This window comes from Phascolarctos cinereus, unplaced genomic scaffold (genome assembly GCF_003287225.1).
Source record: "Phascolarctos cinereus isolate Bilbo 61053 unplaced genomic scaffold, phaCin_HiC Scaffold_1;HRSCAF=81, whole genome shotgun sequence".
Lineage (NCBI taxonomy): Eukaryota > Metazoa > Chordata > Mammalia > Diprotodontia > Phascolarctidae > Phascolarctos > Phascolarctos cinereus.
In genome coordinates, this window is record NW_027555514.1 from 112312524 (window position 1) to 112600881 (window position 288358).

At 40.3% G+C, this 288358-nt stretch overlaps 1 pseudogene; it reads right to left on the minus strand.

Moving 5' to 3' along the window:
- Window positions 1-31074: 31074 nt before the first annotated feature.
- Window positions 31075-209356, minus strand: LOC110219173 (E3 ubiquitin-protein ligase Mdm2-like; annotated as a pseudogene).
- Between the last annotated feature and the right edge of the window lie 79002 nt (window positions 209357-288358).

Genomic DNA, 288358 nt, shown 5'->3' on the forward strand with positions numbered 1-288358 from the left:
TATGTAGAACGTGGCAAGTGAACAGAGTTTTGAGTGAAACAAAAGAAAGTGAGAGGTGGAGATGAGGAGGGAGTATATGGGGGACATGTAGGGAGAAGGCAGTGAAGAAGAAGACAGAGTGTTATGTGGGAGCAATGGATAAGAAAATCAGTTTGGCTGAATTGTGCAGTGAAAGAAGAGTAATACATAATAAGGTTGGAAAGATAATAGTAGCGAGCATTTACATAATGCTATAAGGTTTGCAATATCTCATTTCATCCTCACAACAACCCCAGTAGATAGATGTTATGCTGTCCCCATTTACCAATGAGGAAACTGAGGTACCTAGGATCTCACAGCTATTAAGTGTCTGGGTCAGTATTTGAACTCAGGCCCTCTTGATTCCAAGTCCAGCACTCTACCCCCTGCACCACTTTGCTGTCTTGATAAATAGGTTGGGGTCTGGTTATGAAAAGCTTTAAAAGCCAGAGGTATCTATTTTTGCTCCTGAGTCATTAGGTAACCATTGGAGTTGTAACCAGGGGAGTAACGTGGTAAACACTGATTTATGAAAACCACTGACAGCTGAGTATAAGATGGATTGGAAAAGAAAGAGATCTTCAACAAAGCAGCTCTTTGAATAGTCTAAAAGACAGGTGAAAAGATCCTGGCCTAAGAAATGGGTTTGACTACAACATAAAGAATAGGCTTTCATTAGAAATTATGGGATTATGGTCATTCTGTAATGAGATACCCCATTATTATCTAGAGTAAAAATAGTTATCATCATGAACATTAGCAGTTAAATGAGGCCATTCCAGCCCAATCAAATAAATAATAGTGAGTATAATTGAAACAATAATAGAAAAAATAAATTTCCTCCTTCCCCATCAATTCTCTCATCCTCTCCAACTACTACTACCTCACTCCCAACACACCCCACCCACTCATACACATGGGTGTTCCGGAAGATGATATTGTTGATTTACGGATTTCTTTTGGAAGATGTTGGCTGGAAATAACTGGTCTGGTCATTGGTCAATCTAGTTAATATTAATGAAATTCATGACAGTTAAAGGCTGAAGAAAATTCAGTGGGAAGTCAAGCAAATTAGAAAAAGTCATTCCAAGGTTCTAAGTTCCTGAGCTGAGACTTTGATGATTTGGTAAAATTGATCAGTTCTCTAAATTTGGCCAACACATCGGGATGAGTTCTTAATTCTGGCATTTTCATTAGAAGTTTTGGTGGGTGCTACTCTATACTGGGCTGGTTTTCTGTATTATTAAAATTGTGAAGCCTTTCTTCTGAAGAATTTATGAGAGAAGAAGCAGACCTCCACTCTCAGAATTAATGGGTACCCAGAACCTTTCTTCTTAGATTTTAGCTCCAGCAGACATTTGAAATAATCAATACTTTTGTTTCAAATGAAAATGCTTAGACAGTTTTATCTTTCACCAAGAATGTCAACACCAAATTAAAAAGTGTTGGGAAAATTATGTCTCTACCTGCAAATCTTTGCTGACAATTTTCAACAAATATTTGCTGAATGAATGAATGGTAATATCTGTTAAAAAGACAGGGTCAACGAATCCATCTTTACCTCTAAATAAAGTACAGTTCTTATCAACTGTACCCTGTTCTGTCAAAAAAAAAAAAAAACAACAAGTGATCACTTTCTCTTTTAGTTTCAAAATCCCATAAAGAACTTGTCCCTTGGGCAACTTACTTATCTGGCAATAAAGAAGTAAATCTTAACTTGCTCCTCTAAAATCCTATTTCAATACCTCATTGTGATGAGTAAGTAACCCTGGCCTCTCTGAGGCTATGACAGAAGAAAATAAGATCAGGCAGCTTTTGGAGGCTTGCAAAGGCTCCAAATATAACAGAGGAATAAGCTGTCATCTGAAGACCAACCTTGCTAAGTTCAGAGAAGCTCATTGCCCCAAAACTGGCTAGAAAATGATAAATCTTTTTGTCCACAGCACCGAGCCAGGAATAGGAATTTTGCACCTATAGGAAATAACATAAATTACACCTGGGGCAAAAGGCATGATGCATACCCACAGTTGCTATGTAAGGGGCATTGGCCAATTGGGGAAAGGCAGTGACCCCTGAGACACTTGTGTGAGCTCCTTAGGGAGGCCACCACATAGAGTGGGTGGGGAGCTTACCCTAGCTCACTATCTGGTAGGTGGCTATTTTAACTACTCATTCTTGCTTTTATTTCTATGCTGCTTGAAGAATGTACTGTTAGCACCCTCAAAATTCACCTTCCTGAGGAAAAGTCCAAGTTATCCTGCCCTAGTTGCACCTGTGCCATAAGAACTCACAAAACCATCTACTAAGGCATGGAAGATAGAGCCTAGATGTGTAGCTAGACCGAGTACTACACTAATTAAATCATGGTTCCTTGGAAGTATTGAAATAAGTATTCACTGTGCTATCTTCAAATGGATGGCAGAAGTCACCCCAAGGGAGAGATAAAAAGTGGCATATGTCAGGCAAGTCAAACCACCAGCATCACCTCCCATCAATACCCCAGTAGAAACAGCCCAGGAGCATCATCTCAACCAGGGGACTAGCAGCAGCACCCCACTGCCCACCACCAGCTCTGCTTCCAGCACAGCTCCCGCAGCTATCCTCAAGCAGAATAATCGCTGTGGAGAAAGAGTCAGTCATCACCACCGGCTGTTGACCAACTGCTACACCAAGACCAGCCCTGTGGAAGTGTTTGGGCACCCTGAGAGATAAGCAGGCAGCAGCATGGATCAGGCAATTTGAGCAACCAATACCACCTTGACCAAAACCTTCCCTCCAATCCCAATGGAGACAGCAGAGAGCCAAAGAGAATAGCAGCATCTCCCAGACCACTGGTCCTGCCTCTAGCACGGTTCCCAAAGTCATTAGTAAAGAAATTAATTAGAGCTGGCAACTGCTTCTGCCAGTGCTGACCACCCTTCTCCCCCACCCTCACCCCCACACACTCATATACTTCAGGAGCTACCCCCCACTGAAGACTTAGAAAAACACTGCTAAATGGTTCAATGTCAGAAATGGATATGGTTTTATCAATGGAAATAACTATTACCTTCTACTTTTCCACCACACCCTAAGTACCACAGGACCTTTCTGTTCAACATGCAACTGAAACTTTCCATGTGTTGTCTCCCATGCTTATTAGACTGTGAACTCCTTCATTCTGTATTCCCAGTGTTTTGCACATAGTAAGCACTTAATAGGTGGGGTTTTTTCCCATTCATTCATACCAGTTTAAAATGTACTTTTCTTTATATGACAAATCCCCTTTAGTTTTATGTGTGTTTTAATTATCCCCCTAAGTGCCCTTTCTTTTTTGTAGGCAAAATGCACCTAGGATGCCAAATGTAAAAGTGAGTTTTAGACATGCTGATTTTGTGATGGGGAAGAAATCCATTGTCAAGCTGTAAGACAAGAGATGAAAATAGGATTGGAAGGGGTAAGAAAGTATGCACAAATGAAGGAAGCTGTATGGGGATGGCTTGAAGGGGGAGAGGGATTCAAAGTAAAGAGCCTGCTTAAAAGAGAAAGAATTCCATTGGGAGAAGGTGAACCAAGGGGGCTAAGCTTCAATTGGATGGCAACAAAACAGTTGGAAGAGGAGGAGGGTTTTTTTTCCCCTTTCTTTCTTTCAATCAATATCTACTGAACACACATTTGAGACAAGACACTGCAGGGGATATGCAGATAGCTAAGCCAGAGTTCTTGGCCTCTATGCTTTTCATCTAGTAGGAGATGTAAGAAAAAAAACACAAAAAAGTAGGATATGCTAAGAACCTCAAAAGTTGTCTGGGAACTTTTCTGACCAGGAGATTAGAGAAAGTTTGAAAAGAGCCTGAAATGATAGAAAGAATTTTAAGAGGCAGAGATTGGGAGGGGAGGAGAGGAGCAAATTCCAAGGGTGAAGGAACAGTATGGAGGTGGCAAAGAACACATCAAGTTAGGAAGGATGGTGAGAAGTGGGTTCATATAAGGGAACTGGGGAGAGGTTAAAGGGAGGGAGGAGAAAAAGGAATCTATACTTATAATTTCATCAGTGCTGGAACTCCCACTGTGAAACCTATTTCCACCATTGGAGACCTGTAATTCACTTTTAGAGAGTCTCCATGGGGCACTAAGGTTCAATGGGGCAGCTGAATAGAGTGGATAGAGTGCTGGACCTGGAATCAGGAAGACTCATCTTCCTGAGTTGTATTCTGGCCTCAAACACATAGTAGCTGTGTGACCCTGGGCAATTCTCTCACTGTTTGCCCTGTTTCCTCATTTGTAAAATGAGCTGGAAAAGGAAATGGCAAACTACTCTGGGTTCTTTGCTGAGAAAACCCCAAATGGCATTATGAAGAGTTGGACATGACTCAAAACAACTGAATAACAACAGCTGAAAGTTCATGTGATTGACCAGGGTCATACTAGTAGCATTATCAAAGGCTGACTTGGACCTTTCTTTACTACACAACTGCCCATCCTGCAGGAATAATGGGAGATTAAAATGGAAAGCTAGCTAAAGGTGACGGTACTGGGGGCTCTGAAATGCTAGGTCAAAGTGTTAGGCACTTATTAAATAAGCAATGAGGAGCCATTGAGTTTTTTAAGAAGGGAAGGAATATAAATTAAAGAGATGAGATTTTTTTTTTAAAAGATTCCTCGGTCTAGCACAGTATGTAAGATGGACTTCAATAGATGATGTGCTCAAGGACAGACTTCATCTCCCAAAATTCTTGGGACTTATAGAGGGGCACTTAGTAAAGGAAATTTATATAGCAAAACCAGAGCAGACCTCAGAAGACTGAATCATGGGCAGGTGTAGTGGTTTCCAGACTTCTCAACCCACAAATGCCAAAGACAGCTTAGAAGGTCAGTGGGAAAGGTCTGTTGGACCTGGGTGAGAGAGAAGCATGGTCCAGCTATGACCTTAGTGCAGAGCTGGGGTGGCAGCCACAGCAATCGACAGTGGCTGCTTCTTGAACTCCCAGAGGATAGATGGTAGGGGGATTGAGTGGCTGATCAGAGGGGGATTGTAGGGATCTCTTTGCTGGCACAGAGGCAGGATTCTCTTGCTTTGCCATGCTTGGATCTGCATCTCAGTTCTGGGTGGTGGTCCTGGGGTGAGGAAGAGCACTGGCATGGCAGAGCTTGTGGCAAAAGTAGAGAGAGGATCCTCCTCACAGTTCCAAGGCAGAAAAAAGTTCTTATGGGCACACACAGACCAGAGCACAGGCCAGGAGAGGAGTAACACCTCTCCTTAGAACATACCACCTTGGAAGAACTGAAAATTTACAGGTCCCTAGAAGTATCTCTGAAAATACCTGCACAAAATCCCTGAAGCTTGGGGCAGTAACCCTCTACACTGGAAACAAAGCCTGACCTTAATAAAGTGTTAAAAAGTCAAGTAATTGACTAGAAACATGAGCAAACAGAGGAAAAAACTCAGACTATAGAATCTTACTTTAGTGACAAAGAAGATCAAAATATACAACCAGAAGAAGACAACAGAGTCAAAACTCCTTCATCCAAAGCCTCCAAGAAAAATATGAATTGTCTCAGCACATGGAAGATCTCAAAAAGGATTTTGAAAAGCAAATAAGATAAGGGGGAGGAATTGGGAAGAGAAATGAGGGTGATGCAAGAAAATCATGAAAAATGAGTCAACAGCTTGCTAAATGACACCCCAAAATGTTGAAGAAAATAATGCTTTAAAAATAGACTAACCCAAATGGCAAAAGAGGTCCAAAAAGCCAATGAGGAAAATGTCTTAAAAAGCAGAATTGGCCAAATGGAAAAGGAGGTCCAAAAGCTCAGTGAAGAAAATAATTCCTTAAAAATTAGAATGGAGCAAATGGAAACTAATGACTCTATGAGAAATCAAGAAATTGTAAAACAAAACCAAAAGAATGAAAAAATAGAAGACAATATGAAAGATCTCATTGGAAAAACAATTGACCTGAAAAATAGATCCAGAAGAGATAATTTAAAAATTATTAGACTACCAGAAATCCATGATCAGAAAAAGAACCTAGACATCATCTGTCAAGAAATTATCAAGAAAAATTGCCCTGATATTGAAAGAATCCATTGATCACCTCCTGAAAGAGATCCCAAAAGGCAAGTTCCTAGGAATATTATAGCCAAATTCTGGAGTTCCCAGGTCAAGGAGAAAATATTCCAAGCAGCCATAAAAAAGTATTATGGAAACACAATCAGGATAACCCAAGATTTAGCAGCTTCTACATTAAGGGATTGGAGGGCTTAGAATATGCTATTCCAGAGGGCAAAGAAGCTAGGATTAAAACAAAGAATCACCTACCGAGCAAAACTGAGTATAATCCTTCCAGGGAAAATAGACATTCAAGAAATACAGGACTTTCAAGCATTCTTGATGAAAAGATCTGAGCTAAATAGAAAATTTGACTTTCCAATACAAGACTCAAGAGAAGCATGAAAAGATAAACAGGAAAAAGAAATCATAACGGACTTTTAAAGTTGAACTGTTTGCATTCCTACATGGAAAGATGATATTTGTAACTCATGAGACTTTTCTCAGTATTCGGGTAGTTGGAGGGAATATATACACACACACACACACACACACACACACACACACACACACACACACAGAGGGCACAGGGTGAGTTGAATATGAAAGGATGATATCTAAAAAATAAAATTAAAAGAGAGATGATTACTGGGAGAAAGAAAAGGAGAGGTAGAATGGGGGTAAATTATCTCACATAGAAGAAGCAAGAAAAAGCTTTTACAATACAGGGGAAGAAGAGGGAGGTGAGAGAGAATAAGTGAATCTTACTCTCATCAGATTTAGCTTGAGGAGGGAATAAAATACACACTCAGTTGGGTATGGAAATCTATCTTACCCTACAGGAAAATAGGGGGAAAGGAGGCAAGAGAGGGGGGAATGATAGAAGGGAGAGTAGATTGGGGGAGGGGGTTATCAAACAAACACTTTTGAGGAGGGACAAGGTCAAAGAAGAGAATAGAATAAAAGGGGGCAAGATAGGATGGAGGGAAATATAGTTAGTCTTTCACAACATGACTATTATGAAAGTGTTTTGCATGACTATATATGTATAACCTATATCAAATTGCTTGTCTTCTCAATGAAAGTGGGTGGGGAAGGAGGAAGGGAGAAAATTTGGAACTCAAAGCTTTAAAAACAAATATTAAAAATTGTTTTTACATGCAACTGGGAAATAAGATATACAGGCAAAGGGGTAAAGAAATCTTCCCTGCCCTACAAGAAAATAGAAGGAGAAGGGGATAAGAGAAGAGTGGGGTGATAAAAGGAAGGACAAATTGGTGGAAGGGGTATTCAGAATGCATACCATCATGGAGTGGGGGGAGGGGAGAGATGGAGAGAAAATGTGGAACTCAAAATCTTGTGGAAGTGAATGTCAAAAACTATAAATAAATTAATTTTAAAAATTAAAAGAAATTTATCAGGTTTATGTACAGCCTTCTGAGAAGTGTAGTCCAGAGAATTTTCATCTGAACATAGTTACCAAAGTCCCAGACATTGTGGAAAATTAAGTCTATCCGAGGATACATTCTCTACATTTGGGGACAGGAAAATCAGTTAGGAAGCTATTTTAAAAGTCCAAGTGTGAGGCAATAAAAGTCTCAGGATGGTGGCCACAGGAATTGAAAAGGTGGAGACCCAAGAGAGATTTTGAGAGAAAAATCAACAATCCAAATGGAAGTGAGTTCAGGATAATGAAAGGAAATGTCCAAGATCAATGGGAGCTGTGGGACTGGAGTTTGGGAGAAATGTTAAGACTAGAGGTACAGATGCAGAAGTCATCTGCATAGAAATGATAAATGAAAGCAGATGAGATCAGTGAAGGACAGCATAGGAGAAGATCTGTAACAGATTATAGAGATGTGCACATTTAGCAAGTGGAGCTTACCTAGGAAAGAGGAGGGAGAACAACCAAGGGAAAAAAAAACAGAAAAAGAATAACATAGTATAATGTCATGGAATTCAAGGAAGATGATTTCAAGAGGAAAGAAATAGTCAACTGCGCCATATAATTGCAGGGTGGTCCAGGACTACAAGGACTGAGAAAAAGCCATAGGGAACTTGAGTATCCACAAAGAAACTAGAGGAAAGAAGGATTTGAAACATGAGAGGGAGAGAACAGGGATGACCTGCTGGGCAAAGAAGGCCTAAGGAAGAGACATCCATTAAAAATACATAGGGTGGATTCTCAGGGAACAACAGCTATACCAAAGTTCAGGTGTTACAGAGAAGGCAGTTTCAAACTGAAACCGAGGAACTCAGCTCTAATAAACTGTCTCCAAGGACCAGGTGTAATAACGAGCTCACAGGTCCCTGGGAGAAATCGGTTGGAACTGTCAAAACTAGATTTATGAGGCAAGCTGTATTCAATGACTGTGCTGGGTACCTGTGCTTTAAGTTCCATAAAATTGAAGCTATTGCTGTTATTAGCTACACGATATCTAGTTTGTACCCCCAAACTCTTCAAAAGGTAGGTCAACAGGAAAATAGATTTGGCACACAAAACATCTGACTGGGTGAGCTATTGTCACCCCAAGCTCCAGCTCTATAGCTATGATTTTATGACCTCCTCCAAGGGATGGAGTTACAGGTGAAGAAAATGGGCCCAGAGATGGGCCCCAAGGTCCATATCTAAAAGAGACCATCCGCTTAGTTCCATGGCTGGTATAGGCAGAAGCAATTATACATAAAAGGGGAATGACTTCCTCTTGGAAGGTGTCCTGGGCAACTTTATCACACGCTCCATGACTTCATTAATGTGTCAAAAGTTTGTATCATTTTTCACTGAAGGGAATTCAAAGTAATGTTATTATTAGCCTAATCAAAATGGTGGTTGGCAAGGTAAACTGGCCACCATGGTGGTGGGACCCTACCATAATGCATCAAAAAGCTAAATACAGATAATTTGAAGATTATCCATTATTTGGAGAAGTGACTTGGCCCTGCTGGGCTTCACTAGCACAGCTAACTTATTCTAAAGAACCCAATAAAAACTTGTCTAAAGTTGTCAACAATTACTTAAAGCTTTGGATCTCTGAGGGAGTGACTTTAAAAGCTAGACTCAATTATTCATGGTTACTTTTTAAACAGAGCTTTAAGTAGGGCAGAACAACCTGGGTTTTGTTCCAGTACTCTGACATGGTAGGGGAAGGATGGTCTAGACAGGATTCTGATCTGACATAACAGAGCACTTGGAACCTGAGATGCAAGTAAATAGTTTCTTTCCTGAGCTACCATACAGTTCATAAGCAGGGGTGCAAGGATATATTGTTATTGTAGCCTTGCCTAGTCTTTCTATTGTACTGCCAAAATAAGCTCAGTGGTGCCCAGGTAAAGGTGGCACTCCACAGAGTGATCTGCTAAGCCCCATGAAAATAGCTTAATTGTCCCTTAGTGTATATACTCCTCAGGAGGCCTCTCCCTATCGGATGATTACCAAGGTGACTATATCCTCAGTTTTCCACCTAAGGGTAATTCCTTATTGCCTTGTCTATGCCCCTGTATTCCCATTGTGAATTCTTCTTACAACCTCCATTTTGAGGAAAAGTCTGGACAAACCATCTTTCATTCTCCAGACTTTGCCAACATATCTTCCTTCCCTTCCTCCACTTCTTTCAGCTCCCTTTTATATATTGTCTTCTCCCATTAGACTGCAATCTCCTTATGGGCAGGGAGTCTCTTTCTTTTTGCTTGTAACTTCAGCCCCTCACACAGTGCCTGGCATATAGTAAGTCCCTAACAAATGCCTGTTGACCTGATTTGACTAGCTTAATCAAATTCCTAGCTTACCAGAAAGCTGCATGCTTCTAGGTGGTTTTCTGGAAGAATAGGGGTGACAAGGGGAGAGAGATTCCAAGTTTCCAATGAGTCTGTTTTGAGATAAGGAATAAACAAGTTCAAAGTCCACTGGGAAGAAGCTTCATTTCTAAATCAAGTGGTTTTGGGCAGAGGGGCACTGTAGCTCCTAACTAGCACAAGTACATGTCACAGGCTGGGAATTGGTTCTGTTCTCTTGAAATAGGGATGAGGCTTCTCCAGGGAAAGAGGAATGTTTGCCTATATGGAGAAGTTATTGGGGAGAGGAAACATGTCAAGGACAATGTCCCAGGTTACTTCAAAGAAGTTTTTAGTTTATGCAGCACAGTCAAAGCAGGGAGAACAATAATATAGTAAAGCCCCTAGCTGAGCAATGGGCTAGGAAGACGATGTTGGACCATAATTCCCACCCAACCTACAAATGAATTTTCCTCTGAGCATCTTAGCCAATATTTCAAGGGTCCTTCATTCTACAGATGTGGGTAATTCTTCCACCCAAACAGATCTCAGCAATATGGAAATAATATAGCATAATGGATAAGGCATTGGAATTTAAAGGCAGGAAGACCTAGGTTCAAATCCCACCTCAGACACTTATTAGGTAACCATGGTCAAGTTACTTAACCTCCCAATGCAGGGCTAAATTTATGATTCTATGCCTTACTAGGCAGACTTTATCAGTTGCTCTGCCCCTCCAAATATACATATACATATGTATGCATACATATGTGTATGTGTATCATATATATTTATATTTACATACATATATGTATGTATAAAATTTCCCAGTGATCGAATTCATGATGATGAGCCTCTCCAAAATTTGCTAAATTAGTTCTTGGACAATGGGCATCTATTTCACCATTGGGTACATACTCTAAGAAAGCCTTTCTAGCTTGGTAGGACCTGAGCTAGTGCTCTCTCTGGTCATAGTATTTGATAACTCAAGGTCACTTGCTCACTACCTTGAAGCATGAGATCAAGATATTAGTGGAGGATTCATGCATAGAAAGGAAAGAAATGATGTGAACAATGGAATAAGTCAGCTCATCATATCTTTCTTTAGCATTTCCAAATATGCTCTCATTTTATAGATACACATGCAGACGTGCATTCACCTACATACAATCAGCCAACCTTCTTACAACCTAGGGAAGTCTAATTGGTAAATACTGGAACTAATGGCTCATTTATTCTCCTTAGTCAATAATAATAATAATAACAACAACAACAACAACAGTAGTTATATGGCACTTTCTATGTGCCAGGCACTGTGCTAAGTGCTTTATAAGTATTATCTCATTTGATCTTTATAACAACTCTTGGAGGTAGGTGATATCATCCCCATTTTATATATGAAGAAAATGAGATTAAGTGACTTGCCCAACGTCAACAACTAGTAAGAGTTTGAGGTCAGATCTGGACTTAGGTCATCCTTACTCCAGACCTGGCACTCTATCCATTGTGCCATCTACTTGCAACTTGTCCCACAATACCAAATTCATACATACAGATTGTTTCTTGGTCTATGACAATAAATTGTTGTAGATCAAAGAAGCCCCATCTTTCTATTTCTCCCACTTCCTTCACTCCACAGCCCTAAGAAACTATTTGTTTTCCATAGTCAAGCCCCCAAAGGAAACAGGAGAAATGGAAAGTGACTGATATGGCAATCTGTGAGAAGGAATGCCATCTCCTGTAAGGAGGCTAGGGCTTAGAGCTAGAAAAGGATTTCTTAAACTGAGGCCCATGGTTGCCTAAGGGGTCCGTGGAGAGATAGACTTGGAAGGGAAAAATACATCGCATATAATTTATGTTTGAATATAATTGATTTCCTTTGCAATTCCATGTATTTTCATGTATGCATTTAAAAACAGCATTCCGAGAAGGGGTCCACAGACTTCCCCAGACTTACATAGGAGTTGTGACATAAAAAGTTTAAGAATCCCTGAACTGGAAAGAGGAGGGCTCTTATTGCTCACCTTGGGGCTCACTCATCGGCCAAATTTTCCATCTTCTTCCCATCACATTTTACAGCAGGAGGATAAAGGAGAGACAAAGGGGGCTGTGCAGAATTGGAAGCCAAGGGGAGTGGGGGAAAGTAACTAAGGCCAGATTGCTAATGATGCATCACTCATGCAGATGCCTGGGCATTTGATAACCACAGTGCAGGAAGTTGAAGCCATACACCCACACCGAAGGGCACACAGGAGACAGAGAGCTGTGCAAATAAGACAGAAATCACAAATGTGCAGATAAGGATGGGGGGAAAGAATGGAGAACCATGGAGCTAAAAACTGTTCCTTTCATAGAATCACAAAATATTAGTCAGAGTGAAAATAAGCATTTATTAAGCTCCTACTATGTGTCAGCCGTGTTCTGAGTGCTGGGGATACAAAGAAAGGGAAAAGATAGTCCCTGCTTTCAAAAACCTCACAGTCTAATTGGGGGTACAACATGAAGACAGTTATGAATGAACAAGTTATGTATAGAATAAATTGGAGATAATAGAGGGAAGGCGTTAACTAAAGGGACTTAGAAATCATCTCGTCCACTACCCTAATTTTGAGAGATGAGGAAACTGAGTTTGAGATAGGGGAAATGACTTGTTTAAGGTCCAGTCTGCTACAGCAAGGCAGTAAAAGAGCAGGAAACAAAACCTGGTTCTCCTGAGTCTGGCCCTAAGGCACTTGATCCTACACTATGATGTCTGAATATATTGGTTGATGATACCCACCTTTAACACCAATCTAGTAGCCTATAGAAACCAATAACCTCTAAGGCTCAGGGATGGTGATCTTACCTCACCATTTGTCCCCACTTACAAAGGGTAAGTTATTTATAAGTAACAAATGGAGATTCTCAAGGACACTTTCAAAACCATTGAACATCCGTGTCTGTAGTGTAAGGAGTCATTCCCCTGAATTGCTCATATTATATATGCATGAATTAGTCTGGCTTCTGTAGAACCTGTCTATTCATAGCTAAACCCAAGAAATGGTATCTTGTCATCATATTTCTCAAGACACCATGTGATCAGGACCCAGTGCCAGTGTCTCTTTGTGCCTGAGAGAATTGGGAAGTTGGTTTCCATTATTCTGATTAGGAAGTGGTCATCATTGATAGGAACTGACCTCAGATTAGGCTGGTTTCCCCTATGTCTGGTAGCATAGTTTTGAAGAGCCTTCTAGCTCTACTTCATTGGTATAAAACCCAGTGAAGAAGTAAGCACTCTTTTAAAAAAAATAATATTTTATTTTTCCGCAGTTACATGTGAAGACAATTGTTAGCATTCATTTTTAGAATTTTTTGGATTCCAAATTTTCTCTCTCACTCCCTCACCTCCCTTCTTCCTTAGCCAGTCAGTAAGCAATTTGATACAGGTTATACATGTTCAATCATGCAAAACATATTACCATATTGGTCATGTTATGAAAAAAGACAAAGACCCAAAGGAAAAAAACACGCACACACAAAATACAGAAAATGAAAAATAGTATGCTTCAATATGCATTCAGACTCTATTAGTTCTTTCTCTAGAGATGGATAGCATTTTTTCATCATGAGTCCTTTGGAACCGTCTTGGATTATTATATTGCTGAGAATAGCTAAGTTATTCACAATTGATCATTATACAGCATCACTGTTACTTCTGCTCAAGAAGTAAGCACTCTTACTGAGACTTCTTTTTAGATTGAACATCTTTGCTGCCAATCACAGAATATATGGAGGAGATCGCTTATCATTTTCCAGATTGAGTATTGATCATACTATACCCGAGTGAGACCCCAGTGTCAGAGAATGAGCTCTGCCAATAACCTTCAAGGGTGCACCCTGAAGCTACAGAATCAGTCCTTCTTTTGGAAACCTTTCTCATCTCAGGCCACTAAGGTTCCTGTCTGAATATTTTTAGGGGCCTGAGGCTCCATTTCTCTGCCTGACCCACTTGACTGGAGAGGAGTCACCTGGTTGGTCTTTCCTAGGCCATGAGAAATCATTTAATGAACAGCAGTGATTGGGATGTAAGATATTTACACATTGTCAATGTCCCTGGAGCCTTTATATCATAATAACACTAGAGAGTAGGATAACCACTGTGGAAAAATGTTTACATATCTTGCTATCTAAACAGGTGTTATCCCAGGATTATTGCTTTAAGATCCCTTTGGTTGACCAAGAGAATACTACGCTAAAGGCAAAGCCATCAGAGGACAGTGTTTCATCTTTTTCCCTGATGATCTCCCTAATACTAAACAGATCCCTTTCTGTTCATTGTACAATTCAGAGTTCTAAAAATAGATGTTTTAAAGACTGTCTCATGATCTAACAGAAAAATATTGGGGCAGAAGCACCAGGGTTTATATCATATCTCCATGGCAAATATCCCTGTGGTCCATCAGGCAATCTGTTCCCCAAGGACCTGCATTTTCCCATCTGTAAAATGGAAAAAAAAAACCCTCCAAAAAAGTAGCACCAACAGTCATTCCCACTAATGAATCTTTGATTCCCCATTTTTCTCTGGCTTCTTCTTATGGAGGAAATCCCCCCAATGACAAACTTAAAATTGCACCTTTTATGAAGCATGCTTTCTTAATGAAAGCCATTCAGAAACAGAATAACATAATTTCATAGTTAGAAGTGACCTAAGTGTTCATCTAATCTAACCAGGTGTATGCTAGAGCCAACTTCCACTGGAAATCAACAAACATTACAAATCAGGGCTTGATTTATTGTTTTGTCGATTATCTAGACTTAAGAAAGTGTTAATCATGCAGATTAAATTTAAAAGTGTGCCCTTCTTTGGGGCACAAAGGGATGATTGTTAAACATTTATCATTATACCCCTGAGTCCAACCCATGCTTGAAAAAGCATTCCCACTATAACATATTGATAAGTTGACATACAGGCTGTGTTTGAAGACCTTTAAGGTCTTTAAGATCCACTACCTCCCAAGGTACTCATCATTTTTGGATTGTTCTAATCATCAGAAAGTCTTCCCCCTGCCCCCATCCAACTGCAATCCCACCGCTTTCTTAATTTTCACCGCAAAACTTTTTTTTTGTAAAAATTATCTACCATCAGTGGAACAGATTCCATACACAATACACAGTAGTAAATAGTCATAGTAATCTAGTGTTTGATAAACCCAAAGATCCAAGCTTTTGGGACAAAAGCTCACTATTTGATGAAAAACTACTAGAAAAACTTGCAAGCAGTTTGGCAGAAACTAGGTATAGACCAGCATCTCACACCATATACTAAGATAAGGTCAAAATGACTATGTGATTTAGACATAAAAGGTGATACCATAAGTAAATTAGGGGAACATGGAATAGTTTATCTGTCAGATCTATGAAGAAGGGAAGAATTTATGAACAAATATGAATTAGAGAGCATTACAAGATGTAAAATGGATAATTTTGATTATATTAAATTAAAAAGGTTTTGCACAAACAAAGCTAATGCAGCCAAGATTAGAAGGAAAGCAAAAAAACTAGGGAAAAAAATTTTATAGCAAGTTTCTCTGACAAAGGCATCATTTCTGAAATATATAGAGAACTGAGTTTAATTTATAGATTATAAGTCATTCTCCAGTTGATAAATGGTCAAAGGCTACAAGCAGGCAGTTTTCAAATGAAGAAATCAAAACTATTTCTAGTCATATTTTTAAACTGCTCTAAATCACTACTGATTAGAGAAATGCAAATTAAAATAACTCTGAGGTACCACCTCACACCTATCAGATTGGTTAATATGACAGAAAAGAAAAATGACATGTTGGAGGGGATGTGGGAAAATTGGGACACTAATACACTGTTGGAGTTGTGCACTGATCCAACCATTCCAGAAAGCAATTTGGAACTATGCCCAAAAAGGTATAAAACTGTGCATATTCTTTTATCTAGCAATAACACTACTAGGTCTGTATCCCAAAGAGATTTTTTTAAAAAGGAAAAGGACCTAAATGTACAAAAATATTTATAGGAGCTCTTTTTGTGGTGGCAAAGAATTGGAAATTTAGAGGATGTTCATCAATTGGGGAATGGCTATACAAGTTGTGGTGTGTGATTGTGATGGAATCCTCTTGTGCTATAAGAAATGTCAAGCGGTATGCTTTCAGAAAAACCTGAAAAGACTTACATGAACTGATGCAAAGTAAAGTGAACAGAACCAGGAGAACATTGTACGTAGAAACAGCAATATTGTACAATTATCAACTGTGAATGGCCTAACTATCCTAAGCAATACAATGATCTAAGACAATTCTAAATGACGTATGATGAAAAATGTTATCCATCTCTAAAGAAAGAACTGATGGAGTTTGAATGCAGATTGAAGCACACTGTTATTTAATTTTCTCTATTTTTCTCAGGTTTTTTTTTGTCTGTGTTTTCTTTCACAACGTGAGTAGTGTGGAAATATGTTTTGCATGACTGTAAATGCATAATCTATGTCAAATTGCTTGCCTTCTCAAGGAGGGTGGAGGGGAAAGAGGGAGAGAGAGAATTTGGAACTCAATTTTTAAAAAATGAATGTTAAAAATGTTTTATATGTAATCAGAATTTTTTTTTAAATCGGGAAAGAAAAGCCATGGATGATTCTACTTCCTCAATACCTACTTCCTTGAGCAGAAAATCTGGCATCCTAACAACACTCTTCTATTGAATCAGCTTTCCCAACTGTCACTAATAGTCTTCTCATCACCAAATACAATGGTCTTTTTCCAGTTATTCCCTTGCTTGAACTTTCTGCAGAGTTTGACACTGTTGACAGCCCCTCCTCCAGTATATTCTCTCAACCTTTAGATCCAGAGATACTCTGGCTCACCTACTCCTTCTTATGATGATTCTTCTCTACCTCCTTCTTCTCCCCTCACATAGTCAATCAGTTAACAGCCTATGAGTAAGTATAAATAGTCTCGGGCCCCCACCAATAACTACAGGAAAATGATTACAGTCAATTCTAAAGAAAAAATGGGATATCTACATGTGTATTCTGATCTTCTCTGGGACAAGGTCAGGGGAGCTGAGCTTACAGGGAGGTTCTTATAAGTAGTTGTATCTTAGCAGTGGGACAGATGTTACAGAGTGTGAGATGTTCACTATGGAAGATATTTCTCTTTCACTGGGCCTTGCACGAATACAACCAGCATTATTTCTTGTATCCTATGGTGGTACTGACATCTTCAAGTAATTGACATAAATCCTTGCCAAATGTACTTAAACCAGAGAAACAGAGAGACTAGGGATTTCTAACTAGGGGAACATTGATAGGTTAGATTTTGCAGAAACCTAATCTATAAGGAATGAGAGGGAGGGAAGTTTTGGCATTCTTTCTTCATAGATCTTTAAGGTGGAATGCACCAAAGTTCTTCCTGAAGGCAAAGTAACAGGATAACCTTCTGATGAAACCTTTTATTTATCTGACTACATACGTAGTTCAATTTACAGACTTGAGAGTTTCTCAGGAAAATGTGTGTGAATCAAGTTTCTATTAATTGAATCCTATTTTCTTATTGATTTCCATTAAAAACTAGAGATGTGCTCATGGGGAAAATATTTTTTTCTCCTATAATAAACTTAAGACTCCAGCCATCATGAAACCATTTTAAATGTTTCAAATCCTAGTTTCAATCTACTTGTAAAAGATATTATGCTTTGGTGCAAGTTTGGATTTGTAATTAAAAGCCCTGTAAAAGAAAGCATTTTTATTGAACCGACTTTGTAAGTCAGAGACTCTGCTAAGGAAACCAACTGAGAAGTGTTTAATGTTTAAATTTAATGTCCTATTTAAGTCTCAGTTTACACAACCTCTAGCTACAGAAGGCAGTAAGTAAGCTAAGGGGATAGGGAATATGGAAAAGGCCAGGTTCTTTGTCTCACTCCTCTTTCAAAAAGATAAACTCTCTAGGAAATGGAACTGGGGAAAGATAGTCCTCTCTCCTCTCCCTTCCTCCCCGCTCCCTCTTCCCTCCTCTAGCCCCTCCAAATGTAAGATAGGAAGGAAATGAGCTTTATTAAGATGACCTAGTGGAAAAGAAATGCCAGATCTTTCTCTTCTCCCTCTTCCTTTTCTAACACCATGCCAAAATCTCCCTTAGTGAGCTGAGAAAGGGAAGGACAGAGATATCAGTCATAGCCTGCAGTTATGAAAGAAGTTACAGGTACTTCTACGCTTTAAAAAAATGTAGAAACAATCTTGATAATATCTGGGGAATTTCAACACTGAATCAAATATATTAATGTAAAGAGGCTAAGCTATGAAAGTTTAGGTCAGGCTTGTTTATATATTAAAAGCAGGAATGTCGTTAGGCAAGAAAAAGGTGTTCAGTACATAGTTGTTCTACCCTACTTCCTACTTATGTTTGCACAAAACCAAAAGTTCCTTGGAGTTGAAAAAAGTGAGAGGAGAGTGATGGAAGGGTAGCCTCTACCAGTTGCCCTGACAGGGGTTTGAACTTTGGTGATCAGAAGGCTGGGATTTAAAAACATCAACACGGATTTAAGCCTGTGAGCACTAAACAGCTGGGTTGCTCTGGGTTTCAAAGAACTTGGTGCCTAAGGAAAGGCATGTCCTTTTCAGCTGCCTTCTCCCTCCATCCCTGCAGCCCCTTCTGTGGAGTACTTCCAAGAGCTCCCATTCTGAAAAAGGATCAGCAATCTTTTATTCTCCACCTGCCCCTACCCTGCTTTTCAGCTCCCTTTTTTTATGTTGTCTTCCACTAGAACATAAGCTCCTTTAGAGCAGAGATTGTCTTTCTTTTTGCTTATATTTGTATCTTCAGCCCTTAGCTTGATGTCTGCCAAACGGTAGGCACTTAATAAATGCTTTTTGACTTTCCTTGACTTCTAGAGAAGATGTGTACATTTCAACCAAGGCCCAAATAAATAGACAACCCCTCTTCTCTCTCCCCCTACCCCCGCCAAATCCACCTTTACTACCACCATGACAGTAGCTAAGGGTTTTTTTTTCCCTCTTTATTCCAATGACTGAGTGTGTTAGAACTTTGCTTTTCCAAAAGAGCTTTAGCAAAAAGCCTTTGGGATTTAAGCTAGAAGAATGATAACAGAATCCACTCTTCCTCTTGTAAGGGAGGAAATAACTCCTTATCTGAAGAATTTAGCTACAGCCAGAAACTGAAAGCAAGGACATTCCACAACATGGTGCTCAACAGAGGCCATGACTGGCAGCAGCCAGGAGCAAGCACAGGATCAGTAGAGTCATGTCAAAGAGTGATCTGGAGAGAAAGCAATATCCCAGAGGCTACATCCCCACAAGCCTAGCAGAGACTGCTTGACACACAAGAGAAATAAGGCAAAAGCTTAACAAGGACAATGGGAAGACAAGGGCAACCCTTGATCTGGAAGCTTGGCCGCAGGTGTGCCCTTCCACACATCTGCCTATGCATGATCCTTACTTGTGGGTTCCTTCCATGAATGCACCTAGCATTCGTGATCCTTTTGTGTGTTTCTCCATACACAATCTCTACACATACCTACTCTTTCCACCACTGCTATGTGTATTTGTGGGAAAGTGTGCTCCAGGTTTGTCAATTAATTAACATTGTTCACAATGCTCCCAGCGCTATACTAAGCATTGGTAATACAAAGAAAAAGCAAAAACAGTCTCTGCCCCTCAAAGAGCTTATATCCTACAGGGGAAGATAAGACGAACATAAATGAGTCCATACAAGATACATACATCTGAGAGAAGACCCCAGCAGCTAGAAGAGGAAAGAAAGACCTCCTATAGAAGATGTTCTTTCAACTGAGTCTTTAAGGAAGCCAGTAAGTAATTCAAAAAGGTGGAGATAAGGAGGGAGAACACTTCATAGGAAATAGTTTTCATCAAGACATGGTGATGGGAGATGAAGTGTTATGTGTGAAGTACAGTAAGTAGGCTAACGTAGCTGCCCTTTAAAGTACACGGAGGGGATCAATGTGTAAGAAGACTGGAAAGTAGAAAGGGGCCAGATTGTAAAGGTCTTTAAATGCCAAACAAAGGAGTTTATATCTGATTCTAGAAGTTATAAACAGCCACTGGAGTTTTTCAAGTGGTTGGGATGGGGAGGAAGATATGATCAAACCTATTATATCAGAAAGTCACTTAGGTAGATGTGTGAAGGAATGATCAGAGTAAGAAAAGAAGACAGGAATACCAATTGTAAAGCTGTTCAGGTGATGAGGGCCTAAACTAAGGTGGCAGATTTGTGAGTAGAAAGGCACCTATAAAAGAGATGCTGTAGAAGGAGAAATGACAAGATTTGATCAATGGTTGGAAATGTAGGGTAACAGTAAGGAGTCAAGGATGACACCAAGGTTGCAAACTGAGATAACTAGAAGGACAGTAGTGCCCTCAACAGTTAAAGGGAAGTTTGGAAAGGATGGGTTTGAGGGTGTGGCTAAGGTAATGCTTTGGACATGTTGAGTTCTGCAGTGCCTAGAGAACATACCGTTCAAAATGTTAAATAGACAGTTGGTAATGTGAGATTGGAGCTCAGGAGAAAGATAATAGATAGAGATGTAGGCATGAATCATCAGCTTAGAGGTGGTAATTAAATCCATAGGAGCTGATGATCACCAAAACAAAGCATAGGCAGATACCCTCAGTAAGTGGACATGACATGAATGGACATCGAGCAAAAGAATCTGAGGGGTCAAACAGAAGGAGGAAAACCAAGGAAGAAGAGCAGCACAAAATACCCAGAGAGGAGAAAGTATCTAGGTGGTGGCACAGAAAGAGCAGAGCTATACCATTGCAGAGAGGTCAAAAAGGATGAGGTTTGAGATTAGGTCATTACATATGGCAATTAAGAAATCACTGGCAAGTTTGGAAAGAGCAGTTTTAGTTGAATGGTGAAATTTTAAGCTAGATTGCAAAGACCTTAGAAGAGAATAAAAGCATAGGAAATGAAGGACAGATCCACAGGTACAGAACATAAGGACCAGAGTTGTTGTTGTTCACTGAGTACAGATGTGTCCTACTCTTAGCACCCCATTTGGAGTTTTCTTGGCAAAGATAGTGGAGCAGGTTTGCCATTTCCTCTCCAACTCATTTTGCAGATACGGAAATAAGGCAAACAGAGTTAAATGACTTGTCCAGGGTCACACAGCTACTAAGTCTGAGGTCAGGTTTGAAATCAGGAACATGAGTCTTCTTGTCTCCAGGTCTGGCATTCTATCCACTGCCCCATCCAGCTTCAGAATATGATCTTATTAAATGTCTTGACTGAACTAATTGTATAACCTGGTGGATAAGCAAAAGTAAACATATCCATAGGGGATCATGACTGTGGTTTTTAACAGACAGATATCAATAGGGTTCCTTGAACCTGAGGGATCCTTGATTGGAGACACCCACAGAAGAGTTGGGTAATGCCCTAGGTGTTACAAAAAGAAAAGAGGAAAAAGTCTAGAATCCATAACAACTAAGAATTAATGAGTAAGGTACCTAACTGTACCTGTGTTTGCTCTGTATGCTCAGATACTCGATATTCAAGTGGATTTGTGATTTCATTGGTATGGATATTCTTTCCAATAATACAGGCAATAATTCATCCATGCCTACCTATCATAAGTATCTCCTTTTCAAATCTTCCCATAAGTTCACCACAGGGACAAGGTATCTTTTAAATATAGCATCTGCTCTCTGTTTAAAGGGACAATATTATCTATTTTAATAAAGTGATGTATTTTTTGCTTATAAAAGGATAGTTAATGGAAAATTCATGGTTCTGATCACATTCTTACTTATGCATGTACCTTGTTATTTGAAATCTATACCACATGACTGAATCAGTACCACCACCTGGTGGCAGCTCAATCTCATTGCAAGTCAAATGCCTAAAAGGACTTAGCAGCCTTGTGAGGGTGGAACTTATAACCTGAGGCTAAACATGTTAGCAGTAGATCTCTTAAAGTCACATATTCTAAGGGGACATGAGGTAGAGATTTTGATGAGATTTTAATAAACCACTTAAAATAAGTTAGAATAGACCAATATTGTATCAGTGCTGAAAAAAATGCCCCCATCCCATGTTCTCTACCAATACAGAATGTAAGAAGAGAGACGAACTTCTTCCATCTCATCAGAACAAAACCATCCTCAGGTAAGTACTCCCTTATTAAACACTGGTGCCCATACCAAAAGTGATTGGCCATGTACTGCTTTTTCTTGCAACTAGTTGGTTTCTTAATTGTTTATTGGATGAGCTTATTCCATTTATCTAGTGTCTTTTATGTAGCAAAGATGGAAACAGTCCTTCTCAGCAGGAGATCTACAGTACAATGACTGTTGAATTGATCTTTTTTTTTTCCTCCCGAATGTGAAGGTTTCTGCATAGGAGTCTTCCTTTAAGAACACACCTTGGAGTCTTAATCTAAGGAAAACACATCTTCACTTTTTGGCTTGGAATTTGCTCATTTACTATACAATCCTGTGAGCAGTCCCCTGATTGCACCTGAGTCATTATAACCCAAGGCAAAGGCGAAAAGAGAACTTGGAGGGAATGCAGGCAATTAAAACAAGCCAGGACCAAGCCCCTCTTTTTGATAATCACCTCTTCAGTAAGTGATGTGCTGTGAATGAGCTTGTTCCAGGCCTGGAGTGCTAACATATGGTGTATCTCTGCTCCTTCTACATTAAATCCTGACATTTTGCAGCTGTCAAGATAAAGCTGTTTATATGAGTAACGTTGTAGTTTGTTTATAGGGAAATAATGTGTAGCAAGTTATGATTAATCAAGGTGTCTGAAATCTGCTGGAGGCTCCTAAATAGATTTGTTTTCACTGCCATGCTTTTTGTCTCCTAAATCACGGGCTTAGTCATACTCCTCTTTGTACCTCATCTGCTTGTTGACTCCTTCACCTGTGGTGAGAGGAAGGGTGGAGGCCAGGTCTCAGGGAGAGACAGCTGCTGGACTGGAGGAAGGAGGATGGAGACTCTTGGTTGGGCTAGGGGAAGTGAGGGAGAAGAAAAAAAAAACATTGTTTGGACAAGAAGAGCTCCCTTTAAGGAGACTCCATCTAGGAATGCAGAACAGCATCTGCTTTGTAACATAATCTTGGAGAGTTTCCTGGGGCTCTGAGACGTTCATTGACTTGCCCAGATGCCAAGTATGTGTCAGAGACAGGATTTGCACCCACATCTCTCTCCCCAGTGCCAAGCTGCTGCTCACCTTAACTTTTCCTAATACAAAATGTTTAGAGGACGTTTTACTCTTGGGTCCAATGTCTTTTCATTCTTCAGCTCCCATATTTATACTCTGAGTTGCAATGGATGCCCTCCATAAGGCCCCAGGATCCTTTGTTCTGTGTTCTTCCATTGTATTCTTATTAATTCCCAGTGGTAAATAAACTCCATTCTTCATTCTTGCTACTCCTATTTCTAGGCTTGCTGAACTTTACTGGAGAACCAGGAAAGCAGGACCTTTGGCTCTGCCTCTAGAAACCCATGTTCACTACACACTGCCAGGCCCTTACTGCTGCTCAGCCACTTTTTTATCCAGCCTGTAGATAACTCCTCATTGTATTTCAATTCAACAAATATTTATTAAGGGCCAACTAGAAGCAAAGCACTGTGCAAGGTACTGGAACTATATGTCTTACGTATATCTTGGGTCTACCTATCTAGGTAAATGTTGTCTCCAATTAGAATGTAAGCTTCTTGAGGAAGAAACTGAATTATTTTTGTCTTAGATTCTCTAATGTCTTAGTACAGTGCCTGGAGCATAGTAAGGCCTTAATAAATGTTTGTTGATTCATTGATTACTCTCAAGCTTAAATTCTACTAGGAGACAACAACATAGATATGTCAACTGAAGGTAATTTTGAGGAGGGATGTTAATAACTGGGAATGAGGAGAAAGAAGAAGATTTGGGAAGCTTTGTGGAGGAAATAGCATTGGAACTGAACCTTGAAGGAAGATAAGGATTCTGAGAAGCCTAAATTAGAAAGGAAAACATTCCAGGGAAAAGTAAATAAATAGAGGCAAAAGAAAAAACATGGGAATTAGGTAATAGTTACTTCCAGTTTAGCTGAAATATAGGGTATATGAAAGGGAATAATATGAAATGAGGTTGGAAAGGTAGGCTGGAATCAGACTGCTGAGGTTCTTAAATATTAAACTAATGAGTTTTTATTTGATTATAAAGACAATAGGAAGCTACTGAAGATCCTTGAGCAAAGGAGTAACCTGGGTCAAGTCTGTGACTTAGAAAGATCATTTTGGCAGCTATATGAGGGATTACAGAGAGGAGTTCCTAGAAGCTCAAAGAACAATTTAAAAGTTATTACAATAGTCCAGGAAGGAGGTTGTATGGACCTAAGTCAGTCTAATAGGAGTATGAGGAGAGAAAAAGGGACAGATGCCAGAGATATTGCGGATGTAGAGTATTAATACTTGGCAACTGACTGGATGTGGGGAATGAAGGACAGGGAAGACTCAAGGACAGTTTGGGTCATGAACCCACTTAACCAAGAGAATGGCCTCAATAGACATAGCAAAATCTGGGGGGGAAACCAGCAAGTTTTGTTTATGGGGCAAGGGAGGGAGAGTGAGGAAGAGGTGTTTGGAGGGATTGGTATTGAGCTCGGTTTGGCCGTGTTTAGTTTGAGGTACTGATAGGACCTGCCAGTAGAAATGATGCAGGCTAGCTGCATTATGGAGATGCAGAAATAGAGACCAGGAGAGAGGTTAGGGCTGTCCACAGCAGCAGCTCACACTTTTCACTGTCCTTCAGCACCACCTCTATTCCACCGCCTTCACCATGGCAGAAGATTTGGTCTCCTACTGTAGTGTAGGAAGCATCTCTCTTCCACCCTGTTAGATGGAGGAAGTTAGATAAGATAAGAAGCAACTGCTCGAGGGAACAAGAAGATTCAGTATCTATTTAAGAACCTGGAGTAGAATTGTAGAATAGTTCTAGGGCAAGAAGGGACCTCTGAGGCTATCTAGCCTAGACATATCATTTAATAAATGGGGAAATTCAGTTAATATCAACCTCCTTAATAATATTGGTCACACTTAGACTCTTTGGGCTAATAGAATCTCATCCACAAAATAATTCTCTATTTGGAAATTCTCATAGTGAAAGTACAGAGAGAAAAGGGAGAAGCTCAAGGTCAGAGCCTTGGAGACATCCACAGCTGAAGAAGGAGAAATATAAAGGGGATGAGTGTTTAGCTAAAGAAGCTGAAAAGAAGCAGTCAGAGAGGTAGAAAGAGAACCAAGAAAGTCCAGTGTCACTGAGGTCAGTGAGGAAACTTTTTCAGGAAGTGGGCAGTCCATAAATATTAGCTCCCTGATTTACCCAGGGTCACACAAAAGCAGGGGCAGAAAATACACACAATAATCTAACAAACATTTTCGAAGTGTCTACTGTATGTGCAAAACAATAAGGATATAAAGGGAACTAGGACAAAGTCCCTGCCCTCAAGGAACTTATAATCTAATAGGGTGATGTGAAGATGCACACAAATAGCTATGGCATGGGGTGAGTGCAATGGGGAGATTCAGGTAAAGAACAATAACAAAGAGAAAGGGAGAAGGAGGGGGAGAGGGAGAGGAAGAGAGAGAGGAGGGAGGTGATTTTCAGCTTGGGGATGGGTGAGGGAAAGCTTCAAAGAAGAGGGAGAATTTCAATTGAAGGAAGGAAGGAAATTCAACAGGAAGTTCTAGGTAGTAATATTAGCATAGGGACAGAGATGAGAGAGTAGAGAGCAAGAACTAGTCCAGTTTGGTTGGCATATAGAAAGTGAGAAAAGCAGTAGTATTAGATAAGGCTTCAAAAGTAGAGAGAAATCACATTCTGGAGGGCCTTAAACATGAGGATCCATTCAGATTCAATCTTTTAAATACTCAGGGACCACTAAAGATTTTTAAATAAAGTAACAACCATGATCAATAAATTAGTAAGATTATTTGGGTAATTGCATGAAGACCAGATTGGAGAACTGAGAAACTGGAGGAAGGAAAAACATCTGTTATGTTATAACAAGAATCTAAATAAGAGGGGCAGAGCCAAGATGGCAGAGTGAAAGCACTGAGTTGCTTGAGCTGTCCCCCAAACCCCTCCAAATACCTATAAAAATGGTTCTAAATACATTCTAAAGTACCAGAACCCACAAAAAGACAAAGTGAAGCAAATTTCCAGCCCAAGACAACCTGGATGGTTGATCAGAAAGGTATTTCGCACTGGGTGGTGAGAGTAGCGCAGTGTGGCATGGGCGCGCAGGCCACAGTGAATCTGGAGCAGGACTCAGAGGACTGAATCTCGGGCAGCTGTGGAGGCTTCCAGACCTGTCAACCCACAAACACCCAAGACAACTTAGAAGGTTAGTGGGAAAAGTCTGCTTCTGTGGTGCTGAGAGAGGAGTTAGGTCAGAGCCAGCTCTAGAGCACAGAGCACAGGCCCCGGGGCAGTGGCTGCATCCTGAGCTACTAGCCCACAGACTGAGGGGGAATCCAGTGGCTGATCAGAGAGGGATTTCAGGGATCTATTTGGCAGTGCTGAGGCAGGAATCTCTGGTGGAGCTTGTAGTGGCAGTAGGGAGGAAACCTTCTTCACAATTCCAGGACAGAAAGGAGTGCTTGTGGTCACTAATAGACCAGAGCACAGGCCAGGAAAGGAATAAACACCTCACCCCTTATCATACCACCTTGCAAGAACTGAAAATTTACAGGTCCCTACCAGTATCTCTGAAAACAGCTTGGGACAGTACATTCTCCACATTGGAAGCAGACTCTTACCTTAACAAAGAGTTTAAAACTCAAGTAATTGGCTGGGATCATAAGCAAGCAGCGCAAAAAGAGTCAGACTATATTATCTTACTTTGGTGACAAAGAAGATCAAAATATACAACCAGAAGAAGACAACAAAGTCAAAGCTCCTACATCCAAAGCCTCCAAGAAAAATATGAATCAGTCCCAGGCCTTGGAAGAGCTCAAAAGGGATTTTGAGAAGCAAGTAAGAGAAGTAGAGGAAAAACTGGGAAGAGAAATGACAGTGATGCAAGAAAATCATGAAAAACAAGTCAACAGCTTGCTAAAGGGGACCCCAAAAAATACTGAAGAAAACAACACCTTAAAAAATAGCCTAACCCAAATGGCAAAAGAGGTCCAAAAAGCCAATGAGGGGAAGAATGCCCTAAAAAAAAAAAATTGGCCAAATGGAAAAGGAAGTCCAAAAGCTTACTGAAGAAAATACTTCCTTAAAAATTAGGATAGAGCAATTGGAAGCTAGTGACTTTATGAGAAATCAAGACACTGTAAAACAAATCCAAAAGAATGAAAAATTAGAAAATAATGTGAAATATCTCATTGGAAAAACAACTGACCTGGAAAATAGATCCAGGAGAGAGAATTTAAAAATTATTGGACTATCTGAAAGCCAGGATCAAAAAAAAGAGGCTAGACATCATCTTTCAAGAAATTATCAAGGAAAACTGCCCTGATATTTTAGAACCAGAGGGCAAAATAGAAATTGAAAGAATCCACAGATCTCCTCCTGAAAGAGATCCCCAAAGGAAAACTCCTAGGAATATTGTAGCCAAATTCCAGAGTTCCCAGGTCAAGGAGAAAATATTACAAGCTGCCAGAAGCTGCCAGAAAGAAATAATTCAAGTATTGTGGAAACACAATCAGGATAACACAAGATTTAGCAGCTTCTACATTAAAGGACCACAGGGTATGGAATATAATATTCTGGAGGGCAAAGGAGATAGGATTACAACCAAGAATCACCTACCCAGCAAAACTGAGTATAATCCTTCAGGAGGAAAAATGGTCATTCAGTGAAATAGTGGACTTTCAAGCATTCTTGATGAAAAGAGCAGAGCTGAACAGAAAATTTGACTTTCAAAAACAAGACTCAAGTGGAACACAAAGAGGTAAACGGGAAAGAGAAATCATAAGAGACTTATTAAGGTTGAACTGTTCACATTCCTGCATGGAAAGATGATATTTATAACTCATGAGACCTTTGTCAGTATTAGGGTAGTTGGAGGGGGGAAAATTATATGCATGTATATAGATAGATAGATAGGTAGGTAGGTAGGTAGAGGGCACAGGGTGAGTTGAAGATTAAGGGGTCATATCTGGAGAACAAAATTAAGGGATGAGAGAAGATTATACTAGGAGAAGAAGAAAGGGAGAGGTAGAACAGGGGAAATTATCTCACACAAAAAAAACAGAAAAGAAAAAGCTCTTACAGTGGAGGGGAAATGGGGGAAAATGAGAGGAAATGAATGAATCTTATTCTCATAGGATTTGGCTTAAGGATGGAATGCCATACACATTTAATTGTGTATGGAAATCTATCTTACCCTACAGGAAAATGGGGGGGGAAGGGGACAAGAGAGCAGAGGGATAATAGAGAGGAGGGCAGATTGGGAAAGGGGGTAATCAGAAGCAAATACTTCTGAGGAGGGACAGGGTCAAAAGAAAGAATAGAATAAATGGGAGGGGCAGGATAGGATTAAGGGAAATAGTCAGTTTTTCACAACATGTCTACTATGGAAGTGCATAACTGCACATGTATAACCTATATTGAGTTGCTTGCCTTTTCAATGAGGGTGGGTGGGGTGGGAGGAAGAAGAAAAATTGGAACCCAAAGTTTTAAAAACACATGTTTAAAAAAAGTTTTCACATGCAACTGGGAAATAAGAAATACAGGAAATGGGGTACAGAAGTCTATCCTGCCCTACAGGAAAATAGAAGGGAAGGGGATAAGAGTAGGGTGGGGGAGAGATAAAACAGAGGGCAGAGTAGGGGAAGGGGTATTCAGGATGCATGCCATCTTGGGTGGGGGGAGGGGTGAGATGGGGTGAAAATTTGGAACTCAAAATCTTGTGGAAGTTAATATTGAAAACTAAAAATAAATTTATATCAAAAAAAGAAGAAAAATTGAAAAAAGAATCTAAATAAGAGAAGAGTGGCTGAATTATAGAGGTTTCAGTGGAAGTAGAGAAGAGGAGACTGATCATAGGTTCATAGATTTAGAACCAGAAAGGGCCCTTGGAAGCTATAGAGTATAATCTCTTCATTTACAGGTATGGAAATAAAAGCAGAGAGAAATTAAGTGATTTGCCTAGTTTCACAGTCAATATCTGATACAGAATTTGAACTCAGTTTTTCCTAATAGCAAATACATTGTTTTATCCCCTGTGCCATGTAGCCTAGATATAAGAGTTATGGCAGAGGTGGAACCAAGAGGATTTGGCAGCAGAATAGATACGGAGGGTGAGGGTGAGTGAACAGTCAGTGGTGACTCAGGTTTCTGAACTGTCCTTACATCACCCATGCCTTGGAAGGACCATGAACAGGGCCTACCATAAGAGGTGGCTGGACAGGAATGCTTGGTACAGCTCGGTTAAAATAAGGGAAAACTGTGGCCAGAGAAGGTCTTGAGTTGTTGGGGGATGCGGTACATTGTGAAAAGTCAATCTATTTCTGATACATGTTACTTCATTGAGGAGCCAGACACAGGAGGTGACATCTGGAGCTGAAGCACATTTTTTACAAAAGTCTCTTACAATTCTGAGATTCTACACTTCCAGTACTTTTGTTATTGCTGTTCGCTTATTTCAGTTGTGTCAACTCTTCACAACCCCATTTGGTTTTTTTAAAATTATATTTTATTTCCTTTATTAATTTCCACAAGTGCATTTATAATCAACTTTCAATTAGCCACATGAATTTTTGCAATAAATTTTCAAACCTGAATTAGCTTTGCATTCAGCAAATTAGTCTGTGGCTCAGGAAAGTCACTAACTAAGCAACAATAATTATAAAGGCAATCTGCTCCCCCAGAAAAGCAAATCATAATGTATTTACTTGGAGGTACCCCTACCCAAAATCTTAAAGTGGATCAAAGCTCACCTTCATTAGCATGGAAAAGAAGAAATTCATGCTAATATCCGTTTTAAATAATTGTGGCTAATGTCCTCAACCTTTAAAACATTAAAAATCAAGCATATGGCAAATGATTTAATTACAACATTAATCTAGTAAATATTTTATCGGCAGTTAGCCTGAAAAAAATAAAAGATTCTATAAGAACATGCTTCCATTTGTGTAATTTCTGAACTTGTTACTTTTTAAAACTGGCCCTGATTGTGTTAAAACTTAGACACCCACCTGGGGCCATGTATCCAGACCAAGATCATATATTGAGTCACATCTGAATTGCTTTCAACTTGGTGGAAATAGACATTCCCCAATTCAAATCCTAACTTCAAGTGTAAAAAGGGTCTGCGGTAAGCTAGTATTCAGTCAAAGGGTCAATGCTAAATTGTACTTGAGGCCCTTAAAAAGACCTGCCTGGTATACTCAAGGAATGTACAAAGAATTAATTACAATGGGCCCTACAAAAGATTAAGTCATCCTTCTTTTGTGTTTGTATATATGGTAGCAAAGGATCTCTAAGTAACAAATGAAAGAATCAGGTTTTTTTTTCTAGCAGGTATTTTCAATGATTCTTGGAATTAAGAACAGATAAAGCTTCAAAAAAATCAGAAACCTGAAGAGTATCTTATTTGCAACTCAAAAATAAGCATTTTCATGAAGCATCCCCACCTTTTACCAATAGTATTAAACTTAAATAATATTTATCAAATTTACTATTGACACAAATTTTTCTGAAAAAAAAAATCTGACATGCCCCAACCAGAGAAGACAGCAACTGTTTAACAAATAGAAATAGTCTTCAAAATAGCTAGTACTTCTTAATGGATACAAACAATAAAGAATCTATAGTTTCAACATACCCAATACAAGTGTCTATGACTTATTCCCAAATTATCTGACTTAGCAGATAAGTCTTAGGAATTGACTAAGGCACAAAGAAATTGAATGATTCATCCTGAGTCAAATAAGTTTTAAGTGTCCAATGTGATATCTGAACCTAGATCTTTCCAGACTAGCACTCTATCCACTATATTCTGCTGCTTCTATAAGTAATACAAATGAAAACTAATAAAAGTAATGGAAAAATAGCAACCAAAATGTTGTTTTTTTCTAAAGGAAGAGAATAAAAAAAATTATTTCCAAAAAGCAAATTGCACTAGAGATGACTAAAATGGATTAAAAATTCATTTTCTCAGAAAAAAATGAACAAAAACAAAATTTTAAATAAATTTAACAAAGCCACGTGTGAACATCCTTAAGCATTTCATACATAGGTTTCCACGGTTCCACTTTTAGCATATCACATTTAGAGAAAATAAGTTAACACAATCATTTGAATTGGCTGCCTGTACACTGGACAAGTCTTATTTCTCTTTTTCAGCTTCTAAGCCCTTGTAAAATATGCCATAAGATGTCCTATCCTTCCATGGACAATGTAACCATTTTTAGGTCAGCTCTGATACATGACACAGGGCTCTACTGTGCTGGGGGAAGAATAGATTCCACATTTTTTTCTTTGTCTTGCAGTTCTCTCTCAAATTCTCTGGTATCTTCCTGGCTACTACAGATGATACTTTTAGATGTCAATGGCTAGGAATGATCTTCACTTTCTTGGGAGTCTGATGTCTGAACTATTTTTTCATCACTTTCCTCAATATGTGACTCTTGCGAGTCATTCACTTTTTTTTTTATTTTACAATCTGGAATGTCAAAGCCGTCTTCCTCCTCTTGTGTGGGGCTTTCTAGTTTACCTTTATCCAACACTTCACTTTCCTCCTCAGGAAATAAATTTTCTTGCAAAGCCCAGCATCTGTGGCAATGGGGTAGAAGTAGAGGGTTCATTTTATCACAGGAAGTATGCTTCCAATAGTCGGCTAAGGTTTTTTGAGGGTCTTCATCAAATGAGTTAGTGACACTCTCCTCTGCCTGATATATCTCATCATCTTTGTCTGTTAGTTCTTGTCCTTCTTCATTGTAACTATAATCTTTTGAATCAATAGACTCAACTTCAAACTCAACACTGAATTGGATTGAAACTGAATCATCTGAATTTTCATTTAATACACTAGTATCAATATCCCAACTTGAAGGGATTTCTGTTGAGTCACTGCTATTGCTTCGTCCATAGCATATCTTGCTTATGACACATAGGGAACAGCTTTCATCAAATGTAAGGGAAATACTATCTGACTTATGCTATTTTTGTGTCTTTCTCCAGGCAGCTCATCCCAATTTTCTCCTGTTTCACTATGTGTTCTCCTAAATGAGGACAACAGGTTATTTATTCTAATCTGTGCCTAAAACACGAGTCTCCTCTACAACATCTCATACACATGGACATTCACGCTCCTTTTGACCACCTATAACAGAATTGCAAGATCATAGACCCAGAGCTAGATGGGACTTTGGAGGCCATCTAGGTCTAGAATTCAAATCTGGTGATCATTTCTCTTCCTGTAAAACTTGCATAGACTCCTTTTGACCGCTTCCAATTTTAAGCTGACACCTGGTTTCATTTGTAGATGCATTTGGACTAGCAAATGTTTGTTGATTGATTTATATCAAGTTTCTAGAAATCATTGCATATAATCTACTATGTTCTTTCACAGAGAAGCTTGGTACCCCCAAACAGATCTCCAAGAAGGTCATCTGAACAACAATGTGCTGTTGCTTTTTATCATATACTTGTTTTGATAAAGTATACCGACCAAGATAAAATAAAACCTCCATTATTGTGAATGTGTCTTTCTGTGCACCAGCAAACTTCAACAACTTCAAGAGTATTAGTTTTGGACTAACCAGAGCCTCTTGTTCCAAAGCTGGAATTTGTGAGGTGCTTAAGGTACCATCTATATCAGAAGACATTTAGCATTCCACATTTGCCTGTATAAGGATGGGAATAGCTCTCTTAAATCTGATGGGGGAGAGGATGTGGGCACAGGTCCTACAAAACAAAACAGCAGGTAGGTGACAACCCTCAGGTTTAAATACCTGCAGCAAGGAGACAAGTCGGGACTTTGCTCCCTGGTATAGCTGCCTCCTGAAGTGTCTGAGTATGACCAACCAAAAGAGGAAAAGCTGAGTCAGCCATTGGGCTGGGCCAGTCCTGTGGTCTGGAGCTCTTGTTTGGACTTCCATTTGGGGTTTTCTTGGTAAAGATACTGGAGTAGCCTGCCATTCCTTCTCCAGGTCATTTTATAGGTGAGGAAACTGAGGCAAACAGGGTGAAGTGACTTGCCCAGAGTCATACAGCTAGTGCTTGAGGCCACATTTGAACTCATGAAAATGAGTATCAGGATCAAGAACAGAGTCCAAGAGAGCAAACAAAGAACCACAGTCTATGGTCATTCTACAGGGTTTGACCCTGAAACATATAACAGGTATACAAGTTCAACAGTTTTCTCAGTCTGCTATACTCAGACATCTTCCCACACATGGCTATTTTTATGAACAGTTTGGGGGTTTTTTTTGTTTTTTTTTAAGACTAGCCACCCTCTAAATTAACTTCATCTGTCATTTCAGTTACTATCCATGGCAATGAACATCTTTAATTTTTTACTTTTATATTTTGTTTTTATATGTCTTTGTGAATATCCCCTCCCCTAATTAGCAAGCCATCCTTTTTAACAAAGGATTCTTTTTAAAAAAAATTTAAGTTCAACAAAGCTAAACAACACAAAAAACCAAGTCTGAGAGTATATCTAGTGTTGAATACCCATAGACTCTCACCTCTGGAACAAAAGGAATGAAGTGCATTACCTCATTTCTTCTCTGGGGCCAAATTTTATCACAATGATCATCTTTAAATGGTAGTAAATGACTTAGAGTCTAAATGTCTGGGAGGATGGTAATGCCATTGATAGAAATTAAGAAATTTTGAGGAGAACTAGGTTTGGAGGTAAGTTGATGAGCTCCATTTTAGGTATTGAATTTGATATACGTAGTCAAACATTCAGGTGGAGTTAGCTGGTCAACTTTTGGAAATACAAGACTGGAGCTCTGGGGAAAAGTTGGAACAGAATAGAGAGAAAGAGTAGGGGAAAATATAAGGAAACAGCCTTGGAGAGCCCCTGCATTTATCAGGTAGGAGTAAGATGGTAACCCAGTAAAGGAGCAAAGAGAATAACGACAGCGTAATGCCATGGGAACTGAGAATGAGGACAAAAAAAGGGTATTGGATCTAGCAACATGGTGGTCATTAGTAACTGTGGAGGCAACAGTTTCAAAACAGTTGTAGAAACAGAAGCCAGATTGCAGGGAGTTCAGCAGTGAGGGGGAGGCAAGGAAGTGGGACCAGTGAAATTAGGATGCTTTTTGCCCCTAGAAGTTTGATAGCAATAAGCTTAGGACGGAGGAGGTGGGACAGAACTAGGGCACACCAAGTGTAGGGTTTGGACAATTTGGAAGTGATGGCCTTTTTAGTATCTAGTCATCCTGACTTCCTGACTTCCCTCATCCTCCTTACCAGTTAAATTGTCCGCATTTCACAGACTGGGAAATGAAGATATAGCCAGGTGACAGCTAGTAAGGCAATAGTGGGGATCTCAAGATACCATCATACCTGAGCGTCCTCACAGCATCGTAGAGAGCAAAGGACAACAGGTTATTTATTCTAACCCATACTTAAAGCATGAATCTCCTCAGCAGCAGCATCCCATACACATGGACATTCACCCTCCCCTTGAGCACCCATAAGAGAACTGCAGGATTGTAGACCCAGAGCTGGCTGGGACTTCCGAGGCCAGGTGGTTTGTCTTGTTTTAGAGATGCGGCAATGACAGCCCATGGAGGTTAAATTACTTATCCAATATCCTACAGGCAGTACTCATCAGAGATCAGATATTATCCCAGAGACAGTGTCTTTCCACTGTACCATGCTGCCTCAGTCATCTGCAGTCTCAGAGACCTCGGAGGTACCTTCCAACATTAAAGTCATTATCCTATGACTTCCAGAGGCAGCTTATTCCATTGTTGAACAGCTGGATGTTCTTCCTCATAGTCACCTAAAATACATTTTCCTGACCTTCTACCCGGTGATCCCAGTGGCCCAGTTATGCTTTATGAGGCCAAGCAGAATTCTAATACTGAAGGATCCTTTGAAAGAATGGGCAGCATTAATGCAGGAGAGAAAGGGTTACTACTGCCAAGGAAGCTAGTTCTGAAAACAAATAGACAAATAAATAACTAACTAAATCTAATCAGGAATCCTGCAGTCTTGCTCTTCCCCTCCTCCTTCTCTCTCAAGTCGAGACAGCAGCATGAGGCTCACGTCGGAAATTAATATCACACGGGACAGTTAATAAAAGCTGAACCGCCCTCCCCGCTACCCCCACCCCACGGTGAGTGAGCGGTGCTTGGAAGAGAGCTGACAGGCAGGCAGATGAAGGAGGAGAGCCAATACACTCCCCCCCTCCAGAGTCCACCTGGGAAGGGAGAGGCCTGAGGAGAGGGGGGCTCAAGGTGGAAGCACCAAGCCAATTTCTTCCCATAAAAAATGATATGAGGTGAAAAACCCTTTACTGCATGTTAGGCTCCATGGCTGGGCCATTTGTATGTTTTACTGGGATGGTTATGTCACTAAATGAGGCCTGAAAAATCCATCATGACCAGAAAGCAGTGACAGTGGTTGGGATGGGGAAGGGCAAGGGAGGAGAGGAACAAGAAATTATTTTCCTTGTTACTGGAGGTGCTCAAGCAGATGGTAACTTAGTCCCTGGTCAGCGATGTTGTAAAGGGCTTCAGGCACTAGGCAGCGGGTTAGACCATATCAATCAATAACTCAATCAGCATTTATTAAGTGTTTTTCGTTGTGCCAGGCACTGAGCTACAAGGACAAAAGTGAGGGAGTCTCTGTCCTCAAGAAGCTTATATTCTGCTGCATAACTTCTAAAGGCTCCTTCCAGGTCTAGGATTCTATGCCCCTAGGATATTCCAACATTATCTAAGAGGGTACATTGCGCTCTAAGTATTATTTCATTATTGGTTTAGGGAATGGACTGTCCTCATCTGTAAGATTGAGGCTTTCCATTAGATAACCTTGAAGGTCCCCTCCAGGTTTTACATTCTATTATTCTGTCATTCTATGCTCATCCTCTGTCTTCTGGATGTTCTGCCCCACACCTAAGGACCATGAACATTTCCCAGGAAGTTTCGAGGAGGTAGCACAGTATTGCCTGCCTGGGACTTTGGCTCGCCCAGTGGCTCGCTTCCAGAATCTCCCCTTTTTATTGACTCCAAGAAGTATATTGGTCCCCACCCCAATTGCCTGTCAGAACCATTCACCACCTCCCTTGGAGAACTGGTCATGCTATACCCTAATAAGTTCCAGCTGTGATGGAAGAAAAGAATGACCTTGTCCTTATTTACTCTAACTACTTCAGCAAGATTTCTATTGACACATTCCACAGTCTCCTTAAGAGAGAAGTGCCAAATGAAGAAATAAGCCAGGAAGTAAGTCAGTGACTGATGTCATAGAGGCAATTTACAATGCCAAGAGGAGATGGGCCAGACATTGCCCAATGTCAACCTTAAAAGTGAGGGGAGTGCAGCAGAAGGGAAATGTGGAAAGTCATCTGAGTAGACATTATTAATCAGGAGCTCTGATAATGAATGCAACAGCCTGCCACCTGAAATGTCAGCTTCAATTTTAATTGCCTAGCATTCTCTTTTGCTGCACTCCTAAGCAAAGAGAGGGCCTTGACAGCCTCTGGTCAAGCTTCGGTAAACTGACCAACCCCATTCAATGAGATGGGGTTCTCTGTCATGCTTCCCCCCACCTCCAAGTGACATTTTCCCAGCCCTTTAGACTCTTAGAGCTGAAGGGAAGTTTGGAAAATTTTTAACGCAACTCTCTCACTTTTTAGATGAGGAAACTGAGATCCAGAGAGATGAAATTATAGAATCATAGAATCCCAGAGGAAGAAGGGCTTTCAGGGGACATGCTTTTCTAGATCATGAAGGCTCTGTTTGAAGACCTCCTGAGAGAGGATGATACTAACTCTTCAGATAGCCTATTCCACTATTAGACAACTCTATCAGGAGGCCTGTCCCTCTACTGAGCCCAAATCTTCTTCCCCATGTCTTCTACGTATTGGTCCTACTTGTATTCCCTGGGATGCACCAGAAAAAAAAAAAGCAATTCCTGTAATAGTCAAACCTTAATTAAATGCAATCTATAGAAAGGACTTAGTAATGACTTCCCATGTGTCTGCACAGAACTCCTTAACTTCTAAAAGTCAAAGAGTCCAAATCCTCAGCTTACCTTTTGTTGCCCTAGATACAGCAACAAGATTTGCATTTATGTAATACACAGTCTCCTTAGGTGACCAGACACTAAATGGGTTTAACTGATGTCACACAGGAAATTTACAATGCCAATAAAGAATGGAGCAGACATCCAATGTCCAATTGATTCCAATGTCAAGATCATAGATGAACTATGAGGATAGCCATCTGGACTCCCAGAAACAGCTGCCAGATAGACAGAGAACAAGGTGGACAAGAGTTCCAATGACAAAATTCTTTGACGAGATTTTTTTTAACATACATAATAGAATTTGTGGGATTAATTTTTCTGCGTCTGGGTTCCAAAAAGCAACTTCACAAGTATAAGATGGAGGAGATGTAATTAGCCAAAGGTTCCCATGAAAAATATCCAGGAGTTTGTTTTAGTGGACTGAAAATTCAATATGAACCAAGAGTGGGCCATGGTGATCCAAAAAAGCTAATTCTCTACTAAGCTGAATTGGGAGACCTAAGGCTCGGAATGAGGGGCATGAGAGTTAAACTGTATTCTGCCCTGACAGGACCACATGTGGATCAGTGTCTCCAACTCTGCATGCCACATTTTAGGAAGGAATTAGACAAGCTGGAAGTCTAGATGGAGCAACCAAGGGTTTGAGAGAATATTAGTTGAAGGAGCGGGGGACGTTTAGGCTGAAGAAGAGAAGACTGAGGGAGAACATGACTGCAATCTCGAATTATTTCAAAGATGAAGAGGAATTAGGCTTGTTCTAATTGGTACCAGAAGGCATAATTAGTAGTAATGGGGGGAGGGTGTTGCAGAGATATGGGTTTGGTATAAGGAAAAATTCCAATAGTTTTTGCTGTCCAAAAATGGAATGAGCTGTCTCAGAAAAGAGTGCCTCTTCCCACCCCCACAGGAGATATTCAGGTAAAAGAAGAGTCAATTGATGAGGAGTAGAAGGGACTCTTGGTCAGATATCCATTGTACTAAGTGACTTCTTAGTTCCCTTCAAATTATGAGATTCTGTGAATGGAAGGGGTAGAACACTGTTTTGCATTCATGAAGTGTCAAATGAGGACAAATTGATTGTCTGATATGTACATAAACTCTAGTTCTGTTGAATTCAATTTTTTCTACTAGGTAAGGAAAATGGGAATGGGAAAAGAAAGTCAAAGTGTCAGGAGCTGTGGAGTGAGACTAGGTGTGTTTAGTCTCCCATGGAGTCCGATGAAAGCTGCCCGAGGGCTTCAGAAACAGAGAGCAAGCACTAGCAGAGGATGGCAAGTACGCAGCAGAGAAAGAAGGGCTTCAGCATCTAACATGATCCAGGAAACCTGAGCTCTGATTCAAGCTGCAAAAATGCTTCTACCCACAACAAATTCTCTTTAGTCAAAGGGTTTATCAAAGTCTCCTCAGAAGGGGGTCTTGAAATGCAAACTACAAAAAAGATGGCTTTCTATATTTGTACAGGTATCCTTCACGCTTCAAGGAAGTTGCCTATAAGGCAAATTTCCATAAAATGTATCCTCTTTTTCCATTGACTCCCATGATAAAATGAGGGTTGTATTTCATTGTGATGGTGGAGGAGGAGGTCTTGAAAATGTAATAAGCTTACATTCTATACAGAAAACCTTTTAAAGTTTTCAAAGGCCACAATAACTTTTTGGTTATACAGCAAGCCATTTAGTAAGTGCCTAATGAATATAAGACATTGTGTTAGACCTAGGGATACAAAGATACAAATAGCCCCTGACCTCAGAAAGCTCACATTTACCGTGAAGAAGTAAATATGAATTATATGAGTAAATATGAATTTGATATATCTAGCATCACCTCTGGGTCTACTCTTTCCAACTCCCACTCCTCACACAGGAAACTCTGAAGGTGACTGCTACTACTCTCAGGGTTCTGCAATATCCCTAAAAGACTGATTTTCTAGTATTGTCATTCACGATCCCTCACAAGTATGGCTTCTCATGAACAGTTAGCCAGTTGATTCAATTAGTTTTTAGCAAATGTATTTGCTAAGATGATAGAGTAAGAAGAGTTGGTACAAAATATACTACCACCACCACAAGCCCAACCCCCCGAAGCCTCAGAGACACACAGACCCTTAGGAAGGTGGGCTCAAACTTCACAATGGTAGTCAGATACATATGTAAGATAGATGCATGTCCAAGGGGTAACTTACAACTCCTGGTGCTTTATGGCCTGGAATTCCCTTTTTGAGTCCATAAGTCAATATTTTTCTCTGGTACAAGGGGTTATACTCCTTGAAGCTATCTACTTCCTCAGATGAGTATTATTTTTGGGGGGGAGGGGAATGTCTATAGTTCAAAGATAGGAGGCTAAAATGAAAGCAAAGGAATTTATAAGTATGCTAAAGAGTACTGCTCTAACTGAGTAACAGCTTCAGTTTCCTCAGGTACAGATTTGGTTTTTTATAAACTTTTAGGCCAATGTAGAGTATACAGCCAATGAGCAGCATTCTATTACAATTTAGAATAGACAAGAAAAGCCTTTCACAGGACAGAGAGAAGCAGAGAAAGAGAGGATTCAGCAAAGGAAGAAAAGAAGAGGATCTGGAATGCAGATGACAATATTTATTATAAGAACACTTTCTCTATTCAAGGGAAAGAGACAAGGGGAGGTGAACAAATATTTTTACAATTGAAAAATAAGTGCTTTTAGACAAAATTGCTAAGTCTATTATCCATGGGCAAAAAGTAGTTGTTACAGCAATGCATGAGACTGTTTGCCTTACCATGTCCTTGCTCTGTTTAGCTTTTATTTCTCATTTAAGAGGACTTAGGGACTTTCTAATGTTGGTCTACTAGGTGGTTGGGGGATTAGCCCATCAAGATGTTTCAGAATCAAGACCCCACCCCCGACACACATACATCACTCTCTCTCAGACACACTGCATGCACTGGTGGGAGGGTGTGACCAAGGTGTATGGGTGGACTGTGATGTTTTGATTTTTCTTGCTTTTACTTTCTATTGGGTAAAACTCAGGCTTATACCCACCTTTGCCTTCTATTGAGTAAATGGTATGATTATTATTACCTTTGCTTTATCATTTAATAAATGTTTAATGATTCAGAGTTCAGAGTGTCACTGTGATTAATTTTGTGTAAAAGAAAAGCACACTAATGGGGGATCAGGAGTTACAATAGTAATTTGTAGACAGCCCCATTCTAGGGCTACTTCTAATACCCTAAGAAAGAGTATAAATTATGTGGTCGTGGTAGTGACCTCACTCTAAGGAAACCCCCATATCTGGTATAAGGAAAAGTTGGGTAAGCAAGGCAGTCCAAAGGAAGAGAGAAAAGAGGTAGAAATATTATATTAGATGCCATTCTTACAACCTACACTGGCCATGGGTTAGTTTATGACCATGCCTACTCTACATATAAATACAAAATAATTTTTGTGTAGGGATCCCTAAAAATTCAGAGTATCAGGAAAGGAGCATCCCTGAGTCTTCAAGAGTCCAGGCAGGACTAAGCCAGGGTGATCACCAGATAGATAGAGAGAAGGGGATGGATGAGAGGGATGGGCACAGAATCTACAGTGCTTATCAGCTGATTGCATAAGGGAGCAGAGTGTGGAGAAGATGGAGAGTTGATGATAACTTCAAGGTTGCAAACCTGGGTCAATAATGCTTAATTTTGCAAAATGTGAGTGCATATGAGCTGGACTCTCAATGTTTGACAGAACAGTTAAAATGTAGAGCAAAGACAAGATGGCACGATTTTTTTTTCTTTGTCAAAAACTATGAACACTGCAGACCTTTCAAACTGAAGAGTCTTTAGTCTAGCCTAAAGTGGGGAGGAAGAGGAGAGAGGGAACTGTATAACCTAGGATACACCAAGGCTGACAATAAGAATTCATTTCCTGTAACATCAGAGGAAGCAAAAAAAAAAAGTTTGTATCCAGTATTAAAGACATAATGAGAATGAGGTGAACGGAACAAAGATACACACTCAAACACTGTTCAAATGATGTTTTAAAATTACTTATGGCAAGATTCACAACCTTTAAAAATAGTTTCCTAAAAAAGAATTATTTTAGAAGCAAATTGCAAAATTTGCAGGTAAAGGAAGTAATTTTATGCAGATGCACTTCTACTCTTGAGGCCTCAGTTTCCTTATTTAAAAATGGGAGAGGGGTGGGATTAGATGAGATTATATTTAAGAAACTTTCCAGCCTAGATGGTCTGTTTTATGTACTAATAAAGGGAGGAGGACTGGGGCCCCTCGACAAAATAAAAGGCAACATGGTGGGCTATGTGGATGGAGTACTGGACTTGGAGTCAGAAAGATATGGGTTCAAGTCTCACCTCCTCTACTTACTATCTGTGTGAACCTGGATAGTTAAATTAGCCTCTCTATGCTTCTGTTTCCTCATCTGTAAAATGAGTTTGGGCTACATAGCCTCTCAAGTCTCTTTTCAGCTCACAATCTATGATCCTGCGAAAATAAAATAAAATCAGGCAGAGATTATTAAGAGGAGAGGCAGCTTGGCTTAGTGCAGAAAGAGCTATCCACAAGACCAGGGTGACCCTGGTTCAAATCCAATCTCATACACATATGGCCTGTGTGACCTTAGGTAAATCACATAAACTCTCAGGGTTTGAGGCAATGCTCTAGGGCAAAAGGTCTTCACCTTTTTGGTATTTGTGGCCCCCTTTGGCAATCTGGGGAAGTCTATGGACCCCTTCTCAGAATGATGTTTTTAAATGAATAAAATAAAATATATAAGAGTACAAAGGAAACCAGTTATTTTGAAATACATACCCATATAAAAAGTACAATTGAATATATAAAGTGTGTATATGTATATATGTGTGTATATACACACATATACAGAGAGAGAGAGAGAGAGAGAGAGAGAGAGAGAGAGAGAGAGAGAGAGAGAGAGAGAGAACAAACAGAACCCAGGTTAAGAAACTCTGCTCTAAGACACTAATCTGTTAGCAAACTACATTTCCTCACCTAGAAATCTCCTTCACAGATCCAAGTACTATCCCAATCCTCTTAACGATGAAGAAACATACTGGCAGAGAAATCTGATCGGGGAAAACCATGATCCCAAATGTAGAGAAACTGTAAGCAGGGCCAGAATAATTCTCTCCACTTCTGTTGCATGGCAGGGAAGACGTTGGTGTCAGGAACTCAGTCAGGGCAACAAGCTGCTGGTCCTGGGTGCAGCTGGGACAGGCAGAAGGGCTAAGCCATTGGGAAATTCACCTGTGCAGGGGTCAGGACAAGTAGGTGCTACTAAGGTTTAAGTAAGAGCAGGCCATATATAAATCAGGACAGATCACAATGTCAAGGGTGGTCAAAGGCAAAAGGGCAAGGTTCAAGATAGGCAGAAACGTGATATGCTGGTTAAGGACAAAGATAGTTCACTGAGGAGCAGGTAGGCAGTGCAGTGGACAGAGGGCCGGCCCTGGATTCAGGAGGACCTGAGTTCAAATGTGACCTCAGACATTTGATACTAGCTGTGTGATCCTAGGCAAGTCTCTTAACCCCAATTGCCTCACAAAAAAAAAAAAGAAAGAAAGAAAAAAAAGAAAAGAAATTGTATTAACGCTTTGTGATTTTACATCAGAATCATTTCTGGCAATACTTCCTTCCTCCCCATCAAATAATAAGAACTGCCTCGAGGCAGTTAGATAGAGTAGTGGGTACCTAGCCTAGATTCAAGAAGACCAGAGTTCAAATACGACCTCAGACACTTACCATCTGTGTGAACCTGGACAAGTCACTAAAACTGACTGCCTCAGTTTCCTCAACTATAAAACTGGGTAATAATAGCGTCTACCTCTCAGGTTTGTTGTAAGGATTGAATGAAGTAATACTTGAAGTAACACACTTAACAGTGTCTGGCACTGGTCAGTCATTTTTTCAGTCACTTTGGACACTTTGTGACCCCACTTGTGAAAGGTTTTCTTGGTGAAGATTCTGGAGTGATTTTGCATTTCCTTTTCCAGATCATCTTACAGATGAACAAACTGGGTTAAATCACTTGCCCAGGTTCATACAGCTAGTAAATGTTCGAGTCTAAATTTGAAATCAGGCCTTCCTGACCCCAGGCCCTGCACTTTCAACTATGCTACATAACTGCACATAGTGGACCCTTAATAATTTCTTGTTCCTGCCCACCACCACCTTGTAACAAAGACAAACAGCCACACAAAAGCTACGAAGCACAATGACCACGTCTGACAACACACACAATGTTCCACGTTCATTGTCCCTCTTCCGACTCCTACTTCTTGGATAAGAGGAAAAAGGTATGTTTCCTAATCTCTTCCCAAAGATCACTATTGGCCTTTCATTAGTTATGAGAGCTCTGCTTCCTTGGAGTAATCATTTTATTTGCTTTGTTGTATATTTTGTTCCTTTGAATCTTCTTATATGACGGCACCAACTCCCGCAAATCTAGAAAGGCAAATTGTGGCCATCTGTTTAATTAGTTCTAATAGATTAGACAGGCTGGATAAACTGCCTGAGACTGAGATAGGCAGGAAAAAAGGGGCTAGAAGTTTATGGAAAGCCGTGGAACTGTGGATATGCCCCAAGCTCACTCAAGACTTGGGGCAAATATGAAAAAAAGCATCCTCATGTGCAGAAAATGGGGCTGGAATAAGTGGACAGCAATTAAGTGTTAGGGAGCCAAGTAGTAAACAACACCTATGATTATTCCCTATAACAGTAGTTTGATTACTTAGACTCCTAGAACCTCAGGGTCAGAAGGGCCCTCAGAGGCTAACTGATAAAATGCCTGCCAAAGGCCTGAAGTCCTTGGATAATATCCTGATTGAGGGAAGAGCTCCAGAGAGAGGACAATCACTCACCTGCCTGGAAAGTAGGCCAGACCACTTTGGGACCACTCTAGTTGTTAGAGGAGGGTTTTCTTTAAAATTTAGCCCTGTGGCAGTTAGGTGGCACAATGGATAGAGCACTGGCCCTGGAGTCAGGAAGACCTGAGTTCAAATCCAGCCTCAAACAACTCACACTTAGTAGCTATGTGACCCTGGCTAAGTCACTTAACCCCAATCCCAACTGCCTCATCCCCCTAGAAAAATGATCCCTCTCAAACTTCCACCCAGTGGTCCCACTCTTGCCCTGGGTAACAAAACATAACAAGTCTAAAGCTTAATTTATTTTTAACTACTTAATGTTGGCTAAAATTAGGTGTGGATAGCTAGGTGGCGCAGTGGATAGAGCACTGGACCTGCATTCAAATCCAGCCTCAGACACTTATCAACTGTGTGACCCTGGGCAAGTCACTTCATCTGTTTGCCTCAGTTTCCTCAATTGTAAAATGGGGATGATGACAGTACCTACCTCCCAGAATTGTGAGGATCAGAGGAGATAAATGTAAAAAAATCAGAGTAAGCCTTCTATAGATGTATTATTATTATTATTATTATTTTTATTATTGTACCTACAAAATGGAGGTATAGATAATTATATTCCTATGTCTAATACATAGGTTATTTTTTAAATGGCAGCAGGAAATTCCTGGTTGTCTTTAAAACCATGGAAATGAAGGCACCTAAAGCCACTGGTGACATCATACCCAAGCTTCAGTTGCTTTCATTAATGAACAAAGCTTTTGAAACATGGATTTATAACCTCAAGTTAGAGAACAAGGACAGCAGACATCACAGAGGAATGTAAGTGTTAAGAATCCATGCTTATAAATTCTGTAACAGTGAAAATTCCATCTATTAAGCTGCCACAAAATGAAAGATAGCTAGGTCCCAGGAGCCTAAAGGGATGATTCCAAATTCTCCCAAACATTTCACCACTTTCAATCCCCAGCCCCTCTGCTCCCCATCAAATTAGAAAATGGCACAAAGGGGTCACAGAGCCAGGCAGGGCTGGAGAAGGATGAGGTCTCAGGCTTCCTGACTTCCCCAATCCCCATGCTAATCTTCTAGTCACATTCCCTTCCTCTGCAAAATTTCCACTGACTGAGGAGAAGGCCGTTACCCAGTTCAGAGGCTGCTTAGAAAGTCACTGACTGGCATCCATCGATCAATCAGCAAGCTTCATCAAGTGGCTGTTCTATGCCAGGCACTGTGCTATGTGCTGGGGATGGAAAATGCAAAGACTAAAGCAACCCCTTTAGGAGAAGAATAACATAAAGATGCCAGTCATGGAACCCTGGAGCTAGGAGAACCTTAAAGAGAATCTTATCCTACTCCATTATTTTGCAGATGAGGGAACAGAAGCCCAGAAGAAGGAACAGGGAAAGAGAACTGAATTTCTAGTTAGAGGAACAAGTTCGAAGCCCTATTGCTTGTTACTCCAGCAACCTTGGATAACTCACCACACCCTTTTTCTTCATTCAGTCCAGGGTTTCTTAAGCCCAAGTCCATGAATTTGTTTTAAAAGAATTTTTGATAACTGTATTGAAGGTCATTAATATATAATCATAATATAATATCAATATAATTGATATATACTATACTACAACTGATGTATACTATAATTGATATAATAGAATCAATATATATCAATATATATCAATATAATTGATATATCAACATAATACATAATGATGTATAATGATATATACATCAATATAATAATTGATATATACTATAACATAATATGATTGATATATGCTATAATGTAATATAATTGATATATCAATATAAAATGATATATATCCATTTAATAGAATATAATTAATATATTATACTATAATTGATATATTGCACTATAATATAATTGATATATACTATAATATGATTGATTTATATCATAATAAAATTGATATATAATATTGATCTAATATAATTTGAAAACTGTATTGAATATAATTGTTTCCTTTGTAATGCTATGTATTTCATATCATGCATTTAAAAATATTATTCTGAAAAGGGGTCTCAGACCCAGGCTTCACCAGACTGCCTGAGACACCATGACACACAAAAAGTCCTAATTTAGTCTCTTCTCAGCTCCAAATCTATGCTCCTCAGTGATTTCGAGGTCCAAGGTCACCAAGATCACAGGATTCCTAGAGGCTGAATACTTTATCTACTTCTTCACTTTGTAGAAGAGGAAAACAAGGCCTGGACTTGCCCAAAACTGCAAAGGTAGGAAGTGAGAAATCTGGCATTTGACCATAGATCCTTTAATCCCTAATCTAGTCTTTTTTCCATGATTCCATGTGCTTCTCAAAACCATAAATTTTCTAAGAATATAGTTGGATTGAGATGGAGGAGTGTGTTTGAAAGGTGGGCAGATAGTCTGGTTGGCCACAGCCTGTTGCATATAGTGGATAGAGTGCTGGGCCTGGACTTAGGAAGACCGGAGTTCAAATCTGACCTTCAACACTTAACTAGCTGTGTGACCCTGGTCAAGTCATTTCACCTCTGTTTGCCTCCATTTCCTCAATAATAAAATGCAGATGACAATAGCGCCTGCCTCCTAGAGTTGTTGTGAGGATCAAATGAGATATTTATAAAATACCTTGTGCTTTATATATAAATGTATACATATATAAACATATACTTATGTACAAATATATATTTATATATAAATATAAAGCACCTGGCACATAGTAAACACTATATAAATGCTAATTATTATTGTTATTATTATTAGATGGCAAAGGTCCAATGTATGTAAATAAAGATGAGGAGCAGTAAAGATTACACAAATATTCCAATTGCTGCTCCACAGAAAAATGGACCCCAATCCTGTCCCTCCCTTTTATCCAAGCCTCCTGCTGTTCTTTTTATAGATGTCTTTCCGTGCCTTTCCCCCCTCCCTCCAAAGAAAACTCACAAATATGTTGTGTGAAATATCAGAACTAATTAGACCAAATGGTGCTCAGATCTGTCACTGGTTTTTCTGGGGGAACTCAGCTGGTCTCATGATAGCAATTTTCGTTAACTAATTGAGGGGGGGATTCTCTGGGGAGAGTACAGAGTCCCTGCTGGAGAGGATAGTGGAGAATTGGGAGGTCACTCTAGAACAAGAGTGAGCAAAACCATAGATAGAGGCCAAAGGGGCCCAGCTCGAGAGGGAACCTTATGGTACCCCACCAGCTGGGGAAAGAACATCATGGTGTTTGTTGGCTTGGATGGATGGCGGACTTGTGGAAGCTTCTGTTGTAGTACTTATTATGGACAACAGAGAGCACTGTTGGAACGTATTTCTATCACTGCGGGTCAGCTGCAGAATTCACAAGGAGGAGGCAGTTGGTCAAGAGTTGGGGACTCTCTAGTTGTTGATGTGATTTTTACTACTACCAATACTTCCTCCTCAATTGAATGGACTAGGACTATCCTTGAGCAACATGTTGTAATAGAAAAAAGGTTGAACCCTGAGTCAGAAGCCCTTGATTCAAATCCTAGATCCAAAATTCACTCACGATCTATCTATAGGCAAATTATTTAACTTCTCTGAACATCCGTTTCCTCTTTTGTAAAATGAGGATGATAATATTTGTACTATCTTTCTCCCAGGGTTATGAGAAAAGTGCTTAGTAACCCTTAAGGGACCAAGAAAGACTCATCTCAGACATTTACTAGCTGTGTGATCCTGGGCAAATGAAAACTTTTCATGCCTCAGTTTCCTCATCTTTAATTGAGGGGGATTGGACTCAGTGGTCCCTAATGCTGCTTCTAGCTCTAAATCTACAATCTTGTATGTGAGTTCATGTCTATGTTTAGATTGGAGAAGAAAAGGTTTGGGAAGTTGTGATAGTTTTCTTCAAATAGTAAAAGCACCTAAATCATGGAGAATACTTGGGAGACATGCTGTATAGCTCCAGCAGGCAAAACTAGATTTTAGTTTTATAGAAAAACAAAAACAAAAAAACCTGTCCGATCATGTAATAGGCTACCTGGGGTAACAACGAGCTCTCTATCTTTGGAAATATTCAAGCCTAAGCTTGGATGACCATCTGTCAGGAAAGTTGTCAAGGGGATTGTGTCACTGGGTAGAAGGTCAGTGTCTAAGACTTTGTGTTACAACAGATAGGATTTAAATTGAATGCAATGAATAATGTCTTGCCTTGGAAGGTCATAGAACACAGGAATGGAAGAGGCTTTAAAATCTCCTTCATGCAAAAGATATAGGAGAAATATCCATCTGTCTGGAATGTTTTGGGCACTATGTGACTCAGAGAAAGGATTAAGATGAACCAACTCAAGATGTCTTTGTTGCTAGCATCTTTCTTTTCTCAACTACCAAGTATGATGATAATGGCATGATTGAAGTTAATTACGTTACAGAACATTTGCATCTCTCCTAAAGGGATATTACCATTTCTGGGGCTTCACATGATCATTTCTATTCACTGATAATAGGCTGAGGTTTTAGCAGATAATATCATTACTCAACTTCCTGAGGGTGGCATTCTCTTAAGTTTGGTAAACTAGTGGTTGGACAGTAGCCCAGTGACAAATCTTTCATGGACTGGTAAAAGAGACCCCCCACACACACACATATACACATACCCTTCAGTTATTGGAGTCACCTTCCTAATCCCAGAGAAGTAGGAATTTGAATGTGACAACCCTAAAGATACTTTGGTGGAGAATGGTGACTAAAAACTACAATTGGTACCAATCTAAAGAATTTTCACACTAAGGACTAAGGAGCTCAGGTAGAAAGCCCCCATTATGGTGTTCTGAAAACTCAGAACCATGGCATTCCAGAGTTGGAAAGGTCCTCAGAGGACATTTAGTCTGTTCACATCTGAACAGGAATTCTTCTTACAACATCCCTGAAAGTGGTCATTCAGGCTTTATCTAGTCTACTCCAATGATCAGGAGCTCACTACCTCATAAAGCAATCCATTCCATTTTTCAGAGTTCTTGCCTAATTTGAAATCTCTACATTCTCTCCCAGAAACTTCATCAGCTCCCATAGGATTAAATATCACCTCTATGTAGATGACTCCAAGATCTGTATACCCAGCTCCAGTCTCTCTCCTGAGTTCCAGTCCCAAACCATCAATGGTCTATTGCTAACAAATGTACATTTCAAACTGTATATTGGGAGGAATCTCAAACTCAATGTGTTCAAAACAGTCCTCACCTTTCCCAGAAAAAAAAACACTACCTTTCTGCTACACTTCTCTTGGAGAAGGAGAAATGGAAAACCAATCCAGTACCTTTGCCAAAAAAGACCCCTAAATGGGTCACAAAGAGTCAGACACAACTGAAATGAAACAACAACAGCTACTACTGCTGCCGCTGCTTCTCTACTACTCTTCTCTATTTCTTTTAAGAACATCATCATTCTTCCAATCTCACGGATTCATAACCTAAGTGTTATCTACAACTCCTCACTATCCTTCACCCAATATATGCCATCAGTTATCAAATCTTGCTGATTTTACCTCCATAATATTTCTCACATGTAACCCCTTCTCTCTAATCCACATCTACCACCTTTGTTCAGGCTTTTGTCGCCTTTCATTTGAACTATTGCAATGAACTCCTGTTTTCTTTCCTCAAGAGTTTCCCTACCCTAAGCCAAGCCATACTTCCCTTAAATATAGATCTGACTGTGCCACCTACTCAATAAACTCCAAGAGTCCTCTTATTGCCTCTAGGATGAAGCATATATTCTTCTTCTTCCTCGATTTTAAAGACTTCATCTCCTGGCCCCCAATCTCTCTTTAGGGCTTCATGTTATATTCTTCCCCTTCCTTCATTCTATAACTAGCCTTCTCTCATTTTTTTACTCATACTGTTCAAGCTCTCACCACCATGCCTTTGCAGTACTGTCCTCCACATCTAGAATTCACTTGCCTCCAACTTCATGGAATTTGTCGCTTCCTTTAAGACACAGCTCAAGTATACTCCCTTTTTTAAGCATTTAATGATTCCCCTCCCCACAAATGTTAGTGCCCTGCCCCAACTACTCTGTATTTAATTATTTTGTATTTATTCTGTATATATATTTTTAAATTTATTTATTTATTAGAATCAATGGGAGAAAATACAAGAAAGAAGAAGCAAAGAGAGAGAGAGAGGGAGAGAGAGAGAGAGAGAGAGAGAGAGAGAGCACAAATAATATGCTTTGATCTGCATTCAGACTCCATAGTTCTTTTTCTGGATATGGACAGCATTTTCCATCATGAGTCCTTTGGAGTTGTCTTGGATCCTTGCATTGCTAAGAAGAAATGAGTCTATCAAAGTCAATAATTACACATTGTGGCTGTTACTATGTACAATATTTTCCTGGTTCTGCTTAATTTACTCAGCATCAGTTCATATAAGTCTTTCCAGGTTTTTCTAAAGTCCACCAGCTCATCGTTTCTTATAGCACAATAGTATTCTATTACATTCATATACCACAACTTGTTCAGCCATTCCCCAACTAATAGGCAGCCCTTCAATTTCCAATTCTTTGCCACAACAAAAAGAACTGCTACAAATATTTTTGTACATGTGGGTCCTTTTCCCACTTGTATGATCTCTTTGGGATACAGACCTAGAAGTAGTATCACAGGGTCAAAATGTATGCACATTTTTATTCTATATATATTTCTATATGTACATGTTGTCTCCCCAGATAGAATATAAATTACTTGAGAATAGAGATTGTTTTGCTCTTTGTCTTTGTATTTCCAGTGGCTAGCACAGTGTTGGCATGTAGTAGGCACTTAAACACTTGTTGATTGATTGATTAAAGCAAAATATGCCTCTCTGTTACTTCTATACATTGGTTCCACTTCTTTTCTCCAGGGCTATACAAAGTCTCCAGGAAGGTTGAGGCAGCTAGGTAGTACAGTGGATAAGAGGGCTGGGCGTAGAATCAGGAAGACCTGAGTTCAAATTTATCCTCAGATCCTTACTAATCATGTGACTTTGGGCAAGTCACTTCACCTCTGCCTCCATTTCTTCAATTGAAAAATTGACAATAATAGCATCTATCTCCAAGGGTTGTTATGAGGCTCAAATGAAATAATATTTATAAAGCACTTACCACAGTGCCTGACACATAGTAAGCACTTAACAAATGTTTGTTTCCTTCCTTCATATTATGCAGATTAAGATATTGTATGGGTTAAGAACACCTGTACTCCAGTGGGGATTAGTTGGTAACTCAAATTAACCATATAGCCCCCCACTCCTCCCTTGAGTATGCACACCCACACATCCATACACCCACTACTCTCCCTCACACACTCTCACTCTCTCTCTCCCCGCTCCTCTCCCTCTTTTCTCTCTTCTCTTTCTCTCTCTCTTGCCTAAATCTTATTGACTACACATTAATAGAGTTGGGAGCTGAGAAGGGAAGTCTAAAACATTATTTCCCAGAAGGAATTGATTTTGGGGGGAGAAGAGAGGTTGAGGGAGTCATTCAGTATCATCATATTTAGTGAATGTCCATATATGCTTTCCTTAGGGGTCAAAGGAGTAGCAAGAAGGTAAGCGTATCCTTCTAAAGTTTCTACTTTAGAGACTCCCCTGTTCATATCCACTCTGGATTCAAAGAGAAGGACAAGTTGGATTTGGACAGGACATCTGTCTACTTTCCTAAAAGCTTCCTAAGTCCAAAAAAGAACTTTAGTGTCTGTTTGGTAGACAGAAAAACTAACGTCTGGCTGCTTCTACTTGATCGAAATGAAAATCACATTGATTTTAACATCAATTGACTTTTTGAACCCAAGTACAGAACTTTACATTTAACCTGCTTAAATTTTATCTCATTAGCTTCGGTCCATCATTTCAACCTGTTGATATATTTTTGGATATAAAACCAGTCATTGAAAATATTAACTTTCTCTCCCAGCTTTGGGCCAGCATCATTATATTTGATAGATTTAATAAATGTTTTTTATTCAAGAAATAAAAATGATTTTAAAATGCTGAATAGAACACACTCAAGGATAAAATACTACAGCATTCTACCTGAATCTATTAGTGGGTCTGGAGCCAACAACTCTCTCTGCGTCTAGCCACTCTCACTGCTCTTTTGACATCCCACTGGAATATTTCTGCCATCTTGACTGTGTGCTCCCTCCACCTTCATTTCTACTCCCTAATAAAACTACCCCTACTCTTTGGCTCTGCTTACTTTAATATACACACACAGATTACAGCTACATTAAAGAAGCTTGAAACATACCATAGCAGAACTAAAGCAATTATTATAATGCAGCCTTAACAGCAGCTGTAATGAGACAGAATTAAAAATGTACCAGCATAATCACAATTCACTGTTCCCAACGACCTTCCAGTGTTGCTTTCATTAGGAAAGCAACATCCAAGCCTGAGCTGTCTGAAAGGGGAAAAAATAGAATATGCATAACTGAGGCTTTAGCTCTAGAAGCAAAAAGACCATGCTTTCCAAATTCCACACATTACAGTGGCTTCCACAGTCAGCAGCAAAGGAGGAGGTACATCTGAGCTGTCTGTCAGCAGCAAGCAAGGCTCATCTTTGCTTCTTTTCATTTGTTACCAATGCTTTACTTCAAGTATGCTTCTCATCTTCAAAGCACTGAACACCATCCATCCATCCCCTGTTTACAGAAAGCTCATAACATGCTAGGCATGTGGAATATACAGGAAATAGACCCTGGCCTCAAAGAACTGGCACCCTCAAGGAGAGAAGAAAGAAACAGACATCATTTGGTTTTCAATTACTTCCTGTTAGTGGGACCGAATGGTTAGAATAACAGAGAAAAGTTACAGAAATCTGCCTCTTGACAAATTCTACCCATTGCTCCTAACTCTGCCATCTAAACCTGCCAAGCAGAACAATAAGAATCCCTATTTCACATGACAGTCCTTCAAATATTTGAAGTTTTCTTTCATGTTTCTCCAATGTCTTGTTTTCTCCCCATTAAACTTCTTCAGTACTCTCCCCATCCTGGTTTTGTGCTTTCTGGAATATTCCAGAATGTGGTGCTCATTTGGGAGATGGAAGCCAAACTCCATTTCAAGACTCCTGGGGAGTCAGCTTCTGACTGGTGAATACATGAAGAAAATGAGAGGAATATTTTATATGATGATCAGCTCTTCCAGCTCTAGGAAATTCTGATGATTCTAATATTTTGAAAAATATGCAAGACATTGGAATTTTGGGGTCCCAGGGAAGCAAGGATATCCTCAACCTGAGAAAATTTGTTTTGTTCTCACCACTATAATACTCAAAAATGAAGATTCAGCTCTTTCTTTCAGGGATGCCCTTATCGCAAATCAAATCATATATCAAGGTAGCTCTGAAGCAAACATTTTTCCAAAACTCGTGTGCCTCAGTCAACAAGCATTTATTAAGCACCTGCTATGTTCTGCACAATATACTAAGTGTTGAAGATACAAAGAAAGGTAAAAGATAGTCCCTATTTTCAAGAAGCTTATAGTCTAGTGGGAGAGGGTTACAGTCTAATGTCTACTCAAGAAACTAGAAAGCTTTCTTGTCCTTAATTTGTATTTGATTGTTAAGAAGCAAATCAACTTATACAAATTCAACTTATACAGTATAAACTTATACTCTATCCCCCCTTTCAGAACATAAGCTCTATAAGGACAAAGACTGTTTCAATTTTGTGTTTGTATCCCAAGCACTTAGTGCCTGGTATATAGTAAGCACTTAATAAGTGCTCATTGACTAGCATGTTATGTGTTTAATAAGTGTTTTTTCATTCAACTTTGAGTACTTGTATTTCCAACTCATCAATTAAAACTGTGGTACCACAATACCCAAAAGGATCCCAACAGCTATAGTGATAGGAGTATACTAAGGAACTCTGGCTTAGGTGATCCCTCAAGAGCCTTGACAAGTCTCTGCAAAAGGTTGGTAGTTTCAAAGCAACATGGTATAGTGGGGAAAAACCTGAGTCAGAAGAAGACCTATATTATAGTACTAGTCTCATCTGGCCCCTAATTATCTAGGAGATTTTGAACAAGTCATTTCATGGTGTTGAGCCTCAGTTTCCTCATCCATGAAAATGATGTCGTATCTTTTAATGTTCCTTCTAAAATGCTCTGCTAGCCCATCTCCAGTTAAGATAATATTTCAGGAAAAGGATCTTGGACTCCAAGCAATAGACAATTAAGTTCAAGGAAAAGCCTTGTGAACCATCATTAGAGTAACAATAGTGATTCACCAAGCTCTCCACTGACCACTTCCTGTGATGTACATCTACTTAGCTGCTTTGATAGTTCTCAAGTTTCACTGATACAGGGAACTCCCAATGAGAGAAAAACCTTTACCAAAATAGATTGGCACTGCTCAGCAACTTATAGGTCTTATAGCATTGCCTGATGCACCGAGATCTCAAGTGACCTGACCATGATCACATAGTCAGTGGGTATTAGAGACTGGTCTCTAACTCAGGTCTTCCCTAAATCTGAAGCTGGCTATATGTCCACTATACTACTGTCTCTCAAATACTTAAACTGCCTGGCTATCACAACAGAATATCTTCTCTAAGCTGGAATACATTTAGAGAATGGATCCTTGATGTCACTACCTGACTATGCAGAGAATGGACTAATGAGTCAGAGAGTTAGAGACAGAATGTTTCTGTTTCTTACACCCTGGTGAAAGTCACTGTTTCCCACTTCTCCTTGCTGCCTTTTCATATAACTAGTTTAGGTAATTCCCTCCTTCAATTAAAGAGTGAGAAATTCTTCAAAAGAAGGATTTGGGGAAGCAAAGCCATAACTGGCAATTTATGCTAGTTTCATTGTATTGGTGGCACAATGAATAGAGCCTTGGTCTTGAAGTCAGGAAGATCTGAGTTCAAATCTGGCCACAGACACTTACTGTGTCTGTGTGACTCTGGGCAAGTCAATTCACCTTGCTTGCCTCAGTTTCTTCATCTGTAAAATGAGCTGGAGAGCGAAATAACAAACCACACCAGTATCTTTCCTGAGAAAACCCCAAATGAGGTCACGAAGAGTGAGACAGGACTTACATGACTGAAAAACAACAACCTTATCTGTGCTTGGAGCAAGCAGCATGAAACAAATCCTTAAAATATTCTTTAAGATAAATTTATTTGGGAGGGATGGGAGATGTGCCACAGACCCAGAATTCTGCAGGGGACCACTGCTGGAAGGCTAGCACCCCAAGGGAAGAAAGCCCAAGCCAAAGTAGAGTATGTATAGGTTGTGGCTATCAGGAGAAGAAATGGGACATCTGGTAGACTCTTATTTTCACTAATTATTCTTGCTAACTACCTGATGACTTCAATCGTTTCTGTGCTGCTGAAGAGATATTAAGTGTTGTCAGCATACTCTAAATTTTAGCTCTCCTGAACAAAGCCCCAGCTACCCTGCCCAGTTAGGGCTTTTTTTTTGGGGGGGGAGGGGGGCTAGGCAATGGAGTTAAGTGACTTGCCCAGAGTCACTTGGCTGTTAAGTATTGTGTGTCTGAATCCAGATTTGAACTCAGGTCCTCCTGAATCCAGGGCTGGTGCTCTATCCATTGCACCACCTAGCTTCCCCTCAGTTAGGGATCCTTTGAGAAGTATCCCTTTGGAGTTAAGCTCAGATTCATTTCAGCTAATGGTAAAAATCTTAACATGAAATCATGGAGTTATCAGACAAGACTCAATCCACCTAGAATTGATTCAGTGGCAACAGATGACACCCTGGCTGCTTGGCTGAATATGGGACAAGGGGGAGAGTTCCCATAATAACTATTGTTATTCTAGGATAAGAACCCCTCATTGCTTATGCACCCTATGCAGTAAATACTGCAATAGTTTAGGGAAAATGGACTAGAGGAGGATTTTATTTTTTTTTACATGAAAAAGGATTAGATTTGGAACCAGACAATTTGATTCAAATCTTGGCTCTTCTTTCGATACATCATTGAATGTTTAATGTCTCTGGGTCTTAGTTCTTCATCTATCAATAAGGAGATTGGGTTAAATTATCTCTAAGTCACTTCCAACTCTAAACCCATGATCCTATGACTCATATGTGTGTTTTCTGAAGCATTAGGAGGGAAAAATTCTTGAAGTCCATTGGCTGTCCTTGCATCAACCCATACCCCAAAAATCCGCACCACAGAGAAGTGCTTAGATAGGCTAGTCAAGACTCTGGCAATGGGTAGGGCAGGAGCAGAGTGTAATTTGAAGGTCATTTAGTGCAGTGAGATCCATGGGGGCCAGTTTGGCTTGACGCCAGCTAATAAAGTAAGATGTCACCAGCCTGTGGGAGCCATTGATGGCCCAAAAGACTGATGAGCATCTATATCACCAACAACCTTCTCTTATTAAAGTTTTGCTAAGGGAGGTCATTCTTCAATACATAATCCTTCGATGCCATGCAATGACTATGACCAAGCTTGTTCCCAAAGAAGAGATAAGAAAATGTACCTCCCTATTTCCTTTCAGGGGTGGAGAACATGGCATATATTCCCAGCTGCATTGGTTAGTTTTGCTGAGCTACTTGTAAAGCATTCTTTGTTACAAGGAAGATCTCCAGGTAAGGGAGGGAGGTTACTTGGAAATGAAGGTGATGGAAAGACAAAAGATATACATAAGCATTCTTTAATCATCTAGGATTTTGTTGTTGCTAGGACTCCTTCGATAGATACAGAGAACAATCTGCTTTTACCTTGGTAGAGAATTTTTTTTTTTTTTGGTGAGGCGATGGGGATTAAGTGATTTGCCCAGGGTCACACAGCTAGTACGTGTCAAGTGTCTGAGACCGAATTTGAACTCAGGTCCTCCTGACTCCAAGGCTGGAGCTCTATTCACTGCTCCACCTAGCTGTCCCAGGTACAGAATTCTCAAGAGCTACAGTGGACAAAATATTTGTCATCATTGGGTAAACTGGATGATCAGCCTCTCTGAAATTAGATGGGCTGGTCCTCAGTTAGCAAACATGGGCACCATCCCCAGGTCCTTGGGAGGACCTGCCAGAGCTCATGTTCTCCCACAGCAGGCTTTGAGAATTTAGAGTCCTCTCCAAGCCAGAATGAGGCATCAGAGGAAGACTTCTTTGGAGGTAAAAAGGAATTTATAGCACTGTGTTCTTAGTACTGGGGCATCTAGGAAGTGCAGAGGATAGAGCGCCGGGCCTGGAGTCAGGAAGATCTGAGTTAAAATCTGGTCTCAGACACTTACTAACTGCGTGACCCTGGGCAATTCACTTAACCCTGTTTGCCTCTATTTCCTCATCTGTAAAATGAGCTGGAGAAGGAAATGGCAGGCCACTCTAGTATCTTTGCCAAGAAAACCCCAAAAATTGGTCACAAAGAGTCGGACATGACTGAAAATGATGGAACAACAACGTTCTTAGTAGATGAGATGGGGGATGTATCTTTCACAGGGGCCTAGGAAGCCCGTACCTTGGAATAACAGAATCAGAATTTCAGAACTAGGAAGGACCTAAAAGATCATCTGATTTAAATGCTTCTCATTTTACAGATGAAAAAAAAAAGCAAGGTAGCATAGTGGAAAGCATGCTGACCTCAGAGTCAGCAGAGGCTGCGGTTGGAATCCCACCTGTCGTGCTGTCTAGCTGTGTGACCAGAAACAAGTCTGTGAAGCTTACCTGTGGGACCTTGGATCAGTCTCTTAACCTCTATGGGCCTTAGATTCCTCATCTATAAAATATACTAGATGGCCACTGAGGTCCATTTCAGCTACAGGCAGATCTATGCTATGAGCCCAAACTTCAGTTTCCTCATCTGCAATACAACTAGGTATGTGAGAGTAACGATGCCTCCCCTCCCTCCAGTGTTCTCATTATTTGAATTCACATTGTATATTTCCATTAGCCTGGAACCAATTTCTATGTCTTACATAATCAAAACTCCAAATACTGTGAATTCAGATACTTACAACCACTTCAGGGGATTCATTATTTGCATTAATCGGGACCTGACTATATAAGGATAATAATAAAGTACTTTTCTCACAGGCTTGTTGTGTTATTGAATGAGCTAACATTTGTCATATGCTTTGGAAACCTTAAAAAGGAAAACAAGGTCAGTTATAATTATTATCACTTACAGGATCATATATCTGGGGCTGGGAAGGACCATAAAAGTCATCTGTTTCAACTCTCCCATTTTATAGATGGAGAAACTGAGACTCAGAAATGTTAAAATAATTTACCCTAACTCACACAAATAGGAAGTGAAAGAAGAAGAATTTGCATCCAGATCTCCTAATTCCAAGTTCATTGCTCTTGAACCATGGCTGTTTCTCTATTGTTATTGTTGTTAAAAAATGAGGAATTACGGTTAGAACTGAGAGAGTAGACTACCTTTTCCAGGTCATGGAGCTAGTTAGTGGCATAGCCAGAGTCATAATCCAGATCTCTTGCTTCCCTGCCCAATTGTTTTATTGTACCATGGATACTGCTTTTGTAAACACACACTCATTCCCTCATATGCGTGCATATACACAGAAAGGAACGCACAAAAACAACACAGAACACACGAGACCTTTTCAGAATTGCAAGCTGGGCCAGATCCCACCCACCTCCAGTACCCTGGATTGGCTTTTGGGACACATGGGCGTTGGCAATGCCTGGCAGCCCCTCTCCTCCCACCCCCAAGCGCTAATGAGATGCAGTGAGGGTCCACAGCCCTGACAAGTGGCTTGCATTTTTTTTAAATTATTGTTGTTTTTGAAAATGCCTTTATCTCAGTCTCTGCCAACAGCTTGTTAGCACATGGCTTTAGTGAATGGGGAGGCACTGAGCTCAGAAGATGGTATGATGTCCTTCCATGGTCCCCGAGAAAGGATGCCCTCTCAGGATACAGGCTCACAGCTCCATTCCAGACAGGTGATCTGGAGTCTCTCAGATGGTTACTGTCATGTGGTTATTGGCTTCCTAGGCCTATCCAGCCAGGTCTTTGTCCAAAGGTCTCTATACTCCTCCCCCACCCTCCTCTTCTCTTCCCATCTGTCTTGCAGAGGTGTGAATCGTTTTGACAAAGGATGAGGAAGAAGGGAGGGGAAAAAAGTGAAATTAGCAACCCCCCCAAAAAAAAAGCACATATACCCAGTGACACATACAGCAAGCAATCTGTCAAGACAAGATATGGCAAACTGTTTGGGCAACCTAAAAGCTAGAAGGATAACAAGAATTTGGGCCTCAACCCTCCCCTCCCCTCTCTGAACTCTAACTTTAGGTAGAGAAGCTGCCATTTCTCTCTTCCCTCTTCTCCTTCTCCCTCCCTCTCTTTGTCTCTCTTCTCAGTCTTCTTTTTCTCTCTGTCTCTTCTCTGTGGCTCTTCATCTCCCTCTTCTGTCTCTCTCTCTCTGCTTTGTTTGTGTCTCTGTAACTCTGTCTCTGTCTGCCTTTCTGCCTGTCTCTCCTAATTAAACTCCTAGCCCCACTTGTAATGCATTCAGTACTCTTGGCCTATGTCTGCCTTGGATATTTCCCAGAAGATTTGGAGCTGAAAGAGACCTTAGAGGCCATTAAGCCCAGTTCCCCATTTTATAAGCTGAGGAAGCTCAGGTATGCAGACATGAAATGACTTAATCAAAGTCATGTGGGTGCTAAGTGGTAGACCCAGAATGGAATGGAGGGTCAGGTGCTTAAGTGAAAGATTTAAATCTATCTATACTATATGCTCCCTTCCTATTAATCAATCAAAAAACATTTATTCAGTACCTATTACATGCCAGATATTGTCCTAAACATATATAACATGCATACACACACACACACAAATGTGTACCACATTTGTGCATACAGCTTTGGAAGATCCCAGAGAGGTATAAACACTGGTAAATAGTTTTGCAGTCAAATCTGAAAAACAGAGGCATAACTGGGATTGAGCAATCAGGGCTTTGCTCCAGGATAATGAAGTTAAAGGCTGTTGATGGTACTTTCAGTCCTTCATGGAAAGGACTGAACATCATAGAAACATCGTAGAAACAACAGAGCTTAACATCTAGTTAGCAAGAATAATTAGTTAAAATAGATAACTACCAGACTGTTCCTCCCCGTTCCAGGTCAGAGTTCTTCCTCCCTACAAAGTGCCTATCATTCTAGATGTCCTTTGTGGTACTTGCCCCAGGCATGACATTCCTATTTATGGTTCTGCTTGACAGTAAACTCCAGATTCATTGGCAAGCGCAGATAACCTAACTAATCTTCATCTACAGCAGCAGCAGCATTAAATATCACAGAAGGCAAATCTATTTAAAGTATCCAGTTGTGCATCATGATTCCACAGTCCTCAGCTCCAGCTGACAGCTGTGGAACTGTCTGCAATTAGAGGTCCAGAATAGAGCCAGCTTCCAAGGTTCATGGCTGGCCCCTCTCTCTTTCTTATTCCAGTGTTTAGTCCAAATGTATGTGCTCTGAAGTCAGCTACCACAGTTAGAAGTTGTGAGGGAGGTGCCAAATTATGAACATACCAAGAGCTACACTTCCCCAGTCAAGGAGCCGAAGGGGGGGCAGGTTAACCTGCAATGCACTCAGCAACACCCTTCATGCTGGCTCCAAGAAAATGGAATGCTGATTCCATTAATAACGGAATCATATTATCTCATTGATAATAACTCAGACCCACAGCTGGCAGATGTGGGGACATGGAGCATTCATCCCTTCAGTGATACTGAATGGTGAGAAGAAAGCTCACATGTGGTATGTTAATGCTTATAAAATTTTTAAAAACCGTATGGAGGCAGCTCAGTAGCATCTTTCACAGAGTAATTAACCTGGAATCAGAGAGACCTCAGGTCAAATATGGCCTCAGACATTTGCCAGTTGTGTGACCTTGGGCAAATCATATAACCGCCGCCTGCCTCAGTTTCCTCAATTGTAAAATGTGGATAATAATAATATCTACCTGCCAGAGTTGTTGGGAGGATAAAATGAGATAAAATATTTGTAAAGCACTTTTCAAACCTATAAATGCTAGCTAATGTTATTAGCATTGTTTATGTAAGTATGTTCTAGTAAGGTTTCAACAACCACCCTGGAAATGCATGCAAGCTTTTAAGTTTAGTCTGTATTGGTAACATTTTCTCCATCATCTTCTTAGGTCTAGACAATCAACAAAACAATAACTCAAAGCTCTGTTTTGTAGCATTTGCTGATTTCTAAGACAGAAACACTCACACTGAAAACGTAACCATTGATTCTCGTGAGCTGATTTGAGCTGGCTCCAGCACATTGCTCAGTGTAAGGCACCAAATTATAATTTCTTTATGATGTACCTCATTAATCGTTTTCACATTACTTCTACCCAAAGTGATGTCCCTTTTCCTTAAGCCTTTCTAAACCACAGAGGCTTCTTCCTCCTCTCCCTGCCACCTCTGACATTCTATGTTTTTTGTGATTCGTTTAGCCATTAATCATCACCTTTTCTTGGGGAGGTAAATGAGCCGTAGTGGAAAGTGCATCATCTCTGGAGTCAGAAGAATTGCTTTCTGGTCCTAGCTCTTCCACTTACTAGCTATACAATGTTAAACACATCACTTAAGCTTTCAGCCTCAGTTTCCTTCCCCCTAAAATCAGTGTAATACTTGGGTCTTCCTCCATCATAGAGCTATGATAGGAATAACATGTAATGTACTATTATTATTCATTATCTAGTCTTGGGCATCTGTCTTATCACCCCCAATCAGACTCTAAGCTCCCTGAATATGGTTCCTTTATCTTAGGCTTTGTTATAGATGGAGCACAATTCCTTAGGTATGTTAGTTCATAAGGTCATAGGACTGTAGATTTAGAGTTGAAAGGGAGCTTAGAGGTCATCTAGGTCAACCCCTTCATTGTACAGATGAAGAAACTGAGGCTCAGAGAGCCTCACATGACCAACGTCACAAGGTGGTAAAAGAGGTCCTGTGCCTCTGAGTTCAACCCTCTTTTCACTGCCTCGTATACTGTTCAGCAAAAACAGAATGTCTGATTGACTAATTTATTTGGACAAGTATTTTCATCACAGGGAGGACAGAAGAAATTATTCGAAACCCACCATGCTAAGGGACAGAGCATACCATTGTACTCTCTGCTCCTATCCTTTCTCTGGCCACTGGACTCAAATCTCATCACTAGACTACTCCACGTAAAGTTGGCTGACTGTTGAAATCAGTAGTACATATGCCATCCATGGAACAGCCTTTGTTTCTCTGCTCTACACTCAGCCTATCCTGGCTCCTTTGCATCCCCAAAGCCTCCCTTGGTCCAGAGATCAGTTTTTGGAAGTACTTGGGCGAATGTAACTGTTTTAGCACAGGGAGTCCTGAACTTCTGCTGGGGAACCTTTTCCTCTCTCCCTTCCCTCACAAACATCCACCCACCTCTCACCCTTGCCTCTGGAAGATGGAGAGGGGCAGACCACTTGAGCAGGTGGCCCTGGCTGGTGGCAGGTTGGGTGGTAAGTTGCTCAACAGCATGTGGGCCAAGGGAACACATGGCCCTGTGTTCCTGGGGACAGGAGGGGAACAGGCAGGAGCAGATGAACTGCTAAGCAACAGGGCTTGAAATTCCAGCCAGGGAACTTTGCATCGATAAGGAATAAGGGAAGGCAGCCAGAGGGGAATGGGCGAGGGGGGAGATGCAGACACTCTGTCTCCTATTTCTACATAATATTGCGTTAGTTTGCTTCCAAAATCTAAAAAGCCATTCTCTTTTGAAAGCTTTTGTCTCTACTCATCTAGCAGGGAGCAAACAAGGGAAAAGCCTCCTTCCCTCAAAAACAACTCCAATAAACTTTCATATTGTGTTCACTGGAAGCTTTGCTTGTACATAGAACATATACATAAGGAATAGAGTAAAACTTTAAAAATATACACAAATGGCAATCAACTTAGTGAAATGACAACTATTAGGGTGTGTATGTATGTACACATACATATGTATATATGCATGTATACATATATCCATATGTACATACATATGTATGTATATATGTACGTGTATACACATACATATGGCTAGTCCTTGGTTAATATTCAACTCATGAAGACCCAAAGTGAGATCTTTTTCTGAATTTTAGCCAAATAATGTTAACATTATCCAAATACCTTATGTCAATATTAACCAACTAAATGTAGAACAGCTGCCTCTACACCATCATGTTGGATAATACACTTTATATCAATATTAAACCCTGTTTTGGTATAATTTATGTATATTGGTAAGGAAGACTTGTGTAAAGTCAATGTATTATTGAATAAGACTGTTATACTAAAAACTATTCTGTTGACTAAAGTCTTGGCTATTTCTAAAGATTAGATTTCTCCCTTATAACATACTGAGCTCCACAGACCTCTTCCAGAGTGGTAAGAAGGAGTGGTAAATACTTAATAAAGAGAAATGTTTTACCTCCTTCCTCTCCTTCATGATTCCCCTCCTCGCCACTCTAAGCTCTTATTTTTAGATCTTCAATTCTGCACTCCTCCCCCATTTCCATTTTACTGTCTTTTCACCTTCTACCTTTTCTTTTCCCCATTTACCTTCTTCTCTTTCCTTCTACCTACCATTTCCCCACCTGGCTTTCTCTTTTTTCCCCTAACTCTTCCATGCCTACTCCCAGCTCTTCCCTTCCCTTCTCTTTCCTTCCTTTTCTATTCCCCTCCCAATGTTTCCTCCCCTCTTTATCCTTTCCAATCCACCTCCTGCACATCTCAGCCTCCACTTTCACTCACTTCTTCCCTTTCCTTATTCTCCTCCCTCTCATTTTTCCCCTCTGCTACCAGCCATCTCTTGCCCTCCCCAGTTTCTTCTCACTCACCTTTCTTTCCTCTCCTTCCCCTTTTGATGGAACTTTAGTCAGTCTGACTTTCAGTTACACAGTGAGTGCCAAGGCCAGTCAGTCAATCTCTGGCCAGACATAAGAGTCATGATGATGAACATCAAACAGTCTGCTTATTTCCTTATTGTTTATTCCCAAGAATGCAATTTGGCTGCAGCTGAGCTCGAGAGGCCCCTGGGGCTGGTCACACTTTCACATTCAGCAGAAGGAACGAATTAGTTGCCAAGAATAGAATGTAGGAGCCTGTTGCATACTACCTGCCACCCCTTCCTATCCTCCCAACCCTGAATCTCAACCCCTGGGGGCAGAGAATTGCTATGTCAAGTCAATCCAAACTGGCTACATACTGTGCCCATAGATCAAGGGCAGGAATAATAATAAAGTTCACATTTTATCCTACTTTAAAGTTTATAACAGATTTTCCTCACAACAGCATGGTGAAATAGGTGGCCTAAGTATTCTTTTTTCTTCATCTTTTTTCTTATAAGAAAGTGAGGCACAAAAAGAATTTCCCAGAGCTTTGTCAAAGCTGAGATTTTTAACTCATGTCTTTTGATTTCAAGACCCATATTCTCTCCATCATACCACCCTGCCTCAAACCAGAAAGATTTATTTATTTTTTTAGAAATTTGGTAAGAAGGAAGGAGACCCTAGGTATGATTTAGACTACCATGGGCATGTCCAGTCTTAGACAAGGATCTTAAATATCCATATACCTAATTATCCCTAAGTATCCATATACATAATTATCACTAACAATCACAAATATTCATATACCTATCACTCACAGTTTTTGTATATGGTAGTAAACAAGACAGTACTTTCAACTCATCCACTATACCCCCACTACTGCAATATGGTAATAAAATGTGGCAAAGGGTAGAGAGGCCTTAGCCACCCAACTCACCCATGTAGCATCCACTGGATTAGGAACACAAGGAAAAGTAGCATCAATAGCCATCATTATTTTAAACCACCTATCGGTTATCTGCCAATTTCAAATATTGTTAGCAGAGGTGCCTGTAAATGTTAGTAACTTCAACAAATATTTATTAAGCATCTACCAGTGCAAAGCTAGAGACAGGGTACGTAGAGTGATGAACTTGGAATTAGAAAAATCTTGATTCATATTCTGTCTCTGGCACTCGTTGTGTGACCACAGACAAGTCAATTCTCTAAGAGAAGTTGGGATTTGCCTCAGTGTGGCATCCCCATGTCAGTGAACTCACAGGCCCTTGATATATTAAAGGCACTGTACTGGATCCTGCCTGCCTTACATTGAGGGAGGGGTGGGGAGAAGGGAGAGATGCAGGAAGGGGGTGGAAAACATAATGTATACAAAGATAAGGAAGTTCAAGGAAAGAACTCAAACTGGGGTGGAGAAATCATAGAAGGTCTCATGTAGGAGGTAGCGCCTGAGTTGTACCCTGTAGGATAGTAAATATTCTAAGCAACAAAGGTAAGGAATGAGTACATTTCAGACATTGCAGACTATCTGTGCAAAGACTTGGAGGTAGGAGATTAAATGCTATTTACAGGAAATAGCTAGCAGATCAGTTTTCACTGAATGGGGAAAGTATAAAGGGGAGTAATACAAAATGACTGGAAAGGTAGATAAGAACCATGTCATAGAGACAGGGCTTTTAGGCAAAGGATTTTCCTTTTATCATTGAGGCAATAGAGAACCACTGAAGATTTTTGAACCGTGAATGGCATGGTCAAATCTATGTTTCAGTAACATCTTTCCTGTTGGAAAGTAAATTGAAGTTTCATTCTTTGTAATCATATCACCAACATCTGTTATAATGCCGGGCACAGAGTAAGCTATTAGTAAGTGGTTCTTGATTAATGGACTAAATATTATCTATTTGGCAGCTGTGTGGCAGATAGATTGGAAACAGGAAAGACTGAAAGCAGGGGCACCAAGACTTCTTCCCCTTCTGCCTTGGATGTGTCCTTATCATCAACTCCTCTACCTGCTTGGTGCCCCAAAGGAGCCATGCCATTATATCACTCTTGATATATACTTATACATAGCCATGAATCTTAGAATGAGCAGAAAGGGACTTCAGGAGGCATCTAGCACAGCCCCCTAAGTTTACATATCTCACACCTGCACAACTTAGCAGTAGGTAGGGGCCAAAATTAAAACAGGCTAAACTTCTTTGGGCCACAGATAGGTTTTTAGTGGCTCACTTTCCAAGTAAAGGAACAGTTAATGATTAAACTATTTCACAAATAAATCATATTTTTTAAAAAGGGAAATTTCAATTAATATCAATTATAATCAAATATAACATATATAAAATATAGAATAGAATAGAATAGAATAGAATAGAATAGAATATCAATTAATTACACTTATTGCTTAAGATTTTTATTTCTCATGAAATCACGCCTCTCAAACTAAAGACAGACTGATGATGGTTGGTTGCTCTGGGTCACATGTCAAACAGGAGAGAGTGGCAACCCACCTGTCAACTTACATGACAGCACAATAGGGACTAGTGGAAGGTGGGTTAAGCAGGGTATAAACAAAGCACTTATTACATCTTTACTTTCTTTTATATCCTCTACATTTTTGTGGGCCACCCAAAATCCTTTGGCAGGCCTAATGTTGTGCAGGCCTGACATAGAGAGAGACTGAGGTCCAGAGAAATGAAATGACTTGCCCTAAATTACACATCTACATTGTGCCAAAGCTGATAATAGAACTCTAGATCCTCATCTAGCTCTCTTTCCAATATGGCACCATTGTGTGTTTTGTCAATTTTTCTAGATGCAGAACACTCTTTGCTTCCATTAAACAGGAACACATGAAAGCCTAGCTAAATAGTGGCAGTTGGAAAGTTTGAAGGAAAGTTTACTTCCACCTCTCTCTATATATACATATAACCCACATCCCACACACACACATATGCTTTATAAGGCTGAAGTTTCTAATCCCATCTCCAACAAACACTGAAGGAAAACTGACTTGCAATTGTACGATCTTAGGTACAATTTAGTTAATCAGTACATCAGAATCACAAAATTCTGACACTGATTTATAATATAATTATATATTATTATATATAGTATAATATTATATACATATAGATATAGAAAGATAGAAAGAAAGAAAGAAAGAAAGAAAGAAAGAAAGAAAGAAAGAAAGAAAGAAAGATGATAGATAGATAGATAGATAGATAGTCAGTCAGTCAGTCTCAGGCATCCCTCAGGCTTTGAACATGCTAATAACAATAGCAACTCACATTTTACTTCAGAGCTTTCCAAATCCTCTCCTCAAAACAACTTCATTGATGTTGTGTTGATAGATGGTAAAAAATCACTGTCTTCATTACCCCCATTTTACTGATGTGGACACTGAGGCTCCAAGAGCAGAAGTGACTTGCCCAATGCTATGTAGCTAGTAATCATCAGTTCCCTTGCCTTGGCAGTATACTTTCCAGGGATGTACACATAGATGACGAGGTGGACCTACACATTTCCAGAACTAGTTCAGTATTTGGGAGTTTCCAAAGGAAAGTACAGAAGAGGTAGTAGGCCTATCAAACTGAAGGTCCACAGAGCCATTGCACTCACCTCATTGTATGCCTGTGAAACTTGGACAATCTACAGCTGTCATGCCAGGAAACTGAATCACTTCCACTTGAATTGTCTTATGAAGTTTCTGAAGATCACCTGGCAAGATAAGGTACTAAATACTGAGGTTCTTTCTCGAGTTGAACTGCCAAGCATTTAACTTCTGCTGCAGAGAACGCAATTCTGATGGGCTGGCTTCACCATTCAAATGCAAACTTAAGTTTACCTAAAAGATTATTTTATGGAGAACTCACACAAGGCAAACTCTCAGAGGTTAGAAGAAGCATTACAAGGAGATTCTCAACTTCCCTCTGAAGAACTTTGGTATCAAATGTGAGACATGGGAGATGCTGGCACAGGACCATCTAGCATGGCATGCCAGGAGGCACTGTGCTCTATGAGCAACACAGTAGCTCAAAAGAAATGTGTGTGAGGTGCTCAAATATACAGACATTTCTCTCCCAAATGGTCATACGGACTGATGGTGCCCAAGTTGTGGTAGAGCCTTCTACGCTTGTACTGGTTTGATCAGCCACAATCACACATGATACATTGACCCTGGCATAGTGATGCCCATTTGGTCCTCTTTGAGCACTAAGGACAACAAGCAACTGTCAGAGCTGGGACTCAAACTCTGGTCTCTTGATTCCAAATTCAGGCTCTTTCCACTGTACCACAGGAACTCGGTGTGACCTGAACGGGAGGGTGGAAAATGTTCGTATCCAAGCCCTCTCTTAGCTGGTACTGATAGTTGATTTTTTAAATTACTTCATGTCATAGATTGGGGAGGAAACAGTAGAAAGCATCTTGATTAGGCAGAGGAAAGATGAACTAAATCCCTTCCCACCCTCCCCAACCAGGAAGTAAGCAGAGAAAGGAAAAAAATTTCTTCAGTCTCCCAACAAGTGTGGGGAGCTATAGAACAAGATGAAAGGAGTGAAGAGACTGGAATGGAGTTGGAGGAATGGAAGGCAGATCACACCCTAGAAGGAGAAGTAGAAGGAGGGAATGAAAGAATGTCAATAGGGATAAGCTACTTATCTGTGGTGAAAAATAGGCTTTCTAGTGAATTTTGTCTGTGAGGAAGGGGTAAAATAAAAGATTGCCTTCTCTGAGTAAGGATTATGCTTTCCAGGATAGAATTCCACCCCAGGAGAGAAGATGTTCAGGTTCTCAGGGCTGGCCAGAGTGGTAAGGGTAATATCCAGAATCGGACATGCTGGCCTTAGGAAATGTTAATTATCATGGTAAAGGTAGGACTAGACCTGACGATTCTGAATATCATTATGTGTCACTGCTTCCTTCATTAGTTGATATTTCTAGAAGTGAGGTACAATGTAAGATGATCTCGCTAAGATCAAATAAAAATAAATAAAATAAATATACAAGGAGAAGTGAGAATGAGTAAGAGTGACAAATGCACTATCATTGAAATGAGATAGAGGAGAATGCTTAAGCTTGTTACTACACATTTACCTATGGCAGAAAAGAGAAGGATAAGGGGAGAGAAGAAGAAAGAAGGAGGGGAGGAATTAATCCAATAGGAAGACTAAAAAATTTAAGGAAAATATAAAACTGAATTGACTGCTGAAATTAGATGGGAAAGATTTGTGGCATCTTATGAATGGGAACATAAAAATATGCATATTTTTCAGTGTTATATATTACCTTTGTAAAATTAAACTATATGGTGGGATATAGAATTATCAGAGATAAGTGTAAAAAGGCAAAAAATTAATTGTGCCCTCTATAGAACATAACACAAAAATAGTAATTATTACAAGGAACAAAAGCAAAAGATATAGAGACGTAAATGGAGATTTTAAATGACATCATAAATAACGACTAGATCAAAAAATAAATCAATCAACAAACATTTGTTAAGCATCTATTATGTACCAAACACTTTACTAAGCCCTGGAGATAAAAAGACATAAGCCTCTACCCTCAATTTTACAGTCTAATTGATGAGACAGCATGTCACATATTGTCTCAATATATATAGAATAAAAACAAAAAATTAATGTAAGGTAGTTGGGGTACAGTATTAACAATTAGAGGGGCAGGAAAGGCTTCATTTAGAAACATGAGTTACGTCTTAAAGGAAATCGGGGATTCCAAAAGGTGGAGATGAGAAAGAAGTATTTTCCAAGTATGGGGGGGGAGGCAGCTGTTACAAAGGTGCAGAGACAAAAGCTTTCTTTATACAGAATAGTTGGTAGGTCAGTATGGCTATAACACAGAACATATTAAGGAGAGTAACGTGTAAGTAACACGAACTACTGGAAAAATAGTAAAGGGCCAGGTTTTGAAGAGCTTTCAATCAAGGACTATTAGGAATTTATTTAACCAACCAACCAATTAAATTTGTGGGGGTGGACCCCAACATCTTGCCTGGTGTGGGTGTTTTTCTTGGACTAACAGATGAGTAAACAGGTGGCTTATCCTTGAGTGGGTGGAATATTGTCTCTGCCAGAGGCTCTAGGCCATGTTCCCTAAAACAAAATTTCCAAACATGTTTCTTTTTCTGAGACTGATACCTGTTTTTGCTATTTCCTTCTGGCTCACTTTAGAGTATAATCTACTTGGATGTCCTGCCTTATGTCTGGTCATTTTGTGTCTGGCTCCTCTCTGCATGGAGCAGGCTATGGTGCTGGCAGGCCAGCTTGATCTGAGTGAGGTAACCTTCAGTGTTATCGATTCCAGTGGTGAACTTGCCAAAGGTGAGTGGTGGGTCATCCAAGGCAAGAGATCCAGTTATCACAAGGTAACATTGAGTCAAGGGCCAGAGTCAGGAGGCATGTCCAAGATCTATAATTAGAGTATGAGGTTAAAAAAAAAAAAGGTGATGTAGGAAAGTGTGATCTAAGGTTTAGGAAGAGTATAAGAAACAGGATGGCCAAATAAGTTTGAGCTACTGTCAGTGGTGGGTTTTTTTTCCCAATTAACATAGTTCTTTTTCTTTCTTTCTTTCTTTTTTCAAATTTTTTTCCATATGCTTTTGAGTTGAAAATTTTTCTCCCTTTTTCTCCCCCCCACCCTCCCCAAGACGGCGCACAATCTGACATAGGCTTTACATTTACATACCCATTAAACATATTTTCACATTAGTGAAGTTGTAAGTAAAAATTAAAACCAATAGGAGGAACCATCAGAAAGAGGAAACAAAACTCAACAGAAGGTAAAAATAAGTGAGAGCGATTCGACTTCCATAGTTCTTTCTTTGGATGTGGTCAGCATTTTCCATCCCAAGGCCTCTGGAGATGTCTTAGATCCTCGTAATGCAGAGAAGGGTTCAGTTTAACATTCTTAGTCATTGTATAACATGGCTGCTATTGTGTACAAAGTCCTCTTTGGTTCTGTTCACTTCACTCAGCATCAGACCGTATAAGTCTTTCCAGGTTTTTCTGAAGTCAGCCTGTTAATCATTTCTTATACCACAATAGTATTCCATTACATTCATATACCACAACTAGCTCAGCCATTCCCCAATTGATGGGCATCCTCTCAATTTCCAATTCTTTGCCACCGCAAAAAGAGCTGCTATGAATATTTTTGTACATGTGGGTCCTTTTCCCATTTGTTTGATCTCTTTGGGATATAACCCTAGAAGTTCTCCAATTAACATAATTCAAGGCAGCAACTACGCCCAGAACCTTTTGAGCCCTAGTGATGGGGCTAACTCTGCCTCTCTTGATCTTCTAATGAATTTCAGTTGTGGATGGGTCCCTATTGCTGTTATAATTTCCTGCATAAGAAATACTTTTGTTTTCTAGTGGGAAATACCAGGACCCTATTACAAGAATCAGAATAAGTTATTCTTTTACTCAGTTCCTTGTCCTTCCTGGACATGCTTTACATGCCCTTACAATGCTGCTCTCAAGGGGCAGTTAGGTGGCACAGTGGATAGAACACTGGCCCTGAAGTCAGGAGTACTTGAGTTCAAATCCAGCCTCAGACCAAAACACTTGACACGTACTAGCTGTGTGACCTTGGGCAAGTCACTTAACCCCGACTGCCTCACCAAAAGAAAAAAAAAAAGAATGAACAATGCTGCTCTCAGGCCAAGAGATCATAGATCTAGAGCTAAAAATAATTTCATATGCCATGTAGTTGAACCCCCTCATTTTTTAGATGTGGAAACTGAGCTTGGGAGGTTGACTTGCCCAAAGGCACATGGATGGTGATCATCAGAATTCCTTGAATTCCTTTAGGAACACCAGCAGAATGAATAATAAAAAGATAGTCAGTGATGGTTGAATGGGACATGGATGGCTAGTTGCTGCTGTGCCAATCAATTTCAGCAGTATATACCCAGAAAGTCTTAAGCCACTCCAGTCTTTCCCTGGCCATCTTTATGACATGCTCTTGCTTTTCAGACTTCACCTTCAACCCATCACTTAAACTGCCATCTTGAGTCCCTGCATGTCTGATTGGTGAGATCACTATTTCTAGCCTGTCACAGATCCACCATTCAGCTCTTCCCTAGCCATCTTCATGCCATGATCCTGCATGCAACTCTCCATGTCCAATTCACCATTTCATCTGCTACCCTGAGTTCTTGGGCTCCTGTTGGGCATTTTTAGCCCAACTGCTACCCATTATGCTGCTGCTCCCTATCCATCACCTAAATTCTACCCAATTTCTACTTCCAACTCTGGGAACAATAATCAAATCTGCCTTTCCATTGACAGAAAGAACATATCAATCAATTGCTCTACGCCTTTGCATCCCTGTGACTTCCTTGACTGAAACATCCCTTCCTGGCTATGACTCTCCTACGAGTTGTTGTGATCTGTTACAATATAAGCTCCTTGAAGTTGGGGATTTTTTTCCTCTTTTTATTTATATCCCCAGCACGTTAGCACAGTTCCTGCTACAGAGTAAGGGCTTAATAAATGCTTTTATAGTCATTTATTCATTCTCCAATCTTTCCCTTCTGTTGCTTTCAGAGTTCCACATTCCTATCTAGGGATATGGAATAATTTCAGCAATAACTCATAATTCTCTTTCACCTCATGTTCCCCACATATTTGGATTCTTATCTTGCTCCTTTCACAAAAGAATTCACTCTATCAGCATACAATCTAAATGTGTTTACTGTAATAAACATGAAAATAAAATATAATGATTACCTCTGAAATAACAGATCATAACTTCTCCTGGCAAAGTTGAATTATCAAATCTTCATATCACCTTCTGTATCACCCTTTGCTCTTTTGGGAAAAGGAGAAATTGATAGACCCAAAAGTTTTTATGGACAAGGGCTCTCAAGCTATCTCAGGCTCAAAGTCATAGAGGAGAAAGGGAAATTGGCTAACCTCACTCCGATTCACCTTGTCTTGTTTCATGACTAGTAGGAATCATTATACCTACTGAGAAGGCAGGAAAAACATGGTACCTGGCCTTTCTGCTTCTGATCCCCAGGAAAATTCCTCCCCACACATTGCTCACAAAGCCCAATTTCTTTTGTACATCTCTTCCCAAAGTATCACAGATGTAGCCAGAAGCTCAAGAGCAAGCTAACCACTCATTACTTCCATGGACTGGTTCCAGATTCTCTCTCTCAGCCACCTATCCAGTCAGATGCCTATCTATTCTGGGTAGTACAACATTCTGGGAGTACAGGTCAAACGGAAAGAATAAACGTCCAAAGGACAAACAAAAGAAAAGGTCAACATCACAAACCACTGTTGTAAAAGTCCTACCAGGAAGTATGAACACTGACATGGTGACCCTGGGCCTACTTTACTCTGTCCTTCTGTCTCTCATTGGTACTTAAAGATCCAGAAACAAGTAGGGGGGAAAATAGATAACACCTGCACAATAGGAGGCTGAAAAGGAAGGATTACCTTTGTCTTCCACAGTACCTAGCACATTGTTGAATTAGCAGTTGAAATGTCCCAATAGCTTCATCTGAGTCCAATAGGATTATCAACTTAGAGTTAGAATTGGAAGGGCCCTTGACAATCATCCAGTCCAACCATCTTATTTTATAGATGAGGCAGCCAGAGAGATAAAATGATCTGATATAGCAGACCCAGGACTTGAACCCAGGGCCTCTGACCACCCCATAACAAATGAAGAAAACATAAGACATACTTGTTATTACCAAAAGTGGTAATTTTTAAAATTAAATTTCAAAAAATTTGTGCTAACATGAAAGATTTAGAGTTAAAAATTGTCTGTGCCTAAGGTATACTACTGAAGAAGAAACTTGAGTGGAGCCTAGAAGGAGAAAGAAGGAGAACAGGAAAGAGTCAAATGTCTAAGTTCTAGCCCCAACTTAGCACGGGTTTGTGGTATGACCTCAATATCGTCCCAGATCCCTACTTATTTTTCCATTTATAAATGGAGGTGAGTATGCCAATGATCCAATAGGAAGTTGGAAAGACTAACTACAAGAAACACAGAGTTCTTTGCAACCATATAGTATAGAATTTGAATGACAAGAAGTCTGGCAAAAAACAAACAGAAGGCACCATGTGTTGACCACCTTGGAATGACGAGAATAACTATTACCTTTGACCCATTAGAAATATTCAGAATGTGAACGTGTTAGGTCCTCCAACCTGAATCTTTCTTCCTCTTATCACAATTTCTATGATGTTTTAATTTTTTTCTAAGAAAAAATAAAGAAAATGCTATGGGAAAATTTAGCCTAAAACCTGAAAGAGTAAAGTTTGCCTCAACTCAATCTATACTAATCAAACTCATGAAGGAGAGGTGAGGTTGATCATTTAGTTAAGAAGAAAGGAAAGCGAGGCATAGAGAAAACAGGATTTTTGAAGGCCATACAACAAACGGTAGACATTCCAATATTCTCACTTTTTGCTTTAAAGGCCAGGCTATACATCGTGGATCAGGAGCACCGTATGATTACTGCCTGTGACCCAGGCTCCTTCATACAATGAGGTGAATAAGCAGGTCTGAGGTAAATCCACTGAGTGGTCCTCCCTCCTGTCTCCACAGAGCCTCCCACAGATCAACCCTTCCTCCACATCTCCCTCCAACTGTTCCTGCCCGTTTTTTTCTGACCTCAAAAAACGATCACATAGCACATGGGGTTTTGTCAGGAGTGACAGAAACCTGATCCCCTCAATTCTGTCAGTGACTTCTGTTTTAGAGTGGACACTTGTCCTTTTCCTCTCATTGAAAGAACTGGGCTCAAATCAGGGAAATGATAGTTTAGTGGTAGGGAGGAAAGTTTCTTAATCTTTTTTTGGGCCACGGAGGTTTGGGGCAGTTCACTGGGAGTTACAGACATCGTATAGAATCATGTTTTTAAATGCATAAAATAAAGTGCTTCACATTACAAGGGAAACCAAGGTTAATGAAAATAAAGACGTAATTTTTTCCCCATCCAAATTCCCAGTGCCCCATCTCCCCATCCCCTGAAATCTAACCACAAACCACTTATCTGTCCATGGACCCATGCTTAAGAACTCTTGCTGTAAAGTAGGCTCTGACCTTGGTTTCCTATTCCAAAGCCATATACATGTGTGTGTGTGTATGTATATATGCATACATGTGTATATATATGTGTGTATGTGTATATATAGGTATGTGTGTGTATATATAGGTATGTGTGTATATGTGTGTGTGTATATATAGGTATGTGTGTGTATATATGTGTGTGTGTGTATATATAGGTATGTGTGTGTATATATGTGTGTGTATATATGTGTGTGTATATGTGTGTGTGTGTATATGTGTGTATATGTGTGTGTGTATATAGGTATGTGTGTGTATATATGTATATATGTGTGTATATATATGTGTGTATGTGTGTATGTATGTATATACACACACATACACACACACACACACACACACACACATCGCTTTTTGGTGAGGCAATTGGAGTTAAGTGACTGCCGAGGGTTACACAGCTAGTGTCAAGTGTCTGAGGTCAAATTTGAACTCAGGTCCTCCTGACCCCAAGGCTGGAGCTCTATCCACTGTACCACCTAGCTGCCCCCCTTTTTATCTTTCTTAAAGAACTTTCACTTCAACCTGGTGTTATAACTATTTCCACATATGGCTTTATTCTCCCACTAGATTCTAAGTTCTGTCAAGGCAACTTTTATTCATTTTTGTATTCCTCATAATGCTTAGCGCAGTATTACATAGGCTTTCAGTGCCTATTTGTTGAATGAATAATTAATGGAGTTTGTTTTAAAATTATTTTTTGAAGGGTCAGACACATGTAAATACTTGGAAGAAGCCTTCCACCTGGTTCAAATGCTAATGCCTTCTTCCCCAGGGCAACTCTGCTCTGGACCCTAACCAGCAGTATTATGATAAATGTCAATCAATAAACATTTATTAAGTGACTATTGTGTACCAAGCACCGCGTGTTTTAAAAGGGAGGAGGGAGGATGTGGGAACAAAACACTCTTAAATTTAATCTGCTTTATTAACATTTTCCCATCACTTTCTTAAGTCTAGAAAATCAATAAAACAATAAATCAAGCCCCGATCTGTAGCCTTTCCTGATTTTCAAGGTGTAAATGCTCACACTTAATCTGTAACAATCAGCTAGGTAGGAGCTGGCTCCAGCATAACCTTGACCCCAATATATCTTCACCATCTGATCTCCTAAAAGGAGTTAAGCTTCAGGAGGAATCTCACCCCTAGTCATAATGCAGGCGCAAAGGACCCTTCGTGACTGATTTTACTCTCAGCTAGGGAGACCCAGCCTCCTAAAGTTGCCTGTAACGGATTTACTATAGACGCAAAAATAATTGGGGTCTGAGGGATTGGTTGAAGTGCTTACCCATTTGGAAGGATGGTTCCCTGTGGGACTTTCGCTGTTGGTTGCCATATTAAAAAAAGAAACACCTTTATGCACAACGTCAGTTCATTATGGACGGAGCTAAACAGAGATGTCAAAAGTGAGATCTCATCTCTTTGTTTTTAAGTTCTTCCCTTTTATCACCTTCAGTGGACTCTTTTACCTCTTCCTCCAGCCCCGACTCCTCATTCAGGCACCAATACAATCCTGCTTTCTGACACTCTCTCCCCATCAAGATAAAAAAAGATCTGATCTCATCATTTACATTCTGATTAAAACACCTTCACCCCAATCTGTTAGTTCTCCTAGTTACTCCATATTTCAAAACTTCAAAGGGCCTGTGATTTCACTAATGTGGTTATTCCCTTCAAAACAGTGCAGATCATAAGCCATCTACACCTCACCAGGCTAGGAAGCTCTTGTCCATTTTCTCATGTAAACCCTTCTACCAGAGTTCTATCCAACTGGCAGTCTTCCTTAGGGACTTTGACATTGTGTGGGTAGCAATGCAGCACATAAGATGTCCATCTGGGATCCATCACTCTGCTCTCACTATACGATTAGTCTGTTTCCTTTTCCAGGCAGACGTAACTACCCCAACTACAATGGATCAGAACTAGAAAGTGTTAGAGCTTTTGAACCTAGAGGTCAGCTATTCCAACCCCTTAATTTTGCAGATGAAGAAACACAGCTTGGAAGGTCTCTTTTACATACCCTTTTGGACAACCTTTGTCATTGGTTCATCGGCTGCAGTCTATTTACACACACCAGGCAGCTTACCATTGTCATTTAAATAGCCTGCAGTTCTGAATCCTTGGAGATGGTGACAATCCCATGATTCATGACCGTAGAGGATCACCAAAAGGATATTGATTGTTAAAAAGATGGGTTTTTATTTCAGGGAGAAGCTTGAGGTCACTGAAAGGGCTATACAATTTCTAAAATGCAATTGACCCTGGTCTGTTCCTTCTATTCAATTCTGCCCCAGTTTGATCTCTTCCTTCAGTGTCTGTCAATATATACATACAGACGACTAGCTTTATGAGCTGGCCGTCCACCCAACTGCCTGTCACAATCTGGACAATAGACATTCTTTGTCTACTCAGTTCAAACCCTTCACAACTGCCCCCTACACCTTTCCAGTCTTCTTACATCTTCCCCTCAGATAGATCCATTGCTATTCCTGGAACAAGACACTCCCTCTCCTAACCTTGGGAATTTTCACTGTTTGTCCCTCACTTGTGGAATGCTCTCTTTCTCTCATCTCTGACTCCTGGCTTCTCTGAGTTCCTTCAAGGGTCAATTTAAATCCCACCTTGTACAGAAAGCCTTTCCCAATCTCTATTAATTCCAGTGCCTTCCTTCTATCGATTATTTCCTATTGCCCCTGTATATATCTTGTTGGTAACATAATTGTTTACATACCATCCCCCTCATGAGCTTGTGAGCTCCTCCTGGACAGCAAGGACTGTCTTTTGCCTTTTTTGTATCCCTGCTGCTTAACACAATGCCTGGCACATAGTACGAATTTTAATAAATGTTTGCCGACTTTTGCCTGTGTGGAAAACTCTTGCGTGATTTTGGATCTCATTTAAGGGACTCTTCAGTGGAAATCCCCCTCCATTTGAACTTGGTACTTGTTGGCTATCCTCCATGACAACAACAAAGGCCTGTAGGGAACATATCTTCCCCAGTCTTATGCCTGAATATTTACAATCAAAGGAGCATTGAATAGAGTCACCTCTATTGTAAATTTTAATCAACCTCTTATGGTCTTAACCTATACATGAGAAACACCTTGCTGAAATAGAGTCTTTAAAGCTATATTTTGTTTTACCAAGTAAAATGCTTTTTTATAGTCGACAATAAACACAGCAGGATCTTACATCCTCTGCGCCATTCAGACAATTGTGTGACTGTAAAGATATGGTCTGCTGTAGAATATAATTTTCAGAATCTTGCTTCTCCCTTTCCCATATTTTCATCAATGATGCCCTCAACATATGCGTAAATTATTCTCATAAAGATTTTGGACAGATGAGGAAGTAGGCACATGGGCTGGAAGTGATTGATATATTCTAGATTGCCTTTTTGGGGCAGTAATAACATCTGTGATTTTTTCCCCAAAATTGTTTTGTACCTTCCCGTCTTTCAGATTTCTCAAGAATCAATCCCTCAACACTGGCAATATTACGATACTGTCAGCCCAGACTTCTTCCGTGCATACTTATTTGGGTCCAGCTGCTCTTCCCATATTTGTTTTCTTTAGTGTCATTTCTATTTTTTTCATGTAGAATATTGGAGACTGTGATGGTAGATTCCAAATGCAGTGGCTCCACTGTTATTGGCAAAGAAAAACATTTTGCTGTAGAAATCTTGACAGATCTTTTCCTTTTTTTTTCTTTTCATTTTATTGTCCCTACGCATTCATCCTCAAATGTTCTTGGAATGATCGACTTAATTGGATAAAATGCCAAGCTTTCAGTAAACTAGGTTTTGTCTCCACTATTTCTTGATGTTTTATGAAGCAACACTGCTTATCAATGTCCCCCATCTTCCATAAGATTTTACAAATGAGTTTGTATTCTAACCTGCTGTTGCCTGTGGCTACCATATCTGTCAGTCTGACAAGAAGAGCAAGTATCTGTTTGGATGAGGTGGTTTCTAAACTATGCTGGCTTCTTCTTTGTAATGATTTCTTTACATCGATCACATTTTAAACTCTAGCTGCTCCTTAGAACTTTAAGATCAAAAATAAAATACTCTGTTTGGCTTTCAACCTGCCCCCTTCCTACTTTCTTAGTCTTCTTATGCTTTACTCCCCTTCACTTGATCTGTGATCCAGTGACTCCAGGCTCCTTGCTATTCTTCCCACAGGATATCCTACCTCCTGACTCCAAGCATTTCCATTACTTGTCACCCATCCCTAGAATGTTCCCCATCATCTCCTGCATTCTCTGGCTCCGATCAAGTCTTAGCTAAAATTCTAGCCATTCCTAGTTCCCCCTTAATGCTAGCACTTTGCCTCTGTTGACTACCTCTAATTTATCTTGTATATATCTTATTTGCATGTGCTCCTTTGAGTATTGTTTCCCCCATTAGAATATAAGCTCCTCCAGGGTAAGGACAGTTTTGCTTCTGTCTTTATAAACACCACCCCACCCCTGCATTTGGAACACTGCCTGGTACACAGTAAGTGTTTAATAAATGCTTACTGATTAATTCATTATTGCAATCTCTTTTCATTTTCATTCTCTTTTCTAATTTAGTATTGATTTTCATCTTTAACAAATCAATAGTTCGTTCACAGCTAATTCAGAAATGACTCCTCCACATATAACAAGTTGTTCCTGTGTATATGCTAATAATAATGGCTAACATTTATCTCATACTTTAAGATTTGCAAAGTGCTTTACATATACTATTTCATTTGATCATCTGATTGTGAAAATGTCATTTTTCTAGAATTGTTTGATGTTCACCATGTCAAGGGCTTCCTGACTCTCTCTTCTTAAAGAAAATATTCATGATATATAAACATAAGCCTTCTACATAATCTATAGGCCTTTAGTATTTTTTATTTCTTGATACAGCCATATTTTATTAACAAGCCACATTTTCCAACATTTTTCTTTGTCTTTCCTTACAACCACCTTCGTATTAACCCTGCCAAGTATTAAAATACATGATTTAAATTTTAGTATCTTATCTAATTCCTTGCAGAATTTCTCTCCCTCCATGCCCTCAGCAATAAGCTGCATTTATCTTGATGATAATCTTTTTGCTTATGCTTACATGAGGACTGCAATATGGAATGACCAAATATCCCATGAAATGATGTTTCTTGTTGCCTTTGGATACATAATAAAATCAATTCCACCAATTCCTTTACTAATTCTCTCCTTCCTCATGTCTGCCTACTGGTTACCCTGGCTTCCTTAAAGTCTCAGATAAAATTCTAAAATTCTTACAAAAGAAGCAGCCTTTCCCAGCCACCCTCAATGCTAGTACCTTCCCTCTGAGATTTCCTACAATTTAATTTATCATATATGTATACATACACAATGTATGTGTGTGTGTGTGTGTGTGTGTGTGTGTGTGTGTGTGTAGTTTGTACACAGTTTCCCTGTTGTCTCCCTCATTAGGCTGTAAGCTCCTTGGAGGCAGGGACTGTTTTTGCTTTCCTTTGTATCTCCAATCACTTAGTTATTTTTATAATGTTTATAAAGGCTGTACAATTGTGATTTTCAGGTCCCCTGCCATTCTCCCATTGTCAAAATGAGCCACAAAAAAACTGAGAGCTGCTTTGTGTTTTCCTTCATCTCATGGCTTGCCACAACGAAGGAATTCCTCACCTCACAGCCAGTCAGTTAACCTGTCTTTTGCCAGGACTGTACTCAAATGTTCCCCGCAATGATAGGGCCTTGCTAGATCCTGTACTTCACTGGCACAACCTTAAAGGACCCAGGGTCACATTGGCACCAAGATGGAGTCTTAATTTTGTCAAGATTCAGTTATTATACTGATCCAAATATTTCTTGTTGTTGTTCAGTCATTTCAGTCATATCCAACTCTACGACCCTATAAGAGGTTTTCTTGGCAGAGATAATGGAGTAGTTTACCGTTTCCGTATTCAGATCATTTTACAGATGAGGAAACTGAGGCAAACATGGTTAAGTGACTTGCCCAGGATCATGCAGCTAGTAAGCATCTAAGGCCAGATTTGAACTCAGGAAGATGAGTCTTCCTGACTCCAGACTCAGCACTCTAACCACTGTGCAACCTAGCATCCCCTTGGTCCAGATATAACTTATCCTAAATATAAGTTAGTGTGGTGTAGAAAGAATGCAGAATTTGGACTCAGAGGAACTAGGTTCAAATTCTGGAAAGGCCAGTTTCTACCTATGTAACCATTTGACTTTAGGGGCCTTCATTAGACTACAGAATGAGCCACTGGACTATGATCTCCAAGATTTCTTCCAGCTCTAAATCTATGATTGTTAATTTATAATTGCTGCTCAGTCCTTTTCAGTTGGGTCTGACTCTGTGACCCCATTTGGGATTTTCTTGGCAAAGATACTGAAGAGGTTTGCCATTTCCTTTTCCAATTCATTTTATAGATGAGGAAACTGAGGCAAATAGGGTTGAGTGACTTGCCCAGGGTCATACAATTAGGAAGAGTCTGAGGGCAGATTTGAGCTCACAAAAAAGAGTCTTACTCCAGGCCCAGTACTCTATCCAGTTCACCACCTAGCTGCCCCAATTGTTAAGTTGCATCCCCCCAAAATGAGATCTCTGAAAAGAAGCAAAATACTTAGAGAAAGACTAAAAAATAATACTAAGCATATTCATTCTTGTCATTGTTGTTAACTTTCATTTAAACTCTCGTTCCTTGACTCATTTATAAGTTACATACAGGTTTAGCACAAGCCAGACATAAAGATAAAAACGTGATCTATATGCAAATCCATTATGTGTTTGCAACTTTTAGACTTTTCAAGTCAAGACAATAAACATGTATTAAGTGCTTATTATGGGCCAAGAATTGTGCTGAGTGCTGGGAATGGGTATACACAGCCCCTGTTGGGAGGGAGCTTATATTCTGATGAGGGAGAAAACATGGAACTAGCTAGGTATGTACAAGCTCTATGTTGTTCATCCTTCATTTTTGAAGAAGATGAATGACATCACAATATGATTTGCTCATGAGCTGCCTCACTTAAATACAAAAAGCTATGTGCAGAGTAGATAGAAGTTGATCTCAGAGGGCTGAAGGGGAGGGGCAGGAACCAGGAAAGTTCTCCTACAGAAGTCAATCCAACAAGCATTTATTAAGTACCTACTATGTGAAGCATTTATTAAGTACCTACTATACAAAGAAAGGGGAAAAAACAGTCCCTGCCCCAAGGAGCTCACAGTCTAATAGGAGAGAGAAGGTGAAAACAACTATGTACAACTATGAACTACGTACAAATAACATATAAACAGAATAAAGAGAAGGGAACTGAGTTAGCTGTAAAATATTAGGTACTGAGGGCAAACGGGTGAGAGATGGATGGAGAAAAGGAAACGGATACAAGAGTCCGACATTCAGGGAATCCAGAACCCATTGTGCTAACCTCCCCGGCCTTCCTGTACCTCCTACCTGAATTCATCCACTAGTATGTAGTACCATTCAAATACATGAACTAAATATCTAAATAAAGCGGGCACAAGCAAAAAACAAGCAAAAACAGAAGCCTAAGGGGGGAAAATTTAATACAATATAAAAAAGTGGTCCCTTCTCACAATCTTTAGAGGCTAGAGATATTTGTCTAGAGTCTAGACAAAACTCTAAATTGCACAGGTGCTAACCAGTTGAGGGAATTTCTTCATCAAGGAGTTCCTTGTGCTGATAAATCATCGGTCTCACCCAGAAAAAGAAAGGAGCCCTCATAAAGAAAGAGATAACAGTTGCTTAATTCAGGATTGGTATCCACAAAATATTGAAAGAACTAGAGGGGAAGCTTCTAGCATGTTAAGTAGGAGACTTCTGGGAAACCACGGACAAGAATCCTACTATATTAGAAGACATGGAAGGCTTCTGATTTACATCACTGAATAAAGGGCCCACACCAATGGGAACACAGAACCCTGAAATACTGAAGTCTAAGTGTTACATCATTACCACAAACAATAAAAAAAATTAATAATTTCAAATCACTGAGACTTAAAAGGGAAGAAATAGAAAGATCTGTGCAAGGAGAGTCCAGCTCATTCATGTCATAAGAAAACTTTGGAAAAGGGGTTTATTTGAGGTTAGGATTCAAAGAAATAGGGAGAGAGGGCCAAGCAGGGCTGAAGGGTAATCCTACATTTCCTCACCAGTCAGTGGATAAAGGGGATATTTCAAGCTAGATGGTGGTATCTCTAGCTGCATCTCCCACCAGGGAGGTGCTGGACATTGATACTTGAGAAGTCATGTGACTTGCAGCAGGTATCTGAGAGCAAATAGTATTAGAGAGGCAATTTGGTGTAAAAAAAGATGGGAGAATGGATGAATAAGTTATGGTCTGAAATGTGATGGAATACTATTGTGCTGAATGAACTCTGGTCAGCATTATGACCAAAGAGGATTCCAGAGGACTAATGCTAAAACACTACCCACCAAGACAGAGAAAGAGAGTGGGGGAGAAGGGGGGGAGGGAGAGAGAGGGGGAGGGGAGAGGGAGGGGGAGAGGGAGGGGAGAGAGAGGGGAGAGAGAGGGGGAGGGGAGGGGGAAGGGGAGAGGGAGGGGGAGGGGGGGGGAGAGGGAGGGGGAGGGAGGGGGAGGGGAGAGGGAGGGAGGGGGAGGGGGAGGGGAGGGGGAGAGGGGAGGGGGGGAGAGGGAGGGGGAGGGAGGGGGAGGGGAGGGGGGGGGGAGAGGGAGGGGGAGAGGGGGGAGAGGGAGATATGAGGGACTCAGAGTGCAGAATGAGACAATTTTTTTTGTAGGACTTGGTCAATGTGGAAATTTGCTTTGACTATGTGTTTTGTGAAATGGGTTTTGTTTTCCTTCTGTTCTGAGTTGGAGGTAGAGGAGAGGGTGAGAAGGTGGAACTTGCACAGTTAAAACAAACAAAATATTTTTCAATTTAAAAATAAAAAAGAAGAAAGGACACGTAAGAGGAGAAAGAGCATAAGAACTGGAGTCAGAGGAACTAGGTTGTATGCCACCACCGATGCTTAGTGCATGTGTGATTTAAGGCAAATCACTTAGATTTTTTTTCTAGCCTTTAGTTTCTTTAACCATCAAATGAGGGGACTGGACAAAATGATCTGATCCCAGATGTGTGGTCACCAAGGTGGCACAGAGAATATAGATCACTGAATTTGGATCCTAACTCAAATCATACTCAGACTCTTGCAAACTGTATGACCCTGAGCAGGTCACTTAATCACTACCTGGCTCAGTTTCCTCATCTGTAAAATGAGGATAATAATAGGACCTATGCCCTAGGGTTGTTGTAAAGAAAATAAGATAATATTTGTAAAACACTTAGTAAATCTGGAAGTGCTATAAAATGCTAACTATTATTATTATATATTACTATTTGTTACAGTATTACTATGATGGTAATATTAAATACTAAATTTAGTTATTTAGTTATTAAATAGTAAAATTACTATTATATATTAATCTCGGGCACTGTTTCGTAAGATGTCCTGAAATTACCATTGAGTCCTTATTGGGCAAAGGGGGTGGGGGAGGCCTTAAGGGAGGAGGAGGGAGCAAAGAAGAACTTTTCAAAGGGAGGAATGACAAATGTCCCAGGGACAGCTTAAAAGAAAGTGCAGAGCTCTGTATCCAACCAGCTAAAATGTTCTGCTCATTGTGCCTATCAGCCAATATTCCCTCGAAATTTGTTTCAAGTTATGAACAGGCAGTCATGCTGCACGAGCAACAAACTATGAAGACTGACCATATGTGTATAATTTATTGTCGTAATAAAATAAAACTGGCAATAAAGTTAATCTGATATATATTTAATGATAGTTGTAATCTTTATTATGCTGCATGGTAATTAGGCAGAAATAGGAAGCAGCTTACATAAATGACTGTAATCAGTATTACTTTTACATGGCCAAACCAAATTTCTGGTTTTTCTCCCCTGACTTTATTAGTTCTAAGTCTCTTTAATCACTGTCTATTTCCGCCAATAACCATGTATGGTTTTATCATCATCATCCATTTCCCATAGGCACACAAGTTGAAAGACAAGTCAAAAGTACTAGGTCTTATTCCTCAACTCTTCTCATTCCCTGTCACTACGTTCCACTGCCATGCTCCAGGGCTGAAGTTCCCAGTGTTCTGCCAAAGAAGCTCCCATCCCATGAATCCTCTCCCTCACCTTCCTTCCCACTCATTGCCATAACACAACTTATAACTTAGGCCAGGTCTTGGATCTATTCCTCTTCCCCATTTTTATCAATGACCTGGATGAAGATATGGAAGGCATATAAAAGTGTGTAGACAACACAAATCTCCAGAAGATAGCCAGTATATTAATTGACAGAAATCATTCCAAGAACAGCTTTAAAAGTTCGCTAAAACCAATGAGATGCAATGTGAAGTCTTCAATTTAGGTTCAAAAGAAAATCAGATGCACAAATGAAGGATGTTAGACAATGGCATTAGCAGCAATTCACCTGAAGAAAATCTACATTATTTAGCTAAGTGTAATTTCAATATTCAATTGTTTGATGCTTTAAAAATTAACAAAATGATAGGCTGAACAAAATGATCATTTTCAGCTTGTGGGTAATAATAAGCTCATTGTACCCTCACATATTGCATCAAAATACTTTAACTTCTGGGCCAAAGACTGAGAAGTCTACACTTTATTGCAGAAGCAATAGGGAATCTGAAGATTTTAGGGTGAGAAAATGACATGAGATCCATGCATTGGTTATTTAGTTAGCTGTATGGAAGATGGTTTGGAAAGGGAAAATCATGAAGGGAATCATGAAAGGAAAGAGAATCATGAAGACCAATAATGAGGCTAATATAAGTCAAGATCATTTCTTGTTGTTCTGTCATTACAGTCATGTCCAACTCTTTGTGATCCCATTAGGAGTTTTCTTGGCAGAGATACTAGAGCAGTTTGCCATTTCCTTCTCCCAGCTCATTTTATAGATGAGGAACTGAGGCAAACAGGGTTAAGTCACACAGCTAGTGTCTAAGGCCAGATTTGAACTCAGGAAGATGAGTTTTCCTGAATCCAGGTTCAGCACTCTATCCACTGTACCACCTAGCTGCCACCAGTCAAAATCATAGGATCATAGATATAGAATCAGAACAGACCTCTGATGCTATCTAATCCAAATAAAATAATCAAGTTCCATTCTAATCTATAGATTCTCTGATTACATTTGTTTCACCTCTATGCCAATGACTCCCAGATCTATACATCTAATTCCTGTGTCTCTCCCGAGTTCCAATCTCAAAACACCAACTTCCCATGAAATATTCTAAACTAGATATCCCTTGGACATCTGAAATACAACATATCCAAACTTGAACTCACTATCTTTCCCCCTCAAACCAACCCATTACCAAACTTCTTTACTTCTGGCAAGGTTTCAGTATTCTTCCACTCTACTAAGTAAATCCATAAAAAAGCATTTCTTAAGTGTTTAACATTGCTATGCACTGTACTGAACACTGAGAATAGAAAAAGAAAGTCAAAAGCATGGTCCCTGCCCTCAGAGAACTCACATTCTAAAGCAAGAGATAACATGTAAATTACTATACCTATACAAGATATATGCAGTACAATTGTAAGGTCATCTCAAAAGGTCAAAGTTGTGCCACTCCCCTTTGTAATAATCTGCAATGACTACACACCATCGTCACTAGGATTCTATATAAATCCTACTTGGCATTTGAACCCTTCCCAACCATGACCCAACTTATATATCCATCTTCTTGATGCAATGTTCTTTTTGTACTGTACAATCCAATGAAACTAACCTCTCTCCTTGTCACACTTGGCACTCCATCTTTCATCTATGTGCCTTTTCATGAGCCATCCCCATGACTAGAATCCACTCCCTCCTCACTTCTATTATACTTAATTCGGGATTAAACATAAAGCATTTTTCCCCTCCTTAATTACCTTAAATTTATTTTGCATTTATTTCCTATATATTTATTCTGTAAACACATACATCTGTATGTATATATGTATTATGCGTGTATATGTGTGTGTGTATATATATATATATGTATGTATGTATGTATGTATGTGTACGTGTGTTGTCGTACTCCAACAGATGGTAAATTTCTTGAAGGCATGAAATATTTCATTTTTGCCTTTATATCTGGCATGGTGCCTGAAACATTGTGGGCACCTAATCAATGCTTGAGAGTTGATAGTTTTTTAAATGAGCCTCATCATTTTATAGCCATGTCTTGTGCATAAGTCCTAAAGAAAGGTGGGGGGGGGAGAAGGGTGGAGCCAAGATGGAGTAAAAGGAATGACTTGCTTGAGCTCTCTCCCAAATGCCTCCAAATACCAGTGAAAATGACTCTAAACAAATTCTAAAGCAGCAGAATCCACAAAAAGACAGAATGAAACAAATTTCCAGCCCAAGACAACCTAGACGGTTGATGGGAAAGGTCAGCTGCACCATACTGGGAGAGGAGTGCAGTTCAGCATGGGCTCCAGTGAACCTGGAGCAGACCTAAGAGCATTGAATCACTGGCAGCTGTGGTGGTTTCCAGACTTCTCAACCCACAAACACCAAAGACAACTTAGAAGGTCAGTAGGAAATGTCTGTCCAACCTGAGTGAGTCTGGCCTGGCCCTGGCACAGACCCAGGACAGTGGCAGCTGCTACTTCCAGTGCTCTTGGCCCATGGATGGTGGGGGTATTGAGCAGCTGATCAGAGGGGGCTTGCAGGGATCTCTTTGCTGGCACTGAGGCAAGGTTCTCTTGCTTTCCCATGCTTGCATCTGGGTCCTGGGTGGCAGTCCTGGAGCAAGGAGGAGTGCTGGCTTGAGAAACTTACGGCAGCTGGCAGAGATAGAATCCTCCTCACAGTTACAAGGCAGAAAAGAGTGCCTGTTGTCACTCACAGACCAGAGCACAGGCCAAGAGAAGAGTAAACACCACACCTTTGATCATACCACCTTGGAAGAACCGAAAATTTATAGGTCCCTAGAATTATCTCTGAAAACAGCTGCACAAAACCCATGCAGCTTGGGACAGTACACCCTCTACACTGGAAGCAGAGCCCTACCTTAACAAATGCTTATAAGTCAAGTAAATTGAATACGTAAATAACCCCATCTCAGAAAAAGAAATTGAACATGCCACTGATGAACTCCCTAGGAAAAAATCTCCAGGGCCAGATGGATTTACATGCGAATTCTATCAAACATTTAAAGAACAATTAATTCCAATACTATATAGACTATTTGGGAAAACAGGTAAAGGAGTCTTACCAAATTCTTTTTATGATACAAATATGGAGTTGATGCCTAAACCAGGAAGAGTCAAAATAGAGAAAGAAAATTATAGACCAATTTCTCTAATGAATATAGACACAAAAATTTTAAACAAAATACTAGCAAGTAGATTGCAGCAACTTATCACAAGAATAATACACTATGACCAGGTAAGATTTATACCAGGAATGCAGGTTGGTTCAATATTAGGAAAACTATTAGCGTCATTGAGCATATCAGCAACAAAACCAACAGAAACCACATGATCATCTCAATAGATGCAGAAAAAGCTTTTGATAAAATACAACACCCATTCCTATTAAAAACACTAGAAAGCATAGGTATAAATGGAGTCTTCCTTAAAATAATAAATAGCATTTATCTAAAACCTTCAGCAAGCATTATATGTAATGGGGACAGGCTAGAAGCATTTCTAATAAGATTGGGGGTGAGACAAGGATGTCCATTATCACCACTGTTATTCACTATTGTACTGGGAATCCCAGCTTTAGCAATAAGAGAAGAAAAAGAAATTGAAGGCATTAGAATAGGCAAAGAAGAAACAAAGCTATCACTCTTTGCAGATGACATGATGATATACTTAGAGAATCCTAGAGAATCAAGTAAAAAACTACTTGAAATAATAAACAACTTTAGCAAAGTTGCAGGCTATAAAATAAACCCACATAAATCATCAGCATTTCTATATATTACCAACAAAGCCCAACAGCAAGAGATAGAAAGAGAAATCCCATTTAAACTTACTGTAGACATTATAAAATATTTAGGAGTCTACCTTCTGAAACAAACCCAGGAACTCTATGAACACAATTACAAAACACTTTTCACACAAATAAAATCAGATCTAAATAATTGGAAAAAACAACAGTTGCTCATGGGTAGGCCGAGCTAATATAATAAAAATGACAATCCTACCTAAGCTAATTTACTTATTCAGTGCCATACCAATCAAACTACCAAAAATTATTTTATAGAGTTAGAAAAAATAATAACAAGATTCATTTGGAAAAACAAAAGGTCCAGAATATCAAAGGAACTAATGAAAAGAAATGCAGGGGAAGGTGGCCTAGCAATTCCAGATCTTAAATTGTATTATAAAGCAGCAATCATCAAAACTGCTTGGTACTGGCTAAGAAATAGGGAGGTGGATCAGTGGAATAGGTTAAATATGCAAGACACAGTAGTCAATGACTATAGTAATCTATTATTTGATAAACCCAAAGACCCCAGCTTCTGGGATAAGAACCCACTCTTTGAAAAAAACTGCTGGGAAAACTGGAAAAGAGTATGGCAGAAACTAGGCATAGACCCAAATCTCACACCATATACCAAAATAAAGTCAAAATGGGTTCAGGACTTAGATATAAAGGCTGATACCATAAGTAAACTGGGAGAACAAGGAATAGTTTACCTATCAGATCTATGGAGAACAGAAGAATTCATGACCAAACAGGAGATAGAGAACATTATGAAAAGCAAAATGGATAATTTTGATTACATTAAATTGAAAAGTTTTTGCACAAACAAAGCCAATGCAACTAAGATTAGAAGGAAGGTAGAAAATTGGGAAAGAATTTTTACAACCAGTCTCTCTGATAAAGGCCTCATTTCTAAAATATATAGAGAATTAAGACAAATTTATAAGAACACAAGCCATTCCCCAATTGATAAATGGTCAAAGGATATGAACAGACAGTTCTCAGATGAAGAAATTAAAGCCATCTATAGTCATATGAAAAAATGCTCTAAATCATTATTGATTAGAGAAATGCAAATCAAAACAACTCTGAGGTACCACATCACACCTATCAGATTGGCCAACATGACAAAACAGGAAAATGATAAATGTTGGAGAAGATGTGGGAAAATTGGAACACTAATACATTGTTGGTGGAGTTGTGAAATGATCCAACCATTTTGGAGAACAATTTGGAACTATGCCCAAAGGGCTACAAAAATGTGCATACCCTTTGATCCAGCAATAGCACTTCTAGGGCTATATCCCAAAGAGATCAAACAAATGGGAAAAGGACCCACATGTACAAAAATATTCATAGCAGCTCTTTTTGTGGTGGCAAAGAATTGGAAATTGAGAGGATGCCCATCAATTGGGGAATGGCTGAGCAAGTTGTGGTATATGAATGTAATGGAATACTATTGTGCTATAAGAAATGATGAACAGGCTGACTTCAGAAAAACCTGGAAAGACTTATATGGTCTGATGCTGAGTGAAGTGAGCAGAACCAAGAGGACTTTGTACACAATAACAGCCACATTATGCAATGACTAAGATTGTTAAACTGAACCCTTCTCAGCATTACGAGGATCTAAGACATCTCCAGAGGCCTCAGGATGGAAAATGCTGTCCACATCCAAAGAAAGAACTATGGAAGTCGAATTGCTATCACTTATTTTTACCTTCTGTTGAGTTTTGTTTTCTCTTTCTGATGGTTCCTCCTATTGGTTTTAATTTTTACTTACAACTTCACTAATGTGAAAATATGTTTAATGGGTATGTAAATGTAAAGCCTATATCAGATTGTGTGCCATCTTGGGGAGGTTGGGGGGAGGAAGGGGGAGAAAAATTTTCAACTCAAAAGCACATGGAAGTGATTGTTGATAAATCAAAATAAATTAATAATTTTTTTTTAAAAAGTCAAGTAAATTGGTTGGGAACATGAGCAAACAGAGCAAAAAGTGGAATCTTACATTGGTGACAAAGAATATCAAAACATACAACCAGAAGAAGAATACAAAGTCAAAACTCCTATATTCAAAGCCTCCAAGAAAAAATATGAATTGGTCTTGGGCCATGGTAAAGCTCAAAAAGGATTTTGAAAAGCAAGTAAGAGAAGTAGCGGAAAAACTGGGAAGAGAAATAAGGGCAATATAAGAAAATCATGAAAAACGAGTCAACAGTTTGCTAAAGGACACCCAGAAATACTAAAGAAAATAACACTTTAAAAATAGACCAACCCAAATGGCAAAAGAGGTACAAAAAGCCAATGAGAAGAATGCCTTAAAAAGCATAATTGACCAAATGGAAAAGGAGTTCCAAAAGATTATTGAAGAAAATACTTCCTTAAAAATTAGAATGGAGCAAATGGAAGCTAATGACTCTATGAGAAATCAAGAAATTATAAAATAAAACCAAAAGAATGAAAAAATAGAAGATAATATGAACCATCTCATTGGAAAAACAACTGAACTGGAAAATAGATCTAGGAGAGATAATTTAAAAATTATTAGACTACCTGAAAGCCATGATAAAAACAAAAAAAAGAGCCTAAACATCATATTTCAAGAAATTGTGAAGGACAAGAAAACAATAAATGTTGGAGAAGATGTCAGAAAATTGGAACATTAATACATTGTTGGTGGAGTTGTGAACTGATTCAACCATTTTGGAGAGCAATTTGGAACTATGCCCAAAGGGCTATAAAAATGTGCATACCTTTTGACCCAGCAATAGCACTTCTAGGGCTGTATCCCAAAGAGATCATAAAAATTGGGAAAAGGACCCACATGTACCAAAATATGTATAGCAGCTCTTTCTGTCATGGCAAAGAATTGGAAATTGAGGGGATGTATATTTATGCAATGGAATACTATTGTTCTATGAGAAATGATGAGCAAGTGGACTTCAGAAAAACCTGGAAAGGCTTGTATGGACTGATGCTGAGTGAAGTGACGAGAATCAGGAGAACATTGCATACAGTAACAGCCACGTTGTGCAACAACTAACTTTGATAGAGTTAGCTCTTCTCAGGAATGCAAGGATCTAAGACATCTCCAATAGTTTCATGATGGAAAATGCTACCCACATCCAGAGAAAGAACTATGGAGTTTGAATGCAGACCGAAGCATACTATTTGTTTTTTTTTCTTCTGTTTGTTTCATTTCTTCTTTCTTGTGGTTCCTCCTATTGGTTCTAATTCTTCTTTACAACATGACTAATGTGGAAATGTTTAATAGGAATGTATATGTAGAGCCTATATCAGATTGCATGCTGTCTGGGAGAGAGGCGGAGAAGAAGAGGGAGAAAATTTAAAACTCAAAAGCCTGTGGAAGCAAATGTTGAAAACTAAAAATAATTTTAAAAATTTAAAAATAAAAATGCAAAAAAAAATATCAAGGAACACTCCCCTGATATTCTAGAACCAGAGGGTAAAATAGAAATTGAAAGAATCCATCAATCACCTGCTGAAATAGATCCCAAAAGGAAAACTCCTAGGAATATTATAGTCAAATTCCAGAGTTCCCAGGTCAAAGAGAAAACAAGAAAGAAACAATTTAAGTACTGTGAAGACACAAACAGGATAACACAAGATTTAGCAGCTTTTATATTAAGGGATTGGAGGACTTAGAATATGATATTCCTGAGGTCAAAGGAGCTATGATTAAAACCAAGAATCAGCTACTTAGCAAAACTGAGTATAATCCTTCAGGGAAAAAACATTCAATGAAATAGAAGGATTCAAGTATTCTTGATGAAAAGACCAAAGCTGAATAGAAAATCTGACTTTAAAAAATAAGACTCGAGAGAAGCATAAGAAAGTAAATAGGAAAGATAAATCATAAGGGACTTATTAAAGTTGAACTGTTTACATTCCTACATTGAAAGATGATATTTGTAACTCGTGAGACCTTTCTCAGTATTAGGGTAGTTGGAGGGAACATATATATACAGAAGGCACAGAGTAAGTTGAATATGAAGGGATATCTAAAAAATAAAATTAAGGGTGAGAGAGGATTGTACTGGGAGAAAGAGAAAGGGAGAGGTAGAATGTGGTAAATTATCTCACATAAAAGAGGCAAGAAAAAAGATTTAACTGTGGAGGGGAAGAGGGGAGAGGGGAGAGGGAATGAGTGAATCTTACTCTCAATAGATTTGGCTTAAGGAAGGAATAACATACACACTCAATTGGGTTTGTAAATCTATCTTACCCTACAGGAAAATAGTGGGGAAGGGAATAAGAGAGGAAAGGATGATAGAAGGAGGGCAGATTGAGGGAGGGGGTAATCAGAAGCAAATACTTTTGGGGAGGAACAGTGTCAAAGAACAGAGGAGAATAAATGGGGGTGGCAGGATAGGATGGAGAGAAATATAGATGGTCTTTCACAACATGACTAATATGGAAGTGTTTTGCATGACTACATGTGTATAACCTATATTTAATTGCTTGCCTTCTCAATGAGGATGGGTGGGGAGGGAGGAAGGGAAAGAATTTGGAACTCAAAGTTTTAAAAACAAATGTTAAAATTTGTTTTTAAATGTAACTAGGAAATAAGATATACAGGCAAAAGGGTATAGAAATCTATCCTGCCCTACATGAAAGTAGAAGGGAAAGAGGATGGGGAGGTGATAGAAGGGAGGGCAGGTTGGAGGCAAGAGTATTCAGAACACATACTGTCTTGGGGTGGGGGAGGGGGGAGATGGGGAGAAAATTTGGAACTCAAAATCTTATGGAAGTGAATGTTGAAAACTAAAAATAAATTAATTAATTTTTACAATAAAATTTAAAAAAGAAAGGTAGAGAAAAAGAGTGATCCCTCTGGTGTCTTTCAGACTCCTGGAAGCCATGATTGCTTATCCTACCCTAGATATGGTACCAAGGTGACAACCTCAAAAGATGGACCTAATGCTAATTAAATATGCTCTTGGCCACTTCATCTTGTGACTACACTGTTCTAGATGCAGCAGTTCTTAACATGGAATCCATGAACTTGTTTGTTTGTTTTAATATTTTCACAACTTCATTTCAATGTAATTGGCTTCCTTCATAATTCTACGTATTTAAAAACATTCTGAGATGAAGTCCATAGTTTTTACCAGATTGCCAAAGGGATCAATGACACAAATACAGGATATGAATCCTTACTTGGCATAGAGCTGGGCACAGAAGAACATTCCTGTTGCTGGTGGATCCATTAAGCAAAGGTTGTGAGTAGGACTGGTAGTGTCCTCACTACCAGCATCAATGTGGTAAGGCTCTAGTCTGTAATGGGCCACCAGAATGCCTAAGGAGGGAAAAACCAGACCAAGTCAAAAATAGAGCAAGTCAAAGCTTCCATGCTGGTCACTTTCAGCCTGGGTAAAATAAGAAAACCTAGTTTCAAAAAAAAATAATAATTTCTACTCAAAATTCTATAATACATAGGCCTCATATGTGGAGGTCTGAGTAAAAAGCATAAGGCATCCCCCACTCACCTCATAGTGGTAGGATATTTTTTTCAATGAGCTTATAATGCATTACATTACAATGAAGCCCTATGAGAGAGAAGTACCGCTGAAATTCAAGAAGCATTATCTATTATTGATGTCTTGGCTGACGAAAGGTACTAATGCCTTATAAGCATTAGGACTGGAGCTTTGAGGGAGGGCCTTAGGGAGAAGTTTCTCTTGGGAGCCAGGATCTTTTGAGTTGAAGGAGCAGAAGACTTCTTCCCCGGAACAAACGGTAGCCCCTCTGAGTAGCTGTAAAGGTTAATCTGCGGGGAGTTTTGTTGATAGAATACTGAGCCTGAAAAGAGAGGGGCCGTCAGTTTATGAAGATTCCCAGCTTGGTATCCATTAATGGGACAGGGAAACTACAATTGTGGTGGTGGTGGTAGTGCTTGTTTGTTCTTCGTTCTTGCATCAGGAAGGTGATGTCTTGACTTGCAAGTGAATTGGATTTAAGTGAGGCAGGGCTGTGCAAAGTCAAGATCTCCCATCAATGCCTGAATCTTGGAAGAAAATAGAAATAACCTTTATGCTACAAGAAGCTAGCCAGGCCCCAAAGGCAAGAAGAGAGCCATTCATGTGGGAGTGATTTAAATCAGTAGAAGTCTCCCTTTTTGAGTATTTATTTTAGCTCATGGTACAATGAATAGATAGAGCGCTGGACTTGGAGTCAGGAAGATTTGAGTTCAAATCCTATCTCAGACACTTTATTAGCTGTGTGACTTTGAAGAAATCATTTCATCTCTCTCAGTCTCAGTTTCTTCATCTAGAAAATGGAGATAATAATACCACTTAACTCTCAGGGTTTTTGTGACAATCAGATGAAATATTTGAGATAATTCTCATAAAGTTCTTTGAAAACCTTAAATCACTATATAAATGCAAGCTACTATTTTTGAGTCAGAGCTGGTAGAAATAAGGCTTCCTGTATCTCCCTAATGAATGCATGATTGACAGCAAAGCATGCTTCATAGCTATGATGACCCTTTAATCGAGAGATCAAGTTTTTCATTCTTTTTCCTCATAGTCCTGACCACCATTGTCCCAATGCTAAAAGGAGCAGACTTTTCGCAATCCCCTAAGCGCTCCATAAATTGGAAATACTTTTTAAAATCACCTCTTACTATTTGTAAGTTTTAAATGCTACATCATTTCCAAAGGTGTCAAACTTAAGTCCCAAGGGCCCGTAAGCATCTAGCATAAACTCCCAAGTACAACCCCAAACAAATCAGAATGTAATTGAGAAATGCTTGCCAAAATAAGTAAAAATACAATATAACATATATAATATTAATTTGAGATTTTCTAAATCAATATGTAGGATCAGAGATCCATTTCTATTTGATTTTGACATCACTGATCTATAGCATAAGACACGGAGATTAGCCAGTGATTGCCTATGGTTAATTGGCTGGGGACCCTTACAAGAGAAGTGACATGGAGGTAAGCCTGGGTTCTTAAAGACTCCTCAATAAAGCACATGCTCTCAGGGTCCTACCAAACTGCAAAGACTTGGAAAACAGTTCCATTGTTAGATTCTGTCTATCATTTGATGACTAGCCAAGGTAAACTTGGAGATGCTCATCACCAGAAGGTTTCCCACCAGGTGACATTTTTTTCCAAAGTAACCCACAGAACTATCTACTAAAGCATGGAGGGATCATAGGATCATGGAATTGTAATGATTGTGTGATCGATTTCCCTTGACAAAACACCCACAGTAATGCTCTTTTGCAGTTCTGAAGGAGACTTAAATACATGAAATCTAATGATACAGAACAAGATGGCATGGCAGAGATACACCTGTTATTTTATCCATGTAGGAAACCCTAGCAAATATTTAAAGACCAATTAATTCCAAGATTAAATTAATTATTTGGAATAATAGGCAAAGAAGGGGTCCTACCACAAAATAAACATGAAATGAATATACCGATACTTAAATCAAGAAGAGTAAAAAAGGGAAAGAAAAGTATAGACCAATTTCATTAATGAATATGAACGTAAAAATCCTAAATAAAATACTAGCTAAAAGATTACAACAATATATTACAAAGATTATACATTATGACCAGGTAGGATTTATACCAGGAATCAGGGATGGTTAAACATAAGGAAAACTATTAACATAAGTGATTATATCAATAACAAAAGTAACAAAAATCATATGACTATATCAATAGATGTAGAAAAAGCTTTTGATAAAGTACAACATTTATTTCTATTTAAAAACATTTGAAAGTATAGGTATAAATGGATTTTTACTTAAATTGGTAAATAAAATTACCTAAAACCCTCAGGAAGTGTTATTTGCAATGGAGATAAGTTAGATGCCTTCCCAGTAAGATCAGGTATGAAACAAAGTTGCCTATTGTCATCAATATTATTCAGTAATTTATTGAAAATCCTAGGAATAGCAATAAGGGAAGAAAAAAGAAACAGAAGGATCAGGATAGGAAATGAGGCAATAAAACTATCTCTTTTTACAGATGATATGATGATATACTTGGAAAGTCCCAAAGACTCAACCAAAAAGTTAGTTGAAACAATTAACAATTGTAGCAGAATATAAAGCAAATCCATATAAACCATCAGCATTCCTATATATCATAAACAAAACCCTGAAAAAAGAGATAGTAAAAGATACCCCATTTGAAATAAATATAGGCAACATAAAATACTTGGGAGTACACCTGCCAAAACAAAGCCAGGAATTACATAAACAAAATTACCAAAAAAACCTCTTTTTATACAAAAAGAAATCATATTTAAAAAATTGGAGAAATAGTCATTGTTAATGGGCAGGCAGGGCCAATGTAATAAAAAAAGACAATTTTACCTAAACTAATTTACATATTCAATGCCATCCCAATTAAATTACCAAAAAATCATTTTACTGAGTTAGAGAAAACAATAACAAAATTAATTTGGAAGAACAAAATATTTAAAATATCAAAGTAACTAATGAAAATAATGTAAAGGAAGAAGGTTTAACTTTTACCAGATCTTAAACTATATTATAACGCAGTAATTACAAAAATTATATGTATATAATTTATATATATACATGTATATATATGTATATAAACTATCTGGTACTAAGAAGTAGAAAGGTAGATCAGTGGACAGAACAGACATACAATTTACAGCAGTGAATGACTATAGTAACCTTGTGTTTAACAAGTGTAAAGACCAGTTTTGGGGATAAGAACTCATTATTTGGTAAAAATTATTGGGAAAGCTAGAAAGCAGCCTGGCAGAAATTGGGCATAGACCAATATCTTACATCATTTACCAAAATAAGGTCAAAATGGACACATGAGAGATATTACAAGAAAATTTGAAGAACATGGAACATATTACCTATCAGACTTACAAATAGGCAAACAATTTATGAATAAACAAGAGATAGAGAGCAGTGTAAGGTATAAAATGGATAATTCCAATAACATGAATTATATAAAATTTAAAAGTTTTTGTACAAATAAAGCCAGTATGAGAAGGAAAGCAGAAAATTGGGGGAGAGGAATTTATAGACAGTTTCTCAGATAAAGGTCTCATCTCAAATATATTAAGAACTTTGTCAAATCTATAAGAATACAAGTGTTTTCCCACAGTTGATAAATGGTCAAAGGATATGAATAGGCAGTTTTCCAATGAAGAAATCAAAACAATTAATAGTTATATAAAAGTGCTCTAAATCATCATTCATTAGGGGAATGCAAATTAAAGTAACCTTAAGATATTTTATACGTATCAGATTGGCTCTCTTTGTGGTAGCAAAGAACTGGAAATTGTGGGGATGTCCATCAATTGGGAAACGTCAACAAGTTGTGGAATATGATCGTGATGGAATACTATTGTGTTATAAGAAATGATGAGCTTGATGATCTTAGAAAAATATGGATAGACTTGCACAAAATAGTGAAGAGTGAAATGAGAACCAAGAGAACATTGTATACAGTAACAGCAATACTGTTTTAAGAACAACTTTGAGCAACTTAGTCATTCTGACTATGATAAAATACCTAAATTAACTACAAAGTACCTATGAAATAAGACACTATCTGCATCCAGAGAAAGAAACAATAAATTGAAATGGTTTTACATATATACACATATTTTTGTCTAATGGTAGCCATCACTAGATGGGAGAGGAGGCAAAAAGGAAAAAGAAAGTTATATGATAATGTTATATACTTAAAAGGAACAGAAAATTGTACATAATAGATTTTCAATTTCATGTGCAATCATCTTTTTTTCTATTCTGTTATGGAAATGCCTGTTTTTTTTCTTAAGGTTGAGAATTTTAAAAAAATACTCCTAGTGGCCAAAGGTGTAGAAACCCCCTCTACCAATGCATCTCTGAAGGTAAGCCATAGCTTAGAACCTTCTATTATTCCCTGAGGCACTGAGAGATAAAGGGATGTGTCCATGGTCACAAGGAATGTTGAAGAAGCTAGGTGGCATAGCAGATAGAGTGCTGGACTTAGATTCAGGAAGACCTGGGCTCTAACCATGCTTCAGATATTTCTTGGATGTGTGACATTGGACAAGTCACTTAAATGTTCTGTGGCTCAGCTATGGCCTAAATTGAAACGTCTGACCTTGATGATTTCTAAAGTCCCTTCTGGCTTAGAATCTGTGAGCCTCTGACTACTCAGGGACTCCCTCCCAGCTCCTTTGAATCATGGGACATGAATGAATGAAGCACGTCCTGTGTCAACCACAAGCTCACTCTTTGACATTGAATTTCCAATCTGGATCCAGAACCAAAGTTCAATGTCTCCTGACTTTGAATTCAGTGTTCTTTGTACTCTACCAGTCCTCTAAAAGGGTGAGGTCTAGGGATGGCACAATATGGGCTCTGGGCATTACTAAGAGAAAGCAACTGCAAAGGGCTTTGTAGGGAAATAATTGAATAGCTCATTTCCCACAGTTCCATGTGCTGAAAGGAAGCTTTAAGTAGGATATGTGGGGAATACATGAAATTCTTCCCTTGCCCAATTCTCCTCAGCCCAGCATTTCAGGAAGGATGAATTCAGTTGGAAACTGCTGTTTCTTTCTCCTCCCCATCTCCCAACCCTATCCAACAGCTCCCATTGGTGGTCCCTGTCCATTCAAGAACAGAATGATCTTAAAACAGTCCTCCAGCCTCTGTGCTTAGTATTCCACTGAGAGCAGTTTCTAATACAAATCAGACCCAGACAGATGCTGAGTTAGAGACGTATAATCAACAACTGACATCTCTCAACACCTAAGGAAGTGGAAATGGAGGGTGGGGAGAAAAGCTGTTTTCTGATGATTGACAGGTGCTAAGGTGGTACTTAGCAGTCTGCCTTTTCTCATAGCAATGGGCCTGCCAGTGTGTGGTGTGCTGGGCTGTTCCTAGCTCTCTCTCTCTCTCTCCACCTCCCTCTGTGCACTCAGCAATGCCAGCCAGCCAGAGCCAATAAATAGGGATCTAGACAGGTTCACACACTGCCACCCTGGTGTCAGCCCAGAACTCAGACTGAGCTCTTTTGAGAGTAGCCCACCAGCAGCACCCATGAGGCAAAGGGAAAAGAGTGAGTTAGTCATGGGACCATGAGCACGTCCTTTAGGCTGGCCCTGCCTAACTGGGCCTCTTGGAACAATACCAGCTTTAAATGCTAAGGGAACAGGATAGGACTGGGGCTGGATGAAGATGAATGAGTCCTTCTTGGCCTCCTCCACCACTAGAAGGGAAAACAGTACAGCTGGTTCATCTTTGGGATACAGGAGTTCTTTGAGGATCATGTCAGAGGTCATCTCACTGAAATACCTCCTCTCAGGCAGGATTTTACTTAAACCAAACCACATAGACAGGAAGCCATCCCATTTGTGCTCCATTTTGGTCCCCTGTAGACATGCCTCTTATTGTTTCTCATACCCTCTTCTCTTAATCTCTTTTCCTGTGGGATGGACTCCATGAAGAAATACCCTTCTGACCATCTCCTACCTTGTACTTTGACCCAAAAAGAAATGCCAATGTCCCCAAGTCTCCTCGTCCCTGGTTTCCCAAGAAATCTAGCCTTTCTTGACCTGAAAATGACACAGATGCTTAGTATAAGGAAGTATAGACATAGATGCTAAGTATAGTGTAAGGAAATACAGCAAAACATCTCTGCAGAGAATTGGCCTAATAGGAAAGGAAGGAGGGAAGGGAGACCTGAATGAATATCACTAAGAGCTGGAATGATCCTTTGAGGACATCTAATCCAACCACCTAACTTTACACCAAGGAAACTAATGCCCAGAAAGATTGTGTCATGCCCAAGGTCATATAAGCAGTAACTGGAAGAGGCAAGATTTGAATCCAGCTCTTCTGCCTACAAGTCCAGCACTCTGTTCAATAAACCATGGTTTCCCCCCAGAGAATTAGCTTACTGGGAAGGTACAGAAAAAACAGATCCTTCCTCCTCATCTGTCCCAGGACAAAGTTAGAGCCAGGAATGAATATTAGGTAAAGGGTGGCTTAATGGTCCCTATTACCTTGTTAAAGACCTTCAAAGGAAATATCAGAACATTCCTTATCTTCCCATACCAGGAAAGGAGTGAAATGGAGCATTGGTCAAGAGATCGATTGACTATCCAAGCTCTGGCCCAAACATAGTCTCATCTCTCTTGATTGGTCCTTTCCTGTTAGCCTTAGGTGTGACTCTGGATCTACACACACACACACACACACACACACACACACACACACACACACACACACACACACACACACACACTGAAAATAACAGTCTAACTCAAAAGACAGCTAAGTTCCTAGCCTGAGTTCACTATCAGTGAGGTTAAGCAGTGCCTGTAGGAAGTGCTAGCCCATCTAAGGCCTGGAGATGGGGGGAGGGAGAGGAGAAGAGAATAAATGAATGAAAGATTAGAAGAAAAGGGAAGTAGAAAGAAAACAGAGACAGAAAACAGAGGAAGAGAAAAACAAACAGTAAAGACAAGACTGGCTGCCATTAGCAACTGCTTTGGGTTGCTGCCCAATGAATGATACTGCCACCACCTTTTGCTGCTCTTTATGGATGCTGAAGTCCTATTTTCTTGTTGAATGCTATGGCTGCAATCTACTATGACCGCTTCCTCTGCTCAACTTGCCAAAAGACAATCATATCCCCAGATTTTACAAGTATGATAAAATTTTGGTGAGAGGCAATGTGGAATGGTAGGAAAAATACTCCAAGCTTAAAGTCAGAAGATTTGGATTCAAATTCCAGTTGTGCCACTTAATTGTGTGACTTTTAGCAACCCATAGAATCATCAAGAGGCAGCATGGCATAATGAATATAAAGGCAGCCTTGTAAACAAGCTGGTTATAGCCCTGAACTGGATGTGGGTTCAAGTCCCACCACTGACACATTACTGGCTGTATGACCCTGGGCAAATCACTTAACCTCTCAGTGCTCTAGGCAACTCTCCAAGACTTTTAAGTTGCAAGGAAGGTGACTATCTGCCTTGGAAAAGGCAGCTCCTCATCAGACTGATGAAATCACAGGTCTAGTTCCCATCCCCATAGAATCAGAAGGTCTTATGAGCAGAAGGAGGTTCAGAAGTCATCTAGTCCTACATGAACGACATTCCTAACAAATGGTCATCTACTTTAAAATTAAAGACCTTCAAGGACAAGGAATGTGCAAGTTCCCAAGGCTCATTCCATTTTGGGATAGCTCCAATTACTAGGAAATTTTTCCTTATATTGAGTCACAAGATGCTTCCCTGCAACTTTCTTCAATTGTTCCTAGCTTAGCCACTTGGTGCCAAGCAACGCAAGTCAAATCATTCTCCCACATGGCAGCTTCTCAGGTATTTGAAGGTAGATATCATGTCCTTACTCACCCAAGTTTCTTAATCTATCTGGGCCTCAGTTTCTTCAACTGTGAAATGGGATTAATACTACATGTACTGCTACCTTAGAGGCAGTTCTCTAAGATCATGACTTAACAGAGTAGCTAGCCATTAGAAATTGATAGAGACTTCCTCACTAAGTCCCTACACCCTTAATAGCACAGATCTAGACCAAACAAAAACATCTCACAGGACTGTTGTAAAGTTACAAGTTGAGAATGTGTGATGGTGCTTTGCAGCTATAAAGTGTGACATTGGTGCAAGTAATTATTATTGTTGTTATGCTGTGTTTTTTTCCTCTCCACTTGGTCTAAAAGGAGATACCAAAGCCTCCAGGGTATTTCCACCTAGGATAGGACCATGGGCAACATGGTTATCCAAGTTTACTACAAGATAGGAGCTTAGCACTTCTGGAGCTATATCCCAAAGAGACCATACAAATGGGAAAAGGACCCACATGTACAAAAACATTCATAGCAGCTCTTTTTGTGGTGGCAAAGAATTGGAAATTGAGAGGATGCCCATCCATTGGGGAATGGCTGAGCAAGCTGTGGTATATGAATGTAATGGAATACTATTGTGCTATAAGAAATGATGAACAGGCTGACTTCAGAAAAACCTGGAAAGACTTGTATGGTCTGATGCTGAGTGAAGTGAGCAGAACCAAGAGAACACTGTACACAATAACAGCCAAGCTGTGCGATGACTGATATTGATAAACTTAACCCTTCCCAGCAATACAAGGATGTAGGACATCTCCAGAGGCCTCGTGATGGAAAATGCTATCCACATCCAAAGAAAGAACTATAGAAGTTGAATTGCTATTTTTTTCTCTTCTGTTGAGTTTTGTTTCATCTTTCTGATGGTTCCTCCTATTGGTTTTAATTTTTACTTACGTCACTAATGTGAAAGTAAGTTTAATAGGAATGTAAATGTATAACCTATATCAGATAGTGCGCCATCTTGGGGAGATTGGGGGGGGAGGAAGGGGGAGAAAAATTTTCAACTCAAAAGCACATGGAAGTAATTGTGGATAAATCAAAATAAATTAATAAAAAAAATTTTAAAAGATAGGAGCTTAGGATGAAACAATTTCTAAGTCTCACTTCTCAATCCTTCCTTGGTAAAAAAAAAATAAAGTGAAAAGCCTTCTTTTACTGATTTAAGACTTGATACATCATACCTATTATCTTACCAGATTGTGGTCTCATCGATGTTAACATCTCAGTAGTGTAGTGGACAGAATGCCAAACTTGGAATTGGGAAGATTTGCATTTAAATTCTGCCTCTGACATTTACCACCTATGTGACCCTGGGCAAGTCATTTCATTTCTGCCTGCCTCTGTTTCCTCATCTATGCAATAGAGATAGTAATAAAACATACCTTACAAGTTATTGTGAGGATAGAATAAGATGTTATATGCAAAAGTACTCTACAAACCTTAAAGGAGTAGACAAATCTTGGTTGTCTATGTGAGTTCTACCTCCACCTCTACATACGGCAACCTATTGAGATTCTTGTCCATGTCCACCAATAAATCCTCCAAGTAAAATCTACCCAACATTCTGGAGGCCATCCTCTAGGTCTTGTAATGTTTTATGGGTACCAGAACAACTCTCAGGTTATTCCTATTCTATCCCTTCTTGTTGTGCCTCCTTTTTTGATCACACAGTTCCTCCACTGAAATGCTACTCCAATGCTTTGTTGTGGAATAGGGATGATGCTGGGTTCTTGAGGACTATGAGAGTGGGACACAAATTGTGGCAGGTCCTGCCAAGCTCAGAAGTCTTCATTCCAGTCGCAGATGATGTCTGATCTTGGAGGACCAGCCCAGTCTAGTTTGGAGAGGCTTATCACCATTAGACTGCCCCTTTGGTGATAAATTCCTTGCCCATGGTAACCCATGACATAGACACAAAATAATTCTTATCCTGGGAGGTCCCATTCTGCTTCTACAGTGACAGTGGCAAAATGGCAGAAAAGAATGGTGGGGTGAGAGCAGATGCAGAAGATGCCAAAAATCATAACATAGAAGTTACCACTTTAATTCAAAAAATAAGAGAATGGAATGGCTCATTAAAAGAAATGGTGCTTTAAGGGAAACCTGCTAAAAGGGTCTCAGTAAGTTCATCCTGAAATAGGAGCATAATCTTCAGTTTAGATATGGAAAGGACCTTAGAGGCAATCTGTGCAACCTTTTCATTTTATAGCTGACTTGGCCAAGATCACATAGATAATGAACATTTCAAAGCAGGATTTGAATACAGGTCCTGTTTTCAAAGCCAGTGCCCTTGCTACTCTACCACAACAACCCCTATGAAATGAAGGGGGATGTCCCTAAGTCTCCTTACTGACCTCTCCAATTCCAGGGCTGTTCTAAAATGGCCCAGGGAAGCAGCAGTTGCCCCATACCCCATGCTTTGGATGAGACCTACAGATCCATGATTTAATTTTTGTTTTAAAAAACTGAAATTGGTGGGTGGGCAGCAAGATCCTCATTCATTTCCATGGGATCTATCATCACCACTTACCATTTATATTGCATGGCTACATCTGAAGAGTGCCTTCCAATCACATTTAAAAAGTATTTGTAGAGATGCAGTGGCTTTTCAGCTATCTGCAATTATTCCCCAGCTTTCTCTTGGGTATTTGGACCATTTGGGGTAGGTTTTTGAAGAGGCTTCTTAATATTTTTAACTCTTGGTTACAAGAATCCAGACCTCCCCTTTTTATGCTGCTCCCAGAGAGTGGGCTGAAGATCTGCTTTCCCACCCCACCCCCAACATCCTCCAGGATCTTCAGTGTATAAAATAAAGATGATGTCAATATTTTGTTATTACTTAGAATCACAGGAACATATGTAAGGGACTTTTAAGCTCCTGAGAAGGACAGTATTTTTATGAGAAACTATTAGGGAAGGAGCTGTCTTTTGTGAACTTTAGAAGTTTCCTGTGTGTCAGATTGAATTATTTTGATTTTTTTTTCAGATAATGAGAACACTATCTATAGGTAGCATGGCATACTGCATAGAGTGTTGGACTTGAAGTCAGGGAAACCTGGCTTCAAATTCCACTTACCAGCTTTCTGACCCTGAGAAACAAAGCATTTATCCCACCAAAATCACAGTTTCTTCATTATAAAATGGGAGCAAAAATACCACACAATGTTGTTGTGGATATTCAAGTGAGATCATAGGATCACAGATCTAGACTATAAGAGATCTCAGAGGTAATCTAGTCCAACCCCTTTTTTTATAGATGAGAAAACTGAGGCCCAGGAGGTTACAGGATTTGCCCAAGGCCTCATGGGTGGTGAACATCAGAGGTGGGATTTAAACCCAGTTCCCCTGTCAGCCTTAGCCAGTGTTTGTTTTTCTTACTATGTCATGCTGTCTCTTTATCCACTATAACACACGGCCTCTTATATTTTACATAAATATAGTAAAATATTTCCACTCAAGTTATATTCCAATTCCTCGTTGTGGAATGAGTAATGTATGTAAAGCATGTTGAAAACCTTAAAGGACTAGATAAGTGTCAGCCATATAATTATATGACTTCACTTCCTTTTCCTAGTGATCATGAAGCAATAGGGATGTCTTACTAAACTTTATTTTTTCTTCTTCAGAACCTTGGACAGAGCTCTGCACATGGGAGGAATTTTATAAATACTTGCTGAATTTAATACAGGTGTAACCAGAGAAATTCATACTGTATTCAGGGGGCTCCCTGATTGGATGAGAGAAGGTGAGGACTGTACAATGGGCAGACTCAATATAGGCAAACAAGATAGGTGGATTCCCAAATCAGCATAATTTAGAAAAGAGAAAGGAATGGTGCTGGGGGCAAAAGATGCCACTCTTCTTGCGGCCTCTGCCTTTGCCCCTGTATCAGTCCAAATGCAAGCCTACCTGCCTGTGGTCTCCAAATTCCACTGTTTTTTATTTAAAGATAGACTTTGTTCTCTGAGGACTCCCAATTCCTAAGTCTTCCCAGGATCCCCTGCATAAACCCCCATTCAGGTTTTGGACCTCTGGCATCTGTTTTTGCCCCCTAAGCCTTTCCCAGAAGTCTAGAAGCCATTCCTAGATCAGACCCATTTCAAATCACTAGTTCCTTCCTCCTGCCTGTTTCCTTGGACTCCATCACCTCCTGAAACTCATCACTATGCAAGATGGAAGCAATTCAGAAAGTCACACTTCCCTCCTTGTGTCTTATGTTTTTCTTTGTATCCCCAGAGCTTAGCACACTGCCTAACAAATGTTCAGTGACTCTAATATCCGTCTAGACTTTCCTGAACTGCACTTTCACTGATTCCCACCTATTGTGGCATGGGCCTCTGGACTTCACAGAATTCAACATCATCACCTACCCAACTGATCGCTTCCTTCTCTTAGTGGATTTTTTTCTAGTCACTGATATTCTACCCAAACTCATTCCTCTTCTTTCATTCCAATATACTCTATCCCTGCCACTGATTTGGAATTCCCAGTTGTCATCATACACTCTATTTCCCTATCCCTGCCACCCACTCCTTTAACACCATCTTCCTCAATCTGACCCTATAATGTCCCATTCTAGTTCCATACCCCTTTCCACTATTCTCTGTAGAATACATGCTCCACAGTTAAGAAACTTGCTTTCATCTTAAACTTTTTCTGTTCTCACTTGCTCCATCTTCAGCACTCACTGAAATCTGGTTCCATCCTGATGACTCAGTTTCCTTAGCTACCCTTTTCAATACTGGTTACACTTTCCCTCATTCGCCCTGGACTCACTGGTCATGATAGGAGAGTTGGCATACTCCTATTGAGTGAGAGAGAGAGCTGAGGACTATGAGAAAATAAGAGCATCCTCACTTCAGACTTTCCCCCTATCACTCAGTAAGCTCTCCAATTTTGAAGTTAATCCAAGCCACATTCATCACCCAATCAAGATTCTGGTAACTTTTATCTGCTGACTCCTGGGACACTCTCCTTCCTTTCTCCTTGGGGTCAGTGCCAATCATCTTGACTTATGTCATGGCACTGGACTCCAATGACTCTGGAGGAGAGAGTAAGGTTGATGACTTTACATAACTCTGCCTTAATTAAATCCAACTCACTTGCAAGTCAAGACTTCACCCTCCTGGTGTCATTGCTCCTTTTCAAGTATTATCATCATCATCATCATCATCATTATCATCATCATCAACAACAACAACAACAACAACAACAACAGTGCCTGGCTCATAATCTTTCCTCTTTAACTCCTGCCCTCATGCTAGGGGATCTCCCTCAAACATCCTACATAACTAAGTCCTTGATTTATTCAATTCTGGAGACTGACTTCTTCCACTTTACCTCAGCTATACACAGAGATAGTTATACCCTTGATTTTGCCATCACCTATAAGTGTTCCATTTCTAGGCTCATGAACTCTGAAATTCTTTTATCTCATCATAATTTTTACAAGTCCATCTGTCTCCTACATTACAACCTAGTAACCCTGTTCTTCATCCTCACTATGAGCTCTGATCCTTCTATTCCTTAGTTCTTTACTTTTCCATCACTCCTACATTGGCTACATTCTCATCTCATTAGTGAACAAGTTCAGCTCTATACTGTCTTCTTCCAAGTCCCTTGCCCCTTGATTTTATTGCCAAATGTGTCCTGCCAAGTCTCAGCTTTGGATCACTCCCACCACCCACTGCTTTCCCTCCTATTCACATACTACTGAATGAAGCTGAAGAAAATCATGAAATTGTGCTGACTGGGTCTGCTAAAAAATTGTCATGCAATCTCTACTGAGCCTTCACCGCAGCATGACAATCCTTTTATATGTCTCCAATTGATTCACTTTTGTACTCACCATAACAGCTATTCTAAACATTTTCATCCCTCCTCCAACCTCCCATGCCTCCTCTTCCCAACCCTCCCAGCAGAGAACCTGGTCTTACATTTCACTGAAGAAAACTGAGGGCATTAGCTAAAAGCTCCCTTTGCTCCTCATCTCCTCCTCACATCACTCAAATGCCTTCCCCATAATCTCCTCCTTCATCCTTGTCTCATATGAAGAAGTAGATCTTCTCGTTCAAGGAAAATCCCTCTGTGTGCACAAATGATCCCATTCCATTCTGTCTTCTCCAGCAGATTGTCCCTTCTATTATCTCCACTCTCTCATTAATATTCAATCTTTCCCTGTCAACAGGCTGCTTCCCTGTTGCCTACAAATATTGCCCATGCCTCCCCCATCTTTAAAATACTCTTCTTTGATCTGGTCCATCTGTGCTAAGTATTGTCCTTTATTCTCCTCTCTTTTCTGGCTAAATTCCTTGAGAAGGCTGTCTACAATTGGTACCTCCACTTCCTTTTCTCTCACTGTCTTCTTAGCTCTACAGTCTGGCTTCTGACCTCATCATTCAAATGAAATTTTTCTTTCCCAAATTACTAGTGATCTCTTAACTGCCAATTCCAGTGGCCTTTTCTCAATTCTTATTCTTTTTTTACTTCTGTGAATCATTTGACATAGTTAATCACCCTTTTCTTCTTGATATTCTCTACTTTTTAGGGAGGAAACATATAGGACATTAGCTAGTAAGGATGAATGAATCAAATAAAGGCTTTTTTGAGGATGAGAGAGACATACATGCATTTGACAACAATAAGGAACCAGCTAGTAGAATAGGAGAGACTGAGATTAGTAAGAGAGTAGGTATACTAGAGGAGATAATGTACCCAAGCAGTTGTTTAGTCATTTTTCAGTCAAGTTCAACTCTTCATGATCCCATTTGGGCTTTTCTTGGCAAGGATACTGGAGTGGTTTGCCACTTCCTTCTCCAGCTCATTTTACAGATGAGGAAACTGAGGCAAACAAAGTTAAGTGACTTGCCCAGAGTCACACAACTAGTAAGTGTATCAGGCTGGATGTAAACTCAGGTCTTCATGACTCCAGGCCCAGCATTCTACCCACTGTGCCACCTAGCTGCCACCCAACTCAAGAAGAGAGGATGCCAACCCAAGAAATTAGTATTTGATCCTATGGGCAATAAGAAGTAAGGTAATAGGAAGCCACCTGAGTTTGTTAAGCTGGGGTGTGATATGGCTAGCTAGTCTTTATAACCTTTCTTCAGAAGAAAATAGATGAGAAATTATTAGGTCTATGCTTGGTTAGAAGTATGAGAAGAGAGACCTGAATTTGCAGTAGAGTTTCCAACAGTCCTTTACCTAAGGTCAATGGTCCTGTCCTCTTCTCTTCTCCTACACTGGGTAGAATCCCAGCAGATACTAGTACAATTTACCTTTGCTTTTTGACCTATGAGAAAGCAGTCTTTCCTTCCCATGATGGAAATGACATTTATTATTTAGTTGGTTTGGTTTTGTTTTTTACTGAATGTTTAAAGTATGTTGTATTAGGAAACTATAATGACAGGATTCTAGAAGACCACTTACCTGGAGAAGCCTGAAAAATGAGCCATCAGAGAGAATATAGGGGAAAGGGAAGGAATAGCAACTTTAAGCAAGGGTCTTACTCATTGAGTTCAGGATTTGGACTAAACTTAATCTTTTCTATTCAAATAAGCTGAAATCTGGAAGTTCCCCTGATACAAGAAGTGGGAACTCCAAGAAGCAGACAACAGAAAGAAGAAAACAACAACAACAACAATCTATTTATGGCTGGTCAGAGGAAGCTGATGTAATTAATAGATTAATAAGTACTAATTAAGTACCTGTTATGTGCTAGATACTATGCTGCATGAAATATAGAGAGAGTCCACGGAAATATACCTCCTACCATCAATGGCCACATGTCCGCCACTAAGAAGCTCCTCAAGATATCCATTTAGAACAATAGGTAAGGAAGCCACACTTTCAGAGAGGTCAACACCCTTTTTAAACAACCAATCAGTAAATTTGCTTAGGAAAAAATGAGAAATAGGAAAATATAGGCCAGGACTAGAAGCAAAAGGAGAGCTGCAGGAAGGCAGATTTAGGCTTCATGGAAAGAAAACTTTCCTGACAACTGGAGCTGTTCTGAAAAGGAATGCACTTTCTTCAGACATTGTGGGTTCCCCTCACTGAAAGTCTTCAAGCAAAGTCTGAATAACAGCTCACTAGAGATGCTATGGATTATATCCTTGGGCATGCACAAGTTGAAATTGATGATCTCTGAGGTATCTTCTAATTGTGAGAATCTGTGACTCCAATGGAGCTAGAGTAGGGTTCCTAGGAGCTTGGTGCCATACCGAACTGTAGGACAGCTCAAAGGAAGCTTTGCAAAGTCAATGTAGGAGATGTTATGGAAGGGGACTAATTCATACTTGCAGCAAGAAAGAGTTGGCTTAGATTACATGCATCTCTGAAACCAGGATTCTTTCAATCATAGTAGACAGAAGGAAGGTAACTGGGTTAGGGTGCATATCTCCAAATATTTTCAAAGCTCAGGTAACTCACTTCCTCTAAATCTCTGCAACCAAAGCCCTCCCTTACCCCTAGTACATGTATCTGTGGAACCTATAACCAAAGATGGATGGCTAAATCCTGATAGTGACATTTATTAGTTATTGGATAATCATGGACAAGTGACAACTTCTCTGAACCCAAGCTTCCCTGTCTATAAAATGGTGATAACTTTGTACTATCTGCCCCACAGGGATCTGAATAAGTCACTGCATAAAATATAATGCACCCTATTAATATATACTATTAAATAGCTTTTAAAAGTTAGACTTGGCAGCAGAGCAAAGTGAAAAGAATACTGGACTTCTGATCAAAAGTGTAGAATTCAAGTCCCAGAGAGCAGTTTAATTCTGGTCACTTAACCTTGCTGACCCTCATGAAGTTCTCAATGGAGAAAATAATACTTATACCATTATCTCATAGGTTGATATGAAGAAAGTACTTTGTAAAATATGAAATGCTTTAGAAATATGGGCTATTATTAATATTATTAAAGGTATTCATTATTCGTAATGTTATTGAGGATACTTACTGTTCTTGTTATTATTATCAAGAGCATGAAATCATGTTAACCAATAAATCTTCTAGAGTGATAACAGCAATAATAAGCAAATCCATTTTGATAGACATATTCAAATTTAGTAGACTTCTCTTCCTGAATTCAAATCCAACCTCATTTACTAGCTATGTGACCTTCGGCGAGTCACTTAACCCTGTTTGTCCCAGTTTCCCCATCTGTAAAATGAAGCTGGAGAAGGAAATGGCAGATCACTCCAGTGTCTTTGCCAAGAAAACTTCAAAAAGGATCACAAAGAGCTGGACACGACTGAAAAGCAACCTAACAACAACAAATGGGTAGCTAGGTGGCATGGTAAACTGAGCACTGAACCTAGAGTTAGGAAGACTTGAGCTCAAATCTAGCCTCAAACACTCACTAGATGTATAACCCTGGGCAAGTCACTTAACCTCAGTTTCTTCATCTATAAAATGGGGATAATAAGAGTACCTACTTCCCAAGGTTGCTGTAAGGACAAAATTAGATCATTGTAAAGTATTTTGCAGACCGTAAAGTGCTATATATATCATCATCATCATTACTACTACTAGTTCTTACTGGCATAGGTTACTTTAAAATTCAGGGCAAAAGTGACTTCCTACATGGCATAGTGTGAATTAACACATCATTGTTGGAGCTGTAATTTAGTTCAAATACTCTGGAAAGCAATTTAGAATTATGCAAAAAAAGTTATTAAAACATCCATACCCTTTAACCTAAGGAGCACACTGCTAGGCATATTCAATGAGGAGCTCAAAGCTAGAAAGAAGGATCTCTGAAACACCAAAATATTCATTGCAGAACTTCTTAGTGGTAAAGAACTATGGGAAAATTAGATAACCATGGATTGAGGAGCAATTAAACAAATTGTAGCACATGAATGTAAAAAATAAGAAGAATTCAGAGGAATGTGGGGAAAATAGGAAATTAGGCAGAGTGAAGTAAAACAGGAAAACAATATTAATAATTTCTGGTGTTGTTCAGCTGTTTCAATCATGTCTGACTCCTTGTGACTCCATTTGCAGTTTTCTTGGCAAAGATACTGGAGTGGTTTGCCATTTCCTTCTCCAGCCCATTTTACAGATGAGGAAACTGAGGCAAACAGAGTTAAGTGATTTGCTCGGGGTCACATAGCTAATAAGTGTCTGAGGTCAGATTGGAACTTAGGAAGCTGAGTTTTCCTGACTCCAGGTCCAGAATTCCATCCACTAACACCACCTAGTTGTCCAATATTAATAATAGCTAATGTATTTAGCACTTTAAGTTTTGCAAAGTACCTGATATATATTATCTTGGTTGATCCTCATAACGCTGTGAAAGAGATGCGATAATGATCCCCATTTCATGGATTAGGAAAGTGAGGCTGAGAGAGGTCATGTGATTTGTCCAGGCTCACAGAGATAGTCTGAATCATGATTCAAACTCACTTCTTTCTGACCCCAAGTCCAGTATTATCCACTATGCCAAGCTGCCTCTCATTATGCATGATGATTACAACAACGTAAATAGAAAGAATGATAAAAAAGAAACTTGATGTTACAGAAATATAACAAAACCTGGCCCCAAAAAGGTTTGAGAAAATGTACCTTTCTCCATTTTTTTGGAGAAGTGGGGTACTATAGCAGCGGAATGTTACGTATACTGTCAGATGTGGTTGACATGTTAGTTGGTTTTATTCAATTTTTTTTCCTTTTTAAATTTTAATTATAAGGAAAAGGACAATGAGTATGGAAGAAAGGAGGGATGTATTTGAAAATGAATGTGATATCAGAATAAAAGACATCAATAAACCAAATAAAAAGAAATGTTTTTAAATAGTATGATATCTGGTAATATAAATGACATGGTATATATGTATACGGTAGGTGGGTAGGACAGAGTACAGGTTCCCCAGGGAGGGGAGGAGAAGTGTAGAAGGTTAGACAACTGACCAGATTGAAAGAAGAATGGGTCTGGCAGAGACAAGAGGACCAATGTGTCCCAAAATGTCCACAGGTGAATTATGGGAAAGATTTGGGAAGCCCTTCATGAGACCACACTATCACTTTCACTGACCCTCACAATGAGCTCCTTATTGCCAGGAAAAGGATTTCCCAATATCCTCCCTTTCTGTTGTCAACTGCTGGCACTTTCTGAGCTAGAAGACAGTTGACAAGGTTAAGGGGAAAGATCAGATACGTTATCCTACTCTTCAAGTTCTTGACAGACACATTTTTTGTAGAGTGGGCCCACTGCTTCTCTTCACACCTCCTTTGCAAAATAACCCTCCCGTGTGCCCCACATGGTCCTGCCAATCATAGATAAAGATAAGGAAAAGTCTCCAAGCCCTCCTTCTAAACTGTAAGCCTCTCAGGTAATTATTTGTGGGAGCTTACTCTGTGTCTATCAATCACTAGATTAAATGCTGGCTTTCCACGAAGCAAAGTAATGTAGGAGGGAAACATGGCAATGCTGGAGTATAGACACGCCAACACAGCAGCAGAGTGTAAGGCTTCAGAAGGCTGAGAGAAGATGGCTCCACGGTCAATCTTATCCATCCATCTAAACACCAATACTCCCACTGTTCAGGGAGGCCAAGCAGTGACAATGATCTTCATCCCCATTTTCCTCACCAAAATAGCTCCCCTGAGAATAGCTTACCAGGAGCTAACAATGACAATCTATGGGGTGGGGGCAATTTTATAGGACCTTCGGACTAAGAGGGCTCTCCAGAGATCATCTAGTCCATCCACCTGGCTCCAAAGAGGCTTCTACTCAAGCTGCTTCAAATAGATGGTTATCTGCTCTTTTCTTAATAGCCTTCAGGGAAGGAGAGAAATCACATTCTTTCGAGTCTGTTCCACTAGGTAAGGATAAGTGGATTTGGACCATGTAATGTTCAAGTAACATAACTTAACAAATCCACTTCAGCCTAACAACTTTTCCTGTGGTTAAGGATATGAAACAAGTACCTAAAACAGGCACCATGCTGCGACAGTGGGCTTTTCTGAGTTGGCTTAACCAGACAACACAGGGTAAAAAAGTAAAATTCTAGCATTTAATCTGAATTTTTTTTTTACTCCTACAGAATTGACCTTGTACCCACAAACAGGATTACTGCAAAATTCCGTTCTTCCCTTTCCCCCCACCTCGGCTTAGTGGATGTCAGAAGAACTAGAAAAACAGTCCAGAGACCTGGATTTGGGCCCTAGCTCTGCCACTTACTATCTGGGTGGCCTTGGACAAATGTCTTGGCATAGGACAATACAATAGACATTTCTTAAGTGTTTACTATGTATGGGACACTATGATTGGTGATAAGTGGAGATAAAATTTAGGAAAGACATGGCCCCTACCATCATGGAGCTTACACTATAGTGGTAGGAGAAGACACCAGCACAGAGAGTTATAATAAACTTGACCTTTCTAAGTCTCTATTTCCTTATAAGCAAAATGTAATTCAATTTTGTGATCATCAGTTCGGTGCCTACCATGTCCAAGGCACTGTACAAGGTGGTAAGGATAAGATAAAAATGATGCTGTTTTTCCCAAAGGGAAACGAAGGAGGTAGATTTGATGCTTTCCAAGATCCCTATGAGTGCTAAAACTCAATGATACCAGGAAATCAAATTGTGGAATAGCATTCTAACAGATTAGAATGACTCTTACTATCCCTACCAACAGAATCCTTAAGGAATATAAAGGATCTGGGGAAGTACCCACAAAACTTCTTCAATGCTTTCTATGACTTCTGGTCTCTGTGGTGTTCTCTCTCTCTTTCTCTCTGTAGATAGATACATAGTGTGTGTACGTATGTATGTATATATATAGTTGTATATATGTGTGTATGTATTTATTATATATACTATATACACATATATGTATGTATATATACATACATATATACATTTATGTGTACACATGTTAATAATATGTATAAGGATATAGTTTTGTTTTGTAACTGCAAATAATCTCTTTCCTCATTCTGAAGAAGGTAAATAAATCAGATACTGTTCGCTATAGAACATATATGTGCATACCCTTCACAACCATACACAATTATACCTAGCTATTATACTATTAAGTAAGGCTTTAACCCCTTGTTAGAATCTTTGTACCCTAGGCAGTTAGTTATTCCCCCTCCCTTTTGGAATCTGAATTCACATTTTACATGTAGATTGGGGGTATAGGGAGGTTAGAGCAAGGGCAGCAAATATATATTTCCAGGAGGCTTTTAATTCCTCACTTGAGAAAATAACCCAAGGCCAGTCTACTGGCACTTGCCAGATAATTAGTATGTATCCCCTAAGTGTTAATTGTCCTTTGCCTTTTTGCTTTTACCCCTAAAACCAGCTAAAGATGTCTCTTCTTTGCCTAATAATAACACCCCTGATGGATAAAGTCAAGAAGGTCCCAAACCACCTGGCATCATAGATAAGACACTCCAGGTTCCCTTTGTTGGCTAACCTTTAATAAGCCAGGGAACATCCCAGTCCCACACTCATATTCTCCCTCAGCCAGTTACTGAACTTGAAGATACCACAGCATAGATCTGGAGGCAGAAGTATCAGATAACACTTGGCCTCCCACCAATCAACATCCTAGAAACCCCTCCCCCCCCAAAAGAGAACAACATCTCTAAAACATGTTAGCAAAAAGAATCTTAAAAGTGCAAAAGGAGAAAACTGTGAAGTTCTCTTTGCAAGATGACTTTGCCAGACTATTGCCCTAATATGGACACAGATTTGGAGGCCCACGATATTCCACTCTCATCTTCAGCTGGCTGTAAAGAATATTCTTTAATAATTCTCCTTTGGATATAGAAGACTTGTGTGTGCCTTTCCTTTTCTGCTCCCTAGTGTGGATGCAGGGGTTTCTACATAATGATTCATTTGGAAAGACCTTAGCTGCCAAATAAAGGAACTGAAATGGGCAGAAGAGGTTCATCAAGTCTCCCCCTCATTTTTAAACTCAAGGAATCCTTATTTCAATTTCTATAATGAGGGAACCAAATTTAGGACCCAGATAATGACATAGTAAATTGTTAGACCTGGAATCAGGGACCTGGCTTCAAACCCTAGTTCAGACACCTATGCCTATGCTATCATGAGCAAATCACATAAATTCAAGAGTCTCAGATTCCACATCTATAAAATAAGAATAATATCAGCACAAAATTACTTTGAATGTACTTAATAAACCTTAAAGCACTATGTAAATATATCATCATCATCATTATTATTTTCCAAGAGTACTTCTGTGGATTTACCAAAAGTAGACTGAATTACTCGAGAACTCTGAATTTTTGCAGGTTCAGTTGTAGTTGACTTGTGTTGCTCTCAAGGGCAAGAATGAGTATCAGATCTTTGCTGACCCATCAGGACTTCTCAAAGCTAAACATACCAACATCCTAACAGAGAGAGATATAGGAATGGATATTGACAGAGAATACTCTATTGTACAAAGTCCCTTTCTCTGGATGGAGTCTTGATGATTCCAATCCATGGTTTACCTATAAACTTATCTAGAGGCAAGGGAATGGGTTCTACTTCTTGTAATCTGACTTATTATCAGCTTTAGCCTATGAAGTGCTTTGTTTTTGTTTTTTCCCTCCTGACTTACCACTCAGGAAAAGTAGTTGTGCTTTCTTGGTTTGGCTAAAACTCTTCTCACTCCCTAAGGTTGGAAAGTAGCCTTGGTGAGATTACAAGCCCAATAGCAAAATAACTGGCACCCTTTGTGTCAAAATTCTCTTTCTCTTAAAGATATTTGGAACCGCAAGGTCCACTCCCCTCCTCCCCACCCCACACACATATATAATACATGCCCTCAAATACTGAAACCCAAGATATAAGGATATAAAGTGCCCATGTGGGGTTTTAGGTATTTAAGTCTTGCTAGAAACTAATGGAGGCTCCCTTTCAAAACAGAAATGTTTCCTGTAAATCCTTAAACGGGAATGTTATAATAGGGTATATGATTAGAGGAACAGAGTTTAAAAAATAAATGGGAAGATTAAAGGATGGTCAGCTAGTCTGGGAACAGCAAAAGTGGGAAACTTGGGTCAGAATTGGAAAGACCTAAATGGTATTTTTTGAGAAGGTTGGGGGAGAGATAGTATAGATGAGATGGCCTGTAAAAGAGATGTTGATTCTCCAGGAGCTAATTGATCAAATGATATGAACAGGCAGTTCTCAAAGAATTCCAAGCTACCAAGGCCAAATTTTTAAAAATACTCTAAATATTAAGAGAAATGAAAATTTTCCCAATGTGGGGAATTCTTTTACTTGACCCTGAGAAGTAACGTTAGGAAGGAGAAGAGTACAAGTTAAACAGTTGCAGAAAAAAAAAAACAAAAATTAAACAAAAGAGGGTCACTGAAGCAATTTTTAAGAGAACAGAAGAAAAGCCAAAAAGAATCATAAACTAGCACAACAGCTTTGAAAGTTACATGTTGACTCTGTTATAGACATAAAAGGAAAAGCCAGCTTGTAAGTAATAAAGATTCATGGTTTCATGTACAGTCCTCTTCTGTTCTAATTTGTGTATTGAAAATGCTTGTTTTCTTTGGTGTTTATTAATTTCAGAATTTTTTTAAAGCAATAAAGAGAAAAAGACAGGGAAGGAGAGAGGGGGTAGGGGGAAGGACGGAGGCAGGGAGAGAGGGGGAAAGACAGAGAGACTGACTGTTAGCAAAGAGACAGTAGAGAGACCAGTCAATAGCTTACAAGTTGGGCCTCTGGCCAAGGTCTGAGAAAGAAAATAGAAGGACTTAATTAGAACCATAATTCAATGGGCAAATGGGAGTTTACAATTCATCTGTAATTATCATACTAGCAAAAGTACCCCAAGGAGCAGGGTGGGTGAGGACCTAGAAAAAAGGGCTTTAGGTACAGAGGTGGGTCAGTGGATAGAGCACCGGCTCTGGAGTCAGGAGGACCTCAGTTCAAATGTGACCTCAAACACTTGAGACTTACTAGCCGTGTGACCCTGGACAAGTCACTTAACTCTGATTGCCTGCCCCCAACAACAACAAAAACAAAATACAGAGGTGACTGGTAACACAGAATTTAAAAAGGACTATTGAGAGCTTTAAACCTGAGCCAAGTATCAGGAATAACATGACATGTACCTGTGACATACTTCAACTGTGTCTACAGAGGATTCGTAACTCAGGATCTTTGAACTTGGGTATTGCAGCTGTTGTTACTATTTAATGACTGCATTTCAATATAATTGGCTTTTATAATCCTAAATATTTTATGTATTTAAAAACATTACCCTGAGAAAGGGTCCATAGGTTTCACCAGACTGCCAGAGGGGTCCGTAACACATGTGATAAGGGCTGGCCTCTGGAGCATGCTTAGCTTGCCTGCTATGGAAGTGCCCTGAGGACTTTGTCCTGGACGTGCCCAGATCTCCTAGGATGGAGGCATTCTGTATCCCCTCCCACATTGGTGGGTGTAGCCTCCTTTGGTTGGTTGTAAAATTGGAATAGGCTGTGCCCTCAAAACTGGCAAGCCTAAGACAGTCACCCCCTTTCTGCTACTTTGTAGCTTGTGGCGGGGGGGGGGGGGGGGGGGGGGGGGGGGGGAGTTTGTTCACCTCCTTTCCTGTTGCCTCCAGGTTGTGAAGATCACAGTTTACCCACCTTACATGGAAGCACCATGAACAGAACTGGAGAGGGGAAGATTTCCTTCCCCTGCTCTCCCTCTCTTTTACCCCAGCTCTGATAAAAGAGTCTGGGGGTGGGTGGAGGAGAGGGTATTTGTTCCTCTTCTTTGCCATTCATGCCAACGGTAATTTGTAGCAGAGCTGGAACTTTGGAGCCAGGATTCCAGCTGGGATGGTGCAGCCAGCATGCTCACCAGGGAAACCCTGAGAGGCCAGGGTGTCTGGGACTCCAGCTCAAGAAGGATGTTGGCCTACAGGTCTATGGTAACCTATCCCCTTCCCCTCCCCAGACACTGATGTGTGAGGGGATAGGAAATCAGGCCACCCACGTTTTGGGGAAGTCAGTCTATATATTTGTGATTATATTTTTGAAATAAATATTGCTTTGTAAAAGCTAATATGACTGATAGTGGCTCACTGGAACTGGAGAGAATTTCATAAATCTTAAAGCATGATAGACATATGAATTACAATTATTTTAGCAATATAAATCAAGAGTTCTTTACCTCAGAATCATGACCTGAAGTTGTTTTTACTTTTTATTTTGATAACAGTATTTCAATATATAATTAATATTCTCTATAATCCTAAGCATTTTATTATATGCATTTAAAAACAACATTCTAAGGTTCCATAGGCTTCACCAGACTACCAACAGGGTCCATGATACAAAAAAGGCTAAGAATCCCCTGACATAGAGTAATCATAATTGTCATAGCTCTTGGCTCCCAGATTCCCCGCCCATTCTGGTGACCTCTCACCTCCTCTGAGCTACAGCAAAACTAAATCAGGATAATTCTGCCTAAAAAGTGCTGTTTCCTGTGTGACCCTGAGCAAGTCACTTAACCCCACTGCTTAGCCAAAAAAAGAAAGTACTCTTTTCCCATGAGAATGTGGGGTTAACACTGACTCTCAAAGAGGTGAATGTGTCACCCCTGTGCCTGAGGCCTCCCTCTCCACTCCAAAGTCCCCTCACCTTTTTAGAGTGGGGAAGGGCCGGTAGCCAACTGCTCAAGGTCACATAAGTGTGACCCCTCGGATGCAGGATTCAAACCCAGGATCTAGCCTGCTTTCCACCACCCCACAATGGAGGCTGCCCTGATTTGGGTTCTGGCCTTTTTCATTCCCAGCCACCACCTGCTTTAGCTCCAAGACAAGTCCTTTTGGCCATGGCTTATTTTTAGCTCTAGCGGTTTATCTCCCAGTGAAATTGGTGCCAGCTGTGGTCACCTGTCTGATTGCTCTCTGAGTGACTGCCTTTAACTAGAAATTAATTTGGATTACTTAGGCTTCCCTTGCCCAGCGGAAAAACTCTGGCTGTGTAAATTCAAAGCTGCTAGGGATTTTTTTTTCCTTTTTAATCTCTTTCCCTCATGCGCCAACTCTAATTTTGTGCTTTCTTTGCTTTTCCCCCTCAGTGCCCATTTTTAATCTGTCATCTTTGTCCCCTCAGAAGTTGACACACTTTTGCTCCTCCCCTTCAATTTGCTCACCTCAGGGAAAGCAAGGCACAGCCCTACTGAATGTCTTGCCCATCTTCAGAACCACTGACAAACTTGAGAATGGAACTGAGGTGTTCTACCCTCTTTTCCCAGGCTAAGCCCGGGTGCCAATGAATTCTCATCCTATTCAAGGGCAATTTTCCAATTTCAAGTTTGATGAACTATCAAGGCACTCCAGGAAGATGGTGAGGAAACTAGAGCAGAGAGATCAAACCTGGGAGAGCCAGCATCCAGGGTGTGCTGGTAAATATTTAACAACAAACTGCAGGGCACAATTTTAAATTTCATCTGCATTACTCACATTTTCCTCATCACTTTCTTAAATACAGACAATAAAAAAAAAACTAATCAATCAAGCCCTGATTTATAGCTTTGAGAGTCCAGCACATACCAGGCTCAATATTACTATAGTCCTTCTTCAGTGGGAATTTGCTCAACCCTATAACTTCACAACAGTACTAGCTTATGTTTATATATGGCATTTTACTAGAGGATATTGTGAGGAAGGCATCTTCCAGACTTAAAAAACTACATAAAAGTGAACTATTTTCCTTCATTTGTCTGTGCAGGAAGCAACACAATTTTGAGGGCACTGAGGGATCAATTCTCAAGATATCTGAAAGAGGGGAAGATAACAAACAATTGTAAAAAAATCACAGATATTATTCTTATCCTTCCTCCCAAGGCAATTGAAAAGCTGTCAATAACTGCAGATCCATATGCCTACTTTCCATCACTGCAAAATCATTAAAAGAATAATTTACCCTGTATAAAAGGCATTCTTACTGAAAATATGAGATGGTAAGAATCAGGAAGCTTTCAAAAACCATTATTCCACAGCAGAACACATAGAATCACAGAACTACAGAATCTAAGTTAGAAAGGACCACAGATGCCAGACAGTCTAAATTAGACCGGAACAAAAATCCCCTCCAACATAATACTCAGCAAGTTGTCATCCCTGCTTTGCCCGGAGGTCTCCAATGAGGGGAAATTCGCTCCCTCCAAAGGAGCTTATTCCACATTGGGATAATGCAGTTAGGAAGTGTTACCTTACTAATAAGCTTAAATCTGTCTCTACAACTTTTGCTCCTGGACATAACAGGTGCTTCATAAATGCTTGTTGACCCTACTTCTGCTCTCTGGCCAAGCAAGATAGACCTAATTCCTCTCCAACAAGACAGCGATCATCTTCAACCCTCCCAAGTCTTTTTTCTCCAGGCTAAGCTTTCCCAGTTCCTTAAATCAGTCTACATCTGACATGATCTTGAGACCTTTCTCAGATCCTGGTTTGCCCTCCTCTGGATTTTCTACAATAAAGCAAAAGGACTTCCCATAGTGTAGCTCCCAAAAATGAACACAATACTCCAGATGTCATTTGATCAAGGCAGGCAGTCACACCTCTAACACTGCGCCTCTCCCATTGTACCTTAAGTTCAAATTGACTTTTGTAACTGCTAAATCACATTGTTGATTTATAGAAAGGAAGGAAACGAGCATTTATCAAACACCTGCTGTATGCTAGACACTGTGCTAAGTGCTTTACAAATAGTATCTCACTGGATCCTCACAATAACCTTGGGAGGTAGGTACTATTATTTTCCCCATTTTACAGTTGAGGACACTGAGGTAGATTGAGGATAAGTGACTAGCCCAGGGTCACATAGTAAGCGTCTGAGGCCAGATTTAAATGTGGGTCTTCTTGACTCTAGGCCCAGTGTTCTACCCGCTGCTCCACCCAGTTACCTTACTTACAGTCCACTTACGTGCCAGGACTTTTTTTTTGGAAGCATGCTTTCCTCATCTTGTATTTATGTAGTTGATTTTTGAAGACAAGTGTAAGATTTTCACATTTACCTCTATTAACGTCCATCTTAATAGATTTCAGCCTGTAAAGCTCTTTATGGATCCTGACTCTATTATTCAATGTCATCTGTAAATTTAATATACACGGGATCCCCACCTTTGTCCAAGTCAATAATATAAACCTCAAACTGCACAGAGCCAAGCACAGATCCCTGTGGTACTCCGCTAGAGACATTCTTCCAAGAATGTCATTTTTACAGTCACATAATCAAACGAATGATGCAGAAAACACAAGATCCCATTGCTTATTGATGATTAGTTATTTTTTAAGCATTTGATTTCTTAGATCAAATGAGCTGGCTCTCCTCCAATGAGGTGTCTTCCATAAAAATGTTTAGAGCTTTTAAGATTTCCAGATCACCTCAAAAACAGATCACTTTAATAACCACCTAAATATTATTAATATTCATCGAGGCATAAAACATGAAATATAGACTCACCAGGAATGTTTTCCATCACCACACAGAACGTACAAAGTAACATCAAAATTGAAGAGTTAGTTCCCTGAGGTCTTCCATATGTTCATGTTTGACATGGTGCTGATTCATCCCCCAGAACATGGCAGAGCCACCTAATGGGATCCAAGTCACCACGATGTCACTGATTCTCATCAAGAGCAAAGGACAGACAACAGCATTCAAAAGACCTTACAAGAAAGGGAAAACTAGTGATCGAAGGATAGTTGTTGTCCATCTGAGTGGTCTTTTGGCCTTTGCCTGGAGACCTACCAGAGTATGCAGCTAGACGGGAGGGCAGTAGAGCTGGTCTGGTAGTGCCTATATCTTGAACCACCATTGCACAAGGGCAAAGGATTGGGCCCAGAATTGAATAAGAAGAGAGCAGTCTTGATTGCCTTTAGGAAATTGTGCAGTGATTCCCATGACTCCGGGCTCCTTTTTGAAATAAAATAGTATCATTTTAACAACAGTATTTGTCAAGGGATATAACATGGCTACAAATCATGGAGTGCCACAGTCTCTGAGGAATCAAAATTGTGGGTCAACAAAAGGGCAATGGAGAGATGCATGATGGGTATAAATAGGTTCCAGCATATTACAGATGATGAATGGTGCACATGAAGTGACATAAAAGATGTCATCAAAGAGATGTATGATCAGAAAAGGAAGCGGCCCAGCTACATAGCCAGAGTGATGGATAAAGGATGGAAAACCCAACTGCTGCATTGGTACCCTTGCAATTTGAAGATAACAGGAGAAAGGCCCCAAACATAAAGGGTGGACCTTGGTGGATGATTTATGGGAAGGCAAATAAGAGACTCACAGGATAAGAGGCATAGGTTCATCACGATCTGTACCATTAGAAGAAGAAGCCACATGGATGGAATCACAAAGCATTTACATTGTTTGAGCCCCCCAGTAATCCTGAGGTAGATAATACAAGACTTTTCATGCCCATTTTATAGATGAGAATCTTGGATTTTCATCTGACTTCTTCTGACTCTAAATCTCATCCTCTTCCTATCACAATATATTTCCTCCCTGAGGAGGTCTCACAGCTCGCTCAACAAGAACTGTGTGGCATGTCAGTTGTCTTGAGGCTGATTCCCCACCCTCCCAAATCCCTAAGAATTTCAAAGCCAGTTAATACCTCTGCTTTCCTCCGCTACATTATGGTGAAGCCCCCAGGTCAGTAAGCAAGGAGACCCTGCCATGTTTTGTAGCCAGCTGGCTGTGATCTGAAATTAGAATTCTGATAATTAACACTGAGTCCTTCATAGCTACTCTGACCATCAGTTCTTCCCACCCACCCCACCCTCCACCTTGGAAAGAATCCAATATCATCCTAAGAAGGTTGCAAAAGAAAGATTGACACTTCTATGTGGGGGTGAGAATGTATTAGCCTAATAAGTAAGACACTGCCCAATCGTTTCTACAGACTGTCTTCTGCTCGGCCCTCAGAGTAAAACATGACTTTCAAATCCAGTTTAATGGGAGCACCCAGGGTAAAATTAGCATATTTTGTATGAGCCTATGGAATACAGTAGGAAGGAATGGGGTGTGCAGGAAGGGGTCCCACAGGAAATTAGAAAAAAGGAGAAAAACCAAGAGGGAAGCAAGTAGGTACAATGGAAAGAATACTGTCCCTGGAGTAAGAACAATGAGGTTCAAATATTTCTTCTGCTGCTTGCCACCTGTACCACCTTGGGCATGTCACTTACCTGCTCTAGGCCTCAGTGTCCTTATCTCTAAAATGGGGGGATTAGACTTAATGGCACCTGAGCTCTCTTCCAGCTCCCTACATAGGACCCTGAGGTGTAACAGAAATGCCTAGGCTACACTCAGAAAACTATTTTAGAGGGCTCCCCAAGTTAGCTTCTGGTCATATCTGATGTTGTTCAGTCATTTCAGCTGTGTCTGACCCATTGTGACCCCATGTGAGGTTTTTTGGCAAACATACCAATGTGGTTTGCAATTTTCTTCTTCAGCTCATTTTATAAATAAGGAAACAGAGGCCAACAGGGTTTTGTGACTTGCCCAGCATCACACAGCTACTAAGAGTCTGAGGCCAGATTTGAACTCAGGAAGATGAGTCTTACTGATTCCTAGCCCAGAACTCTATTTACTGTACCACTCTACACCCATACTAAGAGAACAAAAGAGGATTTTCATCTTGGGACTCTTGAATAATATTACAATGTCTTATAGCTATATAGTACATCACAGTTTTCAGATTCCTTTCGTATCCAACATGGTATTGTTGCAAGAGAACTGGTCTTTGAGTTAGAAGATCTGAGTTCAAATCATAGCTTTGACATTTGCCAGCAATGTAATCATGGGCAAGTTCCTTACCCTATCTTGGTTTGTTTATTCATCCACACAATGAGGATAATTATAGCTGTACTGTCTGCTCATTCTGGAGTCTTAGACATGAAGTCAGGAAGATCTGGATTCAAGTCCCACCTCCAATACCTGCTAGCTATGAGATCATTGGCAATCACTTGGACTCTCCAAGCCTGTTTCCTCATCTGTAAAATGGGGATAATAAAGCCTGTAGTGCCTATTAACAGGGCTAGTATGAAGCTAAAAAAGATAGAGTACGTAAAGCACTTTTCAAACTTCCAGGTGCTATATGAATGTTCCCTCTGACAGCACCTGCTGCCTAAGTGACATATTGAAAAGAAAGCTGAACCTGGGGTTAGGAAGATCTGAGTTCAAATCCTACCTCAGACAATACTACCAAGGGTAACCCTGGCAAATCATTCAGCCTTCATGGACCTCAATTTCCTCATCTGTAAAATAGGAGGGTTGGACTTGATGACCTGTAAGGTCCTTTAATAACTGTAAGGCTATGATCCTATCATCCTAAGTATTTGCAATGGAAACATCCCTATGTGTCTTGGAGTCAAAAGATCTGTTTGAATCCCAGCTCCTGTATACAAGCTATTATAATAGCTGTATGAAAGTCATTTAATTTCTCTAAGCCTCAGTTTCCTCATCTGCACTATGGAGATAATAATAAAGTGCTCACTTTACAGAATTGTTGCAAAGAAAGCATTTTGCAAAATGTAAGCCAATATGTTGTTGCAAGCAGTTACTTATTAAATCATAAGCATTTTATAAACACATGGTGTCTCATATATTATCTAAAAATAGAGATCTCTAATGCTCATCCCATGGCCATGTCCTTGGCCTTCTCAGCTCTCTTGCCTAGATATGTGCCATCCACAGACTTGATAAGTTCATCTTTTATTTGATCATCCAAGTCATTGATAAAAATATTGAGTAGGACAGGGCCAAGGACAGGGAGCCCTGCTGCAAGCGTGAGAGGTCTCCTTCTGGGTTGACATCGATCCATTAATCAGTGCTCTTCAGATCTAGTCGATGAACCAGTTATGAATCCATCTAACTCCACTATCATCAAGCCTTTGTTTTTCTCTGCCATGTCCACAAGGAGAACATGAAAGATTTTGTTAAATGCCTTACTTTCAGTGAGAAAACAATGAAAGCCCAGGCTTTGTGTTAAGCTGGGTCAGGATGGATTTAATGAACAATAATCTATGTACCTATAATTTATCTCTCTGTGCATCAAATTATCTCCTTGCACCCTAATTTTTTCTCCTGTCCTGGAAATGGAGCTTTATACCCTAAACAAGGGACTGGACTTTCATTCTTCTTGTCATTGTAATGGATTGGATTCCTAGTCAGTATGTACAATGATTAAAGATGAGTAAAAACAATTATCTATATGCCTACCACATTCTCCTTCACTTCAACCCCTGGGAACTCCCTATATAAGGCCTTTTCCCATATCCCTCAATTGTCTGTAGGCTTCATCCTGGTAAATTAATTTGTATTTGCTTTGTATGTATTATACTGAGTTATCTATGTGTGGACCTTCCTCATCCTGGAACATCCATCCTTCCCTCCAGTCTTCTCACCCTGGATCATCCCTCCAACACGTTTGCCCTCCTCCTTCAACCAGAAAGCTCCTCCTTAGGCCTCCATTTGGTGAAGGGACCCAGGCAAACCAACTATCATTCCTCTCCTGGCTCTGCTTCTGATTTTTCCAGACTTTACTGCCATGCCTTAACTACTAGCTCACCAGAACATTTTTTGGAAATTGCGATATTTCTGTGCCTGAATCCTACTTACCCTGTGATAATCATTCTCCTTGTAGCCTTCTGAGCCTGGAACAACCCTCTACCCAGTCCCCTTTTCCCACTGAGTTCCACCCACCCCCCACTCACTCACTCTCTCTCTCTCTCTCTCTCTCTCTCTCTCTCTCTCTCTCTCTCTCTCTCTCTCTCTCTCTCTCTCACTCACACACCACACACACACACACACACACACACACACACACACACACACACACAGCCTCCATTTTGGGGTGGCCTCCAGGCCACCAACCTTCATTCCCTTCTTGGTTCATTTTTCAGCTCCCTTTTGCTGTCTTGTCTTCCTCCAATAATCTCCTTAAGGTTATGGACTGGTTGGTCTGTTTGAGGGCAAGAGAGGGGTGTGCTTATATCTGCAACCATGCTGCTTAGCACAATACCTGACACATAGTAAGTACTTAATAAATAATTGTTGCCTTGCCTTTCAAAAAACATGTAAGCTTTCTGAAAGCAGAAAATGTTTTTTAGTTTTTGCTTTTTATCTCCATTTCCCTGAACATATGTTAATAAATACTTGTTGGAAAATAAAATGAAACTGAATGTTGCAAAATAATGACCAAGCGTATCCCCTATAAGAAATAGAAAAATACCTCCCTCCTTTCTCTTTACATATAGGGAACTAAGAGTGTGGAAAAGTGTGTGTACTATCAGATTAATTGATGTGTTGGTTAGTTTTTCTGGACTACTTTCCCCTTCTTTTTTATTCTTCGATGTGGGGGGGGGAAGAGTTTTATTTGGAGATGAGGGTAATATAAGAACAAAATAAAGCAATTTTCAAAAAATGCAATTTATATATGAAATAGATTATGGGTAAAATTAAGAATTGCTGTTCTATTAAAAATGTATTATTATACTGTGCAGGTAATGGAATATTATTGAGCTGTACTAAATAATGAAAGAAATTATTTCAGAGGATACTGGGAAGTGGGAGCTTATGCGGAGGAAAGCAGACGGAACCAGGAAGACAATTTATACAATTATAATAAGCAGGCTGCCACCCAAATCTGGGGCAGTTTTGTGTGCTGCCATACAGGACAAGGAAGCCATGAATTCTGCTTGTCTGGGCTGTTTCCAGGTATTCTTGGGAAAAATATAGGGAGAAAGGAGCTCCAAGGAGACAAGGGAGAAAGAAAGACTTTGAGTAGCAGAGGGCAACTGCCTAAGCTGCCAATGTGTATGAGAACTGCCCCTGGGTATGATCTTCACCCTCCAGGGTCTAAATCTGAGATGGCTGAGTGAAGACCTGCCCTGGTACAGACTAGTCCCCCTGTGCTAGTTTAAGCTAAAACCTCTCATTTCCTTTTGTATATTTTCTGGCATATTCTAATCCCTAGAGCATCTCCAATTTCTGTTTGTTGTTTTGATTGGAAAAACTGATTAACTTAATCTTTATTATTTGTAGCATTTAGAGGGGAGGGGAGGGATATAGTATAAGCCAAGGGCCACAGGTTTCCTTAAGAGTTGTGAGGGAAGTAGCTTTCCCTGTGAATCTAGACTCATATCCCTAGATCACCCTGGAGGGGTGACTGATAGGAGAATTTTAGCCCGATAACCTTCTTTGAATAGGAGAGCCCCCAAGACCTGGCAAATCTCTCCTCTAAGCTTCCATGCTGGCAGTGAAGGCACAGTCCAACTTCAACTCCCTCATAGGTAAACTAGACTTTATATCATATGCCACCCACAAGTCACATCAATATATAACCTTCACACACACACACATACAATCTTATATAATGACATTGTAAAAAAAAAATTTTATAAAGTTAAGAATTCTATCAAAATACTACACGTTGGGGCTGCTAGGTGGTGCAGTGGATAGAGAATTGGCCCTGGAGTCAGGAGGATCCGAGTTCAAATCTGGCCTCAGACACATAACACTTACTAGCTGTGTGACCCTGGGCAAGTCACTTGACCCCAATTGCCTCATCAATAAATAAATAAATAAATAGATAGATAGATAGATAGATAGATAGATAGATAGATAGATAGATAAGTAAATAAATAAATAAAAATAAATAAATACTGCATGGACAGAGGACCAATTAGGGAACAATTTACGGTAAATGTCATTAGTGATGCCCCTTCTCCCGTTTAACAGGGATAGGGACTAGATATCTGTGATTTCACTGGGGCTGGTTGGTGGTTGCCCTTCGTTCTTGCAGAGGACCCAAATGACATCACTATGTTAGAGTCAAGTTACAGTGTGTCTGACTGTGGCTGATCAGACCAGCACAAGCTCAGAGTGCTCCACCACAGGTGGGCACAAATAGTCCGTGTGAACATTTGGATTGGGTTCTCTAAATTTGTGAATCTCACGTTGCTTTTGAGCTACTTCAATACTTCTTTGCTCACAGAGCACAGCACCTTCTCTGATGAGAGCACACCATGCTGGGTGGACCTGTGCCAGGGTCTCCCATGTCACACAACCAATTCCAAAGTTCTTAAGAGAGACCTTGAGAGTGTCCTTGTGCAGCTTCTTCTGACCATTATGTGAGCATTTGCCCTGTATGAGTTCTCCATAAAATAGTGTTTTAGGCAGGCATACATTTGGCATTTAAACAATGAGGTAGGGAACTCTCAGATGAGGAAACCCCTTATCTGTACCTTCTCTGTAACTTATAGTCTTAGAACAGTGGTTCTCAAATAGTGGCTCTCTAGTGGTCTAGGGACCTCAAGACCCTTGGATGGGTCCCACAAGGTCAAAACTTCTTTCATGATAATATTAAGTTTTTAATTTCTAATACAATAGACACCAATAGATTATCAACTCAGATAAAAGCTTTGGGGAGGGGTGTTCCTCAATAATTTTATAAGAGTTTAAAGGAGTTCTGAGACCAAAAAGCTTGAGAACTTCTGTTTACAGTTGCTCAGAGCAATGAGAACTTAAGTGACTTCACCAGGTTAATGCAAATAGTATGTGTCAGAGGAAGACTTGGACATGGCTCTTCCTGGCTCCAAGGTCAACCTTTCACCTGATATGATATACTGCCTCTCTTTAATATATCATTCCCCCTTTAATGTAGCATCAAAAAGAGGTTTCATTTCCTAGCTCTCAAGTAGCTGGTATAGGACAATGAGTCAGGAATTGGGCAGATATGCCAGAGCGGTCCTAACTACTTGAGCAACATTGAGCTGGGAAGGATCTTAGAGGTCACCTAACTAATCAATCAAACCAGATCCTTTGCTGAGCACTGGGGACACAAGAACTACTGGCAGGAACCTACATCCTAATGAGATCCACTCCAACCGTCTCAAGGTACATGGAAACAAGAGGTTAAAAGACCCACCTAAGATCACACGTATAAAGGTGAAGAATTAGGCTTTGAACCCTGCTCCTCTGACTCCAGACGCAATGAAACTGGCCTAAGATTAGCCCTATGGCACAGGTCAAATTCTCAACCTCAATAGATTTCTAGCTCTCTGCAATGTAGGAGCTGGCTGGCCATTTTGAAAAAAAAAAAAAAGATGGGTAAATGCTGTGTTTACAGCCTTAGACATCTCAGAAAACTTTCTGTAAAAGGAACCTGGAGAGCTCTTAAGCTTAGTGGAATTTGTCAGACCCAGGATGGAATTTTCTTGCTTTTTGCCAAGGGCTGTTAGAACACTTATAGGCAAGAAGTAGATATGATAGGATCTTTTAAATAAATGTTAAAAATTGAGGTAGCCAGGTTGGGCCATGGCAAAGTGCTGGAAGACCTGAGTTCAAATCTTTATTCAGAAGTTTATTTAGCTGTGTGATCCTGGGCAAGTCACTTAATCTCTATCTGCCTCAGTTTCCTCAAACATAAAATGGGGAATAAAAATAGCATCTAATTCTCAGGGTTGTCCTGAAGATCAAACAAGATAATACTCGTAAAGCACTTAGCATAGTCCTTGGCACATTTGTTCAGTCATTTCAGTTGTGTTCAATTCTTGTTGACCCTATCTGGGGTTTTCTTGGCAAAGATACTGGAATGGTTTGTCTTTTCTTTCTCTAGCTCATTTTACAGATGAGGAAACTGGGGCAAACAGGTTTAAGTGACTTGCCCAGGGTCACATGGCTAGTAAGTGTCTGAGACCAAATTTGAACTCGGGAAGATGAGTCTTCTTGACTCCAGGCCCATTCTATCCACTAACAATCTAGCTGTCCATAGTAGGCACTTAATAAATGTCGTTTCCTCCCCTTTTTTAGTTCTCATTTGTAAAACGAAGTGGTTGGACTTTGTGGCTTCCAAGCTCCATTCCAGATTTAAATCTACAATCCTATTCTTAGAGTACATTTCCAGCAAAAAAGCAATGCTATATATACTCATCTCCATAAAAGGAATCATCAGGCCAACAATTGTGGAATCCTTTGCATTGCAGTGTTAAAGCATCGTAAGGATGCTTTAACTTTTGAAGAAGTCAATGCCGACAGAGAGACTCTCATGGCATGGGCCCTTTAAGATGCTACCAGGGCATGTAGCTGCTCTTCCATCCTCCAGTCAAAAGAAGCCCATAAATCCTTCAACTCCAACTACCAGACAGTTTTGTCTTGGTCACAGCCAATGCCATTCCTTTTTTTTTTTTTAGGCAATTGGGGTTAAGTGACTTGCCCAGGGTCACACAGCTAGTAAGCGTCAAGTGTTTGGTCTGAGGCCAGATTTGAACTCAGGTCCTCCTGACTTCAGGGCCGGTGCTCTATCTACTGCGCCACCTAGCTGCCCTGAGCCAATGCCATTCCTGAACCAGCCTCTCCATAGCTTTTGCCCTGACTTCATTCTTGCTCACCCTATTTGTCCTGACTGTTTCCCCTGTACCCCCACTTCCCATGTGACATCAACTCATACATTGGCATCTACCAATATCCAGCACTTGTACAATCTCTCAACTCCAAGAAATCCAAAGATTGCACCAGTCACCAAACCCAATCTGACACCCTGCTTGTCCCTTTCTCCCAATCTAGTCCTGAAAAAAAAAGAAAGAAATTTACCAAAATACCACTTCTAATAAACTACTGCTTTGGTCTCAGGTCTCTTGAAGATCTCAATATGGTGATATACAAACCTTGATATCATTGACTTTGAAAATTCCATGAGGCAGAGTCTGTTTCCCCCAAAAAAGAGTGGGAACAGGAAGGACCTCTATGACACAGATGATTAAGTATGACCCACATTGCCATATAAAATAATAAAATCCTACTTGAAATTGCTGTGCTTGTGTTGAAGGAGAAAGAGAAAAGAAGAAGCAGATGGGGTCCATTTCCCCATTTCTAACTCTGACTTCCACCATAATGTCTCACACTCTTCCTGTGCAAGCCAGAGCACCAGAGAGAATTAGCTGTCAACAGATGATGTGGCCAGTGCTTAGGAAATGGGTGTTTCATTTAACTGCAGTCCTTATGGAGCCTTTGATACTAAGACTAGGTACTATTTACATGATGCTTTAATGTTCACAAATCACTCTTATGTGTTATCTCATTTGTTCCTCATAACAGCCCTGTGAGGTAAGTGCTATTAGTAGCCCTGTTTTAAAGATGGGGAAACTAAGGCTGAGCAAGGTTAAGTGACTTGTCCAGGGTCATACTGCTAGGAAGTATCTGAGTCAAGCCTTGAACACAGGTCATCCTGACACCATGTTTAATACTCTCTTTCCTGCACCACGTAGCTGCCTCTATAAATGTCCCAGGTCTAATGCTTACTAGCTGTCTAGGAGCAGCTAAATGGCTCAGTGGATATAGTGCTAGGCCTGGAGACAGGAAAACCTGAGTTCAAATTTGGCACTTACTAGCTGTGTGACTCTGGGCAAGTCACTTAACCCTATTTGCCTCAGTTTCCTCATCTGTAAAATGAGCCACAGAAGGAAATGGCAAACCCTCTTTGGCAGGAAAACCCTATGGACAACATTGGCATGCTGTGGTCCATGGGGTCACAATGAGCTGGACGCTATTGAACAACAACAAGCTGTGTGTTTCTAAGCCTCAGTTTCCACATCTATAAAACAGATATGATAATATTTGTAGTACTTATCCTATAGGGGTTTTTGAGAAGAAGCAGCTTTACAATCTTATATAAATGTTACCTTCTCCTCTCTCCCAGTTAGATTACTAGCTCCTTGAGGACAGGGACTTTTTTTTTCCATCTTTGTTTCCTCAGATCTAGCACAATGCCTTAAATAGGATACTTTTAACAATATTTTTTTGGCTTTAACTGAACTAGTTATCCATAGCAAAGAAAGTGAATGGGTAACAATAATAGCTAGCATTCATATAGTATCTTATATTTTGCAAAGTGCTTTGCAAATATTATCTTGTTCTATCCTCACGACAACCCTGAGAGGTAGGTGCAATTATTATACCCATTTCACAGATGAAAAAACCGAATTAAACATATTAAGTGCCTTGCCTAAGGTCACACAGCTAGTAAGTTATCTGAGATTAAATGTGAACTCAGGTCTTCCTGACTCCAGGTCCAGCAGTCTATCTACGGTGAATCTGACCTTATATGTATGACTGATATTTGTTTCACTAGAACTCATGATATTCTTGTTTAAAAGGAACAGGAAAAATAAAAGGAGACCATATAATATCATGTATTAAGAACTTGGACTCAACTAGGAGCTAGGAGGGATAAGTATTTGGGTGATCAATGGAGGCAGAAACAGAAACTATATGGTCATCATAGTATACTACAGCCCATGTAGGCAGAAAGGAAATTGAGGAGATCAAGAAGAGAAGTCACAACCCTAACTGGGAAGCATAGAGCGGTGGTAAGGAGGGAATTTCGGTTATCCAGACATATGCTAGAGCTCTTTCTCTACCAATAGCACATCACCTAATGCTTTCTTAATTTGCCTTAATGATAATTCTATATCTAAAATGATAGTAGAACCAATGAAAGGTGCTTCTGTCCTGAGATATAGTGGAAAGATAGATGAGAGAAGGGGGAGGAGAGTAAGAGAGAGACAGAGAGAGAGAGAGAGAGAGAGAGAGAGAGAGAGAGAGGAAGAGAGAGAGAGAGAGAGAGAGAGAGAGACAGAGAGAGAGACAGAGACAGAGAGAGACAGAGAGAGAGACAGACAGACAGAGGAATTATGAAACACTATGTGCCAGGTACTGGCTAAGCATAAGGAATCAGAAAATAAGAAAACAAGACAGTCTCTACTCTTAAGGAGTTTATAGTTTAATAGGGGAAGATAATTTTAAAAAAGGGAAGTTAAGTAACACAGTGGATAGAGTGTCAGACCTGGAGTCATGAAGACTCATCTTCATGAGTTCAAAGACACTAGCTGTGTGACCCTGAGCAAGTCACTTAACCCTGTTTGCCTCAGTTTCTTCATCTATAAAATAAGCTGGAGGAGGAAATGGCAAAGCACTCTAGTATCTTTGCCAAGAAAACCCCAAATGAACACAAAGAGTCAGACATGACTGAAAACAACTAAATGACGAGTAAAACAACAACAAAAAAAGGGAGAAATGGAAAGGGGGTGGAATCAGATTGCTGGGTTTAGAGTCAGAAGATCTGAGTTCGGATCTCGGCTCTGTCACTTACAATCTATATGACCTTGGGTGAATTATTTGCCCTCTGTGAGCCCCTACCTGTAAAATGAGGGGGTTAGACTTCATGATTTCAAAAGAGAGAAATTGAGTTGAGTCTTACTGAATTACTTCCTGAATTAGTAAAAATTTTGGAGTATATGCTCACCACAGCAGCTTCTTTTAGCCAGAGGACCTAGCATATATGTATATTTGGCTAATCATCACCCCTAAATTCCCTACCCACACTCCTGGGACCAAAAGGCTTGCAAAGCTCTTGTGTTCCCAATCTATGCTAGGCCTTTATTAATCGTGACATGTACTTGGAACACCTGTGAAATATCATCTTACCAGTGGTGTTTCAGAGGTAGATGAAATGAAAGTAGGGAGCGGTAGTGGAGTGAGATGGTAAAGGCTCCTTCCCTAGAGACACCTGCTCCATCCTTCTCCTCCCTAGTCTGTGTCTCCCTCTCTTGGCATTATCTCTTCTCTCAGGAGCCTGGCCAAGCCCACTGAAGGAGAGCTGCATAGGTGACTGCAAATTGAAGTGAACATCCTGTTAGAAAGAATATGGAGTGGTGATAAATAGCTTTATGGCGCCCCGGCGCATTACAACAATGCAAGACTCTATATTAGTGGTATGCACAGGAGTATGTGCATGTATGAATTAGACAGGTAGGTTCCCTTCTCTCTTTCCCTTCCATCCCTCCCTCTTTGCACTGAATACTTTAGAAAGAAGATCAGTGAAGACTCGAAAAGGAAGCGGGGCAGTAAGGAATAACTTAACTTGGAGGGAACCTCATTAAAAAGATGTCCCCTCACTAGCTGCTCAATCACTAATTGACTTTCTCCTCCTTACTTTAATTTTGACGCTGCTGTCTTGATTAATTAACTATGTCCCCAAAGCCCTTGGGTACTTCAGTCGAACCCAGCAGGAGTATATATTTCTGTGTTCCAGACAATTTGACGGGCAGTGGCGGGGGGGGGGCGGCGCTCTCCCTGGCCATCTCCATGGGTAATGGCCTGAGACACTCTTTGTCTCTTGAGAGAACCCTGCCGGGTCTCTCTATTTCTCTAACCGTTAGCCACAGGGGAACATGGCCAGTGGCAAAAGGAGACACTTCAAATAGTGAAGCAAGATACTTATATTGTTATTTTAATTTTTTAATATTTCCAATTGAATTCTCTCTCAGGCCTGGACATCTGTTGGCTTCTCCTCACTGTCAAAATGGACAATGAGGAATGGCCTAGAGGTTTACTTTCCCTAGGTAAACATATTAGATTTTCATTTTAAAATATTTAATGAGCAACTATTGTTTGCAAGGCACTGTGTGATAGATCAAGCGGTGAGGCAAGATTCAGTCTCAGGCATTCCCAACTTGAAGTACAATATGCTGCCCATTGTGGCACTCTGCTGCCTCAGGCCAAGGCACCTAACCTCTCTGGGCCTCTCTTTCCTCACCCATAAAAGAAAGGGGTTGGATCTGATGTCCTCTAGGGCTACAGTCCCATTACCCTATGACTCAGTTCGCCATCCTTGCTAATTGTGCAGCTCCTTTCTGCTTCCCCTTCTCTCATATCTTCATCTAATCTCTCTCTTTGGGGAGCTCTAACCAAAATTCAAGTTTTGCTAATTGGTCAGTGGGCTGCAGAATTCCTTCTCCTCCCACCTGGGATGCAGAGTTAAAGTTAGCACCATTTTACATGAAATAAAGATGCGCTATTATAATGGGCCATTTGGAGCTGAAGAGAGACAGCTCATGCTCCCAAGAAACTTCCTTAGCTATAATTATTGATGTTAAAATAAAGGATATGGAGAGAACATGTGACAGCGTGTGATGATGTAGCTACCTAGGGTCCCTTATGTCCTTATCAGAGACATGCCACAGCCCAAGTGTGGTAAGAGACAGGAGCTAGTCAGCTCTGCCGTGACTGAACACTCACTCAAGTGGCTCTAAATGATGAGGCAAATAGTGAGTGCCTTATATGTAGGAAGACAGAGAAAGGACAAGAGAGCTCACCTCCACCCAGCCCCAGCGATGAGCGATCTTTCTCTCCTTTAATCTTCTTTGTATCCTATTTATCTCCATTTACTGAGGTCCCCCTCCCTGATTCCCAGTTGTTTGTAAAGTCTTTAAAGACAGGAATGGTTTTGTTTAGTCTTTGTCTCTCCAGAGCCTACCACAGTGCCTGGCACAGAGTGGAGCTTAATAAACATTTGTTGAATTGAAGTCAGAAGAACTGGTCTCACATTCTGCTTCTGCCATTTGCTGTTCAGTCCTTACAACCATGCTCTACTCTTCATGACCTCATTTGGGGTTTTCTTGGCAAAGATACTGGAGTGCTTTGCCATTTTCTTCTCCAGCTCATTTTACAGATCAGAAAACTGAGGCAAACAGTGTTAAGAGACTTGCCCAGGGTCACACAGTGTCTGAGGCCAGATTTGAACTCACAAAGGTGAGTCTTCCTGACTCCCAGCCCAGCACTCTAACCACTGCACCACCCAGCTTGCCCAGTTCTGCCATTTACCATTTGGGCAAGTTTCTTAATCTTTCTGGGTCCTAGTTCCCTCATCTGTAAAATGGGAGAAGTTTCATTAGCCAATCTCTATGGTCCTTTCCAGCTCCAAATGTATGGTCCTTTTTCAAATGTACTAATCTATGATAAGCAGACTTTAGGTACAGTAATCATGAGTAAACTAGATAAGGATGAACACAGAAGTTGGCAAATATCTTTAGTATTTAGGAGTCCCACTCATGAATTCATTTGTCCTTCTATGTTTCTGTCTCAACAAGAGTCCTAAGCAGAACATGTCTACAGGGGCGCAAAATTTATACCTCTGACCTACTATCAGTAGACCACACACTGTGAGTTATTTTTCCCTTGAGTGGAGATGGCTTTGCACACTCTCTCATCCAATCCTTTTTGTAGCTAAAGAAATGTTACAGGCTATGGCCAAAAAAAACCAAAACCCAAATACAAAAACAAAAAACTGAATAATATCAACTGGTCCTCACTGAACTTAGGGATTATTAACAATGATATTCTAATGATAACAGTAAAGATCATTTTCCAAATGACTTTTAGGAGAGTCATTGTCTTCTTCCCATGATAGCCCTAATCTCTCACACACACCATCTTTTCACCTCATACAAGTAAGGAGCAATATTATGGTACAACAGTAGGGAGAAAGGCCCTTTTCTCCAGGTTAATAACAGGGGACCCAGGAGGCAAAAGAATATTATTAGTGTGAGCACTAAAATCCTCAGCCTGGCTAGTGAGGTGCCAATGCTGGGATTTTAGGAGAGCCATGAACCAGCTTAATGCTATTTTGGGTCCAGAACAGCCCTTCTACCCTTTCTGCTTCTTTCTTAAATGCTGTTCTTAACTGTAATGATACTACCTGTGGGGGAGGAAAAAGAAGAAAGGATTTAGGCTGAGAGTGGGTTTCACGTTGGCTAAAAGGATTATTTTATACCATCAGAAAGATAATTCACTACCTACTGGGGAAGGAAGGATTAGGACTTTCCCTCAGATGGCACTTTATGAAAAGATTATTTAAAGATTACAGGACAAAATGGATAGGTTTGACGACATCTGGTAGGGCTGTTTTTTTGGCTGTCGTAGAACAATGGTAATTTATCCAATTAGTGATAGAAAAGATCTGTTTTGATTAGTGCTGATTTAGATTATGTCGCATGTGCACACACAAGCATATCTTTTAGGTGTTCTTCTTTTCTCTCCTACCATTTTTGACTGAATGAGTAGAAAAAAAAAATAATCATCCGACACCACCCCCTGCATGCAGCATCAGCTGGAGGTAATTTCATCTTTCTCTAAACTGCTAACAGTACTTTTCTTTGTGTCACCCTCATGACAATGCATTCACTTATTCTATTGACGTGCATCATGCACCTACTATGCGACACACTGGAAAATTGTGTAGTGTCTTCAATATTCCCATGCTGCTGCCTACCATGACAGCCCATCTTTTAAACACCAATATTCTCCCAGGGATACTGTATGGTGATGTTCGTGGAACGGCACAATCTCAAAACAACTAGAGCTGCACTACACCAAAAATCTACTGCAGAAAACCAGAATGGATAGCTAACTCATCTGATGCCAGTCAGGACTCAAAAACATGTTGACAATGGGTCAATTGGAATAAGGAAAAAAAGTAATAGAGGTCAATATAAAGTCAGACTTGAGTTCAAAAACTGTACTTCCCTAGGGGAGATTTGTTCAGCCATTTCAGTCATATCCAACTCTTGTGACCCCATTTGGGGTTTTCTTGGCAAAGATACTGGAGTTGTTTGCCATTTCCTTCTCAACCTCATTTGACAGATGAGGAAATTGAGGCCAATAGAGTTAAGCAAGCTGCCCAGGGTCACACAGCTAGTAAGTTCTGAGGCCAGATTTGAACTCACGAAGATGAGTCCTCCTGACTCCAAGCTGGGCACTGCTTGTACTGATAATAGGGGATACATGGCTAGATGTCTGGCAATGGGAGTTGGGGGGGGTGCTTAGTGGACTTCAAGCTTAGTTTGATGTGAAAACCTAGGAAACTAATGTAATTTCTTACTGCATTAAGAGGCATGTTTATTGTTTATTCATTTTTCAATCGTGTTCTGCTCTTCATGACCTCATTTGGGTTTTTCTTGGACAAGACACTGGAGGAGTTTGCCATTTCCTTCTCCAGCTCATTTGACAGGTGAGGAAACTGAGGAAAATAGGGTTAAGTAACTTGCTCAGGATCACACAGCTAGTAATGTCTGAGGCTAGATTTGAACTCACAAAAGTGAGTCTTCCTGATTTATGGCTTGCCACTCTATCCACTGCACCACCTAGCTGCTCATTAAGCAGCATACCCACAAATAGGGAGATGATCATTCCTCTGTACTTTGGCCTATTTGAATAGCATCTAAAGGAGGATGCTTCATTATGCATTACACACTTTTAGGAGGATATTGATAAGCAAAAGGTGCTGATCTGCCTTGGTACAGAAAGTTTCCATCCCAAGAGCGCCCTACACCAGTGGAACCATAGGTTCAGATGAAAACAAGAAGTTAAGAGTGTCCAGAGGAGAGTAAGCCGGGTAGTGAAGAATCTTGAGTCCATGTTATTTAATGACCTGTTGAAGGAAAGGGGATGGTTAGTCTAGTGAAGAGAAGACTTGGGCATGTAGAGCGGGAGAAGGAGAGTGTGCTAAGAAAGGAATGACAATTGCCTTCAAGTATTTAAAGGGCTGACCTATAGAAGAATTAGCATAATTTTGCCTTTCCCTAAATTGGAGAAGGACCAATGAGTGGAAATGGCAAAGAGGCAAATTGAGCCTTGATATAAAGAGAAACAACTCAATAATTAGAGCCACTCAAAATGGAATGGATTATCTCCAGAAGTTACCTATCACTGGAAGTCTTCAAGAAAAGGCTGCATGATCACTAGGAGGCTGTGAGGGGAATTTTTGATCAAGCACTAGCTGGCCTCTAGGGTCCCTTCCAACTCTGAGGTTCTGTGATTCATAGAAAAACACGGATAACCCACAAGTACAAAAATATTTAAAGTGACTCTTTTTGTGCTTGCAAAGAACTGGAAACTAAGGGAGTACCCATCAATTGGTGAATGGCTGAAAAAATGATAGTCCATAAATGTGATGGAACACTATTGTGCTGTAAGAAATGATGAAATGGACAGTTTCAGAGAAATCTGGGAAGATTTATATAAAATTATGTAGTGTACAGAACCAGAAGAGTGATATACACAATAACAAAATATATTCTGAACACAAATAACTTCAAAAGACTTAAGAATTTTGATTAATGCAATGATCAGTTGTGATTCCCAAGGAACAATAATGAAGCATGCTGCCTCCCTCCTGACAGAGAAGAGATAAATCTAAGACACAGAATGGGATATATTTTTGGTGTAGTCGATGTAGGAATTTGTTTTGACTAAGCATTTGTTATATGGGTTTTATTTTTCTTTTTTTCCTTCTTAATGGAGAGGGCTAAAAGGGAAAGGTATGAAAGAAAATGAAGTTAACTGAAAATTTTTAATTAAAAAAAGACAAACAAAACTGTAGCAATTTTATCATTGCTATTTATCCTATGACATTTCCTCTACCATGATTTGGGATTTAGAGGTACAAGGAACTCTAGGATTTGTATTTATTATGCATCTATTACACTTAGTGTTGTGCTAAGTGCTTTGCAAGTATAATCTCATTTAATCCTTACAACAACCCTGAGATGTAGGTGCTATTTTTATCCCCATTTTGCAGTTGAGGAAATTGAGATCAACAGAAGTGACTTGCCTAGGGTCACAGTTGAACTCAGGTCTTCCTGATTTCAGACCTGGCACACAATCTACTGCTTAGTACTACCAGCTGACTGAATTATCATACACATATAGAAATAATGTGAAATAAATACCTTAGCACAAATCTAGCATTATTTAATTGTTAAGAATTTACCCTAAAAGGGTAACTCTGTATCTCACAGACTATTCCTTTTTAGGACCTTTACCTACAACTATGTTGTGCTACTGATGGAGCATTAATTTGATTAGGGCTTTGTGGTCATGGTTGTGATTATCTGAAAGAAAATAGCATATTTTTCTACTCTGTTATATTTTAATATAAAATAACTAAAAGAGCTAAATATAAACATTTAAAAATACAGAGAAAAGTTAGTTTTGTGCTCCATCCACTGTGCCACCCAGCTGTCTATATTATTATACAAATAATATAGAAACAATAAGAAATAAACCCCTAATACAACTATTCCTTAATTGCTGAGAATTTTAATATATTCCCTCTTTCTCCTTCATAGATTTGAAAAATCTTCATCTTTTGACACTTGATCTCACCTATCTACTTTACTTTCTAAATCTGTCATGCTTTATACACAGCTCATGGCCTCCTTTCCCATTTTTAGCAGCTATCTATCCAAAAAGCTTCACCTTCACATCTTTCACGGCAAAAATTAGGAAATAGAAGCCAAGAGGGTAGTCATCTTTGCCTACAAGTAGCACCAAGAGCCATTGAGCTCATTTCTGTTTCAACCCTACCTTCCTGAAAGTCCCAGGACCATAAAAGCTATGGATTGCTATTAATAAACAAAGATCAAGTGTCTTAAGAGAGGACTAGAAATCTAGGCTAAAAAAATAAAATAAAATAACAAAGAAGCAGCATGACCCCAAAGAAGAGATAAGAGAAAAAAACTCCCTCCATTCCTTTGCAAAGGTGGAGAGGGGCAGAGGAGTCCACAAATGAGAAACATTACATATATTTTCAGATCTTTTTAATGTATGGATTAGTTTTTACTGACTTTTCTCTTTTTTTCTTTAAAAAAATTATTTGTACAGGAAGCTGAGGAAAAAATTTACAGCAAGTTTCTCTGATAAAAGCCTCATTTCTCAAATATATAGGGAACTGAGCCAAAATTATAAAAATATGAACCATTCCTCAGCCGATAAATGGTCAAAAGATAGGAACAGTCAGTTTTCAGAAGAAGAAATCAAAGCTATCAATAGACACTTAAAAAAATGCTCTAAAATACTATTGATTAGAGAAATGCAAATTAAAACAACTCTCAAGTACCACCTCATGCCTATCAGGTTCTGTACCTTGAAAACATAATAAATTTTTGTGGATATCTGTTGTTTTTACATAGCCTAGATTGTAGGAACATGACAGAAAAGGAAAATGACAAATGGTGGAGGGGATGTGGAAAAATTGGGACACTTAATGCCCTGTTTGGTAGAGTTACGAACAAATCCAATCATCCTGGAAAAGTTTGGAACTGTGCCCAGAGGGTTATAAAACTGCCTACCCTTTGACCCAACAATACCACTACTAGGTCTGTATCTCAAAGAGATTAAAGAAAAGAGAAAAAGACCAACATGTACAAAAATATTGATAACAGGTATTTTTCTGGTGGCAAAAAAAAATAACGGAAACTAAGGCGATGATCATCAGTTGGGGAATGGCTGAACAAGTTGTGGTATGTGATTGTAACAAAGTGCTGTTGTGTTATAAGAAATTACAAGCAGGATGATTTCAGAAAAGTCTAGAAAGACTTGCATAAACTGATGAAAAGTGAAGGGAGCAGAACCAGAACAGTATAAACAATAACAGCAACATTGTAAGATGATCAACTGTGAATGACTTAGCTATGCTCAGCATAGCTATCTAAGACAATTCTGAAAGACTTCTAATGAAAAATGCTGTACACCTCCAGAGAGAGAACTAATTAACTCTGAGAGCAGATTGAAGCATACTTTTTAACTTTATTTTTCCTGTTTATGTGTGTGTATTTTCTTTTGCAACATGGCTAATATTGAAATATGTTTTATATGACTTCACATGTATAATCCATACCATATTATTTGCCTTTTTAAAGGATGGGAAAGGAGGTGGGATGGAGAGCATTTGGAACTCAAAATTTTTTAAAATGAATACTTTAAAACAGTACATGTACATTGGAAAATAATGAAATAAAAGTATATTTTTTAAAAGTTTTTAAAATCCTTTGTTACATTGGATGGGTCTCTAAGAGGGGGAAGAGAAAGAATATGGGAAAATCTAGGCTATGTAAAAACAACAGATATCAACAAAAATTTATTACATCTTCGAAGTACAGGTTAAGATTCTGGGAAAGCACTCAGGAGCCTATAGTCAAAATGGAGCAAAGGGTCAGGAGCTCACCCCCGATAGCTACTGACGAACATTGATGAGGGATGTAAACATTACCCCACATGCAATGTAGACTGAATATTTCATCTTCAAGGAAGCTCTTGGAACTTTGATTCAGCAGCTACACTATTTCAGCCACCCAATTGACTGACTTGACATAGGTCTTAAACAAAATGTGTGGTCAAAGTGGTAGGGATCAAATCCTGACCAATTTAGTGAGAAGGTAAAATCTAAGGGCTTAGTCCCAGACAGACTCTCATGATAGGCTCATTCGAGATAGCAGGCTGAGGCAGTCATAAACAGGGATGCAGGCCAGACGCTTGGGCAAGGCCAGCTGAGAATTATCAGTGGTCTAATAATAACCAGGTCTGGCTTTACCCACAGTCAGCACAAATGGTCTTCTTCATGGTATATAATTTAAAGAAAAGAGAAAAGACCCCCTTGCTCAAAAAACCTCTCTGATGGAATTCTATTATTAGTTGTTTATTTCTTTGTATAAAGAAATGACTTTTAAATGTTCAAATACTCCTTAGAAACAGTGAGCTGGATATTCAGTTTACTGTTAATTAGTTAAATCAAGTGCTTTCATTTTATGACTGAGATATGCTCCTCTGAGGGAATGGGAATTTTAATAGGATTGGAGGGAGAGAAGAATGTAAAGTAATTTTATAACAGAAGGTATGCGTTATTGAGTTATCCAAGTGGAAGATTTGGAACAGCCAGTAAGCAACCTAAGGGTCACTGAACACTAAAGGGGCAGAAAGAAAAGGGCTCAGAAAGTGGTAAAGGATGCAGGAAGTAAACTGGGCTGGAGGGAGCTCTCTCTTGCCATCACAGACATACTTTCCCCATTACGCAATTTTTCCTAGAGACAATGCCATGAGTAACTATAGAGTAGCCCTTTTCTTACTGTTGGTAGATGGAACCTCACTAATGTGGCAAAGCTAGTTGTGCCCAAACCCCTAGTCCTTTGATGTGGGTAGGAGAAGCTAAATCTATCATGGAAGGGGAAATGAGTAGCGTTGGAGATGAGCCAGTAAACATTCCTATTGATTCTTCTTGGGAGACAACATGGTGTCTGGTTATGTGTCATTGGCAGACCTAGATTGACAGGGAATAGGAATAAGTTTAGTCATCCCAGGAAACTGAAATGCCTATTTATGTTTGGGTGATAGATATCTTAGGATAAGCTAACCATGCTCTGAACATCTGTTGCGTGTGGAATGCACGTGGGACTTAGGAGTCAGGAAGACCTGGATTCAAATTCTGCCTCAGACTCGTACTAATTGTATGACCCTAGACAATCACTTAACCTCTCAGCCTCAATTTCCTCATCTGTAAAATGGACATAATAATAGCACACAGCCTCACAGGGTTGCTGTGAAGATCAAATGAGATAGCATATGTAAAGCACCTTGACAACCTTAAAGTACTACATAAATGCTAGCTATAATATTATATATCATTATTATTATTATTATTAAAATCTTTTTTTAAAATGCCAACTTTTTTTTTCAAATGCATTTGAGTTAAAGGGGTGGTGTTCATTCAGTCTAGCAGTGGTAGAGATAGAGAAAAGGCCATCTTCTAACCCCAACTCCACACAAATCTGCATATCTTTGAAACCCTAGCCAGTAAGATCAAGAAAAATCTTGTTGTTTTTTTTTTTTAAGGATGATTTCAGGCAGGCCTGAGCCTAGGACAGACAAGAGCTAGCTAGCTAATGCCCCTCCTGACTATGATCTGTTTCCTCCCAGTATCATGCCTTAAGACTCAACTCCAAATGTCCCAGGCTGTACTAATCAAGAAAGGGAAGGGGAGGAGGGAGTCAGGAAGCACACAGGCCTTGTAGTTCCAATACAAAAGTCAACTCCCTAATTTTCAGGCCTCAAAAGACAAATGCTCTAATTATAAGTCAGTGTCTCCAATTTTTTTTTCAGATTAGCAGGCTGTATATTTCTGATTATTTTTCCACCCCCCTCCCTAACTTCCTTCAGTACTTATATTTGGCACTGCATAATACTGAACATCCTTTAACAATTCATGGCTGGTATTTGCAAAAGCAAGCAGTAAAGAAATAATAGCAGGGGAAGAAAAAAGCCATGATTTCTAATTACTGTTTGTTGCCTAAGATTCATGCTTGCTTTCCCTAGAGGAAAAAAAAAATCCTAAATTAGCCTGAAGACAAATGGAGTTTTTTGGTTTGATTATTTTTTTAATCACCACTCCTAGGTTTGTATACAGAGTTAACTAATGCACTGTAACCTCACCACAAGTCTAAAGTCAGCATGAGGCCTGTCCTCTTTGGACCCACTCCAGAGTTTGGTTGGTTACTAAAATGACCAAAGAACCTCATTATAGACAAAATTCCATGAACCGGCTGGGGCAGGGAGAAGACCAGGGTGGATTTGATCACGGAAGTCAAGGATCAACTTGAGAGTTCTCCAATGTAAACTTAAGAAGATTCTTAGGCATGGACTTTGATTCAGAGGCATCCCCAAGCAATATGAGCATGCCCAAAGGCATTTTTCTGATAGGATACAGAAAGCATCTGATGATTGGCTGATTGAGGCTCCAGTGGATAGACTCCAAAGGTCCATGACCTGAAATTCATCCGGCTGAATCTCATGATGATAGCCCACTCTAATCCATCCCCCACTCTGCTGGCAAGTCCTTGTCACCTACCTACTCAACTCCAGTGGCACCTTACTACCATAACGATCAAATGTAAAATCCTCTATTCAACAATTAAAGCCCTTTCTCATCTTCTCCTACTTTACTCCCTTTCCAAGGACTTACAATCCAGCACCACCTGCCTTCTTGCTATTTCTCACACATGAGGCACCAACTCCTTACCCCAAGGCTTTTCACAGACTATGTCCCACACCTGGAACACTCTCCTTCCTCATCTTCACACTTGAGCTTTTCTGGCTTCCTTTAAGACTCAGCTCAAATACCTATGGGTATCTTCTACCAGCTCATCTCCAACTCCACTCTCTGCCTAGGTAAGTCATTTATTAAGCATGTGCTTGCACTGTGTAAAGTACTGGACATACAAAGACAGGCCAAAAAAAAAAAAAGCCTGCTCCTTCTAGGCCCTGGAAGGGTTGAGGGTATGGCCTGTGTTTGGATCACATAAGAAGAGCTAATAGAAACAAGGTGCAGGATGGTTATTGCCTTACGGAGAAAACACTTCCCACCCTCCACTTCTCTTGTGCTAATTGTGGTTCTGATGGACTCAGAGTCTCTGGTTACAGTGAGGCTGGTCATAACTATACTAGGACATTTTTGGAATACCCAAATCTCTGCTGGAAGGCTATCCCTGCCTTTCCCTAAGTTTGCTGTACTTTCGGGTGGCCCATTAATACAGGATTTCTACCTACACCCTAAGATAAAGATTTGCTGTGTGTTCTTTCTCTGAAGACTGCCAAATTTCTTTGAATGTTGAGGATCAATCAATCAATAAACATTTAGTAAGCATCTACTATGTGCCAGGTATTGTACTAAACTCAGATATAGCATATGGAATGGACTTGGGAGAAAGTAGAAGAGTGGGAAGACCTTATTCCAGGGCCTGATCAAGTGAGGGCCAGATGGGTTCCATTTTCCCCATTATCTCTCCACTGCTTCTGTAGCTCCTCCTGCTACAGAAGGGAGGGGGGAGCCTCTCCAGTTAAGGGAGTAATGAAACCTGGTAGGGGTGTGAAGATTCTTCATCATACCATCAGCAGCCTAATATGCTACTATATGTGTACTTGATGAGGATGGGATCTAGACCCCAAAAAGGAAAAAAACCCAGACTTTGCCACATTGCCAAATCTCTGGTGTTTCCCTGAGGCTATAATCCCATCAACTGGCTTTTCATTTTGGCTAAACCTAATCTCTATTACCCTTAACTTATCCTGACCCTCCAATATCTTACCTCCCTATAGCCCCCAGCCATTTCCCACTACATGCCATTCTCCCTTGGCTGTGTGGTCCAGGGCTCAGGAGTTCTGTTCACCCCAGTTTACTGGCCACTCCCATCCAGATCTCTTTAGACCCCTCCTCTAGTCATCCCAAACTACTTGGCCACTCCTAGATCCTTCCCACAGTCTTTCCGTATGTAAGGTCCATCTTGTCTCCATTAAGGTAGATTCTTATAATCTATCCAAAGGCTTAGATTCTTAAACTCTAGTCACTGCTCAGATTCTTAGAATCTAGCCAATAGCTTACTAATGTTCAGACTCCTTAAGAGTCTGCCAAATATGATGACAGATGTTCTAATAAACTTTGTCTTTGACTGAAAGAAGGCTTGGGTTGAATTCTTGCAGACAGGCTCCATGTGTCATGATTTTGGGGTTCCAGCACCCCTGAACTATTTTGGCTTTAAGTAAAATCCTGGAATTTTGATTCAGTAATAGCATTCCTGGTTTTGTCTTGCTGGTATAGTTTAAGCAAATGTCCCAGTGGAAGGATCTCTGGGCTGGGTTCTCTTCCAGGGTCTGCCACTTAGATCAAGTAACTTGCTTCAGTTTCCTCATTTGTGAAATGAGGGGATGATAGTGGAGGAAGTCTACAAATCACACGCTCTGTTTTCAATCAACCTGATACATCCCTCTATTTGACCTTCTATTTTCATGCCTTTTGGTCCTTAAAGTTGTGGGATGAGTGGAACCAAAGGGGAGGAGTTTAACACATCCCATCCAGGTACAACTTCAGAATTGATTTGATCAAGACTCATGGTCCCAAAACTGGAGGAAGTGGGGAAAGGGAGAGAAGAAGGGAGAACAGGAATTCACTGGGGGTCAAACTACTTTGTCCTAGACCTCTGGGATGTTTTTTCTGATCTTCAGCTATGGATGTAGCCAGCCAGTGTCTAAACAAGTACCTTTCTCCCTGCTTAGTCATTCATTAGAGTGAACTGTGGAAAAAATTTCCTGTTCTCCTCTCCTTTCTAATTCCAGATGAGAAAAGAAAAATCCTAAATAGATCATAAAGCTATTTCCCTTCAGGTCTAAGACCTTCACATCCTCATTTCCTTTTAATTGGAGAACTTAATTACAGAGTCACAAAAATGTTGGAAAGAGAAAGAATCTCAGAAATCATCCCAATCACTTTGCAGATGAGACCCCATGAAGGTTGGCCAACTTGGACCAAATGCCTCCTTAGAAGTTGTTGGGGTTTTTTTTCCTCTGCTTGTCCTCCTAACACACTACCACCAGCTAGAGCTTGGTGGCTGGCTCAGTATTTGATGGTAAAGTTGTCTCTTCCACCAGGTTCCCAGATCCTATGGCACAATATTGTTTCTAGCGTAACCTCTCTGTCCAGACTAAACTCTTTTATTCTGACCCAGAAACCCTTCTTTCCACCAGCCTAACTTTTCCACTCCTCCTAGGACCCATGAGCATTGAACATCTTTCTTTCATTCCAAACACAGGATTTGGCTTCTGAAGCTTCAGAGGTTACTAGAGCTACAGCTAGGAGGGATCTCAGAGACCAAAGTCCAGGGGTGAGGAACCTGCAGCCTGTGGGCCACATGTGGGGCCCTCTAGGTCCTCAAGTGCAGCCCTTTGTCTGAATTCAAAGAGTCACACTTGAGGACCTAGGGGGCCACATGTGGCCTGGAGGCCACAGGTTCCCCACCCCTGATCTAGTCCAACCTCTTCATTTTGCAGATGTGGAAAGTGAGAACCAGAGAGGTTAATTGCCCAAGGTCCCACCACAGGTAGTAAGCATAAGAAGAAGGATTTTAGGTCAGGTCCTCTGACTCTTAAACTGGTGATATTTTCACTGTACCACTACATATTCTCGAAATAATGACAAATAAAAAATTGCATAGGTATACAGCAATATCAATATGTACCAAGGCCAATTATAAACATATTCTCCCATTTGCTCCAATAGTCACAAGGGGTTCAACCCACCACAATCCATGGCAGCTCTTGGAAAAACGGAAAAGCCTCTGCAAAGGTAAAAAATTATTAATACCATAAAATTTAAGAGCTCTGTGCCCAGGTTAATCCCAAATCTCTTTAAAGGTAAATAACCAAAAGTCTCTATTTTCTCATATATGAAATAGGGTTAACAGCCTTGAACTTCTGACCTCACAAGACTGCAGCTTTACAAACTGTAAAATGTTATAAAAATGTGAGCTATTACTACCAGAATGGAGGGAAATGATTCCAGCACTGGAGCAGGGGATTGCTGCATTGAAAAGCTCTAAGTGACCAGGGGTCTGCATGCAGGCAGTGGGGTAGGAGGACAACAGCTGCTGCAGACAAAGATAGCCCCATTACACACACACACACACACACACACACACACACACACACACACACACACACACACACACATCCAAGCCAAAAGAGACAGGAAAGGAGACTCAAAACTTTCTTTGATTTTGAACATGATGTGTGTGTGTGTGACCCAGATACATTAAAGGAGACCTTTTGGAAATGCACTGCCCAGGAATGATAAGGAGAGGTGAGCATCACAGTAAGGAAGAAGTCTGTGCCAGCATAAGTTCCTCTCCTAGGTTAGAATCCCTCTGGCTAGTGAGTCCAGAAGTCATAAGAGCAGCTGCTGAAATAGCAATTTGGGTCATTAGTTCATATGTGCTGTGGGACTCTACCATGGCTCAGAGGTTGCGGAGGAGATATTGGGCTGGTCCTGTGGTGAGCCAGGAAGAGTAATTCTGCTTGTTTCTCAAGAAACTACTTAGTGATGAGAGCATTAACCATTGCAGGGACTCAGCCTTCCACTTAGTGAATTTCCCTTTGCCTGGCCCTTATGAATTTCTCTTTCCCTGGCCCTGAATTTTAGGTTCCTCATGAAGTTGCTTCCACATTCAGGGAGTGAACAGCAGCCCTTCAGAGAGCAAGTGAACCTCGCCTTAATAGACAGGTAAGTCCTTGAAAAAAAAAAATATATATATATATACACACACACACATACACACACATACATATGTATATGTATGTATGCATCAGAACCTCTTTTCTCATCAATTTTCATTATAAAATTGGTGCTAGGTTCCCCTGGGAATATTTTTAGTTCCAAGATGTCATCAAATCACCTGAAGTCCTTTATTTATAGTTATGTATTTAATTGAAAAAATTACAATTTTCTGCTCAAATGTTAATAGAATTTAAAATGACTTAGACCATTTGATTATTAAAAAAAAAATAGAGAAAGGTCAGTATTTCCATGCTAAATAGCAGTGGGATCAGGCCTGAGTGTTTTTAAATAAATAAAATAAAATACATAGGATTACATAGGAATAATTTATTGAAATACAGTCAATTTTTTTCAAATACCAATTAATGTACTCCAAATTAAGAATTTCTGTTTCATTTAAGTTTTGTTTCTGTCTCCCCTAAGAGTTGCTCATGTAGGAGATATTTAATAGATGTTTACTGAAATGAATGAATTTATGTATCGATTTACCATTTATAAAGCCTTACTCCTTGAAACAAACCTATGAGAGGTAAGTAGTACAAGAATTATTATTTCTATTTTAAAGATAAGGCAACTAAGGTTTAGAGAGATGAATGGATACTTTTTTCCTTTTTAAATGTTTGCTCAACTCTCTTTTCTTATTTTACATAGCTATCACTTTCCAATGACATCTGCCCACCAGAGCACCAGAGTAGAGCTACAGAGATAGCTGGCGATACAGTGGATTGAGTGTCGGGCCTGGAGTCAGAAAGACCCGAGTTTAAGTCCAGCCCCAGATACTTCCTGGCTATGTGACTAGGCAAGTCACTTAAGTCACCCCTGTATGCCTCAGTTTACTCAAATGTAAAATGTAGATAATAATAGCACTTAGATCCCAGGGTTGTTATGAGGATCTAATGCAATAATATTTGTAAGTAACAGCACAGGCCCTGGGTGGCTAGATGGTGCAATAGAAGAGTGCCGGGCCAGGAGTCAGGAAGATAAGAGTTCCCTGAAGTCACAATTTCTGTGTTGTTTTCCTTTATTATACTTATCATGTAGATTTTCTCCCAGGTTATGTTTCTTCACTCTGTACCAGTTTATATATATTTAGGTTACTTTTCAAAAGTTATGTAATTATCATATGTTACTCCCCTCCATTCATTTGCTGGTTCAGGAAAACTGACCTCTTGCTGTTGTACCTCACATACAAGACTTCATCTCTATGTCCTCCATAGCTATCTATACCCAATGCATGGAATGCATTCCTTCCTCACATCTGCCCTTAGAATTCCTAGTTTCCTTGAAGACTTATCTCAAGTTCTATTTTCTATATACGCAGAACAGTCCTTGAAATGACTAGTGCTACCACCCTCCACTTGAGATTGTCTTGTATATGTTCTGTATGTAATATGTATATACCTATGTGTGTGTATACCTATATGTTGTTAGAATGCAAGTTCCATTAGAATGTAAGCTTTTTGAGGGCAGGGAATATTTTATTTTTGTCTCTGTATCCCCAGATTTTGCCTGGCAAATTCATAGGGGCTTAATAAATGCTAATTAAGTGATCGATTACTATCAAATCTGGGTCTCTGAGTTCTTTGGATTCATATCTAAGGTATCTATGTATTCTTCATTTATGGTCTGCTCTTCCTCCATCTCCAAAATCCTCCAAATGACAGAATTTGCACATTGCTTGGTCCACAGCAATGAACTGGTCTATCATCTGTTGTAGATGTTTTTACATTGGTGTGGTAAATAGGACAGAGAAACAGGTCTATTGAGTTTATGTTCTACCCCAAGTGACAAGCATCTAAAATCTCTGAATGAATTCAACCAGAGAACCTCCACCACCGTCTTCATCATGTGTAATGTAACTTGTGCCTTGAGTATTTCTAGGTGACTCACTCAATACCCAAGTATCCCACAACCACTTTGCCTCTCAGTGCCCTAGGCAATTCTCTAAAACAACAAACTACAGAGAAGATACCAACTTGCATTGGTAGAGGGAATTTCCTTACCTGGGAGTTCCCTATACAAATGAAATCACAGGTTCAATCTTATTCCTATCTCATTTGATAATTCACTGCCCCTTTCTCTACCCCTTGATCTTCTTGCAATGTATAACTACAGGGGCCAAATTGCTTTACATTAAAACAAACAAAATCATCAACATCTCATTCTTTCACTGTTCAGATGGCACCTGTGTGTGTCTGTGCACTTGTGTGTGGGCATGAATGTGTGGGGAATACCAACATGGCAGCCGTGTCACCACTGGTGATTAGGAGAAGTAGAAAAATTACCAGTGACACAAATTACTAATTACTTTATTATACAGTGAGAAGAATGAGAAGCTTGAAGTTGTTTCAGCAAATTCTATTTTTAAGGAAATAATTGTTGGGTTTCCAATGCTCTAAATTAAGTAATTCTCCTCAAGACCTTCCTTAAGTCACTCTCTTTGCTCCCTGGTAGCTGGCAAAGAATTGAAGCTAGTGCTCAGATAGGCTGCTTATTTTGGTTCCTAAAATAATAATCATAAAGCATCCTGACTGTCCTCAGTAGGAGGGGTACTTTAGGTTTAATTCTATTTTATTCAACAAGGATTTATCAAGTTCCTACTATGTGCAAGGTAGGGCAGATTAGGTGATGCAGTGAATAGAGCACTGACCCTGGAGTCAAGGAACTGAGTTCAAATCCAGCCTCAGACAGCCTAGCTGTGTGACCCTGGGGAAGTCACTTAACCCCGTTTGCCTCAGTTTCCTCACACATAAAATGAGCTGGAGAAGGAAATGCAAACCACTTCAGTATCTTTGCCAAGAAAACCCTATATGGGGTCATGGAGAGTCAGACACAACAGAAAAAAAAAATCAACTGAACAATGACATGTTGCTAGTAAGAGGTAGTAATGGTATGAGAAACCAGGCATCCTGTGGCCTTTCCACCATATCACACTGACTTTCTATAATGGAATGTATTTGCTTTATCGATGAATACTAAATAAAGACCAAGGTTCTTATCCCAGCAGAGCAGCTATGGAATGAATCATTATGGGACACCAAGTTTCTGCTTTTCAGCCAAATCCTTTTCTACCTCTGAAATCAACTCTAGGCCTCTCTCTTTTCAGGCTTGATACTGGAAGGAGAGCATCCAGATTGGTGAAACACTTAGAGTCAAAAACTTTCCATGACTCGATCATGAAGTCAAAGGGCAAGGAAAGATAAGGTGCTGGTCCCTGTGAGAACAAACATGAATTATAAATTCTCAGAGTTGGAAGGGAAGGACCTCATGGTCCTTTTAATCCAGGGGTGTCAAACATGAAGTCTACTCCCAAATAAGACCATAACTAGGTTAAAATGTAATTTGGAAGTACTTAACAAAATAAAAATAAAATAGAACATAGATAACATACTATGCGGTTTTCTAAGTCAGTATTCAGCCATAGGGATCCTTATATACAGCTTAGTGGCTACCATTTCTATGTGAGTTTGACACCACTGATTTAGTTGAATTACCAGACCTGAACAAAAAATCACTGCTACAAATTCCTAACACATCATCATCCACCTTTTGCTTGAAATGGTATGATATTCTTCCAGACAAGCTTGAATATATATTTGGGGGGGGGCGGGGGAGGCTAGGCAATGGGGTTAGGTGACTTGCCCAGGGTCACACAGATAGTAAGTGTCATATGTCTAAGGCTGGATAAGCTTGAATATTTAAAAGATGCCTTTGTGCCTTAGCCAAGATCAAAGCTTGGTCAGTCGAGCAAATATTTAGTCGGGAAACTGATAAAATTGATGCCAACTTAAATGAACCTTTATCTTCTATTGTGATGTTTTGGGGAGGAAAGGGGATAAGGAAGAAAGGAGTAGGGGTAGTGTTCATTCTATAGTGGTCTTTTGTTGTGATATATAAGAAATAGACCTTGTGGAAGGCCCTAGAATACATAAGGTTATTTCCTTATGGAGGAAGGATGAATGTCTTGGGATTAGAAGGCATGGGCTGGGTTACCACCCGCACTATTGAAAGGTATACCCACATTGACGTGCTCACAGATCCATTAAAGTATTAATAAGAAACAGTAATAACTTCTATTTATAAAATGTTGTCAAAGTGCTTTCCTCCCCAGCTGAAAAACAGTATACCAGGACACTACTAAAGTAAGCCTCCTGAGTAACACACAGTCAGGGATTTGGTGCAAAATACCCTTTGACATAGGCCAGTACAAATTTAAAAGGACCTTGAAAACTGTTTTCAGGGTTACTCTAAATAACCTTTTTTGAGATTGTGTACTATTCTGGGCCCTCTAAAGATCAGAGTATTCTACACAATGTCATCTGTTACAGAGAAGTGTCTAATTGTGACAAGATGGAGATGAGGAAAGGGATACATACCACCTAGCCAGACAAGGGAGATTAAGAGAGTTCTTATGAGCTGAATTATGCTGGGCAAATCACTTAATCTCTACCTCATTTTCTCTGTAAAATTTTCTGCCAGTCTTTCTCTGATTTCTCCCAGTGCCTTCACTTCCAAAAACAGGAGTTCCATCTTACAGTTTAGTACCAGGGGTGGAAAACCTGTAGCCTTCTAGATCCCTAACTGCTGCCTTTTGACTGAATCCAAATTTTACAGAACAAATCTCCCTTAATAAAAGGATTTGTTCTATAAAACTTGGACTCAGTCAAAAGGCCACACCCAAGGACCTAGAAGGCCACAGGTTCCCGAACTACCCCTGGAACTTTAGATGCATGCCCTTCCTACCCCATCCTACCCTACCTGCTATACACATAGACACACAAACATACCAGTTAGCTGAATTTACAAAGTAGATAAATTACAGAAACAAGAAACAAATAAAACAGAAAAGGCTCTGACAAACTGTACTAAGCACCTATATTCTCAGAGCTGGAGAAGATATAAAGATATGGTCTATCCCCTCAGAATTTTCATGGGAGGAGTGGGAGGGTAAAGCAGTGATGCTGATGGCCATAATATAGTTGCTGCATGTATTTGAGAATCATAAAAAAAATAAGGCCTGAAAAAACACCACTGCTACCAAGAGATCAGGGGAACATTTCTGGAGGAGACAGGATTTTATTTGCACTTTCAAGGAAGGCTTAGGGTTGGTGCCTACTTTGTGCAAAGCATTACGGATAGCACAATCCGAGCTCTAGAGGCAGCTAGGTGGCAAAGTGGACAGAATGCTGCACCTGGAATCAGGAAAACCTAAGTCCTTATGAACTGATTACTTAATCTCTGTCTGTCTCAGTTTACCCATCATCATGAGGATGATAACAGCAAATACCTCCCAGGACTGTGAAGATCAAATGCCTGGCACATAGTAGGCAATTAATAAATGCTCATTTCCTTCCTCTTTCCCCTTCCCCTGTCAAGAAGCTTACAATCAAATAAATAGGAGAGCAGATAAGCAAAAACTGAGATAAAAGGGAAGATGAAATAAAGAAGAGTCCAAACAATTTTCAAAGAGAAATTTGAGGACAGAGAGGAAAAATCACTTTCCTGTGGCACCATTTAGCACCTAATTATATATTTCCTTGTATTATTTTTGTAGTGTTGCCTGGGTCAATCTTGCACCCCAATTAAACTAATAATGATAATAGTTAGCATTTACATAGTGCCTTAATTTTTGCAAAGCATTTTACAAATATTGTTTGATCTTCACAACAACCCTGGAGGGTAAGTTCTATGATTAGCCTCATTTTATAGATGAAGAAACTGAGGCTGAGATCAGTTTAATGAGTTGCCCAAGGTCACTCAGCTAATAAATGTCTGAAATAATATTTGAACTCCGGTCTTCCTGATCTAGAACTCTATCCATTGTACCACAGAGACCACTCCTTCTGCTACTTTTGTATCCTTCCCAGCACAGAACCATGAATCAGAATGTTAAGAATCATTTCATTCAATTCCCCCATTTTACATATTAGGAAACTTGAAGCTTAGAGAGGCAAAGGTATTTTCTAAGGTTATACAGATAGTGAATAGGAGAGCCAGAATTCAAACCCAGGACTTCCGATGCCAAATGTTGTTCTCCTTCTACTACAATAAAGAGCTTTCTATTCCAACCATCCCATTTTACAGATGAGGAAAATAAGATCCAAAGCAGTAAAAATAAAAAAACCTTGCCCAAGATCACACAGGTAGTTAGTGTCAGATCAAAACTCAAACTCTCTCCTCCAGTATTTGACAATGAAATGGCCCTTCTCTTTTCCAAGGCCAAGCCTTCTCTGTGTGCTCTTGATCTCACCACCTCCTGTCTTCTGCAGTAAGTTCCAACCTCATTCATCTCCCCCCACCCCCAGCCTTGATCTCCAATCTTCATCCTCTCCCTAATGGTTCTTTCTCTATTGTCTTTAAACACACTCAGATCTCCCCATCTTCAAAAACCTTCAATAGACCCTATCATCTCTTCAAGAGATCATTCATCCTCTCTTCCATTGCTCAGGCAAATGCTTAGGAAAAAAAAAAAAACGCTTTCAATACTAGCCGCCTTCAATTCTTCTCTCATTCTCGCTCACTTCCCTGTCTTCCACAATCTGGTTTCTGACCTCATCACTTAACTGAATCTTCTAAATTACTAATTACTCAATTACCAATTACTCAATTAACTAATTTTATGATCTTTTTTTTCAGCTGTAATTACTCTCAACCTACTTACTACACTTGATGCTATTGACCACCCTCTCCTTCTGGACATTCTCTCCTCTCCAATTCCTCCTCCTACTTGACCACTTCTTCTCAGTCTCCTGTACTGGCTCATCATCCCAATCACACCCTTGAATTTTGCTGAAGATTCTGTCTTAGGCTCCCTACTCTTCTCTCTACATATGTATTCTTTCTCAGTGATTTCATCAGCTCCCATGGATTTATGTATGTGACAATGATTCTTATTTCCATATACAACCTCCATTTCTTTCTTACACTTCTATTCCACATTATAAATTTCCTATTGAGTTTCTACATGGCCTAGTGGATAGATTTCTGAGCCTGGAGTCAGGAAGACCCAAGTTCAAATTTAGCCTCATATACTTAATAGTTCTGTGACTTTGGACAAATCATTTAACCTCTGTCTGCCTCAGTTTCCTCAACTACAAAAATGGGGGGGTCAAAATAGCAGCTACCCTGGGGGCAGCTAGATGACACAGTAGATAGAGCACCCGCCCTAGATTCAGGAGGACCTGAGTTCAAATCCAGCCTCAGACACATAACACTTACTAGCTGTGTGACCCTAGGCAAATCACTTAACCCCATTGCCTAACCTCCCCCCCCAAAAAAAATAGCAGCTACCTCGCAGAATTGTTGTGAAAATATTTGTAAAGTATTTAGTATGGTGCTTTGTACATAGTAGATGCTTTAAAAAAATGCTTGTTCCCTTCTCTATTGGATTTCTAGCTGGATGTCCCAGAGATCTCAAACCAAGGGTATGCTAGAATCGCTCTAATGGGAGACCCAATTGTTAAATTTTCAGTTGGAGAATTTACAGCTCAGAAATCAATATTTGCTGCAAATCAAGGCTTGATTTATTGTTTTTGTGATTTTCTAGACTTCAGATAGTGTTAATAATATAGATTAAACTTAAAAATACATTGCATACTTTGCTTTTCCTGAGAGCCCAGTTGGTTAAACATTTGCCAGCACACTACTGTATGTACAGCTCTATAAATATTACTTAAGCTCAGCCAGAACTCGGTAGAAGGCTCAGGAAATGAAGTCATCACCAGACTGGAGGTCTTCCTGGTGAAGAGGAAGAAGAGGAGGAGGGGGAAGAAGGAGGAGGAGGAAGAGACATTTACTAGTACTTTAAGGTTTATTATCTCAGCCCCACAACACCATCTCAAACTAACAGAGTCAAATAAACTCCTTATTTTCCCTCCAGACCTGGCCACTCCCAAATTTCCCTATCTTGGTCCAAGGCAGCACTACTCTTCCATTCTCAGAGTCTTGGTCTTATCCTTAACTTTAACTCATTACTTTTATCACTCCACACATCCAATCACTTGCCAAATTTCCTCTCCACTACATCTCTTTTATCTGGCTCCTTCTCACTACTTATACTTTTGTTGTTCAGTCATTTTTCAGTTGTGTCTGAGTCTTCATGACCTTGTGACCCCATTTGGGGTTTTCTTGTCAAAGAAAACCACTGGAGTGGTTTACCATTTCCTTCTCCAGTTCATTTGACAGATAACAAAACTAAGGTAAATAGGGTTAAGTGAATTGCCCAGGGTCACACAGCTAATGAGTGTCTGAAGCTAGATTTGAACTCAGGAATATGAGTCATCCTTACTCCAGGCCCAACACTTTATCCATTGTGCCACCAAGCTGCCCTCTACTCACACTTAAATTCATGCCCTCATCACCTCTCATCTAGATTAGTGCCACAGCGTCCAATTGGTCTTAGTCAACAAATATTTTTTTGGAGGCAATCAGGTTTAAGTGACTTGCCAGACAACTAGTTAGTGTCTAAAGCCAGATTTGAATTCAGATCCTCCTGATCAGTAAACATTTAGTGAGCAACTATTACGTGCCAAGCACCATGCTAAGCACTGGGGAAAAAAAAAACAGGGGGGAGCAATCTCTGCCTTGAAGGAGCTCACAATCTGATGGGGGAGATAACAAGCAAACAAATATGCACCAACAAGCTATAAATACAGGATAAATAAGAAATAATTAAGAGAAGGAAGAAGCTAGAATTAAGAGGAATTGAGAAAGATTTCCTTGAGAAGGGGATTTTTAGTTGGGACTTAAAGGAAGGCAGGAAGACAATAGGCAGAGATGAGGAGGGAGCATTCCAGGCATGAGGGACAGCCAGAGAAAATGCCCTAAGTCAATAGAGGGTCTTGTCCCTGGAACAACATGGAGGCCAGTGCCTCTGCATTGAAAAGCACAAGGCAACGAGTGAGGTATAAGAAGACTGGAAAGGGAGAAGGACTAGGTTGTGAAAGACTTTGACAGTGGAACAAAAGGATTTTGTATCTGAACTTGGAGGCACGGGGGAGCCACTGGAATTTATGGAGGAGGTGGCACGGTGGGCACTTTGGACTCCCTGCCTCAAATATCTCCCCGCTTCAATTCATCTTCTACACTGCTGTCAAAGTGATTTTCCTTAAACACAGATACAGTATTCATGCCCTCCCCTTCTCAAACTCCAGGAGTTTCCTATTACCTCTAGCATTAACTACAAACTCCTCTATCTAGACTTCGAAGCCCTACACACTCTTGCCCCAACCTATCTTTCTCGCCTTATTATGTATTACTTCCCCTCCTGCACTCTGTGATCCAGACAAACTAGCCCCATCTATTTCTCATACATAACATTCTATTTCCTATCTGCATACCTTTGTGCTGGCCATCCCATACCTGCAAGGTATTCCCTTCTCACCTACGCCCAGAGTGTTCTGGAACCAGAGAGTTGATTACCAAAATCAGTGTGAGCATTCACACCTCAGTAATAACTAAATGTTACAATTTAGGGCTTGATTTTTTTTTTCTGTTAATTTCAACAATGCAGTGTCCTGGAGATCCAACCAACCGTTAAATATTTCCCAGCATACCCCTGCATCTACCTTGTAGAATCTCTTCCTTTAAGATTCTGCTCAAGTATCGCCTTCTATATGAAGCCTTTCCCAGTTACTGGTGTCCTTCCCACCTCCACCCCACTCCCAACTACTTTGTATTTATTCTGTGTATATGTTTACCCTTGTGGTCTCCCCTGTTAGAATGTAAACTCTTTGCCAGTAGGGATTGTTGTATCCATTGTATTTACATGCCTAGCACAGTCCCGATAACTAGTAAGTACTTAGTAAAGACTTGTTGATGGATTGATGATTTACTGATTCAGAATGGATAGAATACCAGATTTAGAATAAGACTTGGGTTCAGTCTTACCTTTATCACTTATGACCTATGTGATATTGAGCAAGTCACTTAATCTTTCTCTGCTTTAGTTTCCTTAAGATGAAGTTGCTGGATTAGATGACCTCTAAGATCCTTTCCAATTTTAAAATCTATTCATCTACAATTCTTTATCCAGTCTTCTTTCTAATACTTCACATAGCCCTGCCTTCCTGAAGGGTCTGGAGGCTCAAGAAGTCAGTGCTGGGGGTGAGGAGTAATTTCTGAATTCATCCTAAATCGGAACATTCTAAGTACTAAGTAAGTAACTGTGGATTTATAAAGAATATCTGAAATTATAATGCAAATCAGTAGGGGAAATGATTCAATTAGCAAAACTTTGGCTTATATACACCTTCTCAGGTATATAATCTTTCATAAAATAGTGAGGGGGAGAGGATAGAACCAGGCCAGTGGGCAGAAGTCACTAAAAAATGGCACAGTCTAAGGTTTTTTCAACATACACATTTTCCATAGAGACAAAAATCGAAACAGTTGCTGTCTTCAGCTTACATTCTATTGCGGCTTAGTAGAGAGATACACATAGAGATACAAAATAATTTCTTACGGAATGAGATTTCATCGATTTAGAGCTAGAAATTAGCTTAGAGGCCAAGTAGTTTAACCTTCTCGTTTTACAGAAGAAACAAAGACCCAGGCAAGTACAATCAATCTTCTACATTTGTGCATTTAACTTTCATGACTTCAAACATTGGAATGATTTTATTAGTAACCTCATTTTCACTTTTGTGTTGGCAACCATGCACATTCATGACTATGCATGTTAGAGAAAAATTAGAGGGCCAATGGGTGCAAGTTTGTGGGGTTACTGGTATTCTACTAGGTCTAGTAGACCAGCTGGCTAGAGATATCAAGGCTGTTGATTCCATCACCTATGGATTGCAACCTCGAGGTTAAATGTCAACTTGTTTCTGCTCTGTTCCCATACACTAAAATCCTTAAGGATCCCAAATAGCATACCAAGCAGATGCTGCTGATGGACTATTTCAAACTGGTGTGTCCTCCACAATCTCCAACACCATCCACCACTCGTGAAGGACAGAGTGTCAGAGGTGATGTTGAGAACTCACCAATCTGGGTGTCCTCTCACCAGCAACAACTGAAGTCCCTTGGTTTTCAGAGAGTGGCCAAGGCAGAGAAGTTTTACAGCAGTAAAAAACAGTACAATACTCTCACATCACCGCGTGACAAAGTGGAAGGTAAGATTCAGGTTAAAAAATGTTTTAGTTTTATGAATTTATTTGTTGTAAGTAGTTATGGTTCTATAGATTTCACATGTTCTGAAAAGTGAATATTGTCTGAAATCAATGTTATTTTTTATTGAGATGATAGTACCAAAAAGTCACAGAAATCTAGGGAATTACTAGTGAGGAAAAAAATGATTTGCAGGTTATCTATTTATTTTGTGTATTGCATTTTATGGGTTATTTCACGGTTATTGTGTTAGGGAAAGTGCATATTATCAGAATTAATGTTTTGTTATAAAGGATTGTATGCAGGAAAGTGTATTTTCCCCCCAATCTCTAGCAAAAGATTACAGCTTTTGGTGGTTGGAGGAACCTAACCCCCATTTCCCACAGGTCCAATGTAATCAACATTCTTATACACACCATTTGCTAGGAACATCAGCCCTGCAGATGTTGAGGATTGCCTGTAGCTTTTAAAATAGCTAATAAGTAGAAAGGCTGGGATTTGAACCCCAGCCCTGTGACTCACAACAACAATACTGTACCGTATAGAGTCTAGACCTTTCATACAAGATACTAGTTGAATACACAAGGAAGCTATGAATTCTGAGAGATGAAATGATAAGGCAAAGAGTCTATGCAAAGAAGTGAGAGATGAGCAAGGTTGGAAAGGTAAGCTGGACCCAGATTGTAAAGGATTTTACATGCCAGAAGAGTTTGCCCTGGGAACAATAGGGAGCTATTGGAACTTCTTTAGCAGGAGAGTGACTGTTCAAACCTGTGCTTTAGGAATGTCAATTTGTCAACCATGCAAAAGATAGAGAGTTACTGAAGGCAGAGAGAATACAGGACTGTTGGAGCTGAAAGGACCAGAGAAACCATGTAGACAGTGGTTTCTCTGGAGGAACAACAGAATTATTGCAAAGGGTCTAAGGTTCAAAAATCCATATTTTTTAAATTTTTAAATGCAAATATATCTTCTATAGACAGAATAAACATGTCATACACATATGTATGGCTATATTCAAATGTATTTAGATAGCACTACAATAATTAAAATAATAATACCTAGAATTTACAAAGCAGTCTAAAGTTTGTAAAGCACTTTACAAATCCCTCATTTTATCCTCACAACCCTGAAAGGTAGGAACTATTATTATCTTTGTTTTACAGATGAGGAAACTGAGGCAGACAGTGGTTAACTGACTTGCCCAGGCTCACTCAGCTAGTAAATGTTTGAGTCCGAATCTGAACTTGGGTTTTTCTTTCTGCACTGTACCACCCAGCTGCAAATTCATTTTCAAAGTATTGCTAAAATCACAGTAGCCTTTTGTCATCTGTTAAGTTACCAATCCTACAACTAATATTATGGGGGACTGGAGAGGTCCCTGATTTTTTTTTTAACTTGAAGAGGTACTTATGCTCAGAAAAGTTGGTAAGGAGAAAACAAAGGCCCACAGAGCTGAAATAATTTCCCAAAGCCATATCTGGAAGCTGAAGAGCTTGTTTTTCATCTGGAAATATTTACCCACTGTGTGACACTGTCCCTAAAATCCAGGCTATAGTTTCCACATTTGTAACATTGTTGAGGTGGGTAGTGGAAGATTGTGGTGGGGATAGGTTACTGAGAAAGAAACTTGGATTAAGTGATTTCTAAGGTCACTAAGAGTAAGACACAACTGAAATTACTGAACAACAAAAGATATCTTCCATCTGTAAAGTTCTGCTAATTCCAAAGCCGGCACTTGAGGAAGAGTGGAGAAAAAAGGAATCCGCAAGGGGCAAGTTTAGACCAAGAAAACTTCTTAAGGGAGGTGAGCTTAGAACCAGATCTTGAAGGAGGTGAGGGCCCTAAAGCACTTTTCTTGAGAACTTTGATGCTAATATAGGCCTCAGAAGTTGGGGAGCCAAATGCAGAAGTCCCTGGCAAAGCCTAGAGAACCACACTGACTTGAAAGAGAGTCTAGGCAAGGTCCACTTACCAACCACAGAGAAGGGGAAAAACTTCCAGCTCGGCCAGAGGGGTCCAGGACAAAATTTGGATTGGATTTCCCAGAACACTTGGAGCCAATTCTGCAAGCCTGGCTCTCTCTCTGTGTGTCTCTGATGTGCCTCCGCATTGCCCCCCTTTCAAAGGGAAACGTGATTTTTCAACTGTTTTCAAAGACCAGAGAACAGTAGAGAAGGACTGAGCAACAGCCTGGGCAGGCTGAGCATTCAGAGAACAGGAGATTTGTGATGCAAATGATTTACTGGTGTTCAGCTGGGAGCAGAAGGGATTTCAATATGGTGAGCCAAATCGAATTCATTACCTGACAATTAGCCCTAAATTAATGCAAAACTGTGCCGCTTGAATGTGCTCTAAGGAAGAGGGTTCCTGACAGCCCGAGATATGCAGGATCTGACTGGATTCAGAAAGCTCCTTCTCTGACCTAGTCCTGATCTTGGGTCCTTCATGTACCCCTAGGATCTAGGTTCCTGGCCTGGACCCTTCTCCCTCCTTACTTTCCAACAAGGCTCACCTCAGGTCTCACCTCCTCTACCAAGCCTTCCTTGTTGGCCACGGTTGCTTGTGCCCTTTGCCTCCTCAAGTCACCTCTAATTAAACTTATCTGTGTGATTGTTGTATCCTACCAGTAGAATGTAAGCTTACTTGGGGGGTAGGGATATTTTTTTATATCCACAGTCCCTGACATGGTGCCTGATATAGATAGATAGATAGATAGATAGATAGATAGATAGATAGATAGATAGATAGATAGATAGATAGATAGATAGATGGATGGATGGATTTTTTCCTCCAAACCTATTACATCAGGCATTCCAGGTGTAGCAACTAATTCCACCCTTTGCAATTTATAGTCTTGGAGAGTAGATTGGTACAGAGAGGTTAAGTGACTTCCTAGTGGTCACATGGATCAGAGGTGTCAAACATGTTTCCTGGCCCAATCCCGATTAAAATGTAATTGGGAAATATTTCATAAAATAAATGAAAATACAATAGAACATAGTCTTAATGTGCGGTTTTCTGAATCAACATCCTGCCATCAATGATCCTTATCAATGGTTTGGTGGCCCCATTTCTATTTGAGTTTGATACCACAGACATAGTGATGCATAGAAGGTGGGTCTTGGACCTAGGCCTTCCCAGATTGGCCCAGTTTGACGGACTTTTCTCTCCCTTGCACATCTAGGCACTTAATGCATTTCAGCTGAATCAAATTACTTCCTTTGTAACTCAGTTCCAATCTACCTTCCTTCAGGATTCCCACCAAAAAGTCAATCCATACTAATAAAGCCTGGATTCTGTTACCCTCAGCACTTAGGCATTAGTACTTAAGGGAAGGGGTAGTACCTAAGGGATCCATGAACAGATTTCAGAGGGTCCATGAACTTAAATGAGAAAAAATATATGTTTATTTAAATATAATTGGTCTCCTTTCTAATCCTAAATATCCTATGAATTTAAAAATATTATTCTAAAAAGGGGTCCACAGTCTTCACCAGACTGCCAAAGGACCCCCAGTACAAAATAATAATGATGATGATGATGATGCCTAACGTTTATATAACACTTTAAGGTTTATAAAACCGTATTATCTCATTTTATTTTACCTTTTTTAATTCATTTCATTTATTATTTCTTTATTTTATTCATTTATAGATTATTTATTAAATTTCCATTTATATTTTATTTTATTCACTTATATATTTTTATTTCATCTCATTTATTTTATTATCTCATTTTATCCTCACAACAACTTTGGGAGGTAGGTGTTATTGTTATCCTCATTTTACAGAGGAGGAAACAAGCAAATAGAAGTTAACTGACTTGCCCGCAGTCAGACATCTAATAAGTGTCTAAGTCTAAATTCAACCTGAAGTCTTCCTGACTCCAAGTCAGGTCTTCTACCCTTTGCATCACCTGTCAATCCAAAAAAAAATTGGTTAAGAACCCTCAGCTGTTATTCTGCCCTGGCTGACATGTGGCTCAGTGATAGTGTTCAGGTGTTTCCTTGTGTATGTTTACTCTTCTCTGCTAGAAATTGGAAACTTCTCGAAAGCAGAGTTTGCTCTGCGTTTGGTCTCCTCTCCCCTCTCCCTTCCTCCTCTGTCAAGCACACACAGAGGAAAATCAGTAGTCTTGCAATCTGCTCAAACAATAATCTGAGATCTGTGCTGGCCTGATTTAAGATCCCTGAGAGGATATATAGGCTGTTGTTTTCCACTCTTTTCAATCCTGTGAATTTGTTGGGACACATTATGACTCCCTGGAGGACTCTGCTCACACCTCCCAGCGCTAACTCTAGGATAAGTACTTAGTGCAGTCCCTGTGCAGAAGGACCCACTGGTCTTTCCCACCCCTCAGGAGCTTTGGTTCTGGCATCAAAGAAGGGTAAACACACCCCATTCCCCATAGGACTTGGTTCAGCTTCCTTTCTCTTTTTAAATAAACAAAGCCTCAACCTTTGAGGAATACTTTCTAATTGGTAGGTATTAATCATTATTAATTGTCTAGTCATTTGGGTTTATGACAAGTGCAAGTAAGCTTATATTTGGATATCTAATATAGCTCTTGAAAAGTATGTTGAAATACATGAATACAATGGAATATTACTACGGTGATAGATCAATGGTAAGAAACTGGGTATAGGGAATCCAGAGAAATCTGGGAAGACTAATAAGAACTCATATAGACTAAAGAGAGTAGCAATATGTATAATGACCATAGTAATGTAAAGGAAAACAACACTAATGGATAACAGAATTCAGATTAAAGTAATGGCCAGTTTTGATCCAAAGGACAGAGAATGAAAAATGCTTCCCTCCTCTCAAAACAGAGGCAGTGGACAATGGATATTTAAGGCTACATTCCTAGTCATGCATAGTAAATATTTGCTTCAACTGTTCTACTTTGTTACATGGATGGGATCCATGGGTAATGGTTTTTGGATCTAACAGTGATATAAAGAAAACCCATGAACAAATACTAAAACAAAACACAATACACTGACAGTTTCAATAGGTATTAAATGAAATGTCCTTTCCCATTTTTTCTACAATTGAGCAGGATTGATCTGTCCATTCAAATACATACAAATACATGTGTGTATTATATATCTCATAAAAACTCCACAGAAATGGAAAAAGGATGAATTACGTAGGATGTTAGAGATCACATAGCACAACCCCTTTTTATAACACATAAAGAAACTCAGACGTAAAGAAGTGAAGAGCTTTGTCCAAGGTCATACAGATAACAGAAAAACCTGAACTAGAACCCTGGATTTTTGACTCCTGACCTAGTTCCATACATAGCAATAAATCAATCAGTGAATGAGGATGTATGAAGTATCTACTTGCAAGGCTACAGGAATATGAAGACAAAAATCAAACCTCCCTGTCCACAAAGGGCTTATATTCCAACAGAATATATTTACCTAGCAGAATTGCCCTCTTCTTTCTCTATTAGCGTGGTTCTATCACCTCAACCCTCAGACAAAAATTGGTAAAGAAAAGCAAAAAATCCCAATATCCACATCCATCCATTCAACAGACATCTATTAAGTACACGTATAAAGATAAAATGGCATCATCCTTGCCCTCAAGGAGCATACGTTATGCTGGTAGGAATTATGACATATATACAGATATAATATGTAATAACATTCAGTATTTGCTTCTTATGCACTGGGTATTTTTAAATTTTATTTTAATTAACAAAATTTTTTTCTCTTCTTCCTACCCTAGCCAAACTAGGGTTGGGGTACAGAGGAACACAAAAAGCAAAATGAGACTCTTGTCTCAAGTATACATAACCATGCAAAACAAATTCCAGAACTGACTATGTTCCAAAAATATGACTCAGTCGGCACCCTGAGTCCATCACCTCTCTGTCTGGAGGTGACAAAGCACATATACCCAGGTACACTGGGTGTTGGATGAGTTTGTTTGTTTTTAAGGCGGTAATTATTCCAATTATTTCATGGATGGTTTGAGCCCATGGTTTTTGTTTTTCCATCTGTCAGTGGCTAGGTCGGGCTGGGCTGGAACAGGCCAGGTTTGGGGTGATGCACAGCAGAGGATACAGTGTACAAAAATCAGAAGAGGTAAACTGATTCACCCCACATTTGGTAATGGTCCTAGTATGTAACATGGGCATCTAGGTGGTTCAGTGTGCAGGTCTATAGTCAGGAAGACTATTCTCCCTCAGTTCAAATCCAATCTCAGAAACTTAATAGCTGTGTGACCCTGGGCAAGTCACTTAACTTTGCCTCAGTTTCCTCATCTATAAAATGAGCTGGTAAAGGAAATGGCATTCCAGTATTTCTGCCAAGAAAATCCCAAATGGAGTCACAATGAGCCAGACATTATTGAAACAACTGAATAACAATAAAACAGAACATAACCACTCCCTTCAGAGAAGTAGAGGCATAAGAATTGGGAAATATATGTCACCTCTAAACTAAACTGAACACTCAGTCCATAGTGCTTGTGCCCCCATACTAAGCTACTTCAACCATGCCACAAGAAAGGATGTACACGTTCATAACCTAATAATAATAATAGTTGGCATTTTTAGGGACCTTGCGGTTAACAAAGCACTTTTCATACATTATTTCATTAAAGCCTCTCCAGAACTGTGAAGGTAGATAGCTCGAAGATACCAAAGCTAAGTGACTGACTCAAGACCACACAGCTATCAAGCAGAAGAGTCAGGATTCAGATTCGTGTCTTCTAGTTAACTCATTTGATGCTCACAACAATGCTTTAGGGTAAGTGCTATTACTAATTCCCTTTTATAGATGCTAAGGCACCTGCTGGGAAGTTAAATGCACAGGAGAGGTAAGCCTCACAGCTGGCGTCAGAGCCAGGACCTCCTGTTCAGTCGTTTCAGTCATGTCTGACTCTTTGGGACCCCATTTGGGATTTTCTTGGCAGAGATACTGGAGTGGTTTGCCATTTCCTTCTCTAGGTCATTTTGCTGATAAGGAAACTGAGGCAAACAGGGTTAAGTGACTTGGCCAGGGTCACACAGCTAGTATCTGCGGCCAGATTTTAACTCAGGCCTTCCTGATTCCAGGCCTGGCATTCCATCCATTGTGCCACCTAGCTGCCCTATCCGTTACAAAAATGAGCAGATTCCCAAAGAGCAAATAACAAAATACCACCACCCCTCCTCACTGTGCCCCTGCCTTGCAGAAGGGGGAAGGGAAGAACAGACACTTTTCTAGTGTCTCCTTTGTACACACCGTTAGTTCCTTTTCTTTTTGTTCACTAGTATATTGGTTGTGTCCAACTCTTCATGACCCCATTTGGGGTTTTCTTGGCAAAGATACTGAACAGGTTTGCTGTTTTACTCTCTCCTTATCCTTCTGTTAGCCAGTGACACCAGCCTCCAGGTCTATGGAGTCTTGGACTAGCACCTTTATGTGGGGAAGGAATGAGTCAGAAATCAATTCCTCACTCCATCCTTCAAAGAGAAGGGATCTTTCTGCCTGGAAACCCCTTCGGTACCATGCTGTACTGTGAGCACAGGCTAAGGAGGTGAACGAGAGGGGCTTTGGAACTCTTCATCACACATAAGTCCTATTAGAGAGAGATGAGTCACTCTCTTCCGGGAGACAGCTATCTCTTTGAGAGGAGAGAGGGATTCAAGGAGACTGAATCTCCTTTGGAGATGTTATTTATTTATTTTTTCTAATAGATACTGTTTATCGCCCGCTTACAGGAGTTGTGACTTGGGTTTATGTCACCCTGTAGATTCTGGGAAACAGGTCAATCCTTTCTCTAATTTTACTCAAGCAAGAACCAACCAGCTGCAGCTGGGAAAGGTTCCTGAAGGAGGCATAAAGGCTTAGTGGAGGATGGCACTGGCCAGAAAGCCATTCAAGAGAGAGGTCAGCTCAGTACAGGAAGGTGGAGAAGGCTGCTCCATAGGAGGACAGCACTGGTCCTGCAGTCCCAAACCCCCACAAGAAAGCAGGCCTTGTAGCAAGGAGGAATTTGGATGAAAAAAATCACCTATACTGAAGGACCTACTCTTGTCTTATCATTTACATGTTGTCTCCTACACCCAAATTAAAGTCTTTGAGAGCAAGGATTGTTATTGGGTTGTTGTTTTTTTTTTTTTGGGGGGGGGAGTTGAGGCAGTAATCCCTGAGTACAAATTTGGCCTAACACACTTGCTAGCTATGTGACTCTGCTCATCTAACCTTTATTTGCCTCCATTTACTCAGCTGAAAAATGGGGATAATCACAGCACCTACCTCCCAAAGTGGTTGTGAGGATCAAAAGAATTAAAACTTATAAAATGCTTAGCACAGTTCCTGGCACATAGCAGACTCTATATAAATGCTTATTCCCTTTCCATTGCATATAATGACATATGGTTTTTACAATCTGGTCAGTTTTGCTGAACTATTTTTCCCCTCTTTTTAAAAAATTCTTCACTATAAAAGAGGCAGCTAGGTGGCAAAGTGGACAAAATGCTGGGCCTGAGTTCAATCCAGCCTCAGATACGTAGTAGCTGTGTGACCTTGGGCAAGTCACTTAACCCTGTTTGCCTCAGTTTCCTCATCTGCAAAATGAGCTGGAGAAGAAAATGGCAAATTATCCCAGTATCTTTGCCAAGAAGACCCCAAATGGAGTCATAAAAAGTCATACACAACCCAAAAAAACAACTGAACAACAATAAAAGGGAAATTGAGCTCTGGGAATAGGAAAAGGAGGGACACACTGGGAAATGTAGAAAATGTAAAAAAAAAGATATCAATAAACACCTATTTTTATAAACAGGAAAATTGGACAAAGCAATAAAAAATATTTCACATTTATAAACCTTGGGAAACAAATGCACTTCCCCAACTGATCTAATCTTAACCCTGCCTACAAGCTAGCCTTCACTGAAACCAGGTTAGATTGATGGACCTCTGTCCAGTGAAAGATTGCTGGATAAAGAGAATTCACAGCCTCCTTTCAACCCAATAACTGTGACAGATGGGAAATTAGTTCTAATATTGAACCTAAATTCCTCCTGTTGCAAGTCTTGGCCTGGACTCCCCCAAGTACTTAACAGCAGAAGACTCAGATTCTGGTTAGGGCTCTTCCACTTAGTGAAAGTGATGTGATGATCACTATTGGTACCTATGTGATCTTGGATAAGTCGCTTATCCAGATTCCACTGTTCAGCTTATGTAAGAGAGTCATTGTAAAGCTCAGATGAGATAATGTATATGAAACCATTTCATAAACTGTAAGGAATTATACAGAGCAAGGAATTATTTTTATCAGTTATTGAATAAGTTACATGTAGAATGATGGGCACATCTGAAACTTGTCCCCTCAGCTTTTACTTCTCTTGGTGGAAAAATTTCTAACCTTTTATCCTATTTCATGGAGTTTCATTTCCTAACTCTAGTATTTAATGACAGAGTTTTGAGGGAGATGTTAAAGATTCCTTAAAAGGAGCTAGATGGTGAAGTGGGTAGAGTGCCAGGCCAGGAGTCAGCAAGAATCCTCTTCCTGAATTCAAATCCAGCCTCCGACACTTACTAGGCAAGTCACTTAACCCTATCTGCCCCAGTTTCTTCAACTGTCAAATGAGCTGGAGAAGGAGATGGCAAACCATTCCAGTATCTTTGCCAAGAAAACCCCAAATGGGGTCACAAAGAGTAGGGCATGACTGAAAAACGATTGACCATGAACAAAAGGAGCTGGTCTTACGTGTCCAGAGAAGGAAGGAAACGAGCATTCATTAAGTGCCTACTATATGCTGGGTCTTATACTAGGTGCTTTACAAATATCTCATTTGATCCTCACAACAACCCTGGGAAGTAGGTGCCATTATTATACCCATTTTACAGTTGAGGAAACTGAGGCAGACCCAGGCAAAGTGATTAGTCCAGAGTCACATAGCTAGTAAGTGTCTGAGGCCAGATCTAAACTCAGTTCTTCCTGACTCCAGGCCTAGCACTCTAAATATCAGTTCACCAGCTGCTATTGTACAGTAGAAAGAATATACAGAATAGAAGAAGTTAGAAGACATGGGTTAGAATCTCAGCTACAAATCACAAACCTGGAAAGTAAATTTTAAATACACTTTCTTGGTAGAAAGAGCATTGGGTTTGGAGTTTGAAACCCCAAATTCAACTTCCAGCTTTGTGATACTATAGAAAAAGCAATGAAGTTAAGAGTCACAGGACATGAGTTTGAATCCCAATCTGTCACTTACTGTCTGTATGACCTTGAACAAGTCACCTACTTCTTTAGGCTTCAGTTTCTCAACTATAAAATTAAGAGGTTTGTCTAGAGCAGAGGTTCCCAAACTTATTTGGCCTACCATCCCCTTAAAAAAAATTACTCAGTGCTTCCTGGAAATCTACTTTCTTTAACCCTTTAATTTTTTTTTAAATTTGCATCATTTCAAAAAATACATAAATTTTTAAATGACACCTCTTGAATTTAATAATTTATTGTAATTTTATGTTTTTTTCGTACATTGAAATTTTGATGATGCAATATTGTACCATGTATCTGTATAGTATCATATTGTAAACAAGTCATTACACGCACGTATTCCTGTCAATGCATGCTGGACTTCCCAACAGTGCGAAACACACTCACCTGCTAACACTTACTTGTTAAGACCTGTTAGCAGATTTGACCACTGATCAGGTATAACTTGCATTTTGTGGTTCATTAGGAAAATAATGTAATCACTATAAATTTTCTCTGTTACACAACAGATGAAACATATATGAATGGTTTTTCAAAATGTTCTTCTCTTCTTTCCTTACACTTCCACTGCCCCCTTATTTTTATTAAAAGCCCCCTACTTGCACCCAAGGCTACTACCAACCCCCTGAACTGTGGATCCTCTGAAGTGGGAAAGCCACATAATTCCCTATATCTCAGTTTCTTCATTTGTAAAATGAAGATAACAAAAACTGTTCCCACCAACTTCAGGGGATGTGTAGGAAAATCAAATGATATGGTGGATATAAAAGTGCTTTGTACATGTCAATGGCTGCTGTCATTGATAAGGCAGTATTGTCATTAGGTAATGAGGGGTAAGATGAACTCATAGCAGAGCACCAGGCTTCCCCATTCCTAGATGGGCTGAGCTTGAATGAGAGTTAGCCCTAGGAACTGGGACTGGGTGCTTTTCTTCCTACTGTCTCTGACTTTCTGTAAAACCGCAGCCAAGTTCTTTCTCTACCCCAAGCCAGGAAAGCAAATCAATCATCCCTGCCTCCTACCTGATGGGGACTCATGAGAGACAAATTGATAAAGCGATAGGCAAGTGCTTAGAAGCCCTGTGTAGATGGCCAAGGGAAGATTGCACCTAATTACAGCAGAGGCCCTCACAGAGGAGTCCTGAATACTCCACTCCAGCTGGTTAATCTCAATTCATGTAATCTGGTTAATATAGATTAGTTCAGATGATTGGGTCCCTACGGAGCTGTAAAAGGTTTGGAGCTCCTGGTCAGACTCAAATAGTCTATCACTGCAACTTCAAGCTACAGCTCGGGCAGTTGAGAGGAATGCATTAGGGAGGAAAGAGGTTTTTCCAAAGAGACCTTCTTCACACCTCATAGAATAGAAATAATAACCAAGATTTCTCTAGCGCTTTAAGGTTCACAAAATGAATTATATGCATTAACTCATGTGAGCCTCGAACAGACCCTGTAAGGTAGTATGGGTGTTATTATCCCCATTTCATAGATGAAAAAACCGAGACCCATGGAGGTCAAATAGAACTTCAGATAGAAAAATGCAAGACCTGGGAGTTAACCCAAGTCCTCTAGTGCCAGATTCAATGCCCTTTCTACCATGAAGCTTCTAATTTGATTCACTCATGACTTCAACCATGACCTGTATTAAGGAAAGGGGAAAGGAATACATGTTTATGAAGTGCCTACTGTGTGCCAGACAGTGTGCTAAACACTTAACAAATACTATCTCATTTAATCTAATTTGATTTATTATCAGACATAACCTCCTAACATTCCATCTTTCCCTAAGCCTCACCAGTCCTATATCTGTTTGTCACTCTCTCCAGGTCCTGCAAAACTCCTATCTCTCAGTCGTCTCCCAGACTTTTGCTCTAACCTCACTTTTCTCCCTTTCCAATCCAGATTGTTTAGTTAACTCAGTCATCTCTCTATTATCCCTTACCCTCAAATCCCCACCCCATCCTATTAATGGTCACATGTTACCAAACTCCAAGCCTGGTGGAAGACACAGTGGGGACATCAGAAACCACTACAAATCTGTGTTATCTATCATCTACTGGGTCTTCACTTCAGGAAGTCAACATCTTTATTCCTTTCAAAGGGCTTGCCTGTCGCACTTCCCACAGAACATTTCAAATCTTCTCTTTTCTCAAGTCTCCCACCCCATCACACGTAGCTCTCAAACTATTAAAAAATCCTAGAAGCCATCAAATCCAACCACCTCATTTTACACAAAAGGTGACTGGCTTGTTCAGGCTCACACAGCTTGTAAATGTCTGGGAAGAGATTCAAACCTAGCTCTTCTGGACTCCCAATCCACACTTTGTCCATTACTCTCATGTCATCTTTTTATCTATCCCCTTCCCTTTCCTCTCACCTCATACTTCACTGAGAAAGCACCAGGAGCTCCATCTTCTCCCCTTTTCTTGCATCTTATAACCCCTGGACATCATCCCCTAATCTCTCTTCTTTACCCGGTCTTTAATGAAGAGGTGGCTCTTCTCTCAAAGACCAACCCTCTGCATAACTGATCCCATCCCCTCCTTTCTCCAAGGGACTGTGACCCAAATAATCCCCTACCCCATCTCTACTCTTCAGATCCTCCTTATCCACTTGTTCCTTGCCTGTTATCTGAGTTTAGGCAATTAGATCTCACCAACCTTGCTAGTTATTTTCCTATGTCTCTTCTCACAGCAAACTGCTAGAAAAAATCTGCCTACACCTATTGTCTCTTCTCTCCATCCTCTTACTTCTCCAACTCCTTAATTCTAGTGCTTTCCCTCTGTTAATTGCTTTCCATTTGTTCTATACATAGCTTGCTTTGCATATATTTGTCTGCATATTAGCTTCCCCATTTGATTATAAGCTCTTTGAAGGCAGGGGCTGTCTTTTGTCTCTTTTTGTATGCCTAGCGCTTAACACAATATTGTTGTTCAGTTGTTTCAGTCATGTCTGACTCTTTGTGAGCCCATTCTTGGAATGTTTTGCCATTTCCTTCCCCAGCTCATTTTATAAATGAGGAAACTGAGGCAAACAGGGTTAGGTGACTTGCCCAGGGTCACACAGCTAGCAAGCATCTGAGGCCAGATTTGAACTCAGGAAGATTAGCCATCCTGACTCCAGGCCTGGCAGTCTATCCAATGCCAAGCAGCCCCCTGGCACATAATAGGCACTTGATAAATGTTTACTGATTGATTTATTCTCATTGATGAATGACTGGATGAAGCATGTATTTAGCACTTACCAGTTACAAAGAACTGTGCAGAGTGCTGGGGATACCAATAGAAAAGCAAGACCATCCCTGCTCTCAAAAAGTTCATGTTCTAATGGGAGAGACAACACATATGGAAAGTTTCAGCTACAAGTCAGGTGGAGAGGTCCCATAGTCCTTAGGGCATAGCAGCAAAGTAGATGATATTGCTTCTTCTTAAATGCTATTGATAAAAAAAAATCAGTTTCTGATATTGAACTATTTGACAGTGACATTGAGTTGGTGACAAACAGCTCCTCAGGGATTGTTGCCCAAGATGATGGCTGAGAATGCTGGAGGAAAAAAAGGCAATGCTATTCCAAAGGCTCTTGGGTTTAGGGTCCTAGACTGTCTCCAGCAGTGTGTGATGAAGATGGTGCTCAAGGTAGTGGTGGTGGTCTGACCTGCCTGACACCCGTTTTTTTCTTTTCTTTTCCTCAGGGTACTTTGTTGCTTCAACCAGGCTGGCTTTCCAGTCCTGTGAGTCCAGGTAGTTGGCAGCTGCTGAAGATGAATGGTCCCTTCTCCACAGGAGCTACCTCCCCAGATGAGAGCCATGAAAGCTGTATTGGAAGGGCTGGTGCTCGGGTGGGCTTTTTTGTCTATCTGCCCTTTGGTAGCAGTTGCTGCTGGTGGTGATGAGGAAAATGGGCCCCTTCCCTATGACGATTTCTTCCCCCAACATGGCCCTTGGGGCTAGTCTGGAAGCAGGTCTGATGGTGTGGGAAACATTGCTATTCCCAAAGCTCATGCATTCAAGGCCCTGGACTGTCCCCATCAGGGTCCAAGGGAAGATGGTGTATTTAGACTTCCTACCTTATCACTCAACTGAAACCTGCTCTCTCTAAAATTTCCACTTATCTCTTAACTGCCATACCTGATTGCCTTTTCTCAGTCTTAATCCCTCTGTCTCTGAAGCATTTAACAGTGCTGACCCTCCTTTCCCACCCACTCTCTGCTCTCCCTCCATTCTCTTTCCCCAGTGTTTTTGGTAGCACTTCTCTTTCATGGTTGTTCTCAGGTTCCTTTGCTCATTCATCTTCCATATCATATCCCCTAAGTGGGGGGTTTTGTCCTTAGTCCTTTTCTACTCTCTCTTTATATTTCATCTCATCTAGTGACCTCATCAGCTCCCATGGGTTTAATCATTATCTCTCTGTAGATGACTCCCAAATCTACATGTATACAACCCTAGACTCAGCTCAATTCATGGTATAACTCCAATTGCCTGTTGGATATTTCAAACTCAGCATCCCATGGGCAGCTCAAACTGGAAAAGTCCAAAAATCAAACTCATCTTTCTCCTAAAATCTATCACCCTTCTAAACTTCCCGATTTCTGTTGAAAGCACCATCTTCCAGTTTCCCGCTCTCCCTTGGCTTACATATACAAACAAGGGCCAAATCTTTTCATTTCTGCCTCTACAATATCTCTCCAATCTATCCCCTCTCTACTCACGTGGCCCCTCACATGAATTATTACAAGGTCCTCCTCATTGTTCTCCCTATCTCAAGAGTTGCCTCCTTCCACTCGGTCTTCAAAGTGAATTTCTGACCAAGTCCTACTCTCTTACTCAAACTCTAATATCTCCCTATTTCCTTTAGGATCAAATATAAATCCTCTGTTTTGCTTTTAAATTCTTTCATAACCTAGCCCCAAGCTAGCTTAATAACTTTATTATACATTATTTCCCTTCCCTCAGTCTATGATTTAGCCCAACAGACTTTCCTGGTGTTCCTCATATACAATTGGTCTTTGTATTTGTGGTCCCCCACACACTCCCACATTCACCTCCTCCTCTTAGGACACTTTTTCTTCTTTCAAAACTCTACTAAAGTAACCCACTCAACATGAGGCCTTTCCTAAGCTCCTACATTTGCTTATGTTCTCCACCACCATCACCCCTCCACACACACAATTCCCTTATAGTAATTTTGTATATTTTTACATATTTACATGTTGTCTCCCCAATTGAATGTGAACTACTTGAGGGACAGGACTTTTTCATTTTTGTCTTTCTATGTCCAGCGACACAGAGCCTATCACCAGAATAACACTTTATTAATACTGATTGATTGATTGATTGATTGATGCAGATAACTCCTAAATCCTTTGAGGTGAGAGAATAATTGTTAATAACTCATCTTAGAGTGCAGTCTTGGGCCTAGGCAAAATTATGAGACAACCTAAATGTCTCCTTTGTTGCCAGAATTCAGATGGCTTGTTGTTTTCCTCTCAGGCCACCCAGCACATCTCTTGCCCCACCCAGTGCCTGACCCATAGTCGGAATGCCCCATACTCTGGAGCTTCTCTCTCTCCCCTATTCTACAAACAAAACCATCAGTGTTCATTGTCCCCATTCCCTAAGATGGGACCCCCATGTTCTCTTCTTTCCAGTCAACTAGCTAATCTAATCAATTCCCTGGGTCAAGAATACAGGCTTGGGATGACAACATTTAGAAGAAAGTAAAAAAGAAGAGGAACCCAGGAAGAAGTTCCCAAAGTACTACGAGAATAACTAGGAAAGTACAATGTTATCAAAGCCAATGGAGGAGCGAGTCTTAAGGAGTAGAGGATGATCAGTCTTCTGGTCAATCTTTCACAATCCCCTTCATTGTCCAGAAAAGATTTCAATGGAGAGTGATACCAGGCCTGGGGCGACGTGGGTGCTGGGGAAGCCATCAAGCATGAGTTCCTCAGCTGCTTCCAGCTATGCCACAAAATCCTCCTCTATCTTCTCCAGTCCAGAGGTGTAAAAAATATCCTTTGTCCTCATGCCTTTGATGCTCCTCTAGGGTCTTGCTTTATCCATTATTCTCTCTCTCTAATGTAACTTCAGTCTCCCTTCTTCCCTGACTTCCTTTTCCTCCATTACAAACATGCTAAGTTCTTGCCCATCCTAACAGTCCTTTCTAACCCATCTACTTACCCTCCTCTCTCTTCTTTCCTTTCACTGCCAAAGGTCTTGAAAGAATAGTCTATACCCAATACTTCCACTACCTTGTGTTTTACTCACTCCTCATCTCCTCCTGGTTTCAGGTTCTGCCAGTCTGCTAAAACTGTTCTCTCAGGTGGCGCAGTGGATACAGCTCTGGCCTTGGAGTCAGGAGGACCTGAGTTCAAATCTGACCACAGACACTTGATACTTACTAGCTATGTGACCCTGGGCAAGTCACATAACCTCAATTGCCTAACCAAAAAGGGGAAAAAAAAGAAAAGAAAAACCTGTTCTCTCAAATGTCACCAATGTTGTTGTTCAATCATTCAGTGACTCTTCATGACCCTGTGGACCATGGCATGCCAATACTGTCCATGGGGTTTTCTTGGCAAAGATACTAGAGTGGTTTGACATTTCTTTCTCCAGTGGATTAAGGTAAACAGAGATTAAGTGAATTGCTTATGGCTAGTAAGTATCTGAGGCCAAATTTGAACTCAGGTCTTTGTGACTCCAGGCCTAGCACTCTATCCACTGAGCCATCTAGCTGCCTCCTAGATGAACCGAGATTAAATGACTTGCTCAGGGTCACACTGCTATTTTGTGTCTAAGGCCAGATTTGAACTCAGGTCTTCCTGACTGTAGGACCAGCATTCTATGCATTGAGTCACAAATGTCACCAATAGCCTCCTGACAGGCCTCAAACCTATTGGTGAGTTAAGCGAATGTCTACCCCAAGCATATAAAGACCACCCCCCAAGCAGAATGGGAGGATGAGAACAGTGTGTTCCAATGGCTTGGCCATGAAGACAGCTGAAACCAGCACTGTGGAGTGCTTAGAGCTTGATCAGACATTGAAGACACCACAGTCATTCGTTGCATTCCAAGCCATCACCAGTCATCCTAACTTTTGTCCCGCCAGTGGACAGTGACTCTGGAAGAGAGAGTGAGGCTGACAACTTTGAGCCACTCTGCCTCACTTAAATCCAATTCATACACAAGTGAGGACATCACCCCATGATGTCATTGGTCCTCTTTCAAATGAAGGACAAACAAACAACAATCAACAAATCAATGTTTTAGCCTATTCTCAATCTTTATTCTCTCTTTGGGACAGACCTAACTCAGGCTGGTATCCTATTAGTTTAAGTTCAATGTTGGAGTGAAATGAGGCACTCCTGGGTATTCAAGAGTTAATAATAATAGCTGTAGCATAGAAAGGATATTCCATGAGGAGACTCTATATCTTAACTCAGGTAGACACTCCCCACCTTGTCTCCATATAGCAAGGGAGAGTGCACTGACTAGAGGAACATCTGCTAAGTCTGAAGGGTCCTAACTCCACGTGTGTCTTTTCATGGCCTTCAGTGACCAAGAAGCCACATCAATATAGCCAAAGGCTACTAGGAAGCTTCCAGTTTGAGCTTTGATGCACTATCTCACTCCCCCCACCCCACCAATTAAGTCCCAGGAATAGTTTTTTTCACCTTTTAGGGGAAAACTAGCCTGCCCATCTTGTGGGTGTGGGAGTGAAAACCTGGTTGATATTGATCCTTTCACATTCTCTTTGACTCCCACAGAATTTGACATTTTTAAGAGTCTCTTCATCTTGTCTCTCCTCTTTTGGTTTCCACAGCATTGCATGCTCATAGGTTTTCCCCTAGTTTCTCTGTCCCCTTCCTTCTCTAATTCCTCTTCATTCTTCTCTTGCCTGACCAATGTTGGCAATACCAAAGGTTTCATTTTTGGCCATGAACTCTTCTGTTTCTTAGACATACATACTCTCTCTCTTGTTATTTTTAGCCATTCATGATTTTTAACAACCATCAGCTGAATTTCAAATCTGTGCTTCTAACCACCACTTTTTTGAGCTTCAGAAGCTATTCCTAACTACCATTGAATATGGTAGTTCATATGGTTCCCCCAGCACAACCAATTCAACATGTCCACAACCAGACTAATTATCTTCCCTTCAAAATGAGATCCTACTGACGTCTCTATTTCTTTTAATGCTACCATTTCCCCAGACACCCAGGCTAGAAACCTCAGTCTTCTTCATCAGTCATTCCTCCTTCTCTTTTTTCCCCATCACTACCACCAAATTCAATAAGTTGCCAAGTTCTGTCAAATTTACCTTTGAAATATCTATTTCATCCATCCTCTTTTTTCCATTTCACAGCTAAAAACCTAGTTTAAAACTTCATTATGTCTCATCTAGACTATTGCAATAACTTCATAACCTCATTCCCTAGCTTCAGCTTCTCCCTGCCTTCATCCATCCTGCACACTGTTGACAGATTACTCCTTTAAAAACACAGCTCTAAAAAAGTTTTTTTAAGTTTTTAAAATACGGTGCCAATAAGTAACTCCCTTGTTCATATTACATCAATAACTCTCCATTATTTATAGAATGAAGTTAAAATGTTTTAGACTGACATCTAATGCCCTGCATAATTGTTCCATAATCTGTATTCCTAATTTCTCTCTCACTATTCCAATATACAAACCCCCTACTCTATTTTTTTAGTATTTTATTTTTTTCCAACTATATGTAAAGACAATTTTCAACATTCATTTTTTTTAAAGATTTTGAGTTCTAATTTTTCTCCTTCCCTCATTATTCTCCCTCCTCCCTAAGATGGCAAGCAATCTGATATAGGTTATACATGTGCAATAATGTAAACCACTTACACATTGGTCATGTTGTGAAAGAAGAAACAGAACAAAGTGAAAAAAGCCACGGAAAAAAAACGCAAAAAAGTGAAAATAGTATGTTTCAGTCTGCATTCAGATTCCATCAGTTCTTTCTGTGGATGTGGATAGCATTTTTTGTCATGACACTATTGGAGACACCTTAGATCCTTGCATTTCTGAGAAGAGCTAAGTTAATCATAATGGATCATCACACAGTATTATTGGTACTATGTACAGTGTTCTCTTGGTTCTGCTCATTTAAATGAGCATCAGTTCATTTAAATCTTTCTAGGTTTTTCTGAAATTCGCCTGCTCATCATTTCTTATAGCACAATAGTATTCCATCACAATCAAATAGCACAACTTGTTCATCCATCCCCCCATTGAGGAGCATCCCCACAATTTCCAATTTCTTTGCCACCACAAAAAAAGAGCTGCTATAAATATTTTTGTAGGTGCTTTTCCCTTTTTTATGATCTCTTTGAAACCTGCTACTCTAACCAAAATGGTTTACTCTCTTTTCTTAACATACCATTCACGTCCCCACCTCTACTCACTCTGTCTCCTCCATCAAGAATGTGTTCTCCCTTGTCCATCTATCTCTAACTGTCAAAATTCTATACATCCATTTATGCTCAGTTTATATGCTCCCTCCTTTGTGAAGTCACATAGTATTTATCACAAGTTACCTTACCTGATTGTCTCTCTTATCTCCCGGCTAGATGATAAACTCCATAAGGTCAAGGGCCCTGTCTTATTTGTCTTTGTAACTCTTGAAGTCTTTGACAAAGTGCATACGATAAGTCTTAATAAATATCTGTTGAATGGAAATTAATTTCACTATCCAAGTAGTTGCTTTTCAGGAGCCCCTGTTAAAAGAATATCATGCATTTACTGGATCAAGTCATTCAGCAGCTGCTGGAAAATGTTCTCAGTGAGTTGGAAAATCAGATTGAACAAGATACCATAAGATATGGGAGCTGTGTCAGAGCCTAGAAGTAGAGAGTATGATGTTTACAATCAGACCAGCCAGTTTTTGCTGGTTTCCATTCACGTGTGTTTATCCAAAATTATTCAAGTCTAATTTTGCCTAATGATTTTATAAATATTTCTTATAGAAATCTCTCTAAGCAAACATGTCTTTGCCATTAGGTTCAATATTACTTAGTCTCTAGAGGTACTGATACGCACACATCTATATGTCAGTGGATTAATAAATGTTGGTAACTATATATGTGTGTGTGTGTGTGCATGCACACGTGTGTATTTGTATATGTATACATACATATATATGTGTATGTGAGTTCCAGTATGTGTTTCTATATATGTGTGCATTATTATCCATTTGTATGAGTAGCATCCATATACAAAATGTTTTGCTTACAAAAAAGACTGTGTTTCCCCTTTGAAATCATGAAAACTTTTTAGATTTCTAAACACCTTAGGAGGTATGTCTTATGCAGAATAAGGGTAGTTAGGCGGTGCAGTGGATAGAGCCACGGGCAGGGTGGTGGGGGGGGGGGGGTGCTGAAGTCAGGAAGACTATCTTTGTGATTCAAGATGTGTGATCCTGGGCAGGTCACTTAATCCTATTTGTCTCAGTTTCCTCATCTGTAAAAATGAGCTGGAGAAGGAAATATCAAACCCCTCCAGTATCTTTGCCAAGAAAACCCCAAATTGAGGTCATGAAGAATCGGACCAGATTGAAAAGTGACTGAACAAAAACAAACCTATGCGGATTTGTAACTAGGAAAGGACCACCCTGAATTTGCACTTAGGTAGATAATTTAAATGACCAACACCACTAGCCTAGGGCATACCTCCTTCTATGCCAGTCTCACTCTTGCAAGGATAGCAGAGGTGGCCTCTTCTGGAGGTATATGTCCCTTCCCTTCAGCACTTTAAATACCTCATTATATCCAGGGCCTGGCTTCCTCTGCCCCGTCACCACATCTCAAGTAAGTTTGCCCACCCGGGTGTAAAAAGAAAATTTCTCCCTTCTTCTTCCCATAAGGGCCTTTCTTTCTTTCTTTTTAGGCAGTTGGGGTTAAGTGACTTGTCCAGGGTCACACAGCTAGTAAGTGTCAAATGCTTGATCTGAGGCCAGATTTGAACTCAGGTACTCCTGACTTCAGGGCCAGTGCTCTATCCACTGCACCACCTAGCTTCCCCTAGAGGGAGTTTTCTTTAGGCAGCTAAGTGGTATCATAGACAGAGCCCTGGGCCTGGACTTAGGAAGACCTGAGTTAAAATTCAGCCTTAGATACTAGCTGTGTGAATGTAGGCAAGTCATTTAAGTTGTTTGCCTTAGTTTTCCTCAACTACAAAATGGTGCTATAAATAACACCTTCTTCCCAGGGTTGTTGTGAGGATCAAATTAGATAATATTTGTAAAGCACCTACTACATAGCAGGAAAATCCTTGTTTCCTTCCTTTTTTTCCCCTGGTTTCCAAATTAGTGCACACCATCCATCTATGTCTTAGGAGGCCATTTTGATGAACTGCTACAGCTAAAATATCTAAAATAAATCCAGTGGCCAAAACCTTCCAGTAATGAGCCTCTCAGAGCGTCAAGAGGATGGTCCTCCTGCTAAGATGGGCTCTACTCCCAGCCTTGCCGGCTCAGTAGCTTGGACCTGCCAGACTTGTGATCCATTTGCCTTAACTTTTGAGAACCCAGGATCACCTACAGGAAACAGTGAGAAATGAGGGTAGGAGTTCTTCCAAGGAAGATTGTGAATGGGCGAACCAAACAGAAATAGAGAATCCCGCCCCTCAGCGGGGCTAATAGCCAAAAGAGTATATGGACAGTGTGGCATGTTTGTTGTTGTTTTTTGGTCGTTTTTCAGTCATGTCTGACTCTTCATAACCCCATTTGGGGTTTTCTTGGCAAAGATACTGGAAGAGTTTGCCATTTCTTCTCCAGCTCATTTCACAGATGAGGAAGCTGAGGCAAACAGGGTTAAGTGACTTGCCCAGGGTCACACAGCTCTAAGTGTCCAAGGCCTGATTTAAACTCAGGTCTTTCTGACCCCAGGTCTGGTGGCACTCTCTCCACTGCACTACTTAGCAGCCCGTCATTTACATTTTAGGGACTGACAATCAAACAGGGAAGGGGCAAGAAAGTGAGGGCACCGGGCAAGATCTCATTTGAAGGAGCAAGAAATACACAGTAAGGCAGGCTTTGCCTCCCAGTCCGAGGCCCTGGCCCCAAGTCTGCTCAGCCTCTTCCTCATTGTAGCACGCAGCACTCTACCTGAATGGCCACAACGAGGTCAGAGGTGTTCTTTGTACACCAGCTGGGTAACGGATCACAGACAAGAGTAAAAAGATAGGGAAATTACAGTACCAAAGATCCTGAGCTGGAGGCCAGCCAAGCCCATCCCTTCCCAGATGATGACTTCGCTTCCTGAAGTCTACAGACCTCAAGCGACATTCCCAAGGCCGCACACATGGTAAATGGTAGAGGACATTCAACCCCCGGTTCTGTGACTCCAAATCCAGCACTCATTACACTGTACCTCATAACCATCAGCAGTGGAGTCATAGACATTTGGAGCCAGAAGGGGCCCCCTCAAATGCCCTTCTCTGTCAGGTAAGGAAAGACTTAGAGAAGGAGAAAGAGATACAAAGAGATCAACTTGTACAGTATCCTACTTATTTAGATACTGGATCCCTCTCTTCCGCAGAACACAATGTCCGTTCACCCCAACAGCCAAGGCCATTCCCCAGCTCCAAGCAGCTAGTTTGGGAGAATGAGGAGACAGATGCCTGAGTTGCTGGCACATGTGGCTTCTCCATGATGAAAATGAGGCCAGGAGCTCCCTCAGCTGTTAGAATGAGGGTTTGCACCGGTCTTCAGCCTTTCAGTCCTTCAGGGTGGGGAACATCCCTATTGATGCTTAAAGGGTCCAGGGACAGTAGGAAAACAGAGGAAAGCAAGAAGGAGGAAAAAGCTGGTAGTCTTTCTTTTTCTTGGGAATGTCTGAGATTGATTTATTTCCCTAGAGAATTGAGCAGGGAGCTGGCTGGTGGAGTTGGAGGAGGGCTGGGAAAGAGGTTAGGATACCTTCTGTCCTGAGAGAAGCTGGGCCTTAACTAATTCCCAGAGGCACAGGATGGGCCGAGACACCTTTGTCATCGTCCCCCGTATCCTTCCATTCTCTCTCCCAGACCTTCTTCTCCTACATCCATAGACCCACTTCTTGCTGCTCCTGCTAAAGGATGCATAGGGGAACTGGTAGCTAGGGTGGCCCAATTCCTTTTCTGAACAGGTACATCTGACAAATCCCTTGGAACTACAGCTTCCTAGACTTGCCCCACTCCCACCCCCAGCCTCAGGAAAGGAAAATAGAAAATTCAAATACTAATGAGTTCTGCGGACTCTAAGCAAACTCTCTGTCCTGCCCAGTTAGCGTTGAGGTGTTTTGGGTTGTTTTTTTTTCCTTTTTATAAAATGGGAAGTTATAAGAAGAGAGTGTAGAAAAGCTTCAATCATAGGCAGGTAAGAGTTAGAGCTGGAATGTCATCCAGGAACAGCTAGGTAGTCAATGAATTAGAGTCAAGAAGATCTGAGTTCAAATTCTACATCAGATACTTAGTAGCTGGTGATGTTGGACAAGTCACTTAACCTCTTTCAGTCTCAGTTTCCTCACCTACAGAACAGGGATAGTAATAGAACCTTTCCTTCAGGGTGGTTATGAGGTTCAAATGAGACAACACATGTAAAGTGATTTATGAGTGCCACTATTATTATTAATCCAACCCCCTCATTTTGTAACTAAGGATGAAAGAGTTTAAGTGACTTGCTCAGAGTAATGCAGTAAGTGAAAAAGGTAAGATGACCTGGGTCTTTTGCTTCCAAAGCCCTTGCTCTTCCAACTGTACCACATGTTCCCAGAGCTATCTCTGTACTGTGAATGAAAGGGGCTGAGATTGTCCCCCAGAAGGAAAAAAAAGACTAGAAGATGGGCCACACAAATCCTTATCTCAGATGTACCCCAAATTTGCTGTGTGCTGTGCGGGAAAGTCACTTTCCTCTTTCAGGCTTCAGTTTCTCCATCAGCATAATAGGAAGGGAAAAAAATTCCTGACCCTTTTTGTGCCCTGACAATATAGTAAGGATGAATGAAGGCAGATGTCTAAAGCACCCCAAGGGATAAAGTTTTCATCTGGAGGGATACAAAAAGCCATTGTCAAAGGCCAACCATTCTGCAGATAAAAGCAGCCCCACAAAGGGCTCGGCATTCATTCACTGGGCACATGACTGTCATGTCCCAGGGTTCAAGTCTATGCAGGGAAGGTGGAGCTCTCTATAACCAGAAGACACATGAGCAGCATAAAGATCAAACAGCGGTGAGAAGCTCATTCCAGCTTACCTGAGAAAAACATCTATTTCCTTTGAGCAAGTCTGAAATTAGTGCCACAGCCAAATGACTCTAAAGCTATTGTCCAGGGCTTCCTGGTGAGAAAAAAGACTGAGAATGAGAAAGAGGGGGGATGAGGGAGAAAAGAAGAGAGGCATCCTGGTGAGAAAAGGGGAGGATGCAAATAGGAAGAAGAGAGGAAAGGAGGGAGGGGGAGGAGAGAGAGAGACAGAGAGACAGAGGGAAAGAGGGAGAAAGAGACAGAGATGGGGGGAGAGGGAGGGGGCGTGGAGGAGAAAGGGAGAGAGTTGTGTTTCTAACACTGCTTGTGGCTTTGAATAGCCTTCCCTCCTTTCCATGACCCTGTGGATAAGTATTGAGACTTTTCCCTTTGTTTCAAGGCTTTTCAGCAGACAACTCCAACCTACCTCACTCCATCTCCTGGTCCAAAGCTGGACCCAATCAGGGTAATATCCCTGGACTGTCTTCTGTTCATTTATTGTGGGGGAGGCCACCTGTGCACTTTGGGAATCCCTATACTGTTTCATGTTCCAAAAAGCTAGAGCTATTTCTAGGAGGCACCAGGTAATGAAGAGGCGGCCAACTGAGCCTAAAAAGAGCCTGAGGCTCATATTGATACATATGAACTACATATATACACATATGTAGCCAAGGATACAACCTGGGGCTGGTTGCCTGGCAACAGCATCCCCTTCCACATATACGCTACAGGTTGCACATTGCCCTTCTCTTCCCCTTCTTTTCCCCCTTGAGCTGCCCCTGAAATTCATGCTACCCAGACTAACTATATAAAAATATTAGGGAGTGGCGCAGTTTACACATAATGATTTGTTCGAGGCCTGAGCCTCCCCAGGTAGGGGTCTAGCCTAACCCACCTGCTCTCTTTCCTCCCAAGAACTTCTTCAGGAATTTATTTCCAGTAAGTTCTTCCTGGCTCTTCACTGAGGAAGGCGATTCAGTTCCTCTGGAGTCCTTTCTGTTTCTTCACACTCCATTTCCTGATTTCAAGCATTTTCCCTGGCTGTGTCCCCCTGCCCGGAGCACTCCCACCTCCTGGTTTCCCTGGCTTCCTGCAAGTCTCAGCTAAAGCTTCACTTTCTGTAGGAAGCTCTTCCAATCTTTATGAGATTACCTCCAATTCATCCACTGTTTATTTTGTTTGTACATAATTGTTAGCATGTTATCTCCCCTATTAGACTGTGAGCTACTTGAGAGCAGGGACTGGGTTTTCTTTGAGTTTTTTGCTTTGTTTTGTTTTTTGCCTTTCTTTGTATCTCCAGTGCTTAGCACAGTGCCTGGCACATAGTAGGTGTTCAATAAATACTAGTGACTGACTGACTGAATCATCTCAGACCTGCCTCTAAGCCTCCATTTTTTCTTCTGCTGATGTGTGATTTCATAGGTGTAGGGAACTTTGGTGAGAAAGCTCCGTCAGCCAATGCAGGTTGCCTTAGAGAGCTACCGGGATTACAGATAGGTTAAGTGATTTGCTCAAGATCACACAGTCGTTATTTGTCTGAGGCAGGTCTTGAACTGGTATCTTCCTTCTCTGAAGCCGATTCTCTAATCAAAAGACAGTCTTCATCCTTGTATTTAAATTCTCCTTCTTTCCTCCCCCCAAACATCACCCGGCCCCAAACATACATATACATACTAAGGTCTCTCTTCCATCATTTATATTGGTCAAAAAATCCCACCTCCTCCACAAAGCTGTCACTGATAGATCAGAAATGATGATTTCTGCCAAGCCATTATATCCAAGCATTCAGTGCTTAAAGTTCATTCTTTACCCCATTCCATATGAAACACACTAGAACACTTGTATCAGTATTTGAATTCACTGAAAGATTTTAATGTAGAGTTTTTCTAAAGATTATAAATGCTTGGAGAAAAGGAACAACATCTTTGTAGCACTGTTCGAATGTTCTATGTTGGTAAATCATAGGATTTAAAGATGGAAGGGACCTTAGGTACTGTTTAGTCTAACCCACTTATTTTATAAATCAGGAAACAGAGGCTTTGAGAGACTAAGAGATCTGCCCAGAGTCAAACATGAATAAATGGAAGAGCCAAGATTTGAAATGAGGTCCTCTAATTCCAAAGCTAGCCATCTTTCCACTACACCACACTCTGAGAATTTGATGACCCAAGTTCTTTGCATGGTACCATGGTACAGGTAGGAAAGGTTCCATTCTAATTGTAGGGGGGAAAAAAAACTTTAAAAAGGGATTTCCCAAAGATTTGGATGGAAAAAAAAGAGTGTCCAACATTCTTTGCAAAGTCTTAGACTCAGATAACATGGAAGGATTGGGTAATGATGACTCCGTGTCCAAAGGATAGTAAAAACTACATAAGATCACAGGATTTAGAACTGGAAGAAGCCTTGAATATCATTTGGCCCAAGACCTTCATTCTACATCTAATGAAAGCAAGGCCCAGAAAGAGAAAGGGTTTTAGCCAGAATCACACAGTCAGCAAAAAGAGCTAGAATTTCTTTGTTTGTTTGTTTGTTTTGGCTAGTCAATGGGGTTAAGTGACTTGCCCAAGGTCACATAGCTAGCAAGTGTTAATGTGCCTGAGGCCAGACTTGAACTCGGGTCCTCCTGAATCCAGGGCCGGTACTCTAACCACTGCACCATCTAGCTGCCCCCCCAAAAAAAGCTAGAATTTGAACCCAAGTCCTCAACACCCAAACTGGTCCTCTTTCAGCTCAATCACATGATGTGTTTGTTCAATATTTGTATGCACTAGTTTTTCTGTGCTTAGATTGCAAATTCTAAGTTAAAGCAACAGAGACCTAATCTGTTTAATTTACAGCACCCAGAAAAACCTTCATGCAAATGGGCACTTGACGAACCCCTTTGATGGGGAGAATGAAAAGGAAACACAAAAGGAATAGGAAAAGCTCTAGGAAATTGAGACTAAAAGGAGAGAAACAAAAAAGTGAAAATGGAGAGGGATTGAAGGAGAGAACTAATCATAGAATCAAATCTCCTGAGAGGGAAATTCTACAAGCTCTTTTTTGCAACGAATCCAATGTCTCACAGATCTGAGCTAACAAATGCAGGAAAGATTGCTGCCAGAGCTCTCCTTAGACTAATAGGCTTTAGTAGGACCCTCAGTTTATAGGAACCAGCAGGACCAGAGGTCTGGAGCTAGGAGTGAAATGGTTTCGAGATCTGGTTCCAGACATCCTGAAAGGGGTCACCTTGGTGGAGAAAAAGCCTGGGGAACGTAAACAAACAAGAATCCGTATGGTCAGGAAGTTCTTCCTAGTGTCTCATGTGGTTTCCTCCTGCTGTTCTAGCCTCTCTTACGCTGATAGTCATTTAGAATTGAACAACTGCTCACAGTCACACACAAAAAGAGGGTAGAAGAAATGGATCAAAAAGAAAGAAAGAATAGAAGGAAGAAAGAGAAAGAAGAAAAGGGGCATGTTCACCGAATGGCAGAGTGAAGGAGACAACACATTGATCAAATGTAAATGGACCGTAAATGTCTAAATTGCAATATTTTTTTCCTCTCTCTTTTTTCCCCCCTCTCTTGCCTTCTCTCTCCCCTTTACTATCAAAGCAAAATTTATGAAGGGCTTCAGGCATTGGATATTCCTTGTATTTCAATATAACTTTTTGCAATCTCAAGCGAACAGCTTGGCTGCTCCTGCCTGTCAGGGAATTTAAATTGCAGATGGAATGAACAGTGAGATGCAGCCGCCATGGGTCTGGTATAGCCCCCTACACAACCATTGCTTAGCAACAGGGGGTGGGAGGGGGGAGATGGGCATAGAACTTTGTGAAGCAATGAAAAGTTCTGTCCTGAGAGCTGCCCTGGGTGCAGGGTATCTCTGGGGGATATGAAGGGGCTTTGTGGTTAGGTCAGATAGGAGGATAAGGGGTTACTAGGGAACTGGGCAGGATGTCATAGGAAGAGTCAAGGAGAGAATAGAAGGACCACTATCACTGTTCTTCTGCATTTCTCTGTCACAGGCATCTTTATTACATGCATCAATCTGTCTATGACACACAGGGAAGAATCTCTGAGTTGATATTCCATTGCATCCTATCAGAGATTATTCTTAGACTAATAATACCTAAGTCCCCTTCTGTACTTCCCCAACACACAGGCACACTCTGACCTTATTGGGTCAGCACTTACTGTAGGTGGGGGGACTCTACTAACAATAAGCGGGAATAACAGCTTCCAGAGCAGAAAAAAAGAAAAAAGAGATAAACACACTAATACCCATGCTAGTCTTCAGAGCCAATGTCAAACACATAGATATATTTTCAATATCTGAAGATCCAATTACCAGTTAATATCCACAGCAGGAAAGAACAGTTAGTATATTCATTAATTGTTCTCCTAGTTACACTTCTATTCTCAAGACTAATTTGTTTAATTAAGACCTGCCTCGATTAGCACAATAAAGAATCTGTGATCTCATCCATGTGGTTATTCCTGCCAGCAGCCCATTTATATGTCTTCCTATCCAATGTGATTCTTGTTAATGTTTTCCCATAAATTCACTGGGTCTACCCCCAACTTGTTGGAGGCTTTCCTCAAGTTCTTTGGAATTGCATTCCTAAAAGGAGTTTGTTTCCATGTTGACCCCTCCCCACCCCTCAGCCAGTAGATGTAAACTCTCTGAGGTTATAGACTTGCTTCTTTTGGTTGTTTGGTTTGGGTTTTTCTTTGTAATCCCAGAACACAGTTAAGTGTAATGCATGTAGTAGGTGACTAATAATATTTGTTGAATTGAATTAAATTGAATTGTAATAAAGTAGCCCATTCCCATGGAGTTTTGATCCAATGAAGACTTGGAATGGTGAGGAGGATAGGACACTCATGTTCTCACAATGCTAGCATACTGCTTTGAACATAGTAGGCAGTTTATGAATGCCCCATTCAATTGAATTTGTTGAATGCTAACAGTTGCAAGCAGCCCTTGGGGAGTGAGTGTTCTCTCTGTAGCTCTAGTCTTCAGAGCTATTCATTCATTCACTAAGCACCAAGCAGAGGCTGCCCTTACTGTCATTTAACTTTTCAGGTGCATTAATCTTCTCTGACAATGAAATGGTGCTTTCCACAAAGAGAGGCACCATGGCTTAATACTGCTTTACACCACCAATGGCCACCCAGCACAGTGTTGAACACACCAAGGAATACTGATGGGATAGGAAAGGAGAAGAAAGATTTTGTGATTTGCCTGAAGTCCCCCGGTGAGTCAAGACTTGAACCTGTGCATTTCTGAATTATTATTAGTACTGTATTATTCATCATAGTAATAGAAATAATCATTTACATAACCCTTTTCCCCCTTTTTACTAATTCACAGTACTTTCATATCTATTGTCTCACTTTATCCTCACAATAGCACTGTGAGGTAGGTAGGGCAGGTATTATTATCCTATTGTACAACTGGGGAGATCGCAACAAATGTGGTGTGATGGAAAGATCAGCAGACCAGATGAGGAATTACTTCTCTCCTAGTGGAAATTAAATGAGGCACTAAAAGGCCAGGGTTCTAGTCAAAGCTCTATAGGTACCTAGCTATGTGATTCAGGGAAACAGCCCAGCTAATTTTTAAAAGACCTGGTTCTCACAGAAGGGTACAATATAAAAAAAAAACAAACCAAAATAAAACACTGAACTTGGAGTTGCAGACACTGAGTTCAAATCCTATTACTTACTATTTCTGTGATATAACATTGTTCAGTCATTTCCAACTCTTCATGACCCCATTTGGGGTTTTCCTGGCAGAAATACTTGAGTGGCTTGCCATTTTCTTCTCCAGCTCATTTTACAGATGAAGAAACTGAGGTAAACAAGTTAAGTGACTTGCCCAGGGTCACATAGCAAATAAGTACCTGAGGCCAGATTTGAACTCAGGAAGATGAGCCTTCTTGACTTCAGGCCCGGAACTCTATCCACCATACCACCTAGCTGCCTCATCTGTGATATAATGCAAGCTACTTAATCTCTCTGAGCCTCTGGTTTCTTCATCTTTAAAATGAGGATAATGCTGGAGAGGATGTGGGAAAATTGGGACACTGGTGCATTGTTGGTGGAGTTGAGAACTGATCCAAATATTCTGGAGAGCAATTTGGAACTATGCTCAAAGGGCAACCAAACTGTGTATACCCTTTGACCCAGCAATCCCACTACTAGGTCTGTATCCCAAAGAGATCATAAAAAAAGAGAGAGAGAGAGAGAGAGAGAGAGAGAGAGAAGAGAGAGAGAGAGAGAGAGAGAAAGGACCTACATTTGCAAAAATATTTCTAGCAGCCCTTTTCTTGGTGGCAAAATATTGGAAATCGAGGAAATATCCATCAATCGGGGAATGGCTGAACAAACTGTGATATGTGAATGTAATGTAATGCTATTGTGCAATAAGAAATGATGAACAGGCAGATTTCAGAAAATCCTGGAAAGACTTGCACAAATTGATACAAAGTGAAATAAGCAGAACCAGGAAAACATTGTACACAGTATCAGCAACTTTGTATGATGATCAGCTATGAAAGACTCAGGTCTTTTCAGCAACACAATGATCTAAGACAAGTACAAAGGACTCATGAAGGAAAACGCTATCCATATCCAGATAAAAAAACTGATAGACTCTGAATGCAGATCAAAGCATAGTTATTGTTTTTTTTAACTTTATTCTTTCTCATGGTTTTTTTTTGTTTCCTCTTTTACAACTGTGACTAACATGGAAATATTTTTCACATGATAGCACATATATAAACTATATCAAACTGCCTACCATTTTCAGAAGAAGGGAGGGGAGGGAGGGAGAAAAATTTGGGACTCAAAATCTTGTAAAGATGAATGCTGAAAATTTTCTTGACACGTAACTGGGAAAAAAGTTGAATACTATTAAAAATAAAATAAAATCAGAGTATTAGACTACTTAACTGCCTCATCTAGGTAAACCTGCAACATTAAAAAGAACATCCCTTAATTTGTAAATATGCAAATAAAGTGACTAAAATGTTCACACCTTTAGCCTAAAGATTCCATTATGGGCTTTAGCCCAAAGCAGCCATTGATAAGAAGAAAGCCCCCATATACACAAAAATATTTATGGCAGTACTTTTTGTGATAGCAAAGAATTGGAAACAAAGTAGATGCTTCTTGATTGGGGATTTCTTAACAAATTGTGAGATATAATGTAATGAAATGTTATTGTGCTATAAGAAATTATGACTGTGGTAAATACAAAGAAACATGGGCAAATCTATATGAACTGATGCAGAGGGAAGTGAGCAGAACCAAGTAAACAATATACACAATGACTACAGCAACAAGAATGGGAAAAGTATCACTCACAAAAAAAAAATTCAAAAGTGAATGCCATAAAATTGTAAAGAAGAACATGGCTCAATGAGAGAACACTCCAAACTGACTCCTCAGAGGTAGGTCTGTAGGTGTTGCACACTGCACATTTTCAGACTTTTTCAATGTACCAATTAGTTATGCCAATTTTTTCATCTTCTTTTTCTTTTCTTTCTTTTTGTTGTTTAAAAAATACTATTTGTTATAAGAGATAGCTCTCCAAAAAGAAGAGGGGAGGAAGAAGGGGAAAGGATACTAGAGAAAGCTATGATGATGTAAAACACAAAAGGTATTGATAAAATTGATAAATTAATTAGTTTTTATTATTTATTTAATTTATTTATTTATTATTTTTAAAATTAATTAATTTTTTTTAAAAAGGAATGTCCCTCTTTCTTCTGGTTGGCCTAGTACTATCCTTTTAGATATTCTCAGACTAGGTATTAAAACATCCAACAGTAACCCAGGACCATATTGCCTCCTGCCTGCCCTGACTTTTTTCCCATGTGGTTGCTTCTAATTCTCCTTGTTTAGGATACTCAGGCCCCCAGCCCTAGACACTGATGCCAAAATTCATTCTAGCCTTTCCTAGTCATGCCAAGTATTAGCACCTTTCTCCAAAAATTACCTTGCATCTATTCTGCATGTGTTTTTGTATGTGCCTATACGTGTACATGATGTCTCCCCCAATAGAATGGAAGCTCCTCGATGGTACAGACTGTTTCATTTTTTAATTGATGTCCCCTTTATGTCTTTAGGACCTGGCACAGTGCCAAGAGTAAATGCTTGTTCAGTGATTGATTCTTTGATTATCAATCTATCCAGGGAGATACACTGCTGCATCTTAACCTTTTTTGTGACAGAGACCCCTTGGCTAGTCTGGTGAAGCCTATGGATCCCTTCTCAGAATAATGTCTTAAAATGCATAAAATAAAATATATTATCATAAAGGAAACTAAATGTATTTTTTAAATTATAAGTTCATAGACCCTGGGTGAAGAACCCTATCTCTAGAGAAACTAATGAAGATATTGGGATGGTGCACAGGTAAGTTGACTAGTCCATGCTGTGAACTCTACTGTCCCCTTTGAATAAATTCATTTTAAAACTGCACTAACAACTTTAAACCCCCAAAAAAAATATCATGAAAGAGATTCTTGGCCTCAAATCTGGAAGGAATTTCAGATTTTGTTTGGTCAAGCCCTTGCTTGAACAGGAATCTACAATAAGGGATACAACAGGGATGTACTATAAAGGGTCATCCAATCTCTACTGGAAGACTATCTTCTTCGAGCATGAAGGACAAACAAATTTGAAGACCTCCAGTGATGTGGAATTTACTGGCTCCCAAGGCAAACCATTCTATTTTGGCATGGCTCTAATTGTTAGGAAACTCTTCACCATATTGAACTGAAATCTGCTTCCCTGTAACTTCTACCCATTGGTCTTAGGTTTGTTTGTTTGTTTGTTTTTTTCCCTCCAGGCTAAGCAGAAACACTTTTGCTATATGACAGTCCTTCAAATTCTTGAAGACAGCTATCATGTCCCGTGATAAATTTTCTCATCTTCAGGCTAAACATTCCCGGTTCCTTCAGCCAATACTCTGTTGCCATGGTTTCGAGACCCCCTCTCACCATTCAGGTTGCCCTCTCTACTAGATCAGCTTCTGCTTGCCAATATTCTCCCTCAAAAGTGGTTATCTTGAACTGAACAATGTGATGAGATCTGATCAAACAAAATGCCATCAGACCAGATATGGTCAGTCAAAATGGAAGCTTCCATACAGTATGATTTCTCCCAGACCCCCTTTGTACATTGGGATGGCCCTAGGCAGACTTGGGTCAGTTGTTTTTTGTTTTTAAGGTTGGGTCTCAGGGCCATTCATCTGCCTGATCCATTTCTGACCTAGTAGAGCACCATTCACACCTCTCTCCATGTTAATGTCAAAGGGATCTTAGAGAGAGAACATGTCAAAGGCAATATATGGTGAGTCAGTAGAAGAGTCAGGAGTAGACCAGGCCATTAGAGGCAGCTATGTGGCAAAGTGGGAAGAGGGCTAGCCAAGCCTGGAGTCAGAAAGAATTTAGTTCAAATCTAGTCTCAGATACTCACCAAGATAAGCGACCTTGGGCAAGTCACTTAACCTCTGTTTGCCTCATTTTCCTCAACTAGAAAATAAGGGTAATAATAGCCCCTACCTCCCAGAGTTATTATGAGGATAATAGCTGTAAAGTACTTAGCACAGTGCCTGGCCCACTTAATAAATACTTGTTTCCTTCCCCTCTGACCCTCACTCAGTTCACTGGTTTCACCACTATTGCTGCCATGTTATTTCAATGACAAGATAGTACCTCTGAACCATCATCTGTCTATAGGGAATATCTTTGGAGTTCTTTTTCTAGAAGTCTCACCTCCACATCTTGTCTTCCTTTAACCAGTGGCATTCATTTGCCAAATGTCCAACTAGAGGGGCGGAGACCAGTGCTTGGTGGGAGAATGGCATTTTAATTTTCCCATACAAAGCTAGTTTGAGCCCTGAGACTTTGGGCTCGTTAAGTGCAGAAGCATGTGCTCTAGACAATAGAGCAGGTGGCCTCCCCTAAACTGTGCCCTTAGACAATTTTAGAAGCACCCTGTGCTGCTCCTGGGACACCCCAGTCTCAGAGAGAGATTTTTGTCCCTGTGTTTCCCTTCAAGAAGAAAATTAAATACACACACACACATACACACACACACACACACACACACACACACATACTATTGAGAAGTACACACAATCTCACTCCATCCCTGAAAGCCTGCTGCCTGTCACAGGCTGGGGATGATGTATAGGAATAATAAGGCCTCTTGTTTTATCCATTAAGTGCTGACAGCAAATCACATGATTTCTTTTTTAATATTGCACATATCTGACCCCTGGAAAATGATGATGATGCTATCGCTACCAAGCTAGACTATAAACAGGTTTCTGCCTGCCAGGGATACACTATCTCTCCTCTTGGCTCTGCACCATAGAGAGACCATAAAGCCCCACTAGAGGGGAAATGAGGCAAGGAGGACTCACCGGACATTTTGTGTCCTGTAGCTTTTAGCTTCATGGCCCTTCTCTTCTCTCTAGTTCTCACAAGTACATGTGGGAAAGATTAGACAGTTTCCTCCCTTTGTGGGGAGGGGGAGACATGGTGAGGAGGGGTCCTTTCCCCATGGTCTTTGAGCTTTGGGAACAGGATGTCTCCTTTGATAGAATGGAAGTGCCTTGAGAGCAAGGACTGTCTCATTCTTTTCTTTTTATCCTTGAACCCACCATGAAAATGAAATAGGTACTTGACGGATCAAGTGATTTCTCAGTAACTTTAGGATTGATTAATCAAATCAGCACTATTGGGAAAATCTCTCAAAGGAGAGGAATGGGAACTCTTCTGAGAGACAAATCCATCCACAGTCAAAGACAGGAGGCCAAACTGAAAGCAAAGGGACTTATTAGCATTTTGGGGAAAATCCTGATAGCAGTTTCACCTTCTGAGGGGACAGATTTAGTTTTGGTAACTTTTGGGGCCTGCTTAGAGCACACAGCCAATACACAGCATTTTGCAGCAACTACATATGCATATACATATACGTATATACGTATACATATACATGTCTATATATACATATACATATATATATAATTTTCCCCAATTACTTGTTAAAATAATTTTTAAAATTTTTAAAATTTTGAGTTCCAAATTCTATCCCTTCCTCCCTCCCTCCATTCTCCCCATCCTGAGACAGTAAGCAGTACAATATAGTTTATACAGGTGCAATCATCTTTTCCAAGAGAAGTGTGGTAGAGAAAGGGGGAATCATGCAATGGAGAAAAGGGTGCTCTTCTGGGAGAATATTTGCCATACAACTGGCAGGGTTTGTAATTAGAATGAGAAAACATTTTTTGTTCAAGGGCATGAGATAAGAGGAGGTGACCAAATACTTTACAATTGTGAAAGAAGTCCTTTTAGACAAAGGGCAAGGTTGAGGCAATCATTTAGATAAGACTGCAGTTTTCTCTTATCCAAGGACAATAATAACAATAGCTAACATTTATATAGGACTTACCATGTGCCTGGCACTGAGCTAAGTGCTCTGCAATTATTATTGAATTTGATCTTCACAACAACCCTGGGAGTCCTGAGCTATTATTATCCCCATTTTACAGATAAGGAAACTGAGACAAACAAAGGTTAAGTGACTTCCCCAAAGTCACACTCTTAGTAAGTGTCTAAGGCTAGATTTGAACTTGGGTTTTCCTACTCAAAACCTACCATTCTATCTGGCCTAGCACTGGACCACCTACCTGCTGCCTCTAATAACACATAGTCATGATAACAGTGGATGACACTATTCACCACTTTACATTGTTTATATATTTTAGTTCTCTTTGCTTGCCACTATTAGGCCACCAGGGGATTGGGGATTTCTACATTGTTAGTCCATCAAGATGTCATGAAATGATTATAGTTCCTATTTTTCCCCACAGCACTTACTGGAGTCACCTCCAGTTGTCCTGATCTATATCTTGCCACTGCATTCAGATGGCTCCAGAGAAGAAAGTGAGGCTGGTGACTTTGCACAGCCCTCCCTCACTTAAATCCAATTCAGGTGCATGGCATGGCATCACCTCCCTGATGTCATGGTACTCTTTGAGAACAAAGGACAAATAACAATCTCTGTGAGCAGAAAAGGAGCTGCCCAATAGGGACCAAACTGGAACTGGCCACTTGGGCAACATGATTTTCTTTCTTTCTTTCTTTCTTTCTTTCTTTCTTTCTTTCTTTCTTTCTTTCTTTCTATCTATCTATCTATCTATCTTTCTTTTCTTTTCTTTTTTCTTCCTCTCTCTCTCTCTCTCCCCTTTCCTTCCTCTTTCTTTCTTTCTTTCTTTCTTTCTTTCTTTCTTTTCCTTTCTTTTTTCTTCCTTTCTCTCTCTCTCCCCTTTCCTTCCTTCCTTCCTTCCTTCCTTCCTTCCTTCCTTCCTCCTTCCTTTCTTTCTTTCTTTCTTTCTTTCTTTCTTTCTTTCTTTCTTTCTTCTTTTTTCTTCTTCCTCTCTCTTTCTCTCTCTCTCTCCCCTTTCCTTCCTCTTTCTTTCTTTTTTCTTTCTTTCTTTCTATCTTTCTTTCTTTTCTTTTCCTTTTTCTTCCTTTCTCTCTCTCCCCTTTCCTTCCTTCCTTCCTTCCTTCCTTCCTTTCTTTCTTTCTTTTCTTTTCTTTTCTTCTTCCTCTCTCTTTCTCTCTCTCCCCTTTCCTCTTTCTCTCTCTCTCTCTCTCTCTCTCTCTCTCTCTCTCTCTCTCTCTCTCTCTCTCTCTCTCTCTCTCTTCTCTCTCTCTCTCTCTCTCTCTTTCTTTCCTCTGTCCACATAGGGTATCATACTCTTACCTGTGGGTGTTCTGCCCAAGGAGAATGTAAATTTTATTTTAATCTCTGGAACTTTTTTTTTAACCCCAAATCACTCTGGCTCTCATTGGTTGGCCAACAAATAGGTCTCAGGCCAAGCCCTACTTGGTCATTGTTTGGGCCCTGGTTGGCTCAGAATTAATGTAAATAGCAATTGTTTCTGTTTTGACCAAAACCCCTGAGAGTCTTTCCCTCCCAGATTGATTTTTTTCTTTTTTTTTAATTGGGCCATTCTCTTCCTCACTTCTTATTAAGCTTTAATCACTGAATGCGCATTGCCTCAGTCAAACTGAGACCTGTTAAAGACCTTAGCTTGAAAAGGCCAAGGTCCCCCACTGCATCCTGGCCCATCTCCAATCATCCTGATCTATATCTGGCCACTGGATCCAGATGGCTCTGCAGGAGAAAGTGAGGCTGGTGACTTTGCAGAGCCCTCCCTCACTTAAATCCAATTTACTTGCATATCATGGCATCACCTCCCTGATGTCATAGTCCTCTTCTAGAACAACAAACAGCAACCTACCATATGCAATACATTGTACTAGGAATTTGAGATGTAAAGAGAAAACAAACAAACAGATAGAAAGGATACAAGAGCAGGGCTCTAATCGTTACAAAGATTTTGGGAAAGGACACAGGATGACCCCAGTCTCAAAGGAATTCGGGGACTAGACAGGAAAACAAGGTACGGGCTGGAAACAAGAAAGAGATTAGTGAAACTGGGGTAAGGGGTAAGGATTTGGTCATAAAGAATGAGGCAAAAGTCTAAACACAAGAATTGGTATGACCGGCAAGAGAGAGACGCTGACCTGTTGCTGAGCTACTGACCCAGAGCTCCTAAAATTTCTCCCTCCAGGGAGGATGGGTCCCTTAGTTTGATATTAAACTATAGCTAGAGGTGAGAACTTGATGGGCCCTGCTGTGAAGGTCTGCAGCCTTCACAGAGGCAGGAAGCTAGGACCTTAGTTTCTCTTTATAGTCTAAAATGGACCAGATCTGTGATTTCATTATTATAAGAAATTTCCTTTGCCAGTGGAGATGGACACCTTCTCGGCAATTTATCTCAGTGAATTTTCTTGACTACTGAAAGTAGAAGTGACTTAACCTGGGTAAAATGACCTGAATGTATCAAACAAAGAACTCAAACCCAGGTCTTTCTGACTTCAAGGCTGACTCATGACATACAGAGCAATAAATTCTGGAAATTATATTCAATTGTCTAAAAATTGAGTTTGCTACAATACATAGCAGTGCCTTATTAAATCCTCTAAATATGTATATAGAGATATAAAGCAGGATCATGCAGTAGCCAGCTCAAACCGAGCTGATTGTTAAATTTTCAGTTACACCTCAGAACAGTTACACTTCAAAAATGGCAAATACTACAAATCTGGGCTTGATTTATTATTTTGTTGATTGTCTAGATTTAAGAAAGTGAAAGAGAAAATATTAATCCTACAGATTCAACTTAAAGGTGTTTCATACATTTGGGGGGGGGGAGCCATTTGTTAAACATTTACCAGCACAGCACTAATATAAGTGGCAAAAAGACACCTTAAAAAGATTTATTTTCACAAAATTGGGAGATGTTGTTATTCAGTTGTACCTGACCCTCCGTGAGCCCATTTGGGGTTTTCTTGGCAAAGATACCAGAGTGGTTTGCCATTTCCTTCACTAGCTCATTTTAGAGATGAGGAAACTGAGGCAAACAGGATTAAGTGACTTGCCCAAGGTTATACAGCTCCTAAGTGTCTGAGGTCAGATTTGAACTCAGGTCTTCCTGACTCTAGGCCTGGCACTCTATCCACTGTGCCACTTAGCTGCCCTAGAAGAAACTATTTACAAAAACACTTAGCCATGAATTTAATCATTCGCCTACCTCTCTTCTGCCTTCAATAGGACAGAGATTGCTAGTATAGATCTCTTCAACCCTGTTTGGTCAACTGGATAAAATGAACCTTGTCCCCTAAAATAAGTAGAGTAACTAAAGTAAGAACTTAAGTGCCTTGTCAATATAGGATGGATATTCACAATTTCATATTCATTTCTCACTTTTGGATATGGAAATGATCAGTTTTTTGTTTTTGTTGGGGGCGGGGCTTGGGGGAAGGGGTCACTTTTAGAAGCTCAGACTGAAAAAATAAATTTTTAAAAAGAAAAAGCAACTGATTTATCCCACAATTCATCAATAGCAGCTGAACTAGAATCCACAGCACCAGACATGCAGTTATTCACACATACAAGCAATGGGCTGCATTTCCCTGACATCCACTGTAGAAGTGAGTTGGCTCTGAAGTGACTTATTAGACAACGAATTATTCCCTGTTTTGCAATTCTTTCCATTTGTGTTCATCTGCAAGTCCAAACTGGTGCCAGAGTTATTCCAACAACTGGCACTGAATGGCTTTCAAAAAGTACAATTAGCACTTCAATAATGTGCCTGGAAATGGGATAATCTGCATTTTACCCAAAGGCAACCACTGTACTTTTGTCTTCATGTGCCAAGACCCAGGCAATCCTGCTAAGGAGAGGGCATCTACACATCAATGCTCCACTGTGCCTGGTGACACTCCCAGGCTCAGACTGCAGTTGGGGAGGGGGAGGGGGGAAAGAGCCAATGATACCAACCAAGGGTTGAACAGTTCACAGTACTGAATCATCCGGACCAGACTCCAACACCCTCAGGTTTAGTACTGGTTAGCCATCCTCTTGCAGGATCTCAATGAGATTTAAAGATACAGAATGATCCAATGTCATCCTACTCTATGAGCTTACCCTCACCTGATCAAATCAATCAACAAGCATTTATTAAGCACTAATTATGTGCCTTTGTATCCTCAAAGGATACAAAGAAAGGCAAAAACACAAAAGAATAGTCCCAGCCTTCAAGGAATTTACGACTAAGGAGGAAAACAGCATTTAATAAATAGGGCCAAATGCTAGCACTAGATTTAAGTCAAAGAAAAAAAGAAACTGGAGAGTCAGAGCCTACTTTGGGAACGATTGATTATTCCTGTGTCTATGGAAAGTTGATCACTCATTTCAATTCAACTCAACAAACATGATTTAAATAATCACTATGCCTGAAAGCAGTGGTGTTTTGGTAAATGTTTAACAAGCGGTTTTCCAGGAAGACTACACTGCATGACATATTTTTAAGTTTAATCTGTGTTATTAGCTTTTTCTTTAATACTTTCTTAAGTCTAGATAATACAAAATAAATAAATAAATCAACCCTGAGATTTGTATTTTTTGTCAATTTCTAAGGTGTAAAGGCTGACATTAACATTTTAACCATCAGCTTTCTGAAGCCAGCTGGAGCTGGCTCCAGCACACCCCTGCCTGAGATGCTATACATGCACGTGTGTGTGTGTGTGTGTGTGTGTGTGTGTATGCCAATCAACAAAACCTCTATTAATCAATTACTATATGTCAGGCTTTATGCTATAAAAGCAAGTCTTGAAACCAGAAAGAATTGAGTTCAAGTCTCACCTCTGACACATACTGGTTGGGTGACACTGGCAAGTCATTTAACTTCTCAGTGTGCTAGGCAACGTGCTAAGATAACAAGTCAACATGAAACATGCCAATTTGCACTGTTAGATAGTTTAGCCACTTGAAAGTTCCCTCTATCAATAATGCGACAGGTTCATTCCCAGGTCAAAACCTAAGCCCAAGATATACTGCGCACTGGGTGTACAAAGGCAAAAATTAAATAGTCACTGCTCTCAAGGAACTTACATTCTACTGGGGGTGGTGGTGGTAGAAGGGGATGACATACACAGATAAATAAATACAAAATATACACAAAAATAGTGGATGGGATCCCTACCAACTGGGTCCAACAGAAAATGCCTTTTGTAGGAAGTGATACTTCAGCTCAGCCTTGAAGGGACCTGGATATGCTAAGAATTTGAGGTGACAACAAAGAGTATCCCTATGTAAGAAACAGCCTACTGTACAAAGGCATGGATTGTATGATTATAGATTCAGAGCTGGAAGGGAACTCAGAAATCACTTATTCTATCATGATCCTTATTTTACAGATGAGGAATCTGGGGTCCAGAGTATTAAAATAAACGATTGATCTAAGGTCGAATAAGGAGTAGGAAGCATAGTGGAGGCTCAAACCTGGTCTCCTAACTCTAAATTGACCTTTCATTACATCATTCCCTGAAGACAAGCAAAAGTAAGACAGTCAGTTTAGCTAGAATATAGATGGCATGAGAGGATATTGTGTAATCATCTGGAGAAATAGCCTGGAGCCAGATTGTGGAGGATTTTAAGTGCTAAGCAGAGGAGTTGGTGTTCTATCCTGGAGGCAATAGGAAGCTATTAAAACTTGTTGAGCAGAAGAGTGACATGGTCATACCTTTGCTTCCAGAATGCTAAAATGGTAGCTGTGGAAATGATAAATTGGAGAGGGAGGGAGTCTGGCTGCAAGGAAACCAACTAGGAGATGACTCTCATAGATCACGTGAGGGCTAGTGAGGGCCTGAACTGGAGCCCTTGTATTGTGGATATGAGGAGAGTAACAGATGTGGGAAATGTTGTGGACAAAGAATCAATGTGACTAACTGATTAAATATGTGGGCAAAGTGAGAATGAAAAGTTGAGAATGATTCCTAGACTGTGAAGCTGGGTGACTGGCAGAATGGTGGCGCCATCTACAAAAATAGGGATGTTGGCGGGAGGGAACTGGGAGAGAAAGTTAATGAGGTCAGTTTGGAAAATGTAGAGTTTCATATGCTTTGGAACATCCAGATGAAGCCATCCAGCTGGCGGTTAGAGATGTAGGACTGGAGCTCAGGAGACAGAGGAGGACAAAACCGGGAATAACTTGTAGAAAGATGATAGTTGAACCCATGGAAGCTAATGAGATTACAAAGAGAGGATGTGTGGAGAAAGAAGATAAGAGAGCTGAGAAGAAAGCCATAGGGTACAGTCATGCTTGGCAGATGGGACATAAAGAATGATTTTGCAAAGAAGACAGAAAATTGGTCAAACTAGTAAGAGGAGACCCCCAATAGAACAGTGCCCCCACAGAAGAGAGAGTATCCTGAAAGTAGAGATAGTCATAGTGTAAATCTTGTTGAGAGTTCAAAAAGGATGAAAATCAAGAAAAGGAACATGGATTTAGCTTTAAAGAGACCACTGGTGACCTTGAAGAAAGCAGTTGCAGTTGAATTATGGGAATGGAAACCAGATTACAAAGAGGAGTATAAAGTTAGAAACATGTAGACAGTTGCCCCCTCCCCCAAGAAGTTTGGATATGAAAGGGGCAGAGGATATAGTACAATAGCTTCAAAGGGATTGTCAAGTGATTTTTGTTTAAGGATGGAAGATATCTGAGTATATTTGTAAGCAGTCCATTAAAGAACACACCCACTTCTGCCAAATGCCCACTTGCAGCTAGCCTGGATAATGGTGGCATCAATAGGTCTAAGGCCGGAAAAGTAGAGACAGGACTGGTACATGACAGGGACTCCAAGAGAATATAAATGTGTCGTAGTAAATCCCTAGATATGATTCCTCTAACACCCTGATATGGTGGCTTTCCCCCCGGCACAAAAACGGACCTTGGCCAAATGCCCCAGGATAAATACATAGCTAAAGAGTTAGAAAGAATTTACCATGTCCTAGTCACAGTTCAAGCACTGGGAATACTACTACAAGCAAGTAAGGCAGTTCCTGCCCTCAAGAAACTTACATTTTAATGGAGAAAGACATATAGGAGGGCAGGAAAAAGAATGTGTCAGGCAGAAGAAGGAGCTCTGGAAATAGGAAATAAATCAAGAGTGAGACAGGCGTGACTAATGTCCTTCCCAAATTAGTAGTCACAGGAAGGAGTCATCAATGAAGAGAAAGAGGATCCAGGAGAAATCTCTCTTGTTGTCTTCAAAGCGACTGATGGCCTATCCCCTCACAGGGTAGGATGAACACAAAATAAGTCCACAGGTATCACTCCCACCCCTGTATTGCTACCTCATTGCAAAACTCTTAAGAAGCACAGGATTTAGGGCTGAAAAGGACAAATGAGGTGAGACTCGGAGATGTAAACGATTGGTCTAAGGTCACACAGGCAGTAAACAGCAAAGTCAGGATTCAAACCCAGGTTGGCCTGTCTTAAAGAGGTAGGGCTCAATTTCTCTACTCTTAACAGGGAAAAGAAGAATAATCTTTCCTTTCCTTCCTAGCTCACAATGGGTTGGTGAAGAAAAATTAGTCCTTTGAGGCCCTTGAAGGAAGAAAAAGGTCCCAGAAGAGTAACTCCGGTTTTGTTATTATTATTCTGAGCTTGAAAGTAGTGGTTAGACTAGGCTGGCAAGTTTAGGACTTCCATGTGGTAAGTTTTGAGTAGTTAAAGTATTCAAATATGCCTGTTTGTCTGTCTGTCTCCTCTCTCCCTCCCTCTCTCCCTCCCTCTCTCTCTCTCTCTCTCTCTCTCTCTCTCTCTCTCTCTCTCTCTCTCTCAGGACCTGAATTCCAATCCCAACTCTCTCAATAATTTACTAGCCATGCAATCTTGAACAACTCACATAACTAACCTTCTCTGGACCTGTCTCATCACCCATTTCCTGAAAGGAGGGGGGTGGGATGGGCTTAATGATCTCTTAAGACCCTTCCAGTTTTACATTCTATCATCATTTTGTCAAACCTGACCATATGCCCACATATATATATATATATGTTTGTATGCATATGTTTGTGTGTATGTACTTATGTGTATATATAGTCATGTATATATGTACGTATGCACCAATCCACAGAATGTCTTGAGCACTTTCTATGTACGTTGAATTAAACAGGGAATAGAGACACAAAAGTGAGACAACCCCTGCACTTGCCCTCAAGGAGCTTACATTCTAATGAGGAAGACAACATGTACGTATACAAATATATACAGAAGATATACCAAATGAGTACAAGGTGGCTTGGGGAGGAGGTACACAGGGAAGAAAGTCTCTTGTAGGAGGTGATGTTGGAGCTCAGCTGAAATCTTGTAGAAAACCAGGGATTATAAGAGTCAGAACTGAGGAGGGAATACCCTCCAGGCATGAAAGGTAGCCTATGCAAAAGTACAGTGACAGAAACTGGAATGTTTATATAGACACACACATATACATACACATATACATATATAAACTATTATAAAAAACATACCTTTTTTTAAACAGAAAGAAGTTTTGAAGTTTTGAAGGAAGCAAGACAGTTTTGAAGGTAATATATGGAATTTATTAGATTTTTTTAAGCAAGTGTTATGAAATGGAACTTCATGGCACAGTCTTCTTTTTGTGTTCTATTATACAAGTGGAAATGTTACTTTTGGAGGGAGGGTGGTGTCTCACTGAGGCTGAAAGGGGGCAAGAGGTCTCACCTCATCTGCAGCTCTAAACCCTATACTCCTTAAGAGTTTGGTAGCAATAGAGAGGTGGGAGTGACTCCAGGGGACTTATTTTGGGTTCATCCTACCCTGTGAGGGGATAGGCCATCAGTCCCTTTGGAGAGAAGAGGGATTTCTCCTGGATTCCCATTCTTTTCACACACACACACACACACACACACACACACACACCGTAGGCAACATGACACCTGGGTTCAAGACTCTTGTTGACACCTACTGGCTGTTTGATCCTGGGCAAATCTTTTAACCTCAGTGTTCTAGGCAACTCTCTAAGACTTCGCAGAGAATACATCAACCTGCATTGATAAAGGAATTTTCTTCACCCTATGTAAATGAAATCACCCATCCAGGCCCTAAGCCCTATGTGTATGTGTGCATACACGCACCCATGTGTGTGAACAGAGAGATTGATTGGTGGGGGTACAACAATAACATCTCAAGTAATTGAAGTATTGAAGGAAACAAAACCAAATCTGATGTTAATGTAACACTTCACAGTTTGCTAAACACTTTACACAGCTTTTCTCTTTTGAGTCTTACAATGATTCCATGGGGTAAAGATTACAGTGATTATCATCTCCAATCTACAGAGAAAGAAAAATGAGACTCAGAGAGGTTAGGGGACTTGGCTAGGGGCCCACGGTCACACGAAGTGTCCAAAGAAGGATTTAAGTCCAAGGCTTCTGATATCAAGTCTCTATTTGTTTGCCACAAGGCCTCTCTCAAATATATAATAATAATTATTATCTTATTCCTTGGCCTCTCTCAAGTATATAAAAATTGTGATATTATGCCACAAGGCCTCTCTCAAGGACATAATAATTATTATATTATGCCACATGGCCTCTTTTAATTATATAATAATAATGGGCTATTATAATTATATACTCTAGAAAGGCCTTATGACATAATGAATAAAACATGGAACTTAGCATCAAGGAAGATATATATGTATATAAATATTTGTACATATATATGTACATATTCTTATTTCAAAACAGTAAGGATTTACTATTTCATTGGTATGGATAATCCCTTTATCGGCACAAATCGCAATCCCATCCCCACATACTTTTATCAGTGATCACTTCGATTTTCTATATATGAAAAATACGATCATTACCTGTTGGCCAGTCTTCTGCTAAGAAGGCTTTCCAAACTTTGACAGTGAAATCTGAAAGACACACCCATTTCCAGACCAGTACTTGAAGGTCTTCTGACTTGGTAGGGCCAGCTTGAGACGCCATCATGGGTCCTGAGTCTCCATGGTTGCCTCCATACTGCAATGAAACATCAGGGAAAGACTGTAACATAGAATTGTGTTTACATAATTACATGTATATATAATCTGCCTTCATTGCTTCCATTAAATGTATTAGAAGATCGGATGAGGGGGGCTTTCCAGTAACATATGGAGAATATGTAAGACCTTATTGGATTGTCACATTGGATACATTATCCCCCAGGGGCTTGAATAAAGAATTAGAGCAGCAAGATTGTATTTGACATTTGATGTTTCAATTTCCCAAGTTGCATTACGCCTGTTGAATTTGATGCTTGGATGCCATACCAAACAGTTCCAGTGACCCACCCCTCCCATCTCAATATCCCCAGTCAGATTTTAAAAGGGAGGCATGTTAAGATTTATTAGACATTTTTATTATTAAACTTATCCCCCCACCCAAATCTTGTTTGCATGAATCACTTCTACATAACCAATCTGTTCCTGTCACATCTAGTTAGTAACTTTGTTTTAGTGTCTCAGAGTTTACCTAACCATAAAACACAAAGATGGAAAAGACCAGCCACCAGTCATGTGTTCTGTGTCTGGGAAATGAAGGACCTTTAAGCACACAAACACTCTTGGCTTTTTGTTTACGCTAGTAATCACTGTCAGTTCCATCCTAAGGTTGTGGATAGGAACTGGACCTGAGATATTTTTGTTAATATTTTTATTCTAAACCTAAACCCCCCCAAAAGTAGCATTTCCACTTGTATAGCAGAACACAAAAAGAAGATTGTGCCATGAAACTCCATTTAATAACATTTGCTTTAAAAATCTAATAAATTCCATATATTACTTTCAAAACAGTCTTGCTTGATGGGCTTCCTTCTGAACTTCCTTCTATTTTTTTCATAAACATTCTTTTAAAATGTTTCCATGACTATGCCCAAAAGGCTATAAAACTGTGCATATTCTTCGAGCCAGCAATAGTATTACTAGATCTGTATCCCAAAGTGATGGGGAAAAAAAGGGGAAAGGACCTATTTGTACAAATATATTTATAGAAGCTCTTTTTATGGTAGCAAAGCATTGTGAATTGAGGGAATGCCCATCAATTGGGGAATGGTTGAACAAGTTGTGGTATATGATTGCAATGGAATATTTGTGCTATAAGAAATGATGAACAGGATGATTTCAGAAAAACCTAGAAAGATTTTCACAAACTGATGCAGAGTGAAATAAGCAGAACCAGGAGAACATTATACATAGTAATAGCAATATTGTACAATGATCAACTGTGAATGACTTAGCTATTTTCAGCAATACAGTGATCTAAGACAATTCTGCAAGACTCGCAATGAAAAATGCTATTCACCTCCAGAGAAAGAACTGATGGAGTCTGAATGCAGATCAAAGCATAATTTTCACTTTTTGTGGGTTTTTCTTTTGGTCTGTGTCTTCTTTTATGATATGACAAATACAAAAATATGATTTGCATGGTTGTACATTTATAACATAATCAAATTGTTTACTGTCTCAGAGAGTGGGGAGATAAAGGAAAGAGAAAATTTAGAACTCAAAAAACATTTTTAAATAAATGTTAAAAATTATCTTTATGTTTAATTGGGAAAAAGAAAATATTAGTTTTAAAATGTTTCCATAGTCCTCTTTTTACTGATATCACTATTGCTAACTATACCCCTCCCACCTTGCTTCACTTCTATACCCTCCCCAGGTAAAAAAAAGAGGTGATAAAATGTAACAAACAATTGCATTCAAGTAAAACAAATCTACACAATAGCTCTATCCAAACATCTGTGTCTGTTTCCGTACCTTGAGCTCATCACCTCTTTCTAAGAAGTGGATAACATGCTTCATCATAGTCCTCTGGGGACTTAATCTGGTTTGATCAGAGCTCTTAAGTTTTCAATGTTGTTTTTCCTTTTCAACATTGTTGTCTTTGTATAAATTGTGCTCCTGGTTCTGCTCACTTCACTCTGTATCATTTTATATTTTCCAGGATTCTCTGAAATAGTCATTTCTTAAGGTACAATAATATTTCATTACCCATATATGCCACAATTATTTTTGCATTCCAAGTCTTCTCTTTTCCCCCCTCTTTTTATCCTTCCCTTAGGATCAGGAAATGTGTCTTCCTTAGGACTATTTCCTCTCTGATATCATTTCTCTTCTTCCCATTTGTTTCCCTGTTGAGTTGATGTGTGTTCAACCCTTCTTTGTATGGTTTCAATAAATTCATCTGCTGCCTGCTCCCCCTCGCTCTTTCTCCATGTGTATATTTTTCTTCTCATACACCCTCCTTGATCTCAACCTGAGTCCCCTGGGTTACCTGAATTCCTGCATTGGTTAGCCCAACCACCACCACCACCATCATGGATCTTTGAGGTTCAGAGCCCCAGATTTTCATACCCCTTCTATGGCATCTCAGGACAAAGTGCTAGAGGCCCCAAAGCCCTAGCGTGTCCTAGTCTGAGCACTGCCATGTCCACACTAGTCCTTGACACTCCTGCTGGCTTCCAATTGGATTTCTTACCACCCTGAAGCTATCTCATAGGAGTCCTGGAAACAGTTCTGTGGGCTACACACGTCCCTGACCCATCTCTGGTGCTTTTGAGAGCTATTGGCCCATTTGCTTTTATTGGTGCTGGTTTTGCTGGTGGTCCCCTCTCCTATTGCCTGTAAACCTCTGGGTGACTTCTGTATTTTCACATTGGATTGATGATGATGATGATGCCTAGTGAAATTCTGAGGGTGCTGGTGTAGGTTTGCTGGAAGTTAATCATCCTGCTTTCATTCATTCTAGAAGTGTGACTTCCTTACTATAAATAACTCCTTCTGCCAATGTTAAGTCTGTCTGTACCTTCTCTGAAACTTAAAATTTAGATTTAGAGAGTGACTTAGAACTTAACCTAAAGGTTAAGTGACTTGGCTAGGGATATACAGGCAGGATGTGTCATAATCAGGACTTGAGCTCAGGTCTTCCTAGCTTCACGGTCAAATCTCTATCCATCATTCCACACTGACTCTCTGGTTTTATCACATGGCAACAATATGATGTTACAAACAGCAACATGGTGAGAGGCAGAAGCACCGTACGATAAGTCATAAGACCTGGATTCTAGGAGGAAGGAAAACAAGCATTTATTAAGTGCCTACTATGTGCCAGTCACTGTACTGAACATGTTACAAACACAATCTCTTTTGATTCTCACAACAACCTTGTGAGGGAGATGCTATTATTATTTAGAGTTGAGGAAACTGAGGCAGATAGCAGTTAAGCGACTTGACCAGAATCACACAGTTAGGAAGCATCTGAAGCTGGTTTTGAGCTCGAGCATCAGGTCTTCCTGACTCCAGACCCAATGTTCTATCCATTGTGCCTCTTTTCTATCCCCGACAGTCACCAATTTGCTATGCAACCCTCGATAAATAGCTTAGGGTCATTAGGAGCTTATATTTAGAGCAGGAAGAAACCTTGGAGATGGATTAGGCAATCTAGGAAGACCTGAGTTCAAATCTAGCTGGGTGACCCTGGACAAGTGACTTCACTTCTGTTTGCCTCAGTTTCCCCATCTGTAAAATGGGGATAATGACAGCACCTTCCTCACAGGGTTGTTGTGAGGATCAAATGAGACATTTGTAGAGTGCTTAGTACACCATCTGGCCTATAGAAGGTGCTTTGTAAATTCTAGCTATTGTTATTATTAAAAAAGAAAAAACCTCTCGTCCTTTCTGCCTTATACGCTTGTTATGAATACTAGACCAGCAGAAGGCTGAGAAGCAGCATAACGCAGGGACAGGAGCTCTGTACCTGGGGTCAGAAGATACGCATTAGAATCCTGGCTCAGCTGCTTACTTCACTAATCTCAGCAGAGTTCTTTAACTGCTCTGCAGCTCAGTTTCCTCATCTGTAAATTGAGGGGATTCAACTAGATTTTTTCTAAAATTCCTTCCATCTCTAAGTCCTACGAATCCATTTTAAAATGTTCTGGAAGTTATGGAGCACAATTCTAAAACCCAAACTTGTTATTTATTGTTCAATCATTTGCAGTAGTGTCTGACTCTGTGACCCCATTTAGGGTTTTGTTGGCAAAGATGCTGGAGTGGTTTGTCATCTCCTTCTCCAAGTCATTTTTACAGGTAAGGAAACTGAGGCAAACAGGGTTAAGTGACTTGCCCAAGTTCACACATCTAGGAAGTGTCTGAAGCTAAATTTGAACTCAGGAAGGTAAGGCTTTCTGACTCTAGGCCTGGCACAGTATGTACTATGGTGCCACCTACCTGCCCTAAAAACCAAAACTATAGTGGCACAAAGGGGCTTTGTCCCAGGATGGAAAATTTAACAGGTGCTAATGGTACACCTGGCCTAACCCTCTGGAATGGTTCAGTTGTAGCAGCAGCCTCTTTGGGGGTGCTCTCTCTCCTTTTAGTGGCTCATGGTGCAATGTTCTCCTATGCCCCTGTTCCCTCCCCACCGGCTACAGTCCAGATGAGTTTTTCTCCCTGCCTCTCCCAGAACCCTCATATGCCCCAGGTGCAAAAACTGCTAGTTATAGCTCTGAGTGCTATATAATTAGGAGGTAGGATTATCATCATGATTGCTGAGCAAATTAAAACAATCATACATGAATTTAGAAATACAGGGTTGGAAAGAATCACATTGTCCAACTCTCTCATTCTGCAGATGAGGAAATTAAAATCCAAAGAGTTTAAGCACTTGTTCAAGATCCCACAGGGCAGCTAGATGTCATAGCAGATAGAGTGCTGGGCCTGGATTCAGGAGGACCTGAGTTCAATTCTGACCTCAGACACCTACTAGTTGTGTGATCCTGGGCAAGTCATTTAACCCTGTTTGCCTCAGTTTCCTTATCTATAAAATGACCCAGAGAAGGAAATGGCAAGCCATTCCAGTATCTTTGCCAAAAAAGATGGGGTCACAAGAGTTAAATATGACTGAAAAGGACTCAACAACAACATGAACCCAGTTCTTCTGACTCCTAAGCCAGCATTATTTTAACAGCACCACACTACTTACCTGTATGAACACACACTCTCAAACTAGCTGGGCAGTGAGTAGCCTACATGCTCATCATTCAGGAACCACCCCTCCCTGTTTGTTGGGTATTTTCCATGTTACAGTGGCAAGAATGGATGATTTAGAATCAGGCAGCTGGATTTGAATTCCAGCTCTGTCAATGACTGTATGATGTGGAGCAAGTCCCTTCACCTCTGCAGGCCTCAGTTTCCTTACCTGTAATCAGTGGTATGCTGGTAAATGTTTAACAACCGGCTCTCTATAAAGAAAGGAAAAAAAGATGAATATATGATACTTTTATATTTAATGTGTATTATTAACATTTTCTCTACCATTTTTTAAAAATCCATACAATCAAAATAACAATAAATGGACCCCTGATGTGTCATATTTGTTTATTTCTGAGGTATCAATGCTCATACTGAAAGTTTAACAATTGCATCTTCTACACAACACATCCCTGCCTATAATCAATCAATAAACATCATCACTGTGCCGGGTGCTGGTGACACAATTAAAACAGTGAGTGTTTGTGCTCTCAAAGACCTTACATTCTATTAATTTATGAATAAATGAATTTTAAAACTTATTAAATACTTCCTATGTGCCAGGTGGCACCTAGGTGGCACAGTAAATAGAGTGCCAGGCCTGGAGTCAGGAGGACCCAAGTTCAAATCTGGCCTCAGACACTCACTAGCTGTATAACTGTGGGCAAGTCACTTAACCATTTACCTGAAAAATGAACTGGAAAAGGAAATGGCAAACCACTCCCGTATCTATGCCAACAAAATCCAAAAGGAGTCACGTAGAGGTGGACACAACTGAAATGACTGAACAACAACTCCCTCTCCTGTTTATCTGAAGGTTCACTGGTGATGCTAAAAGCGCCTTCAGGAAGTAGTGTTCCTTACACTGCAAGGCCCCGGACCACTATTAGTATTATGTTAGCGATAAAGTATAGAAACACTAGAGGGAGTCAGACATGGAGCAAAGGGCCAGCCTGAGATGCTGCTCAAAAGCAAGGATGGATCCAGCATGGAAAGAAGAGGAGAGTCTTGTTTCCATGGTGACTGTTAAGATGTTCATGCTCATGGGGATGCTGTGAGGAAACAGAAGCCTGTTGCTGAGATCCTGGAATTCACCCACTCCTCCTCCCCCTACCTGTGTAGGGGGCTATCAAATGGATGCACATCTGAGATTTCTAGAGGGATGGGAGGTGATGTCATCTATCTTATGGATCAGAAGACTGGAAATGGAGAAGGGAGATGGAAGAGAGAAAGAGAGAGAGAAAGGGAGGGAGAAGGGAGAGGGAATGAGAGAGAAAATGAGAAAGGGAGGAACACAGAGAGGGAGAGGGAGGGAGGAGAAAGAGAGAGAGAGGGGGGGAGAGAGAGAGAGAGAGAGAGAGAGAGAGAGAGAGAGAGAGAGAGAGAGAAAGACCGAGACTCATCTGCCCTTGGAGGGGAGTTACGCTACAAGATACAAAAGCACAAACAATAATTGTAACAAATAGTAATAACCACAATGTCTTAAAAATACATATGATATGTCCTGTCTTCCTATATACAGGTATGATTTTCAAACATCTGAAGGAGGGTGACAAGGATATCTCTATCCCTTCAGAAGGCATAATCGGAGAGTAGGATTGTAATTACAAGCATGCAGAGGTAATCTGCAGCTCTCCCTGTCTTGGAGATCTATAAGGATGAGGTAGATACACATTTGTCCAAAGCAGTTTATATTCAGTCCTTTGGGTAATCATGAAGATAGTGGGGAGGGGAGAGAGGGAGAGGGAGAAGGAGAGAGAGAGAGGAAGAGGGAGAGAGAGAAGGAGAGAGGGAGAGAAAGGGAGAGGGAGAGGGAGTTCTGATTACCCACTAATGACTCGTTCCATTTGTTAGCCACAGTAGTTTCAGTGGGAGGGTGGGGAGTGGAGGGGGTCTTTTTTATTTCATGTCATCATTTAGTAAAAACATGTAACTAAGGAGTTAAGTGCTCCCAGAGGGTGTGTTGGTAAATGTTTAACAACCATCTCCCTGAGGGGGACAATAAACACATGATATACTTTTCAGTTTGATCTGCATTATTAACACTTCTTAAGTCTAGACAATCAACAAAACAATAAATCACGCCCTGGTTTTTAGCATTTGATGATTTCTAAGTTGTACATACTCACACTGAACATTTAACCATCAGCTTTCACTAACTAGCAGGCTCCAGTACATTTCTATATGTTCTCCAACCATTGCCGACTGAGATTTATACTTCCATCAATTCCTGTTGTCATTTTAGTACAGATGTATGGGGGGAAAGCAGCTAGGTGGTGTTAGGATAGAGTACCAGGCCTGGAGTCAGGAAGACCTAAAATCAAATCCAGCCTCGGGCACTTAATAGCTGTGTGACCCTGGGCAAGTCACTTAATCATGTTGCTCTCAGTTTCCTCATCTATAAAATGAACTGGAGAAGGAAATGGCAAACCACTCCAGTATCTTTGCCATGAAAACCCCAAATGGAGTCATGAAGAGTCTGGCACAACTAAAAAATGGGAAGAAAAGAGAAAAAGGAATAAATCAAAGGATTGAGTCTCAGTTAGGGCTCTGACATGTAAATAGTAACTGTTTCTCTTTTGGCCAGCAACCCCGAGGGTCTTCCCCTCCCATTTTGATTTGGTCTTCCCCTCCCAGTTTGATTTTTTTTTAATCAAACTTGACTCACTTCTTTTTTTTTTTAGGCAGTTGGGGTTAAGTGACTTGCCCAGGGTCACACAGCTAGTAAGTGTTTGATTCACTTCTTAAAGAAGCCTATTCACTGAGTGGGCATTGCCTTACTCTAAGTGAGAACTTGAAAAGACTTTAGCTTAAAAAGGCCAATGTCTCCCACTGTATTAGGTACCATCTCCAGGCATTCTGTTCTATATCTCGCCACTGGACCCAGATAGCTCTGGAGGAGAAAATGAGGCTAGTGACCTTGCACAGCCCTCCCTCTCAAATCAAAGTCAATTGCAAGTCATGGTATCATCTCCCTGATGTCATGGTCCTCTTCAAGAATGAAGGACCACACAACCACAACTCTCTGACAAAGGTTAACTAACTTTTTACAGTCTTCCATTGTTTAAGTATGAAGAGTAACATTAGTCCTCACGGGAATGTAATAATAGCAATAGGGAGTGGACCTGTGATTGAATTAATAGAGTGATCTCCCAGGTGAGGAAACTCCCTCTACCAGTTCAGGTCATCACCTCCTCTGCAAGCCTGTCAATTTCCTCATCAGTATATTTAGGATCTTGTGACCTTTATTTCTCTCTCCCAATCCTTCAAGTTATAAATGATCCATAAATATTTAAAGGCTTGGCCAGAGCTGCTGCTATTTAAAAAGGCTTTTGATAAATCCTGTTGTATAGGTGAAGCAATAAAGATGATTATAGATAATGATGAGACTGTTTAAAAAACAATAACATAATTTATAGATGTGTTATCACATACTATCTATCTGACCCTGGACAAGTCACTTAAACTCTCAGGATTCTAAGATTACAAGTTACAGAAAAGGTAAGGATCTAAACTGATGGAAGGAATTTCCTCACTTGAGAATTCCCTATATCAATGAAGTCACGGGTACAGTTACTATTCCTTTCCTATTAATTATTTAATTTGGTATGAGTCCCAGATGTTTTATACATTGTCTGTGAGGTGAAAGAAAAATTGTCCTGTATCCGTTGTGAATTGTTACCTAGAACTGTGGTCCTTTTACCCACATCTTTGGAGATATGGACAAGTACTATATTTTGAGGTTTCTGGAGGAAACTCAGGGTACAAACAAACTTAGCCAAAGAGAATGATAATAGGGTTTACCCCTTTGCTTTTCTCAGTCTGTGGGGCTGGGCCACAGGTTATGTCTACACAGGTTATGTCCCAATCAAAGCATAGTCAGCTTGGGAGGCTACAAACCTTTCCCAACAAAGCTGTCATTGTTCTGAACATTTTTGGAATTGCCTTCTAAACCAACATATAAGCAGCATATATTCATCTTCCTCCTTCACTCATACTCTTTAAGATGCTCAAATTTATCCTGGGCTTGCATAGATTTCCATCTTGTGGGTCAAAGAGTCAGACTCAATAATAACACAGATGCACCTCATTAATTTGAACTCCATTAAATGTGAATAAGTGACCATTCAAATGAGGCCGTGTTCAAGTTTGGCCCTGATCACATATATTGCACTCAGTAGCAGAACCCAGGTCCTCCTCAAGACCAGCCTTTTATCTGCTACATCATGATACCTCTCCTTAATAAATATTCAATTAGGACAGAGATAATGGCTATGTGAGGAGAGGAACACAGACTTCTGAAGGGAATGTATGGATGTAAAAGCATTTCTGTACATTTACTGTACATAAAGCACTATTCTAAGTACTGTGGATACAAGTAGAAAAGCAGAGACCACCCTTGATTTCAAGAAGTCCCCATTCTTTTGGGGAAGACAGCACATATTGTATGTTTCATCTGCAAGTCAGATGGAGAGGTCCAAAGGTACACCAGCAAAGCAGATGGTAATGCATCATCTTTAATGTTTCCGCTGATAAAATAATATTTCTGATTTTGAACCATTTGACAGTGTCAAGGACTTTAGTGGAAAGAATGCTATTTTCCAGGTCTTCAGTAGCTGTGGTTGCTGGAGAATCAGAGGTTGCAGCAAACGCAGTTGCCAGACCATCTCTCATCTCCGTAGGGTTTGCTTCCAGGGATGATAGATGCAGGATCAATGGTTTTGGAAGCACTGCCATTCCCAGGGCTCTTGGGATTACCTGGCCATTGGTAGCAATTGGTCAGTGGTTGGTGGTGGTGGTGGCAGTGGCAAGGAAGATCGGACCCTATTCCACAAGGATTGCTCCCCTCAAAGATGGCTGTGAGAGCTAGGCTGGAAGCAGGGCTGATGGTCTGGGGTGGGGCAGGGTACTACTATTGACAATCTCTCACTGTCTCCATTGAAATTGGTGGTTGAGGTGGTAGCAGTGGTTTGACTCTACATGCTGACTCCTATGTCTTCCTCAGGGTGCTTTGCTGTCTTCAGCTAGGCTGGTTTGCCTACCTAGAACTAGAATGGGGATGGGTGAGAGGAGGATGGAGAGGATTAAAGGTGAATAGAATGGAACATTAGGAAACAGACAAGTGTAAATCAGGATAAAGAAAAAAATCATTCTTATTCAGGGAAAAAAGATTTTCCATTAACTTATTTCATAGCATTTTGCCATTATATGAATTTTTGAAGGAATACAGAGGCTTTTGGACTTGTTAGGCAAGAGAAAGGACTATTCTCCACTTCCACTGAAGAGAATGATTTAAATGGCAGTAAGAGGGATTCCAAATGGATTTTATGAAGCACTTTTTGACTGCAGAGCAGAGGAGTCAAATACACAACACTCCCAAGTGAGGCCAAACAAGATTAAAATGTAATGACAAATATTTAACAAAATAAATGAAAATATAATAAAATAGAGATAATGTTAATTTGTCATTTCCTAAGTCAGTATATGGCCCACAGGGATCCTTACCTAGTGGCTCTGATTCTATTTGAGTTTGACACTATTGCTCTACAGGTTAAGATATATTGAAATGATCTATCAACATATGGATTCTACTCAGATCTTTAAAGTTTACAAATAAGCATTCCCCTCTTGTCAGCCTGCCCTGTCATGTGAACTCCATTCAGAGGCAGGGAGGTTATTCCTGCTGACATTTGATGCCTGGTCTGAGCTCTAACATAACTGAGTTACTAAGTGACCTCCTGTAACCCTACCTGGGCCCCTCTGAAGTTCTTCTGCTTAGCGATAAGCAGCATGGACTAAGGTCAGACAATTGCCAAGGTACCTTCTGAAGGGTTCAAGGATTGCAACAAAGCCTGTGGAGGAGCTCCTTAAGGACAGCTGTCCTCCCATGAAGAACTCAACTTAAGGGGCCACCAAAAAAAAAATGAGAATCATGAATTGAGAGATGCAAGGGACCTTAGAAATCATCTAGTTCAACTGCCTCATTTTACAGATAAGTAAACTGAAACCTGTAGGATCAAGTGACTCACCCAAGGTCATGTAAGTAGAATTGAAGAACTAGGATTTGAACCTAGGTCTTCACACTCCAAAGTATTTGTTCCACTGTGCCACACTCACTGTACAAGAGAATTGACAGAGAAAGGGATCTATATAACAAGTGGACATTGGTTTAGGGGCGTAGGCTTCAAATCTCAGCTCTACTGAGATGTTCATGAATTCATACTAGTGATATGATCATGAATAGCAAACCATTTAACATCTCAGTCTCAGTTTACTCACATGTAAAATGAATATTTCGTACCCATTAGTAGCGCCATTGTGAGGTAAGCATTAGATCTTAGATTTGAACCAAGTTCTTCCAATGTCAAATTCAACACTCTTTCCACTGTATTGCCTTATCATTCAATAAACCGTGTTGTCTTTCATCAGCATAATATAATAATTGTAAGGGCTATCATGGAACTGTGAGAAAAGAAAACCGGAGTTCAGATCCTACCCGTACCATTTACTTCCTGTGTAACCTTGATCTCCTAGGTTTCACTTTACTCATCTGTAAACAGATGTCAATTCCTGGGTGAATTCACTCTCTGGACTTCTCTACCTCATCATCAGCTGCCTCCTCGCTCCAGGAGAAACCTCTGCCCTGAGGTTTGCTCTTCTGATTGGTGACTAAACCAGCTCAAACTGCTGTTTTGTGAGAGGGTCCAACCATGCACACTTTATGCTTGGCTCAACTTAATCTCTGGACTTCTCTCTTTCTTCACCAGTCACCTTTTTTTCTGCCAGGTGCCCTTCCCTCCTCCTTCTACTTTCCTTCTTCAGGTTAAGAACCATCTTGTTTGCTTGTCTGCCAGCACATAACACAGTGCCTGTAACACAGTAAGCACTTAATAAAAGCTTTTTCTTACCTATCTCACCTCTAAATTGAGGGGGAGGGTAGAACAGGTGACTGGACTAGATGACCTTTAAAGCTCCTTCCATCTCTAGATCTATAATCCCATGAAGAAATGAGTTTATATTTGTTTGTAAGTCCACAGCCATACAGAGAAACAGCTATTGGAAATGTGGAATGCTACATTTGGAGCTGAAGACTTTCCCCAGAGGGATTCACTGGGAGGGACACCCCGCCTCAGCCCAAGAGTGGCATCAGTTTCCATTTTGCCAGTCTGTTGTACTGAGAGATGCCCTTCAGAACCCCATAAAACCAAACAAACCTGCCACTTGAATCCCATTCTCCTGGTGACTCGGGCACTGAGTGGCAGTTTACAGTGACAGAATTAATGTGGTTCTAAAGGTAATTTGAAAACGCCAAGAGTGGCGAATTATCACATGAAAATGCAAATTGTCCCTTATCTGGGCTGTTCCACAGATGCTATGATTCATCATTGGCTGCTTGGCTGTATTTTCAAGTAAGATCTCAGTAAAAGGGGGTGAGGAAGGCAGGGCAGAGCCACATTCTGCCTGGAGAGATTTATAGTTCCTTTTATCCAGATGTAAAGCACCCAGGATTGGGAGGGAATATTAAACCTATAAACTCTCAATCTATCATTTAGCCCTTATCACAGAATGACCAAGGAGGTAACCAAACACACACACACACACACACACACACACACACTCATTCTCTCCATGTGTGCAGACATTTCCTGTTTCCTATATCTATTCACCTTTCACATATGTCCAGCTCATTCTCTGGGTGCATCTGCCCTCTTTCTTAGATATTCTCTGCCATAATAATCTACTTGATCATTCATCCATCCATCCACACCTATTCATTCAGCACACACTTATGAAGTCCCTGCTTTGGTTTAAGGCACCATCATAGGGGCTATGGATAATCCAAAGACATTCCCACAATATACAAGATACAGCACTGCCCTTCAAGAACTTACAGTCTAATAAAGGACCCGAAATAGTTGCCAATAACTATAGTATAAAGTAGTATACAAATAATGTAAGTGTGTGTGATGTGTAATGGAGAGCACCCATCTCACTAGTCCTCAGTTTCCACATCTGTAAAATGATTAGAAGGCTCTCTAGGGTTCATCCCAGCTCTAAATAACCATTATCTTATAATTTTATGAGCAATGGATCTGGCATTGGAGGGTCTGTGTTCTCCTGGATAGATCACTTAATCTCTCTGGCCATCAGTTTCCTCAACTCTAAAATTAGAGGATTAGAAAAGATGACATATCTGTTCTCTTTTAGCTCTACATCCTATAAGACTTCAATGGGTAGTAAAGACAATGAGTGCAAAGGAGCTCAGAAGAGAAGGGAATCATTTCTGGACGTAGTCAGCAGGGAAGGTTTCATGGAAAGGGTGAGACTTGAGCTGAGTTTTGAAAACTGGGTAGTGGGGGAGGAGTGGATTAAAGATTTTCAAATTACAAATAGATTTCTCCACCCAAACAGATCCCTAGTTCACAGACAAGGGCTTAGCCCTTATCAAAGATGGCACCTTTGTGGTGGTGCGCTGATAAGAGTTTAATAACACTGGGGTAGGGGTTTTAAGTTTAATTTGAATTATTAAGATTTTCTTCATCACTTTCTTAAGTATAGACAATCAACAAAATAATAAATTAAGAAAGCCTTGATTTATAACATTTGTTGATTTCCAAGGTAAAATTTAATAACTCTCCAGGGTTGGTTTGAGCTTGTTCCAGGATACCCCTGCACCTTCCATTCATGCCTCCACATGATTCTTTATTAGAAATATTTAATTCAAAACCAGAAATTGATAAGTAGTGCAAAGCTTTAATTAGGGCTAGAGGAAGTGGAATAGCATTGGGGTGGTCACACTAAATAGGTTATGAGATATCTCTACTGAGGGGAAGACTTAGCTGGATCCAGAGTAGGTAAAAGAGATAAGGGTAGGGGCAGAGGAATTGCATGTCTTAAGAAGATATACTCTTGCAAAGAAGAATATTTGGGTGAAAATAAACAGAGGTTGAAGGAGAAGGGATATTAACACTGGGGTATACTACAAACCACCAGGACAGAAAGGGGAAATAGATGAAGGGTTCAGGAGACAGATCACAAATTTGACATAGGAACAAATTAGAGTAAATGGGAGACTTCCTAAGATCATAGATCATAGGACTATAGACTTAGAGCTGGAAGGGGCAGTGCAGGTCCCTCATCTTACAATTGTGGAAACTGAGGCCCAGAGAGGTTTTATGACTTACCCAAAGTCACATAGGTAGTAAGAGAAGCAGAGCTATGGTTTGAATTCAGGTCCTCTGACTATAATGCATTCCATTAGATTGTAAGTTACCTGAGGAGAAAGAGTGTGTTTTGCTTCTTTTTGTATCCACAGTACTTAGCATAGTGCCTGGCACATGGTAGTTGTTTAACAAATGTTTATTAATTGATTGATTGATTGATCTTTGGACTGTACAGTCTAATTATCCAGATACCTGAGATAGTCCTGTTCCTGCCAAAAGCACAGCAGTCAATAATTTTGTGATTTGCCTTAATGATAATTTCATTCTTTAAAAAGTAAAGGAACCTATTAAGGCAAATTTCATTCTGGACTAGATTGTCAATAAAAAGGATAAGGAACTGGCTGCAGGGGTAAAAATTATGGGAGCCTTGTAGGAAGTGACCATTTCTTCTTAGAATTTGTGACAGCAAAGAAGAGATAAGCTGGCCATATTTTGGCAGGCATATTAGAACTTGTGAAGGTGGATTTCAAAGGGTTCAGAGAAAGGACAGGTAGGATCTAGTCCCTCTACTACTTAATAGTTTTATCAATGACTTGCACAAAGGCACAAATGGCATACTTATCCAATTTTCAGGTGACACAAAGCTCGGAGGGTGAGATAACACATTGGATGATAGAATTGGGATTCTAAAAGATCATGCCAGGCTAGAGTATCAGGCCAAATTAAATAAGATGGTATTTAAAAGGGATAAATATAAAATCTTATGCTCAAGTTAAAAATTAGCTTCACAAGTCTAAGACCAGGGAGGTGTGGCTAGACAAAGAAAAAGATGTAGAGTCTTTAAGGGACTGAAAACTCAACTTAATACATCAGTCAAATCAAGTGAATATGATATTGAGTTGCATTAGAGGAGTCCAGAACGAGGAAGGTTAATAGTCTGGCCCTAATTTGCTCAGCTCATTGTACATCTGAAGCATGTTGTTTTCAGTTCTGGGTAACACATTGTAGAAAAGATATTGATAATCCAGAGAGTGTCCAGAGGAGCCACTTGGCTGGTGAAGGTCCTCAAGATACGAGGCTCATTTGAAGGAACTGGAAATGTTTACCCTGGAGAATATGAAAATCAAGGGAAGGCAGGGACTTGATTCCTGTCTCCAAGTACTCAAAGGGCTGGCTTGTGGAAAAAGCCCAATACTCATCCTTCTTGGCCCCAAGGGATAGAACTAAGAGCAATGGATGAAATGACAAATGAGAAAATGTAGGTGTGATATGAGGAGAAATGTTCTAACAATCAGAGTGGGAATGGTTGCCCAAGGAGGTACTTGGCTTCTTTTCACTGGAGGTCTTCAAGCAAAGGTTTGTCAGGGGTATTGTAGGGAGGACTAAATGACCTGGGTGTTCACTTTCAATTCTGAGATCTTGTGATTCAGCCAATCAACGAACAAGTGTTTATCAAGCGCCTATATGTGCCAGGCATTTGTGCTAAGGGTCAGAATACAACTACAGAAGCAAGGCAATCCCTGCCTTCAAGGAGCTTACATTCTAATGAGGGAAACAACATACGTCAGGGATTGGTGGCCAGAAAATGTAACTTTGGCTTAGGAAATTATGAGGATTGTGACAATAGATTGTCATGCCCTTCACAGGAGCTAGGATAATACTGATGAGATTATTATTCCTTGGAAACAAGCGGCAGCAGCAGGGATGAGGGGAAGATCTATGTGTGCAACAGGAAGGAAAATGAAAAGATGTCCACCATAGCTGAATAGGTATATCCTGTATCCCTCATAGCACTAGCCCCTTGTAAACTCCAGAACATACTACAGGGTGCTCTTCATTTCCTTCCTTACCCGATTTTGGACAGAGCCCCTATTGGGGCCTCAGGCAGTCAGTCAATAAGCATTGATTAAGTGCCTACTAGTTGCCAGGCACTCACTATACTAAGCACTGGGGATGCAAAGAAATGCCAGACCAATCCTCTGTGGATGCTCCATTGAGTAAGTCTAGGGAGAAGATACATCTCCACTTCCACAGTGTGGAGAATCAGTCTCAAGATGAAAAAAGAATGTTAAATAATAATATTGAATAGTTGTGTCATATAAAGGGAAAAGCCCTAAACTTGGAGGCAGAAGATCTGGACCCAGATCTGACACATACTGGTTGTGGGACTATGGACAAGCATTTGAATTTCCCATGGTGTCAATTTTCTCCTCTTTAAAATGAGGATAATACCTGCACTACCCATCCCCCAGGTTGTTTATAAACCATAAAGCACCAAACAAATATGAATTATCCCACTGACCATCATCATTATCATTCCTTTTACACTGAGTTCCTGATACATGTTAAGTGCTCACTAAAGTCTTGTAATTAATTGATTAAAGAATTTCCAAGGTGTGTCCACTTTTTCTCTATGACATCTCTCATCTCTATGCAATGTTCTCTGCTCAAATGAAAACTACCCTAATTCAGGCCCCCATCACCTCTCTCCTGAACTATAGTAATAAATTCTTTTTTTGGTTTGTCTGGTTTTTTGTTTTTGTTTTTAGGCAATTGGGGTTAAGTGACTTGCCCAGGGTCATACAGCTAGTAAGTGTCAAGTGTTTGGTCTGAAGATGGATTTGAATTCAGGTTCTGCTGACTGCAGGGCCAGTGCTCTATCCACTGCACCACCTAGCCGCCCCAATATTAATAAATCCTTAATTGTTCTCCCTACATCCAGTCTCTATCCAAGCCATTCTTCACTCAGTGGTTATATTGGTACTCCTAAAGCAGAGATCTGATCTTTATGAGTCCAGGTGGAGTGTATGGGGTGTTAAGGGAGGGCCAGCACCTCAAGTGTGAGGGCTTGCAGAGCCCTTTTCAGCTGCTCATCCACTTTTGGTGTCCAGCTTATCACCCAGCTTTCACCTGTGGCTCCAAGAAACTGTAGCACATGCAGTGGCCACACCCTGGTAAAACTGTCTGGGCAGATGGGCTAAACCAGGTTGAGGGTAACTGACAGACCTGAAACCTATCAATGAGTTGAGTGGGTGTCTACCCCAAGCACGTGAAGACTTTCCCCAGGGGAATGGGCAGATGAGAACCATTTGTTCCAAAGGCCATGAAGGTGGCTTAGAGCTTGGTCAGACCTTAAAGCCTTCAAGGTCATCTATTGCATCCCAGGCCATCTCCAGTCATCTTGACTTTTGTCTTGCCATGGACTTCAATGACTCTGGGAGAGACAGTGAGGCTGATGATTTGGTGCAGCTCTGCCTCACTTAACTCCAGTTCATGTTTAAATCAAGATGTCACCCTGTGACGTCATTGGTCCTCTTTGAAATGAAGGACAAACAACAACAACCACAGTGACTCGAGGCCCGCCATTCTCCCCACTGTGCCAGGATCCCTCAATTCTTTCTAGCTCTGATCACCTGATTTATGGGTACCGGGAAAGTCATTTGCTCTCACAAATCTTGGCTTTTCTCCTCTGTAAGATGGGGTCATCACCTCCGGCCTCTCCCTACCACTTAATACTATGGTGAGGACAAAAGAGGAATCTGGAGGCATTTCCTAGACAGAGGACAGGTTTGGAGCTGGCAAAGTCATATAATCCAATCACAGATGAAGAAGCCAAGACTCAGGACCATCAAATGAGGGTCAGAATTACAGTGACTTGCCCAGGATCACCTAGATGGTAGGTGGCAAAACCAAATTTTAAACCCAGATTATTTTAACTCCAAAATCAGGACTTTTCCCACTGCACCTTGGGAGAGAGGACCAAGGTCTCACGTCCTAACAAGCTGCCACACGGTGCACAACCTTATACAAGTTTGTGGTCTGCAGTCCTTTGATTTCCCAGTTCACCCTCAGACTTTCTCTGTGTTGTCCTACAGAAAAAAGAGAGGGGAAATGAGGTGGGGGCAGGAGAGCAGATTGACTCAAAGATTGCTATTTTGGTATCCAGAGGAGCCAGGCTTGTTGATTGCAGTGAGATCGTTATCTCTCTCTGGACCCAGATCAAGGTCACCTTCAAAGCTCTTGCTAAACCATAGGATTGTTTGCTCAGCCACAGGCATTGAACTTCTGAGACCCAGGGGGTGGGGAGGGAAGGGGAGAGGGGAAAGGGAGGAGGGAGGAGAGATGGAGGGAGCTGGAAAGAGAACCGAGTTCTCTTGAACTAGAAAGTGAGGAAGATGTCACTGGACTGGGAAGCAGCTGGAGCATCACTGCCAACATCACAATGCAATAAATGTCGGGGAGGAATTTCAAGGAGCAGACTTTTTAAAATAACGATAACCCTATCTGCTCTGGACCTCACCAGAGCAACAATAGCCTAACAGGGAGGGCAAAGGTTATGGAGAGGACGTCATAAATCTCCCTATTTTGATGTCCTGCTTGGGGTTCATAGTCAGTGCTGGGATTAGGACCCTGACCGAGGAAGGCCCGGCTAGGAAGCTGAAGAAGGCCTATTGCATTTTATAGTGGAGCATCTGTGCCTCCTTTCTCCTGCCTCCTTCAGGAAGAAGAAAGGGATGCAAATCCTGGAGGGAGCCATGTGACAACAAGGGAGATGGGCCTCCCTCAAAGTAGGTTGCTGGTCCCTCTGGAGCTCAGACTCTGGTTCAGCCCAGAGTAATGAGACTGCCAGGCAGCAAGGACAGAATTATCACTGAGATGGATGGCAGGTGTGGTGTTTGCCTCAGCATTCTTAGTCTGATTCCTTCACTCTCTTCTTTTCCTCCTTTTTGCACCCCTCCCATGCACTCTTCAGCAGCTAAGTGGCACAGTGGATAGAGCAGTGGGCCTAGAATCAGGGAGACCTGAGTTAAACCCAGCCTCAGACACTTACTAGCTGTGTGACTTTAGGCAAGTCACATAACCCTGTTTGTCTCAGTTTCCTCATCTGCAAAATGAATTGAGGGCAGCTAGGTGGCACAGTGGATAGAGCACTGGCCCTGGAGTCAGGAGGACCTGAGATACTTACTAGCTGCGTGACCCTGAGCAAGTCATTTAACTCTATTGTCTAAAAAAAACCAAAACCTGAAAATGAAGCAGAGAAGGACATGGCAAACCACTCCAGTATCTTTGCCAATAAAACTTGAAATGGGGTCCCAAAGACATGAATGAACAATGTTCGCTCTTCTCTTTAGCTCTGCTTTCTTTTTGGAGAAGACTAGACAAGAGACAGGGTGGGATAGAGCTACCCAAGAATGGAATGGACTGCCTCAGGAAGTAGTGAGGGTCCCCATCAAATGAAAATCTTCAGATGGAGGCTAAATACTTGTCTAGAATGTTATAGAAGGGATCCCTGTTTGTGTACAGGTCAGCTTGGCACAGAGGTTTTTAACCTAGGGTCCATAAACCACTAAGGATCTCTGGGCTTCATTAACTTGGATGAAGAAAAAATGATGTCTTTATTTTCACTAAACTCTAAATGTAATTTAGCATTTCCTTCAATCATTAAAAAAAAAATATTCTGAGAAGGGATCCATAAGCTTCACTAGACTTCCAAAGCAGTCCACGATGGAAACAAGGCTAAGAACCCCTGGACCAGAGAGCCTTAGGAATCCCTTCTACCACCAATGTCATCCTTTCTAGTCATTCGTGACTCTGAGAGAGTAGAGAGTATGTGGGAAATGGCGAATCTGGTAAGGAGGAGCATTATGGAACTTTGCTTGGAAGTTTAAATTTCAACAAACCACTTGTAGAGGGCAATAGATGATCTATTGGGACTATGGAGATCCTGTACAAAAAAAAAGACACAAGGGGAAAGAGATCAAAGATAGAGGGAACAGACCCACATGTACAAAATATCTATAGCAGTTCTTTCTGTAGTGGTAAAGAAGCAAAAACTGAGGAATGCCCATCAACTGGACAATGGCTAAGCCAGCTGTGATATATGGATGTGATGCAGTACTGGTGTGCTGTAAGAAATGATGAGGGAGATATTTGCAGAGATACTTCCAAAGACTTGTCTCTATAAACAGATGCAGAATGAGGTGAGCAGAACCAGGAGAACAATTTATACAATAACAAGAATATTGTGAAGACCTTCGAAAGACTTGGGAACTCTTATCAACACAATAACCAACCCCAATTCCAGAGGAATCATGATGAAACATGCCACCCACTTCCTGATAGAGAGGAGATAGACTTAGGGTGTAGACTGAGATATGTCTTAAAATATGGCCAATGTGGGGATTTGTCTCGACTGACTGACTATCTAAGTCAATGGGAATGGGAATTTTGTTTTTCTTGAAGGGTATGTGGGAGGGAGAGAAGGGGATCTTTGTTTGAAAATAAAATATGATTTAATTTTAAAAAAGAATAATGACAGAGTGAGTGGCTTTTTCTTCTTGCTGTTGTATTTGTTTAGCCACACAAGAAAATCTTTTGTCCCCTGGCTAGTAAGCCAGGATGGAGAGCTGGTCCGTTTGGAAAGGGAGTATATGCCATCTACTGGCACAGAGACAAACTGCAAGGAGTGAGAACAGTACAGCAGAAAGAATGATAAACGAGCACCCTGATTTGAGCCTGTGTACTTACAGAGAGTTCGTAAATACGCTTGAGAGAGTGTCAGAAACTGACATTCCTAGATCAGCTGGGTTTGGGAAGCTTGGATGGAGGGCTGAACTTATAATCAGGAAGACTTGAATTCTCACCTCAGACACTTACTAGCTATGTAAGCGTGGGCAAGTTAACCTCTCTGAGCCTCAGTTTACTCACCTGTAAAATGGGAATAATGATACCTATCTCACAGGGTTCTTATGAGGCTCAAATGAAGTGATATTTACAAAGTGTTTTGCCAACTTTAAAGTACTATGTAAGTAACAATTCTTCCTATAGAGAATGTAAGAAGACATTCCATAGTGCACCAGCAACCTTTGCTTCTGAGGGAATCCTCTGACACGAGAGTTATGTACAAATGGGAATGATTCCTTGAAACTGGTCCTTTTATTGCTTGAGTAACCTAATCATGAAGCCCTAGGTGAGCGCAGGCATTGGACTGACCCCCAGAGGGCCCTCTGGACTGCTCTTCCACCCAAGTGAATCACTTGAACCCCTGCTGTCCAGTCCCAGAGTCACTAGAGTGGAAGGCAATGGAAAGACATGTAGGATAATCAATCAAAAAGCATTTAGTGAGCACCTACTGTGTGCTGAGCACTAGGCCAACTGCTGGGGATACAAAAGCAAAAAATGAAATGCCTGCCCTTAAGGAGCTTATACTCTATCACGGAGACATGGGATCATGGATTTTGAGCTACAAAGCACCTCATAGAGACCATCAAGTCCAATCCCATCATTCTTTTGTTATTGTTGTTTTATTTTGTTGAATATTTAAAAAAAAAGATTCAATGGAGTGCTATGCAGCCTTAAAGGTTCTCATTCCACAAGATGCACATGCTTAGATAATTGAGAAATGTAATACCATAGATAATTCCGACAACAGTCTTCTGATTACCATTATCAAGTCAGGCATTAAAAAGATAGATGTATGGTCAACAGATGTATTTGTCATTGTCTTAGAGCATGTCCAGCAGAGAGCCCAAACAGAAGACAGATTCCTTGTGATGGTGAGGACCTTCAGTGCTGATTTGTGGATAGCATGGCTCACATTATGTCAAACCCCTTTTCTTCCACCTTCTCAACACCATCATTTTAATAGATGAGGAAGTGGATGCACAGAGAAATTAAATCTTTGGCCCACGGTCACACAGCTAAGGGATGTCTAAGTCAGGATATGAACCCAGTGCCCCATCTTCTACACTACAACACTCCAGAGTGGGCCTGAATCAGATTAAAATGTAATTGGGAAATATTTAACAAAATAAATAAATATATGATAGAATAAAGAAAACATTAATGGGTGGTTTTCTAAGTCAATATTGCTTGGAAGAAATCGTTATGTATGGTTTAGTGGCCTCATTTCTATTTGAGTCTGAAACTACGGCTCTATCCCAAGTTGCCTCTTAAACACCTACACATACACACTTTCATCTCATCTGAGTTTGTGTGTGTCCTGAACGGTAGTGGCCTTGGAGTTTGACTCTGAATAGCAGACTCCTCTCCCCATCCTAGCCTGTCCTTGGCGCAGTTAAGCTGTCTTTAACAACTTCTGTTGTAAGTCAATCAAAATGTCAATTTAACCCTCACCTTTTGTTGAATCTTAAATCCATGTAATCCTTCTCCTTGCTTCCCCGCATGTTAAATAAAGCTCATGCCTTCTCCTCTACCTTCCTGGGTCACCTCAACTGGGCCATCTGCCACAGGCTTGGAGAACAGGGAGACTCACAGAGGGAGCAGACAGAGAGAAACCAGAGGCAAGCAGGGCCCTTGGGGAAAGGGTTAATATGAATGAAAATGAGAATCATCAGGAAAGGACTTGGCATAGCAGCAGCTGAGACCAGCAGACAGACACACTAAGTCAGAAACTTCCACCATTCTGTTGGGTGGATGAGGGGCATCTCTTGGATAATACTCTCCTCTTCATGCTGCCGTGAGCCCTTGGATAATCAGAGGAGTGCCTCTGTTTCCCCCAGCCTCCAAAGGAGAGGAGTATGTATATTACACCAGCATTTCACCAACTTCATTCAGCTGGCAGAGCCTACAGAATACCTCAATCACTCTTAAAGAAAACAATTGATCAATAAGCTATTATGAAATGTTTACTATGTACAAGGGGCAATACTACTTTGGATCTTGTATCCTATGCACGGAGGGACCTTCAAGGTTATCTAACCCCCTTATTTTAAAAATCAGGAGATTAAATCCCATGGAGGTTAGGTAAATTTCCCAAGGACACACAAGTAGTAAATAGTAGAGGCATGATCCGAACCAAGGAATTCCCACTCAATATTCACTACTCTTTCCCCTGCATCATGCCAACTGATTCCACGTTTGACTGACCTTCGCTTTGTTATCAAGTTCTATGAAAAGAGTTGAGAGGCATAGTGAATAGGGGTGGAAAGCTTTCACTGAAGGGTACCGGAGGGATGTGAACAAAGGCCAAAACACAAGTGTCTAATTACTGAAGAATCTCCTAATAGACTATGAGTTTCATCAGGCAGGAGACCAGACCTGTGCCAGAACCAGTTCCTAAGGGATTGTGAGAGCTGGTTGTTAAATTTTCCAGTGTGAGCATTTACATCTCAGAAATCAGTCAAACACTACAAATTAGCCCTTGATTTATTGTTTTGATTGTCTAGACTTAAGAAAGTCATGGAGAAAGTGTTCATATAATGCAGATTAAATTTAAAAGTGTGACAGTTTTGTTTGGTTTGGTTTTTGAGAGCTAGTTGTTAAACATTTATCAGCACCCCTCTTCAAGAGTATGTTGTCTTACCTAGGCTTTGTATGTCCACTAGCACCAAGTATGGTGCTCTGAACATAGTAGGGGTTTAATAAATGTCTGTTGAATTGAATTCAAGCAGCATCAAAAGTAAAGGAAATCCAGCCTAAAGCCTGACTGGAGAGATCAGGCATGCAAGATGTTTGACAGACAGCTGTCAGAAGGCAAAAGGAATATTAAACCATATGACCTTAGGGGGTCTGAAAGGTGGTTGGACCACACTTCCCCCTAGAAATTCATTCCCTCTCCTCCCCTCCCCAACCTCTCCCTCATGTCCATTTCAAGTACAAGTCAGGTTCCTTTGAACATCTGACAGCCGTCAGTAATGAGGACAGTACCAATTAGTCCATAAGCTAGAATCATGCTTAAGAAGCCAGTGGTTCAAGATGAAAATTGGAGCCGCAGGCAATGTGTAGAAATGTAACTGGGTGTTAGAAGGGGAAGGAAGGCCCCAGCGCTAGGAGCAAACAGCTCTGAGCTGCTGGAGGCCAGAGAGTCTCCAGCTGAGACAATGAGAGAGGAGTAGTTCTTACAAATCCTGAAGATTTTTGTGATAAATTTAAAACTCTATGTGTACAGAAGCTCCCCCAAACCTCTAGAAGTTAAGCATATCTGCTTGGCCCCAACCACCACTGACATCAAACACAAGGCACAAGGGGAATCTGGGAGCATAAAGACCATGAGGCCAAAGGCTTAGAAAGACTCACTCCAGGGCCTTACTGCTCCAAGCATGGCTTCCTGTTAGCTGAACTGGGCAAACCAATGGGGCGCTTCTCCTCTGTGCCTCTGAGAAGAGTGAGGACAGAGTGGGATGTCCTCTAAGACCTAAGGGGCATTAGAAGGCTGGATGAAGTTATGATGCTAAAATGCTCTTTGAGGTTTCACCAAGAGTTAGGAACCAATAAATGTGGAAATTGCATTATTTGGAGACCTTTGAAATCACCTAATCAATTGTCCCCCTTGTATGAGAGATGAGGAAACTGAGCCCTCACTAGGAAAAGTGACTTGCCCTGTTAGCAGAGCTGAGACCCAGGTTTGCTGAACCCTGGACCTCAACACACACATAGCATTTCCATCAGTACCAAACACCCATATCCTGCCAGAGCACATGTTCCCAGTGAGCTCCATCTAGGCCTCTTACCCATAGAGGTCAGTACAGTTCCAGTCCCTTACAAAATTTCTCTTAACCATGAAGGCCCTTTGTTCACTACTTCTCAACACTCACCCTTGCAAAGGGCTCTTTGCGAGCCAATACTGCAGCTCTGAATGACTGTGAGGACCTAGAAGGCACCAGCTAAGCCTTCCAGGCCAACCCCCTAATTTTACAGAGAAAGGAATTTAGGGCTAGATTTGTTCAAGGAGATAACCCCAAATTCAGGTGATGTCTCAGAGCAGGGTAGTCATCAGAATTCATGGTGCCTTGCTTCTGTTTAGTCCATTGCTCAAATGCAGTTCAGGTCACAGAATCAGAGACTGTTAAAGTTGGAATGGACTTTTGCAATTAATTAGTCCACAGTCTCCATCATATGAGAGATGAGGAAGCTGAGACCCTACTCAGAAAGTGACTTGTCCATGTTCACAATGACTTATTGGCAGAGCTAAGAGAGACTTGAGTTTGCTGAACCCTGGTCCTCAGCAATTATGCAGCATTTCCGTCACTGCCAACCCCTGATCAGACACCTCATTTTTAAAAAGTAGACCAGAGGTACTTTTCCCAATTTGGACATATCAGGAAACTGAGGCATGGAGTAAGGGGAAGGGACTTGGTCAAAGGGAGACAAACAGAGTCAGGGATCTGATGCAGTTATCCTAATCTGCCATCTTCTGCTGACAAAGGCTATGCCAACCAGCAACCTGTGAATGCAAAAATCTGCCCCAAATCCCCTTTCTAGCAACTCCAATCTTCCTAGGCACCCTTTCTGCTTTAAGAAGAATAGGCTGTCCTTGACTCTTCTCTCCCCCCTTACCCCCCCCACCCCACATGTGCATCTTTGCTCAATCTCTGGTCCATGTGGTTGCGCCAAGGCCAGGCACCGAGGGCATGGTGCCAGCCCTTCTACACTTCCCTCTCCATCACTGAATAATGAATACTAGCTAAGTGATGGGCTTGTGCCAGCTCCCTACTAGCAAATATTCCCCCTGGGTCCCCAGATCAATAACACTTAGCTATTTCTTCTCAGCTAAGAAGGCAGGCAGGAAAGCTAACTCCCCCTCTCGCTCTCATCTCAGGGGAGACATGCCCTCATGCAGACTGAGCCCAACCTCACTGAGGCAACTGACTTCAAAGCCCCACTGGGTGATAATGGAGGCTAGAAAAAACTCCTGACTACAAAGACCCCAAACTCAGGCCCAATTGCTCCCATTTCCAGGAAATAGGCTCTCTTCAGGGAGCTCTTACCTGAATAGCCCAAGGCAGCAAAAAAGGACATGTAATCTCTGGGTTAAGGCAGGAAGGGTTTGAGCCAAGCACCATTTTACATCCCATTTTTAAGTGATACAATGACCTTGAGTCCCTTAGTCTTTCCCTGCTAGACTGAGTGGTAGGTCTGCCTGAGTGCTTGTATTTCTCTCCGTATCCTCCATCCCTTACACTGAGCAAAGATGTGACTGCAAAACCTAATGAGCTCCGGCCTGTTTTCCCTGGGGGAAAAAAGTCACCGTGCTAGCTTCCAATAGCGTGCTGCTATTGCTTTAGGACCTGAATTCTCTGGCATTCTGTATGTGACATCCCAGACAATCTGCCAGCCAGTGCCTTGCACATAGTATGTGTTTTAATGAAGGTTTGCTAAATTGAACCATAATATTTCCCATTTAATAATAATAATAATAATTTAATAATAATTATTATTATTATTATTATATAAAATACCTATTATGTGCAGGTGCTATGTGAATCACTTTACAAATGTTAACTAATTTAATCCTTATAACATCCCTGGGAGGCAGATGCTACTATGATCCTCATTTTACAGATGAAGAAACTGAGGCAAAGAGGGTCAAGTGACTTGCCCAGGGTCACACAGTAGTAAGTTTCTAAGGCTGAATGAACTCAGGTCTTCCTGACTCCAGACCCAACAATCAATCCACTGCACCACTCACTCTATATATTTGAATCCATCCTGCCATCCACCTAGGCCACCTCACCATCAGTCTGAAGCCACCCGCATTCCAGTAGTATTCTCCACCCTGGACCTGAAGCCCAGACTCCTAAGTCACCTTTGGAGAGACTTCTCTTTAGGAACCACTCCAGCTGACTGGTGACTAAATGTGTAAAAACTAGTCCACAGAGGTTATATTATCTACTGGTTGACCCTACCCATCCATGCACCCAGACCACTTCACCATCTGCCTGCCTCTACCCGCTTTTGCCTTCTCCACCACACTTCTACCACCCCAAAACAAAATATGTGTTATCTTCTCCTGTTAGAATATAAACTTCTTGAGGGCAGAACGTCTTTTAAAAATATGTAGGACGTGTGTGTGTGCACGTGCACATGCATGTGATATACACATATTCATTCATTTATGAATAAAGACGTGTTTATTAAACACTTAATCTGTTCTGAGTGCTGAGGACATAAATATATAGGCATATTTTTTATTCCTTCACTTTAGACTCACAAGAATCCATGAATAGATATTACAGGCATTATTGTCCCCCAATTTACAGATGAGCAAACTGAGGTTCAGAGAGGTTGACATGGCCAGCATTTAGTCACACAGCTAGTATCAGAGGTAAGATTTGAATTCAGATCTTGCTGACTGTGAATCTGACATTTGACCCACTTGTCAGGATGCCTCTGCTATACAGAACTAAAGGAAATGGACTTAGTTTATGTAGTGCTCGCAGTATGGCCTTTTATTAGTAGATGGAGTACCTGGGGATATAGATTGTAAGTTCCTTGCTGGCAAGAACATACATGTATGTGTATGTTTTGCCTCTTTTTACATCCCCAGTGCTTAGCCCAACGCCTGGCACATAGTAGACATTAATAAATGTTTATTGATTGATTGATTGACGATTATTGTCTTCAAGGAATTTACAGCTTCCAAATCATCTTGGCTCTTTAAGCTCTATGTGGCCTGGCTGTTGATCTGGTGGTGAGATTCAGAGATTCAAGGGACATCAGAAGTACACATCTAGCTCAACCCATTCCCATATCACAGGTGAAGAAATTCATACTAAGTGACTTCCCCAAAGTTACCCATGAAATGACTGCTGAGACTGAATTTGAAACAAGATCCTCTGAATGTCAGGAAGACCTGAGTTCAAATCTAGCCTCAGAAACTCTGGGCAAGTCACTTAACTCTGTTTGCCTCAGTTTCCTCATCTGTCACATGAGCTGGAGAAGAAAATGGCTAACCGCTCCAGTATCTCTGCCAAGAAAACCCCAAATGTGGTCTTGAAGAGTTGGATGTGACTGAAATGACTAGATAATAATCTCTGATTTCAGAATCAGTCTCCTGTACTCAGCTGGCCTCTGTACAGCTCTCTCCTGCCTGCCTCTCACCACCTTGGAACTCCGGGACACAGATACCATGCCTCTTCACACCCTGGTCTCACTAGACACAATCCCTGCAGCAAAGTCATCTTCTTTTTATCCATCTAGCATTAATCAGCCGGGCAGCCAATAAACATTTATTAAGCTCCTACTATGTGCCAACCACTACTAAGCACTACGGATACATAGAAAGGCAAAAGATGACCCTGTTCTCAGAGAGCTCCTGACATAACGGAGCAGATGACACGCAAACAACCATTTACAAATGAGATAAATTACAGAATAAACTGGAAACAATCAACAGAGGGAAAAGGCACTGGCACTGAACAACAATCAAGACAGGCTTCCTGGAGGAGGTGGGATTTTTAGCCTGGGACTTAGAGGAAGCCGGGGAGGTCAGGAAGGGGAGATGAGGAGGGTGAGCATCCAGGCATGGGAGACAGCCAGAGAAAATTCCTAGAGCCCAGAGTCAGAGTTTCTTGTTTGAGGAACAGCAAAAAGGTCAGTGTTGATGGAGATCAGAGCACATTTTGGAGTATAAGGTATAAGAAGACTTTGAAGGTAATTATAATTTAATTATAAAAGCCTTCCAATGCCAAACAGATGTTCTATCTGGTGTGAAGGTAACAATGGGGGAGTCAATGGAGTTTCATGAGTAGAAGAGTGACACAGTCAGATTGGCGCTTTAGGAAGATTAATTTGACTCAGCACTACTCCATACACTTCTCTCCTCACTCATCCCAGTTTTCTCACTCTTCTTTCCTCCTTTGAGCAAGCACTCTATGATCTGAAAAGCACTCTACATGTGTCATCTCATCTGAGACTAACAACAACCTTGTTCTTCCCATTTTACAAACGGGGAAACTGAGGGTCACTGAGATTATGTGAGTTGCTCAGGGTCACACACTAGGAAGTGTCTAAGGTGGAAGTCAAACCTAGGCCTTTGAAATTCTAAACCTAGTTTTCTATCCACTACATCGAATAATCACTTCTTCATCGACAAAGGTAAATACAGATCTGAGTAAAGAATCCTCATCTCCCCCAACCTGAACCAAATTGAAAACTTCGAGGAGTTGTTACTGCCTCCCACCCTCATGAGCCTGCACCAAACTTGCACAAGACTTGAGGGCAGGCAGGAAGAGCACCCTCTGATCTGGCAGCTCTTTCCCTTCCCCAGGAACCTTGATTCATGCCCTAGAGTCCTACCCACAGCTTTGTACCACTTGCCAAGTAGGGAAAGAAGGTAACTTCTTAACTGCCCCAGCTGTCTGCCTTCTTTCACTTGCCTCATTCATCATCCTAACACATGGGCCCTAGAGGCAGAGTGACAGGGTGGGCACAGAGGTAATTAGGATCCATTAAGGAGATGAGGCCCACCATGGGAGGGAGGACCAATCACTAGGCAGCCCCTTCCTCTAAATTGGGCTATCAGTGACAGAGAGTTCCTGAGGAAACAGAAGCAGCTGGCTAAATGACTGTCCTGAGGAATGAGAAGCAAAGGGAGGCTAATGTGGATTCCATCAGGAGAGAGAAAAATCAGAAAGAAAAGAGAAAGATCAGACCTGGCCCACTCTCTGGCCTGGTGCACACATTCACTATCTACGCTGGTTAAGCAGTCCACACTGGAAAGGCATTGACTAGCCACCGAATTATCACACAGCCTTAGGGTCACTTCTTCTCCATCTGCCAAACCTTGACTTATCATGGCACCTCCTTTTAAGATATGAAAGAGGTACTTTTCTCAATGGGACATATGAGGAAACTGAGGTACCTATAAAGAAGCAACTGGCCTACGTGGAGTCAGGAAGCAGATCCTATAGTTTTGCACAAGCGAATGCTGTAGGAGGCTGCTAGGTGGTTGTTATAAGATTAGGCCTACATCTTTCCTTATTCGTTTAAGCATAAACTTAGTGCCCAGACAAGGACTTCGCCTATTTATAGCCACACCTATAGTGGTTGAATATGGTGCTGTGAGCCCAGTCATAGAAAGCAAAGACAGAGGAACCCTACAAACTCCCAAGAGGGACTCCCTCATACCAGAGGAGTGTCACAAAAGGTACAATGGATAGGGCAGTGGGCCTAGAGTCATAAAGACCTGAGATCAAATCTACTCTCAGACACTTAATAGCTTTGTGACCCAGAGCAAGTCATTTAACCTCAGTTTCCTTGATAGCAAATTCTATTAAAATGCTTATTTCCTTACCATTGTATATAATGTCATGCTTTTTTTTAATATGACTTACTTTCTTCAACTGTAAAATGGGAAAAATAATAACATCTATCTCCCAGGGTTGTTGTGAGAAGCAAATGAGATAATATTTGTACACAGTAGATGCTTACTAAATGTTTGTTTCCTTCCTGTGTGCTATGTTTTGAGGAATTCTAAGAGGCCCACTCATCCACCGAACTGCCAGAATGCCTCAGGGATCCACCATTACAATGATTCATTTCTTTGCATATAAGGCATTGTCTCCAAAAGCCCACCTCTCCATGAGCATATTTTATCTGAAGGGACAATCATTAACACTTTATCCTGGATTAGTTTATCAGATTAGCAAGTCTCTAGAAACCTGGCCCTGGGAGAATGAGATACCAAATGCCAAAGTTCCATGTTTGTAGACATTAGAAAGGTTTGGGGTTATTGAGGGGAGAGGGAATACGAGACAGACCAGACAGGAGGCCAGAAAATGTGTGTAGGGGATGGGGAGTGAGGGGGTGGTGACAGACAACTTTGAGACAAAATGGCAAAACTGGACAATGAGGGCAACCAATGGACAAGGGAAACTCTGCCTCCTTCACAATTTACCTAGATGTAGGCCTGGCCCTGGTAGAAGATATAGAGAAATTGCTAGAACAAAAGGGATATTTAACTGACTCTGGAGAGAACAATGATACATGGGAAAGAGCCCTGACCCAGAGTCAGGTGACTTGGATTCAAATCCCACCTACGACAATTACTGTTTTCTGTCATCCTGGGATCACTGTCTAACCATCCTGGGCCTCCATTTTCTTACCAGTAAACTGGATGAGGTTGAGCTAAAGCATCTCTAAGGTCACTTACAGGCCTGGATCTATGAACTACCAAGCTGGCAGTGGCATCCCTGAAGGACACTGCCCTCAACACACGAGCACGCGTGCACACACATAGACACACTCCCATCTACAAATCACATCTGAATATGACAGCCCTTCTGTCACATAGAAGGCGGATTAGGCCTATTTTATAAAACTCTAGAATTAAGAACAGTAGGTTAAAGTTGCAGATATATGCAGATGTATATATAATATATTAAAATATGTAATATAAATGTACATGTATATATAATATATTAAATAATATATGATATAAATATATTCTTATATTACATATAATATATAAATATACATATATACAATATATATGTATGCATAATATAGCTGTGCTATATGTAGATATGTGCATCATACACATATATATAAATACACATACTTTATCTATGATATAAATATATATCAAAGGATCACAGAATTTGAGAATTAGAAGAGGTCTCAATGGCCATTTAGTCCAGTCTATACTCAAAAAGAATCCCCAATGTAAATGCTTGACAAGGGGCCATCCAGCTTCTGTCTGAAGACCTCCAATGAGAATCCACTACCTCCAGGGGCATCACAATCCACCTTGGGCAGCTTTCACTGTTAAGAAGCTCTTCCTGCCATCAAGTCTAAATCTGCATCTTTACAACTTTCACATTCTGCTGCTGGCTCTTTTCTGTGGAGCCAAGTTAGAACCTAAGTGAAATACACCAGGACCTGAGAAAGACCTGAGTTTAAAAAGGCCAAGGTCCACCACTGCATCCTGGGCCATCACCAGCCATCGTGACTTTTGCCTTGCCACTGGATTCCAACCACTATGGAGGAGAGAGTGAGGCTGGTGACTTTGCACTGCTCTGCTTCATTTGAATCCAATTTACTTACAAGTCAAGACATTACTCTCCTGACGTCATCAGTCTTCTTCCAGAGTGAAGGATGAACCATAACAACAATAAATGAAACCCAGGTTGGTGATGCAGTTATATAAGTACCATCAGGAAAATACCATCTCCCTCCCCCAGAATACTCACCCCTGCCCTCAGTTATTTCATGATTGTAGAAGGTACCCTTCAGACATTTTGTATGCTCCGAGGTAACAACCTGTCCCTGTCCCACCTCTTTCCATTTTGGGTAGGGCAGAACAGTGAGTGGGACAAAATGAGCAGCCATAGATAGGTTGTGATCAGCATCAAAGATCTCATGATATTACTTTCCCCTCCCCCCAAACCTCTCTGTCTTCCCCCCCTTTCCTGTTTCTATGGAGGGGAAAACCATCATTCCACTCATCAAGGTTCTCAACTTTGACTATCCTCCACACCTCACTTTCACTCACTGCACCTATCCAAACAGTTTCCAAATTCTATCTCCATGACAGCTCCTGTATCTTTCCCCTTCTCTCCCTTCACATACACACCACCCTAGCTCAGGCCCCCATCACTTGGACTATTGAAATGGCCTCCTGACTGGGCTCTTTGACTCAGTTCTCTCTCTACTCCAGGCAATCCTGTCAGTTACTGAAGTGATTTTCCTTAAATGCAGGTCTGATCATGTCACCCCCTATTCAATAAACTATGGCTCCCTACTGACTCTTAGCCCAAATACAAGCACACAAAGTCCTGCACAACTGAGCCCTGTCCTCAATGTACATTACCCCCTTTCGTGTATTCCAAAGCCCAGCCAAACTGGTCTTCTTCCTATTCCCCACACTCCTACAAAACAACAACTAAAATATTCCAACAAGAATAAAAAGTTTAAGGAATGATGCATCATTAAGCAGGACAACACAGAGGATGAATGGATCTATACTGAAAACTTTCTGCTGGGTTGACATAAGAGACAATTCACTTTTTAATGCTGTTTTTGCATGGTTTATCGTGACTATCTGGGGCAGTTAGGTTGCACAATGGATAGAGCACTGAGCTTGGAATCAGCATGACTCACCTTCATAAGTTCAAATCTGAACTCAGACACTTATTAGCTGTGTGACCCTGGGCAAGTCACTTAATCCTGTTTATCTCAGTTTCCTCATCTGCAACATGTGATGGAGAAGGAAATGGCAAACCATTCCATTATCTTTGCCAAGAAAATGGAGTCACAAAGAGTCAGACATGACTATAAACAACCCAACAACAATGGTGAATATTTACAAGACTCCTACCGAATGGTTATCGTGGTCAGGGAAGCCCTGTTACTTGGTTGTTGTATCGTTGATCTTTTCGATTAAAAGCATCCCCCCCAAATTCTAAATTCACCTACTTGACTAGCTACATTAATCAAATTAACTGAATAATTTGTTAATAGCAAACAATTATTATTTTCAAGTCATCCTTTCCCCAAAAAACATACATAGGGTTTTGGCATCAAGTCTAAAATTGCCTGACAAAATAGAGAAATGACCAATTAAACACCGGGGAACTTCAGGGGTGGGAGAAGAGAACCAGTTTTTAAAAATAATGAAGGCTGTGAAATCCCTTCTATTAGACAGTGACTGTCTTTGGCCATTCTTTGTATCTTCAGGTGCTTAGCACACTGCCTGGCACATAGTAGAGGCTTAATAAATGCTTATTGATAGGCCAACATTATTCTTTTAGTAGAAGTAAAAATAAAATTAAAATATTTTAATATTGCTTATTTCATGTTTATCTCAATCTTTTTAATTTTTTGTGCATGTTTCATACTATACATAAAACATTACTATGGTATTACATGTATATAATTTAAAACAAATAATAAGTATATCTATATTGGGAGTGCTTTTACTGTTAGAGGTAAGGGTGATCAAATAGTTTGGGGACCACTGCCCTAGATAATGTTTTCCCAAAGCAGGGGATAGTAAGAGGGTTATTTGGGGAAAATGCTCATATTTTCATCCATAATGTCCCTATTATGTCTGAACAATCTGTTTACCTTCTAAAGTATACTACAAATGCTATCCACCTCCAGCATAAAAACTGATGGAGTTTGAGTGCATATCGAAGCATACTTTTTTTAACTTTATTTTTGTGATGTTTTTTAGTCTGTTTTCTTTTACAATATGACTAATATGGAAATATGTTTTGCATGAATGCACATGTATAACCTGTCAACTTCCTTACCATCTCAGGGAGAGGCAAAGGGAGAAAGAGAGGAGATTTGGAACTCAAAATTTTTTGAAAAAACAAATGTTAAAATCATTTTTACATGTAATTGGGAAATTTAAAATATTGTTCAATAAATAAAAAATCAAAATAAAATTCTAGTGATCTAGTAGTGTGTGATCTCCATCAGAGCAAGAATAACTTCACTTTTATATTTGTATATTCAGCATCTGCACAGTATTTGACACATAGTAGGGACTTAATAAATATGTTTTGATAAATATTTGTCTGATTCCCTCTCCCCCCCATCCCAGTGTTTGATTGGCCAGTTCTCTCTCTGTTTTGTCAGGTGGGGTAGAAAGAACACCAAACTTGGAGGACAAACGCTAGCATCTTGGGACCTGAGTTCAACCCCAGCTCCACCATGTCTTGCCTGTATAACCTTGGGAAGTCACCCAGTTCAGTTTCCTTGTCTATAAAATAAGGGAGTTGGACCATAACAGCCTCTGAGGTCACTTCCAGTGTTAGGTCTATCATTCTATGAAGACTAGTCCTTCTTGTACATGACAGCCCTTCAACTCCTTGAAGACATCTGTTACGTGCCACTAGTCTTTTCTTCTTTAGCTGGTCATCACTAGGTTTTCATTCAATCCTCATTGGCATGGATGCAAGGATCTTCATGATTCTAGTAACCTTCCTCTTAATGCTACCCAGCACATCAATGTCCTTCTGAAATGTGGTGCCCAGAACTAAAGTCAGTCCTCCAAATGAGCTCTGACATGGACAGTCTACTAACCAGGGCAATCCTCTCTATTCCTGGAAATGAATTCTCTCTTAACACATCCCATCCCAAGATCCCATTAGCATTGGGGGCACCATGTGTTTGATGGGCTGGCTCATACTTAGCTTGCAGTTCACTAAAGCCACCCATATTTTTTTTTCAGATAAATTCCTGCCTATTCTACCTAAATTAATTTACTTATTCATTGTCATACCAATTAAATTACTGAAAGATTATTTTGTAGAGCTAGAAAAAATAATAACAAAATTGATCTGGAAAAACAAAAGGTCCAAGAATATCAAGGGAATTAATTTTTAAAATGTGAAGGAAGGTGACCTAGTCATACCAGATAAATTCCTGTCTGACTATGCCTCCCCCATGCTGCATTTGTGTGGTTGACTTTTTTTAACTTTGGATATAAGACTTTGCATCTAGGCCTTTTGGATTTCATCCTATTAGATTCAGCTTATTGCTCTAGCCCGTCAAGGTTTTGTTAGATTCTGACTCTGTCATCTGCTGTATTAGCTATCCTTCCCAGTTCTGGGTCAGTCGCAAATCTGATGAGCATACTATCTATGCAAGTCATTGACAAAAAAGCTAAACAGCATGGGATTCTTTACTGGTATATCTGTCTATCTGGTTTCTGGTTTTTGTTTGTTTTTGGTTTTTTTTAAAGGCAATCAGAGTTAAGTGACTTGCCCAGAGTCACACAGCTAGCAAGTGTCAAGTGTTTGGTATGAAGTCGGATTTGAACTCAGGTCCTCCTGACTTCAGGGCCGGTGCTCTATCCACTGCGCCACCTAGCTGTCCCTCTGTCTTTCTTATTTGAAGGGGCAGCTAGGTGGCGCAGCAGACAGAGTGCCAGACCTGGAGTCAGGAGGGCCCGACTTGAAATCTGTCCTCAGGCTGTCACTACTTATGTGATCCTAGGCAAATCACTTAACCCTGGTTGTCTCAGTTTCCTCATCTGTAAAATGAACTGGAGAAGGAAATGGCAAACCACTCTGGTATCTCTGCCAAGAAAACCTCCAATGGGGTCACGAAGAGTCAGACACAACTGAAAAGCAACAATACCTCATTTGATCTTCCCAACAACTATTGCATTTCTCATTTACACTTGAGGAAGCCAGGGTAAACAGAGCTACGTGACTTTCCCTGTGTCATACAACAAGTAAGCATCTTAGGGTGGATTTGACCTCATATCTTCTTGATATGGCCTAGCACTCTATCTAGTGTGCCACCTAGCTGCCTCTATCTATCTACACACAAATATATATGTATACACATACAGGCAAAGATACAAACGGAAGCTGACAGAACTTTTCGTATACCTCTACAGCCAATCAAAGAGCAACTCATGGCTAGCTGAGAGCAACCAGTTAGAAAATGTCTACATACACTCCATAGTCTGTCTTATCAAATCATTTCCCTTACCAACTGCCATGCTTCTCCCAGAAGCAGCTCCCTAGAGTCTTCCACATGTAGAAACATCATCTTATCTTTAATGTTCTCCATATGAGAATGCAATCTGAGGCACTCTGGGTATACAACACACCCCATTACACAGAAATACACACACACACACATACACACATATATACTTTTGTGTGTGTGCACATGTGTATATATGGACACACATGTATATTTGTACATAATTGTGTGTATACATGTACATATGTATATCTTATATGTATTGGGTGTGTTCTTTACTTTTACCCCTTACTAAAGATCTTCAAGCAGAAGTTGGTTGAGAATTCGAGAGAATGATACAGAGGGAATTTAGGTATGGGTTGGGCTGGATGAATTATGAAGGATCTTCCAACTCTGAGATTTTGTAATTTTCTGAATCACAGGACAGCACCAAAACAAGACAGCACCTCTCTCCTCCCACCTCCTACCCAGTCTTTCCTGGTGGAGTCTCTCCTCCATTCAAACAGAATGTCATTCCCTGAACCACTGTTTCCTTACAGAGATTAAAACAGATCAATCCCACTGGGACATTTTTCTGTGATCATTCTACCTGACGTGAAATGCCCTCTTGGAGTGAATGGTGGTTGTCCTCTTGAAGATAATGTAGCTCACAGACTCTATGGATGGAGCCAGTCAACACAGAGAGTTCATTGACGTGTTTTTTGAGGTAAAAAAAGTTCACCAGCTTTTTTTTTCTGTCATGTGGCTTATATTTCTCCATCTTATATCTACTATATTATGAAATAATTTGTCAGCCACCTTGTTCAAATCCAAATATATACACTATGCCTGTGGCATTACTTTTGCATTACCAGCAGAGTAATTCTTTTGGAAAAAGGAATAAGATTAATTTGGTATAATTTATTCTCTATGAACCTATAGTGGCTCCTAGTAACCACCTAGGAGATAGTTAAGTGTTTACCCTCATCTGCTCTTGCAACAAAACATGGTGCCTCCCACTTTGTTGTCTCTTTGGCAAAAACAAAAATCATAGAATCAAAGAATCTAATAGTAGAAAAAACTGTAAGACCCAATCTGTTTCTACCTAATGAAGAAACTCTCTCTGCAGCTTTCCCAAATAGTGATCATCTCCCATACACAATGCCTCACCAGGCAGGCCAATGTATTGTTGGACACATCTAACTATTGTGAAGTTTTACTTCATAGTAAAACAAAATCTGCCCCCCTGTGGCTTTCATCCATTGATCACATTCCTTCTCTCTGCAGCAACCATGGAAAAAGTCTAAGCCCTCCATGTGGTAGCCTCTTAAATATTTGAATGTAGCTGACATATACTCCCAAGTCCTATTGTTCATACCAAATATTCTTCAACCATTCCTCACATGATATGATTTCAAGGTCACCCTTGCCTGGATGGATTCTAGTTGTTAATATCCATGTTAAATTATGGCCCCCTAACCAAGCCCAACTCTCTAGGTGTGCTTTGACCCATGCAGAGAATAGACAGAGTATTACCTCATTTCTTTTTCTGATCCTTAAACTTCTAATAATGCAATCTAACAACTACCTTAGCTTTTCTGACAGCTATATCACACCACTGACTCATACTGAGTTTGCAATCAACTAAAATCCCTGGGCTCTTGTCATATGAGCTGCTATTAAGTCAGTTCTCCCCCATCCTGGACCTATGCAATTGATGTTTTGAAATGATGTGTGGGACTTTACATTTATCACTGTTGAATCTCATCCCATTCATCTTGGCCATCATTTTGGCTCATTGGGATCTCCAGGGATGTTCATTCCATCATCCAACATGTTAGCTCTCCCTCCTTGCTTTCTGTCATCTGCAAATTAGAGAAATGTCCCCTAGGTGCCATCATCCAAGTAACTGAGAACAATGTGAAACAGGGGAAGATAAAGAGTAAAGCCCCATGTCGTGCCGTTAGCAATTTCCCTTTGAGTCTTTATTGATCTATTCATCAACACTCTAAAAATTCAACCACCCACAAACCCACCTAGTTAGCTCTGTCATTCAGTTTATATTTCTCTATTTTATATCTAATTTATTATGAAATAATTTGTCAGCCACCTTGTTAAAACCCAGATGTATACACTATACCTATAGTGTTACTTTTGCACTACCAGCAGAGTAATTCTTTAGGAAGATGAAATAAGATTGATTTGATATGATTTCGTCTCCATGAACCTGTAATGGCTCCTAGCACCTTCCTAGGAGGTACTTAAGTGACCCAATGGATAAGAACACTGGGGATGGAGTAAGGAAGAGTTGAGTTAAAATGTGGCCTCAAATATTTCCTAGCTCTGTGACCCTGTGTAAGTGACTGAACTACTACTGTTTGCCTCAGTCTTCTTATCTGTAAAATGAGGGTGATAACATCCAGGGTTGTTGTGAGGACCAAATGAGACCATGTTTGTAAAAAGCACTCAGCACAGTGCCAGGCACATAGTAGGCACTTCCTTCCTTCCTTCCTTCCTAACAATCACAAACTATCTGGTTAAAAATTCCTTCCAATATTTTTCTATGAACATGGAGTAAGAATAATCAGATGAAAAGACTCAACAGAAGGCAGCCTCAGGTGAGAGAAAGTGGAGTACATAATGTCTTTTGGGGGAATCCTAAGATCTTGAGCTTTATTTAGACTATTTTGCTCTCTGTCAAGAGTGAGGCATAACACAATTAAGATGATGTTGGTAGAGAGGGTATGACTGCATAAATCCCACCAATGTCCAAATAAATATTTTGTATAATTTGTATATATTTTTTATGTACATGTTGCATTTCCTCCCTCTTCTCCCTTACCTCATAGAATGTAAGCATCTTGAAGGCAGGGACTTTTTTATTTTTGCCATTGTAAACCTCCCAGGACCGGGATTACATAGTGCTTGACACAGTGAGTTGCCCCTAGAAAGCATTTAATATTTGTGGAAATGAATTTAATTTCTCCTTTGCTTTGGGTTTTTGGTAAGGCTGCCCCTTGCCTCAGGTGAGCATGAAACAGAACCAGGAGAGACTGATCTCAGCCTTCTTGCCAATTTCCTTGACTGTGTCCTTTTGGATTGCAGATGATTAGGTCCCGATCTTACCATGGGACCAGATGGGAGAGCTCCTAACCTTACCACTAGCAGTTGGAAGGGAAGTGGAGAGGAAGGAACTGGACCCACGATTTCATTGATCATTTCATTGCCCCAGGTGAGGGCACTTGGCCTCCCAATGAAGGTTGTCACCTTCTGTGCAACTTAAAATCTTAAAGAATATTCAGTACATATCAGAGGCTATATTTGAACCCAAGCCCTCCTGGCTTCAAAGCTTGCTCTCTATCCACCACACTATCATTATATCTGAAAAGAACAATGAATTTTTCACGATTATTTCCCTCAGTGGAGATGCTTTTCTACTGCTGTATCTTATGTCTAATTCATAATGAGTCAGACACTGTTGCTTCATCACATCCCACCCTCCTTTACTTGTGAAGTCTATGCAAGGTGTTTATTTTTTTTAACCCCAGCATAGAACTTTAAATTTATTCTTATTTAATTTCATCTTCTAAGATTTGGCCTATTGTTCTAACTCATCAAGATCTTCTGAGGTCCCAGCTCTATCACAAAGAATGCTAGCTATCCAATTTGATGTCATTTGCAAATTTGATGAGGACATCTACATCTTCATTCGATCATTCATTTTTTTAATTGAATAGTACAGTTCCAAGGATGAAGTCCTGAAACAATCCAGAGATACCGCCTTTTATGCAACTTTGATCTATTACTTGCTATCCTTTGAGTCCTGTCATTCAAACATTTTAAAATGTACATAATTGTACTATCCCCTATATCACATTTCTTTATCTCTTCTACAAAGATAGAATGAAAGGCTTTGTGAAATGCCTTGTTAAATTCCAGGTCCATTATGTCTACATCAGCAGTGACAAACTCAAATGGAATTGAGGACCACCAACCCATACATAAGTATCGCTGTGGGCCACTTATTGACTGAGTTGTTATTGATGTTTTATTGTATTTTTATTTATTTTGTTAAATATTTCCCCAATTACATTTTAATTTGTTTCCACTGCAATTGAGAGTGTTAGGCCATATGCGGGCCACCTGTTGACACCTATGGTCTACACCATTCCTCTGACCTACCAGTCTAATAACCCTGTCAAAAAGGGGAAGAATGACCCATTCTTAAGGAAGCTGTGCTGACTTATACATAGCGATCCCGTCTTCCCTTTCTAAATGCCCATAAGCCATTTCTTTAATAATATGATCTAGAATGTCACCATGGCCAAAATCAAGCTCATTTGTCCATGGTTTGCAGAATCTACCTTCTCTACCTTTTTGAAAATTGGAAATACATTTGCCCATCTTCAGTCCTAACAAGGCACATGTCCAATTATGCATAACATTTCAAAGATAACCAGGAGCAGCTCAGAAATGACATTTAAAGGTGTTTTTTTTAAATACACTGTGATGTAGTTTCTACTGGCCTGATGATTTACACTTCTTAAAGGCAATTAAGGGAGCTCTTTTTTTCATTTTATTTTGCATATGATTCAGGTTTTTAAATTCAATTTTATTTTATTTTCAGGTCCAAATTCTCTCCCTCCCCCTCTACCACCCTCTACTCCTTTGCTGTTGTTTTTGTTCAGTTGTTTTCAGTCATAGCTGACTCTTTGTGACCTATTTGGGGTTTTCTTGGCAAAGATACTAAAGTGTTCTGCCATTTCCTTCTCCAGCTCATTTTATAGATGAGGAAACTGAGGCAAACAGGGTTAAGTGATTTACCCAGGGTAACATAGCTAGTAAATGTCTGAGCACAGATTTGAACTCACGAAGATAAGTCTTCCTGACTCTAGGCCCAGTGCTCTATCCACTTCACCACCTAGTTACCCATAGGTTATATTAGATGACCTATAATGCCCCTTCCAGGGCAGCTAGGTGGCACAGTGGATAAAATGCCAAGCTAATTTGGAAAGACTTGAATTCAAATCCAGCCTCAGACACCTACTGGCTGTGTGATCCTGGGCAAATCACTTGACCCTATTTGCCTCAATTTCCTCATCTATAAAATGAGCTGGAGAACGAAATGGCAAAACACTCTAGAATCTTTGCCAAGAAAACTCCGAATGGGGTCACCAAGAGTCAGGAACAACTGAACACCAACAATGTCCCTTCTAGCTCTAAATTCCATGATCCTATAATCGTGACATTCAGTTCCCTCGTTTACCATTTTTGTTCAATACTTCCCAATCTAAGTGTAATTCTCTTGATAGGAAGAATATAAGTTAAATATGATTTGAGTAGTTAAATTCAACAAATAATCATAATAGCTGACATTTATTTAGCATTTTAAGGCTTAAAAATACATAAGGATGGGGACTGGACTTGTAACTTAACTGCTGTAGGAAACTCCTTCTACCAATGTAGGTCAGGACCGTCTTGCATACTTAGAGTCTTAGAGTTGCCTTGATCACTTAGAAGGTAAGAGACATCACTAGGGTCACATAGCCAGCAGAAGTGGCACTTGAACTCAGATCTTCCTACCCTTGAAACCAGCTCTCTTTTCTGTATTCTTTGTGCACATTATCTCATTTAATTTTCACAACAACCCTGTGAGGAAGGTGCTGGAACACCATCAAATGTCAATGGATCTCATTAATGTAGGTTGGCCCTCCAGATCAGAAAATATTCATGCTTTCTCATCCTGTGTGATTCTCATCTATGTCTTCCCACAAATCCCCCACAGGAAATCTACCCAAATTAACAGAAGTCTTCCTCAAGCCCTTTTAACATGCTCTGGGCAATCCTTAGGAGTTCTAGTAGCACTTTGGTTGTCCATCTTTTATACTTCACTCTTAATATAGGCTCATCCCATTTCCCTTTCCAATCATACATTTCCTGGATGAAATTGGATAATCCCTGTACACTAGTCATCATTGGTAATATGCTACAGCCAACTTGGACACACAGTACTTTTCTCCATTGGTCTTTGGGTCCCACATTGCTTTAACTCAAGTGGGATCGTGGTGTTCCATAAATCTCAGCCACATAGTGTCACCAGAACACAAGTGTTAAGAAGGAAAAAAAAGAGATGGGATTTTCGTGTCCAGGTGCAGCTTAGCCACATTTAAAGTTGCTACACAATTCTCTAAAAGGCAATCCAGCCTACTCTCCTTCCTATTCAGTTCTGGGCCCAGCTCATTGTTCATCTGAAGTGCCTGTCCAAATTTTATATGCTGATGGATTAACTCAATGGGCTTCCCAACCTACTGAATGCCATTAGCCTGCACAAGAGGCATTCCTCTTTATTTGTTGTTGTTGTTGGTATTTTCTCTTGTGCAGATTGCTGAGACATTGAGTGATTGTAGATCTCATTGGGGTGGCTCTGTACCCTTCTGCGACTTAATGAAATCAGCTTGATATTATCATCAAAAAGGTACATGCCTACCGTCTATGGGGAATGACTTCCATTTTACCTCTACATTAGGCATCCTCCATTACAGCAGCAAACATATGTTTACTTTATGTTTTACTTTATATTAATCATCAAAGAATTGATGAATTAAGCTACCGTTGTGAACACATTTATCAAAAAATCATGTATGATTTAACATAGGCCCAGGATATGCTTTTCTGCAAGATGGCTTTAAAGTTATATTTTGCCCTATTGAATCAAATGCCTTTTTAAAATAGGCAGTTAGGTGGCACAATTAATGGAGTCCTTCAAAGTTTTTTAGCATGCATGTGATATTGTCAGATTTGTACATTAGCATGATTATTTTGGCAATGATGTGAAGGAGAGTCCAAAGGGACTGGAAACTGGAAGATCACTTGGGAAACCATTACAATAGCCCAGGTGAGAGAAGATAAAAGCCTAAATTACAGTGGTAGCAAATTGACTGGATAGGAGTCAGTGAATGGGAGAGATACTGTGTGGGGTACACAACATAGAACTTAAAAAGTGATTTAATGAAGGGGATTACAAAAAGAGAAGAAGAAAAGATGTTTGTAATATAGTTGTCCAAATAATTCTTTTTATCTTTGTAATTCATTATCACTGTTGCATTTGTCCCAACCTATGGGACAACTCTTCTCTCACCTTCTCTTGCCCTCAGAGTAACTTCCCTTTCTAATTTATTCTACACTACCCCTCATTTTTTTTTGGTCTGGACCCAGAATATGTCAATCAGTAAGTCAATAAACATATATTTAAGCATCTACCCTGTGCCAGGGACTGTGCTAAGTGACTTCATCTATGAAGAACTCCCTGCATGAAAACTCCCTCCATTAATACAGATCTGCAACTCCTCAGTAACTTTCAGTTTTAATGGAGTAATTTGGGACACTAAGAGGTCACATATATGGCAGGCACATATCAGAGACAGGAACTGAATACATACCTTCCTAACTTTGAAGCCAGCCTTCTATCCACTCTGCTTTGCTGCTTCTCTTCTCCTTAACATTCAGCAGAAGTCTCAGCTCACTCTGTTTGGCATTTAAAACCCTTCATGATCTAGCTCCGGCCTATCTTCCAGACTTATTACACATTACTCCCCGCCAGACACTCTATATTCCAGCCAAATTGGCCTGCTTACTATTCCTTACACACAACACTCAAGCCTTTCTCCTTGCTTTTCTCAAGCTGTCCCTCAAGCCTAGAGAGCACTGCTTCCTAATGAATGGACAATGTACATTGTGTGAGCCTAGAATGGACTCAAGTGCTACCTGATTCATAAAACCTTCTCTGATTCTCTCCTGCCCCCAGGTGTTACAACCCACTTTTCCTACCCAAATTACCTTGTATTCATTTTCTATGTATTTTGGATCTACTGAGATATGTTGTCTCCCCCAAATACTGCAAACTCCTTGAAGACATTTGTCTGTGAATGCTCAAAGCCTGGCACAGTGCTTGACACATAGTAGGTGTTTTGTCAATGCCTGTTAATTGATTGATGGATTTAGCCTTGTTAATGCTGTTCTTACAGAAGTTAGTATGCTTACATTCATCCTCAGCTGCCTGTCCTTAATGCCATCATCTTGACCGACCTTTTTAATATCTGACTTCATCAGTGAATCTCCCATGCAGACACATCAGTCTTTTTAATAGAGATTCCCCTTTTCCTCTTTACCAAAATTATTTTCATTTGTATCATAAGAATTGTATACTTGAGGGCTTTCCAATCTTCTTGAGCCAACTGGCTACCATGGGCTGCTATCTATCATTTCTCCAAATGCTTTGAAATCAGTTCTCCCAGGGTCTAGGCACCAGGCTTTCCTCTCCCTATTCATTGTGAACTATAAAATGGAACACTAACTTCCTACTGAGGTTCTAGTCATTTTAATCTCAGCAACCAGCTCCTCTTTCCTGGTCCAAATTAGATGCAGGATATCAGTTCCCCTCTTTGCGTACACCATCTTTTGAAAAGTGAAATGAAATTATTACCCGATCAAATCAAGAGTTTTCTCAGTTGCTTAGCTTTTAACTGAGAGAGAGAGAAGGAGGGAGAGATGGGGGGAGAAAGAATGAATTTCCAGCAGACTTCCAGATAGGTGAAATCCCCCATCACTGCTATATTGTACCTTCATACTAGCTTTATGATCTGCCTCTAGAACTCATCATCCATTTCTTCTTTCTGGCATCCCTCCAGACTCCCTCCCAGTGCTCTCAGGTTGAGTCCACCCTCATCCCTAATTTAAAAAAAAAATTCTCTGAAAAGGATCTGATAACTTCACTGGCATTTGGTTGTAAATCACTGACAACTTTTAAAGTGTTACCCCTCCTGGGTGTATTTGCATTTTAACAACCTATTCCTAATACAAAGGAATGAATCTCTAATGGTAGAATTTCATGCACCTGTAAGCCCTGGAGGAAGTATATTTGGCATTTTCCCTAGCTCTTGAAATAGTCATTGTGATAGTAGTTTACACTTATGTAGTGTTTTATAAGTTTTTTTTAACTCATAAACATTATCTTTGATCCTCACTAATATTCCATGAAGTATCATCTTATAGAAGAGGAAAATGAGCCTGAGAGTGACTTGCCTAGGGTCACACTGCTAGTGTCTGAGAGCACATTTGAATTCGGATCTTCCTGACTCCAGAACCAGCACTCTATCCACTGAGCCACCTAGGTGCCTCATCTAATCTAGCTGCTAGGTTAAGTTACTTGCTCAGGATCAAACAGCCCCTATGTGTGATCAAGTCTTCTGGATTCCAGAGCCAGATCTCTATCCACTACCCCGTGGTTCCCTCTCATAATTAAATGCTGGCTATTGTATACTTATTTTTATCATGATGACTACTCTGTGATCTCCAACTCCACCCACTCACAAAGCTATCCCTATTTTTGTCCCATATGCATGAGTTCTTCCCCAGCACTTTATCCTGTATCTCATTTTTGCCCCTTGTCTCATTTTTACAGTGAAGGATTGTAATAGATGATGTCTAAGGCCCCTTCCAGATCAAAATGCTGTGAACAAATGCTCCTGACTGGCAGGATTTCTGCTGACTCCATTAAAAGATAGGCAGTGTTTTCTTTGGTTGGTTCGTTTTTTTTTTCCCTATTTAAAAGGGGTGAGGCTGGTGAGGGGCAGGATGGGGTCAAGGTAAGATGCATGCAACTGTTATCTGGTATCCTAGGTTACACAGTGGATAAAGCAAGGGATCTAGAGTCATGAAGACCTGAGTCTGAATCCACCTTCAGACATTTGCTAGCTATGTGACCCTTGGGCAAGTCACTTAACCACTCTCAGCCTCAGATTCCACATCTGTAAAATGGGGATAATAACAGCACCTACTTGACAGGATATGTAAAGTGCTTTGCAAACCTTAAAGTGCTATATAATTCTAACTATGATTATTCCTGCTCACCCATCTGCAAACTCCTCTTTGTTTCAAGAACAGTCAAATGGACCACAAACAGCCAGAGTAAAAAGCATAAATGATCACTATGAACACTCTGGAAATTATAGCTTCTGCACTCCAGGGCAGCGATTGCTGCTAGCTCACATCAGGCAGGCTGCCCAGCCCCTCAAGGCCATGTATCTTGTGGCCTGCCCTGGGAATCTGGCTAGCCAGCTCTCCAGAATCTCCATGGCTTGACAAAGAGTACTGGTTGTGGATTCTGCTTCCTGAGTGTTTCTCCTACTCAGTTCCTGCCCTGGTTAGGATCTAGAAAGGCAAAGAACTTGGGGTGAGGTTCATAGAAGAGCCACAGGTTTGCCATGGAGATCCACAGAGAGTGAAGAGAGACAGGCTTCCTCCTCCTCTGAGGCTTGGTCTGGTGGGAAAAGTCCTACACTTGGACACTGGAGAACTGGGTTCAAGTTCTAACTAGGCTACATGCTGGCTGTGTTACCTCAGGCAAACTACTTTATTCCTCCCGACCTCTGTTAAAATATTAGATAGGACTAGACGATCTCTAAAGAGTCCTGTAGCGCTGACAGTTTATAATTCTAAGTGAGGAGAAAAATACTAAAGCTCAGGGCCTCAGGTGGCACAGTGGATAGAGTACTGGCCCTAGAGTCAGGAGGACCTAAGTTCAAATCCAGCCTCAAAACACTTACTAGTTGTATAACCCTAGGCAAGTCACTTAACCTCGATTGCCTCAAAAAAAATAGAAGAAGAAGAAGAAGAAGAGGAAGAAGAAGAAGAAGAAGAAGAAGAAGAAGAAGAAGAAGAAGAAGAAGGAGAAGAAGAAGGAGAAGAAGAAGAAGAAGAAGAAGGAGAAGAGAGGAGAAGGAGAAGAAGAAGGAGAAGAAGGAGAAGAAGAAGGAGAAGGAGAGAAGAAGAAGAAGAAGAAGAAGAAGAAGAAGAAGAAGAAGAAGAAGAAGAAGAAGAAGAAGAAGAAGAAGAAGAATACTAAGGCTCATCTCATCAGAATTCTTTAAAAGGGGAGACTGGAGCATCTTGTAGCTAGGTGGCTTAGCAGAGAGAGTGCTGGATTTGGAGTCAGGAAGACACTATCTGCATGACCCTGGGCAAATCTCTTGACTTTTTCCTCTGACTTAGTTTCCTCATCTGCAAAATGGGGTAATAATAGCACCTACTTTACAGGGTTGTTATAAGGATTAAATGAGATGATATCTGTAAATTGCTTTGCAAATTTTAAAGTGTTACAAAAATGCTACTATTACTGTCTCCTCAATCTCATTTAAAAAAATACATAAACTCCCAGGGTTGAAGGACTATTCCATACAACCAACCTGATCCCAGATCTCCCTTCCTGCGTTGTTATGCTGCTCTTCAAAACACATTAGAGCAGTGGCTCAAAGCAAGGCCTCTTGACACCAGTCCGCTCCCTTCCGTGTCTGTATATGAGGCTTTTTAGAGTTCACAAAGCCAAAGCAAGAGATTTAATGTTTTTGGAAAGTGATAACTATTGCCTAGCCATAACCAATGCTAAGCTAACCCTTTCCATATTCCAGGACAAGAGGCCAACAGTTTTGAAAACTGGGAATGATTCTTTCTGCCCTTCAGCTTCTGCCCAGCACTTCAGAAAGTGTATTTGATGTTGTTATTGTTATTGTTGTTGTTGTTGGAATGCGTGATGTTAGGGAACTTCATCTAGTACCTCAGTTTCTTCATTTGTAAAATGGAGGTAGTTACACTTACCTGGCTACCTCACATGACCTGCATAAGGTTCAGATGAGATAAGGCACACATCGTTTAGTGGTTTCTGTGAGTCAGAATGCTTTGATTTCTGGGTAGTTCCTGGCTTTCTACCCCAAGTCTTAGGTCCCTAAGTAAAAGGAAAGGAAAGGTAACACTTGATCTAGCCTTTGGGCAGTGTTGGCCCATACCCCATAATTCCCAGGTCATTTCTGATTCTCCCAAGTCGGATTAACATGGGGACTAGAAGGCACATTCCGATGATAGCAAAAGGGGGAGAGGGGAAGGGCTATAAATTATCTAGTGCTGGCTCTGAGTCATAATAACCCTAGGGGTATTTGGGTACTTGGCTTCATTTCAGGATACTCAGAATCCCTTGAGGAGTTGGAAGGGATCTCAGCAACGTTTTAATAACATGAACAAAATGAATCCCCACTATACCACGTGCATACACACACACACACACACACACACACACACACACACACACAGAGTGGTCATTCAGTGTCTCTTAAAGACCCACAAGGAGTACAAGAAAAGGCAACCCATCACCTCTCAAGACAGTCCATTCCATTTTTTGACAGCTCTCAGGCCCTAACACAGAATTCTTTTCTATAGTTGCCTCCATTTTTATATGCCTATAACTATTTCTGCTGCCCCATTAGAACCAAATCTCTACATAATGAGACTTGCATCTGGGGCCATCTCCAGTTCTCCTGAAATGTATCTGGCCACTGGACCCAGATGACTCTGAAGGAAAAAGTGAGGCTGGTAACTTTGTACAGCCCTCCCTCACTTAAATGCGCTTCACTTGCAAGTCATGTCATCCATCACCTCCCTGATGTCAGGGTCTTCTTTGAGAACGAAGGACAAACAACAACAACATCAATAAGCATAGTATAGAAATGCTGGAATTGGCATCAGGTTTTCCCAGCTTTGGCCCTAAGTGACCTGCAATCTCCTCCCAATGGCCTTATTCTCCAGGGCTTTGGAAACCTTGAAGCTTTATAGGAATGCTAGCTATTATTTCTATCCCACTGGAAATTTGAGTCCCCAGGACAGATGCGTGAGTTTTTGCCTCCTCTTGCTAGGACGTAGTCCTCTAGGACACTTCCTGCAGATTTCTCAGCCTTTCTCAGGCATCCTCATCTTTCTCTCTCCCTTTCCCTTTCCACTACCCCTTTATGTGTTGTCTCTTCCTCAATTAAAATGTAAGCTCCCTGAGGACAGTGCTTCTCTTTGTATTCCCAATACTTAGGATAATGCCTGGCACATAGTAAGCACTTAGAAGTATTCTATCCATCAATCCATCTATCTATCCATCCATCCATCTATATATATATATATATATATATCTGTCTATTTACTAGCTATGTGATTATGAGAAAGACACTTAGCCCCAGTTTTGTCATCTCTAAAATGGGCATAATGATACTTGTACTACCTCAGGCCCAGGGTAATTGTAAGCACCTTAGTAAGGCAAGCACTATGCAAATTTTAAAACACTATCTAAATGGGAGTTGTGATAAGATCAATTTAATTGTGCTCTCCAGCAAAGACTTAGCAGGTGTCCTTTGTGCAACATAGCCTCCAGGAAACCAAAGGGTGCATCCACACAACATATCCCCTTAGCTGGGGTTGGCATAGGATTCCAGGAGGCTTTTCTAGGAATAGAGATTTGGTCCTTGAGCAACAGTGAATGTGAGAAGCATTTTCTAGCAGGAAAATGGAGTTGCATATAATGGATGCGTAATAATGTCTGTGTAATTGAATTCAAGTGGGTTGGGAGAGAAAGAGAGAGCTCACATTTCATAGCACTTTAGGGACTACAGAAGCCTTTCCTCCTAACATCCTTGTGCCCTATTAAGTGGAAGCATCATTATCTCTGTTCATGAGGAAACTAAAGTCCAGATACGGAAAAGACATAGCCAGGCTCACACAGTTAACAAGTGACAGAGTTAGGATTTGAACCCAGTATTTGAATTGAATTAAGAAGGTGTGGCCCTTTCAGTGGAAAAGTTAGACAATGAAAATGAATAGAAAGTAACTCCATAGAGCCAGAGCTTAGAGACCAGGAGAGAAAATATTCAGTCTTCAAGGTTCTCTGGCAGAAAGTGTCAGAGACATGGATTCACATCCCAGCTCTTCTACTTACTACTTGTGTGACTTTGGGCAAATCAATTAACCTCTCTGGGCCTGGGTTTCTTCTTTTATAATAATTAGGGAGTGGACTAGATATCCTTCAAGATCCCTTCCAGTTCTGAATCTATAGCGGCTGTTTGATGAAGGTAGTGTGTGGGGTTCAGTCTTGGTATAGGGGTAAAAAGAAGAGAAGGCTACCTGATTACTTTAAAGAATGAGATGTGTGGGGCAGCTAGGTGGTACAGTGGATAGAGCTCTGGCCTTGGAGTGGGGAGGACCTGAGTTCAAATCCAGCCTCAGACACATAACACTTACTAGCTGGGTGACCCTGGGCAAGTCACTTAACCCCATTGCCGAAAGAAAGAAAGAAAGAAAGAAAGAAAGAAAGAAAGAAAGAAAGAAAGAAAGAAAGAAAGAAAGAAAGAAAGAAAGAAGAAAAAAGAAAGAAAAAGAATGAGATGTGTTTGGGGTAAGAAGGTTTGGCTAAATGACGATGGTGCCATGGAAGTGAAGATAATGGCTATGCCAATACAGATGTAGGGAACACTAGGGGCTTGATGAGGAAAACAAGCTGGAAGAATGGAAATAAAGGTAATTAGAAGATGTTGTGAAGTAACAGCAGCAATTTTGTAAATTTTCAAAAATTTACTCCTTACCACAAGAGGCAGTGCTCCTATTCATCAATGAGCAATGATCTCAATCTATAACCATTTAAAATATATAAAGTCCCAAATATATATGACACTGCGCTAGGCTCTGAAGCTGCAAAGACAAAAATAAAATGTTCTAATCATCAGAGAACTTACATTCTACTGGGGGAAATATAACATGCTAATAAAGAAGATGTTACAATACATACATCACACAAAAGCAAAATTATTTCAGGGGGATACTAACACCTAGAAGTGTCAGAAAAGACCTCTGGAAGGAAGCGACCCTTGCATTGAAACTTGAAGAGAACCAGGGGTTACATGTACTAGAGGGGAAGAAGAACATTCTGGGAATGGGGGGGCAGCCTTGAAAAGGTATATAAGTGGGAAATGGAATATCAGTTAAGGGGAACAGCAAGTTATAGTTTGGTTGACACATAAAGAGAATGTTGTTTGTCCTTTGTTTTTGAAAAGGACCAATGACATCACGGGGTGATGTTTTGATTTACATTGGATTTAAGTGAGTTAGAATTGCACAAAGTTGTCAGCCTCGCTCTCTCTTCCAGAGTCATCGAAGTCCAGTGGCAACACAAAAGTCAGGATGACTGGCGATGGCCTGAGATGCAGTGGATGACCTTGGCGTCTTCAATGGCTGACCAAACTCTGAGTGCTCCACAGTGCCTTCTTCAGCTGCCTTCAGGGCCATTGGAACAAATTATTTTTATCTACCCATTCAACCTGGGCAGAAGTCTTCACCTACTTGGAATAGACATCCCTAACTCATTTATGGGTTTGAGGTCTATCCATTACCCTCAACCTGGTTTAGCCTGTCTGCCAAGATGGTTCATGGGGATGTAGCCGCTGCACATACCATAGCTTCTTGGAGCCATGGGTGGCACTTGGGTGACAGGTGGACATCAAAGGTGGATGAGCAGCCCTGAAAAGGGCTCAGTAGGCCTCATACCTGAAAAAGAGAATAATGTGCAATCAACATGGAGATATAGAACAGAACCAGATTATAAAGAACATTAAATGCCAAACCAAAAAGCGTTTTTATCTCTGAAACCATAGGGAGCCCCGGAAGCTTCTTAAGTGAGGGATTTACATGGTGAGATCTGTGCTCTAGGAATCTCAATCTGGCAGCTCTTTGGAAGATGGATTAGAGAGAGGATGGTATGGATGCAGGGAAACCAATTAGGAGACTAATGTAATATTTCAGGAGAGAGATTGCCTCACCAAGGGTGACTGTGGGTATGAGTCTAGAGAGCGGATAGTTGTGAGTCCAGTTGTGGACTGCAAATGAAAAGATTTGACACTTAATTGGACATGGGGATTGAGTAAATGAGGTTGAGGAATACTCCACTGTTGCAACCCTGGGTAAATGGAAGAGTGATGGTGCCCTCAACACAATTAGGGAAGTTAGGAGCAGAGGTCACTTTAAGGAGGAAATAAATAGTTTTCTTCTAATCCTGCCATGATCAAGAAGCTATGTCACACCCAGGTGAAGATATCCATCAGGTTGTTTTCTGATGTGAGAATGGTACTCAGGAGAGCTATGAGGTTTGGTATGTAACTTTGGGAGTCACCAGCATAGAGACGATAGTTGAACTCCATAGAAGCTGATGATTTACCCTTAGAGAGAACAAAGAGAGAAGAGGAGAGGGTCCAAAATAGAACCCTAAGGTATATCCTTGGCATAGGCAGCAGGATCTCAAACATTCTTTTACAAAGGAGAATCTATCCAGCGATAAGATGGAACAGTCAGACAGGTAGGGGAAAAACTGTCAGAGCAGTGTCATGAAAGCCCAAGGAGAGGAAATCATCCTGAAAGAGGGGCTGGTCAAAAGTGGAGGACTAAAAGGACAAAAGAGGAGTCAAAAGACTGTGGAGGACGAAAAAGGACAAAGACTGAGAAAAGCCCTTTGGATTTAACAACAAAGAGATCATTGGCAACCTTGGAGGGAGCAATTTCAGCTCAATGGCGAGAAGGAAAGCCAGATTAAAGGGGGTTGAGAAGTGAACGGGAAGTGAAAACAAAATAAACTAGTGTAGATTGCTTTTTCTAGAAATTTGGTTGTAAAGGACAAAAGAGAAAAATAATTTGGTGGGCAGAGATCAGTCTGAAAGCAGAACCTGGTAGCTTAGACTTACCTGCCAACCACCAGCCCCGTTACCTCTCCCCTAGGGCTAGCTGTAAAGTTAAATGAAGTATTCCTCCAAGGTAGGAGAAGTAGAGGAAGATTCTCTGAAACTGAAACCCTGCTGATGAGAGGCAATTGTGGTAATCTTTCCAAAAGTGTATATCAAAACAAAGTCACGTCCTTTCGTGTTCTTGTCCATGTCTTCCCAAAAACCTCCATGAGGAGGTCCACCTAACATGTTGAATGCCTCCTCTAAGTCTCTTGACATTACACAAATGCCAATTGAGAGCTCAGGCTATGCACTGGTTATACCTCATTCTTGATATATGACCACACACCTCCTTTTGTAATCATACATCACTTCTCTTACATAATTCTTTGCTAATCAATTGCCGTAGCCCTTTCATATCCCCCTTGTACCCCTCTACTGTCATTTGAGTGAATAGCTACTTTAATTCTTCAGAGACTGTGGGTGTCTCATGACTCACAGTCATACAGCATCAGAAGAGGTATACCAATGTTAAGATGGGTCTAGAGGATAACTGGCAAAGATGGTGAACCAGGAAAAAAGAATATTACACAATTACCCTCACAATTACACCAACAAGATCTAGAAAAAACACCAGACTGAGTAATGATTGGGAAATCCAAAGAGTAAACAGAGTGGGTCATTTTCCCAGCCAAAATGAGTGGGTAGAAATCATGGAGAAAAAGTGGGCTGGCAGTTCTCTCATACTGGCCTCAGAAATGGATTTCAGATTCAACCAGCAACCAGCAGGCACAGATCAGGTGTAGGTCCACAGCTCTGTTGCTTTGAACTGGGGGTATGGTCTCAGATTTAAAAGATGAGCCTTTGTTTGGGGGAGAAGAGTGGGATTGGTTTGTTTGGGGGTTTTTTGCTTTTAAATTTTTTTTTTTGGCTAGGCAATGGGGTTAAGTGACTTGCCCAGGGTCACACAGCTAGTAAATGTTATGTGTCTGAGGTCAGATTTGAACTCATGTCCTCCTGAATCCAGGAGAGTGCTAGAAGAGTGGGATTGTTAAAAGAACTACATGGTTTCTCAAAGGCAATCCCAATTCATTTGCCTCTAGTGTCTGTCCAAGATATATTTACTGATAAGCCAGGTATGGGTTGTCTATACAACTACATATTGTAGCATGGGTAATAAATAACTCATTAAATAGAAGTATAAAAAGGGTTCACCTATTTGGATAAAGTCAGGGATGATACATTGTAGAATCATAGAATCTTAGGGTGTTAAAAAGGATTTTAGAGGCCCAGCCACTGAGACCAGTTAATGACTTATTGCAAATCATGTAGCTTCTAAGTGGCACAACTAGACTAAAAACCAAGTCTCTTGACTCCTTCATCAGTATACTTTCTATTAGGCCACAGCTGTCTATATCCATAATGAATTCTTAAGGGAATCAACTGATGTCTGGGAATATACAAGGTCCACAGGAACTCTTTTCTAACTCTTAGATTTGATAGTGACAAAGAGCCTGGGAGCTCTCTCCCACGAGTCTGGGAGTCTTCTAAGCCCCTTTTTACAGGGACAGATGTCTCTGTACATCCAAAGAAGGTACCCCTGCCAGTCAGTCAGCGAGCATTTATTAAGTGCCTACTATGAGTTAGCACTGTGTTAGGTGCTTCAGATCCAAAGACAGGGAAAATAATCATTCTCTGTTCTCAAAGTACTCACAGCCTAATTAGGGGAAATAGTATGCAAACTATGTAAAAACAAGATACACACAGGATAAATTAGAGATAATCAACACAGGGAAGGCACTAGTAATTACAAGGATTGGGAAAAGGTGGGATTTTAGCCAGGACTTGAAAGAAGCCAGGGAAACTGGGCAGTGGAGATGAGAAGGAAATGAACTCCAGGCATAAGTGACAGCCAGTAAAAATGTCCCAGACACAAGAGATGAAAGGGCAGCTAGGTGATATAGTGGATAGAGTGCCAGGCCTAAAGTTATCTTCCTGAGTTCAAATCTGGCCTCAAACACTTATTAGCTATGTGACCCTGGGCCAGTCATTTAACCCCATTTGCCTCAGCTTCCTCCTCTGTCAAGTGAATTGGAGAAGGAAACGACAAATCACTCCAAGAAAACTGCAAATGGGGTCACAAAGAGTCAGGCATGACTGAAAAAAACTACTGGGTAATAACTACAAGAGATGGAGTGTTTTGTGCAGGGAACATCAAGGAGGCTGGGATCACGGAATGTGACATGTATGTAGAGGTGAGTAAGATGTTACAAAGACTGGAAAGATTAAAAGACAAGAAAATTTAGTTTAGCTTAGTTTAAAAAAAAAAGAAGAAGAAGAAGACTGGAAAGGTAGAAGGAGGGAACCAAGTTATGAAAGGCTTTGAACACCAAAGAGAGAATTTTATATTTGATCCTGAAGATGGTCAGGAATTGTTGTAGTTTATGGAGCAGGGAAGGCAGAGGTCAGGGTAGAGGGGAGGGAAGGAGGAATGACATGACCAGACCTGCACCTTAAGGCTATCCCTTTCATAGCTGAGCAGAGAGAGACTCTAGGCAGGTAGACCAACCACATCATTGTCCAGGCATGAGGTGATAAGAATCTGTACTAGGGTGATAATGTGAGGAGAGAGAGAGCAGTGAATACAAAAGATGGCATTAAGGTATAATTGCCAGGACTTGGCAACAAATTAGATATGGGCAGGTTGAGAATGAGAAGTTGAGAATGGCATCTAGATTTTGAGTCTTAGTGACTGGAAAGAATGTGCTACCCTCATGCATTAGAGGGAAGTTCAGAAGGGGAAAGGCTTTGAGAAGAAAGATAATGAATTAAGTTTTGGACATGTTTAAGATATCTAGGGTATATCCAATTTAGTTGGAGATGTAAGACTGGAGATCAGTAAAGAAGTCAGCGATGGATAAATATATCTGAGAATCATATACATAGAGATGATAACTGAATCCATAGGAGCTGATAAGATCACTAAGTGAAATAATATAGAGGGAGAAGAGAAGAGGCCCAAGACAGAGCCTTGGGGGACCCCCATGATTACTGGGAGTGATCTGGATGAAAATCTAGCAAAGGTACCTTAGGAGGAGCAGACAAACACGGCGGAGGTCCAGAAAAAGAGTAGGGTCATGAAGACCTAGAGTAAAGAGAGTATCAAGGAGAAGAGGTTAGTTGACATTGTCAAAAAGATGTGGACTGACAAAAGGCTCTCCTTGGTTTCAACTCCATAGAATTTCATACCCCCATTCCAGGTTCCTCCTTATTCATCCTCCTTTTTCAGATTTCTTTTGTATTTTGTCTTCCTCCATTATATTGTAAGCTCATTGAGGACAGGGACTACCTTTTTTTTAAATTTTAATCTTTAATTTTTTTTTTATATTTTAACACCCAGCTCTTAGTACAGTGACTGGCACAGAGTAGGTACTTATTAAATATTTACTGAATTAAAAGGTCATTACATTTGTCAATTAAGAGATTCACTGGTAACTTTGGAGGTAGTAAGGGTGTCTGACCAGAGAAGAATAAAACTTCTTTAAATCCAGAAAGGCCAAATGACTCTGAACACGGTGTAATTCTATTAACCAAGCTTGGACCTAAAGAAGAGTTGAAGAAATATGCCTTCTTCTTTGCAGAGGTGAGTGCTATGACTATGGAACATTGCTCATACTGTCAGAGTTAGTTAATATATGTTAACTTTGCTCTCTCTTTCTTCTTTTTTTCTTCTTTATAAGAATGACTTGCTGGATAGGAGATAGAGAAATGATACATTCAAAAATGAAGGAGGTGTGAAAAAAAGATATCAATAAAAATTTTTAAATCAAAAAAGTTCATCTAGATTAGGGCTTCTTAAACTTTTTCCGCTTACAACCCCTTTTCACCCAAGAAATTTTTACATGACCCCAGGTATATATAGGTATACAAATCAAACATTTACTGATAATAAATCATAAAGAAATTTATTTTAAAACAATTATTTTGTATATGTATAATTTTACCATTTATCAAAGATGAAAGCATATTTGCATACTAATGAGATGGATGTGCTTATTTATTTTTACACAAAGAATTAAATCTTGGCAGAATATTTGATACTGCAGGACAGAGAGCATCTTCAATATTTTTCAGAGTTGATTGATATTTTGATTTTATAATCATCAATGCAGAGAAAACCTCTTCACATAAATACATGGTACAAAATGGCACAAGTATATTTAAGACCATTTCAGAAATTTTTGGAAATTCTGTCCTAATCCCAAGCCAAAATTCATTTAACTCTTTTGTATGTATGGTAAAAACACTGCAATTCATAACATACAATAGTCTCAAATCTGAGCAGAGGTGTTTCTGGCAGGGTTTGTTGGCATTCCATGGTGTGACGGCATGCAGAGTGCAAAGTGCGCACGGTGTGTGTTCAGAACCAAAGCTGCAGTAAAGTTGCACGATGCAACATGAGCAAGCACTGCCAGAAACACATCAGATTCATTACACGTTTGATATTTAATTAATTTTTGATCATTGCCTGTTCAGAAATCTTTCACTATTGACAATTTTTTTTGCCACCTCTACATTCAGTTACATGATTCTATATGGGGGTCATGGCTCACAGTTTAAGAAGCACTGATCTGGATAGAATGGGTTTCAGCAATCCTAGTTTTAAAGACAGCAAAATCCCTAAAACAGCTGATAGAGCCACCACTTTCATGGTTCTCTTCTGGTTACTAATAATAGCTCTCATGCATATAATGCTTTATGGATAATAAAGTATTTTCTTTGCTACAACTCTATGAGGTGGATAATGTATTAATATCACCATTTTATAGGTGAGGAAACTGAAACTCAGGTTATGATTTGCTCAATTATGAGTAGCTATTAAGTGTCAAAGCCTGTATTTAAATAAAGTCTTCTGGCTCTGAATCCATTGCTCTGCCTGCCTCTCAAGCTCCAACTCTGGAAGGTTTCCTAGAATTCTACCGTATGAACCTTTGTCCACCGAAGTCTCGATGTGTCTCTATTTACTTTCAAGACCCACAAAGTAAGAACTGTACTCCACTTTTTGCCCTGATCACTGCCCCTCATTAGCAGACCCCAGTCAAGAATCTACCCTGATACTTGGCTTCACAGTGACCAAACCAATCTGCCAGACCATACCCTTGAATTTGACCTTAATGCTTAAGTCTTTGCAACCTAGACTGGTGACTGAGACTTTGACTATCCAGCATAACACTAACCTTTTGAGATTGGAATCATGAAGATCAACCACAAATTCCTAAAAACCATCATTGGCACAGCTGAGAACAGGCAGAACTCTGGGCTGGATAAGCTATCACTGATGTTTCTCACTACACAATAAGATGAATAAAAGCATCAACACAATAGAGATGCCCTAAAGATGATTCAGCCTTGCCTAGGCCCCCAGGAAAGAACAAGTCACAGGTAGAGAGCAGATTCGTTGCAAATAGAAACACTTAGCTAGCTTTACCCATTCATGGCCAGTAGGGGGCTCTATCCCACCTACACTCTGTAGCCGATTTTCTGCCCTTGACTTAAGGTATTCAGGGAGGCTGTGGATTAATCCTTGGCACATTATCAAGCTTCTTTCTCACTGTTGGTGTCATATATCTGTTGCCTGTCTTTCTTGTCTGGGTTCCAACACTTTGTGTCTTGGTTTTTGCCCAGGTCCCTAATCTCTGCTTCTTGACAGTTCTTGGCTATAACATTCACTACTAGTATCCACCTCAGCTCCAGACTGTCTGTCCCCTGGTTCTCCACACCTAGTTCCATAGTGACCACCACTTTCCATGCCATGATCCATGCTGTTTGCCTGCTCCCCATCTAACCATTTTTGCTGGGCCTTGGCTTTCCCAGTGCTAGCTCTTTGTCTTGATTTTAAATCCTATTCTCTGCCCACAGTTTAGCACTGAAATAGATGGTGAACACGTATGGTCGTACCAAGACTTAGAGTGCACATTGACTACAACAAAGCAAATGATAGAATGACAACAATAACAACAAATATCAAAACTGAATGCTGTGAGATTACAATGACTAATCTTGGCCCTAATTCCTCTTAATTACAATGCTTTCCCTATGTTAATTATTCCCTATTTGTCCTGTACAGAGCTTGCTTTGTATATATTTGTTTGCATGTTATCTCCCCAATTAGATTATAAAGTCACTGAGGGTAGGGACCATCTTTTGTGTCTTTTTTTGTATTCTCAGCAGTTGGCACTGTACCTAGCGTATAGTAGGTGGTTAATAAATGTTTATTGATTGATTGAGATATGAGGTGAACCTCTTCCTATTTCTTTTAACTTTTCTTTTTTATTATTATGAACTTAATAAACACAAATTTTCCCTGTACAAAGAAAAGAAAAAAGAACTGCATATAAAACTGTGCATTTTCTCTATGTACTGCTTCTGGATTTTTGGGAAGGTTTTGCACATTTCAGATTTACTATGGTAGTTTCAGTATTGCCCTACTTGCCTATATCCCCTTCTTTCTTCTGCTTTTTTTGCTTATTTTTTAATGATTGAGTAAGTCTTTTCTTTATTTTCTTTTTTATTTTTAGTATCACTATCACTATTTTCCACTTCTCCCTAGTTCTCCGCACACACATGTACAAATTAATAAAATTCTCCCCTATAATGAATAAGCATAGTCACACAAAATAAATCCACACTTTGGCCATGTTTGAAACTTTATGACTTATCCCAGACCTCTAGTCTACTGGTATCAAAATCAAATAGAAACAGGGACTACTAAACCACATATAAGGATCCCATGGGTTACATATTGAATTAGAAAACCACATGCTTATGTATTTCTTTTTTATTAATAAATCAGCACATTAAAAGCAGATAGGAACTACATTTTAACTGGTTCAAGCCACATTTTGGTGTGTCGTGGGCTCCGTGTGACCCTCAAGTCATATGTTTGATACCTCTACCCTTCTGCATGACCTCCATGCCAGAAGGTGAGAAGCATGCCTCTTCATTGGTCTTAGGAAGTGGTGATTGGTCATTGCATTGATCACAGTGTTTAAGTTTTTCAGTTGTTTTCTTTTCTAGCATTTTAATCATTGTATTCATTGTTCTACTTCTGCCCTCATCACTCTGAATCAGTTCATACACATCCAGATTTCTATAAATCTGTCCCTTTAGTTATTGCTTACAATATAATCATGTTCCATTATATTTATATACCATAATTTGCTCAGCTTTTCCTGAACTGATGGGCACCCACTTTATTTCCATTTCTTGGCTACAACAAAAAAGTGCCACTATAAATAATTTAAGACATATTTTTCTTTTTCCTCTTTCTCTAATCTCTTTGAGATATAAGTATTATAATGGTATCACTGGATCAAAGGGTATGTACAGTAGTGATCTGAGGGGTATAGTTCTAAATTGCTTTCCAGAATAGTTAGACCTCTTTGCAACTCTACCAACAGTGCATTAATGTCCCTGTTTTCCCATAGTCCCTCTGATATTTATCATTTCTCCCCTTTTTTGTATTTTTAAAATTTATAGATGTGAGGTGGAACCTCAGAGTTTCTTAAAGTTTCACTTCTCTTATTATTAGTGAAGTATTTATATATGACTGTTGATAACTTGCCTTTATTCTTTTGAAAACTATTTTTTCATATCCTTTGCCCATTTATCTATCAAGGATTGCCTCTATTTCTTCTATCTTTGTATCAATTCTTTATATATCTTGGATATCAGATTGTTCTTGGAGACATCTGCTACAAATATTTTTCTCAGTTAATTATTTCCCTTCTAATTTTAATTGCATTGATTTTGTTGTGCAAAACCTTTCCAATTTTCTGTAATCAAAATTATCCATTTTATCTCCCATGATCCTCTCTGTCCCCTGTTTGGTCAAGAACTACCTATAATTGTGAAAGGTATCTCCTTACCTGCTCTTTAATTTGTTTATACTATGATTTTTTTTACAAGGCTTTTATTTTATCACAAGGCTTATATTCATTTGGAGCTCACTGAGGTATATTGTGTGAGATTTTGATCTAACTCTAATTTCTACACACTGCTTACCACCTTCACCACAGTTTTTGTCAAATCAGTGAGTCCTTATCCTAATAGGCGAGGTTCTTGGATTCATCAATTGCTTCTTGGTTTTGCATACCTAATCTGTTCCATTTATCTGCTTCTTTGCAGAGGTGTAGGACTATGCGTGTGGAAGACTATATATGTCAGACATTTTTGACATGTTGATTAGTTTTGCTGAATTTTATCCTTTTTTTATCATAAGACATATCTCTTTAAGAAGGGTAAGAGAGAAGAGTACACTGGGAAACACAGATGATACAAAAACAAAAGATATCAATAAAAGGCATTTTTAAAGAATAAAAGAATTTCAGTATAAGAAGGAAAGAGTATGAGGTGAACAAAACTGACCCCTCAAGGTTTCTCATGGATCTCTAGAGGCGTATTTAAAAGATGTCAGAAAAAGACATCAAAGGGGGGAAGTGACTAGAGCAAACATTTCCTTAGAATTAAATAAAGAATGCTGTTGAAGACCAAAGGGATGAAGATGGATGATGTCATAGGAAGAAGGAAGATGGAAAAAGATACAGACTTTGTTTGCACAAAAAAAAAAATCAAAGATCCATTCTCAATCTTTCATCTTTCTCAACCATCTTTCCTTTGTCTTTGGCTTCAGAGGAAAGAGAAGTGCCTTCTTATTAACCTGAAATCTTAATTTTATTCATTATATTAATTTTTCTGTAATTTTCATTCATTACCCTTAATTCTTCTCTCTGGAAAATATAAGTCTCTCTTTTATGTAGCAACCTGTTGAAGACAGTAATTTTGTAAATTGGAATTAGGGTTCCTTCTTGGTCCTCTATACCTAATGTATTCCTAGATTAACAAGTATCTAATCCAGGGTGGGGAAACTTTTCAGGTTGGAAGGTTATATTAATATTTAGCTGCAATCAAATAAGGCTGCATTCAAGAAACTTTAATTAGATATACTTAAAAATATACATTATTTTGTAAAAATCCAACTACTATGGACTTAATTTCAAAAAAATGAAAACTATTTGTTAATTTTAAAGTTAACTAACCTTTTAATGACTTTGTTGTGTCTGCTTTTCATTGGAAAGCATTTGAATATCTGGTTGCAGCATGGAGGTCCACAGTTTCAGATGATCCTCTAGATGGGTATCAGTCATTTGTTAAGGATATCTTGATTTGGGTTAGGTAGGAGAATGTAGATTCACAGCAATAAGTGGTTGAAAAGCAAGAAAGCATTTTTCAGGCATGTTGGTGAAGGTGTAGGTATATTTATATACTGCATTTTTCTGTATTTATTTATATATATTTTTATTTTTTATATTTGCATTCTACATATTTTATATTTTTCTATATTTCAGTTGAATCAAATGTCATCTACTGACAGTTCAATCAATTCCATCTGTAGTTCTTTAGGTGCCTTTGTGATATCAACTAGGTGAGGCTGAAATGCTAATTTGAGTGTGATGTCATGATTCTCAAAGTCAACGAACCTTTCACTATATTCTCCAATTAATAGGTCATAACAGCTGTGTATTCTTCAAATGATTCGCATATATCATCCTACTCATCAATTACCTCTGCTAACTGGGGAAAATGTTCATCTGAAATTTCCTTTTGAAGAAGTGTTCTGAAAAAAAAAGTGGCTTTTTTTTTTCAAAATGGTTGGAATTTTTTTTGCCACATATTATATATAGACTTATACCTTGCAAAGAAATATTCAAGTTATTTTGATTTTACATGACACCACAGAGAAATGCAACATTCCTATAGAAATCTTCTTTCAATAATTTGCATTGCTGATTCTGTTCTTTATAAAATTTAACTATCTGTTCTTGTAGAGATACAATTTTTGCTAGCACCTGTCCCTGCAACAGCCAACGCACTTTAGAATGATAGGGCAAATCCATACTGAGTATCTCATCACTCAACTTTAGCATGTTATGAAACTGATGATGCCATGTTGCATTCTTATGAATATAGTTAACAATACTTATAATTTGCTACAAAGTGTCACTTAAAATAGCTTTAGCACAGAGATTTTGCTGATGTAAGACACAATGAAAAGAAACAAGAACCCTGGATCTGTCAATACTTTTTTTTTTTAACCTGCACAATAAGCACTTCACATTTTCTTGTCATGGAAGGTACACTGTCTGTACATACATTCACTAAATTTACCAAATTTAGTTCAACTTTACAACATTTATCTTGAAAGTTGTTGAAGATATCTATTCCCCATGCTCTGTTTGCAAGAGTGTGCAAAGCAAGTAACTCTTTGTAGCAAAGAAAATCTTCTGTTTTGACTCGAATGAAGTATAAAACCTGTGCTGAGTCAGTAGTATCAGTTGATTCACCCAAAGCAATTGAGTAATATATATTTTTCTTTTGAAGTATTCCATGAAGTTCTGTTAAGGTGAAGCCTAATTCATGCTGCTGATCAGTTATGGTTCTTCTTGAAAAAGGTCATTGTTTATACTTTTAAGCCTTATCAGAGTCTAAACATCCTACAACTTTGACAATGCACTCTTTCACAATTTTTTTTTTGGTGAGGCAATTGGGGTTAAGTGACTTGCCCAGGGTCACACAGTGACTAAGTGTCAAATGTCTGAGGCCAAATTTGAACTCAGGTCCTCCTGACTCCAAGGCCAAAGCTCTATCCACTGTGCCACTTAGCTGCCCCTTTGTTTCACAATATCTACCATCACTGAATGGCTTCCCTTTTTTTCCCAAGTATATAAGCTACTTTATAAGTTGCTTCAGTGGCATTATTTCCAGGTCTTATTGCTGCTTGAAGGAATTATCCTAACTTTTGTTTTATCTTTTAATTTCTGTAATACAACCTTTCATGCCTCTCCCTCTAACTAAAAATATTTGTGATCCTTATGAGTGTTATAATGCTGATGAGCATCGAAATTCTTTAATGTTGATATTACAGTGTCACAAAGCAAGCAAATCATCTCATCTTTAGCAGAAACAAGATATTTTGCAATTCCCAATCCTCATTATAAAATCTGTTCTCTTTCTTCAGTGTTCTCTTGGTCTTCTTTGACATGATGGGCTGTTAAGCAGACAGAATTAAAAAATGCTGTTGAGCTGTACAACTATTCACAAATTCCACTTCAAATAGAAACACAGTGCACCATTGTCAAAAACTGATAATAGACTGACATACTGGACCCCCATAAACTCTCACCAACCAGCCTCATGAGGTAATGGTGCCAGTCAGATGGAGGAAGATAGAACTAAATAATGAGCATAGCAGCCATCAATTTAGCCTTTATGGCTTACTAATGTTCTAACTGTGCTGGTTAATCTGGGAGGAGTATTTCCTTGAAATTTATTTTATTCTTTGTATTTTAAATACATTCATTTTTAAAATAAAATAAAAAAATATAAAAGATGAACAAAAATGTATTAAGAAAAATAAAAGGATTTGTTCTGTAAAATTTGGATTCAGTCAAAATTAAGGACCTAGAAGGCCACAGGTTCCCCACTCCTGATCTAATCTATCACCTAGATTACAACCTTAATTCTGAGTTAAGTGGAGAGTTAAGTGGAAGAGTGCTGAGCTTGGAGTCAGGAAGACTTGATTTCAAATCCAGCCTCAGGCACTTACTAGCTGTGTGACTGGGCAAGTCACTTAATCTCTGTCCATGTGTGGATCAAATGAGGTATAATTTGTAAAGCACTTAGCACAATTTCTCATATATAGTAGGTTATTTTCTTGTTGTTGTTCAGTTGTTTCAGTTGTGTCCAACTTTTCATGACTCCATTTGGTATTTTCTTGGCAAAGATCCTGGAGTAGTTTGCCATTTCCTTCTCCAGCTCATTTTACAGAAAAAGAAACTAAGGCAAACAAAGGTGAAGTGACTTGGCCAGGGTCACACAGCTGGTAAGTGTCTGAGGTCAGATTTGAACTCATGAAGATGAGTCTTCCTGACTCCAGGCCCAGAGCTATATCTATTGCACCACCTAGCTGCCCCCACAGTAGGTGCTTAATAAATGTTTATTTATTTCCCCTTCCCTTTTCCAGGCTAGACATCCCCAGTTCTTTCAATGGATCCTCAATTTGCTTGGCTTTAAGTCTCCTCACCATGTTCATCCCCTTCTTCTGTACACTCTTATTTATCAATATCTTTCCTAAAATGTGGCACTCCATACTGATCCCAGTTTTACAGATTGAATCTAACCAGGGTTGAGTATAGCCAGACTACCACTTCCCTCATTCTGGACACTTTACTTCTACTTATGTGGCCTAAGGTTACATTTGTTTTTCTGGTTGCCATAGCACACTCCTGATTCAGGTTGAATTTACAATACACTAAAACCTCCAAAACTTTTCCTCCCCACAGATAAAATGTTGTTTAGTCATTAATCCTGTACTTAAGTATTTGACTTAAAAAAACTAAATACAATCTTCATTGTTAGTTCTCCAAGAGGAACTTGTAACCAACGATTGAATAAGGAGAGGATTTTTTTTCTCCCTACAATCTGTGGGTACCTTGAGCAATTCAGAGAGGACTCTGGCTAGAAGAGATGCCATCTGAATTCAAGAGATCCCAGTATGAAAAAGTTCTTCTCTCAAGCTCAGTTTCCTCATCATTAAAATGGGATGGTTAGACTAGATGACCCCTAAGGCCCCTTTCAGCTATAAATCTATGATCCCATGACCCTATGAGATTCTTTAGGCTAGGCTCATATTTGACCCTGTGAAATACTTTTTGTGAGGTGACTTGGGAATTGGAGTTCCTATAATTTACTTAGGATAGCTATGTGGCAGAGTGAATAGAGTACCTGGCCTGGAGTCAAGAAGATTTATCTTCCTAAGTTGAAATCTAACCTCAGACACTTACTAGTTCTGTGATCCTGGGCAGGTCACCTAACCCTGCTTGCCTCAGTTTCCTCATCTGTCAAATGAGCTGGAGAAGGAAATAGCAAACCATTCCAGTATATCTTTCAAGAAAACCCCAAATGGGATCACAAAGGGTCAGACGGGACTGAAACACTGAGCAACAACAACAATTTACTTAGGTTTTGTTGCTGTTGTCATAGTTGTTGGTTGATTTCTCTGAGACTGAGTCTCCCTATCTCACCCAGGCTGGGAGCATAGTGGCCACTCACAGGCCTGACCCCAGTGACAATCAATAACAGAAACTTTAACAGCCCTGGTTTCTCTCCTCAGCCAGTTTGCTCCTTCCTTCGACACTCCCATTCTTGGGGCTCATCATATTGGTACCAGACTTAATGTGGACTCCCAATCAGCTTATCACACTGTAGCTTAGAACTCCTGAGGTCAAGAGATCCTCCAGCTTCAGCCTCCGCATGGCGGGAATTACAGGCATGCACCACCATGCCCAGCTACATAATTTCCTTGCCATAGAAATAGATTCATTGATTTGCTTTTCTCATCAATAACCTGCTTTTGGTATGCTATGGAGGGCATGATACAAATGAGGAAATTAATGCTGACCTTCTGAATTCTCCAATGGAGAGATTTCCTGAAGTTTCTAGATTGAAACTTAAGTCAAAAACACAAAATCCACAAAAGTTTCTCATATCCTTCATGCTACAGGCATGTCTTCCAGGAACAACAGACTCACCAAGAAGTGGAATTTGGTCCATATGGGGCAACTAGGTGGCACTGTGAATAGAGTGCCAGCCCTGAAATCCAAAGGACCTGAGTTCAAATCAAGCCTCAGACATTTACTAGCAGGGCGAGTCACTTAACCATGTTTGCTTCACTTTCCTCATCTGCAAAATGAGCTGAAGAAGGAAATGGCAAACTGCTCCAGTATCTTTGCCAAGAAAACCTCAAATGGAGGTGCAAAGAGTTGGACTTGACTGAAAAAAACAGACTGTACAACAACAAAAGGCTTTATTGAGTTCCCCATCAGAGGAGTCTCAACGAAAGAGGCAAGGACTCCTTAAACAAATGGTACATAAGGTTCATATAGGTTTCAGGGAGTGAGGAACAGGGTAGAGGGGGCAGGCAAAAGCTGATTTGTCAAGGTCCCGTTCCTGGGGCTCGAGGCTGATCTGGAGCCATAACCCTTCTACCCAGTTTCAGGGTTAGGAGTTTCTGCACAACAATACAAGGGCTAGGCTGTTTCTCAGACCAGGCTGCACAAGATGATACTGTGGCATGTCTTATTTTAGGTTATTTGCATTGCAAGCACAAGGGAGAATGCAGACGTATATGTGTGAACAAAATGCAGTGATTCTCAAAATGGAGGAGTTCTGGATGCTCAGCTACCTCTGACCCAAGGTTTACAGGAATAAGGGCTCTCTTCTCTTTTCTCAGTTTCTCCACCCCAAGCCTAACAGCTCAGCCTCCTCAGTTCCCCAAAACAACCTGGTTCCCCACAATAAGCCAACCTCTATATGCCTTTAGATACTCAACCAGCATTATTTTGATATAGTTGGCCCATCTCTGGACAAAGGCAAAAAGACAAACTCATTCTGAATTAATGAGTGGCCTCCACTAATTACGACATAAAAGAATGGGCACCTCTCACCTAATTGCCTTTGCAAGCATACGTACAGCCCAGCCAGAGCACAGCCTGCCAGCTGGCTGGCCAGAGGTGGAGAGAGGAAGTCTGAGCCACCCTCTTGGCTCCTGCAGGCCTGTGAGCACTTTGCCCCTGTGGGTCCAGCAGCTAAGACATGGTATGAGCCTCCAATACGCTGACCCTGTGCTCTATCAGAAACTCAAATTTCCACAAACTCACATCCCTCCAAAAATAGCAGTGTATTCCACTCTCCTGCTCTCCCTGCTTTCACAAGCCTCCTGACCTCTGGGAAGGCAGATGAAGAAGCACAGGTGCAGACGTGAGGAGAGACCAGTCCAAGGAAACATAGGTTTAGATTACATGAAATCTCAGAAATTTTTCTTAAATCATCTTTCATGTATTCTAATTACATTCTTTCCTGTATTATGCTCTATATGTTTCATATAGGTATATTTTACCTCTCAAGTAAGATTATGAAAACAATGCTGTTGACTTCATTTGTATCCCTTGCAATATATAACAGTGGTGGGCACAGAATAGTAATAAAAGGAATAATTAGAAGCAGTGCAGGATAGAGGGCTGGGCCTGGAGTCAGGAAGTCCAGAGTTCAAATCCAGCCTCAGATACTTACTAGCCATGTGACCCAGGGCAAGTTATTTAACCTATCTGTGCCTCAATCTCCCCATCTGTAAAATGAGATAACAATTGCCCCCACCTCCCAGGGGTGATACAAAGATTAAATTAAATAATATGTGTAGTTTTGTAAACCTTAAGAGCTACATAAATGCTATTATTCTATTATTTCTAGTTATTGGTAATGACGATGATGTCTTATCTTTATATACCTCTTTATAGTTTGTAGACCATTTCTGCACATGCTGAGGTTATTCCTTGGAACAACCATGGAACACAAACATGACAAAGCATTAATTATTACTGGCTGGGAAAGGTTAAGTCAATTATAATAACTATCACTCATATTCAAAGTACATTACAAATGTCATCTCATTTTATCCTTATCACAAATCGGGGAGGTGGGAGCTATTATTATGCCCATTTTACAGATGAGGACACTGAGGCTGAGAGAGGTTACATGATTTACACTGAGGCAGGATTTGAACTCGGGTTTTCCTGTCTCCAAGTCCAGAGCACTATCTACTGTGCAACCTAGCTGTCCATGGCCAGGGTCACGCAGTTAGTAAATGGTCAAACTGGTACTAAAACTTACATCTCTGTCATGAGGACCAAATGAGCTAATATACGTAAAGCACTTCACAGATCTTAATGCCCTATGTGAATTCTAGCTAGTATTCTGACCCCTCATTCAGCACTGACTCCATTATACCTCTTGGTGAGTATTAATTGAACTGAACTGATCTTTTATGATCTCGTATCTGGCATCTCTGTGCCTTACATCTACTGTCATTGGTCAGGGAAAGGAGGGCTTAAAGTGCATGGATGAGTGGTACCTGTAAGAGTTCGTGTTCCCTTACTCTCACAGGGTGAGTCTTCATCTTCTAAACACTGTGTGTGGCACTCCCAGAGAGAGAAAAACAGAGAGCCCAAGCCTGCTGAATTCAGAAGATTCACAGGAGTCTCCAGCTTCTGTTGATGCTGAGAGAACAGGAGTCTTAGAGTCAGAAAAGGCCTGTGCCTGAATCCTGATTCTGACAGTGAGCAAGTCACTTATGTGATCAGAGCATTAGTTTCTACATCTGGAAAATGAGAATGGTTAAGACTTTTATGACCTATTGTGAAGAAAGTTGCTTTGTAGACCTTGATTCATTATATAAATGTGAGTTAACACTATTGTCATGGCCTGGTAAGAATACATAGATCAAAAAGGCTACTTAGAAAAGTGAAGGGGGGGGGAGGCGCTCTTACAGGAGGAAAAGATCTTTATGTGACACATGGGAGCCCACTGAAGGAATTTCTTTCCCTCTATAACTAAGAGGACATTCTGGGTCTAGGAATCCTAGGGACCCCCACTGGTATTCTTTATCCTTGCCAAGAGAAGGATTTATGAAGGAGGAGTGAGACCTTAGGGGTCTGTAAAATGCTGCAAAAGGATGGGAAGGTGGAAGGGACTGAAAGATGAGACAGAGAAATGGGACTAGAGGCAGGAAAAGGAATAAAGAAGGAAAAGGGAAGAAAGGATTAGAAGGAAGGACAGAGGGTAAATAGAGAGGGGAAGCAGACAGGGTAAAGAAGGAAGGAAGGGAGGAAGGAAGAATGCTGAAAGTGTTTCTCTCTTCTCAGTTCTGATTTATGCTACAAGCCCCCTTATAAGAGATGACCTTGGGCCCATGAGGTGCCACACCCTGCATGCAAAAAAAAAAAAAACGTACATAAGGGTTTTCTGAGGCAACAGTGCCTCTCTGTGGTCTCAGAACAGAGGCCTTTTAGGTCCCTATTTATAACATCTCCTGACTTTGCTACTGGGCTCTTTTCCAATATATCCCACAATATATACCATATTATAGTTCACTTTTTTCAGTTCCAAAGGACAGTCACCTTATTGAGTCCTCCTCACATCTTTGCCCCCAGTTGCCCCACACCCAAACTTTACCCACCCAGATGCCACCAAGACCTCCCTTTCCCAAGAGTATATACCTTAAGAACTCCTTGGCCTTCCCATTGGCAGGGCTAGTGCATCATAAGGACCATTCAGCCTTTCCATCTGCTCTGCAGCCAAACCCTCCTATGCATGTTATGTCTCCTAGCTATAAAATGAGCTCTTTTTCCATTTATATTCCTAGCACACAGTAAGGATTTAATAAATGCTTTTTACATCTAAGAGAAATAGGTTACATTGATTATTCCTGTTTTATATGTGGGGAAATTCAGGCATAGCAAGGCAGTGAACTCACCCAAAAGGCAAAAAGAACCTAGAAATTCTTTCCCCCGACACTGGTTTTTGTAACTAAAGGAAAATCCCTCTGGTGCCCAGGAGAATAAATGAGCCTCTAGTTTCTAACTCTGAGTCTTGGGGATAGTTTCTACGGGGATGAGAAATTAAAGTTAAGAAAAAAGCTCTCTGTCCTCATTTCTCTCCAACTCAAGCCTGGAGCTGGTTCTTGTATATTCTACCTTCAGTTAATCAGAATATGACACCAACTTTGTAACACGCCTTTAGACCAGGGTTCGAAATGAGAGTAGGTGGAGGGCTGAAGGAGACAATGAATCTTCCAACGCTCCCTAAAATAAAAGGTGCTGCATGTTGGCCACAAACCACTGTATCCCAGGACAAATCTGTCATTGAGGGGGTTTCCCGGGGGAGACTGTGCTCCCTAGAATCGGACCCCAAGTGTCTTTTGTACAGAGGAAATTACCTGGTCTTTATTCAAGGGTCTGAGAAATGAAGAGCTATGATTCTCTTTACCCACCCACCAGAGGCAGCTAGGTGGTGCAGCAGATAGAGTGCTTGAGCTGGAGTCAGGAAAACCTGAGTTCAAATTCAACATTAGGCACTTACTATCTATGTGACAAGTCACTTCACTTTTGTCTGCCTAAGTTTCCCTATCTATAAAAATAGCACTACCTCCCAGGGTTATTGTGAGGATCAAATGAAATAATAATTATAAAGAATTTAGTACAGTCTGGCACATCACAGGTACTATATAAATGTTAGCTATTATTATTGTTATTGTTATTTAACCTCTGAAGATCAAATGAGGCTGCAGCTGGTGGCACTGAGCTGAGAGCCCTATTGGGGCTGGGTTCTGGGGGCCTCAGGCCCTTCAATACCCCAGCCCTCCTCCTGGGGTATGGAGGTGGAGACCTGGTGGCCCTGGTAGCCCTGGGAACCAAGGATACCTCCATGGCCACAGAGGCCCTGTTGCTGGCATTGGAGTCCTGCAGGATGGCGCTAAGCCACCCCTATTCTATGTGAAGCTGCTCATGAAGATTGGTCATGACCCACTGTCTCCCACTGTTAGGGACCAACATACTGGGGAAGAAGATCTTCTACTTGCCCACTTTCTTCACCTAGGCCAGACACATCATGCAACTGGATTAGAAGAAGGGACTGTTCTGAGGTCTGAAGCCAAGGCTTATTCTAGTGCTCTCTCTACCATGTCTTAGGGAAGCACAGAAAAGGCTCTCCCTTTGGAAGAAGTAGAACATGTATTCAACAAGGATGACATGGAGACATCATGAGGAAAGTGATGAGAGAGACTTCCTGTGAGATGGAGGTAGCGTGTGCACAAAATGTTTCTCAACCTTGTACATCATCTCAGTGCATTGTATGTTCCAGTGCATAGAAGGTAGCCCAATGATCAGACCCCTACTGAGGCTGGGCAGAGATGGTTTATTATTGTAGTCAGATTATTCCTATTTAATTGATGGATGGGCTTAGTGCTACTGAGATCTGGTGGAAAAGCAAACTTGATCCCTGGAAAAGCTGACCCTGCATGGTCAGATATCTCCAACAATGAATCTAGGACTTGAACAGAGGGGAATAGAGAAGGACACCCACCAGCGACCCACAGTTATTCACAACCATGAAGTCACCAACCAAGAAGAAAGGATAGGTCAGCGTGCTCAGTGTAATCCCCATTACATACCTGGTGTAACTCCAAACTGCCAATGCTTTAGATTTATTTTTAGTGAGGCATTTGGGGTTAAGTGACTTGCCCAAAGGCACATAGCTAGGAAGTATTATGTATCTGAGGCCGGACTTGAACTCAGGCCCTCCTGACTCCAGGGCCGGTGCTCTATCCACTGTGCCATCTAGGTGCCCCCTGGATTTGGATTTTTTTAAAGATCAAATGAGATAAGAAAAGTGCTGGGTACATAATAGGCACTTAACAGTATACTTTCTTCCTTCCTGAACCACTATCCATTAAAATGAGTTTCATAAACAAGTAGGATGTTTGAACTTCCTGGCAACCTGGGAATAATATCAGAGAGGCTAGACTAGACTAGGACAAGTTAAAAATAATGTTTAGCATTAACCCATGCATGAAGGGCACAAGGGTAGAGATCAGAGTGGGGATAAGAGGTAGAAATATTCATGATTGCTAACTGTGCTATAGTGGAAATAGCACCAGGTTTGGAGTTAGAAGACCTAGGTTCTAATCCTCCCCTACATTTCTGTTTACTAGCTGTATTACCTTCAGCCGGTCCCTTAACTTCTCTGTGCCTCAGCTTCTCTATCTGCATAATGGGGAAAATAATGTTTTCACAACTTACCTCAGATGATTTTTCTGAGGACCAAGTAGGATGAGGGTTAAGAAATCATATGACAGTAGAAAGAGCTCTGGACTTGGAGATCCTGAGACTGAATCCCAGCTCTGCTCTCTACTCCCTATGTACGCTTGCATAGGTCATTTTTACCTTTGTAAAATGAGGAGGTTAGACAAAATCACCCCTAAGGTCCTTTCCTACTCAAATCTATAATTCTCGGGTTCTAAGATGCTTTGTAAATAGTAAAGTACTAGAAATGCCAGCTCTTAGTAGCATATCAGACACCCAGGTATGCCATGGACATTACATGCATTATCTTATTTGATCTTCACAAAGACCTTATGAAGTAAGTAATACAAGTGTTCTTATCGCTTCTTACAAATAAGGAAACTGAGGCTCAAAAAGCTTAAGATTGCTGAGTTGCATAAGGAAAACACAGAACTCAAATAAAGGTCTTTTGACACTATACCTAATGCACTTTTCATTATTTACCAAGCTGCTTCTCAAAATGTATGAGTGTGTGTGTGTGTGTGTGTGTGTGTGTGTGTGTTGTTAAATGACTATCACATCTGTTTAAAATCTGTACCTAGAATGACCCTTTCCCCACCATTCTGGAACCCAAAAGGGTTGTCTACTCAAGAAAGAAATACAGAGTTCTGGAAGGGAGCACAGTTCCAAAAGGTCTCATTTTGCCCTAGGATAGAAAATAGAAAGCTGGTTCAGAGACAGGAAGACCGATCCATACTGGATGCTCTCAGTATAGTAAGGAACTCTCCAAGATGAGTTGTTTGTACCCACCCCAAGCTCCCTATCCTCTCACTGTTCCCCCTCAACTTCTATTTTTCCCACTGCCCCCAAAGTTCGAGAGCTTCTCACTTGCCCTCACTGTCCATGTAGCGCCCTAGCATTTAATTGTCCCCCTAATAACTTATTATCTGATTGTCATCACCCCCAGATCTAGCTGTCTTACTATTTGGTACAGTGGAAAGACGGATGGCTTGGAAGCCAGGGGACCAGATTCAACTACTGCTTTTGCCACTTAACACCTGCATGGCCTTGGTCAAGTTCTCTGTGCCTTCTTTGCCTCTCATACATAACAAAGGGCTTGGACATCCCAGGTCTCTTTTGGCTCCAATTTTAAAGCATTATTATACGACAATGAAACTCCATCTATTGACTCTGGGTGTTTTCGTTGGCTGCACCTGGCACCAGGAATGCTATCCTTTCTTCATCTTCATCTCAGTCTCCACCTCCTGGCTTCCCTGGCTTCCTTCAAGTCCAATTAAAATGCCCACCTTGGACAGAAAATCTCTCCTGACCCCCCTCAGTTCTAGAGCCTTTCCTGTTGAGTGCTTCCCACTGATCCTGTACAGAGCATATTCGTATGTAGTTGTTTGCATGTTGTTCCCCCATTAGACTGTGAGCTCCTTGACAGAAGGGATTGGCTTTCACCTTTCCCAGCACTCAGCACAATGGTTGGCATATAGTAGGCATTTAATAAATGTTTATTGACCGATTAACTGACTGACTTCATCCTTTCGTTGCCCTTCCCCCAACCCCATATCCTATTTCCTCACTGACTCCCAGGGCCCCAAGCCCTTGCAATGTCACTCCTCAATGCCTGACTCCAGGCCTGACAATGAAAGCTCCCCTGTGGGGAGCTGCACCTGCTCTTATGCTCCTTGCTGCAGTGGAGAGCACGTTCTCTTGCAGTGCCAGCCACATGAGCCTCCCTTGCAAAAAAATTCACATCATACCAGGAAACCCTGATGCACTTAACTGTTTGCTGGTGCATCAGGCTAGTCTGCATCTCTAGGCAATTTTCCAATTTGCAGTTAAAACTCAGCTCAGAGAACTCCAGAGGGAAGTGTTAAACATGGCAGCCCACTCTTTTCCCCTTGGATCTCAGATGCAACTCTCAAGGTGCCTGGGCTGCCGCCCTAGGTCACTACTCTGTAGGACTCTGTTCCCCTACTTCCTCAACTTCCTGCTGGGGAGAAAAAGGGGTGGGAGGGAGAACAATAATGTTGCTAAATGGGAAAAAAAAGCATTTGAAAGAAAATACACAGAAGAGGGGAAAAACAAGCTCAAAAGAAAACATACAAACTGGATGGCTGTGAAAGCAATACAGTGAACTTATACCTTAAAGAAGAATAAGATGTATATAATAAAGATTCATGAATTCACATCTTTCTACTTTTTGTGTATATAGAAATACTATTTTTTTTTAATTTAGTGTTTAAATGCAGGCTTGATCATTGCCCTCTTATTGACTTATTCCAAATTTCTTCTCTCCCTTTAGAATATCAACTTCTTGAGAGCAGGGATCAGTTCATTTACTGTATTTGTATTCTCAGGTCCTAGCACAGTGTCTGGTACAAGAGAGGTGCTAATAAATGTTTGGTGATTGGTTGATTCATCTATCTTCCCCTCCTCCACAGTCACTACCCCACACTCTCATCTCAATCCCACTCAGGTCAGTCCCCGGAGCCAACAAAATGATTCCTCTCCAGCACCTCCACCTTTTGCTACAGCCAGAAATAAGACCACTTCCTTGCCTTAGAGAAATCTTTTGCACTGTAATTACCTCCCTACCTCTGCTGAATGATTCCTTTATGCTCTGCTTTGGGATGAAAGAGACTTTCCTCCTTATATCATTGGATAATTATCACTGGCCTAGACATTTCTTGCTGGAGCATGATGCAGTGGAATAAGGGCTGGATTTGGAGTCCAAGGAATTGAGTTTGAATCCCATCTCTACCATCTCTCATGCCTATGCGTCCCTCCTTACCTCCATCTCTCAGAATCTCTTCTTTCTTTTTAGACTCAGCTCAGATGCTACCTTCTCCGTGAACCCTTTTCTGATACACCACCCCACCACCAGGTCCTAGCATCTTCCCTTCTAAAATTACCTTACATTAAGTTTACATATATTCTGTATATATTCGCCTCTGTACATATTGTCTCCCCCAATAGAGTATAAATTCTTTGAGGGCAAGAATTCTTTCATTTTTACCTTTGTATCACCAACACTTAGCATAGTACTAAGTATATCACTTAGTATCTGCTTAATAAATGTTTGTCTGCTTGTTATTTGAATTGAATTGAATTTGGATGTTAAGTATCATGCCCCAGAATAGGTAGCTAGGTGTCTCATTGAAAAGAGTCCTGGACCTGGAGTCAGTAAGACCTCAATAAATTCTGCTTCAGAACCTTCCTAGCTGTGTGACCCTGGACAAATCACTTAACTTGTTTCAGTCTCAGTTTCCTCATTTGTAAAATGGTGGTGATAATAGCCTTTACCTCACAGGGTTATTGTGAGGATTAAATGAGTCAATATATGTGTAGCATTTTATAAACCTTAAAGTTTTGGTGAAATGCTAGCTATCGTTATAAAAAAGAGGGGATGGAGAATTGAGGCTATCAATTATTCACAACTTACTGATGTTTACATTGTTTTTCTCCAGCTGAAACCAGCCAATAAAGGAATGACACTTTTGTATTGCAGGATGAGAAGGTAATTTGGGGAAGACAGGTATGGGTAGAGTGCTTAATTGTGGAGGCAAGAGAGAGGAAGAAAGAGACAAAATATTCCCTAGTTTCAGTATATTCTGAATGCTGTTAGAATCTGTGGGAGGCAATCATTATTGTCACTTTTATTCCCAAAGCTAATGGAAATAAAGATTTAAATAAATGTTTATGCATAGAACAGAAGTTTCAACATATGATAATAGGATTTAGAGCTAGAAGTAACCTTAGAAACCATCTCACCCAACCCCCTCATTTTAGAGATAAGGAAACTGAGACCCAGATAGGTAAAGTACCTTGATCTAGGTTCCACTTGCAATATGAAGTAGAGCTGGGATTTGAATCCACATCTTCTGACTCCTAAAGCAGCACTCTTTCCACTATACCACACTGCCTTGAAGGGGTTGGCCAATGGAAGCTCTCTTGAGTCTAACACCAGACTTGTAAAATTCTGGCACACTTGTGAATTCCAAAGCAGTTTCATTTACTAATAGCCATAATTAAGGCAGAAGCTCTATTAAGCAAACAATTAGGTTTTGGAATAGAAATGTAAATCAATTTTGTGGATTATCCACAGCAAAACATTAATTCTTCCGGCTACTCAGCATTCTTCTGGGCTACTCTCTCCACCCTCAGTTGGTATGCCTATGAGAGAAAATAATAATTAAACATAAGCCTTAAAAGGGGATATATCTACTGGGAAGGGGTCAGGGTGGGACAATATGCTTGTGGTAGAGATGAAAAACCTGGGCACTGTGAGTTTTGGGGAAACATTTTCGTCCCAGATAAAATAATCTCAGAGGCCACAAGTCATGGAATTTAGGCTGGGAAACTCCCACAACACATTGTATTACAAAGCTGAAAATAAAGGCTATATGGAATTTCTGGTATTCGGGATTATCTGGTTCTTTCACTACCTTCTTCTTGGATTATTTCTTAAAACCTACCAGAATAATCCAGAACTGATGTCAAGAGAAGCAAAGGTCATTCATAGAGAAGTACGAAGGAAAAGCCAGCATGCCGTAGTGGAAAGAATAATGGATTTAACATCAGTAGGCCTGTGTTCAAGTCCTGGTTTGCTGTGTGCCCCTGGGAAAGTCGCTTTAATTTTCCCAGACCCATTTTCCTCATTTGTAAATCTGGATACTAACACTTATACTATTTACTTCACACCATTGGGAGAAAAGCACTTTGTGAACCTTACAGTGCCATGATTACCCAGAAAACAATGGCTAAAATAAAAGCGCTAAAATTCTAATAAATGATGATGAACTCCAATAAACTAGAACAATCTGTCATTGAGGACTAATGAGAAAACATGCCTTTCTTTCCTCGGCAGAAAGGTGGGGACCATGTACACAGAATAAGGCATATTCATAGAGACCTTCCCACTAGGGATGACTATGGCTGCTGTCCAAGGTACCTGCAGGTAAGTAGAATATGGGTTTGAATTCTCTAGGGTTCATTAGGCAGACAGTACGCAGTGTAACCACATGGGGCATTCTTAGGAGAGAATCACTTCCTTATTGCAAAACCTTAAAGCACTATATCAAGGTTGGATATTTTTCTGCCACTGTCTCACTCAGTTCACCTTTGACTCTTCGTAGCTAGCTGCCCTATTATTAGTTTGTTAGAAGACAGTCAAACTAAGAAACAGCACACCTCCCTAACGCTTTCCAAAAAGAACACATAACAGCTACCAATCAGTCTGTCATCCATCCTTGCTAGTCTTATTCTTTCCCCATGATGTTTCATGTTCTAGTGGAAAGAACTTCCTCTCTCTGGGCCTTCTCTCAAAAATGATACAGTAGAAATAGAGCATCTCTAATGTTCCTTCTAACACAAACTTTCTATGCACATGTGTCTTATGCCCATTTTCCAGATGGAACCATATATCATCCATAGACAGAAGGATTTACCTAATATCTTCATTTATGATACTAAATTCAAAGGAATCCTATGAAGGAAGAAAGGAAAGAAACAAACACTTATTAAGTGTTTGCATGTGCCAGGCACTATGTAAAGTGCTTTACAAATATTATCTTGTTTGATCCTCACAATAATCCTGGAAATTAGGTGCTATTATTATCCCTATTTCACAATTGAGGAAATTGAGGTAGGCAGAGGTTAAGTGGCTTGCCCAGGGTCATCTAGCTAATAAGTGTCTGAGGCTGGATTTGAACTCAGGTCTTCCTGATTCCAAGTACAGCACTCTGTCCACTGTGCTACCTAACTGACAAATGCAACATAGTCACATTTTGTTTCCTCCCTTAGGCTTTATTTGTGGAGATCAAAGTTAATGGTCATTAGATGGCCCCAAGCATCAACACCTGCTGCTCCACATAGGTGCAAATAGTCATTTGGGAGACATAGCTCCACAAAGGTCTGGACTTCTGTAAGAGCTGAGCAATCCATTCCTTAATATGGCTAAATGGGATAATGTGGCTAAAGATGGGGCCCTAGACCAAGGATTATGCACAAAAGGAAACTGACACCAGCCCAAACCAGTCCAGGTTATCCTTCAGGATACTTTGTCCACCCTAGGTTCACATTCCAGGCCTGTTTCTAAGCTCCATTGATAAGTAAAAAGTGGGCAGGGAAGGGCTTGAAAGGATCATGGCTCCCAGCTTGTACATACTTCCATAATATTCACAGAGGCTCTGGATTTTCTCTGGCAATGGGATCTTGAAAGCCAACAAATCGACAAAGTAAGTGCTATTTGTTAAGCACTTACTATGTGGCTGGAACTGTGCTAAGCACTGGGGATTCAAAGAAAATCAAACATAGTCTCTGCCATCTAATAAGGGAGAAAACATGCAAACAATTATGTAAACACAAGATATATTCAGAGAATGTGGAAGGTAATCTCAGAGGGAAGGCAGTGATGTGAAAGGCACAGTAGTGAAAGTGACCAGCTGAGTTTTGAAAGAAGCCAGAGAAATCAAGAGGCAATAAAAAGAAGGGAGAGCCTTCCAGGCATGGAAGACAGCAATTGCAACACCTTCGAAAGATGGAAGTGTTGTATACAAGGGACAGTGAGAAGGTTGGTATCAAAAGATCATATGGTTGATGTGAAGGAGTGAACTGTAAGAAGATTGGAAAGATAAGAAGAGTCCAGGCTGTGACGAGCTTTAAAGCCAAACAAGATTTTATATTTGGTCCTGGTAAGGTTATTGCTAGATGGCTCAGTGGATAGAATGCTGGGTGTGGAGTCAGGAAGACTCATCTTCCTGAGTTCAAATCTGGCCTTAGACACTTTTGTGTGACCCTGTACATGTCACTTAATTCCATTTTCCTCAGTTTCTTTATCCATAAAGTGAGCTGAGAAGGAAATAACAAACCGCTCCAATATCTTTGACAAGAACATCCCAAATAGGGTCATGAAGAGTAGGACATGACTGAAACAACTAAACAACAACAACAGAAAGTAATAAAAATCCACTTGAGTTTATCAAGTAGGGGAATGATGGGATCAGACCTATGCTTTAGGAAGAAACTTTGGCAACTGAGTGAAAGATAGATTTGAATGGGAAGCTGAGGCAGGGAGACTAAAGACCTGTCCACCATTTCCACTCTGAGTGCTGTCATTCCTAATCATAGTTCTTGATTTCTGCCTGGATGATTCTCTATGTCACTGAGACTATTTATTTCTCTTTTCTGGTCCTCAGTTTCCTCTTTTCTTCCCTTTTGCTAAAAGATTGAGCCCAGTCAGAAGAAAATTCTCAAGTCTTTCATAAACAGATCACTGTGGTTTTTAGGTCCTCTTATGAGTACAGATTTACTTTCTTACAAAGAGTTTGCAGTAGAAGCTCAAGAAAACAAAACACAGAACTCAATCTACATTAACTCCTTGCTAAAAAATGAATTCTCAACTCAGTTTAATAGCTGTAATTTCACCCACATTATGCCTGCTCTGTAATGGAAAAAAAAACTATCTAACTGAAGGTGTATTTTCCTAGTCATTAATACCATAGGATCCTGTTAGAGTAGTGGTATTTTCATATTAGAATAAGAGGGGGGAAAGAGAAATTTAATCTTATTAGATTATAAGCTCCTCTTGGACAGGAATCTTATCTTATACTCCATATTTCCCACAACACACAGCAAGAGACCAATAAATGTAAGTTAAATGAATAGAGGCCAATACACAGCGTTGTGATAGAGTTTTCAAACTGGGAGGAATCTCTGAGATCATTATCCAACTTGCTTCATTGGAGAGTTGTGGGAACAGAGACCGAGAGTGGCTAAGTGTAACCCAAAGTTACTCTACTAATCTATGGCAGAAACACGGAAATTTGGGCCTCTGACTCTAATTCCCATGCTGTTTCCATGAAACAAACAAGTTTTATGATAAATTAAATTTTTGGAAATGTAATCATATGTTAAATGCCATAGAAATCATTCATCTGTGGTGCCAAAGGAGCTGGGGGGCTCCTTTAGATAACCTATTATCATTTGCTGGCTCTGTTGCTGTAGTCAGTGTGCTAAAATTGAAAGTACTCTGGATCTAGAGTCAAAAGACCTAGGTTCAAACTTTTGCTCTGCTGCTTGTCATCTGCGTAACCTTGGAGAAGTCACTTATACCTGGGACTCAGCTGCCTAATTAAATAAGGGGATTGTAAAATAGCCTGTAAGGTCTCTTCCAGTTCTAAATCCATAACTTATGATCCCTGATATGTCTGTGTCCCATTGCCCCACTCCCATGGAAGGGATAGCAACTCAATTCCCTGAAAGTAAGATGCCAAGTAAAACCATAGCTACAAAATGCATGTTAAACATACAGCACACTCAAACTCCTTTGCCTTGCATTCAAGGTCCTCCACAGTTTGGCCCCAACCTACCTTTCTCTCTCCCTTCATGCATATTTTTTGTTCTTCAGTTATTTCAGACATATCTGACTTTTCATGATCCCATCTGGGGTTTTCTTAGCAAAGATCCTGGTGTGATTTGCCATTTCCTTCTCCAGCTCATTTTACAGATGAGGAATTGAGGCAAACAGGGTTAAGTGACTTGATCAGGGTCACAAAGCTGTCTGAAGCTTGATTTGAACTGAGGAAGAGGAGTCTTTTTGACTCTGGGCATATTACTCTATCCACTGCACCACCTAGCTGCC